This window comes from Vanessa tameamea, chromosome 3 (assembly GCF_037043105.1).
Source record: "Vanessa tameamea isolate UH-Manoa-2023 chromosome 3, ilVanTame1 primary haplotype, whole genome shotgun sequence".
In the NCBI taxonomy this organism is placed as follows: domain Eukaryota; kingdom Metazoa; phylum Arthropoda; class Insecta; order Lepidoptera; family Nymphalidae; genus Vanessa; species Vanessa tameamea.
Window position 1 is genome coordinate 13,223,775 of NC_087311.1, and position 288,358 is coordinate 13,512,132.

General features: G+C 32.3%; 4 protein-coding genes across 5 annotated transcripts; all 4 read right to left on the bottom strand.

The window, feature by feature from the left end:
* Positions 1-27,851: 27,851 nt before the first annotated feature.
* Positions 27,852-225,641, bottom strand: LOC135193775 (trypsin-7-like). 2 transcript variants are annotated; one of them, XM_064217692.1, is made up of 6 exons: positions 225,493-225,641; positions 223,232-223,439; positions 222,669-222,918; positions 221,403-221,543; positions 220,842-220,994; positions 27,852-27,864 (listed from the first exon to the last, which is right to left on the bottom strand). In XM_064217692.1, the coding sequence occupies exons 1-5, from the start codon at positions 225,545-225,547 to the stop codon at positions 220,842-220,844; spliced, it is 807 nt and encodes a 268-aa protein (XP_064073762.1). In that variant the 5' UTR covers positions 225,548-225,641; the 3' UTR covers positions 27,852-27,864. The 2 variants fall into 2 exon arrangements, with proteins under 2 accessions (XP_064073762.1, XP_064073755.1); XM_064217685.1 differs by lacking the exon at positions 27,852-27,864 and adding an exon at positions 129,225-129,236.
* LOC135193908 (uncharacterized) lies at positions 66,233-69,877 on the bottom strand. The gene is made up of 2 exons (XM_064218340.1): positions 67,585-69,877; positions 66,233-66,924 (listed from the first exon to the last, which is right to left on the bottom strand). The coding sequence occupies exons 1-2, from the start codon at positions 69,875-69,877 to the stop codon at positions 66,233-66,235; spliced, it is 2,985 nt and encodes a 994-aa protein (XP_064074410.1).
* Positions 216,926-219,588, bottom strand: LOC135193776 (trypsin-2-like). The gene is made up of 5 exons (XM_064217699.1): positions 219,480-219,588; positions 218,896-219,088; positions 218,503-218,752; positions 217,913-218,053; positions 216,926-217,106 (listed from the first exon to the last, which is right to left on the bottom strand). The coding sequence occupies exons 1-5, from the start codon at positions 219,529-219,531 to the stop codon at positions 216,948-216,950; spliced, it is 795 nt and encodes a 264-aa protein (XP_064073769.1). The 5' UTR covers positions 219,532-219,588; the 3' UTR covers positions 216,926-216,947.
* A 3,272-nt stretch (positions 225,642-228,913) lies between the features above and the next one.
* LOC113397523 (trypsin-7-like) lies at positions 228,914-232,463 on the bottom strand. The gene is made up of 5 exons (XM_064217697.1): positions 232,357-232,463; positions 231,632-231,836; positions 230,443-230,692; positions 229,791-229,931; positions 228,914-229,069 (listed from the first exon to the last, which is right to left on the bottom strand). The coding sequence occupies exons 1-5, from the start codon at positions 232,409-232,411 to the stop codon at positions 228,917-228,919; spliced, it is 804 nt and encodes a 267-aa protein (XP_064073767.1). The 5' UTR covers positions 232,412-232,463; the 3' UTR covers positions 228,914-228,916.
* Positions 232,464-288,358: the final 55,895 nt, after the last annotated feature.

Sequence of the window (288,358 nt, forward strand, 5' to 3'; positions counted from 1 at the left end):
TTTTACTCAATGAACGCTAATCCGTTAAACGTCGCGTCTTATGGAAGATTTAGAAAGTTTTTCTTGAAATCATTAGTTTTTGCTTGGTAAATATCATTAGAATTCAAAAATTATATATATTTTTTATAGGTGGACGAGCAAATGGTAGATTGTCACCACTGCCCATAGACATAGGTGCCGTAAGACCACCATCACCGTGGGTAAAAAGCTGTTATATCCTCTGTGCCTGTACAAATAATTGAGTATTACTGGATGATGGTTGAATATATGATGAGTGGCTACCTACCTACTTGTTCAAATCCCAAAAACTAAGTGAATATCAAGCAGTAGTTTCGCTATAAAATACAAAAAATTAAAATACTTAAGCACTGAATTGAAAAATTGATAAATTCGTTGAAACATCAGTCATTCTTCTGTCTAGTTCATTATTATTCGAGCGTAAAATTAACGACCATTCTATTCCGTTTTAAAAATGCTTGTTCGACTCAAACAGATTTTTACCGAATACTATGTGTAATTAAAATTCTATGAATAATTTGTCTACTTTTAAAAATTTCATGAAATTCTGTGTAGCAGTTAAAACTTATTTAAACATGTATTAAAAAAGTTTTTAAACGAACGACTGCTATGTACATATACATACATATATATCCTACTATTTGGAAGTATCTTTCTGTATTTTTAATATAAAATGTGAAAATATTTAATATATTTTATAGGATGGAAAATATTGAAGCGAAATTCAAATTGTGGTTTTCTCCCATTTACCGTTGAAACGCCTTGGAGTAGTCGTAGAAAAACCTTCATTAAAAGTATAGCACCTTGCCGTATTACCTTCACTGGTGACACGAAGGCTGGTTCATTTTTGGGCCAGAGTATCGGGATTGCGATTCAACAGGAAAATGCTGCTAGCATTCCAAATGATGATGATTGATTAATTGATGATGAATGATTTATACAATAACTACTTTCATATATAAACAATGAATTGTATATATTGTACATTACTTTGCCAAACCATTTCCGTCCAAGTGCTATAAATGTTCATAAAAATCTACGCCTTTTTAGAACAAATAGTTTATTTGAGAATATATGACAGTCGGCATTATTTTCTCAGTCGCTCTTGATTTCGCCTTTCTTTCCCTATTAAAGTATCTGTTTCTTATAAAAACAAAGCATTCACCCGTACCATTGAATTAATGATGAGGACATAGAAACGAGCGGGTAGAGTTGAGCGTTATAATCATATAAAATTTTAGAAAAAACGAAATTACACGTATTTTTCGATTCCTTCGCATTTTTTCTTTTAATTTTCTACAAAGTACACATTTTTGGTAAATATATAAACAACAAAATAATCATACATTTAAAAAAATATATATGTAACCAATTGGTGATGGAATATTATTATCACTCAAAACATATAAAACCAAAACATATTTAGTTTAAGGTACAGGTAAACTTTATTAACTTCTCGTGGGAAAAACCAGAGATTCAGCTTTCCAGCTAGTACAGAACATATTAAAATCGCTTTTGCTTACACCGAATCGCAACCTTAGTAGTAACGGCAGACAGAGAAATTCTATCGGTCTCAGACGAATACGTCTCCGTATAGGTAATAAGTCGCCTAGTGATGCCAGACGGCGAATAAATCAAGATTTATAGCGTTGAAAGGTTTTCGTCTTCTATTGTACAACTATTGATGCAATAAAATAAAATGCACGAAGCGACTTTCCTAGGTTTTCGTATTAATCATTTTTACTTATTGTTTATTTGTTACCATCCAGTATGGATACACGATGTTCGCATAAGAATGTCTTAGCTGATATTTTAAACAAGTCAGTTGTTTTTTTTTGTAACACCTTAACCTATCAATCAATCATCATTAAATTTTGTATTATAAGTAAAAGTAAACTAGAGTAAAGTAACAGCTTGTAAATGTCCCACTGCTGGATAAAGGTTTACCTTTGAGGAGAGAGTTTGGAACTTATTCCACCACGCTGCTCCAATGGGGGTTGGATACTATGGCAAAGCTTCATAGAAATTTAACACATGCAGGTTTTCTCAAGATGTTTGTCAAATAAGCACTCGTCAATTCAGTGTTGCTTATCTTGGTTTCAACTTGCAATCATCGATTAAGATGCATGCATTTTAACCACTGGGCCATTACTCTTGTCTCGCTACCCACTTGTCATAGTACTCATTGTCATGGGTAATTGATAAGGGGAGATTGAAATATTTAACGAATTAGTTTGTCGAATTTATATTAATGTTAGTTCTCTTTTTAATCTAAGTCGCCTTAACCCATTGCTTTCTCATTATATCAGTTTACGTCTATTCTATTTCTCTTCAACAAATATCTGAGACAAAATATTACATTTTCCGACGTTTGTTGCTTTGCCGCAGTCATAAACATGTTCCGGTTATAAGTACGCTTCACGAAATTCTATTGTCTTCACGTAAATACTCACCTTACGTAATAAACCTATTTAATAAGCGGATAGATATGTTCAAACTCCGATCTAATTATAAAGTAGGTAAACTATTAAGTCATATTTTAAATAATCATCTACAAAATTATTAGACATTTAAAGAGTGTTTGTAAAACCATTTTAGTACCCATATATTAGTTAATCAACCACAACAATACCCCTAAATATTACAGCCATTCAACACTTCAAATTTAACCTAAATTTAATTTGGTCCGATTTTAGATTAACAATCAATAAATGATTACATCAATTTGGATATCGTAAACGGCCTTGACGGAGAGGGCAAGATGAGCTGGACCTGAAGTATTGTTGAAAATAAACATAACTGCTAATTTTATAAAGTTATATTTCATCAATGTTCTATATACAAGTATTTAAATAACGGCATAAGCAAAAATCTATATGCATATAGTGATCTTTTTCTATGTAATAAGTAGGTGATCAGGCAAATATGGTACCTGATGGTAAATGGCCATCACCGCCCATAGACATTGACGCTATAAGAAATATAAATATCCATTATAATAATATTTTTCATCACGCCTTAACAATAATTATATTACTCGTAAGAACAGAATTTATTAACTAACTTAATGAGAACAAATGTTACCATAAATCTTGAAGTCTAATCTTCTTTGAAATACTATGTCGTTTATCGACTGAATTATACTAAGCGATGATATTAAATTATTGCGTAATCCATTAATTATAACGCTTGGTTTACATGTCTTCCAAATCATAGGCGCAACGGAAGCGAAGCGTACATACTATTAAATGGCACTTCAGCTGTAAAGCTTATGACACATTGTGATTAAAAGTGTCCCATTGTTTATATAACAAATAGGTTCAATATTTTCAATTAATTGTTGAAATGGCACCGTTGTTGGAACACGTTGAGAGAAAACTTAGCAATGGAGTGGTAGCAGCTCTAAGTCTGATCTTCAGGAAGAGACGTCCGGCCCCGTATTACCTTATATTTACTTTAGATTTTCTTACAAAATCTTCCTTAAAGGCTAGGCTGATATAATATATTTTTTACATGTGTTTGATTTTTAACTAATGGATGGTTTAAATTGGACTCAGTAAGTGGCGTTGAGCAAGATCGCAAATCGCATCGTGATTTATCGTGAAAAATAAATATATAACCAGTATGATGTCGATATGGCCGCTAGTCAAATATATTTTAATAGTATAAGTATTTTTACTATTTATTATTTTATTGAAAATCCTTTGAAATTAATATTTCATATATAAAATTTGGATCTTAAAAAACGATCAAAGCGCCTGGTAATAGTAATAGGTTCCCAAAAAAACCTGTAGGACTATTTGTTCGATATCCTTTGATGTCTAAGCTCTAGTTTTGCTGGAGCAGAAAATAACCTATTTTGTTCATACGTGTGCTATCCCGAGCCTGAACTGCTCTCTTGTGGTAAAAAGTAGTACATTTGGTTATACCCACAAGTATTAAATTTATATATGAAAACTGTCAGGTGGAAAATTTTGTCTACGATGAAACACAGAATGTCCATACCAAAATTTACAACTCACGGCTGCGTGGAATAGAGCATAAAATCTTAGTAATATTTTGGACGAAAATATTGGACTTTCTAGAATCCGTACACCATGTACACGATGATATATTGTCGAAATAAATTTGAAGAAAGCTAATCCAATTGTTTTCGCAACTTAAAATATTCCAAAATATTACAAAAGGATTTTAAATTTTAAGAAAGTATACAAGTGATCGTTTGACTTGACTCCCTAAACCACATTACATTGCAGCCTAGAATGTTCTTTTAGAATGTTGAAATATAAGGTGCATATACATGTATGTCTTAGTCTAGGTTAAGTCTTTCATAGTCCAATGACTCACCAATACTACTAGAGTACGATCAGATATTTTTTTGGCTAAATAAGATACGGAAGTATGACCAAACAATTTCCTAACTCTAGACTACTACTCTATAGAAGTTCTTTAACAAAATACCTAATTATCTACTCTGCTTAAGAAGCAGCCAAAGAATATATATACAAAATATTTTCTAAGCTTGTGTACACTATACTTAAGCCTTAAATCACAAACTGCTCAACATAATTGATTAAATTGGCAGGCGGAGTGGATTAGTCATTATTGGTTTGCACCTAATCTAACCGTCAATCATGTCTGAAGCAATGCAATTTGTATTACATTAAATCTTAGTTACTTTTGTCCAGATTATGAACATTAAATCAACAAACAAATGAAAACACAAATGAGCCAATTGAACATCGATTTCACATTAGTACAGATACCCATGTTTATAAAGATGGTTGCTGAAAACTCTAAAGACGATAATAAAACTCATTCTGATTGAATAGTTTAAAGCAAGCAATGTTTAATGTCGATGTAAGGTAGTCTAGATGTATCTGTCGAGAGTAACTATTGAGAACTGTACGCTCAAATAACCGATGGAATACCAACTATAGCATCCAAATATAAGGTGACGTAATACGATTGAAAAAATAGAAACTTTGCTTAGGAGTAACTGCCAGTCATTTCATACAAGTGATACTGTTAGATAATATCTATTTAAATATTTTTAAAGTGATCCTAAAATATATTTACATAAAGAAAATATTTCTTTTGATAAAGTAGATGGTGTTAATGAAGAATACTTAGTGATGGTTCGTTTAGTAAGTCGATCCCCTTAAAGGTCTCATTTTCCCTTGAGAAGATATCTTGAAGATTAATTAATTACAGGTACTTTAATAATTCTTGGGTGCACATGTGGCAGTTTTTATAAGTATTACTCTCATGTTGAGCACTAGAGGGATTATAAACCTTAAAGCACATTTAAACTCAGTGTTTCTTCTTCTTCAGTGCCCAAGTTAGTACCCATAATAATCGGCTAAGATTCACGTGTTCTACTCTCGAATTATTTAGAAAAAACTAAATTATAATTATTGTCTAAATAAATCTATCTGATACAAGAAACTCTAGTCACTTTGAATGTCTTAATTTTCTGTCTAGTCTTAAATTTCAATGGTGCTACGTGGTGTTTATTTGACCTATAACATTGAAAGAAATAACGATACAATATGAATGAATAGGTGCTTCTCAAGTCACGAATAAAGGACGCTTTTGTTGGTCAAGTGTTCATTGAAAACATTGAATTTAAAAAAGCGAAGCTAAAAAGATCACGCATTTGAAAAGTATCTATTTTAAGGCTGCATTGGACAAAATGTACCGTTGGAAAAATAATCTGTAATTGTTTTTAGAAAAAAATAATTATACGTTTGTTGTAGATAAATTACTTGAGATGGGAAAAGACGACTCACATTGTCAGGAATTTCGATGAGGACAAAGAAGTGGTAGTCACCTCCATAATCGAAGCCGCTAAAGACCTGAAAGAACAACTTACACACCGATTTGGCGAAAAAGCTAAATCAAGGGTACGAACTATGGCATCCGTGCTAGTGAACGGGTTCAACGAGAGCATGCCTGCTGGATTGCAGTAATTAGGATAAAAAAAAAACAGCTACTATATACAGTATTTTTATATATTATATATTATCATATATTATTTATTATGGATTATTTATATATTATATTAAATAAAAAAAAAAAAGTGTCAATGTGGGCCACGTCTTCCAAGAAGACGACAAGCTCGAAGTTCAGCGAAGATCTGCTGATGGTCAGTAAAAATATAAAATAACGCCAAAATTTATAAAAATAAAATGTAAAAAAAGGCACGGGCAACTGTGAGCCCGCGGATGTTGTAAATTAAACAATAAAAAAAAAAAAAGTACTTGAGATGGAACATGATGTATGGTGGGAAGTAGAACAGTGCCTTGACTTATTTATTTCAAATTAGGACTTTACTATAAACAGACGTCATTCAAAACTATAAATATGATATGTATTTAAAAATGATAAAAATACAGATATCAAGGTATTTTTATATAATCGAGATTAAGTTATTCTTGATCATCTGTTTTGTCACCTCATGACTGGGTTGTCACCTTCACCTCATCTAAATAACAATGCAAGAAACAAGGCACTTTCATAGTTTTAATAAATTCCATGTCGTGTGAATATATTACAAATTCAAAAATTAAGTAAACAGGTTAATTACTTATATTCACTTGTTGGTACGGCTTTGTTCAAGCCCGTCTGGGTAGGTACCACTCACTCATCAGATATTCTACCGCTAAACAACAGTACTCAGTATTGTTGTGTTCCGGTTTGAAGAGTGAGTGAGCCAGCGTAAATACAGGCACAAGGGACATAACATCTTAGTTCTCAAGGTTGAAGTAGTCAATATTAAAAAAGGTCATATTTCAGTATAATAATTAAATTCAGCAATAAAACCATCTCATAATAAGTAGACAAAAAATAATTTTATTAATTCTACAATAGGGATTAACTTTAAAAATGCTCAAATTACACAGAATTTACGTAAAATCAGTCATGCTGAAAGTAAAGGAAAATATCAATGTTTATTCGCCCGATATTAAATAAGACCACAAAGCGGCATCGCGGCATTATCGAATTTCCCATCAACGTTAAACCCTTTTACGTAAATAGCATACTGAGTATTCAACTACGAAGTCCCAACATAATATCAGACGATCATTTTCACCATATGCTGTTTAAATGGGATATAGATCAGGTACGTTATGCATTAGAGGCTAGAGGACATAATCGAAGCTTCTGGAAGTTTTATCGAATGCGTCAATTTTGGCAGCCTATAGTGGCAGTTTTGAAAGCGCAGTATGGATACTCTATAAACATGAGGCTATAAGATCAGGCAATTTTTTACTTTTGGCATCGATAAGTACGCTTTACGGTGTTATAGAGTACGTACAGTTTTGCTTTTTCTTCGAACATTACTCTGAAGTATAAAACGTTATATATTGAAAATATGTGCAATGTTTATGAGATGACACGACAGACGACACGAAACGACGTATATAATAGTTATTTGTTTTTGTAACCGCGTAGACGTATAAACTATTTTCATAAACATATGTCTTTTAACAACCATTTTTGAACAACTTTTTTCCAACTCGCCGTAAAAAGTCCTCATTTACGTGTATTAGAACACTTAAATCAAAAAAAAATATAACTATACTTTCTTCAATCGTAAAATGACTTTAATAGCATTAAAAATTTAATTTTGTAAAATGACAATTCAAAAGTGCTTGTAAGCACTTTTGAATTGTTATTTTACAAAATTATTCCACCGCGCTGGCCCAATGTATTTTGATGGGCATATACGAGGAAGATTACACCCGTCAAAATTTTTCTTACGTACTTTGCTTTTACCGTACAGGAATGAATTAACAAAACAAATTAGGCACATGCAAATTCATCGATACTTCCCTGGGTTTAGTTAGGATCACGATTCGAAAATTCTAACCACTGGGCTATCTTAAGATATGTTAATTAAAAATTATTTAATCATTACACATATACATCTCTGATCATCATTATTATATCATTTTATTTTTATAAGGGAAACCAATAGCATTACATTATATCAATCAATCAATTGTATAACATTAACAAACAAAGTTTCCGGTCAAAATCGTACAAAAAAACAGAACAGCACAAAGAGAAGTAAAAAAAAAAATAGACCAAAAACACCGATAAACACAAAAAAATCTACAATAAAATTTCATAAAATAATTTATATATAAAGTTCCACTAATAATATACATATTTAACACTAAAAAAGAATAACATTGACCTCTTAATATTTACTGATACATCAATTAAAAATGTAGAAATAACATTCACAAAATTTAACATATAAACTTATATTAAAATACTTTATGAAAAAAGTAATTAATTACTCATATTAATAATGTTTGTTTTATTAAAAAGAAAAATAAAGATATCATATTATTATTAAAATAACAATATTGATCATACTAAAGATTACAGAATATTAATAACAATTATGAAATTTAATTATTCGTCTACTAGTATATTTGTTATAAAATATTTCTTGATACTATCGACGTTTACAGTTGTAACAAAACTGCCTATCATAACTAGTACAAACTTGAGTGACAAAAATATTTAATACTAGCTGTATGCGTTTGAATTTAAGTTATTTGGACATTGCAGCGCGACTTTATTTTTATTTTATATATAATTCTAAAATAAAAGTAACCCTAGCTACTCCTTATTACATAAGATATCTGCCAGTGAAAGTCCCGTCAAAATCGGTCCAGCCGTTCCAGAGATTAGCCACAGGAACAAACAGACAAAAATTGTAAAAAATGTTATTTTTATATATGTACCGTGTATACATACATATGTATTTAGTAAAAATCGGTTATAATAATATTATTATAACCGATTTTTTATTACAGACAGACGATTTACGATGACGATTACAGACAGACCGATTGTAATATTACAGACAGACACTCCCATTTTATTTTATATGTATAGACGAAAAAACATAGAAGCTTTAGTTACTTATTTTATCTTTTATTTACAAAACAGTGCCAAAGATACAGCGTTTAATTGTAAAGCAATTGTCCGGTCTGATGTTGCGTTGCCATTTACAGAAGCGCTCGCTCACCCGACAGCGTAATGAAATGATATCAGTACCGGACTGCAAGTCTGAACAATGCAACTATTTAGTGTTTATCAACTCAAAGATTCAAACTTTATTTAAAAGTCAGATGCGACAAGCGATTCACTGGCTCGCGTTCAGTAATTATTTTAGTTGTTGTTGATAATTGCTTTTTATATTTAATATAATACTTGTTACCATAATTCGCACGGGTATGAAAAGGGGCTTCATGTAACATTTATATCGTTATGGACATCTTTATTGGTCGGCATATAGTCCGACAACTTAAACGCTCATACATCATAATAAATTACACACCTTCCTTATGAATCAGTCCGTCCATTAGTGAAAACCGTATTAAAATCCTTCTGGTAGTTTTTGAGTTTATCGTCTACAGACACGACAACAGAACTGCATCTTATAATGTGTAGTGATTAGTGAATTTCTTATTAGTTCTTTGAATGAAACGCACAACTTAAACTATAATACACGGAAACTTGAAATTGGAGAGAACTTTTGTTTATATTGTTAACAGCATTATCTATTCGGTCACTTTCATAGTACGACAGAATGGCAATCCGACACAACATGAAATAGTACTGTCGAAGCACCGCAGGCTTCCTAACTTTACTGAGATCATTTGTTTTATTGGAAAAGACAGAAAAAACAATAAGTTTTATTCGAGCGACCCAAGATTCGAACTCTTGAGTCATCTTCTGAGAATCTAATAATGTACCGTACAAGTTAGATAGGCCTCCGATTTATCAAAGGTATGCATACTTCCTTTTTATCTTACGGATTTCAACATTGTTGGATGTAGGACCATCCTGGTTTTTATTTCGTTAATTAGTCTCAAGAATGAAGAAATTTTAAAATCAAAATGGCTCAATGGAGTTCCTCTACTGGTACGGTTAAAGCTTGAAAGGTTTTCGTGCACTTAGCACCGCCCGGGGATATGTAGGTACAGAGTTATACGTTGTAGTACGTTGGAGACATATTATTTTGCGGTTGTTTCATAAAAAATATACTTAGTTTGCAATTTGGAATACATAAGACACTTTTGAAAATAATGCCAATATAAATTTGTATTTAATAATACAATAAAAACCGTTCCGAAAATATAACAGTGCAGTAGAAAATATACCTAAATAAAATGTTTATGTCGATAGAAAAATATGAGCCGAGATGGCCCAGTGGTTAGAACGCATGCACCTTAACGATGATTGTAATTTAAAACCCAGGCAAGCACTGACTTTTCACGTGCTTAATATTTGTTTATCAATCATCTCTTGCTTGGCACTGAAGATACCTGCATGTGTGTAATTTATAAAATCTGCCACATGTGTATTCACCAACATTGGGGCAGCGTGGTGGAATAAATTCTAAAGTTTCCTCAAGGGAGAGGAATCCTTGGCCCAGAAGTGGGACATTTTCAGGCTATTACTTTTATAGATAAATAATTGCTTAGCACCGCTTATACTTAAAGTCAACCTAATAGATATTTCCTAATATTTACATTTTATTCTGATGATTAAGCAGAAAAAACACGACTTCATTTTCTCATACTTAATACATTTCTATATTCATCTCGTGCTCGGCGGTGAAGTAAAATTACGAAGAAACTGACATGTGTCGGATGAAAATCTTTCACGTGTGAAACCTGCATTGTATTCTGCTGCCACGCAGCGGAACTTTTTTTTATTTTCCCAGGCGTACCATCAAAAAATTCTAAGAAGAAAATTGGAAATTAAGTTGTGGACACAGTCAATGATTTCGAACATTGTAAGAAGTTGGAAAATGTAGCTTTAATTGTCCTGTCAGATAAGTTTACGTCATCGAATAACATTTATAAGACAATAATTTCATTATTCTATCGTTAAATATTAACACTGTATTGCTGTTTCGGTTAAAGGGTAAACGAGGCAGTGAAATTATAGGCACAAGGGGTATTCTCGAAGCCCATGCTTAACAGAGCATTTATTTTGTAAGCTGAGATTTGTGTTGCCAGTACAGACTTGCAATTTTTAAAATAACAAAACGGTGGGTTTGTAACATGAACGAGGTAGATAAAAGTCACATCGTGATTTACTTAACAAAATAAAATTAAAAAAAAAAATCATAGCTTACCAAACTGCACCGTAATCATGTAACATTTAAAATTAAAAATCAAAGACAAGGAAAAGAAATTCAAGATAACCATTTCTATTTTAAATTTAAAAATGGAAGTGATTGTTAATCTTTGAGTATGGGGCTGACCATTTGCGAGTCAGACTCTCAGGGGAGTCGTGAATACAGAATGCGGTAAAGCGTTGCATAGTTAAAGGAAATTGGATTTGAACGTAACTGTCCAGCGATTAGATTCTATAGTTCTATTTCGTACAGCTCACCTGAATGGATACATTGTTTTCGTATACATTGGCTATAGCTATTGGAGATTTCATTACTGATTAAATGGGGTATGCATTACTATGGAGATATTATAACCATTGGTTTCGACAGGATTATATTGAATTTTAAATATCGTATAACTAAAAAATTATGTTTATGCAACGAATATGTCGAATCGAATTCAACAAAAAAAACTGATATATCAAAAGTTGAATGATATTTTCGATTGAAAGGTTTTTTCTGGGGATTAAAATCGTTTCAATTTAACATTTGACCGAAATCGATTTGTGTGGAAACAGTATCATAAATGCTATGAAAAAAATTTGATTAACCACCATTTGTAACAATCATATATGTATTGCTTTATAACAACAATAAGGTCAATATTTCAGTTGATTTCAGGGAGAGGTGACATAATACCAAGAAGGAGAATTTTCAATTGGAAAATTATTATGAAATGATTATAGATAATTTTATTAAATGTCCAAAATGTATTAAAATTTTTATATTAAAAATCAAACCTGGAATATAATAAAATTATGTCATTCGTATTAACATTATATCTGATATAATTAAATTAAATGGAATTATCAGTTAATGAAATTAATTTTGTTTATTGCATCAAGTGTCTATGGTTGGGTACTTTAGATTGATGTTAGTTTTCTAGTAAACACATGACGTCCTAAATCATAAACTCTGGACATAACCGATTTGCTTCTCAACGGGAGATCTTTGAGGCAATTAGATTGCAACGAACGTGTAGTATTCACTTGTAATATCAAATAAATATGCGTACGATATTTCATAAATTAAATTACTATGCAGTAAGTCATTCAATAAATTCAATTTTCACTGATTATTGTTCAAACTTAAAACAAATTACTTTTAACCTATTACAAAACAGGAAGTGATATGTTTGAAGCGGTTTTTTTTAATGAATATTTATCGATTACACGAAAACGACTCGACCGATTTTAGTTATAAGTAGTATAGTAGTAGTACAATATATAAGAAGTAGTATAGCAGAAGTACAAAATAATAAAATATCGTACAAGTCCATCTGGATAAATCTCATGGTACTCACCAGTTATTATACCAAGAAACAAAAATATCATATATTATTTTTTATTTTTTTTTAACAGTCTCGTGAACAAGAAATTCGTAGATAATGTCGAAATATCGAGCTCCACCAAATAAAAATAAAAAACATGGTAAATATCCCGTTTTAAATACTGTTAGTAATATCATATATTGTTGTAATCCGGTTTAAATGGCGAATGAGCAAATGGTTTACGTTATCGATGTTAAAAGTAGTTAATATTTCGTATACTTGCCATCAGGTGGTCCATTAGCATGTCTGCTTTACTATAAAGGATTTTACGCCCGATATAAGTCATCAGCTGAAAGATTAATTTTATATCTAAATTTAATGTAAAGATACGTAGGAACGATTTTATTATAAAATATATTGTTGTACGGGATTACTCGTTTGCTCTAAATATACAAGACAGATAGTCAATATATTTGATGTTTATTTCTTTCAGTTTATTGAGTTTAGTTTTTAAATTTTCCCACCCATCCCTTTTTAGGTATCAGGCAACACAAAAAATAAAATTTAGGATTAATGATATGATTACGCGCACTGGAGTTTAAGGTTGATACTAAATTAAAAAAAATATATTAATTTTATTTCCTCTATCAAACTATACATGTTTACTTCTATACAGTTTATTGATTTTAATTTTTATATTTCCCCACGCTTCACTTTTTCGTAATCAGGCAACATCAAAATTGAAATAGGATCATTGACATATTACACACGCTCAAGTTTACATTTACTAAATTAAAAAAAACGACCTCTCTATTCATTCCATTTCCTTTATCAAACTATAAATATTAATGCTCAATCAATTAAGTTTATACACAATGAATAATATATATTTTATAATGTATTGTTGTAAATCATAACTTTAAAGCATGACATAGGTATGTCACGGTCTAATTGTCTATCAAAATTATTTTATCAGTTTAATTTACTATTGTAATGAGGCGTTACGTTCGTTACTTAATCGAATACAAATTTAGTTTTCAAATGACTGACTGCGATTTTTGTAACGGACCTTTTTAATATGTTTCCGCTTCGAAACGAATCAATTATTAAATGTTAAATTGCTTTTAAGTTGCTTTTAGTTTTTTTTTTTTATTTAGACTGATATGTATTATAATTGAAATAAAATAAAATATTTATAAAATTTCGTAATTATATATCGTTCAGTCTAGCACGGAATGAAATGTAAAGTTTTAATGGTATTTTTTTTAATTGAGCGAATGAATGATTTTACAATGTGAAGTAAAAATAATTAATCTATATTTGTTTACGTTCTTTTCGAGTATTTTGCTAATTTAAAACATACATGAATTACTTTTAAATTTTTGCAAGGGTTTCTGTATGTCAAACTGATTTCTATTACATTAGCAGCCTGTAAATTTCCCACTGCTGGGCTAAGGCCTCCTCTCCCTTTGAGGAGAAGGTTTAGAGCATATTCCACCACGCTGCTCCAATCCGGGTTGGTGGAATACACATGTGACAGAATTTCGTTGAAATTAGACACATGCAGGTTTCCTTACGATGTTTTCCTTCACCGCTGAGCACGAGATGAATTATAAACACAAATTAAGCACATGAAAATTCAGTGGTGCCTGGCTGGGTTTGAACCCGAAATCATCGGTTAAGATGCGTTTTAACCACTGGGCCATCTCGGCTCTCATCTTCTATATTCGTTTGAATTATGTAGTCGTTCTGTGTGGTATACATTGCGTCATATATACAAAAAAAATGATCCAAACCAATAAACGAATTATTATTGTCTATAACATTAATTAAGATTTAATTTGATGATGATTTATTATATTTTATTATATTAAAGTTAATTGCATACACACCGAGAAACAATAGCCAAGAACGCGTGTATCTTAACCGATGATTGCGGGTTCAAATCCAGGCAAGCACCATTGAATTACCATATGCTTAATTTTATTTTTAATTACTAATTTATATTGTTTTTGCTGAATAGAAAGCAACTTGTCGTTAAAGGAGAGGAGCTTCTAGCAGTGGGACTATTACAAGCTGTTATTTTTTTATATTTGTAAATGAAGTTTTGTGGTGACGATAAATAATAGAAAACTCCGTAATAATTGTCTTTAAGATGTTTTGTCTCGTCGAGTTTCGTGTCAAGCCTATCCACATTAAGTATAGATAATAAATTGAATTAATTATAAAATACAACTCTATAAAAAAGCGATGTATGTGCAACAGCTTAGAAACCTAATCCAGTATCCTACATTTCAGTATACACGTTATTATTTTTTTTAATTCTATTTTCAAACATTTTTATTCCTGTTCCTAAATAATGTCATAAATGCAAAAGTTAGTCCGTTTGCTTGTTACACTTTCAATTATCATGAAATATTCCCTATCGTATCCATATCCTATCTGTCACCTGACAGCTCCCAACTTGCAGGTGAAACAGCGGGCTAAACTAGTGAAAAATAAATATCCTTAAACGATACATTTATTTCGAAAGTTAAAGCAACGCCTACACCAGGATCTGACGGCAAAATTTTGATTAAATCATATTTATCTACTTCTAAAGTTGCTATTACTGTTAATTACTCTGAATGATTAATGTCTTAATTCTTTTAAGTAATCAATTAATGTCATATTTTAATAGCTACCTAGTAGGCAAGGCCCTCAAGGAATGGCATTGATTTTTTTCACTGGCTACACTTACGCAAAAGTTAAAGAAAGGCGTGGTTCGGATATCTTGATCATTTATTATTCTTGTACTAATATTGACACCTCAAATAAAAAAATAAATATTTGGTTATTTGAATTCCGGGTGAATGGCCAATTAGGGAACGTTAGTCATTATAGCAACACTGTCACGAAAAAACATTATTGCTTTGTAAATGATGTATGATAGACGAATTTTTTTTATATAATGTCACACTGTTATAGTGTATCATTTTTACATTTTACTGGGCTGGGCTGCAGATTTTTTTTTTATGACATATGTTGGCGGACGAGCACATGGACCACCTGATGATGTAAGTGGTTATTATAAAGAACTAAATTCCTAACCTGACTTTAGGCGCTTTTAAATTGTTTTACTCCGAGTCAGGCTAACAGCACTTATCCGGTTTGACTGTCAAGAAATCTCCATAACAGTAAGAAGCTTATAGCAGGCGGTGTAACTCTATCCTACTCAATAGGTATATGTAGCAGAATGCCTTCCTTAACATGCAAGTTTCTTTACGGAGCATGAGAGCTATTGATCCAAATTAAGCAGATGAAAAATAAATGATGGTTGGCCGAATCTTCGGTCAATCTCATCTTTGTTCTAACCGCTGGGAATCTCTCTCAGCTGTCTCTCGGCGTTATAAAGGCACATTAGACGATACAAATTTTTATTAATGATAAAATGTTATACTTAGTATTTGTTGTTGTGCAGTCTGAATTTAATTGTACTTTATTGACAAAATCTCTCAACGTTTTCCGAACAAATAATAGTTTAAAATTTAATTCGATAATGTAACATGACGATTCAAACGTTATTTAATGAGCATATGTTGCAGATGTCCATGGGCGGTTGTAGTCACTTTCCATCAGGTGAGCCTCCTGCTCGTTTGCCACATCTAACATAAAATAAAAAAATTGCATAAAGAAAGTCCTATATTGATTTGATAAGTCTCAATAGAACATTTACCTGGTCTTATTGTATGCGTAATTCTCATGATAAAGCATCGTCATATCAATCGAAAGACGTCCGCTGCTGGAAAAAGCCTCCCCTAATCCTGACTTAATAATAAATATCTACACCCAACCAAAACTACTGAGTTTCGAAAGTTGAAATTTGGAATATACTGAGGTTTGTTTAACGTAAGCAATAAGTAACCGTTTAGCTAATTGGAAATTTAACTTTAAGCTAGAAATTAAAAGATAAATCAATCTCAATCATAATTAAAATTTTCTTAACAGATTTATTACAAGAATTTGAAATTGTTTCAAACCATGTTGACTAAAATTTGTTATTTTAACTTTAATAAATTTGAATGATATTTTGTATTCACTCGAAAAACTTGTACTTAACAAACAAAATTAAATGGATTAGTTTAATGTTAAAACTATTGAATATCACACGCTTTTTAGCTCACGGTGTAAAATAATAAGCGCAAGAACCATTGCTTGCTCAATATACGATGGAGCCTCGAAACTAACGATAACTACGTAAAGTAACAAAAAATCTGTAAGAGTTTATTTCGTCATCGAAAAAACGGGATATAAACGGCTAAAAATAGTGGGGATGTAAAATATACATAAAAAAGCATTGTACACATCGCTTTTCGACGTGGTTGGTTAATAATTTGAAATAAAAAAATTAATTAAATGATGTGATAAATTATAAAAAAAAAAAAAAAAATTATATATTCGGTGCAGCACAGATCGGTGCATTGGAACAATATGGTGGACTCAGCTCTTAAACTTTTCCACGGGAGGCTTAGCATTGCAAATCACCTTACCTGAGTCGATTTCTAAAACGAAATAGTCATCAAATCAGAATTTTTATATGTACATACTACGTTATCTTCGTTTATTCAGAACCGATTTTAATGTAATAGCATAGTTATTTTAAATATTTATAGATTAATTCAAAGTTTAGTGTATGCAGGCAAATTGTGAGGTTAATTTATGATACAAATTAATTTTATCATTGAAATATGAATATTTTAAAAATTATATGACTATGCGATAAATTGTTATTAATTATTTATAATAAAATTATATATCCTGCATGAAAATGAATACTAACTCTAATAATGAGAAATATTAATCGTTCCCTACGAACGTTCGAATTAAATGTTTATGCTGCACTAAATATCTTAGACTACTGGACACTCATAATTTCGTCTCGTAGACTTACGTGGCGACACTGAAGTTTTGATCTATAATCTCAAGTGATTCCTAGAAATACTATATTATGTAGTATAGGTTACATTTAGATCATTTTTCTTTAAAATCAGTTTCCAATTTTGGCATTTTCTTTTTGGCATTTAGAATCAAATTATTTTTTGTCAACCAACTTTATAATGGATAATAATGATAAAGCATCTTTTACATCGTCAGAATTATTTCTTTTTCCTGACAACTTTAAAAAGTAATGATGTATCATCAGCAAACAATACATTATTATAAATAACTTTAATAAAAGGAAAATTATTTATATACAACAAATATAAAAAAGAACGCAAAATTGTTCCTTGTGGTGCACCCTTTCTCAATCCAATTTATTCGTTTGAATTCTTTGATTCAAGTATGAAGCAATGAGATCAAGAGTGTTCCATGTTCAACACAATCGAATACATTGGATAAATCACAGAATATACCAATCGCATTCTTTGAATTACATTTTTTTAACGAATTTTGCATCATGAAAAATAGTATTTATACCGAAGTGAACCAGAAGTTGACTTAACATAATTTCAAATATTTTGCTCAAATATGATAATTACACCTTAATTCTATACGAGGTATAGAAATAGCTTTTGTTTCCACTTTAAGCAATCGGTAATACTTTAATACATTTATTAAATCAGAATATAAACGTGTTCTAAGCACTTCTTAAAAATTAAGCCTTTAATCAGAGCGATATCATAACGATTATTAGGTCGTTAGTTCTTTTTGTTTAGAGGCTTTTAAAAACCTTTACAATATCTAATACAGTAACTCGTTCAAATTAAAATTTAACTCTACATTTGAGATCATTATGTGTTAGTATTTTTTTAGCTTCAAAAGTAGTATTTTACGGGGGAAGTTATTTCGGTGAGTATTTTATAGAAAAAAATTCAAAAGCATTTGCCACTTCCAAACCCAAATATACATCTATTTCCAGAAGTTAATTCTATTGGCAATTAATATTTTATTTTTAGGTATACAGCAAAACTGAATTTAGGGTTTTATTTCTTATATAAATAGATTTAGGACACTAATTTAAAAGTTTTCGAATAGCGGTTGACATGTTCCACAAGTAATTCTCTCATAATTCCCCTGCCTCTCATCACATAATTCGTATATATTAATAATTGTAATTTAGTATTGGATTTTTATATAAAATTTCATATTCATTATTATAGATTACTGAAATCTCCAGTCCAGCGGCCATACTTTAATTCAAATGCTTGATCACGAATTGCACTGAGTTGCAACACTCACACCATTGTCGTGAAGCTCATTGCAGTGAAGAGTGAACGTACATTAATTAGTTTTGTGAACCCCGTCGAGAACTTCATATTTAATAAGTGGAGACAAAGATTATTTGAACTTTTATTAAAGTCTTCAACAGAATTCATTTAAGGCAATAAACTCGACAGCTCATTTATTCTCAGGAACTTGATGTAATTATTTTATTAATAACATTTATATGAGTTCGTTTAACGAGAAAAAGTTGTAAATTGTGATCGTATAATTAAAATTAAATAGTCGTTGTTGAAATTATAATTGTTTTGCTTCAATTTTCATTATTAAGATACAGATTTAATCAAACAAATCAAATCCCTACATCCCCACTCTTAGTGAATTACACCTAGTGACGTGAATAATTTACAAGTTCCAAACTGCCACTTTTTTTTCTTGATGGAAAAACGCGTGAGAGCGTTTCCCCAACGTGAATTGAGGGGTATATGGGAATTGACGGTGCTTTAATCGCCTGGTGAGTGCCAGCTCACTGGAATACCCATTAAAAAACCAGCAGAACCCACAATCACGGCCATTACGGGATCGTTTGCGTATGCTAACGTTACGACCCGACGGATGGCCCTTTGCGCTCTTCCAAGCTAGAGGAGTTCCCGTTCCTACTCCTGGCAACGCTTACACTGGGAATTGTTATATTTACTGTAGGTACATATAAATCTATACACTCACGACGGAGCGCCTCCCGCGATAAATAATTAAGGGCATTTATAAATATCGGGAGTGATGCTCTAGTTTACATGATAGCTGTATGCTTGAGACGTGTAAAATAAGAATGGAACAGCAACAATAAGCCCCCGGTGTTGCAGATGTCCATGGCGGTGGTAGTCACTTTCCATCAGGTGAGCCTCCTGCTCGTTTGCCACCTCTAATATAAAAAAAAAAAAAAATACAAATGAGTTTATATGATTATTTCTGTTTCTAATTGTATAAATTGTTTAAATTAACGTGGAGGATTACTTCGAGGATAACAACAGATGTATGTACACAGCGTTAATAATATCCAGATTTCCTAGCTATTTGTAGCAGAAAAGCGATCAAGTGCTAAATTATGCAATATTTCCTTATATACACAACTTACTTGCGCGTCTTCAAAGTTTCATTCCTGAACATTCTATAGATGTTTAAGTTAAGTAATAGAGTGGTTCTTACGTGAGAGGCATTTGTTGTTTTCCTATCCTCTTTCTATTATTTATTCGACTGGATCTGTCCCCTTAAACATATTTAATAATATACTTCTGTTTACATGGAGTATTAATTAGGTCGACGCTTCTTGCAAGTTCTTTTTAGTAACACAAAGATCATAACTCTTATAACTTCTATTATGCACTATTATTATTATTATGTTATATTATATATATGTTTTTTTATAGTTTTATATATAAGTATGTACATATATTTTTAATTAATTATTAATTAGCGCCTTCATGGTTTTCTGTTTGACCTAAAAGTTGACTGGCAGAGAATACATTCAGGCATTAAGTTCGCCTTTTGACCCGTTTACTTTGTGGTGGTCAATAAAGAATTTAAATAAAAATAAATAAAGATGTGTTGATAATGATAAATTTTCTAGGTAATTGGTTTTAAACACGTTTTTATATTGCTGATTGGTATATTTATTGTTTGGAACAAAGTTTTTGAGCGCGCCTCACAGTGAACTGGCAGAAATCGTTACGTAAGGAAAAAGTGTTATAACTCCTCCAGACGACCTTTCCTCTCTTTCTCATTCCACCTACTTGTTTGTATTGTATACGATTTCGTGTAATATTATTTAAAGTATTTTTGTTTTTTTAATTTACGCGGCATTTTTAACAATTTTATTTCTTGTCATATATAATTTCAAAAATTGTTAATTTATTGCGATGTGTAACAGACACATGTAACCTATACATCTTTACATATAATAAAATTTTAGTGTCCGTTTGTAATATTAAAATAACCGCTTTTTACTAAATGTATATGTACGTATGTATAAATTTTTTTTTCTCGCTAGAAAAACGCCTTACGCGCTTCCCCCACGTTATGGAAAGTGGGGGGGTGTGTGGGACCCGGAGCCCTGGACGCCGAGTGCGCCCAGGTACGCCGGGTTTACCCACTAAAAAACCGCCGGTACCCTCTCCGTCTTTCGGCGGGCGCCACAGGATCGCTTTCGCATGCTACCGTGACGCCCTGAAATGTACGTATGTATACATGGTACATATACCAAAATTACATTTTTTACAATTTTTGTCTATTTGTCTGTCTGTATGTTTTGGCTAAACTCTGGAACGGCTGGAACGATTTTGACGGGACTTTCACTGGCTGATCTAATAAGGAGTAACTTAGGCTACTTAAATTTTAGAACTATAATATATAAAATAGTAACACAGTCACGCTGCAATGTGGTTGTCAAACATTAACTAAACTTAGTATTGTTGCATTCCCATTTGAAGGTCGAGTGAGCCAGTGTAATTACGGGCACAAGAGGCATAACATCTCAGTTCCCAAGATCGGTGGCTTATCATGTCACGTCATGAGGAATGATGAATATTTTTACAGTACCAATGGTTATCACTTATAATCAGGTAAACGATTTGCTAGTCCGTCTACCTGCTTGACATACAAAAAATATCCAATTAAATGTACCAAAGAAACACCCTTCGCTGAAGCTGTTAAGGCACAATAACAAGGGATTGGTGAGAAAACGTTCTAAATCCAAGGGCGTTACGTTTATGGTAATCAGAATAATTGAATCAATGTGTTATAGGATTGGAGCTGTCCATAATATATTGAAAACATTATAGTAATTGTTTCAAAACTAGCTGTTTCCCGTGACTCCACCTGCGACAATTTTATTTCCATGTCAGAGTTTAACTTTATCAGAATTCATTAGTGGTTTGTTGTGATCGAACGGACATACTTTCGCATTTATAGTTTTAGTATGATTTCACTGTCATCCAGCATATAATTTTACTTCGATACATATACTTATCGAGCCGAGATGGCCCAGTGGCCAGAACGCGTGCATCTTAACCGATAATTTCGGGTTCAAACCCAGGCAAGCACCACTGAATTTCAAGTGCTTAATTTGTTCTGAAATTCTGCCACATGTGTATTCCATCAACCCGCATTGGAGCAGCGTGGTGGAATATGTTCCAAACCTTCTCCTCAAAGGGTGAGGAGGCCTTAGCCCAGCAGTGGGAAATTTACAGGCTGCTAATGTATGTATATAATACTTATCAAACAGTAGTTCGAACGAATTGCCCATAACACAAAATACGTTCAAAACGTACGGTCTACGTTTGTTTTTTAATTTATATCATGATTATAAGTTAAGACAAAGATTGTGAAACAAATGCACGATGTGTTGGATGAAATTCGATTTGACTATTCATTCCAAAAAATATTAACTATTCCTTAGATCGCCATTGCGCCACCAACGTTGACAGCTAAGATTTTAATTTCACTGGTGCCGGTAGTTGCACTGGCTCACACATCACTCAAAGTGGAACACAATAATACTAAGTCTTGCTGATTGGTAGAATGATGATACATATATGATAACCTGACCTTTCGTCCACGGCGGCGAATCTCAAGGATGACCAGCCAAATACGATGGACATATTACAGCAGATGTAAAATATCTGATGATGTACACAAATGGGCACAATACACAAAGCCCTAATATAAACGATTTTCATTGAAACAGCGTGTTATAAGTTGCAAATCTTCATCTCCAGGGGAGAAGGGGAATTCCAACAGAGGGACATTTAATGTTACTTCGCTGTGTACTTTTACAAAAAGGAAGTGTGTAAGAGGTTCAACGGATTTTTTTTTGAAGGATTTATATAGAATTAAATTTCACATAAAAATTTGGCGCCTAAGAATGGCTAAATCGTGAAATGAATCCCTACGCGATTTGAGTTCAGGTTTCAACAATTTTGCATAGCTCTTAAAAGCCTATTTGTCTCACAAATAAAAAAGGATGTTGATATATCTTTTTGAATTTATTTGATTCCGACACCGTTTGTCCATATATAATATCAGCGTTTGCCAAGTTTTACTAGTTTAATTCGCAACGCAGCTCTCTATGCTGCGATGCGAATTGTGGCTATTTGCGGCCATATTCCGGGTAAACATATCATCACTTACGAATCCAGCATACAAGTTGGGATGTATAATGTAAAGAAAAAAATAAAAAATAGTTTGTCTGTGAGGAATCGCTGTAAGTACTTTAGCCTTTGTGCATCATTTGTTCATTTATTAATTGAAAATTTCTTGTGCTAAGGTACAGCTTACTATAGTATATGTTCAGAGGAGGAGGTTTGGAGCATATTCCACCACGCTGCTCCAATGCGGGTTGGTGGAATACACATGTGGCAGAATTTCGTTGAAATTATACACATGCTGGTTTCCTCACGGTGTTTTCCTTCACCACCGAGCACGAGATGAATTATAAACACGAACTAAGCACATGAAAATTCAGTGGTGCTTGCCTGGGTTTGAACCCGAAATCATCGGTTAAGATGCACGCGTTCTAACCACTGGGCCATCAGCTCATATGTTCAATATTATTTATTCATGCAAAATTGTGCTAGTCCATGCTATTACACAATGCGTAAATAAAAGCAGGTCGCCACGTGTTAGCGACACACAAAATTTAGAAATTGTTTGCTCAGTTTTGGAATGTGTTGAACTAAAACCTTGGGTACTCTTTCTAAGTTATGAACAAATGTTTAAAATTACTGAGTGAAGAATTAGCAGAATTATTTTTCTTCTGTTGCATAATTTAGATTTTCTAAACAAGGACATCACTGATATAAAATATTAAGTATGTGTTTATTTAGATTCAACAAAAGTAAATACTTACGCACACACAAACAAAACTAAACATACCAGTATATATAATAGTCTACTGGCGTATTGCATACTTCATAATAGTATTCGTTTCTATGTTGAGATTCATCAGTTATTTTTAACTTGGCATATTAATAAATTTAAAACGTATATCAAAAAACATTAATAAATAACATAGACATATTATTCAATACGAGATAATATAACTTATAAAAGTCATCGACTTAGTATTTGTTTATTTCCAGGTAGGATATATATATTTCATTGTTATATATATATATTTTATTGCACTATTTATATTAATTAAACTCTGTAATTAAAATGATGGAAAAAAATTACTTTCGAGCCGGTTGTAACTATATTTCATTCAAAACTGTAACAAGACGTTTTAAAGTGTTTTATGAGCCCATTTATAAAGAATATTTTATTTCATTTACCATTCTGATTTAGTCAAGCCGAGATGGCGCAGTTAGAAGATATATTACGTACGTTTACCGAAGATTGGGGGTCAAATCCGGATAAGTAACATTGAGCTCTCATATTCTACTCATGTGTTTACAATAATTCATATCGTGCCCAGTGGTTCAGGAACAATGCGGAGCAATCTACCAATATATATTGGTGCTTCGTGGTAAAATAAGCACCAAAGCCTCTCCTAGAGTAAGCGAAAATGACTCTGATGAACAATAAAACATTAAGTTTTATTCATAAAAAAAAATACAAAAAATATATTATGCCAAGTTTTTTTTAACAAGTATTATTATGTAACCTCCTTTATAAGTACACCAGTAAAGGTGTAAATAAAAAATAGAAACAAAACAACTACTTCTGTGACATGCTTAATTAATAGACTAAAAAATTAATCATGCGGGTGCTTGAGTGTCTGTGTGTGTGTGTGTTTGCGTGCCTGAATATAAACGAGTGAGTGAGCGTGTGTTTTTATATTTTATTACTTTTACGTTGCGTTATTTAATACAAAAACCTGAAATAACAAGTCTGCAAAACAAAATGATATCAGTATCGCTGAATAAAGTTAAAAAAAAAACACACACAGTCAATCCTTTTAAAAAATTGAACCGCGCAATATTATCAAAGTCGAAAAAAAATCGTGGTCGTGATGAAAATACTAAAATCAATGCAACGGCTTATCTCGGCATCGGTGTTGGCTATCACTAGCGGCGGCGTCCGAACTCCGACCACATCACCGATTTTATCTAATAAATGATTGAGTGGTTTTGGTCAATATTAAATTATAACAAAGCCTTTATTAATGGTTAACTAATTACGCCTCGTGTTATGTTTTTTTTTTTGAGTGATTTAAAATTTTCCATTTTGTTTTGACACTTCCTTATTAACTTACTCGTTAAACAATTATTTATATTATTATGTATTAATAATCATCTTAATAACATCATAAATGCGAAAGTTTGGATGGATGTTTGTTACTCAATAACGGCTAAACTAATCTGGATGAAATTTGACAAAGAGATAGATTATAACCTAGAATAGCAAATAGATACCGAAAACGAATATTGTGATTAATGTTACGGAACTATAATTATATTTTATTTTTATTTATTAAATGTCAAACGAAAACGGAGCGTCGGTATAGTATATCTATCATTTGAAAATAATAATTATTGTTGTGTTATATTTATAGCCACGATTTATTATTATTGAATCGTAGCTATGCCATTCTGTAAGAAATATATTTGTATCTCAATCATGAATCATAGAAAACTGACTTTTAGTTATATTCAATTTGTATGCGTGTATTATTGAATGATATAATTATTTTACTTAATATCGCAAATAACATTCTAACATTCTACGAAAAATAAATTTAACTTTTACAAGTTTATTTCTAGAATAGAACTGAGTACTATCATAGGCGCATGTTTTAGCGCATTACAGGAGAAGAGATCAATTGGTTTGACTTTGAAGTTTGGTTGGGTGTTTATGATAATAATGACGACCATACCGGTCACTCTCAAAGGAGGACGCAGGACATATTATAGTGCACAAGGGTGTGTACAAACACAGGTGCCTTATCTCGCACTCTCAGAATAGGGCGGAATGGCACATCCAACGACAGAGGAAAGAGTTCAGAAGCAGTACAAACAGCTTTACGTGCTTCCTAAGGTATAGGAAACTTCAATTCCAACTTGAATACTCCGGCTGCTACTGACAATTTTTCGACGTAAAAACTCAATAAAATGTTATTGACCCGACTTGGGGTTTGAACTCAGAATCCTCTGTCTCTAGCTACTTACGCAACGAGGCTGTCAAAGTTGAATAAGTAGATAATATACAGACATAATTAGAATTAATATTATGCACAAAACACCATTAGCACTATGAAATTATTTGAGCTTAAACTAAATTAAAGAGGAAATTCAACTACGTAGAATAGCCTTTTCGGTTCGTAAAATAGTCGTATTATTCAAATATGATTTTCATACCTAGTTCCATTTAAATTATATACAAGTACTGTATCATGATTAGATTCTGTGTTATACATGTTATGTTATATATATAAAAAAATGTATAGAAAACCGGATCAAATTTTGTAGATTATTGTCTTGTATATTTTACGTATTCCTAGAATACTAAAAGTATAATAAGCGCGTCTATATATTCCAATATATATAAATGTCTACTGAATTCCAAATACAAAGTCCAGTGACCAGAAAATATAAAGTAAACAAGTAGCTTTGAAAGATATGCACATAGAAATTACAGTATTTATATCCCAAAATGACACAAATTCTAAATCTCGACTTGGACTGACATTCTGGACCAGCCAACTGTGCAAGTGATACTATCATAGGCCGACGGAATTATAACCTGACTCGGCTGGATAGAGATCCAGTGCAAGGGATTTGGGCTGTTGCTTATAAAAAATCTGAATAATTTCCGGTCTGGGTCTTGGTTTCAAGACGTGGTTGCGAGTTCAAACCTGGGCAATCACCACTGAATGTACATGTGCTTGATTTGCTATTTTTAATTCTGAGTTGTTGTACGCGGTTAAGGATAACATCATGAGGAACCTCCTTAATGAAACTTTTCCACATGTTTATCTACCACCCCTTATTAAATTAGTGTGGCGGAATAAGCTCCAAATCTTCTCCTCAAATGGTGAAAAGGCTTTAGTCACACAGTGGAAAATTTACAGACTTATGTTACTTTTACTCTGAGAATCGAACTCAGAATTTCATGATGTACCAACCATTAGACCAAGTTAGTCAGAGCTATAAATAAACAGGGTTTACTACTCATACATAGTACTATATTATAATATACACAAAAAATTAAATAAATAAAAAATGATATAGACTGAAAAAACTTAAAAGTAATTCTCATTATATTTTCCTTACTAACAATATTTTGATGATAATTTTGTTTAAGCATCTAGCAAAGCAAATATTACAGGCTACTGCACTAAACCAAATCAGTTTAAATAGAACGAAATATAAAGCGGCTTTCACATAAGCGATGGGGTGTTCCGTTAGCTATGTTTGAGTCGTGTACACATCGCTGCCTTTATGCCTTGTCGCTCCAAATTAATGTGACTTAAATTTTACATACATGATTTTAGCAAGGCAATATTTGTTCAAATCTTTCCAGTGCATTAACTAAAATGTTCCGTTTAGCCTCTGAATCTTAGTTACACTCTAAACGATCACTTTCTGTAACATAAATTGTGCATCCTGTTACTTGATATGAAAGAAGAAAGAGCCTGCTCCAAAATATCAGTAACTATAACGAATATGGAATATAATTGTAAAGTTATACAGACAACTATATTACATCTAAGTTTGAATAAATGAACAAAAATAATCCTAATAGTCCATACCTTTTTTGATATTGATTTAAAGAAGTAAAAGGAATAAATGAGTCATTTCACGGTAGGTACCCCACAGACACAGTCACTGCAAGATGTATAAATTACTCCTACCTGTCATTGCGCCGTCAACTGAGACATTTCAGAAGTGATGTTCATTTTGCCTGTATTTTAAACCCCTCCCATTCCATATCCAAATTAACAGGAACATACGAATACAAATTCTAACTGTTTGGTAGTAGAATAATTGGTAGGCGAATGCTGTCGTCTAATGGAATGGAAAAAGTGTAAGGAGTGAAAATCGAAGTTGTAATGAAAATGAACGAAATATTCTCAAATGTCAGATTAAAAATTCAATTACGATTGACTCTAAACTGATAGCAATCACGATATATGGCTTTTGAGGGCAAATTATCATACTTTACCCTTAAAATTACAAAATGAATTATGTGTGACTGCCTTATCAATGTGAACTTTAACGTTTAATCTAAACATCTAACCGTGATATTTGACAGTTGACAGTTTAGACTACGTAGACTCAGGAATTTTTATTGACTTTTGAAATTAGATTTTATTCTAAGTCTCTTATAAATTTTTGTTTATTAAAAATACGAAGTATTGTTGTTTAGCAGTAGAATATGCTATGAGTCAAAATCAAAATATTATTTATTCGAGTTGGCTCATCATTAATTTGACACTGTTATATTAAAATTAAAGGTACCACCGGTACGGAAAGTAGATTCTACCGAGTATGCGGTACCTACCCAGACAAAGGACTACCACTTTCACCATTAAAAGAACTAATTACATACACATAAATGGGAGGTATTTCTTTGACTATCGATCTTCAAGAGACAATTATTGGGCTAAATATAAACTAGGAAGTAAAACATCACGGAAATTTGTAGATAAAAACTATCTGGTCCGATTATATCTTCCGAAATGTCAGCGTCGTTACAACAAATACCTATACGTCATCAATGATAGTAGGTGCACTATTATGGTTCTGTATAAATAATAAAATTAATGTTATACTTAATAATGACATATTTAATAGATTTAAATTAGTCACTGTGTCCAAGAAATTGTAACAAATCCGTTTCATTTTGATCTTTGCCGTATAATTTATTTGTCAGGACATAATTCATTGCATCAATGGAAAGAAGGTATTCGGTATTGTGACCTTTTTTTTAAAGGAACTCTAGTTTTTTACTTTTGTCACTATTTAATTAAGTCGATCTCGATTCTCTAATATCACCATCAAAGGTATTTTATCTTTGATCGACATTTTATACATCAGATTCTTGCGGCTTTTATTCGTTAATGGTTTAATTGGCTTATCATATTTAGTGGCAACAATGACGAGATCGACTTCAACTTAAGTGGAACGGAGCTGAAAACTGTATATATATCTGTAGGCAATACGGACAGATATTAAGATCCTATTTACAAATCCCAGACACTTTGGCTTTTCTGGTCAAGGTATTCGCAATGTCTGTTTGATTTCAGGAAATTAGGTTGAATACATTCTCGTTATTGATTACGAAAATAATTTTGAAAAAATTGAAATTGAATTTAAAAATTAATATTCAATCTATGTTCCTAAATTTATCTACCTAGATGAATAGGTTCCAAAATAGGTAGGATTGCCATTGATCCTACGACCAATCTTCCTGTGGTCATTTCAAATTGTAATTCTACAAGGATAATGCATCCAGTTCGCACTAAAATGTCTCCTGCGTATTATTTATCCTTAATAAGAGCCAATGTGGCTGAAATTCGACCAGAACGACTATCAATGTATTATAAAAGTTCTGAATTCTTGTGGTCCTGATTATTTTTACTTGTGAATATTATCAATTTAATTTTTCTAGTATAACCTTAAATGAAGTTTTTTGTTTCCAAAAACATACATAATACACATACTAATATACAACAAGGTTAATATTAATTGATATATTATATAGTGCCACTTTTATTTTCATATAAATATTTTCATCGTAAATACTATGAAGAGTCGAGGTGGCCAAAGATGTTCACCAAAGATCAAATCCAATGCGGGTTGGTGGAATACACATGTGGCAGAATTTCGTTGAAATTAGACACATGCAGGTTTCCTCACGATGTTTTCCTTCACCGCCGAGCACGAGATGAATTATAAACACAAATTAAGCACATGAAAACTCAGTGGTGCCTGCCAGGGTTTGAACCCGAAATCATCGGTTAAGATGCACGCGTTCTAACCACTGGGCCATCTCGGCTGTTCTATAGGTATATACTGTAGAATTTTGTTAGCATTTTAAACTAGGCACCTATATATAAAATCTCTATATTAGATATGATAGATCTTCTATGTTCTCTATACGGACCAAAGGCTGCGACTAAAATACAAAACAGATGCTTATAAAACAAGTAATGTAAACAAACAAAAAGACGAGACCTTTATGTCACAATATAATGTATACGATTGCAAATAAATAGTACAATCGTATATATTATATTTGTTTTTCTGTAAAGCAGGCCACGATCTCGTTCAAGGCTGCACACTCTCGCTAAGCAAATCAAATGTTTTTGTAACAATCGGTATGATTGATCGCGATAAGAATCGTACCGTTTATATCGGTACTATTCATTTCAAATGTCCCGTTTCCTTATGTATTTGCTAGAAATTTCTACGTGTGTCATGTGTACATTATGTAATATTAAATATTTTGTTAATTATCACGAATACTAAAGTTTATGTTTTAACGAATTATAATAAAATAATATAATTAAATCGTGTTGTGGTAAATAGGTACGTATATATATATTTTTAGTGAAACGCACGTTCGTCTAATGGCAAGCTTGTATGGTTCCAGATTGCAAGGCTCTGGTTTCGAGTCCTGGTCGTGCTAATAAAATGTTAGAGATTTTCTGGCGAGAAATTCACAGCAGCCCTCAGACCATGATCGTTTGTCTTGATACAACTGAAAACATAATATTTTTGTAATCATAGATTGCCATCTGAAAGAAAATTTCAAATTGATTGTATCTTGCAAAGTATATTATATTTGCTGACATATATAATTCTTCTATAGTTGTTTATGTCACTTAACTCCAGGAGGAGTAAGCCATCCAGGAACACGAATAGGAAAGACATTAAATATAGGGCCGGGTGCATGCCCTGATTGGTATTGCAGTCATACAAAGTTGGGTAGGAGTCGAGATGGCCCAGTGGTTAGAACATCTGATCCAATTATTGCAGATATAATTGCAGAGCAGAGGGATATATACAGGCTGTTACTTTACGAAGTCGGGACGATCAGCTATTAATAATATATAAAAAAAAAACTCCCAAAAAATGTCGTAAAATTCAACAAGGGCTTTTTTCCTCATACAGAAAATACTGGCGGCCTAATCCATCACACTACATTGCGGTAAATACGAGTATGCATGTAATAGAATTTAATTCGAAACATATAGGTCACTCACGGTGTTTTTCTTCATTGCCGAGCGCGACATAAATTTATTACCACTCGGATATGAACCCGCGGTTTTGGTTGAGTTCCAAGTAAAACCTTTTTACTTTTTTTTTAATCTTTATAAAATACAATCTTAATTAGCAAGTTTTTTGTTAGAATACCAACAGATAAGATACGAAATTAACACATTTAATTCGATATGTGTTTTAGTTTTTTGTACCAACATAACTTCACTTCCGTTGTCTGGATAACGATTTGTTGTCGATACATGTTTATGCGTTAAAACATTTAAATTTTTAATTATCGGTCATGTACATTTAAAATGGTAATTAATATTTTGACAGCAATGTTCGTTATTGCGATTATTTCACGATTAAATTTTAATGCCGTTATAACAAGGGAAATAAATGGAATATATTTTTATTTCTATACTAAGAATTTATTTTTTGGATTGCCTGCCTATAACCTAAAAAATGTACTAAAACATATAACCTACTTTTGATTGCCGTATCGATTTCATACTTTGCATGTATTTTTAATTTAGCTGATGCTTTACAATTATTTGGTTCAAGTCAAGATTATATAATAATAAAGATAGAAGTTACTTTCTTTCTGTTTGCACTAAGTCTCTTTTGACAAATTCCTTAAATTTTGAAGTAGCCATTTTTAAAATGTTAACTCATCTATTTATATTAATAAATTAGGAGAGGTTTTTTGCAATGCCACTAAACCAATATAAATAAAACATTTAACAGGAATTGCAGCGTGTTTAGCAGATGGTTTTAGTATATAATACAATTCTATAAGTGAATTCGCTTGGCAATTTCATCCGCTTTAAATTTAGACAGTAGACGTCCAAGCGTGAATTTCACATTCTAAATATACTTTACATATTTTGTGATAATTCCCAGTTTTAAATTTGAAACAATTGTTCAAACTGATTGTCAGGATTAATTATTTCCGTTTCAAAGTGTACGTGTACAAATTCATAATAGATTGAGCCAATGAAGCGAACTATTTATATTTCAACGCTAACTAATAAATTAAATTCGATATTAACATTAACACATTTTCTAAACACATGAAAATATATGATAATTTCGGGTCATAATTAATTATTTTCCGCTAATCAACTTACCCAAAGACAATAGGATCGAACGTACTCTTTACAGCTCTATTGTATTTCTTTAAATACGGTTATTTTCAAGGGATTTGTCCTCGTTCATGACTCGGGAAGGTTCGATAAATAAATATAATTTTTTTCTACGGAGAAATTTTCAGTCGCGACTAAATGTATATTTTTTTTTTTATGTTTTCGAGGGCAAACGAGCAGGAGGCTCACCTGGTGGAAAGTGATTACCACCGCCCATGGACATCTGCAACTGCCTCTAAGGAATAAGTGGCCTATATTACTTAATAAAGTTTACATTACCGTTCCATATACAGCACGTAACGCTGTTCTGGAATAGAAATGCCTCCGAATTTTCCGTCCCATCGTATTATGAGAGACAGTATAGAATAGAGGATTGCTTTCAAATACACTGTTCTCTCTTGAAATCACCTAGTATTAAAATCAGTCAGGAAGTCAGGAGGACATTATTAAGTAGATTTAATATCTCACTTATAGTCGAAGGTCTCCTTTACTCATGAGACAACGCCACTCCAATGCAATAAGTATTCATCATCATCAACAGCCTGTAAATTTCCCACTACTGGGCTAAGGCCTCCTCTCCCTTTAAGGAGAAGGTTTTGGAGCATATTCCACCATGCTGCTCCGATGCGGGTTGGTGGAATACACATGTGGCAGAATTTCGTTGAAATTAGACACATGCAGGTTTCCTCACGATGTTTTCCTTCACCACCGAGCACGAGATGAATTATAAACACAAATTAAGTACATGAAAATTCAGTGGTGCTTGCCTGGGTTTGAACCCGAAATCATCGGTTAAGATGCACGCGTTCTAACCACTGGGCTATCTCGGCTCTACGGCAATACGTATTGGTACGTTGCATAATTTTTAAAAGTATATTTTCATCAGACACAAATTACCCGCGATATTCTCCTTCAACGGCATGCACGATTTTAATTATAAACACAAATTAAACACATGTCAACTCAGTCTTTGTCTGGATTTCAGCCTAAATTTAGACTTTAGACTATGTTTGCTATATCTAATATATTATATATTAAACAATATAGATAGGTAATTAAATAGTACCAGACATACCAAGCCGATGAAGCAGGAAATGATGAATTCATGGCACTGACAATTAACCAGCGTAACATTAATGCTCCATTTAGCCATCTATTTGCAGCGCCAAACCATCAACATGTACGTATATTATAACATACATATGCAATATAGTACGAGCCGGCTATTTCGAATATGTTATATCGAGTATAAGCTTAATTACTCAATAGTAAACTTCAAAATATTTCATTTAAATACCAATTACGGAATTTATTTATGAAATTTTACTATTTGTATTAACGAAACTCAGTAATCGTTGATTTTAATTTCGATTAAATAATAATTAAATTGTATTTTATTAACGTTCCGTCGTAATACGGGACACACACGGGACGCACAAGCACTGAATTTGAATGTGTTTTTGTGCTTGGCGAAGGAAAATATTCATGTGTCTGACAACAATTATCGGCCAACCATTCTAGCAGCGTGGTGAAATGCTCCATGAGAACTCAATAGCATTTTACAATTGCGAGACGTTTTAGGCTATAATACGAACATACAATATAAGAACCATCGTCCTTTTGTTTCAAAACTTTCTTCAGTAAAATTCGCAATCCGAACTAAATCTTAAAACACTAATTTTATTTAAAATTGCATTTAGGAGCCCTCTTGATTAAAATTTATTAAATTTGGTTTCATGTTATTTAAACAATTGTATGTAGATTTTTTAATATCAAGAATCTATATAAATATTATTTTCCGTAACGTATTTTCTCATAACCAATCACAATGTATTAAAAATAATGATTATGTATTCCACTTCCGTACGTATCGCTCATTTAATTGAGATGTAACTTTATACAGTTGTTGTTGACACTTGACTCAAAGTTTCTGAATTAGTACAACCGTTAAAAGTTTAACAACAGGTGGCTTAAGAGTCGTTAAACAAAATGGTTACCAAACGAACGAAGTCACAGGATACACTTACACCATAACACAGGCTCGTAATTGAAACAAACATTAATTAACAAGTATTTTAAATACATCCACAACTCATTACCGCAGTTGATTAACATATTATATTAATCGAATTATCCCTTTTAGTTTCATTAATAATTATACAGGGAAATATTCGTCTAAATATTTGCAACAATACCAGCAAGTCATTCTGTCTAATGAAGTTTATTTATGCGCAGAGCCATCAAATTACATGATTAAAGTTGTTTAATCGCAGTATATCGCCTTTTCAATACTTGTCTCGGTTGCGAAATGACATATTCAGATAGTACGTCTTATGAGGTTACATATGGTCAGATTCGATAAAATTGTCTAACAGAGAATCATTTATGTTTTTATTCAGATGTGTCATATCATATCTATACTTATAAAATCGTTTTTCCTGACTAACTAAATACCTTCACTCAAAGTTTAAAGCTTAAATTTTTTGTATTTATTAAAAAGTGATCAAACTTATACCATTCTAATAATATTATCCCAATAAAATGCACAGTAAATTGTTCGAATTTCGCCCACACCCGTAGTATTTAAAGTATGATATCGCTATCATAACACAAATGTCATATTATTAATAGTTCGAAAACAATTATTAGTCAATATTTCTTTAGGAATGTGAATAAATAAATATCTTATGATACAGCCCCCTCGTTAATGTCATTTCACGGTAATTCATCTTTAATGAAGTGTGTCGGTATCACGACCAAATTGATCAAAGGCTTGGATTCTTGCCGTTTTGTCTGCACTTGGCAACGGTTTTAAATATCAAGTTTTATTGCCGTATGTGGCGTCTCGCTCTTGGTGTTTTGGCTCGACGTACCGTCTACTTTGAAGACGTTCACGGTCGATGTCTTGTTGAATAAAGATTAATTTCTAAATTTTGTGGATTCTATTTTATTTGTAGGTTTCAATAAACTTTTAGCTTTGATTCATGTTTCAAATAACTTGAATGATTTATGTATTTACTCTTGTAACTGTTTACAGCTGAGCTGTTTGATAGGAACAGTAGTTAAATATTAAACTAGATGGTAAATAAGTACGCTAACTCTCAGATTTGAGTTTTAATATACAAACAGTGTAATTTTATAGATATTTTGTTAATATAACAAAAGGTGGTTGTGTTGTAATAATATATTAACAGCATTTTATATTTAATTTTTGACTAAAGCTGGAAATCAACAATCATAATTTGAATACCCTTAGTTTTTTTTATATCACCATTAATTTATAGCTTATTCATCCATAGTCTTGAAAAAACATGTTAGTATAATTTTAAGTTTGTCAGGTTGGATATCCCAAAGTTCTGGGCTCCATGGCTATGATCAAAATAAAGTTATTGAGGTTTTTGTTGAGATATGTTCAGCTGTGATCTGGAAGTCGAACGTGTTTACACTATTTGTGGTCGTGTCAAATTCGCCACCAAATTAAATAGAGGGTAGTGTCTGGGATCTAGCATTAAAATATGTCCAGCACAATTGACTATTCTCTCACGATATTGGCTGAAATCAGTCAGGACGACAACATTATTATGAGATAGCATTATTGTTATATAACTATATATTTTCTCAAACCTAATAATGGGCTGACACTAGTCTACTTGTAAACATATAATCTAGGAACAACATATCATTGATTTGGAATTTAATTATATATATTGCGTGTTCCGATAATTATACGTAACTGTATGCTGGAAAGCAATAAATTATATTTACATGTGGGCGTATGTATCTTTTGTCTGTACTGTGTCAAACAGTAAAATTGATTACGTTAGCGATACATAGTATAATTCTAACTTCAATTGAAAAATCATTGAGTCGAATTAAATAATTAACAAAAAACACTCAAAGAAGTAACCCAATCTAAAGGTGTCCTCTACTCCAAAGGAGTTATTATTCCACAACGCTACTGTAATTTAGCTTGTTGGGTACCTACACATGTGGCAGAAATTTTTTGAAAACATACAGGTTCCTCACGATATTCTACTACTACTACTACTACTACTAGATAAAGAATAAATATAAATAAAGCTCATTAAAATTTTGTAATGCTCGCTCGGATTTGAACTGACAACCTTTGGTTAAGATCCTCGAATCATCGAAATAACCATTCATTAAGAATACACAAATGACCCATCTATAAAAATTATTCTCAAATTATCAATAATCCATTTCGATCAGTCGATTTTCGACCACCAGCCTATAAATAAAAAGTATATCGTTTAATATAGCTATAATATGTAGTCTTAGCGCTTAATCTTACAATACCAGCCGCCCCACGATCATGTGCAGCATCCCACAAATATATCAAACGCATATAGATTTAACGCTGGCAATTATTGGTGTTGCATGTGACGTAGAGAACGCAAGTTATGTGTATATTCCATTATCCTCCCACTAGCACTACGGTTTCAATATTATATGAATTTCCAGTGACAAGAATATAGAATTATGGAATTTGAGCATGCGCTTAATCAAATTGGATGGGAATTGTATATTGTAAATTAGTAAATTACAAGCATATCTAAACGCATTTTTTTTTTTTAATATTTTTTATCTACATTTATATTCTGCTTTCAAATATAGTTTTTAGTAAACGTTAAATGATAATCGCCCAAATTTTAAAAGTATGAACATATTCGAAATATATTTTCTTTGGACTTGGTAAAAAATTACTAACAGTATTTAAAACGGGATATTTACCATGTTTTTTATTTTTATTTGGTGGAGCTCGATATTTCGACATTATCTACGAATGTCTTGTTCACGAGACTCGACCAGTTTTAAATACTGTTAGTAATAAAAATAACCATGTTAATTTAAAATCTTGGTAAAAAATGTTTTGCATAATAATGTTTTTGTAATATATTTTGATCTTATATTTTCTTTATAAGATACGGTACTGATTTCTTTGTAGAAAAACCGTAATATAATTTTAAGCCCACTTAATACCACAACCCCAGAAACTTATATATAGTAGCCAACTAACTAGTCACTAAACCGATGAGGCAGAAGGATTAATATATCAATGAAATAGATGAACACAGATAACATCAAACACTAATACGATTAAATGACAAATTCAAGGTGCAAGCCATTTATGAATAAAAGCGAATAAATCTGGTTCATAAGTAATTTACACCGTCATTTAGAACATCTATCTGGCATCTAACTTGGTATCTTTTACCATATTTGCATCACGAATGTTATCAGAAATCACTATGCGTACTTGTAAATTCCACGACCAAACAGGTCCGATAGCAATTATCCTCAAACAACAGACTTAATTAGCTCAGTACTCGACTACAAAACGCGTCATGTTACATGTCTCTATGTGTGTTGCACGAACGTGAATCGATTATATATCGATTTAATCACTCGATTAAATAACTGCTGGCTGATTGATTGGGCTATGTCTCGAGTTTTACTAAATATATGTTGCATTATTTAAGACATTTAATTCGAGTTACATTACGATGACACCATCCTCACTACGGACTTGTCCTATATTTCTATATTCAAGAAATTTGTCGAATAAAATATCAACCTGTATAATATGGTTAGAAATAAAGTTACTTGAGATAACGTCCGACAGAGAACTATGGAAGAAGAAGACATGCTGCGTCGACCCCAAGTAAAATTGGGATAAGGGCAGGAGGATGGAGATTATAAGCTTGTATTGGAACTTGGTAGATTATAAGCGTCCTCGAGTTTTCGATCATCAAGAAATGATGGAAAATTATTAAAAAAAAATACTTAATATAATAAAGAAACAAGCGCGTGAATGTCTCACTGGTTGGCTAATATCTCCTCTCCCTTTAGGAAGAAGTTCCTTTGAGTTTAAAGCTTATTACAATCTGCTCCATAACGGATTGGTGGATGCCCGTGTAGCAGAATTACATTGAAATTAGGCACATGCAGAATTCCTCACGATATATTCCTTCAGCTACGAATACGAAACGAATTAACACCACGAAACGTGTCTCGCTACCAATGATGATGATCACGATGGCGGAGAGGCCATGGACTATTCATGGGCTTAATTTGTATATAATTAAACCTATGTGGGTGCCAAAATATTTGATTGACATATTCGCGTCACAATTACTGCTAAGCGTTTATTGTGACATTAATACACATCGTGATACATTATACAACAATAGAACAAAGATTTAGTAATTAGACTCACTCATTTCCTGCAAAACGCTTCCGCAACCCGGATTCCTACTAAAACGTGATTTAAGCGTTTCAAATTAATAAAACTAATGCTCTTTAACTTTTTGCCCAATAAATTCGATGTTGTGACGTTTTTTAAGTTTTTTCGTCTTGTATTACATTTTCACATACTATAATAACTACAATACAAAAATAAAGCAACTATCTCGTTGAGATAGTCTCGTCTCGTCAGAGCAGATCCCGAATCATTTTAATAAAGAGTTCTTGGCTTTTTCTGTCAAGAAATTCTTAGTAGCAGTCCAGAATTTAGAAGTTGCCAGTGTTAATAATACCGTATATCGGAAAACACAATACGGTTTTGTTAAAAAGTATTTTCCCTGTACCTGCAATCTTGTTGAAATAGTAACTACTAAGTTTTTTCCTACTTTGTCTCAAATCAAAACAAAAAGAATTAAAAAAACCTTTTTATTGGCTACTTGAATTTACTTCTTCCTATTTTGATTAATATTATAAAAATAATCATTGTATAATAAAAAAATAACTTTTATAATAATAAAAATAATTACTCTTTAATTTGTTAATAATGTTATGCAATAACACATAAAAACAATTGACATTTCATATATAATTGCAAATTGAGGATTCCAAGATTTCCAATTAGTGAATATGTCCCTAATTATTGTAAATTTTGTTTAGCAAAACCTAAACCTCACTGTCATAAAGATGGCTATTTATTGTAAAGCGTTACTAAAGCTAGTAAGTTAGACCAGTCGAATTTGATTAGATCAAGTCGAGGCAAGCGGCACTAAATTATAGTGTCCTTAATTTGTGTTAATAATTCATGAATTGTATAAACTTCATGACATAAAGGTTTCCCTGTATCTTTTGCCTCAAGTATGTACAAACTGTTCTCATTCTTCGTTTTTTTTTTTTAATCAATTTTGTTGTCGTAGCAAGCAATAGTAAACAATAGTTTAATTAGCATGTAGTGTTTGCTTTTAAATGATTTTACATAATTAATTGATGTATATAATTGTATATGTATGTAAGAATGACCAATCTAAAAATCCTTGACAAACCTTATAAATAAATAAACGGTATCAACTCTAAGCACCACGTCAGTAGAACATTTACTTTTGACATTAAATTTACATAACCTTTTTTTTAATACGCTGTTTTATAAAAGGCTACTTAAATTTAAAAATTAAGCTTATATCTTAATACAGAACACGAACTGTATTTGATTAGATAACTGATGGTTTTGTGTGAACTAGTCTAGTTACCATACTCTGGTCCCTTATGCCACCATAAAATGAAAATATTTTTTACTCTGACTTGAAGGTTGTTTGAGCCTGTCGTATCAAAAGCACATGGGACTTAATACTTTTGTTCCCACGATTAGCGGCACATTGATAGTGTAGTGTTAATATTTGACATCGTACCAATATAAATGTAGCCATTAATTACAAGTTAAATAATGGATTACAGAATAAATGCATAAAGCGCTGATAAATTTCAAAGAAAATTAAATCAGATATTCAATCTTTGCACATAAATATTAATAGAATCATAGAAGAGATAAATTATATAAAAATCGCGCTTCATCGCTTGATATCGCATTGCAACTACTGTTGAAAAATTATCCTAGGTTTTACGGCCCGTGTCATGGCAATGAGTTCAGGGCTATTACAAAGACATGCACGTGGGCGCTGAGATGCCTGTCATTAAACATATTACCTATCATTTATTACATAAACCAAGTCTTATGTAATCAACGATATTATGTAGTATTAGATAATTTGACAACAGATGCGTTTGAATGTTGATTGATTAACACAAACTCATCAATGTAAATTGTACATGAATATTTTTGTGATTGAATGAATGATAAATGGGAACTTTTAAAATTCTGAAGACTGCAAATATTAATATTTATGTTTGGATATTTTTATTTTCAATTAAATACATAATCGTCGATTCTTTAACGAGTAAATTTCGTTATACAGCACATGAGCTAATTAGATTACAGGAAAGTGACATAAATTTTATCACATATCTCAAATATGAAGTATAATGTATAAAATAAATCGTATTATAACTTTGTTGTCGAGGCGAAATTGTTATTCATTGCGTTTACGAAATGGATCAGAAGAAAAGTTTTCTAATTGCTTCTGAATATGCAGGATCGGTGTTCTAAGCGCACTAGAGGTTATCATAATAAATATTTGATTTCTTGGAACCAATTTGTGGACCTGTGCAGTTCTGTGCAAATGATATCATGTAAAACAATTCATTCAAACATTGAGAACTTATAATTATTTTTCTTTTTTTTTCTCAAATAGTTATAATTATTTAATAATACATTAACCCATACTGATGAAAAGCTGAAATTGAAAAAAAAAATCATTTACATAGTTCATAAATTGAAAAGGACCTAGCATGTGTCCTTGCGGAACGTTAGCATAAACACGTATTCAATTTATTAAAAGATGCTAATTTGTAAATGAATATATCACGATGTCAAAACGTTTTTGAAAGTTTTTCGAATCAGTATGTATGTATAAAAATAATTTATGTTTTTTGGAAAATAATTGTTAGCCCGCAGTGCGTGGAGTTCCTCTAAGGCTGCTTGCGTTTATAAATATACTCAAACTTCACAAGTGATTACTTATACGAAATTAATTACTTACGAAAGGAAACAAGATAATTAAGAAAATCTTTCCTTTGTTATCATATAAAATTTACCACAAGAAGGCGCACGTCGTTAAATTTAACGAAAATTTAATTTGCGACAAACACCACGCAAAATTAAACATTTGAGGGTACAATATTTTTTTTAATAACAAAATTATTGGCACAAAAATAACTAACAAGGTTACATTAATTTTATTAATATACTTTAGTAACTCATTCTCTATATTACACAAACTTCAAAAATATTTCGTGAAATACGAACCGTTTACGAGTAAGAATACGAGTGAATGAAAATTATTATTTTTGTTTGTAACTCAAATATTGGCAACAACTTAATATATTTATTTGAAAATATACGAAGAGTCCAATCTCAGTAAGTGTTTTAGGTGATTGTACAAACATATATTAAAATCGTACATTGCTTATATTTTCGTATTATCCTTATACTAATAAGTAAATTCATTAACCGTCTGATCCATATCAATAAATTTGATGCGTAATTACTAAAATGTTTACTTACAAAAAAAGCCTTCGAAAAGTCACCAACAAAATTACAAAAATAATTAGACGACAAAGTCAAGGTTAAATAAATTTTAACAAACAACGAATTTTAAGCTCGATTGAATGTCAGTTGCTAACATCTTCTTGATCGTTGTGAGACAATAAATAGAGCTGTCTGTCACCACGTTTCTATAGTGAGATCATGTTTCACACCTTCATTCAATACAAATGAAGCAGTCAGAAAGTGGGCAGATAAGAATGTAAGAATAAAATTAATATCAGGTTTTCATTTTAAAATCCGGCTTCATTTAAAATGTTTTATTTTTATGTAATAGGTAGGCGGGCTAACATGTTATGTCCCTTGTGCCTGTAGTTACACTGGGTCACTCACCCTTCAAACCGGAACACAACAGTACCAAGTATTTCTACTTGACGGCAGAATATCTGATGAGGTATCTACTCAGACGATTTTGCACAAAGCCCTACCACCAAGTGAGAAAGATATGTTCAAAATTATGTCATATCTAGAAAATAATATTTTTAAATAATAACCAGTGGTAGCTGATCTCTCGAACTAGGGTATAACCCAATATAAATGATTCTATCATACGAATATCAATTTTAGTCGGCATTTGTTGTATAATTATATTTTCTACAATTTATTATACGTCTGTTATACTTTTAATGAGCTGAGTTTTTCAAGGATCAGAGCCGACTGAAGTATAGGCTCCGAAACGACAAGAAGAAACAACCGTAAATTTGTAAGAAGGAAAAGTCCGGCTGTGTTTAATACAACATCTGTACAACTTACGATAGCATGAAAAAACTTAAGATTAACAATATAACTTACAGTAATGCTAACACCATTGTTACTTGTATTACTGACTGTGTTGAGTCACTGTAAACACAAACAAGGAATAAAACTTCTCGATGTTTTTCATTAATTTCTATATGATGACTTACGGTTCGTCTAGGACCGGTTTTATTGTTTAGTCATTTTTTTTCAATATTTGAGCTTTAAATGCTCGTCCCTCAAATGCGTTTTAATATAAGAATGGATTGAGGGCGAGTGAATGATCATCTTCATATAAATTCTTCTGTACGTGTGTGACATTGAACGACTTCTTAAAAGCCGGACAGTTTTTGTTGATTTTCCTTTATGTGCTTGAGTGAATGAGTAATATTCATGAAATTATAATTTTACCCGTACGAAGTTGGGCTGGATAGCTAGTGCTATACTTCCAAGAAATACATTTATAAAACTTCAGTAATTTTCTGTCGTAGAAAGGAATCGTCATTTGTCACAGCTATCAAAGCGGGGCTCAATTTTTACGAATTCTCGATATATGAAATTCGACTTTCAATTTGTGCAAATTTTTGACAACTCACAGGCAGACCGCAGAAGTTACATTTCCGCAAAAATTTTATAAATTTTTAAGTCAGTAACATCATTTCAATACTATGGGTTATTGTGAATATATATATATGTATAATATATGTATAATGAACGTATTTGTGAATTTCAAGATAAAAATATGTTAGTGTTAATTAATATAATAGGAATTGATTTGGTGCAGAAGAAGAAAACTTTGATCCTAACTTACGGTTTAAATCCAATGGCTATTTCTTGACCATTAAATTGAATATAGCTCAAAACATAACAGATTCATAATTATAGTTTTTAAAACAAACAATTTTATTATCCTATATTTTAAATCATTATTATAAAATTAAATAAGCGTAATAGAATAATAACATTATAAATAACTAGATAAATTAGTATTAATGTATTTTTTAACTGAGACAGGACATCTTTTTACGCTAGAAGGTTGGTCATACTGAATATTTTCCTAAAGTAGTTCCTAAAGTTGTCTAATTGAAAATTTCATTTAAAATATTAAATGTTGAATGTTTTATATAAAAATGCAAATTTAACTACGACAACGAAATCCGTTTCAAGTATATTTTAATTTTATTGGAGGAAAAAACGGGACAGTAGAAGTGAGGAAAATTTGAATAAAAACAGTTTATTATCAAACAATAAAAAAAGGGATGTCGTGGGACATCTGGTTGGAACAAAGTTGCTCCCGCTGTATATTATGTTTTAAATAATAGACAGAATTAAATAAATTACAATAATAATTATATGACAAGAAGTACAATTATTATAAAAAAATCTCGTGTGAATAAAATAAGTTTAAAAAACCAAAAACTGTATATAAAAGAAAAGGAGAGAAAGGTCGTCTGTATACAACATGACGCCTTTTCCTTACGTGACAATTTTTGCCAGCTCACTCTACTGTAAACCGGGTAATAGAACTTCGTTTTAAAAAAATCTTAATAAAACCACGATTATGTTAAAGGTTTAATGCTTCATTTTTGTTTATGCAGCACATTATTGAAATTGTGCCAACGTTAACGTAACGTCAACGATTTTTTTACCAAAAACTTTTGTCTTTAAGAATTAGAGTTTCAGACAGATCTGTTACTTGATATTTGTTTAAACTCAACCAATGTAATCATTGCTTGATTTGATTTGTTGAAGCAGTGATTATATGTGATGCCAATATAGTCAGCAAAACAATACATTCAAAAAATATTGCTCTGGACCACCTGTACCTACCACCCAAAGATTCAATACATTGAAAAGTTTGCCAGTGTAATTATGTACAAAATAAACGGTAGCATTTTAAATAATCCCATGAATATGACATATCAGCCCACTAATTTGATCTTGTATTTCTTATACAAATTAATTGAATAACAATTGTAACAAATTCATAACCAGGCGGACAGTTTTAAAACAGACTCGTGATATTAGGTGTCATGTAATCCGTGGGTTGAAAAGTACATCCTCATTCAGGATACAATAGACAATCATTTGAATGATTCAAATATTTGATAATAGCACGTGGGCGTTCAGGAAATACGAACAAACAATGGTATCAACAGTTGTACGCTAAAATGCACCACAAAATCATTTATATATTAATACTAGCTAATGGTATTCGCAGCAATGAGCATTTAAATATATTTACAAGTTATTATTCGTTATGTCTCGCGCTACAACTTTAATTTTTTGATGATGTTACGTTAACTTTTTCTAATTGGACAAAAAAGGGAAATTGTTATAGATCTTTGAAATTATGTTTTATATGATAATCAATCACGCTTCCAATAGTATCTTGTAAGAAAAGAACAATAAGCGTATTTAAATTGCAATAAATTGAAAGTATATTTTTCATCGTACATAATATTTGAATTTATTTAATTTTGATTGATGGTAGGGCTTTGTGCAAGGCCGTCTGGATAGGCACTACCCGCTTATCATATATCCTTCCACCAAACAGTACTAGGATTGTTTCGGTTGACGGGTGAGTGAGACATTGTACGGGTACGAGGGATATAACATTATAGTTCAAGTTCAAGGTTGTTGGTACATTGGTGATGTGAGAAATGTCATATATCTATATTAAAAATATTTCGTATCACGTGTCACCAACAACTAAACAAATAATCAAATGTTATAGGATACACATTCGATAAGAAATAACATTAATTTGGTATATGCGTGTAAATAGATAAATATCGATGGTTTTAATGTTATTAGCCCAAAAAAACCACAAGGTGATGACCAATTTTATTGACTTGTAAATGGTGGCCATTACATTTTATTGTTACTAAAATTGTGTTATAACCAAGAACAATCATAGCAATGCGGATATTTGTAGATGCTATAAAATATGTTAAAAAATGTATCTGTAAGCGTGAAATCTTCGGAATTTCGTATATGGAAATATTTATGGCTCGATGATAAGAATTAATTAACGTTGAAAGAGTTTATCTGCCTCGTTGGTATAGTGGTTGGCTAGTGCCGATCCAGAGGTGCAAATTATAAACTCGGGTTTTTGGATTTTTGTCAAGGAATTTTCCGTAGCTGTCCGAAGATTTATATTTAGAAGAGTTTATAATCCTGTGTCTTGGAATTGACCTATAGCCGTTAATTAAAGACTGAACTGTCCTGAACTGTTCTGAGCTGTCTCATGTCACCTGTGTTTGTACATCCATATGAACGGTATATATACCGTTCATATGGATGTATAATATACAGACAGACAATAGATATGTTCGTAAAATACCATATAATTTATAGATTAATGTATATAATGAACAGATCTATGACTGACTTATTTATATAAAATTGAGAATAAAATAAAATAATTATATATATAATAGCGACAATGACGTCATACATATTAATCGTATATTTTTGTTCTATAATTAATATCGTGAAAACTTCTACAAGTAATTACTAATATAAACATGATTATGACATTTTTGTGTTAAATTTTTTTTCACCTATCAACGTCCATTCGACTGAATTTTACTGTGTTTAATTAGTTTCTTCTATATTTTTTTATATGATATCACTCAATTCAGTCTGTAAAGTTATTTGACAAATATTCATTTGAATATATTTTAAAGCCAGCCAGTTGTATGTCCGGTAGGACTTCTCATGGAAACGTCTTCGGAATCATTCGACTGTATTCAAATATTACAGATTATCAGGTTACGCAATCCTTCTTTTATCCCGTTGAGGAATAAGTTCCTTCAATTCCCTTGCAAACCTTCACTCATTATTGTGTATCTTATGCAATAAAGCGTAATTAAACTAATCTTAATAAGTAAACATCGATACCCATCCTTCTTAATAAATGTCTTAGTATCACGAGTATTCAAAGTTTTTAAAGATTATATTTTTAACATCAATTTCTTAATCATTTTTATTAAAAAGGCAAGTATTACAATTCACATGTTAATAGACTGAATGGCATAGCATATAGTCTTTAACAGTATCTAAGTTTAATTGATAGCGGCTTTGCACGGGTGCAACACTGATACTAAATATACAACAGTATGTCATACAACGTTCACGGCTTTTTTGTCATTAGACAATACAAACCGAAAAATGTCCCTGCATTTTATCTTTTGATCTATTCATACGATACCAACGTTACACAATTGTTTTGCCTTCAGGGAATCTTTCCACTAACGCTTGAATTTTATGGTATGTTATTAAAGTACTACTATTACGAATCGTTTTTATGGAATTATAGAAAAGTGTTGTTTTTATTAAATTTTCCTGCGTAAAAATCATCCTCGTACTTCAAGGAATATTCTAAAATAGAATTAGCGAAATCAGTTCAGCTGTTCTCGTGATTTGTGCTTAGCAACACATTTAGTGATTCATTTTTATATTATAGATTAGCTCAACAGCTGAAAATCACATATCCAATCTATAGAGAATAGGTATTGATATAGATCAATACCTATTCTATTCATAACATAAGTTTTACGCGTAATTGGAAGGACAAATAACAATACGAATAATTTCTTAAATATAGCCAGTACTCGATACACTTGAAAAAACCTTTAACGATAAAACAAAAAATATAACAATATATTAATCACGAATTAAAACCCAGATCCGCCAGCTTATCAAAATTGACAATGAGTGGTAAACATTGTCGATATAATCGTTACGGTCAACACAACAAGTTTTTGATCAGTTATATAAGATCTTTAATCTCTTAATAATGATCGGAATGTTTCGGGTATTCGTATACATTTTCTGATTATCGTAATAGCTAAAATAAATCGATATTATTCACCGTCTCTTGTTGACCTTACATTACAAATTTCATACAATTCTCCTAGCTGTATTAGATTTAAATAATCCAATTGTAATTCTAATTACCGTAGATACACCTAGGGACTGGACGCGCTTGTCCAATTTGCACAACGACCAAAATTATATATTATTTGTTCTTATATTTTACATTGCAAGCGTAATAATGAAATGTATTTCGTTCTTTAACAGTTTGTAGTGATATTTTATACATTTGAAATAAAAAAATAAAACTCAATAAAGTTTGTTATTAGTTACAGCTGGGAAAATGACAATTTTTCTGCTAAAAGAAATTGAATACGTCTTGATAGAAACGCCGAATTTCCTCCAACTATGTGCATGTTACGCGAAATTTATCATTTACCTACAATTATTCTGTTTTGAATCTGCTATCCTTGATTGAGATCCAGGGGATGCATTTTCTGGGTCATCTGTCATTAACACTGCGAATAATTTTAAAAACTTTATCTTTTATCGTAAGCGTAATTATAAAATATACTATTTATAGATAATAGTGTGGCATATTTAGTATTTTTAATTCCGTGTTTATTATAATGGGTGCGGTGAACAGGGTTAAGGTGTAAAGCCTTGAGCTTGACTCGTGACTGTTTGTTTGCTTGATAGGACACGACATTACAAATAAATGCCCACTTTATACCTGTCAGTCCGATTGAGAGATGAATGTGTAAGCTATTTTTTACTGCATATTTTTATTTGATATGAGATTTCGAGACTCATTGTATGTGGTACACCGATTTCATGGTACAAGAAGCTGGCCTTTACGAATGAGGAAGTCAGGAACTGTATGACCTTGGAACTTTGTTACATGAATATAAATAAACTGGAGTCTTATTTTGTAACAATGGATTATAAGATGATGTCACATAATTTTATCTTATTAATGAGAATATTTTGTTTATTGAGCCCTAAAAAAAATAAACGCTCAATAGAAGTATGATTAACTTAGACCAGGATAAAAAATAAACGTTATATAGAGAATTCTACTATCCGTAACGACACGTTTTATACATTTACCCTGTCATATTATACATTTACCGTACTATTCAGAAACGTAAAAACAAACCAATGGTAGTTTCTATTACACCCTGTAGACAATAAATCGTATCTTGAATATCATAACCGGCATTAGAAATGATAATAATTATTTTCACAAAATTGAGTCAAATTCGCAAAAGAGCGTTTATGGAAAAACATTATACCAAAATATCCGTAAAATTTGAAGCACTGTCCGTTTGCCTTCCATTTCCATGCTAACGTAAATATGAGAATGACTATTTTTTGGGTCAACGAGGCTCCGGAGAACGGGCTTTGAGGTGCTAAAACCGTGGTTTGTCTTTGAACTATGTGCTTTCATTCTACGAGCAGAATGCATTTAAATGCACAACCAATGTTAAACATTTGTTTATGTAATTTCATTATTTTAGTCTGAGCTAGTTTTCGCTGACATTTCAAGTTATATTTGTGAAATGTTTCGTCATATTCGCATGTCAAGAGGTACTGCGAATTCGTTTTTGAAAGAATAATTTGATTTAAGTTCTTATGAGTCATTTTGAATGATCTTATTACAACATTTAATTTAATATAAAGCTACTGATTCAGTTACAGTTTGTTTGAACGTTACAGTTCATAGTAAACAATATGAAGTTAAATTAATAAAAATCGTTACGCAAGTTTCGTTTGTAAAAAGCTGAAAGCATATTACAAAACTAATGACGTATTCGATGTAATATAGCCCTCAGAGTTAAAGGATCTCTTCTAGAGCACTTTAAATAAAAATATAATGTAATTAAATATAATACTCCAATATTGAACGACTTTGAATTGGACTCGTTCAGTCACTACTGTAACCGATTATCAGTAATACGAGGTATTACTTGTTAAAGGTAGAATAGTTGACTTGTCTTATATAATGCATTTTATATTAAATTTAGATTTTGGTTACACTTGACTTTGATTCTAACACTGTCGAAAAACTGCTGCGCTTTGCTAAGGTTTTATGATCCTTACGTCTTTATTTGCAATGAGTTCCTTAGTGTCAGAAACTAAATGATGAATAGGTAGGAATAGCGCATGTTGAAATGACTACAAAGTAATATTCCTTAAAAAAAACAAACAAAAAATTTAAATATCGTACAAAGTTAAAGAGAAAAATCTAAACAAAATAAAATCTTAAAACCGTAGCACAAAAACTCCACATGTACAAAGTTTAGGTACGTGATAATAATTTCAGTTCAAAACGACTCTTGCTAGAATAGAGCAAATAGCGTTTCTAAATCCTGTCGGAAGAGCACTTGAGCTGAAATTCCACACACTCTCAAGTTCCTAAACGCGAGACATTCACAGCGTCAAGATTTTGGCGTGCGTACACAAAAACAACTCTCACTGCAAACGACTTTAAGACGAAAATACACGTGGTTAGTTCGTTTATTTAGTCTTAATAACTACGTCATATACATATGTATATAAATTCAGAATGTACTCCTAATATTCGCTTAGGGAATTGTTACTTATATTTTTTTTGCTTTTGTAATGATTTCCATTAAAGATAAAAAGTAAAATTAACAGCCCAAACAAGACCCACAGCTGGGCGAAGAAATATATTCCGTTTGAGACGAAGATTTGCTGGGGAGATGACAGTAGCATGACCCTTTTATAGTATATCACAAGTAAAGCTCTGGACAGTCTTATACTTAAAATACATCATATTTCTTACAAAATATGAACTAAAATATATCGTGATGGACTAAGAAATATGGGAGGGTTTTTTGCTCAATGATGTGTGTAAGGGAGAATAATTGGTAACTAATTATTGCATGTCGGGTGCAAGATATTCTTATAATTAATAGTTTTCCGAGTAGTTCTCGTTGTCCTTCTACTATATTAATTATATTAGTTGGGAGAAAGGGAAATTTAGACAAATAAAAAAGAGAATTTTTACTCTAAATTATTAATTATTAGAATATTCAATTAAAATTAAATAATTGGTTATATCTCATGAGAAATCAATTGTAATAAAATAAATTTAATTGAAATTAATAATATAATAAATGAGTCATATTTATTGACATGTGATATGTTACCTAACAAATTTTATAAGAGACAAGCGAATTTGTAATTAGCACATATTTATTCTATTATTTCAAAATCAACTAATTTTTGATAGGCCAGACAACTGCTTCTATTGAGCTATACAATAATAATAGTTTAACATCTTGTATTCTGGAATAAGTTCCGAGTAATTTAAATTAAATTGTAAGACAATAGATGTAGTCTCTGACACCAATTTTAATTGTGACAAAATAGTTAACATAGAAGCCAATAAAGGTTAATGGAAAATAATTAGTCGTAAAATTGTTTTTGAGGTGCAAAATATTCAATGAATACTAGGTAAGGATTTGAATTAATTTTGACGTGTAATGATATTGGTATTCTTTGTTTAATTGAATATTAAACACCGAATAGCATGAATTTGTCTAATTTTCCATACATACATATATGAATCTTAATGATCAAATTATGTTTAACTTCAGTGGGCACCAGGATAATCTGATTAGTAGGAAGAAAAATTAAATGATTTGAAAATATAATATTTGTTAAATTCATAAAATATGGAAAATTTCTTCTTAGAATCGACTAGAAAAACAGATTCACCAGCAAAGACAATACATTCGCAACTTATAATTCACAAAATAAAATTATTATTAATGAATTAAGTTCAGATCACTGTAGACAATTAGCAATTTTAACTTTCATGTTAAAAATTAAACAAGTCCCAAAACTTGTTCCTTTGACTACGAATCGTATTGAGAAGTTTAGAAGCATAATTATGGCCCATAATCTCAATGTTTTGTACAATTTATATTATTTAGACATATTAGATTTTATTTAAATTTATTAGAAACAACTTTAATTCCACATTCGCTTCTAAAACAGCTAATACACAAAACTTTAAAATTCAATAATTGGACGACTATTGAGATTCATAAAGTTAGACGAAGCTTTACAGTGAAAGAATTCAAAATTAGATAACTGTGCTTTTTGGCAAAATCGTTAACTTTAAAAATAAATTAGGATGCACATGTCAAAATAAAAATGACTTGGAAAATTTATTAATTGTAAAACTAATAATAAACTCGTAAATAGAGAACGGTAACTTGCCTCAGTTTTTTAAAAAATGTTTGCTGATATTCCAGTTTTCACAACTAAGTCACTTATGACGTAATACGCACATTAATATCTAGTATTAAGTAAACTGCCAATCTGTAGGGTATTTCTGTAAAGGTGATAAATTAAATTAAACATGCGGTTGTCCTTGACCTTATCTTGCAACAATGTGGTATGTTTTCTGAACCTGAAATATAGTAAATTTATTTCAATATTTAAATCTGATAATTTTTCAGATACAATTTTAAGGCCAATCTCAATACTACCTACTCTCGGCAAAATATTTTAAATAAATTATTTGCATATTTTAACAGACATAATCTGCTTCATAGAAAACAATTTGAATTTACAAGGGTCGCTCGACAACCGACGCTGGTATCGAACTTATTAAACTCAAATTCAAATTAATTTATACAATATATAAGCATTACACTTACTTGTTGAAAGTCAAATTAAACTCTACCACCGGTTCGGAAAAGAAAATACCCTGAACTATGAAGAACCGGCGAAAGAAACTCAGCGGGTTTTTATTTTGTAAATTTTATTATTTACATATATTCAATATGAAAAGAAATAGTCAGGAGACGATGGTTTCATTTCCAAGGTGCAGTCAATCATAAACTAACTTATTTTATGACCTTTCGCAGACAAGCGTTCTTTGACTTTTTTTTAAATTGTCTACAGAAGCATTTTGAACGCTTCTTTAAGCTTTGGGAATTAATCGATCCGCCTCCTGGCTATTTATTTTAGATATGGAATATATGTAAATAATCATAAACTGAAAAAAAAAACTGCAGTTTCATTCACCAGTACTTATCAGGTCAATGACCTGATAAACTCATGTTACCGACTGTAGTTATTTAGATTTAAATACATTGCGAAAATATACGATACTTTAATAAATCACAAACTATATCCTTAAAATATTTTAGTATTTCAATCGATTCTTTCCGTTTAGATTTAAATATTTATATTGATTAATAATACGGTTTTTATTTTGACTAGAAATTAAGCTTATTATTAGTGTCGGACAACCAGCCATTCGTTTGACTGGACACAAACGAGAAAGAAGTGTTAACTAATAAATATTATAAATAGTAAGTGTTTTTGTATTATAATTAAAATCCTAACGTCGAAAATTAAAGAGTTATAGTGTAAAGTGTTGTGAAGTTTGAGTAATTTCAATATTAAGGGCGTAACACTCAGCACTCAAGTCATATTTTCTTTTCCGAATCGGTGATAGTATTTAATTTGACAATCAATAAGTAAATGTAATTATTTTACATTGAATAAAGAAATTTGACTTGATTTGATTCAAAAACCGAAGAATTACGTTGTCTGCCTCAAATTATAAACTAAAACCTGCTACTTTCATCATCATCATCATTATCAGCCTGTGACATTCCACTGCTGGACGTAGGCCTCCCCCAAGGCGCGCCACTGAGCCCGATCTTCGGCCCTTCTCATCCAGCTACTTTATTTAGTGGTATTTTTCATTTAAGTAACCCAAAAAAATCTCTCACAATTTATGAGTATAGATTATGAGCACTCTGTTAGAATTTTTTTTATAGAATAAACATCATAGATGATTTATATATGCTATAAACTGAATTATAAATCTATTCTTCGATTATGTTCGTTCGATTTGATAAATTATTACAACCTCAAGGGGATATATTTCAAAGTTTGTTCGTCGAAGCGTTTAAATTGAATTGGATACCAGTTTCTCGGGATTAGAAATAAAATAAATGTTCTTAAATGTCCCAATTCTGGGCATAAACCTCTTCCGTTGAAGTTGGGATTTTACAACGTTACTTGAACATTTGGGGTGCTTGGATATAGCCCAGTACACCAATCAAAGAGGTGTTAAGACAAATAAATAACTTTGAAATTGAATTGAATAATCTATGGTATTGAATTGAATATTTGATTAATTCTATTCGTTCTATAGTTTTTTTTTTTAAAGAATAGTAGCAATACCCCAAATTAATTGAAAAATGACTAATATTATTTACCCCTCCTTTTAAGCTTATCACTTGTGTTAGGAGTAGGTACGACAATAGCCCAAGGGGTCAGGATCGATCTTGTGACTTTTTACATCGCTAGGCGGCCCATAAACCAGTGCGCTATTGACGCTTCCTTTAGATAAGACATTATTAGATATACGCAAACATAAATTAAAAATAGTTCCTGTACAAATCATGGTGGTCGGAAAAATGCAACATTTTCCCCTTGAATCGCAATTCTGATCCACTGGGCAAAAATTGAACCAGCCAGCAATTATGTTGAACTATAAATAAAACTATATTTATCAAGAAATATTTGTAGTGTTTGTTTTCTATACTCCTTTTCCGAAAATGGTACAGGCTATAGATTTGTTCATCAAATACGCGCCAGATTATAAACACAAATGTAGTACATAACAATCTTAATGGTGCTGTCTGATTCAAACATACACGTTTGATTAACCGAGGGTTTAAATCACGACGGTATTGGCACTTTCAGGAATAAATGAATTACATATTAAATGGCCACATGCGTCTATTTGCGGATGGGCAAATGGACTACCTGATGGTAAGGTTACCACCCCCCATGGTCTTTGCTCTGTAAGAAATATTAATCATTCCTTACATTTTCAATGCGCCACTGACCTTGGAAGCTAAGATGTCATGTCCTTTGTGCCTGTTATACTGGCTCACTCACCCTTCAAACCGGAAGCCAACAATACTAAGTATTACTATATGGCGGTAGTATTTATTATAAGAGGATGCTGGCAACCCAGACGGGCTTTCAAGGGATTATAAATATTATTAAATTCTAATAAATGGCACGGCCCATATCTATGGACGATCATGACCTCTTACCATCAAGTATCCCATTACACATAACCTAACCTAACTATTACAAATATTAATCCTATATGAAACTATCGAAAATTAACTCCAACCCATTTATGAATGAGATGAACCCTAGTCCTACAGTAGGGTAGTAAAATAAAACTCATTGTGTTACAATTTGACATCGAAAGTTTGAGTATTTACAATTATAACATTTCACGTTTCTAAGTACAATATACAACCCTGTAAACACATTCTCGTGACATTCGTTAAAGGTTAAACTTGTCGGATCGCATGTTGAATAGAACAATTTTATCGAATACAAACTTAAGCTCAAATTATGTTTAATATAGTTAAATCAACAGCCTTATAACGTTCTGCGACTGGTCTGAGGCTTGTTCTCTTAATGAGCGTATATTTAGAATTTCAATCTTTCCAAGATATCCTGATAACGTTTTTCTTTTATGCCGATAAAAAAATAGAAATCGCTTTGTCTGAAATTGAACTCGCGATCTTTGATTACATCCACTAAGCCATATCGGTTCTATTTTACTTTGTATGTTTTATAAATTATGTTTGTTATTGATGAAAATATAAACTGTACTTTTTTTACTATTACCGACTGTTAAAAAATGTTTCAATTTATTTAGTTTTAGTTGATTTTGTACTTAATTTGAAAAAAAAGCCTGCCATTTCTTAGCATCAACGGTGGTAGTTCCATACTCAATTTAATCATATTCAAGAGTCTATTTAAATAAAGAATATTTTCCACACTCACACATAGGTGAAACACATACTATAAGCAATGTGTGGATTCCATAGAATAATAATATTGGTAGACATCGGTAATATTATTCTAAGCTATTGCAATATTATACATATGTATATGAATGTTTGTATTGTATCGAGCAACAGGCGTATCTGTGTATATTTAGACGCGATGTAAGATCTTCGAATGAAGGAAATATACTTCGTAATAATATATATATATATATTTAACTTAAAATAAAACGCTAAAGAATATGAAGTATCTGGCTAAATACAGAATAGAAATGTAGATTTATACGTTCGATTTAAATATCCAACGGCATGTCATTCATTGGAAAGTAAACGTGATCACAAAGAAGTTTATAATGTGTATTTTTATAGTAGAAGTAAGCGTATAATGGAACCTTATTATAAAATATCTTGCTTTTTAGGCTGATTAGCTTCTACCTTCGGCTGCGCGCGCGTGTATTACTAGTAATAGGTGCCGTATCTGTATTCTTGAAGACGTGTTTGCGAAATTTCATGTTAATAGTTAAGACGTTAAAACGTAACAAATAAACACTCTCAAACTAGCTTTTGCATTTGCACTTCTTTAAAAAGGTTTAATTTATTTAAAAAGGTACATTAATTATCCATATTTCACACAAAATAATAAAAAAACCTCGACTCGTGAATCGTTCGTTATATTTACCGATATTTTATATTAATTTAAAATGTACACAGCATTAACAAATTGTAACATACAAACTCATTTTAATTTTATAATTGTAATATGATATAAAAGAAAATAACTCATATAAATATATTTTTTTAAAGCTGGATTAAGTATATTAATCGTTACAATATATTAGAGTTGTCAAATCGATATTGACAAATTATTTTTTTAGATTTTGCCTGTTTGCATTTCTTTGAATATCCTTCTACTAGTGGAATGTTTTCCAACCATACTTTTTCGTGGACTAAGTTGTTTTTTTTTTTATCTTGACGATTTTGTATTTTGTTGATATACACGTTTCCGATATTAAAGGAACGGATTACTTAATCAACTTCATAATTGCAAATAACTTTACGTCTCAAAGTACGGTACTTATTAAATTATGTTACATATTTTCGTTTATGTAGACTGTTTGTTAACTTTTTTTTAAATTAGTTGTGTAACTACAGGCCTAAGATAACATCTTAGTTCCCAAGATTGATAGTGCATTGGCGATGTAAGGAATGGTTAATATTTCTTGCAACGCAAATGTCTGTGCCATCACTTACCATCAGGTGGCCCATTTACCCGTTCGCTAAGTCTTAAAAAAAACTCTACAATGTATTTATCTCTGTATAAATCCAATGCGTTTCAATTCGAGAAACTCCGAGTTGTTACATTTAGATTCTAAGTGGTAACTGAATAAGTTTAATGAGTGTATACAAAAAATATAAATGCTTCGTTCGTTGCGCAGCAAACAGGTAAAAAGTAAATAAGATACAGTAGCACGTTAGAGTGGCCGGTTCATAGTTCAAAAAAGGTAATTAATTCTTGGCATCTTGTGGCATTGTCTGACAATTTTTAGACCAAGGTGAACGCGTCGTATACAATAATAGCACTATAAAGATATTGTTTATATTCTTATAAGTTTAGCTTTATTTACATGAGAACTATTAATATTAAGGTCTAAATTATATAAATAAAAATTTAATTGTTAGCAGCATTCCGCCCTTGAATAGCAATTTGGTCTATCTGGAATGAACCAAAGAATGAACCAGCCCTCCTGTCGTCTATGGAGGCAATGAGGCGAGGTGTAATAGCTTTATAGTTCTAAATGCAGGATATGTCTGTCATAAAACGTCAAAAATTTCGAGAATTTAAAGTTTTAATTTAACTTTAATTAGCTCCGGCAGATTTTATAATCTACCGAAAATTAATGCGTTAAATTGTAAGCAGTATGTTTCGGTTCGCAATCTTTCGAAAGTTTACAATTTCACGAGATAGATTATATTCAAACGGTATTTATAATTATACGGTGACATATATGAATACAATTGTAATTAACTAACATAGCTTTGTATTTTATGTTTTGGAAAAGAGTAACTATTGTGTTTCTTGCCGGTTCTTCTCGGTAGAATCTACATTCCAAGCGGTGGTAGCTTCACTTAACATAGTTTGTAAAATGACGATTCAAAAGTGCTTGTAAAAGCCTACTTGAATAAGGTATTTATTGATAACAAAAAAAAAAGGAAATTGATTCATAGAAGGCAAACTTTTTCTGAAACAAGTTTTTTTGCTCCAATTTGATTAAAAATGTATTCTCGCTTACCATAGAAAATATACATAAAAATATTTTTATTTAGTTTACAATGCTTATGTCTATAGCGGTGGTGACCACTTACCATTACAGTGCACCTACCTATTTTATATAAAAAAAAATAACCATATCAGTACATCGAAGTATATAATAAATTTTGATTCGAGAATTTATGCAAGACTATGAATTTATTAATGAAATTATCACGCAAGCAAGCGAGGCATATTTGAAGCAACGTAAATTATGCCTGAGCAATGGAATGGAAAATCCTTAAGTCGTGATCTCGACATATCACGTATTACTTTAATTAAAACGACCGCAGAACACCCGAGTACGCTGGCTTATATTCACTATTGTTTATAACCGAATATATGATCAAGGTTTCAGCTGTCGGGAAAAGTCATTTTTTTATTTACGAGAGAATATTCGAACATTAATTTCATATGAACAAAACAAATGTTGGTTATGCGGTCTTAGCTTTGATTTGAATAATATGTAGATTTAAAAACTTTAGTATTAGTATTCGATTTGTCAAAACGAACCTCTTTTATCGTATCAATTTACTCAGGTCTGTGAGTATTGAGGTACTTTGAATCTTCTTGAAAATAGTGCGCTGTCGGGATCTATTCTTGGTACGTGCAGGGCATCCTAGCCAAATGTGGGGAGTGTTGTAGAACAACGAAAAAGCCCCGATGTAGAAATTTACTTATTTCCAGTAACGTTTTCTTAACTCCTTCAGATCAGCTTGATACTATAATATATTTATATCATTACGTGACGTATACACTTGTAATTTTTAAAATAGGTACTACAATTAGTACGATACAATCGACTAAGATTAGTTTAAATACATAAATAATATGTAATTATTTATTTATTAAATTGAAGTCAATGTCTAGCCTAATAATTACCTGCTTTTGTTATTTTTTTAAACATATTATTCTCAAGTTTTTAATAATATACACGACGAAAATAACCCAATAAAAATATTTGTTATTAATAAATTTATTAAGTTATCGTAACATGTTTATCTTAAAATATGTTGAAGTTTGGATAAACAAACGTTAAAACAAAACACGAATTATACGGCTTACTCTACTAAAAACACAGGAGTATAATCACACGGCAACAGTCTTGTTCCAGTCGACTGCCATTCATTTGATTACGAATCTCACACGCTGAGCATATTACTAACGGGGACAGGGCACGCGACAAGGTTTCAACGATAACACATTAGCTACTTGGGCTTAACGAGAATTTCTTTTAAACTAGCTAACCGTCCCGGCTTTGTATGGGTAGGAAAGGGGCCTACATAGAAACATTTTTTTTTGTCTTCTCAGACGTACGACAAACTCAACAAGTTTCATAATAAAATATTATTGTTTAATTTATATAGATTTTAGTTTGTTGTGAAATCCTCATTACGACAGATATTTTTCTGAGTGATTTTATTATTTTATGCCAACTTCTTTTATTTTAACGATAGTTACGTAGGTATATACATTTTATATCAAAATCGGTTAAGTGGATAAAGCATGTTTGAACACAAACTTTGTAAAAATATATTACCTAGAAATTATGTGGATTTCTGAAAAAAATACGTAATTCTAAGATATCATAATTTATAATATAATTTTGTTCTGATCTAAAATTACGTAACTTGGTGTTTCTACCACAAACAATGCCAGCATCAATCTGGTACTGATCTACAATCTCTCGTGACTATAAGTTCGTTTGGTACAGTAGCTTCAATTTAATTTAAATATTAAACTTAAAGAAACATTTTACGTAGTAAAAGTATTTTTATAATGATGTAGGTATATTTTATGTGTAGGTATGTTTCCTTTTCCGAACCGGTGGTAGGATTCAATTTGACTATCAATACGTAAGTGTAATGCTTCTGTATTGAATAAAGGAATTTGAGTTTGAGTTTTTTTAAAAGTATCAATATTAGGTTCAACTGATATATTTTGTATATGATAATATTTATTGTATGTCTTTATAAGTTAAAAATAAAAAAAGGTTAAATTGTATTTTTATACTAAGGTGAATATTGAAGGGTGTTACAATAAAAACTTCGCGGTGTGCTAGTCAATATTTCGCTAAATCTTTATACGAGTTGTAAAACGAAGATCCAAAATTTTAAGTGTCTACGAAATATTATACAATACAGGTACTTGATCTATGTATTCGCTCGAGTTGTGGTTTAGTCAGTCACTTTAGAACCTTTTATTTATAATAGTGGTATGAAATAACAAAGCGTAGTTACATAATATACATTTATATTATATATTAAATCCTTTGTATAAGTTTAATGTATATTAGATTAATAGTTTAATAGCCGTGGCCGAGATGGCCCAGTAGTTAGAACGCGTGCATCTTAACCGATGATTTCGGGTTCAAACCCAGGCAGGCACTGAATTTTCATGTGCTTAATTTGTGTTTAAATTTGATCTCGTGGTCGGCGATGAAGGTAAACATCGTGAGGAAAACTGCATTTGTCTAATTTCAACGAAATTCTGCCAAAAGTGTTTTCCACCAACCCGCATTGGAGCAGCGTGGCGGAATATGCTACAAACCTTCTCCTCAAAGGGAGAAGAGGCCTTAGCCCAGCAGTGGGAAATTTACAGGCTGCTAATGTATGTCATGTAATGTAGTTTAATAGCTAGTTTGGGCACATCAGAAGAATATCTCCAGAGTACATAGGAAATTTAGTGGCCAATCTTAACGTTACAGGTTCAAGACCCACAGGGCGACCTAAAGCCAAATGGACAGATGTGTTCAGAAAATATCTTAGTTTCTGCAATGTTACTGAAAACGATACGTCAAATAAAGCAAAATGGAAGCAAGAGACTAGGAAGGCGGACCCACCATCAGATGGGAATAATAAATGCACAGGAGAGAGAAAGAGAGAGATTAATACTTTATTTCGTTTTAGAATTAGAAAAAACTCTTCCCGTTTATTGATGAGGATTATGTTACAAAATAATGCTCTTTAGTGAAAAAAAAAAATTTTTTTTTTTAATAAAAATACAAACCTCGTGGATCGTATAAATAAGATTATTCGTTGAAACGAAAGTAAAGCACAAAATTAAGTGATTACAGCTTAAAGTGATAACAATCCGGACGCTTATAAAATTAATTTATTGTGCAAAGTCGCAAAGCAAACATAAAGGATTAAAAATTAATTACAAGTTTCGAACATCTCTTAGGCCTTAGATGCGATAAAAAGTTTATACATTAAGTCATTATAAGTTTGCTTTGAAAGCGTATTCCATCAGATTGTGTACATTATTCACGGATTTAGAAATATTTGTTAACGTTTAATTTTTAAAACGTAACAATTTGCTTTTATTGTAGTTAATTATTGAAAGTTGATTTACAACATTTTTTTCTTAAATATATACACGAGCCGAGATGGCCCAGTAGTTAGAACGCGTGTTGATTTCGGGTTCCAACCCAGGCAGGCACCGCTGAATTTTCATGTGCTTAGTTTGTGTATATAATTCATCTGTCTAATTTCAACGAAATTCTGGCACATGTGTATTCCACTAACCCGCATCGGAGCAGCGTGGTGGAATATGCTCCACACCTTCACCCCAACGGGAAATGAAGCCTTAAACCCAGCAGTGGGAAATTTACAGACTGCTAATGTATATACAGGGGTTTTGAAATTAACCTTAGAAAATTTATCGTAGAAAATTATGGGTAGCGTTTTATTTTATACTATAGATAGATATCAGTGAGAAATGAGATCACTTTGGATCGAACACAGAGCTGTAAACCATATACATTTTACCAGGTAGTAAAGCTTAGCGGAAGCCTGGGTAGGTACTCATGAGGTATTCTTCGTCAAACAGCATTAATTATTATTGTTGTGTCGGTTTGAAGAGTAAGTGAGTATGTACAGGAAAAAGGGTCATAGCATCTTAGTTGGTAAGGTTGGTGGCGCTTTAGTTAGCAATAGTCAGGTCGCCCATACCCATCATATATAATTGTATTATAAAATCAATCTAACCCGCCGCCGATGAGAGCTTTGACATAAAAAATTGTATTAGTAGTTAATTTTGTGCTCGGCGATAAAGAACACCTTAATAAATGAACCTTCACGTATTATATGTTTCTTTGTCACATATTATATAATAAAAATGCAGAAGAATTAATAAGTCGAACCATTTCGCTCACATATATACTATGATATAGACATCACCAATACTGGATGACATAAAAGATATGTTAATGACTCTTATATCAAAATTCAGAACATTTATACCATGTACGAAATATATTAATTAATGTCGCTGAATTTCAATAGCTGGTTATAACCGGGTTAAACTGGTTAATTATTTTTAATTATATATAAATTGTACTCACTTCCAAGTCGAGTTTTATCAAGCCTTTATTTAAAATAATATATATATTTTATATAACAAAACAGTAGTATTTGATATAAATAATCAGAGTACATTAATAAACTGGCAGTTTCTTGGAAATACCCTTGCATGTTAGCCGTTCCTTGTAGCGACGATAATGGTTTGAGGAGCGGCCATTAATTACAAGTGTCCGCCTTGAAGCCCTATACATTTTGAAGAGGTCAATTTGCCATGACTTTAGTTTAAAGTAAGACTAACATATGGACGGAAAGATGTGAACTTGAATCGTTAGGATCTCTTGATATGTATATGAATGAATACATAAGTACAAAGTTGATCTATTCAATGACAGTTGGGTCAATTAAAACTTGAATTTATAAATTACATATGACTCGTAATGATCTTGTTAGCCACATACTGCTAATAGTATCCTACGTTTAAACGTTGCTATATACATAACGAATATATAATTAAGGGTTCATTAGTTTATTAATTAATATCCGGTTAAGTCCGAAAGATAGATATAATGTACAGTATTTAAAGATATACACGCAGTTTAAATTCACCTAACATATATTTAATACTTGTAAATATATACAGCCGGCATTTTTTAGTCAGTCTGTAAGTTTTGCATTTTAACCAAGCAGCGCCGAACAATCATTGACCTAAGAAAACTTCAATTCACAATAATTTCACATAGCAAACCGTACTGATTATTATGTTCTAACATACGTATATATAATCAATATGTTAAGCTGTTAATTGAGAGGCTAATTAAAGTGTTCTTATAAATATACGAATATAAATAATACGCAAAAAATCCAAGATGTCTACAGATTTTTCATGTTTATCTAGCATTGATTAAGCCGAGACGGGAGTAGTTAGAACGTATACATCGTAACTGTTGATTATGGATTTAACTCCAAGCTTTTCAATGAATTTAAATGTTCTAAATTTTGTTTATAATATTCATCTCGAGCATGGTGCTGAAAACCTGGATATGTCTAATTTCAATGAGATTCTGCCACACAAGTATCCGCCGCATTAGGGTAGCGTGGTGGAAATAGCTCTAAATCGATAATTAGAATTGCTGTTTTGTAGTAGATTATCAAATTAATGGCTCGGGCTTACACAAAGCCCTATGATCATGTATGTTTTCAAAAGAAGATAATACATATGCCCTCGCTATTATTTTACTTTTATTAATTAAATTGTAGAACATAATAAATACTTTACCATCTTCTGTATAATAATCACTCAAAAAAAAATACACAAAACATATTGTATACCTCGTTAAACGACAAGCCAGTAACAACTGCGCCAGTTCTTTATCGAATGACGTCACGGTTCCGGCGACCGGAGTTCGAACCCTGTCGGAAAAACTTGCAGCCGACACGCGAATCGTTCACTTAACTTTCCGACAAATCTGTCAAACATTAAATCGGGTGCGAATTTTGAGTAAAATAACAATCTCGACATGATAAATTGTTTGATAAACCTGACCTTCCTAATCAAATAATGCATGGATGATTTTTATTTTAGGTAAAATTAGGTGTGCATAATAATAAGCATAATAATAATCTTTATTTGAAAAATAAAAGTATTACAGTAATTACACCAAGTAGCTTTTATCTACACTAATTACTTAACAAATACTACTACGACATAATACAAAATATCAAATAAAGTTAAATTAGAGCCCTTGAATACATATAACAATAAAAACAAATTAAACCGAAACTTGTTGTGATATTTGATATTTCGTTTAAGAATAATAATATCTCTTATTTATTCTGCCTTTGTGCTCACAGATAAGACACAATCAAATGAATTTGTCATAAAAACAATTATATTTGGGAAGACTTCACAAACATACAACTTATATAGTATATATTTACTTGATAGTAGGGCTTTGTGCAAGCCCGTCTGGGTAGGTACCACCCACTCATCAGATATTCTACCGCCAAACAGCAGTACTCAGTATTGTTATGTTCCGGTTTGAAGGGTGAGTGAGCCAGTGTAACTACAGGCACAAGGGACGTAACAACTTAGTTCCCTAGGTTGGTGGCGCATTGGTGATGTATGGAATGGTTAATATTTATTACAACGCCATTGTCTTTGGGCGGCAATGACCACTTACTATCAAGTGGCCCATTTGCTCGTCCGCTTACCGATATCATAAAAAACATTTAAAATATATATATATATATACTATTATTCTTATTAATACAACGATATATTAATAGCTACACCACCTGAAAGTCGCAGTTAGGTCCTAATACAGGCTTCACTTAAAAATAAACAGTAATATATAATTACGGTAATAATAAACGAAAATATCATTTTTAAATCAAAACATTTGTTTAAATGAACGCTATATAGCAATTAACTTTGTGTTGAGGCTCTGTGCTCGTATGGGCAGGTATCACTCACTCATCGGTTATCCTATCGATAAGCAGCTTTGTAGTTTTGTGTTCCCGTTTGAAGGCCTGTGTTGACAATCACAAGGAGCGTTCGAACATTGAACATTTGAGTTCCTAAGGTTAGTGCATTGGTAGTGTAAAGATACATCTGTTTCTAGGCGATGGTGACCACTTACCGTCAAATGGCTCATTAGAAAGTTTACGTAATAATTAAAAAATAATAATTACACGACTGCAGCATGAAATACAGTTCATTATGGAAAGCTAAAAGCTAAAACGATACACGTTCAGACTTAAGCTTTTAGCAATACGTTGCTCGCTGAGCGGCTCTTCGGCTTCCTCTCATATCATTGTTTAGCGATGTGAATATGTGAAGCAAAGTTCCCCTAAAAGCGTACTTGGCACTTTGCGTGTGTTCTTGAAATATTATGAAGTTCATTTGACGGAAGGCCATAATTATATTTAAATAACAAAAGATTATATTATTTACGCCGACATTTAGTTTCGCTTCAAATTAAATCGTTTAGCAAATATTTTCTTTGTCGCTCCGTAAAAAATGGAATTCTCTACCAGTACTCGAGTACTGTACGAGGTGGGAGGATCTTGCAGGTCGGCATGGCGAGGGCGCCTAGTGCTGTTCATTCTCTCTGACTATAATTGCCATCTTCGCGTTTGCGCTTTAGTACCACATACTATCAGGCGGAATGGAGTCATATGCGTACCCGGTTAATATAAAATAAATATCTATAAACAAAGGTACCAAGTTGCTTCTAAAAGCTTATTTGAATAAAGTGTATATTGATTTTGAACTCAAAAGTTAATATTAATATTATATTGAGCTACTTCATATTTTTAATTTTAATATTATTTTTTTTAATTCTGTATCACCATGAGCATGTCCATTAGTAAATGAGATATCCTAAATAGAAATAGAAATGAAACGAATTGAAAAAAGTAGCTGTAAAACGAATTGAACGAAGACATTTCAGAACTGCAATTTGGATCTGTAAACAACTTAGCTTAAAGTAACAACTTGTTAGACGTACAACGAAGCGAGGGATCTTATAAAGCCTAGCCCGATACGAATTTTTAAGGAAATAATTACGCTCTCTGTTTTTGTATCTAAACGTGTTCTGTTTTTCCTTAGATAATTTTACATAATCGATGTAAAATCTGACACAAACTGTTTATATTCTTATTTAAGAAATCAAATAAAAATACCATTCAATTTTGTTTAATATGTTGCGAAGAAGATAATATTTATGAATAAATTGTTTACAAACTAACTAATCATATATATAAGAGATTTATCTTAAATTGTCATTTAATTTTAGTTGATGTCCTCATTGGACTTGGCATGCACTTTAATTAAATTATACGGAATAAATCCTATCCTTGCATCTCGTCCTTGGATGATTACTTTATTTTATTTATATTTTAATTGATTTACTCCAACACTACCAACATAATATTTTATTCCATATATTTTTTTATACATATGTACATTATAATATGTCCCAGTTTCCACTCGTAGACTGCCTCGTTAGTCTAGAGGCTCGATATAAGGCCGAGTACAGGTCCCGAGATCCTGGACTCAAACATGGGGATTGAATAAAATACAATTAAAGTTTTAAGGCCATAGACCCTGTCTGAAAATGATTCAATAATCTTATTCATACAATATTAAATTTTTTTTGTAATATAATACCAAATTTTATTTAAACCGCAGGTTTACTCTTGTAATATCTGCTGTATATCGCAAATTGGATTACGATTGCATTTTATTATTGTCACCTGTCAACACTGCACTATTATACTGATCACACTATTCACTAGATAAATTAAACTTCCATGTTCTTGAATAACTCATTTTATTGACTCGCATACAATATTAATATGTAAATCATTTGTACAAAACATCAGCGCGATTTAAAAGACTAGTAATTCCATCTATACAATTTTATGAGAAATAAAACTAATTGACATAAATGACACAAATATTTTAGACATTCCGCCCACCAAGAACTTGTTCTGTTAAATTACTCACAAAATAAAAAAATAAAAAATGAAGTTATGTAATGACATAAACGCCGCCCACCGTGACGCAGTAAATTAAACGAGTATAACAACAATTATAGTAAATAAATTTAAATTAACACTCTAAATCACAATAACAAAGTTAAGAAAACTAAAATTAATTATCATTGACAGACTCAGTCATGGGTAAAAAACAAAGTTTGTTACAAGCTCTTTTGAGAAGACCATTCTTGGTTTTAACTGTAACAACACGGGTTATGTTGTCTTTCCCCGAATGCTTCTCCTCAATTTTTCCAAGTAGCCACTTTGCGGGTGGCAAATTTTCGTCTCTAATAATTACTATGTCACCAATCTCTGGTTCAGCTCTCTTCGATAACCACTTAAACCGTTGGTTTAGTGTAATCAGATATTCAGCTGACCATCTCTTCCAGAAATCATTTAACATTTTTTGTACAAGTTTCCATCGCTGTAGACCTGTGATATTGCTTTTGGAGTAATCTTCATCAGGAATTGTTATCAATGGTTCTCCAATAAGGAAATGACCGGGAGTTAGTGGCAATACGTCATCCGAATTATCACTCAATTGACACAACGGTCGTGAATTCAAACACGCCTCTATCTGCGTCAGTACCGTAGAAAGCTCTTCATAAGTTAGAGTAGTGTCACCTATAACTCTTTTGAGATGATACTTTGTAGATCGAACACCGGCCTCCCAAAGTCCTCCAAAATTTGGTGCTTGAGGTGGTATATAGTGCCACGTAGTACCTTCATTTGCTAGCAAGGTTTTTATTTCTTTAGAAAAGTCAGAAGTTGCCTTATTAAACATCTCTCTCAATTCTTTATCAGCACCTACAAAATTAGTACCATTATCGCTATACAGATCCTTACAATAGCCCCTTCTGCTCACGAATCTTCGAAAGGCTGCTATGAACCCTTCAGTAGATAGGTTGGAAACTGCTTCTAAGTGGACAGCGCGGGTTACCATACATATAAAAACACATATATAACCTTTATAAGATTTTGAACCGCGACCTGGCGCGAATCTCAATTTTATGAAGCCAGTAAAATCTACTCCCGTAGACTTAAATGCTCTCTCCGGTTTCAGTCTCACTGATGGGAGTTGACCCATAAAGGGATGAGTTTTTTGTCGTGAATATCTGACGCAAGTAATACAATTTCTGTAGCATTTTTTAACATTATCTCTTGCCCTTAATATCCAGAACTTTGATCTTAAATAATTTAGCATTGCTAGCGGTCCACCATGCAGGGTTTTTAAATGAGCATCTTGTATAATTAATTTTGTGAGGTGACTTGTACTAGGTAAAATAATAGAATGTTTCGTATCAAAACTTGCCTGAGAATGTTCAATGCGACCACCAACTCTTAAAATACCATCGTCATCAAGAATAGGACAAAGGGTATGTAATTTGCTAGATTTTGATACATATCCATTAGACTTTAACTTATTAATATCATTCTTAAAATGAAAATGTTGGGTGCCTTTTATACAAATTCGTAAAACTGTGTTCCTTTCTTCTGGCGTAATGTTTTCTGATAGAAGTCTCATCTTATTTGGTATCTTCCATAGCAAAACTCTTCGACAATAAGATAAAACTCGCAATAGTCTCTGCAAATTCGAAAATTTCGTCCACAGGAATTCCTCTTCCTTTATTTGAACTACTGCGCTCATATTCTTAATGGATCTTTGTTCCTCGTTAGTTACAAAATCACTGAATTTATATGTTTTGTACTCATTAATCTCTTTGAGCCATGATGGGCCAAACCACCATAAATTGAGATCCTTCAAGTCTTCGGTTTGAATTCCTCTTGATGCACAATCAGCAGGATTCTCATTTGAGTTGACATGATTCCATTGGTCTCTATTTAGAATCGTCAATAATTCTGACACTCTATTGCTGACGAACGTCGTCCAACGACTTGGTTCGCCGGTTATCCATGCTAACACTATGGTGGAATCGGACCAAGCTCGTAATCGTTCCTTTGGAATGTTAAGAACTTGCGACACTTCAAACATTAATTGAGCTGCAAGAAGAGCTGCACATAGTTCAAGACGTGGGATGGATATTTCTTTCTCCACTGGGGCAACTCTAGTTCTTGCCGTGATTAGATGAACGCTAACATTGCCTATTTCATCTTTACTTTTCATGTAAACTGCAGCAGCATAGGCAGCTTGTGAAGCATCTGCAAATGCGTGAAGTTCTACGTAATAGTCACGTTTTACTTGCAACCATCTTGGAATCATTATGCCTTGTACGTTAACCAAATCACGTCGAAACGCTAGCCACTCTTTTAACAAGTCTGGTGTGAGATTATCATCCCAAGCTAAACCAGACTTCCACAACTTCTGCATGTAAATTTTGGCTGTAATAATGACAGGCGCAATCCATCCCAATGGATCGTACAATCTTGCGATATCTGATAATACCTTCCTTTTCGTTACGGGCATATCTGCTTCAGGTAAATGATGCAAGTATTCAAAATTATCTGTATTTTTATTCCAACATATACCTAGAACTTTAATCATATTATTTTCTTTAAAAATCACAGCTTGATCTGATCTTATTTTATCTGCTTTGATGTGATTAAGTAACTTCTCGCTATTTGTGCACCACTTTTGTAGACAAAAGCCTCCAGCATTCATCAATCTGTTCATTTGATCATAGATCTCAATAATCTCAAATTCATTATCACCACCCGTTAGTAAGTCATCCATATAAAAATCTTGCAAAGTTATCTTGGCTGCTATTGGGTACTTGGACTTCTCATCTAGTGCTAGTTGTTGTAGACATTTTACAGCTAAATATGGTGCGCATGAGGTACCAAATGTGAGTCTTACATGTTTATAGGTTTCTATGGGCTTGTTCGGATCAAATCTCCACAAAATTCTCAGACAATCTGAATCATCACTATGTACACGAATCTGCCTGTACATTTGTACAATATCAGCTACAATACAGTATGGATGAAGTCTCCATCTCATTAAAATATGCCTAAGATCTTGTTGAAGCTTAGGACCTATGATAAAGCAGCTATTCAATGAAACGTTGTTAGATCCTTTACAAGAAGCGTCAAAAACACATCGAACCTTGGTAGTTTCTTTGTCTTCTCTTACAACAGCGTGATGTGGAAGATAAAATACTCTAGAGTTCGTTTCTGAATTTGAAACCTTAATCAAATGACCTTGAATTATGTAATCTTCTATCACCTTTTTATAATCATCATATAAAGCTGAATTTTTTATTAGTTTTCTTTCTAGTAGCTTAAATCTTCTTAGTGCAATTTCTTTTGTTTCACTTTTAAAACACTGTGGATCTTCTTCCTTAAATGGTAACCTTACTATGTACCGTCCTTCATCATCTCTTTTTGTTGTTTTTTCAAAAAACTCTTCACAAATTGTCTCATCTCTTGTCATTTTCTTAACTATATTCTCTGGTCCTCTTTCTATCTCCCAAAATTTGGTTAAGAGTTGGTCCTCTTCCAATTGTAGATGGAGATTGATAATCCTATTAGATTTATTAGTCTTATGAATACGTCCTGATAAGATCCAACCTAATTGCGTGTTCTGTGCAATAAGGCCACCCTTAGATGGATGTTTCTTAAGACCCTCTAAGATGATTTCGCTAAGAATGTCAACGCCCAAAATAATATCAACTCTGTTTGGCTCTCCGAATTGCGGATCTGCCAGAGATAAATTCTCAATTTCTGGCCAGTCCGTGATTGAAGTTGTATTATTTGGTAAGAAGGAAGTCAATGTACTCAAGACAAATGCTTCAACTGGCATTGTAAAAGAATGATATCGTGACTCTAGTATAAATGAAACCGAACTCTTTGTACGTGTCTTCCCGTCTCCTACTCCTGTTATAAGGCCATTTACTGATGTACGTTCAAGACCCAGAGCTTGAACAGTAGCTTCGTTGATAAATGATGCCTCAGAACCTTGATCTATAAGAGCACGTGCAAATTGATAATAGCCAGTTTTTGCTTTAATTTTGACCACTGCTGTAGCCAATAATACTTCTCTGCGTGTCTCCTGTGTAAAGTGAGTTGATATCTTAGTTTCCGTTTCTGTTGCGATGCTAAGCTCCTTCGACTCGCAAGGAGATGATTCTTGTTTTCGTTCAATATGCAACAAAGAGTGATGACGTTTTCCACAACGTCGACAGCAGGTTGATTGGCGACAAAACTTAACTGCATGATTATGTCCCAAACAATTAAAACACAATCTCTTTGCTTGCACAAACGCAGTTCTTTCTTCAGGAGATTTATTTGCAAATTGCTTGCATTGATATAGTATGTGTGATCCAGAACACATAGTGCAGGTATTTGTACGTGAAATAGCTCCATTTTTTTCATAAGTAGAATGAAATGATTTCTGCTTGATTAGTTGTTTTGATGGATTTATCATCTCTAATGTTCTAAAGCGTGTTTCTAGAAATTGTGATAAATCTTTCCACGTCGGTAAGGCATCTGACTCAGTCTGACTAACATGCACTTCCCATTGTTTACGAGATTCTTGATCTAACTTGGATACAACTAAATAATTAATGAATAAGTCCCAATTTTCAATGTTTACACCTAAGTTGCTCAGAGATTTCAGGCACGCTGAAGTAGTATCCAAAAGTTGTTTTAAATTAACCGCCGAATCAGTAATTACATTTCTTTGATAAAATAGCTTCTTCATAATCTCATTGGTATTGTATCTGAAATTATTGTAGCGCTTGACCAACATTTTCCACGCTTCACCATAATTAATTTCTGTAGTTGATAAATTTTTTAAAAGGTTTGCAGGTTCTCCCAAAAGACTGCTCTTTAGATAATGCAGCTTTTGCACTCCACTTAAACTTCCGTTTTCATGGATGAGTGATACGAAGAGATCATAAAAAGTTTGCCATTCATCATAACCACCTGAAAATGTTGGTAAATTGATCTGCGGCAATCGTACTTCATACATGTTCGTCGGCTGATTTGAAGGATTTTTCTTTGAAATTGATGACGTTATTTGCTCAAGATCTTCTTTTAACTTCACTTTGAATTCGAAATAAATTTCATCATATTTATCAAAGATCTCATTTCTAAAGTAACTTAATTTCATTTTATCCGCAACTGTCACTTTAGAAACTATTTCTAAATGTTGATCAAAGAAAATTGGATATAATTTCTCTATATGTTCAAGCTTCGATTCTATATATGGCCGTGTTATTCTTTCCCTTGGTGATTTTTTATAATTTCGAAAAGCTTTCTGTAAATTTTCTAATTGATCTTCTTGTTTTAAAATCGTAGACTCCATTTTATAGTTTGATTTACTAAACTGTCAATGTCAACGAACTCATATTTTGAAATCTTGAAATTACATATATAATTTAGTCTTTTAATTAATAAGAATAACACATTTCTTTAAATCCGTATATATATCGCGAATATTTGAAGTCTCAGTTGAACACAATTTATTTTTAAGTCTTTCGGAATTACACAATTATTATTTTTTCTAAGTCCCACAATTTCACAGATTATTATTCTTATTCTTTTATCGCACTTTTTTTTTTAACATAGGTTCAGTTTTCCACTCAACACACGATGTTCTAAGTCCATAATATATCTTCCTCCTCAATCCTGAATATTTCCCGGGTTTCGGCACCAGAATGTCAACACTGCACTATTATACTGATCACACTATTCACTAGATAAATTAAACTTCCATGTTCTTGAATAACTCATTTTATTGACTCGCATACAATATTAATATGTAAATCATTTGTACAAAACATCAGCGCGATTTAAAAGACTAGTAATTCCATCTATACAATTTTATGAGAAATAAAACTAATTGACATAAATGACACAAATATTTTAGACATCACCTTTTCATTATAAGTCAGAAAGGAACCCCTAATCTTCAGTTAAGAAACACGTGTTCTCACTGGACTATCTCGTCACGTGTCGTGCATCATGTTTAACGGTCTAAGTATATTGTATATTTGATAAGTAATTCATTAATATCTTATTTCCGTAATTATTGGCATATTTTTAAAATTCTTTTGCGCGTTTTGTTTTTTTTTTGCTGTTCATAACATACATATGTGTTGAACTTTAGTTTTAATGACTTTTTTAATTCTAAAGTGCTTAATCAAATTTACACACTCAGGTGCTCACATACGTAACATATCTGAACAGTAAAGCAACCCATGATATCTCATTCATACAAAGACAAGAGTGATTTATCAAGAAACGTATTGTTGTAAAAGAGGTGAACACTGACCATACACAAGGCAGAGCTACTAATAAACAGTTCAGTGATAATTATGAATGGCAACAATGGAAATACCTCACGATACCGTATCCCGCACGTTCGTTACAATATCACGAGGAAAAATGCCTTCATTATACTGTCCTGCAACGATGCAACGCTCTTCCGCTGAACTGTTCCAAGCAATATGATGAGATCCTAACGTGGTATTTAAACTGACAATGATAAGTTTTTTTTTTTTATAATATCGGTTGGCGGACGAGCAAATGTGCCACCTGATGATAAGTGGTCACCATCGCCCACTGACAATGGCGCTGTAAGAAATATTAATTATTCCTTACATCACCAATGCGCCACCAGCCTTGGGGACTAAGATGTTATGTCCCTTGTAGTTACACTGGCTCACTCAGATTTCAAACCGGAATAAAACAATACTGAGTATTGCTGTTCGACGGTAGAATATCTGATGAGTGGGTGGAAACATATCCAAATGAGCTTGCAAAAAGCCCTACCACCAAATAAGTGTAATGCTTCTATATTGAATAAAGCACTGACTTGGCACTTGTTAATTTTCAAATACCCCAATAAATGCTATCACCGCACCCATTTAACCGCAATATTTAAAAATACCTTTAAAATTTTTATAAATATCGGCCAAATAGTGGTGAAATATTGGTACATGTCTGCCAATTATTGATATTTTACATAACAGTTGCCAACCTGGCACAGTTACAACGGTTTGCTGATATTAAATTCAAAGTATCACTTTTATGTTCATTGCTGGTATAAATATTAATGCTATGTTTTTCTCGTGATTTTTCCTTCCAATTTTCGAGCAATTTTTAAAAGCGAATGATCTCGAAAATGAGAAAAATAGTTAAAGGAACAGCATATGAATGCCCCAATTATTCAACTATAATGCTTCAAAGCTGGTTGATATAAACACATATGGTCGATTTTAATCTGATACTTGACTGCCGAATACGATATAAATTATAAACACAATGTACATGACAATTCAGTCGTGGTTGATTTTGATCCTACACTCATCTTTCAAGATTCACGTGCTTTAACAAATGGGTCATTGTAGCTCCAATGGAAGATTTAGTTAATTAGCGATAAATTCGTTTTCAGACCTGATAAATGTGCGGCGTTATAACATATTACACGCTTGCTGAGCCTACAAATAATCAAAATAATAATTTCTATAATAACCAATAAGTCATTATAAAGTTTAACAAATGTTTAAATTTTGGCGTCTAGATTTAAGAACAGGTATAAAATCTTAGTTCCCACGTGTGGTAGTTTATTGACGATATAAATATAATTAGCATTGACACCAGACAGAGAACTGCGATTTTCCAAATTTATTGAGACCTGGAAGTACTTATTAGCGATTTTTTTCGATTATATAGGTAAGCAGTATGATTTATGAGCCAGTTGATCGTAAGTGGTTATCACTGATCAAAGGCTTTCAAATGCATTAACCATTCCTGACATCGCCGATATACCTCCAATTTTGTGCCTGCATTTACATTGACTCACTTGCCCTTCAAATCAGATCACAACATCGATATTTCGACATTATCTACGAATGTCTTGTTCACAAGCTCCACCAAATAAATATAAAAAACATGGTAAATATCCCATTTTAAATACTTTTAGTAATAATAATAACCATGTTAATTTAAAATCTAATACTAAGTATTGTTGTTTTGCGGTAGAATATGAGTGGATAGTACCTACCTAGACCTACCACCAAATAAAATTGACAGATACAAAATAACATAAAAAAAAAATAAAGGCTTCACAGAACCGTTATTTGGATGAGTTAACTATAGAGAATGGTCGACAAATTTTCGAGAATTTTCGAAATTATCACAAAAATATAATATAAAACTCATAAAAATAACGCAATGTCTTAATGTGTTCATTGTCATATTTTTAAAACGGTATTTATGCATAACGTACCTGAAAAGTTTCTTTGCCATTGTAAAATAGTTCAATAATTTAAAACATGAAACAATTAATACCAAGTATGCTTGATTTTTGACTATATTAAACATTATCTACGCTGAAAATCAAGTTACTAAAAATTATTATCTTAGTATTAAAATATTGATGCCCTGAGGCACATCCTCATTAGAATTAGCACTCATTCATTTCATATTAATGAGAATCAGAGGGGAAGTAATGAAAATAACCTAAAATGACTTTCATTTCATGATATGTTGCTTTCCAGGAAGGTTTCAAAGTTTTTCTGTGAGTAATATATTAAATAGACTAAAGTAATCGAAAACAAATACGTATTTATTCGTAACGTAAACGAATTCATGCGAATATACAAAGTAGATTGTTATTATAAGAGAGATGTATAAGTTCGTACCAAGTAATTTAAAAAATCAACGTGACTCTCAAATGTTAACAAAACCTTCGAGAACCTTCTCACGAGAGGAGACGCGGATAAAAAGGAAAAAGTCAAATAAAATTCTTAAGTTTCTACGCTCCCTGAGTTAGATTTGTAAACGTGTGAGTTTACTGCGATACGCCTAAACAAAAACAAACGCGGGAAACAATTGACTTTTAAAAGTTCACATTTACGAGTAACTCTTTATAGCGGGCTTTGTTTACATTTGAATTGATTCTCTGTTTGCTTTTTTATTTAGCATTCAAATACTTATTTTCGGGGTAAATTAAAAAGTTACTCGTTGTTTACTGTACACAACGTAGCTGTAATCACTCTTCAGAACAATAGCTAAAACATCCATCAGAGTTTATATTTGTAAGCAATGACATTTTAAGCATCTAAGTTTGTCAGTGGTCCATTTTCACATCTGAAAGAAGGTACCTATTTTGAAATAACTAACTGTAAATATACCTATTTATATATTTCTAATATGAATTTATAATTGGACAAAGGCTAATTGTTACATGATGTTTGTCAGGGCTGTTGAGCAGTGGTAAATTGTGTTGCGCTAATCATTAAACTCATTCGTATTACAAGTTCGTTCGTTCGAAGTACGATATGTAGAAGTGGTAAGGGGAACATAAATATTTGCTCGCATAATATATCACGTTAAATTATTTAAACTTACTTTTGTATATAAATTAAGTTTACATGGAATAATGACGTATACTTTAAAATTAATAACCAGTATAATGATACGAGATATGTGCGTTTGTACAATCACTTACCCCCTTTTGCCCTTCAGCGGTATCTCTAAGAAACAGATACCAATCAGTTATGACTCCCTGGAGAGCGAACCCTACTAACAATGTTACGTCCTAAGATGACACAAGAGATAAGATCGGTTAGTGTAGAGTGTCGTAGCCGTGGCGAGTGTTAATGGAATATTTATGACGTTAACCGAGTACCGCTGACCCTAAATAGTTATACGTGAGTTATAACTTAAGATATATGTAAATAACCGTTTGCTTGCTTTTCGTTTCCAGTTAATCGATTTAGGCTGTTACCATTTGAAATAATATCCAGCATATCGACACAAACCAATCGTTACTATTTGATGCATGGCTGCAATAAAATTTGCGATAATATTATTTAGAATAGCTGCCAAAATTTAAATGATGAGATACAAAAATATTACAAAAGGAAAGCTATGAATGATGCAAAATCTGGTGCATAATAGGTCAGTTTTATTGTATTTTATTTCACGGCGCTTAACTTACCGTCTCTCACGGGTAAGCGATCGCGAAAAACCAACATGGCCGCCGGCAATGTCGGGAAAACTTGATTTGTGACTCCACGAAGTAATGCCAGTGAGGAGTGCCAACAGTTGAATTGGAAAAATTTTATATTGTCCCATAAAAGTCTTGACGAAAACAAAGTGCATTTTTATTCAAGGATCAGTCACAAAATTCGAAAGGGTTTATCTAAAGAATTCGCTTGAAGTTCGGCTTCTCCTCGTTGCCTCGAGTTTGGGAATCGCTGACACGATTAATAGTATCTGTCTAGAACTTATGGTTCGCTGGTCTTTGAGGTTTTTGTAATAAATGGTGTTTTTTCGGTTGACGGTTTTTATAGAATTTTATGAGAAAACGAAAGCTTACAAGTGAGTTTCTTCATCGATCATATTCAATAACTTTTATAAGAATATTTTTTCTTTAAGAATTTTCTTTCTTCTTTAAAGATTGTTTCTTATAGAAATAAATACAATACGACAAGAAGAGAATTTTTTGTCACCCTGGCGGGAGTGCTTGGTTTGTGTAAAAAGTACCCCTAATTCCCAGAATGCAGGGTAAGGAACCGCCTCACTTACTCAACCAGTTAGCTACTATACCATCGGGGCATTTAACGTAAAAAAAGTATCAAAATATATAATCAAGTCTCCGTATCAATTCTCTATAAATAAAATTTATGTTATATTTTTAATATTTATTGAAGTTACAATGGTATTTTTAAAAACATTTCACGTATGAACACTCTTTCATTTCGAATATATTATGTATAAATATCAAAAGCAAAAATCATAATTTGATGAGCGGCAACGAGAAAACCACTTTTCATCGCAATAATGGAACGTACAGTGTATTTTCGATAAATCAACATGCGATGCAGCACACTGCAAGTACGTTGCGATATTGACGATTTTACAAACCGTGTTCAACTTCACGAGAAAAGCCTGGCTTTTGTTCGTAATAATGTTAATACAGAAACTTCTTCGAACAAACAGAATGGATTTGTTAAGAATTTTATTACAATACATATAGTTCTCGATTCAGTTTTGAAGTTTATATTACAGATATAAATGTATATTTGTGCTTCATTAATTTATAATTATAAAGGTCGCTTGGTGGTATCGCTTTGTGGGTCTTACTGGGTAGGTACCATCTACTCAGCAGATATTACCCGTCTACTTATACCACAAATATATAATCTATATTTACGTTAATATTATAATAATGATTATTTGGTCTTACTTTATTGCTCCTATGCCTTCTTATTATTAATGAAATTATTTATACTAGGATTGGCAAAAATCCAGGTGGAAATTGGCTCATAATTGTTATTGAAACTAGGCTAATTTTCGTTCTTCCAAATTTTTTGTGCTCTCTTGCTTTTGAATTTCTCACAATAAACAAAGAAAATATGCTGTCAACCAGAGGAGAAAAGGGATGCGGAATAGTTCTTGTCTCTTTATATAATTATACAAGTAAATAGTAATGCCACGTTCACATCGTTGTAATTCACCCGTGAATATTTATTTTTTTATTCAGCACTAGCGTTCATGATCTCGAGTTCGGTCTATTTATCGTATAATGGAAAAATCCCAGCGTGAAACCTCCTCGCTGTCGATAAAACTAATTCCATTTTCGGTTCGATTTCGCCAGAGATGATATGAAATTGCTTCGCAGCTGTACAAAATTTTAACTGCAAACAAATATGAAAGAACACAATCGTCGTGATTTGTGGGCCACTCGTGCGCGCAGACCGAGTAACGTGGCTGAACAGATATCTGGAAGTACCAACGTTCGAATTGGAAAATTGTATATGGGGCTATAAAGTTCTTGACGGGGACATAGTATGTACTGGTTCGAGCTACGACGTCAACACTTCGATTTGAAGAAAACTTTCAAATTTCATTTAATTTATAAAGGTTTTGTATCTTTGAACGTCTTAAGCGATATATCTACTCATTATTTTTATACTTGTCTCTCTGTCCAATTTTAGCATTTATATTATTTATCAAAACTGGCTGAATCATAAGTTTTAACATATAATACAAAAAATGAATAAATATTTCTCACAGTACCATGTGGTCAGTCTATGGGTAGTGGTGACCATTAACCATCAGGTGGCCTTTGCCAGCCTACTAATGACATAAATAAAAATAAAAAACAAATAGTGACATATAATTTTTAATACTTATTAACACGATTTAATTCCAATAAATAGTAACATTCATGCCTTAATTATATAAAAATAATAATAAAAAATAGTTGCTGTAGAAATCATGACCGCGTGGAATGGTGGCAAGTATACTCGCAGCATTTCCCACCTGGACGACAAATCAACCAGCCAGGTGATATCCCACCGGACTATGAGAGTGACGAAATAGAGAGTAAAACTATGCTGACTAACTCACACAATTATCCACTATTATATGTCCTGCGTAGTTGGCAAAGAGCCGAGATAGCGCGGATTAGAACGCGGGCATCTTAGCCGATGATTGCGGGTTCAAACCCAGGCAAGCACCACTGAATTTTCATGTGCTTAATTTGTGTTAATAATTTATCTCGTGCTCGGCGGTGAAGGAAAACATCGTGATGAAACCTGCATGTGTCTAATTTCAGGTCTAATTTCCTGGAGCGTCGTGGTGGAATATGCTCTAAACCTTCTCCTCAAAGGGAGGACATTGACAGGCTGTTAATGTAGTTGGCTGGTCTCCCATGACATTGGCTACTGTGGCTGAAATCAGCCGGATTCTTATTCTTAAACTATAAAAATGAATTCTAAATTCTGAAAGTCCGATGTATTTTATATCATATAAGGTACACAATCGTGTCTCTATTACATAATTTTTTTTTATATATAACCTCAAAGATTTATTTTTAAAATGTGACTAAAAGCAAGTTTTGATGGACGCGCTCGCAATCTTCTAAGGCATATCACCTTAAGGACGAGAAATACTTTAATAATATGATTATCAGTAGAATTACGGTCGGTGCCATTCTTTCATAAGACAATCAAATTATAATATAAATGACATTTTATTGAACTATTTTTTTTGTTTATCTTTCTAACTGGAATGGTAAATAGAAATTTGATATCCTTCTGGTTGTCGTCCGCAGCTTCGCTCGCGTTTATGAGTTTGGTCATTAGGTCATTGTATAAAAAAGTTCCTATACTCTCCATTCCTTGATGTTCAAGCTTGCTTTATACCAAATTAAATCGAACTCGGGTTAGTACAGATAAACAGAGTTACTTTCGCATTTATAATAATAATATGACTTTTGTATACTCCGTGTATTCAATTAAATATTATTTTAACGAAATATTATATTATAAAGTATACTTTCATAGTATAATTACATAAGAAAAAAAATATAGTTACCTCTCATTTATCTATGAATATATACAGCTTAAATTCTTCCATACAATATATTTTATAAATAATTAACAATATTAAAATACTTATAAAATATTTCTAAACAAACAGCTGTATATTTTATCAAAACAAAAGTAAAATCTGTAGAAACAGTGGGTGTTAAAAGAAAATACGTTTCTATAACTAATTTCGTTTCAGTCTCCAGTTTCTTTTTTTGTATAAAACACGCAAAAAAGTAAAACAAAGAAAAACTTTTCTTGTTTAAAGTCCGACAGTGAAACAAAAGTGTTTCTTTAGATTTAAATCTTGCGGTCATTACAGAGTCGAGTTAGCATACATTTTAATATTCGGATACATCTGCGCCTCTGAAGGAGTCGCTTTCCGAAATGTCAAAACAAGAATATTTTACTTTTTCCTCCTTTCCGCCCGAGAGATTTATAGTAGCAATATTCTGTCCGACATGTTGAATCCTGTGTTGAGGCAATGTTTCTTTAAAAACTATAAAATGTCCAACATTAATATCGCACGTAACGCGCTAAGATAATAGGAATATTTAACTCAGTCACCCCACTAACAATTTCTCATTTATTTTAGACGTAATTTATTAATTTTCATCGTGAAATGTTATGAAAGTTAAGTCATAAATTATACACATATATTTAAAATGGATTTTTATAACACGAAAACATGTTTCTTGTACCGAGTAAATATTATTTTCCACGTTAAACATGGTGCTTAATATATTATTTTAGTAATGGGTTACTTCTGGGAAGTGTTCAGAATGACCAGATTTTTAGAATTTGTTCTCTTTACTTATCTATTCGATGGAATATTTTAGTTTATTTTTGGTAGTTCTGAACTTGTTTATGAACCGATTTGAAAAATCTTTCTTTTGTTTTATATATCCCGATTGGTTAAAAAAAATTGTCGTAATTTTTGCTAAAATTGAAGAGTTAGTTTTATTAATTTTCTAACTGGCAGAATATTTGTTTTGTCTAATATTTATGCGAACACTTCTATATTTATTTAATAAGGATTTCGCTCTGGTTTCAACTATGACCTTGAAGTTACCACAGAATTAACTTAAGCGCGTAATCTCTGTATTATTAGGCAAGGGTGACTTCTACGAGTTGATTAAGCTATTGTGTTATAAGTGAGCAGACTGTGATCGAGGTCTCGTAAAAACTGACCCAGTATTATGGAAGCTGAATATTAAAATTGTCAATAGTAAAATAGTTTGTGGCTTAAACGAGGCCATTGTTTTGTATAAATTCGTTAAAAAACTGAATATCAAATGACATGTTTATGTCAAGAGGGTTATGAAATATTAATTGGAATAAGATTATAATCATAATTTATATTGAATATTTTACGAAGCATTTTTTCGATACCGGTAGACGAGCAACTGGGCCACGTGGTGGTAAGTGGTCGCCGCTACCCATTTATATACATTGGCGCTGTCAATAGATGTAATTGCCAATTAATCATTCATTACATTTCCAATGCACCACCAACCTTCACTTGTTGTTAGACTGACTAACTCAGCCCTCAAACTGGAACACAACAATATTAAGCATTACTTTTTGTGCGGAAAAATATCTGATGAGTAAACAGTACCCAGATGGGCATACAACATGCATGGCAACTATGTTAGAATCATGTTCCGGTTAAATAGTTATTTGGAATAACTGAGCGAAAAATATGCCAACATCACCACTGGGAGACAATAAGATTTGTTGTTATATGGATTGAATTGTTTTTAATTATATAATTCTTGCATTAAAGAAATTTTATAATAAACCATAACTTGTTCAAATGTTTGTTCTTTATTAACTTTGAAACGTTTAGACGGATTCTAGTACATTTTAATTAATAATGCTGAAAAAAGCTTTATAGGTCCGGCTACTTTGAAGGACCAAAACCTTAAGCAAATCAGCGATTAATCAATCAGCAACAGAATTTTATTAATTTTATTTTGACGACCTCCATGGTTGAGTAGTGTGTACACCGGTTTTCATGGGTAAACCACTCCGAGGACAGGTTCGATTCCCGGCCGAGTCGATGTAGGAAAAAAAAGTTCATTAGTTTTCTATGTTGTCTTGGGTCTGGGTGTATGTATGTGGTACCGTCGTTACTTCTGATTTCCATAACACAAGTGATTTAGCTACTTACATTGGGATCAGAGTAATGTATGTGATGTTGTTCAATATCTATTTATTATTAAAAATAATAATGTTTTACTCTATTTAAGAGCGAATAAAAGAGCTAGTAATCCAAAACGCCGTTATTCAATAATACAAAATATGTTAACTTAAACAATTTTGATAAAAAAAATAATTATAAGACTATTCGATAATCCGAAATCAATTTCCGTTACGAAAATTCCAGCTTACTTCGAAAATTTTCAACAGAATAAGCTGTTCCACGACATCGTGAGAATATACTTGGGCGCGTTGAACTGAATTTGTTTAGTAAATCTGTCTGATATTATTCAAGTTACCACAATTTGCGACGTAGCTGGAAAGCCTGTTACGCGGTGCTGTAGTAAGCTGCTTAATTAACTTGTCTAATTACGATGTGACAAGATAGTTGGATGACTAGGATAGATAAATGTTCCATTAATTTGAAGGTGTATTGTTTCATTCATTGATTGGAGATTAAAAACTATGCATATGGATATTTTTAACGTTGGTCGATTTTTGACCCAAGGTTGGTGGCGCATTGGCCATATAAGGAATGGTTAATTTTTGTCAAAGCCAATGTATGTGGGGGGTTGTGACCACTTACCATTAGATTAATTATACAAATTAGGCACTTGAATATTTATTCCATTGGCAAATGATCCACCTGAAGGTAAGTAGCCACCGTAGGTCATACATTTCCACCTTATGAAATATTTATAATTTCTTACGTAACCAATGCCCCAACACCCTTGGGCGATATCATGTCCCTGATACCTGTTGTTGCTCTAACTTACTCACCCTTTAAACCGGAACACAACAATACTAATTACTGTTTGGTGGTAGAATATATGACGAACGGATGGTACCTAACCAACTTGACTACCAGGGTTTTGTGCAAGACCCAAACGTCTTTATCGTATTTCAAAATGAACATTCGATAATAATAAAAAAAAAATAAAGCCAAAAATCATTCGATATTCGAAATCAAAATGTAGTGAACCTATCTGTAAAGTTGAATCAGTGCAATATTGATGGATTTCGCGCGTCGTTATTGCGTCTCCCTAATGGATACAGATTGACCATACATAAATATACGTAGCAAAAGTTACGCTTGTGAATACTATGGGATTTTTTTATGTGAAGTTTTAGTCATAATTTGATTATATTTTTTCGTAGAACCACTTTCGCTTTCTCTCACACAATTCATAGATAGATTATAATCAAACGGTATTTACAATTTTACGGTGACATATATACCAAACTCAGATTAATTTATTGAATGTAGATTATTTACTTTATGAAGAAAGTTTTAACATAACATGTTAGTCCCCAAAGTTGATTGACGATGTGAGAGGTGATTGAAGTTGAAGGAAAACATCGTGAGGAAACCTGCATATGTCTAAATTCAACGAAATTCTGCCACATGCGTATACACAAACCCGCATTGGAGCAGCGTGGTGGAATATGCTCCGAACCTTCTCCTCAAAGGGAGAGGAGGCCTAACAGTGGGAAATTTACAGGCTGTCAATGTGTGTGTGCTATCCACTTTGGATTGCAGTAATCCCTGATGCTAAGTGAGATAATTCCAATAACTTTTTATCGGCTTAATCTGGGGTTTGTTAATCTAAGATCTCGGGATATACGGCCTTATTCGTAGCTTCTGGAAAAATAACGCAGTCGGTCTTAATTATAAAATATTAGAACCATATGCACACAAACGTTTCTCTAAGTATATTTTAAATGAAACAACACAGGTAGTTTAGCTAGACGGGCAACTTAGGCAGTGCTAGTAGTAAAAAAAGGCGATTAATAACTTACTTAAACTTCTTGCCTATTTTTCTTACTAAAATATGTATATAATATGTTTATGCCTTATCAATGATGTCGCTTAACAAATACCTAGATTTATCTTATGAAATGACTACAAAGCATATTGATGAAACAAAAAATATAATTACTACTCGTATTGAGTCGTATTCACTATATCATCACTTAAGATTCTAATACAAATATAACGAATCTAGCCGGACAATATTGTTACCAAAATAATTATTTCTTCATATTTGGAACATTTAGGTAATAATTGTTTATTACATTGAAGGATCGAATGAACATCGCGTCGTCAAGCGAAACGAAATCGTCTATGACGTGCAATTATCTATAAATTCAGGACCACACGTGTATGGTCATTTAAATTTTTTTATTTCTGAATAGTTTTATCATACTCGAAAAAAAATTAAATGTATATTTGATCAGAGCATACATGTTTTATTAAATAATAACTGTCGCTTTGGTTTATAAGGTTGCAATAATTTGCAGCGGCGTATGGTTGAAATACCGAATCGATCAACAAAAAAGAACCTGGAGTGACCCATATTTCTGTCAGCGAGCCGTACATCCGTACAGGCTTTTTTGTTATATGCCATGTTCAACCCGAGTGCCCCAAATATTACACGCGCCCCTCGTCTACCCGACGCTCAGCGTATGGGTTCACTCAACATATTCATATGTAACCGTCCAATGAACTCTCGCGGCACTCCGTATGAGTAACAGGCGGGTGAGTGAACTCATTCACTCTTACCTCTCAATGGTCGTGGAGTAATTTGATCCTGCATCATAGTACTGTATATCATCAGGTCTGAGATAAGATATCAGATAGAGATAAGATATCAGACAGGAGGAGGAGTTTGATCCCGTGAACTGCAAAGATTCAAGATTCATCTCAAATGGCCCGCGAATTTACGACTCAGTCCTAACTGAACTGACAAGACTCCGTGATGTATTGTCAAATGTTTTCCAAGTAGATGTACTCCAGGAATAGCAATAATGAACTTTCGAGAAGAACCGCAATCACAATGTCAGCAGTGAAAGCTAAATTTAAAAATATTGTTATTATACATATCAATAAATTTAATAATTGTTGAAACTTGTTAATCCCATTGCCGATCCTTAAATTACTAAGTACGTCATAAAAAAGAGATTCTACGTCGAAGTCGCTTTCGTGTAGCTGGATCACAGGTGTGTGTAGATCCTTTAATAACGTCATGTTTTTTACAAGATCCTGGGTATGGTCAAATGAACCATGAGCAATTATAAAATTCAAAAGAAACATATATTTTAAAACTTATGTATAAGATAACATATTTTATTACTATTATTTATTTGGAATAAGAAGGTATACAGTCAAATTAGCCTGATGCTGGGCGATCCTCATCCCCATAAGCTGGCACTGCCATCACCTCGCCTTACACTATCAATTCTTCGACAACAATGGGAACCAAGATGTTATTGCCTGCCTGTAATTATAGTGGCTGTTCAAAATATCAAACCAGAGCAAAACGGCAATAATTAAAATAATATCGGTGTATCATTTTATGTTTGTAAATAATTAGGTGTTATTCACCCAGGCGGCCTTAAACAATTTTGTCATTCCAATGGGTTAAATTTCATCTCCGAGTAAAATTATTTAAATATATTAACAATTATCAGAACACTTGTGAAAATTCTTCAAATTGGAAAACAAATAACATAAGAATACTCTATTTTAAACGACTTTTTGTTTTACCTTTACGTATTTTAAAACATTGGAAAACCTGCGCGTCAGGCGGACCTGATTACAGGGTATCTATACGCTTGATATGTAAATCAAGATACGTTTAAAAACCTGATCAAAACATAAAAAGCAATGAATCCATGATTGCTTTAAATCCTTATGTCATATTTCATTGCACTATAATATGTCAAGGGAACCCAATTTTCATTTTAATATCACTTCGTAAACAATCCCGGATATGAAAGACGCTTATTAAACTGTGGAGGAGCTTCAAGTCTCATACTGTAAAAGGACATCACTCTTAAACCCGTGTAGTATCAATATAAGTAATACTATCTCAGAGGATATTTATGAAAGACTATATTTACGTTAGTAATTTAATTGAAACCTCACAAGATTTTCAGTTTTTCACTTTTTGAATTAAAAAAAATGACAGTATCTCACATTAGTTTATAACATAGGCAGGTGGACGGACACATGGATCCCCAGATGGTGAGTGAAATCTACACAAATATTATAAACGCGAAAATAACTCTGTCTGTCTGTTACGCTTTCATGGCCAAACCACTAAACCGAATTTGATGAAGTTTAGTATGAAGCGAACTATATTTCATCATATACCTAACACCCGATGACTAACCCTTTTAACGAGAGCTGAGGCTACAACTAGTAAAAAATAAATAAACAGTCTCCGTTTACTTCCAAATCACATCCCTTCTAGCAAACTTTGTAATGCATGCAATTATAAAATCGTAAATTGAATAAATAGTAATACCTAAATATATTTCAGCAAATAATTCCATTTTTAAACAACGCCGAGCAAAATTCATTAAAATTCCGTAAACATCGTCCAACTCGCATAATCCAAACAATTTATTAGTCCAATTAATTGTACGGACTTAAAAATGGCTATGAATAGCTTCGAGCATTTCGCAACTTAACTCAGGGAAACCAGGACTAACGTCATTTTAAAAGTAGCTAAACTAAATCATTTTACAGAACGCAGCTTGTTTGATATCATTTAAACAACCATGAATTTATATATTTATCATATATACAAATACAAAATATAACTAAGAATACAAGGAGCATGCTTATTCATTTTAATTATTTCTTAATGTTTTTTTCCAGCACAGCCAAAAAGTAAAAATGTATCAAGCATATATAGGGAGTGCCTACTTCTTATAGCTTCTTTTATTCATGCGTCTAAATATCCAATCAAAATCAGCTTAAATCAAGACTACAATACTAACACATACATATTTTTTAGTATCACATAGTTATGACAAAAAAAATATTTATTAATTTTTTATGTACTATATGAATAGGCAGTAAATGAATTTGAGAATTTATAAAGTGCTTACAAATTACTTATATTTTTCTTCGGTGATTTTTTTTTTAACTCATGCATACCGTACATCGTACTGTCTTGGAACACAATCCACATATTGTTGGTACTTGCACTGACAAGGTTTCTTGCACAGTACCGTCAACATAATGAATTGAAGCACATGCCAAGTATTTGTAAAGTTTATTATATTATATATTAATTTAATATTCTAATTATTTGCATAAACTACACGCTGTGGCACACGAACCACTTCTAATCATCTCATGTTCTTTGAGTGGGAACAACCCCCAAGGATTAGGTAATATTCAAATAGAAGCACCCCATAAAGCGCCTCGTTCGACTGCCACTTGCAATTCACCTTATTTACATATCTTAGTTCAAACGGTTATAGTTTCTGTCATTGTTAGTAATTTCAGACTCACTCACTCGTACATAACTAGGTTTGTCTAAATTAGGATATACTGATATTTGTAATTCAGATCGTTCTACATAATATGTGAATTCTAATTCTCGTGAGCAATATATAATTTAAGTACTTTATCTTTGATGATATTAAGTTTCAAGTGTCGTTTAATTGTCAAGTGTTTAATTTGTATTTATAATTCATGTCGTACTTGGCGGTGAAGGAAAACACTGCAAGAATAAAAGTATGCCACATGGGTATCCTTCAATCAAAATTGAAACAGCGTGGTGATTAAAACAAAGCTCCTCGAAAAAAGAGTCATCAGCACAGTAGTGGATAATTTCAAGAGTTGTGACGATTTTTTTTATATTTTATACTATTTGACTCTTATCCTATTAGTTGCCCCATTAGTAGATAATCGATAAAACTTTATAAAATATACAATGACAGGTTAATTTACATTATTTGTAACATTTTTTTTCTACTTCACAAAAAGTTATAGAAATAAATATAGTCTCTGTTTCCGCAATTATTCGCTTTTTGCTCGGAAGCTATTGATCACAAGTTTTTTTTATTGACAATAGCATATTGAAAAGTACAATGTCAAGGGAACCTTCGGCTTATATATTTTTAATAATTTTGACAATATATTTTCATATTTTTTTATGAAATTGTTATGTGTAAATCTGTCATCTAATTAATCAGTGCGGGACGAGAGTTTGTGCTGAAGTCTGAACGTACCTGTAACAATTTTCTCAACTAATCAAAGTCAAAGTACTGACCACGCCTTTATTGTATATTATAATATAAAATAATATGTTATAATAAAACCACTTAAATACATAAAATAGATAATTATTTATTTTATGAATTTTATTTTTAATGTTCATCAGAAACTTAATTTAAGAATTATATACATTTTAATTGTTCGGCATCGGGCAAAAGTTCTTTACTGGCGACCACGAACGAACCTACTACAAGGTGGACTGATAGTGGTCGCTGAACACAAGGCCGGAAGCTGAGGAGATCCTTTGGGGTGGCCTTTGACTAGTAATGGACATCTTTTGGCTGAAATAATAATAATAATAATGTTTTGTAAGTGCAAATTATACTCAAATATTAATTAGTGGTTAATACTTATGGCCACATTTTCATTTCGTTGGAATATAATACGATATGATCATGAAACCTTATTGCAATAAATTACACCCACGATTAGGCGGTTGTACTTTAAGCAACCCACTGCCTGACTGTGATCGATTATTACCTTATACAATAACTATTCAATAAACGAATTTCGGAACAAAATTACTATTGGTACTAATTTAGGGCAGTACAATACTTTTATAATATTTTTGGTTGTATCTAAAAACCGACGCTATAGTATTTTTTTTTAAACAATGCGTTTTACCTGCCATGACATTCAGACAAGTCGATTGTGGTTGACGATGAATAGCTTTATATTAAATAGATTTTTTAATTTATGAATCAAAAAAACTTTATTATGATTTTGATGTAGATTTAGATTCGCAAATTCATTCGCAAAAGTATTCGAAATATCCTCGAATTGAAACTTTAACATTTCTAAAACATATAACCCTCGCCCTGAAATTTGGGATTGCGATACAACGGGAAAATGTTGCTGGAATTCTTATCTTGATTCCAAAACAGTTATGTCTTGACCGGTTTTGAACCAGTCATGGTTTTGAAACAGCTTTTTTAAAATTTTAATCTGTATTGTCCCAATTATTAGAACACGTCAATATTGTCAAAATTTACCATTTATATATTCACTAATCGATATTATGGTGTTGGAACGAGTTCCAAACCTTTTCCACAGAAATTTGAGAAGACATTTTCGAATCCCCTCTTTTAGTTACAAACAAGTTACGTATAAATACACCATCAAAATGGTTGTCTCTTGATTGTTATCAAAGGAGATTATTAAGTATCGAGTAATTGAAAGGTCTATAGTTAGCCCAAAATATTAAAGTTGAATCATCCCAACGCTTGTTAATACAGTTAAATGTTGATTCCTTATCTCTTCAAAGGAAACACGTACAAGTAAGTCGAACTTAATCTCATCTGACAGATACTTGGCTTATCTTTTGTTCTACAAAGCCAAGATACAATTTCGGAGATAGTGGACATTCTAACAGGGGTGAGTTTCATTCCATTCACTATGTCAACGTTGGATTCTGTTTCGTTTTTTCTATTTATAGTTATTTTATCGAAAGTTTTATATATTATAAGCATTATATTTAAATTAACATATATATATATGGTACTTGATGTTTGGATTATTTTATATACAGTGAATATCGAAATTTAACGTCATAATCAAAATATTTTTTTTATTCAAGTAAACCCAAAAAAGAACTTTTGAATCGTCATGTTACACTGTTGAATTAAATTTAAAGCTACACATATGTATTTCTCGTTTTTTTATATAAAATACCTTTAATTTTGCACATCCACTTTTGTGTATGTTTTGAGATTAGCTGGTAAAGAATTATAAACAAATCGCTGGTTTACACAACCATCTACCAATATACAGCAATAGAAAGGTGCTGTATTCCAGTTTCAGCTGTTATTGAGCCAGTACAGTTACATGCAACGAAAATTTTATCTTAGATCTGTGAGTGACATAGTTTAAAGTTCTCTCAGAACCAATGAGGTAAACTGACCACTAACCATCAGTGAGTTTTACTCCAGTCCATTGCTTGAGTTTTGATCATCTCCTTTAATATACTAAATGAATTATAAAAGAGGTGATTAAGTTAATTCCCTTCTTCTCTAATTGTATTGACATATAGTGTTTCAAATATCTTCACAAGGGACATAGTACCTTCAGACACACGATTCCTAAGGTTGATGGCGCATTGGTATTTTATTTCTTAGAGTTTTATGTAAGCTTAATTGCTCCAATCTTTATTTTCAAAGTCTACTTTTCCATTGGGTTGTCTAGAAGAAAAGACTAACTAGCTATAGAGCCAATCCTTGATCTATATATTAAATAGTTCAAACTCTATTCTCAAGTGATGTACACTAAACAAATAAATAAATTGAATATAAGTTTTCATATTTTTATTATATTCAAATGTAAAACAAAATATTCAAATAAGGAACTTCAATCAGAATTATGTTTCCAGTTTAATGGCCATTCAAGGCACATACTCATCATAGTTTGGTAGAATAAGCAAAACATCTTGAATGCCTTCATGTCTCAGATGTTCGGGTGAAATAAGCCATGAAACTCATTGAAGTGCGTCGGAAACGCAATTAACCGCGTAGCGTCGTTCACGTTCAGTACTTAGCTTTCCATACTAATACGGTTCTCGGTTTTCGCTTTTGTATTTGTTATAATGATACATTGTTTTTTGTGTGTAAAAAGCATTGAACCAAGGAATTATGATGATGTCGTCCTGGCTAATTTCGGCCACGGCGAACAATATCAAGTGAGAATAAACTTTTACGCAGGACACATTACAGTGCACAAATATCTGCTCAAACACAGGTGCACTCTATTACCCTTATTCTCATAATCCGATGAAACGGGCAAATCCGACACGACCGAAAAGTTTTCAATAAGAAAACGAGAAATTTTGGTTTAGGCTGAACCTGTTAGTTCGATTAATATGGCATTCTTATATGGTAATGATATAAAAAGGATATGTAAATTGATTTCTTTAAAATGTCTACAGGATAATCCGTGACAAAATAATTTATGTATTTATTTATAGATAAGCCACAGTAAAGATAATAGTTCTACGTAATAATTTGAGGTTAATTTAGTCGAAATTAAATATCGTGAATAAATATCATAGACAATTTACAAAAATATAATACATAGATTACAAAAAATAAGCCTATAATTTCAGGTTTCGATCAGTACTTCTTACATAAATTATAGGCTATTTACAAGAAAGAGATTGGAACAAGAAAAAAGAAAAGAAAAGTATTGAATAGATGCGCTAGGATTAATAATATTTATATGACGATTATATATATAATTTTAATAAGCATGTTCGTATTTCTTCACTTGACCCGCGATGGCCTAGTGGTTGCAAGATGTGAATCTTAACCATTAATTCTGAACTCTATACAGGTGCAAGTACCACGGAATTCACGTGTTTAATTTTTATTTATAATTCATCTCGTGCTCAGCACGAAAGGGAAACTTCGTGAGAAAGTTACACGTGATGAATGAGAATCGGCGGCATATATCCACTAACCCGTATTTCCGCATTGGATCAGTGTGGTGGTGTAAGCTCCAAAAACATTGTCATCACAAAAGGCAGAGGAGGCCTTTGCCCAACAGTGGGATATTAAGAGACTGTTACTTGTAAGCCCAGTAAATTATCAGGCCTTATGATTTTTTCCAATATTTTCATAGCAGTTTATTTAAAAAATGCTTTTAATATTTTCATCGCAATAAGCTAGCCGTTCACCGTCCGCTGTTATCGGATATGGATCGCAAGATGTCAGGCGCACGTTGCGGTTGTGTTATCAGAAGACCACAATTTCTTGTGTTTGACACAAACTGTCGGCCGGCGCATTACTGTATCGGCTTTCCTACGTTAAGTTTAGATTAAATTGTAGTAAGCTACTTTCATGGATATTTTATAGAGGAAGGCGATTTTAGTCGATAAATAGAGAATCAGCCAATTTGTTTCATGGAAAATTTACAAAAATGAAGTTCCTTTGAACCATTTTTACCGAGCATTATAATAGTGACATAAGCATATCAATTTATTTATAAAACTATTTCTGAGACAGATTTGGACTGTTATTCTACTGTTGTTTTAATGTTTGGGGGTAAATATATTACACTTACTGTATACCATCTTTATATCATGAAAAGAATATGATTAATGGAGTTTTATTATTAAAGGAGCTAATACACTATCATCCAAACTTTGTATAGAAAGTGATTCAGCTATTTCGAAGACAAACTTTAAACTGAAAAATTTCGAACTTAAAAGAATTTCGCTCGATCAGGTATTCTTTTAAAATATTTATCAAAGGGGAAGAGATGTTCTTAACTGACTCATCATTTTTGCGCTCACCCATAATTTGTGAAATTCGCTTTCTGTTTTCGAAAACTTTTAATTGCTTACTGAATTTTACATAAAAATGACAATATTGGACAATGTTAAATTTGATATTTTTAAAAGTTGACGATTTGTTTGGTCGAGTTCGCTTAGTGGATTATCCGTCGAATTCTCTGCACTGACAAGACTCGTGTTTCGGTAACCAATGTTCTTGGAGGCAGTGAGATTGGCGTTTTCTTCTTTGACGTCTTCTTACTTTTTTATCATCGTAACCAGATTCAGGTTTTTGTCTCACATTGAGGTTGCTGCGAGAAGGACGTAGTCGTATCACATCTTTTCCTTCTCTATTCTTATTACGTTTTACATAATAGTTAGCTAACTTCAAGGTATATAATATTAGCAGAACAAATGCGCCGTAATAAAAAATATTTTCTATTGTATTCTCTTCAGGTTCCCTGTAAACGAGCATTTCAATCGATTTTTGGTTTTTGAATGTATTAATTTGAGTTAATAATAAAATATTAAAATCATCGTTTTATTCACTTCGGATTTGATATCTGACGTTGTCAATAATATTGTATTCATACAGTCTATTTAAATACAAGAATCAAACCTTTTTTTATCATTTTAAACTATATTTTCTCTAGCTCTGGATCTAGTTACCGGTTTTGTATTATTTTTAGAGTTCACACGTTATATACTTTTAAATGACGATATTTGAATATTTAATTCAATACTGTAACATAACTATTCAAAAGTGCTTTTATGAGCCCACTTGAATAAAGATTTAATTTGATTTGATTTAAATTACTATACTGACTAACTGATCTGAGCCAGGATGTGGATACTTAAATTATTTTGCTTTTAAATGATCTTTTGCATGATTTTTAAATTATTATTTTTTAAATGATCAATAGATCACGTCTTGTTCAGCCAATATGAAGCCCGATATAATTAAAATTTTAGTTTGACATAAGCTGAGATCAGCAACTAAGCAAGAAAGTACAAAGGTCAAATTCCGAAATTATTAATTTTTACCTTTAAGATTACTAAATTACACTTACTAACGAATTGGAATATACAAGCCGTATACTTTTTGGGAAAACTGTTACTTATTTTACAAAATCATTATCTATTTCGTTCGACTAATACATAAATGATGATGCAATATTATGATTCAACTTGTATATATTTGAATAGTTACTAGCAACGTATTTCACAGTGAGGTGTAACTTTGAGATAAGTTTTCAACAACCGCTTTTGTACCGAATGCAATTGTCGCCGCGTCTGGCTCCCAATGACAAACTTTGTAATGAAGGCTGATGCGCGAGACTTCGAATTATGATGGTGTCAGCAATTTGACACAATATATATTATTTATAATAGCTGTTTATTGTTTTAGAAAACAAATTTTAAGCGTCTTACACTAGAGTGCTCTTGAACATGTATATTGTGTCGGAAGAAATTCTGCCACATATATATCAACACACCAGTACTGGACCAGCGAGGTAGCATAATCAAGGTTTATCCATTCCAGTCCGGTTCAAATCAATTAAGATATAAAAAAATAAGACTATGTCTATCTCAGAGTCATGTGTTTATTTCGTCATGCGCTTCGGTAATTCTATGAAACTATAACAGTTATTGTACTATTACAAGAAAATGATAATCACACTCGTGACGTCAATAGTCTAAATTAAAGGATTGTGAATTTTGTGTTGTAATATTTTTTTTGTATATTGATCTATTTATTTTTAAGCTAAACGCAAAAAATACGTCTCCTTATTTATTGGTACGGAACATACATACATATATACCTAATAATATTATATTCTCCTTACGTAATAATAAAATCAAGGTATTAATAATTCTGCGATGAAATATTACCATTCTATAAAGATTAATTACAGACGAAGTATGTTTAGCCATGCTTGAAATATTTAAAAACTTTTCCAAGGTATTCGACCTTGGAAATTCTTGTGTCGTGGTTTTTCTAAATTAGTTATTATATTTCATTTAGCGTTTGCGGTTTTGAAAGTGAATTTTATTGATAGTTTACCTCAATGACAAATCATAATATTTGCACTGTGGTATGTTTTAGGTATTTTATTATTACTTCTTAATATTGGACAAATATAAACTTGGTTTTATATTTTGAGCCGAGATGGCCTAGTAGTTAGAACGCGTGCGTCTACCAATGATTGCGGGTTCAAACCCAGACAAGCACCATTGAATTTTCATGTGCTTAATTTGTGTTTATAATTCATCTCGTACTCAGCGGTGAAGGAAAACATCGTGAGGAAACCTGCATGTGTCTAATTTCAACGAAATTCTGCCACATGTGTATTCCACCAACCCGCACTGGAGCAGCGTGGTGGAATATGCTCCAAACCTTCTCCTTAAAAGGAGAAGAGGCCTTATCCCAGCGGTGGGAAATTTACAGGCTGTTAATGTAATGTAAACTTTGTTTTATTTTTAATATGTATAATGCTGAACGGAATTGTATATATACTAATGATATGAATTCGAAAATAAATCTGTCTGTCACCTGTTCACGCTTAAAACACAGAACCGATTTAGATGAAATTTTTGTCTTCTGATCTGATTCTTCCTCTGAAATGAAGGACTTAAAGTTTCAATGCGGATTGTATATATAAATTAACAGATAGACGATCTTAACTGACGGCCGCGGTGAAAAGTCTGGACTAGGATATATAATTATATATATTAAAAAGTATTTAAAATGTATTTATAAAATAATCATCTCGTTTCGCGGTATTGACGCTGGGACAAGAATAGACAGAGAAACCACTTTTATGGTAAATATTTATATTCATTTTATTCTTTTCAATTAATGATGTATATATATAGAGTAACAGATTATCAATGTCCCACTGTTGGGCTAAGATCTCATGACCCTTGGAAGAGCAGAGGGTTCACAGATTATTCTACCGCGCTGCTCCAATGCGCGTTGCGAATTCCATTGCAATTAAACATGTGTCAATTTTCACAGTATATTTTACTTCACGACCAAGCACAAGATAAATTTTAAACACAAACTAAGCACATAGCAGTTCAGTGCATACTGGGTTTTAACCCGTTATCATCAGCTAAGATGCACTCCTGGGGTAATATTGAATGATGTAACACTTACAACAAAATGAGACGCTGGGTAAGTCTATCTCTTCACTGATAGACTAAGTTCCATACTCACAATCAAAGTATATTATTATGGAATTATTTGTAAGCAATATGTTTAAAAAGGTAATATTTTCCATTCACTCTTGGATTGGTCACAATAAAAAATATCATATATGCCATTATTCTTTTGTGTGACACTAACAATGTAACAAAACACTTTCATCTTACAAAGCATTAAATAAAATAAAAAAAATATCAATGAAATCTATGTCAAACGAATGAAAAAAATAAATGTAATAAAAGTTCTAAATGGAAAAAACCTCTAGGATTCCAGTTTAATGCATTTATTGCAAAACTCGCTTTTATGTAGACACGTTATATTCGTCCCCTTTTCAAAGTATGATGAAATTGTCTGAGCACAAAGTAACTCAGTTTCCCGCAAATCCAATGCACGTATCAGTCACGTGACTACAACAATGGAGTTATAGCGACGCGTAATGTCGTTATTAACTGCCGCTTCTATACTACGGCAGAAATTTCATACAAAATAACAGCAATATTGTCTGCCTCGTGTTATTAGATGATGTTCAACAATAGTGATTATTTTGGTGATTGTAACGACATGATTTGTTATAGATATAAGGGAGTGGGAATGTACAAACAATTGATGTTGAACGCATCTCAATGTTAAATGTCTATTTTCAATGGTAATGTATTTCCTTTATGTACTTGACAAATATCGAAATTAATTTTGATAATCCGACATGGATTTACTTGCAATTCTTCAAAATAGAACTCACTGTCCATTTAAACAACTATTTTCAACAATATTCAATGTTTAAAACAAAATAAAAGTTATAAAAACTTATTATAAAATTAGTTATAAATAAGCGTCACATTTCGACTCAAAAAGCGGAAGGAAAGTACATAAAGAAACACTTTTTTATTGATAGACAAATAAAATTAACACTGATTGTAATACAAAACAAGCAGCTTCAAAGAACCAGCGAAGAAATATAAGTGTTTATTTTTTATTTCATAGTGTTTTAGAATTTTAAATACATAAAATAGCCCGAGGGGATCGTCACAGTCAAAAGTACTTATATAATCCGTACTATTTTACACACATCTCTCATGAAAATGACAGACATACCGAAAAATGAGGCTCAATGGTCGATACCTTGTCACTACAATAATAAAAAAATTCAAATGTAAAAAAAAAACATTGATTTTCATCTTTGTCATGACGTGTTCTGCCATTGGCAGTATGAACGTAAACTATGAATGTTTCATATTAAATATTATGTAGATAAACGTGGTGTACGTGTTAAACGAATCGTAGTGCGTGTAATGTTTTTTTCTTTTTTTTTAATCATTTTAATGTATTTCTAATGCATATTTTATAAAAATATTAGCTGCCTGCACTCCTTCTCCACGTAAACTTTAAATGCCAAATTTCATATCTGCGTCCGCGTCTTTTTGGTAAAAAAGCGGTACATAGTTATCGCTTAACGTATTAATATATAGATTTTGCTAAACGTAAATAATATTGAGCCGAGATGGCCCAGTGGTTAGAACGCGTGCATCTTAACCGATGATATTGGGTTCAAACCCAGGCAGGCACCATTGAGTTTTCATGTGCTTAATTTGTGTTTATAATTCATCTCGTGCTCGGCGGTGAAGGAAAACATCGTGAGGAAACCTACATGTGTCTAATTTCAACGAAATTCTGCCACATGTGTATTCCACCAACCCGCAATGGAGCAGCGTGGTGGAATATGCTCCATACCTTCTCCTCAACGGGAGAGGAGGCCTTAGCCCAGCAGTGGGAAATTTACAGGCTGATTATGTTATTTATGTTAAATAATATTAGAAATTTGCAATCAAGAAATCAGCTCAACAGATTCCTGCGAGCTAAGCTCACAGAAACGCAAATTAATATATTCCAGCTTCATATTATAATTAGCTCCCCACCCCGGATGCCCACGAGTAGTTTGTTGGTCTACATAGAACGTTTATGTCGCCATACATGCATGTAATTGCAGGGTCATCTTAACCATTTTAAAGTCATTGGAAACTCAAAATAAAACCTTTTTTGATAATCAAAAATCAACCAATCACAGAAATATATAGAAACCGTGAATGACTTTTATATTTCCTCTTTCTCTCTCTATTGCGAGCTTTTTAACATTTAAAACAATACTTAAAAATGATCCAAATATATGCATAAAAATAAAAATCTTAAAATTGATCTATATTGTATGTCGCCCCTAGGGCCTCCTCGTATTACCCCACGAGGCCTGGTGCCCCGCGCCACCAGTAAAATGTACCAAACAATAGTATAAACAAACATATCTGCATTTCGGGCGAGAGTTTTCTGACATCTTCAATTCTATTATACATCGTCGTATTTCAGCAAATTTCTACAATACTTTAATGAATTATTCTAAGATTCCTCATAAATCACTCCATCCATTGATGAAAATCGTACGAAAACTCGTTCTGTAGTTTTAGAAAGAGACAGAGAGACAAACTCGAGACAGATTTGGTTTTATAATATGTTGTGATACAATTTTATTAGATACTAGCAGTTGCACGCGGTTTAGCTCGCGTGGAAGTTGTATACATTTTCGGATTAACTTAAAATATTAATTTAAGATATTATTTGTATAACTTAGGTAGAATATCCAGAAACGATTTAATATGTATCTACTCATTTATAATAATCAGTATCCCAAAACTAAAGTTTCTAACTTAAAAAATGACGGACTTCCATGCAAACTTTCAACCTGTATTCCACCCTCTTAGGCGTAGAATTTTCGAAATCCCTTCCTTAGTGGGTGTCTACTCAATATAACAATCCTGCTTACCAAATTTCATAGCCCTCTCAGTCAAACGAGACATGTTATTTTATAAGTGTAGATAGATTTCATTGTTCCAACAAATAGACGTAAAATTTATAAAATAATACACAAAAGCGTTAATAATAAGTTGAACGAGAACAAATCGAATAAACCAACGTTACTGCTCGGAAGTTATGTCTTTATTAATATAGTTATCAATTGACGCTCTTCTTCTAATTTTGTTACCGAGTTTGTAACAACTGGTAGTTGTAAATTTTCCTGAGTGTACAATTTTATTATGTCTTATTGTGAACTCGCAATGCACCCCGGCTTCGCGCGGGTTCAATTCAATCACAAAGAAAGTAGGAAGTGCACTTACCAAGACAATATTTAGTATATTTATTTTATAAAGTTTATTTATTTATTAGTTTAAACATGTCATATATAAGAATTAACATAACATAACATAATCAGCCTGTAAATTTCCCACTGCTGGGCTAAGGCCTCCTCTCCCATTGAGGAGAAGGTATGGAGCATATTCCACCACGCTGCTCCAATGCGGGTTGGTGGAATACACATGTGGCAGAATTTCGTTGAAATTAGACACATGCAGGTTTCCTCACGATGTTTTCCTTCACCGCCGAGCACGAGATGAATTATAAACAAATTAAGCACATGTAAATTCAGTGGTGCCTGCCTGGGTTTGAACCCGAAATCATCGGTTAAGATGCACGCGTTCTAACCACTGGGCCATCTCGGCTTAATAATAATTATTATATTGAACAAAATAGATCAAAATGTGTGGCTTATAGATTTAAAGGATAACATTACTTGCCAATTTGAAATTTTATTGCTTCAGCAATAATTAAAAGCAGTAATATCTTCAAAGTATTCATTCAAAAAAGACAGCCATATTATTTATTTAAATAAAAGGTAACGAACATGTTTATCTGAATAAGGATTAATAGTGAATTGAAGAACATTGCTTTCCAAAACCTTTTTTTTAATTTGTAAAAAATAATAATAGTTATTATCCGTGTACCTTATAAAATAAACACATGCTTTTTTATTGTAGAGCTTCTTAAGGCCTACAATTTTCTAGTTCATTGTTTTGTTTTGTTTATGAAAGCGTACGAAAATAGTTTATTGGATAAAAAACCGTCAAAGGCGTTTTGTACACAATATTTACAAAGTAGACATACAAATTTCTTCGTTTATCGCTCTTCACATAATTGAAAACCAACAAAATCCTTTGAGGGGTTCATAGTTTATAAAAAATTAGCGGAGATACAGACAAAAACAGAAAGCGACTTAATTTTGTACTATTAATAGATTTATAGGGCAGATATGTCGTTGTGTATTAAATAAAACCCTACCGACTACGTCACCCGAGAGGGCTCAAACTTCAAGGCTGAGTCACAGCAAAAGACACACAGACACAAAAGAAAGCGTATTAAACGAGTTCAAATCTGTGCACAAGTTTGCATATGCTTAGTTGTTCAATTCAGCTCAGAAATATGTATGTGTCTGATATTTTATCCGCCATCCCGTATTGGAGTAGCATGGTGTTGAAGTGCGATGTATATTATATATTATTATAGGTAGTTTCTTTTATAAACTCAGTGAACCGTGACTATCGAATATTTCTTTAGCCATTATATTAAATACATACTTATTAAATATTCAATATAGTATTATATTTCAAATTGAAAAAAATGTTAATATTAAAAATATATTTATATATATTGAGAATGTAAATAAATATACGGATTAAGATTAAAAACAAATACAAACATCTGCTTCAAAAGAAGGTATTTATGTGAATAAATAAATAATTATCATATTTTTGTAAAACGGATTCACAAAAGCAAAGTTGAAGTTGGATTTGTTTCCATACTGATTTCGATTCAGGCTACGTCTCGAGCGGAGAGCGAGGATATTTATTTTGCATCAGTGGATAGTTTACCGCAAGACTTCCTGTATGTTTGCCACATCTTGGTAAATTCTCCGACGAGTTCCTTGGTCAAATTCAATCTACTTTCGAGCCTAGGTTAGTGCAGCTCACTATTTATTTTTACATTTGTACAATTATTAAAACATTCATGTTGTTTGGTTGGTAAGATTTTTATGTAGGATAGATCTTTACGTAATACCTTACAATATTTCATAGCTTTCATGTACATATATTTTAAAAATAGTTTACTAAGCTTCGAAAAGTTTTGGTAAGACTGTAAGCGCTTCTACACTCATTTAAAAAATATATTATCCTAAAAATACACCATTCACTCTACGTTAAATTAAATTAAAATAAACTTAACAAATGTAATCTAATTTATATTTTTTTAAGTCTCACGCACATTAAGTCATCTTGTAAATATGAGTGTCACTCATACTAATGCAGGCCAATAGTAATAGTTTAACATGGATTGGCGCGTCTTTATAGAGTGAAAAAATCTATAGCACTTTGCGATATGCATATCCACAATAAACTTACGTACTTGAATCTAATTATATAAAAGTTACAAATATTCAAATAAAATTTATAAACACCAAAATAAACATACAATATAATATGTTTGTATGTATTTGTACGGCTATATTCATCGTCATTTTATAATTACTGATATATACAATGTTTATAACACAAGACACGCCTATTTATGAATACGAATATAGCTTCTATTATTGTTTTAAAATATGATGATGTATTTATGATTATTAGTCTTTTCGTATCACTTTAATTCGTGATTAATTTCTTCTGCTCTTCAACTCATCTCCATCATAAATCGCCCTTCATACAATTGTTCTTATTTCCGGACTTCCTCTCTCCCAACAGCCATTCAAATCCACATACTCTGCTTAAACTATTATCCATCTTTAATCTATCACTTCGGTGGCTAAATACACCGATACATTTACTTTAAAGGGAACTCAAGGTCGAATATAATTTTGACTTGAAGCCACGTTACCTACCCTAAAGTAAAATATATCATTGTCTAAATAACCACCAAGTCTTACTAAAGATGTTAGGCATATTTTATATGTATATTTAATAAAATATATCTTAGTAATAAAAATATTTCTTCTATAATAAAATACAATTCACTATCTATAAAATCGTCTAGATTAATTAACATAAAAACGTAATATTTTAGGCGTACTGATCATATCAATCGCATGCCATATTTAATAAATTGAAACTTTCCAGACTTAATAACGTTACTCAAGGAAATACTTTAATATTCCGAAAGCTTTCTAACTCTGACGAGAAACTCACTCATCCATGTATTTAATGCAATTACAATGTTAAGGGAAATGAAACCAGGTCAAAATAAATTCCAATTAAGCTATCTTTAAACCGGTCTCCTTTAATTGTATGAAAGCAATTTCCAATGGGAATTACGAATACTATTTATGTGAACCCAATGCTGACAGTGCCAAATACGACTGTGTTCCCGACGGCCAATCTCGGATTCTAAATTAGATAATTGAGATTGATTTAATTAGAGTTACATCGTTTAATCTAACAGGTATCGCTTTAATTAATTAAACATGCGTCGCGTGTGGTGGAAATGCGCTAATATATTTTTTACGAAGTTTGACATATTTTTTATCACTTATATTATGTAACTTATATTGTGGAACCTTGTAAATGATATATGTATCAATTCCCTCTTTTTGTAATGAATATTAAAATAATTCTAAACTTATCAAGATTTAGTATTTATTTAATTTTTCTCGCTTGTAGTGCGTAATGACCCCAGTACCCGGAAATACCCCCTAAAAAACAATGCTACCCATTCCGTCGCTTAATCATCGTGGACATCACGTCCGTATTAAATTTTTTGTAAGACTTGGAGGTAGGGTTTTGTGCAAGCCCGTTTGGGTAGGTACCACCCACTTATATAATCTACCGCCAAGCAGCAATATTTAGCATTATTGTGTTCCGGTTTGAAAGGTGAGCGAGTCAGTTTAACTACAGGCACAAGGGACATAAGGTTGGCGGGGTATTGGTGATGTAAGGTATGTTTAATATTACCTATAGCACTAATGTCTATGGGCAGTGGCGACCACTTACCATCAGGTGGCTCATTTGCACGTCTGCCAACCCATATCATAAATACATATGTATATATATTCAAAAAGTGTATTTATTTTCACCAAACCATAAATTTAAAAGCGTACTAATAATAAATCAAGGCTTAAGATACGATTTACAACCTTACATCGACTGTATTCCAAAGGCAGAACAGAAAACATCATACGATTTGCTAATAACTCTGCTATTATATATGATACTCTAAACGCAGTTCTTGATTAATATTAAATTTATTTACAATCCCACACTATGCCACTTAACTACTTAATATTTAATATAATTTAACACTAAACAACAATAACTTCGCTGACATTTATAACGACGTATTTTAATGAACCAATAATGAATACTCAGTAAGGCGCTTTAATAGATTAGGCTTAGCAAATATAATCTTCTTTGTATTTTTTTGCTGTCTGTACTCTTAATCGTCTCACGCACACTAAGGTATCTTGTGAGCACAATCGACACACCAATAAACGCCGATATTAAATAACTTAACGTAGAGGTGCGTGCCTTTGTAAGTGAATATTTCTATAGCACAGATTAAGTCATCTTTAGAAATAATGTCGTGATAGTTAAATCGTGTTGTTTTTTTTTATCTTCAATTCACTTGAAAATGGAACGACAATCTAATTTTTTAAATATTTTTAAAGTAGTATCAATTGTTTTTAATTAATAACGCGAAGATTGATCAACGTCCACGTCAATTGAATAAAGCCAGCTGTCTGTTATAATGGGACCAGACTTTAAGCACAATTCTGGTAATAATGACGTTCGGATTAAAATATAATTAACGTATTAACTATTCACGATAATACTATTAAGTGAGACAGCGTGTTACTATGAGTTAAAATTTCATAGCTGAAATTAATGCCATTGTATTATCGCTAATGTTGAAATACTGCTAAATATTCGATAACAAAATTATATTAGTTGACCATAGAACGAGATATATTCTGGTTTTAGTGAATCGAAAATGGAATATTGTAATCAACATTCCAATAATCTGATTTATTTTGTTCGGCGTTTTGTCAGCTTTTGATTTTCATTCATTTTAAAATTAATCTCCGTCCCCATTTAACTTTTTTTATTGTTTATATGACTTCAGGAAAATATTTCAATAAGTTACAAATATACTTGGTGGTTGGGCTTTGTGCCCGCCTGGGTGCCTACCACCCATCGGATATTCTACCGCGAAATAACAGTACTCAGTATTGTTGTGTTCTGATTAGAAGAGTAAGTGAGCCAGTGTAACTACTGGCACAAAGGACAAAACAATTCCTAACGGACGAGCATATGGGCCACCTGATGGTAAGTGGTTACTACCGTCCATAGACAATGGCGCTGTAAGAAATATTAACCATTCCTTACATCGCCATTGCGCCACCAACCTTGGGAACTAAGATGTTGTGTCTCTTGTGCCAGGCTTGCATTAAGCCCTACCAATAAATTGATGGTACGCTTATCGAGTCCACCTTAATGGGTTGTCACCCGCATATGGAGATGGACTTATTCTATTCTATAGTATAAACCACGCAGGAAATGAAAATTCCAGTGTCATGGATCAATTCCATAAAGAAACGGAATAGAAAAATGACTCATATTAATCACAAGCGTTTCGTGACAAATATGAAGGGTTGGAGCCATAACGCGGCCGACCCCTGCAACATGGTGAGTAATTTCCCGCCGAGCCGAAATTCAATCTCATACAATATTTCGGATGATTTGCACCGTCGCAAATTCTGAACTGTTACGTAACAAATTTATCACATTGCCGCGTTCACTGCTCACTGCCAAACATACAATGACGTATATTTCCATATTTCCATTTCACCGTCAATATAAATCGAACGAACATGACTCGTTAAATATAGCAATCTTTTGGATTTTTTATTGTTATAAAAAAGAAGTTTAACAGTCCGTAAATGTCTCACTGCTGGGATAGCACCTCTGACCCTTTTGTGTGGGGCCATTCTATCATTGTAGTGTCTTTATTGTGGTTTAATCATTATTTCATCGAAAGCCATTTTCTGACATTTGACATTTTCTGCCTCGCACAACCACTCTGTGGAACCAGCTTTCGCCGACGGTTTTTCCGAACCGATACGACTTGGGAACCTTCAAGAAAAGAGCGTACTTTTTCCTGAAAGGCCGGCAACGCACCTGCAAGCCCCCCGGTGTTGCAGATGTCCATGGGCGGTGGTAGTCACTTTCCATCAGGTGAGCCTCCTGCTCGTTTGCCACCTATGACATAAAAAAAATAAATAAAAAAACCCGATTTATAAAACCAAACAAACGTATATTCATTTTTTCCTTTAATTTAAAAATATTAAAGAGGGGAGAGGTCAGCCTATTCTTATATATTCTTATTCAGGGAGCAGAGGGGTTCCAAAACTAGTATAAATCGTCTTACGTAATAAATGAAGGGGCCCTATGCGGTTTGGTAATTACAAATGCATTGCATGTATTTTACCCATGATGATCATGCACCGGCGAATATGCTTGCACAGATGTGAACCCGCAATCCTCGTATTGTTATAAAAACATAACAAAAATCTACGATAGTTAAATATGTCTGATATTTGTTCTAATTTAATATCGAATACTAGAGTTTGTTGACCTATTGAGTTTTCAATCAAGTTTTGTAATATGAAAAATGATTATGCTAGTTGCTAAGCAATATATCAAATATATTTAAAGTTAATTAAATTTAATATTCACAAATATAAGTTAATTTTTTCCTCTTAATTAAAAAAAAAATCGATCACATCTGTGACCTATAGACCTTTGTCAGAGATCATGAAACAGATCATAAAATGTACCAAGGGTTCGGACAACATGTCTGTAGAGATACCAATATAACAATAAAAAAATCCTCTTTTGCTCGATGGCGAAGAAAAATTAAATTATCTAAAGATATTGCCACTTGTATCTACTAATCTACAGTAGAGCGAGATGAAATTGCCTAGATGAGTCGCATCTACGGGTCATTGGAGCTACTTTAGGCCTTTACAAGCATTTAAAACCATTGCTAAAACTTAATTCATTTTAAACGTTAATCTTAAATAGAAAAGCCTATACAACTATTAGCTGGTAGCTTTAAATTGAATATAATCTTGTAAAATTCAAATCTTCTTGTGAAAGCCTACTTGAATAAATGATTTTAACTATTAATTAATTATTTAATAGAGTTTAAATTTGTAGCTTTCACACATTGTTTACATAAATAGCTGGCATACGAGCAGAAGGCTCACCTGATGGAAAGTGATTTCCACCGCCCATGGACTTCTGCAACACCGGGGGCTTGCTGGTGCGTTGCCGGCCTTCCAGGAAGGAGTACGCTCTTTATATGTACATGTTTTGGTTATTATATATAAAAAGAATGTCAAAAAGATTTAATTCAATTTATTAAATTCCAAGTGCAGCGGCCATTCTCAATAGAGACTAGCGAATTACGCATGAAAATCCAACAAGATTGAAAAGGGATCATACTGAACATCCTTCCTCCTGGACGCTATTTACTTGACACAAGAATTTCTCAGAAATAGGATTAGAAATCGGCCGACCTCATGGTCTGCAACCGTTAAAGCTAGTTAATAAAATTTTAATTAAAATTATTCTTAAAACCAATACGAATACCATACGATCTAATAATATTTTTGCACATTGTTTTGTGTGGTTCTAAAATTAAATAAATTGCTGGAAACGATCCCTGCTTAATTATAGTCATAGGTGAGAAGCGGGTCATTAACTTGATTTATGCACACACTTATCTGCTCGAGTTATTTTTAGGCACGTGTTGAATAAATTACAAAGGTATTTTTCCGTGTCAGTAACTACACTCATTTCACTAATGAACACCTTCTTCACAACTCAAGGGGTACATTTGAATAAATGAAAGAATGAGATAGATATATTTTTCAAACGTCTCACTACAAAGATTAAAAAGAAAACAAAAGAGAAAAAAATTATTAGAATGTTTTGGGGATTTTCAAAGTTTCATACATAATATCATTTATAAGATTATCTAATGAATAATTATTTTTATTATCTGTAATTTAAAATGTGTCTAATATATCTGACATTAGTTTCGTTCAAGGGCAGAGGAATTAAAACAAGAATATCATATCTATCTTATCTTCCAGACAACTGTAAGGCGTACCAATTTTTCTATTTCATTATTATTATTAGAAGAGCAGTAATTGGGCCAAATTTTAATCGTATAGTGTAATATACCGTTAACATTGCCGTTATTAATATCGTATATACCGCGAAACATGTAACTACTGCCGGAAATGGTACACTGACTGATATACCCTCCTTGTAAATGCGTGGTACCGTCTTATCGTTAAAAACACTCGTATTACCATAACTAAAACAAAATATTTCAATCCAAGGATACGTATAACGTTCCCATATGGCCAGTTGCTTAACCTTAAAATCCGACTTATTGCAATCACGCTGCCAATTATAAACTTGGAATAGCAGCTGGTTGGAGTGAAGTTTCCTTAGTTTTCCAAAACATCGTAATGACTTCCTAATTGCAATGACAAGTTCCTAAAACAACTTCTCACGCCCCAGTTCTTAGTTTCACTATCAACAGTTTGTTTCTATCAAAATGTTATTAAATTTACGTTATTATTATAATCCGAGATAGCTCAGTGAGAACACACAGAGAACAGAATTGCCATGTGTTTAATTTAGGTTTATTATTAATCATGCGTGGCGGAATATACTCCAAACCTTCTCTTTTAATGGAAAGGATGCCTTAGCCTTAGAACTTATTTCAGATTTAAATAGATTTTATAAAAAATAACACAAATATATTATTTATAATAATAGGCATTATTCTCGAATAAGCGGGATAATATTGTTTACATAATGATGTCTGTACCTTTGAACGAGATTAAAATTAATTCATTGTAAATGGAATGAGGCTTGAACGTAATCTATTCAATCCAAAAACAACATTTATTATAAACATTTTTTTTTTCCATCAATCGAAAATTAGCATCACACATTGGTGTAAAACGTGTGATATCTTATCTATGATATAAGTAGATAGTCACCATGATATCTTATTTATGATATAAGTAGGTAGTCACCGCCGCCACTGATAAACATGGGCCCTGTAAGAAATATTAACCATTCCATATATCGCCAATACGCAACCAACCTTGAGAACTAAGATATTGAGTCCCTTGTGCCTGTAGTTACACTGACTCACTGATCCATGATGAGTGGGTTGTATCTATTGAGATGGGCTTACAAAGCCCTATGTATCTGTTTATAGTGATTATTTTAAAGGCTTCGTCCATAAAACTTTAGTCGTACGCTTTTGTTAATTATAAAGGCGAACAAGCAAATTAATCATAAATAATATTTATATTATATAAATAGAGTACGCCAATAAGTAAATACTAAACGAGAGCTAAGATTTGCAATCTAAATTATACATTTTTTCAGAAATGAAATGAATAATACACGATTTTTATTGCGTTATTTTTTGGGTTAAAGGTAAATTAAAAACTTGTAAATATCCAACTGTTGGGCTAAGGTCTCGTCTCCCTTTGGTGAGGTTTTTGGAGCTAATCCCAACACGCTACTCCAATGCGCATTGGTGGATTCACATATATCAGAATATCATTGAAATTAAACACATGCAGGTTTCCTCATGATGTTTTCCTTCACTGCCGACCACGAGATGAATTAAATACAAATTAAGAACTTAAAAATGCAGTGATGCTTACCAGGCTTTGAACTCGGGACGCGTTAAGATGCACAAATTCTAACCAATAGGCCATCTCGACTCTTTAGCTTGTCAGACATATATATACGTCCAGTGAGTTAATGAGTAATTTCCTTGAACTATTTTGTATTTCAGTTTTAAGACACAAACGGTTACTTCACTTTTTATAAACATCCCACACGGTACGATAATACACACCTATTCGAAAGGGCCGATTAGTCATCATTATATCATAGCTATGGATCTACACTGACCCTACTGTCCTTAACCTAAGCGTGACGAGTCGACCTTCCATCGGTTTCAATAACTCACATTGTTCATAAGGTGGCTGGGTGCGTAGCAATGCAGTGATTGTCTCTTCGCGATGCATGGCCGAAGGTTAGATAGATCAGAGAATTATAGAAATGGTAAATTTAGTGTCTTCGTTGGCATTTGCTGGTTTGTGATCCCCATTGATATTTCACATTAATACATTAGCAGCCTGTAAATTTCCCACTGCTGGTCTAAGGCTTCCTCTCCCATTGAGGAGAAGGTTTGGAGCATATTCCACCACGCTGCTCCAATGCGGGTTAGTGGAATACACATGTGGCAGAATTTCGTTGAAATTAGACACATGCTGGTTTCCTCACGATATTTTCCTTCACCGTCGAGCACGAGATGAATTATAAACACAAATAAAGCTCATGAAAATTCAGTGGTTCTTGTCTGGGTTTGAACCCGAAATCATCGGCTAAGATGCACGCGCTCTAACCACTGGGCCATCTCGGCTCCTACTCTTACTCTTACTGTAGAACGTATAACAACAATCGTATTAAAAATAAAAGAAAAGCTCAAGGCCATAAATAAATGATAGGATTGTATCCACTTTAATAATGTAACACGACAATTCAAAAGTACTTATAAATATCATTTAATTAAAAGCATTTCCATCGTTGAATTGAATTAAATTTAATGTATGTATCCAGTATATTTAACCTGACGGAGACTTTAACTTAAATTGTATTATTTATTTTATTTATCATAACCCATTAACAGCTTAGCTTAATAATAATATTTAAAATAAATACATATAAGAGCTATTTTACAAGGTATACAGTAGAAAAATGTAACTCTAAGTTATTCTATAAAACTCAAGTTACCGATTTATTAAAATTCTTCTACCCGTTCTGCAGGCGTTGTAATTTCTTAATTTTTCGTATTAAAATTAACGATATATATATGATTATAATATCACCCTCCCCAAGAACCGATTATACTTTCGTTCTCTACGTAGTTAACACTTACGTAACACTAACCTCATAATTACACTAACTATATTTACTAGGAGAAAATGCATTTGCGCATGCCGCCCGGTCGGGGGACCGGGACGGGTATGTGGGACTAAACCGGGACCATGAGGGCCCCGTGCTTGGGCCTAATGCCCTGTCCTACCCACTACAACCTCGAGTTTCCACCATGCCGCCGAGTGGTGAGGCTACGGGTACGCCCGTGGCTTACAACCGCGGCCCACCAGCGGCGGCTGAATATATGCTCGGCAAGTTCTACTTCGACTTCTAGTTCGACACAACTACAAGCTCAAGCCGGCTCCGTTGCCCAAGGTGCACCACGAGGAGGTGACTGACATGTACCCCAGAATTACACTACCTAACCTAACCTATTTTTGGTTCATTAAAGTTCATTAAAACAAAATACCTTTACCACTTCTATGAGACGCGCTGTTCTTAGATATATTATGACATAATGATGCGATAAATCTGCATACAAACATTAGAACGTAACGAGAATGAAATATTTTAGCAGAATTTCTATGTTTATCTGTAATAACGACAATAGCCGAGTGCTAATAATAGTATAAAAAAATTCTCGCCTGTTATTTATAAAGTTAAAACTTAAATGTAGGTAGAAAGCGTACCTTTAACATAAATGAAGGTTTATTTAAAAAATATTTTTTATCACTATTTCTTTACTTTTCCTAATAATATTATTATTATTAAAACTTATAGTACAAACTATAATTGTGTTATAATTGCAAGATTATATTACACATAGACTATTGTTAATTTCTAGGCCCAGTGTAACGAGCATAATCTGAAAAAAAAAATCATACCCGTGAAATTATCGGATAACTCAAAGCCAATAACCGTATAGTGTGTTCACACCTACGCGCACTATAAAAACCAGCAGCCGTGACAAAAAACCATTGTCATAAACAGAGTTCAAATTTACAATGATTAGCGTAATGACCTTGACCAAGCTTGTCTTTAATATACTGGAATTTATCTACAACTAGCCAGCTTATCATATCACACCGAGGAATTGACTACGATACATGCAATAGTTTGTTTTGACATTTACAATGTAAATATATAATACGGCGAATGAATCTGTCTTTGACAGATTCGATATAAATATCGTTTAAAACATAATACAATAATATTTACTTTAAAACACACACATATTTTAAAATGATATATAATTTCTCTTCATTTGTGATAAATATTTACAATAACGAAGTAGGAAAACTATTTTCAATGTTTACTTATTAAAATGTAGATGTTTTTACGTAAAATATTTCGTGCCTCACGTTCCGTGGTTAAATTTTATTATTTGGAAATAAATTTGATTTAACGTTGAAACAAAAGTCCAGACAAATTGTATAAATAATGTAATATTTCACGAAATAAAATATATTCAAATGGGTATTTGAGAGATTTGCTTAGAAGGATGTTTTCATAAATTCAATTTTAACGAAATTGTTATCAAAATCGGATCTAATGCAATCAGTTTCTGCTTTGTTGAACGCAACATTGATATAAGAAGGCTTCAATTTCCCAGAGCCTTGAAGCGTCTTGCTTTTATTAGAACATCGAACATCTTACAAAAGACTAAATTGAGAAACAATTTTAATCTTCATTTATATTCATAGAACTATAATAATTAGTTACTTTACGGCTCATATCGTATTAATCACTTCTGTTTCTCATTAATATTTCTTTAAAAAGTTTCTTTATAAATATTAAACATTGTGAAGCAAACGTTCAAAACGTACAGTTTTATCTAGTCAATCTATCCAATGAAAATCTCTCTGAGTAAGCACTTACGTTATTTAAACAGTTAAAGGAAATTGCGATTCATTTCGTGTTTCCTAAGTGACTACAGATATGAATACACAATACACTTAAACAAAGAGTAAAATACATTAATTATAGACGTGTTTAATTGATCGCCCACTTAGTGTTCGAAAATAACTCACGCAATAGTACCTTCTGAACGCAGTTGCCAACACTTTATTATAGAATATATAGAATGGCTATATTTATGGTTTTATATGATTTTAATTACAAGAGCCTTGCGATATGCTTTTAGAGTTCTACCGTTCTTCCCTCTATAGCTGTTATCAGATAGTTGTCTGTGCCGACTTCATTCGTGTATAATTCACACAAAGCTACCACTTCCATTGGCCCCTTTAAGTTGGGATTTCCAGAAATACTTCCACGACGGATGCTTACGTTGTACTATGAACCTATGTGGCAAATTTAAATTTTATGAGTTCATAAGTTTTGGTTGTGCGTGTTCATTGATAGGCATTCAAGGCAAATAATTTTATAAGTATAGATTTACTTAGTACAATACGGTCTGGGTAGATAACACTTACATTATTCTGCCGCTGACCAGCAATACTTAGTATTGTTGTGTTTCGGCATAAAGAGTGATTAAGCCAGTGTAATTACGGGCCTAAGATACCTAAGAATTTAGTTGGCAAAGTTGGTGGTACATTGGCCATGTAAGAATTGCTTGATATTTCTTACAGCGTCAATTTCTATGTGGTCTTGGTGAATTTCCAAGTGTACCATTTAACCGTCGGCCAATATTTTTATATCATGAAAAACAGAAATGAAATTAATGTTAAGTAGATGGTACCTCATTATAGTAATATTATATATTAGTATAGTTTCGATAATATAACACAACCTAACGAATATTATATATTCGAAAGTGAATTTGTTTGATACACTTCAGTATCAAACAAATTCATAACTACTCAACCGATCATCATGCAAATATCTACGTTGTCAGGAATACAATAAAGAAGATAGAAACCCCCCCCTCCCCCCGCCACCTTAACTCACAGGTGAAAACTGTATGAAATATAATGTTTTATTCATTACAACGTTACTAAACGTATAAAGAACAAATCGGTAGAATTATTAGGCGTAGTAACATAATAATTACATATCTTAATAAAATATATATGTATGTCAATATTCTAACTTCATTATTTATAACGAACCCTAAAACAAAAGGTCATATTGATCTAATTTTCAAATATCGATTCCACACCGTTCTAAAATTGAACTTAATATTCATATTGTATCCAGAACAAACTAGTTTCGCTCTTGGCAAAATAGAATTATATTACTTCTCGTCCAATTTGTTTGACATAATAATTTAATCCACCGTACATAATAATGACTTTAATTTCTTGTAAAATATTATGTACATATACAATTTATTGAAGAGTATTTCAATTGTTTTATTTTTCAATATAAATGTAAAAACAAATTAATTATTACACACCAATAGCTGTTCTTCTTTCAAATCTTGTAAACAATGTAATATTATCCTACTAAGTTAAGAGTACCATATATAATTGTGATTGTAATCCAAATATAATCGTATTTTGAATGAAGTCGTATTATAGTGACAACTATATAAACGTGTGATAAATTGGCATCAAATTAGTCCTTTCTGGAAAACAAAACCAATTCTACGTTCAATAACACTATAAATAATATAATGAAATAATTACAATAATAATTCTTTATAAGTATCTTCGGCATACAAAAACGAAGGCCAAATCACCAAAAGACATAGGTAAATGCCTTGCCTCCTTTAAACACAGGTCATTACCCTCGGGTTGTGGAGGCGTAAGGTAGGGCTTCAAGTCCTGACCTGTCTTAAGAATTATGACAATCGGTAGAGCGGTTGTTGCATGTGTAGACGACGGTTTTTATTGAATAAAAACTCTCTATTCGATTCCCACGGCCACCGTACTTTCGAAGATTTCTCATGAGTAAAAAGGAATGTAATTGCGTATACCAAGCGAGTCCACCTTTGAGATATCATTGATGTAGTAACTATAGCATTTTTCTAATGATATTTTAGTTACATTATAATTCTGAGGATCCTAATAAACTCAATTTGTAACTTTTCTTCGTCGCTTCGATTAAAATGTCGATGGTGTCATTGAACTTTTGGACCCATTTCAACCTTTTTCCACCATCATCAAAGACAAGCAAATTAAGTCATACATCCACTTTTAGTACAATACACTGCAAAAAGGCCTAAAATTAATTAGTTTATAAGACCTCCAACAGATTTAACTATTGAAGATTCTATTGAATGGACAAAAATGAATATAATATTATGATAAATCATATTTCTAATATTATTGCTGAATAATCCTATCATTAAATATAATTCTTGAGTCCACGAACAATGGTAAGACAATATTTTAGGTGCTGTTCGAAATATTAAGCAAGTGAATTATTAATTTCCCTTACATACTACAAACGTTCTTGAATTGCCAAATATGACTGAATCCATTGAAACCAAATATAATACAGCTCAGCAGGCGAATGTTTTAGTCAATAGTATAGCAGTTGATATTATTTAGTACGTTAATTAACTGGTACCAAAGATTGCGTACTCAAGCCCGGCCAAGTACCACTGAATTTTCATGAGAGTCAATTATGTTGGTAATTATGTATATAATAATATATATAAAAATAATTGATTTTTTAAGGCACCACTCCTACATGTGTTTATTAAAGTTATTTGCAAGTAATCACGCAACCGTCAGGCGTTTGTCTCCAAGCAGACGGACAACAAAATTGAGAACTTTTTCTTCAACACATACTGAGTGAAGCAGAATTTGAATTATAAATTATGAAATTTTAATTTTTTATTTTTAGAACCATGGATAACTTTATCGGTATTTTTACTGCCCCATTTTTGGGCACATTTTGAATAAACAAAAATGTCGCATAGAGTAAACACTAAATTTATTTTATTTTTCGAACACAGACATAGTTGAAGCCTCGACAAGTAGTGACAGAAATAGGTCGTAGTAATAAAGCCGTGGAATAGAAAAATTTTGTCAACTAGCGATAATGGCACTCATTGAAGCGTTGAATGACACATAGACGTCAACATTTTTCCTAATTATATTAAAATCAGCGATGGTTCCATTAAAATCTTCACTAGCTTAAATATACGTTTTTATCAAACAGTGCAAAATATAAGAAGAGTATCTAGTTTTAAACAGAGAACAGAGAACCTAAAAGAAGGTCGTAAGCCGATTTTTTTAATTATGGTATTGTTTTTCGAACAGATAATATTTCCAAATTTAAAATACACAATCGTTTAAACTTAATAAAAAAGTTACATTTTAAGAGATTGATATAAGCGTCGACTCTGTCAGCACCTAAAGAAAGTCTTCTCAATATGTAATAATCGAACCTTATCAAATATTTAGTAGTGCAAAAACCTTCATTAAAATTATAACACCTCGCCGTATTGCCTTCACTGGTGACAGGAGGGTTCATTTTTGCCCAGAGGGACGGAATTGCGATTCAATGGGGAAATGCTGCGAGCATTCTTGCCACCATTCCACGCGGTCATGATTTGTACAGTAACTATTTACAATTTGTATTTGTATATAGTTAAGGCCTCAATCACGCATATGTATAATATGGATGTGCATATTTATTAAAATCATATATAATATTCTTAATTTAAATTTTAACTCTATTTTTAAATTTTTAAATAAATTACACTACAGTTTGGTAGATTAGTAGATATATATTTCCGCCATTTTGCTCTTTAAGTCGTGACGTTAAGCTTTATTTCAAGAATCGTACGCATCATAAGCGATCTATTCAAACAGATTTTCAAATCTACCTTCATTTGATAATCCCCTTGAAACATTCAAACTTAGCACTAAGAATAAAATATTACATACTAAAAAGTATTTTTAGAAACTTTTTAATAAATGAAAAATATTTTCCCATCTTAAATCTATATATAACTAGGTATTTAATTTATCTATTAACCCAATGTCGGCCATCGTTAAGAAGGGGACCCTTTTCACCCAAACTCTTCAACACAAGGTATACTACTGGGAACCGTTAATCAAAATTAGAATTTAATTAACTCCTTTGTCAAGCTTTGGAAAAGATTAATGAAATATAAAGGAAGTATATTAAAACATCTTTAAAATTCTATGGTGTCCCGTTTTTATGTTCCCAAAAAAATCCAACAATTTTTTTCGGCCCAACTTGAGGCTTGAGCTTAGGACCTAGGAATCTGCGGCCTTGTAATATCTAGCCACTTGACTTAAGAGACGGTCAATTTATCAATATTGTATCAAACTTGTAATATATACTAATAAATAAGAAATTAACTCTGTCTGTCTGTCTGTCTGTACAACTGGACCAAATTTGATGAATTTGGTATGAAATAAGCTTGAACTGTAAGGAAGGATACAGTATACTTTTCATACCTAACACCAACCCCAAAAACGAAAGCGAAGCTACGGGCGACAACTAGTGTATTATATATGTACTTGATTGAAAAAAAAGGAGAAAATACGCTATTTCTTGCTTCATCTCAGTATAATTTACATTCAGATGGTAGCGTTATTCATTAAACCTTATAAAATGACAAATTCAAAGTATTCATAAGACCGTACTTGAATAAAGTATAATTGGTATTTGAACTATAGATATTTTCACTTACGAAAGAGCTCGTCTTTACGCTAAAGTATCGACGTATACAGCATCAGAAGTGTTTCTTAGTGTGCGTAAGATGACTAATGTAAGAACAAAAGAGGCTAAAATACAAATTTATAAGTATTTTTAATGCACATCGATAATTTAACTTAAACGCGCTTTCGTGAACGAACTGATATTATGAGTACGTCGACAGATATACAGTTTTACTATAATGTGTTCTGTACATAATACATACGTCTGTAATATTTTCGGTATCATACACGAAACAGCTCTTAGTTGTTTTCGTCTTCGAAGAACAAAGCACGTGCTCTCGTTCCAAAGACAGCGGTCGGAAGTTGGGCCTTTGTTTACAATCCAAAACTTTTCCGTAGCACTTGGAGAATGTTAACGCTTTAACTTGTTTTTGTCGGTGACGTTTCGAACAGGATATTTCTAACATCCTGTTCATATATGAGTTTTAATTACACCGTGTAGTAATTACAAGCAATTGTAAATTAACTCTTATATTGCCTTTGTTATCCGGTGGCTATCTTGGAAGGCTGTAGATTCCTAGGTCCTGACTAAACAACTTGTAATTGTCGCAATGCTGGGGTAATGCCTCCGTCTCCCTTTGAAAAATTTTTGAAGCTAATTCAACCACGTTGCTCCAATGCGAGTGGGTGTGAACACATGCAGCAGAATTTCATTGAAATTAGACAGGCGTTAGTCATAAGGTGTTAGACATCTTGCAATACAAGTTTTCTTCATACCAAAATTCGTATCAGTGGCTTGGCTCTGAAAGAACAACAGACAGACAGATAGAGATACTTTCGTGTTAATAAAATTAGTATAGATTATATGAATTTCAAGTATTCATTATTTACGATAAACAAATCGTATAACAGTATGTGTATAATAGATGCTTTCAGATTGAGATTTTAACTTATAACGTGTGTATCATAATGTAAAATTTAAAATATATGAATAAAAAAAAGCATAATATCTTAGTGTTTTAAATGTATCTGATGTGATGTGTGTGTTTGTAAATGTTGTTACCTTTTTACTGCGGGTACGGATTTGAAGAAAACAGTTTTGTTATATTCTATCTATTATAGGTTATATTATATCTATTTAATTGTAGAAACCAAAATTTATAAATCTTACAGTATCTTACATCTTAAGTTTAGTTACAGCTTTTGTACTATAGATAATTTAAAAAAAATGTGCCAGCTAGACTCAGCGTGGGTCACTTGGGATAAAAGGAATGTTTGAAAATTCAATGCATTATAATTTATCTTATTAAATATTAAAATGTAGGCGCCACTGACGATTCAAAGATTGTATGTTTATTTATTTAGTACAGCGTTCGCCAGGCCGGTGTAACTAAGTTTGTATAAAAAATTAAAGTGGGTACCCACTTCACCAAAATCACCAAATTTCCAGCTACACGTGGATATTGTTTATATCTAAGGGAACAGGCATGTCATCCTCACTCAACCAGGAAGTAAGGATGTAAGCAGTAATTTACCTTTTGGAGGTTCAAAGTCCTGCTTGCTTTAAATGACGATTTCAACTCCGGAGAATCATTCCAATGGGTCAAAAATCACTTTAAATCACAAATTAAACATGACTACGACTTTCTAAATTGCAAACCAACGCATTTAAGCAAAAACAAGAATTAAAGACTTACAATTTTGAAGGTCGGTAGAAATATGTTGTATAAAGTTTTATCAAACTTCAATACTCCATTATAAATATATTCTGAAAAGATATATGCTGTTAAAACACTGAAGTAATAATCAATCACAAATTAAGAAACTCAACTATAAAGGTAACTCACCGATATATTCAATATATCGAATTTGAAGTTTGAATTCGGTGTTAAATCGAAGATGTAAAAATGCAAAAAGAACGAAATTGAAAGTTCTTGAAACTTTGAAAGGTGCGGGAGTGTGGCCAGCATCGCTACCAAAAATACCCTAAATCAAATAGGAATTATATCCATATTTAAATCAAGGAAATAATTATGGAATAATTATTTAATTTAATAAAAGCCAATTATAAGGCATTTCCATACAAATACTAACCTTTAAATTGGATGAAAGCTAATAAATTAATCTGAAACGATGCGAAATGACTTCTAGACAAATATAGCAAACGAATTAGATAATAACATCCAATTGTACTAATTATTTCACTGCACTGATAAAACAAATGTAATAAATTTTATTATTTAAATTCAAAGAAAATGCCAAAATGATGCATTGGGCTGGCAATACCGATATATGGGAAGTGGGAAATGGGTTAACGGCACGGATTTTAGCGAATTGACACTTTTGTGACGTTTTATATAATTTAAAAAAAAGGTTAAAATTATAAAAATATTTTTTAATGTAACAATGTTTTATAGTCTAAAGAATCTTGTGTATCACAAGACACAATATATTATTTCTTTCATGAGATATTCTTCGTTTATTCGTTTTTAATATAAAATTTAATATTATTAATTTGAGGAACGATATACGAGTCTGGCTCATGTCATATTAAAATATTAATATATTTTTAATATTTCAATTTATATGTAACGTATGAAAGATTATCATATTTGTAAGTTAGAAATATGACGATCGGGTTTCAAGCTTGTTCATGAATGAAAAACAGCTGAAATGCAGCGTTTTTGAAAAGGTCTCATCATTCTCCTAAGAGGGTGAAATTGGGAATAAATTTCATCCTATTCGATGTTAGATATTTAAAAATCGGTATTTATGCATCTTTTTAGAAATAAAAAATTGTGACAAGAATGATTGTTACAATGTTTTTGAAAACTTATAACCTCAAAGGATAAAATTGGGGATGAAAAACAGTATTTTAATTTCCGAAGGTAAAAATATGAAATTCGATGTTTATGAGTTCAAGTACTCAATTAAAATATCACCCAGATACGTTACGATATACAATTTATTTTAATTCTACATCCGTCCATAATGACAGACCCATTATAGACTGGCTGACCGACTACAACCTAGTCTAGCCTAGGAAACCAGAATTCCACCATGATAAATGACGTAGGATAACTTGCACCGAATACTAAGGAAAACGAAGAATCAGGAAGGCTAAAATTGTAATATTGAATTTTTGATCGTTAGGATCCCTCGATATAAAATCATGCAGCCACGTCATATTACCAAATTCGATAAAACGTGGAGATTAAAGATTGAAATTAAAAATATATTTGTATATAATGTATCGTGCTGATTAATGTTATACGAAAATGTAATATTGTCATAGTCGTACACTTTTTCTGTATCCACGGACATTAAAGACAAATATTTTAATTATTATTATTATTAATAATTATTAAATTTCTGAGCTATCTTCGTAACCGAAACTATCGGATATCCGAAATAAAAATCTGTCCGTAACCGAAACCGATAAAAAATATATTTATTATAATGTTGTTTTTGCATAGTGCTATACTTAAAGAGTTTTAAGTATGTTTAGCACTTGTTTATTTCTGTGATTATACCTAATACTAAGTAAAATAAAAAAAAAACAAAAGTTAAATAATTATCTTGTAATTTTTTCTTTAACAATTTCTAAATAATCTAATATCCGTTGTTGAAACTATCCGAAACAATCGAATAATCCGAAATCATTTCTTATCCGTAACCGTATCTAAAATCGGTAAAATATAATTCATATATCCGAATCGATAAGTTACATATCCACAACATCCCTAACTTAAAATGTCTATACTACGATGGTTGTTATTTAATAGAGCAATCGTTACTATTAAAGTAACAAATAGGTATAAATCTTGATTATATCGCATTCATGAACTTATCCAAGTTTATTCCGAGATCCATAATGTCTTTGTGTTCTCCGATACGTTCCAACAATAAATAGAATCTTATCGACAATAAACATCGCGTTTTGTAATTAACATAGCTAACTATTATTCGTCGAGCTTATAGAAAGAGAGACCTTCTAAAACTTATAAAAACCATTCGAATTATATTGTAACAAGCTCTAGATTTCGTGACAGATTTGTTTTATGTATAAAATTTTTATTGGATTTCGGTTATGATTTTCGAGTGAGTTATGTCACCTTGGTTGTATCACAAACTAACCAATTGTTTCACTATCAAACAGGGATGTAAGTGACGCGTACACTTAATCCTTTGACTCCTATTTAATAAATGGGACATAGCGCCTTAAATTAGTAATGTTGGCGGCACGTTGATGGTGCTTCATATTTCTTACAGTCTATGTGCAATGAACTTCTTACCAAAAGATGGTCTACTAATTGCACTCTCTTCGCGTGAGTCTGAGTCACGTGACCAGTTTTTTCTATATTCAAACATTGTAGGAAAAATTTAAGGAACTGCTAATAGAGGATAACATACATAAGTGATTATTGGGCTTCTTTTTTAAATTGGCAAATGTCTTCCAACCAAAGGATGAGTAGATTGACTCATTTTCAAGTAAACATAATTATTCGTATCGTTAAAACCGTTATCACATGTAATATAAAATACTAATACTATGATGAGCCGAGATGACCCAGTGGTTAGAACGCTTGCATCTTAACCGATGATTTCGGGTTCAAGCCCAGGCAAGCACCACTGAACTTTCATGTGCTTAATTTGTGTTTATAATTCATCTCGTGCTCGGCGGTGAAGGAAAACATCGTGAGGAAACCTGCATGTGTCTAATTTCAACGAAATACTGCCACATGTGTATTCCACCAACCCGTATTAGAGCAGCGTTGTGGAATATGCTCCATACCTTATCCTCGAAGGGAGAGGAGGTCTTAGCCCAGCAGTGGGAAATTTACAGACTGTTAATGTAAGAAAAATAATGTAAAAATACTATGATAAATGAATTTAAACGGAATTTGTAATTCAACCAGAAAATCCATTCATCAAGCGTTTTTAAAATATTCTGATGTAATTTATTCCATAACAAACGTGACTAATTTTCGCTTAAAATGAATTATGCTCAAATATATAGATTTAAGTCATTTTATTTGTAAATTTTATTCGTATGGACAGGAATGCTTACGAAATGGTTAAAATTATAATAATTTTAATGATATAATTCTATTATTATATTGTATAAATATATCTATGATTCATATTCAAACATTTTATTTATATCTTATAAAATATTTGTTTCTATTTATTTCTATGTATATATTGGCAAAAACAAGAACTTTTACTTGGTGGTAGGACTTTGTGCCCGTCTGGGTAGGTACCACCCACTCATCAGATATTCTACCGCCAAACAGCAGTACTCAGTACTGTTGTGTTCCGGTTTGAGGGGTGAGTGAGCCAGTGTAACTACAGGCAGAAGGGACGTAACATCTTAGTTCTCAAGGTTGGTGGCGCTTTGGTGATGTAAAGAATGGTTAATATTTCTTACAACGCCATTGTCTATGAGCGGTGGTGACCACTTACCATCAGGTGGCAGGTGGCACATTTGCTCGTCTGCCAACCGATATCATAAAAAAAACAAGAGCCTCCCCATTTGAGGAGGCTTATAACTTATTCTTACCTTAATTATTGATGTTCTTCTTCTACTTAATATATAACTTATTTCGATGCGCATTGACAACTGCTTCACAATATATATGATAATATACTGTATACATACTATTAATACTAGTAATAAAAACTAACTCGTAACGAGTGATTTCCGTTTGCATACGGCACAGTGAATGTATCTGGCTATATAATAAAATACCGGAAATATAACTAAGTTATAATGTAACAAAATTATGAAATATATTAAGACAAAGTAAATCAATATATCTTATTACTTTATAAGAATCTTTTCTGTATGAAGTCTTTTGGATTAAAAAAAAACAGTAAAAGATATTGATTGAACAATATACATACGTGGTATGTCTCGTATATAAAACATTTACCCAACACAACTTAACTTATGAGCCGCGATGGCCCAATGGTTAGAATGCGTACATCTTAACCGATGATTGCAGGTTGAAACCCAGATAGACAAACACCACTGAATTTTCATGTGCTTAATTTGTGTTTATAATTCATCTCGTGCTCGGCGGTGAAGGAAAACATCGTGAGAAAAACTGAATTTGTCTAATTTCAACGAAATTCTGCCAAATGTGTATTCCACCAACCCGTGAGGAAATTCTGCCATGTGTGTCCACCAACCCGCATTGGAGCAGCGTGGTGGAACATGCAAACCTTCTCCTCAAAGGAAGAGGAGGCCAGCAATGGGAAATTTACAGGCTGTTAATGTTATGTTATATAATGTAACTTAACTTATAACACCAAGTTCTCTACCCCGAAGTCGTCCTACATCCTTCCTTAGAGGTGTTGTAAAAAGTTATTTGATTCGTAAAGTAAATAATTGAATAGATTGAAACTATTATATAATTATAAAAACATCGCATAAACAACACACAATGCTAGCGAGAAATAAAGTATCCAACACACTAATGACCCGTGCCAACGAATCCACGAGTGTGTTGTAACGAATTCAATCGTTTGTCAACTGTGAGACAGCTAATTTGTCTGGCATGAGAACGCGTCTCCGATTCGGGATCCAATAAATCTGACGGCTATAGAGTACGGGGGAGCACGTGAAACGTAATGCCATCGGTGGATCATAAATTTGGTAGCGAGCGACCTTCGTCGTTGTTCCGAAATTCTATTGTAACTAGCTGGCATTTTTTCAAGTGAAAAATTTAGTGATTTTTTTAATAGTGCTTTGCTGTCTAAATTGCAAATAGACGGAAAGTTTTAAAGTAAAGTATTAGCCTGAAAATGTCACACTGCTGCATTCCACCACGCTCGAATTTGGATTGATGGATGCAAATATGCAGATTAATAAGTTTTCAGACTTTTTCACGATGTTTAACTTCACCACCGAGGACGAGATGAAGAGTTTTCCTTACCCAGGTTTGAACCTGCATATATTCGGTCTCTCTCTCCTGTGCATTTATTATTCCCATCAGATGGCGGTGTCTACCTTCCTGTCTCTTGCTTCCATTTCGCTCTATTTGACGTATCGTTTTCAGTAACATTGCAGGAACTGAGATCTTTTCTGACCACATCAGTCCAATTGGTTTTAGGTCGCCCTCTGGGTCTTGACCTGTAACATTAAGATTGGTCACCAAACTTCCTATGTACTCTGAAGATTTTCTTCTGATGTGCCCAAACCAGCGCAGCCTGCTTTCTTGGAGATTGTCGGCGATGTCACGTACGCCCAGGCTACCGGCACCGCTTACGTACTCGTTGCGAATGTTGTCACGTCTGGTCACTCCGCACATCACACATATTCGGTCATGAGTTCTAATTTATGTGCTCTCTTGGCTCAATTACATCAATATTTAAAAAAACTTACACAATTAACGTTATAGAATTACAAATACACTCGCATTTTCAATTTTCTCGTTGAAATATTAATCAAACTAAATTAAAAATAGTTTTCTATTATACTATACATTTAATATATTATATAATTTGTATTGGGAGTGGGAATGACATAGCTTAATGAGTTAGGATTGAACCTGTGGCAGTCATGTCAGTAGTTGACAGAGTTTGACATATACGGTTGAGCCATTTAAACATCACGATCCCTTAAAAGGCAACAAATTAAAAAATGTTACATAAACATTAAACACCCAATATTAACGAGAATTGTTTCAAAATATGATATTCACAAATACGTTTATATTTTTTTTAATAACTCAGGTCGAAATAATCATAAAGAAATCCATAGTGTATCGATAAATAATTTTAAATACAGTCAATAGTCAGTCGCATCATGGAGAGATTTAACGAAACGCCAATTTACTTTAAAGCTTACCAATCATGTCCATAAATAAATAACATCCCACGATTTTTCGTATAAATAAAAACGAATTGTATCATGTAAGAATTTAACTCAGAATATGAGCAGTTTTATATTTTTAAACTATACTATTGTGATAGTTTAGGAAACGCTATCGATATAACCGATATCCTCCACTCGGACCGACATTCCCAAGGGATATTAATCATCTTTACAAGAATATAATAGATTAAATTCGAAAATTCAAACTTTCTTATTGTAATATTAACATTAAGCCCTTAACAAACAAATTAAAAATAGTTACTGAACCAACCATGACCTTATTCGATGGCAAGAATGCTAGTAGTTTCACCGTTGAATCGCAATTCCGATCCCCTGGACAACAATTGAACCATCTCTCCTATCACCAGTGAAGGTGTTATATTTTTAAAGAAGGTATTTGCACTACTAATCCAAGATTCTCATATAAATAATACTTATACGACACGGAATTTGAACTGTAGACCACAGGTATTTGGACTTGAAGTTTGGTAGACAAACATAACCAATCAACAGCATATGGAACGTTAATAAGGTACGAGATAAAATGAATACAAGCATTGGCCGTATCATAGTAGAATATGCCGAATTATTTTATATCTATGAACTAACTGATACAATTTTAATAAGGAATTCTATGAGTTACAAGCATGTGCAGTGGGTACACTTAATTGGCAAATTCTATATTTTATAGCTTAATATTATATTGCTTTCGTTGGTATTTACAATCGTAAATAAAGCATAGTTAATTAAATGCGTTGTTTTTACATTATATATGGTTATTTATAATTCATATTACGAAATTGCAACCGTCAATGGTTCACGCCAAGCGATGGAGAAAAAAGACGCAGGTTTGATCCTAACCTCTTGGGCTATCGTCGTCCCTACTCAGCATTAGCTTTAAGCTTAATTGGAGGGGTGATTAATATAGTCATTCCTTACAGTGAGAAATTGCGAATTTTCTTTAGAATCATAATATATTTTATCATTACATTACATCCAGTATTTAATCGTCAATAGCGCAATCCGCAATGGTTACGGGCCGCCTAGCGATGTAAAATGTCGCAGGATCGATCCTGACCCATTGGGCTATTGTCGTACACACTCCTAACGCAAGTGATAAGCTTAAAAGGAGGGGTAAATAAGAATATTAGTAATGCCTTTATTAATTTGGGGCAATGCGATAATTATTTTAAAAAAAATGTATATATGTATCATAAAAATGTTGTATATATCTCTAAATAGTATGAAACAAATTTTCTGACTCTGTCTGTATCTCCGCTTACTCCTTCTAAGACACTTAACGGATTTTGATAAGCTTTTCACTAATAGATAACAACATAAACGGACTTGGTTTGTAAGTATAGCCATTTAGTACAGAATAGATGAACTATGACGGCGTTTTATCTAAATTCGGCTAAATCTTAGAAGATGTATCAAGATAATGTACGGGAAAATTGCCCTTTAGAGTCCGCAATAGCATCTATCTTCTAAGTATTCTCGTTATAAATATATTTATTTATTACGAATTAGTAACAAAACTGTAAGTTTTTTGTAATAGTAAAGCAATTTTCTCAAAATAATTATTAATCCTTTTTCAGATGAAAGTGTTATTTAGGTTAGATTTTTTTACAGTATATTATTAGAATGATTAAATAAAAAGATAAAACCCATTCCAAATTACGTGTTAAAAATCGTTAACTGCGAAAGGTGAGGTCGGATAACTGGCTGTAACCATAAACTTTTGACAATCCAATCTTTAAAAATTAATTATAAAATAAAATTAAAATAATTATATATTATTCAAATTTCTCATTTATGAAATAATTATATTTATTAATAAATGGCACGTGCGGATTCGGGACGGGTCATTACTATACATATAAATTTAAGCCAATATGACTCAGCGGCTAGAAGAACTGATATTGATCGAAGATCTTAGTATCGAACGCGGATATGAACTCGTTGAGTTTTGATTCATTTGTTTTTATACATAATCCCTTGCACGACATAATAGCCACCAACCCTTTCAGAAGCAGGGTGGTTTAATGAGCTCCGAGCCTTCTTTTGACCAGGGAGAAACTTTTACGTGTGGTTAACTTTCATTGAATAGTAAAGCTATGTTTTCCATTATACAAAAAGAACTAGAGGTGTTGTGGAATAACCGATTTGAACGGAGTTGCTTTTGCTATATATTAAGCATTAAATAACGAACAATGAAATAAATCAAACACGTTTAAGAATAATTAAATTATAAGAAATATAACTTTTATTAAAGTTGTTAATAAATAATCACACCATGCATGATTCCCGGCCGTTCCTTGAAACTACCGCTTGTTGCCTCCGTCACTGCTTTGTTTCGCAAGACCTCCCGAACATCGAGCTCTACCAAGAATTACCATACCGTGGGGACCATACAGTGCTTCACCGATTGCGTTATATCGTTCGGTTTTATTTAAGAGTAATTTAGATTACAGATCTTCACTTTCTGTTCTGACATCGAACAGACTGTCACGTATTAGAAATTAGAAATAATTAATTGTTACTTTTAATTACTTAATTAGACGTATAAGTTAAATACGTTCGGTTTCATTCTGCATCTTAAACGGCAGCCCTACGTAATTAAGTCCCGTGTGAATTAAAACAAAAACAATAAATAAATTCAAATAATGATGTATATAAAAGTATAAAATAGAAAGAAAGAGAGAGAAAAATAAGAGAAAGAGACGCAAAGGTCGTCTGGGAACAACTCCGCTGTAAGCCGCTTAAAAAAACATCTTTCGATATATATTTTTTTCTAAAACTTTTGCGAAAAAATCTTAGCGTTACTATACAAAGCTTAACGTTTTGCTCTTAACGGTGTAATACAAAAACGAATTGTGTCAATGTTGCTATTATTGGCAATAAAAGTATTTCGAAGTCTCCACACATTCAAGAATTACCTCCTAGATCGCTAACCGTGACCGGGACGCGTATCGCTTAGCAAACACTCGGCGGATACTCAATTTGTACCTACAGCCACCCTTTTACCAGCGGTTAGGGGCAGGCGAACAAAAATGTTATATGGTTCGCTCAAATGCCAGACATTATCAATAGATATTTTTGTACCGTAAGAAACTTTAATGATCGAAGTTGGTTATACTGACAATTAATGTTTCTTCATTTTTAGGACGAGATTGACCGAAATTCCTAACGTATATAATCTGGAAAGAAATATAAAAAGTGTAAATAATTTAATATCATAATCAAAATCATAATATTCTTTATTCAAGTAAGCATTTAAACCTCTGTTACCTAAAAACGCAACGACGTTATAACTTATTCATTTTGACCAAATCGATTTATATACCGAATAAATATTTTAATTTATATCGACATTTTACTTGTACAAATTATACAAACTATATAAAGAAGGATATCTACCTATTAATTCCAAATGTAGTAAAATTTCGTCCATAATTTTTTATAAGGTCACATTTCTAAAAATACGATATGAGTTTATGTATTTACACTGACTCAGTCTACAAACCGGAACAAACTAATACTAAGTATTACTGCTTCGCGGTAGAATATCTGATGTGTGACGGGCTCGCACGAAGCCCTACCGTCAAGCAAATGCTTAATTGGGTACGTTCTAAGGTTATCACCTGTTCAGAATATATATAATATTTACATATCTCTATTGTTAATATTAGTATTGAACTAAGTTATTAATGGGTTAAATAAATAAAAAGGATGTACAACATATATATTCTCTTAATATCTGTATAAACTCTATAAATGATGTTGTTTACCCGTTTAAAAGGAATGTATTCCACCCGAGGACGCAGATGGTACGGCAAATACAACGAGCAATCGATCGATAGCAATTGTCACAGTTCTGCCCTTACAAAGGACGGTAGATTTAAATATTTAATACAGTAAATTAAGTTTATTTCTATTTATATAAGTTGCAATGTTAGTTTGTTTAGGTCGAATATTTTAATCTCGATTAGAACCGCTTGCTACTGTACTAGCTACACGCACATGGGTACAATAAAGTTCTATATAGTTTTTAGATTAAAGAAAAAAACATTTAAATTTTTTTTTTTTTTTTTTCGGCGGCTATGTTTATATTTTCGGCATTTCTCTACTATAATAGGAATGTATTAAACAAATAAAGTTTCCTCTCGAATCAAGTTAAACGTCGACTTTATTTTGTATTATACTTTAATCACTTAAATTTGTAACATTTTGGTTAATATTTACTAAGACTACTTAGTATTTCTGTGTTCCGGTTTAAATGCCCTGTCACGAGCCACAAACCCTAGTAATATCATCCCATCATAACCAAGGAGATATAATCGCCACCCAGTATTGACGAGGCATTTGAATGCCTATAAATATGGGTACCATTTTTTTATTATTAAAATTGTTATAGCATTGTAAGACACACAATTATGTAATTTTTGACTTAGTGTATCATTATAAAAAATAACATAATCAGCCTGTAAATTTCCCACTGCTGGGCTAAGGCCTCCTCTCCCGTTCAGGAGAAGGTATGGAGCATATTCCACCACGCTGCTCCAATGCGGGTTGGTGGAATACACATGTGGCAGAATTTCGTTGAAATTAGACACATGCAGGTTTTCTCACGATGTTTTCCTTCACCGCCGAGCACGAGATGAATTATAAACACAAATTAAGCACATGAAAATTCAGTGGTGCCTGCCTGGGTTTGAACCCGAAATCATCGGTTAAGATGCACGCGTTCTAACCACTGGGCCATCTCGTCTTTTTTTTTTGTGTATCATTACATAGTATAAAACAAAGTCGCTTACCGCTGTCTGTCCCTGTGTATACTTAGAACTTTAAAATTACAGAACGAATTTTGATGCAGTTTTTTTTTCAATAGATAGATTAATTCAAGATTAATTCATAGGCATGTATATGTCTATATCTTAGTGATAATCCACAATATCCATTTTTTATCCTTTACTTTTTACGAGAAATAATGGCTTTTTTTCGAAGCGATTTTAAGCAATACGGCTTTAATCCTTATCTTGTAAATGAATATTTTCGAAGAGATTACATATTTAAAATGCAGGGACATAGCATATTGTATTGTATAATGACAAAAAAGCTGTGAATGTTGTAAGACATTCTGTAGTATATTTAGTATCAGCATTGCACCCGTGCGAAGCCAGGGCTGGTCGCTAGTGTTTTAATAAAATATTATTAATAACGGCTATTGTAATCAAGTTTTGATTGTCTAAGAAATAAGATAAAAGCTTTGAAAATTTTACCCTGAGGCTTCTATAGATATTATACTCATTGAGTAAGCAATTCATAATAAGATTATTACTATATAAATTTAATATAATACAAGTTATCTTATTGACCGGAAAATTAATATTCTAACATATATATTTATTTCATAATACTTACAGTATATTTAAGGTACAGAAATGAAATAGATTAAAAAAAAAACAAGAATTTAAAATAGTTAAAACAATTTACTAACAAATCAAAATAGTTCTAAATTCGAATTTATCTCAAAATAAATAAATCACCAAATCATACATATTGAAGTAAACTTACTCAGTTAAGTTTATAAGTTCCAATCAAAACAACGAACACTTTTAACGATGTACAAGTCGCACCAAATTCGACCTTACTGTCAGCGCCCAAAAAGAAAATTATTACACTTTCATTCATTTTCCCGCGCTTTTATGTTTTTTTTATTTTTTTAATTTATTCTAGCTCTAGTTATGTGGATAAATGAATCTCCTAAATGTATAATATAAATATACCTTCATACTTAAGGCTGACGTCGTCTAACAGATGTGTTGAAGAATAAATAAATAATGAAAATCCCTTGGTTACATATAATTTTTTTACATTTGTGTTTAAACAGACTGCTTCACAATTTATATTATTTATGAAATAAATCGACTAGTTATTGCTTGCTACAATTGATTGAATTATATGTAATGTAAATGTAATTGTCAATAATATTACCTAAGCGCATATTCGAAACGCTTGTTTGATCTGGAGATGCGTTACGTTAACTTGAAAAAAATAGTTAGTTTGTTTTTAGAAATGCTTGAATTGTCAACATCGATAACGATAATATAAAAGGGATTCCAATAATTTATTTTTATTGTTATTTTATTTTATTTAAAGAAAAATAAATACATTTAGAAAAGCACGATCAGCAGTGCAAAACAAAAGGTGTGCTCTTCGTAGTATTTATACTTGGATAAAGTATTTTTCAATTTTATTGAAAGTCTCATTTTTGGTGAAGATTTTTATCCGTGTGTACGGTCTGGGCCAATGGTTAATTTGTCAGAATGTTAACCTTCATATACCGGTTTCACTTTATTTTTCATCACCACCGAGCACGAGATAAATTATAAAAAATATGCAAATGATTATCGTGACCAGTTCTTTGGAAATATTATTTTAATTAAACTTTTAATGCGAAAAAAAAACGCCTAAATTTGACGTACATTTTTGTGTACGTTTTAAAAAAAATAAGCAACTGATATCACTATCATAATGAAGTCAATAGTTGAATTGTCATGAAGAAAAAAATATTTTTAATGAAATGGCGAATTTTGACAACGTATAAGTCAATATTTTATAATAGATTAGCTCCCATTATTTAATAGATCAGTGCTTAATTTATTCTCACGGCCAGGAACCTTCAAGGGTAAAGACAGATACACTCAACAAAATTTCATCACAATATAATGAATGACTTAGCAACAAATACGGGACAAACCTACAGACAATCGAAATAAAGATGAAGATTTTTAGCAATGATAACTTTTGAAAGAACTAAACGGACAACCAACCCGCGATCAAAATCATTCCCACAGAAGGTGACGTCAAACGTGTAGGACGTTAGATCTGCGAAATCCTTGTTAAATTTAGCAACACTGCCTCGACCACAGATAAATAAAAATATGTAACTGAGCGAATGATGCTATGACTATTACATTTAATATACATCAAATATAAATAAAGCATTTATATTCTCTTTAAAGGTATGTAGATAATAACTTATAAAACATATTGATGCAAAATATTAACTACTGGTTATCTTTCCAGCTCTTCTTAGTTTAAGAGCCTAGTTGTAAAAGAGAAAAAATAAAAATGGATTATTGAACCGAGTAAAGTTAGACGTATTAACTAATCAATATAACAACTACAATCATCAATTAATATTAATAAATTTAAAATTAAGTCAGTTAACTGTTAAAATTCAAGTTTTTATATGCAATTTAAATAATTATTACGTGTTTTGTATTCATTTAAAATATCACCGGTTCATTGAATATCCGGATAAATGTCTATAATTGGGATTATTCAAATTGTTACTTTAATCGCCGTATACGATCGAAACGACAGTGAATATTACTTTAAAATTTGCAAATGGCGTATAAATACGAGTAATTATATACCTCGTTAAAATATACGGAGTAGCGTTTAAGTGTATGGTATGATTCGGCAGCTGTTATTATGCTGGGGGTTGTTCGGTGAAATTTGAATGCCGGTTTTGTACGTTGTCCGCACTATAATAGGATTAACGAATTAAGGGATGAAAACTTTTGAGTTTTAAACTGCATTAATTAGCGACGTGAATATTTAATACTGATAATACGAGTTTCGTTTTTTACATTATATTAAAAACTATATTGTTTCACAGTTTCTATAGCCTAAAATAAAGACTGGAAAAATTAACTATTTTAACGTAGTAGTAAACTATATAATTATAAACAACAATTAATATAGAAGAACTCTTAAAACAAATCGCTGTAGTAGTTGTCTAATAGTTCTCTCGTTAATTGCATTATTTTAATTTAAGCATTTATTTACTCATTTATATACTTTGTTATTCAGAATAAAGTAAATATAGCCTAACATGGTTCTGCCGATGGATCAGACCTGACCTCTTTGATTGTGTCGGATTATCATCTCATCAGAAAATATATTTTCTTTAATAGGGAATGCACCTTTGTTCATGAACACACTACTAGTTTATATATACTATGAAGGTATTCAAGTCTCCTTTAAATTTAGTCGCTATGACGTTAGAAAATTACTACAACTTTTATGTGTTTTTATTTTCTATAAAATATCATCTCTGTCCGGTCGTGTTGGATTTCTTGTCCCATCGAATTGTGTGAGTGTTAGAATAGTGCACATGTTTTTGTACACATATTTGTGCACTATAATTTCTCCAGCGAATTGTCGACATGGCCTAAATTGTTCAGGAACAATATCATCAATTATTCTACGATTCGATCATCATACCTCCATAGCCCGGGTGTTTCTTATTCTCACATTCACATAAAGGGTAAAGCCTCCTCCCCTTTGAGAAAGGGGAAAAGGTCCGGAGCTTCATCACGCTGCTCCAATGCGGGTTACATATGTGGCTAAATTTCATTGAAATTAGACACATGCAGGTTTCCTCATGGTGTTTTCCTTCACCGCTGACAGAGCACGAAATGAATTATAAACACAAATTAAGCACATGGATATTCAGTGGTGCTTGCCTGGGCATACGTTTTTATTATTCTAAAAAATTCAAGTTATATATTATAAGCATCATCATTTTGTAAGATGAATACCAGTCTGAGTATTTATTTATTTAAACGTAACGCTAAAACCTCCATTAGTGAGTCAACCATTAGTGGCTTAATTACTTTTATCTTGTTTTGAGTTAATTGACGCGCATCATGCTAATATAAAGAGGAAAGTTTGCTCTGTTTTTAGCTTATTTTAGTTTACAGTTCCGGGATGGAATTAATATGCTATGAATTATATTCCATCTTGTTTTAGACGTTGCTTATTACGTTAACAGGCTTGAAGATATAATCACCGAGCCGTGCGGACGAGCTGCCATACGAATGCTTACTTGGTGGTAGGGCCTTTTGCAAGCCCGTGTAGGTAACACGCACTTATCAGATATTTTACCGCCGAGTAACAATACTTATTATTGTTGTGATCCGGTTTGAAGATTAAGTGAGCTAGTGTGACGACAGGCAAAAATGAGTATATAACTTACATCTAGAAATATATATATATTAAGAATAAGATATAATAAAAGCAACAAATAAACTGTTAGTGTTGCCGAAAAAAGGCAGAGGCAGCTGTTAGGGGTGTAGTATAACTTAAAAAACGACAGGCACAAAGGACAACACTTTAGATCCCAAGGTTGGTGGCGCATTGGTGAAGTGAGGAATGGTTAATATTTCTAAAAGCGCCAATGTCTATGGGCCGTGGTGACTGCTTACCATAAAGCGACCAATCAGCACAACCGAAAATGCTGCAAAACTATTGTAGATTCAACATAATAGATAAAAAAATTCGGTTGTGTCGGATTGCCACCCCATCAGTATATAAAAGAATTGAACGTGCATCTGTGTTTGTGTACAAGTGTAATATAATATATGTTTTACGTATGTATCTACTGAGTCCCCGATGAATATAACCCTGTTAGAATCAGTCAAGAGGAAATTATCACTACCCTTGTTTATTTGATATTGGTCTTTGTAATTTCGACCGTACTTAAACATTAAATAACCGCTTAACACATTTCTATAGTTTTGATACATAACCAAAATAGGATATAAGAAGAATGATCATTACTTATATATAAAATAATAATTATATATAAATCAAACATTTAAAATAGCTACTGGAGAAATCATGATCGCGCGGAATGATGGCAAGAATGATAAGAGTTTCACCTCGTTGAATCATAATATTGATGATCAGCAGACCTCCAGTCACCAGTGGAGCTAATAAGACTAAGAGTTACACTTTCGATAAAGGTTTTTGCATTATTACTCCAAGGGCCAAGTGTTTCGACTGCTGTGCTTGGAAGTGTTTGGAATAATCAAAGAATATTTGCATAGTTTGTTCGCTCTAGCTTTTTCCGGGGCGACTCCGACCCTTAAAACTGTGTCCCTTATATGAGAGTTAAATTTATTAGAGTTACCGGGGAAACAGACATGACGGTCTCGTTGCTTAAAGTACATTATATAAGAACAATAAAATAAAATAATAATACATGACTAATGTAATTATATATAAAACCCTCGTATTATTTTTGGTTTCGTTATTTATGTAAATAAATCATTTCGTTTGAACTTGGCTTCACAATTGATGAGATCCAAAAATGTCAAGTGCTAGAATGCTTACGTACCTAACGGATTCGAATCAGTTCAAAGACCCAGTGAATTTTGTGGAGTGCTACTTTCCCAAATCATTAAGCAATTGAGGGGGTTCAAATCCAATTTTTATTTTTTTCTATAATAGGGCTTTAAGCACATGACTCTTCTTATTTTGTTATACTTGTGTTAAAACCTGTACTATTCATTTTCGCTATACTGTAATACTATTGAACCAACCATAAATTCATGTAATTACTCAAATTAAACCTAAAACATTAGACCGTTTGTTTTACATACAATTATATATATACTATCCACTATATACTAGACACTAAGAAGTATTAAGGTACTAAAATATTACTGAAGGACTAGAGTCGTCTAAATTATTATTAAGGTAATAATTTTGTATACAATATTGATTTCTAAAAAATTAATTGTCCACAATTAAGAAAATATGATATAATGAACCGTGAATACTGAGCGTAGACCTTTTTTATAACAGATGACTTTAGAGATGATAGCACGTCGGGAGTCAAAGGATTATCTAGATTCTCGTACAAAATACATATTTGTTTTATGTACAGATGGGCAAATGAGTCTCCTTGTGGTGGTGACATCGACCACCGTCAGTAGACTCTGGCAGCGTGAGAAATATTAATCATTCCTTACATCTCCAATACGCCACCACCCTTGGGAACTAAGTAATCCCTTGAGCCTGTAGTTAAACTGGCTCACTCATTCTTCAAACTGAAACAGAACAATAGGGAGTACAGCAGTGGCGATAGAATATCTGATGAGTGAGTGGTACAGACGGGCTTGCACAAAGCCCTACCACCAAGTAAACATCTTCCAGGATTAAGCAGTGCCTTTAATACTAACTTCTTAACTAAGTGTTAAAAGTGACGTAACATTCGTGTTAATATGAGACAATCTTATAGATATCAATATTGTATATTAAAATGCCCTAAAAAGGAATTTAATTTCCATCCTTACATAAATGGTGATAAAGGAATGGTATTGAGTCGTACGAGCGGGAATGCGACCGCGGCGGGTGCCAAGAGAATGCAATGTATGTGCAAATTGTTATTTTACAAAATATTTTCTACATTTACTCCACCACAAATATCAGGAGCATTGTAGTCGGAATAGCAGTAGGTTTTTTAACCTAAATTTACACATTTTAATAGTGATTTCATTAAGGTAGAAAACGTCTTTTTTATTTATTATTACGACACTAGGCCATTGAGCTATTTGTTGGTACAACCCTCTTGTACCGTTAGAGATCTGTGACATGGAGTCTCTTTAAACCATACTAACTGGAACACAAATGACAGACAATTTATACCTACCAAGATCTGTACACAGCTCATACATGAATACTTCTTAAAAGTATTGTAATCCTATTCTTGCAGGCATTATATATATACGTCCCAACTCTATTTCAATAGCGAAAGCTCATAATGTGCTGATCGACATTTAAAACCGAATTTAGTTATGGACGTGGTTAAAATCATGTTCAAGAATGTTGTTTTTGTAGGGTCATCGTTTTGCTCGGAAACAGCGATTTTAATTTGAAGTAGAAGAACGAAATATAATATACCATTTTCAACAGAATCTGGAAATATGTCTTTTTTTCATTGCCAAATAAGACTCTTTGATAAATAATCCCTATTGAGCTATGACATTCCTTCCGAGCGACTTTAAAAATGACAAAAAATATTGTGCATTTTTTGTTATTATTCTTTTGATTATATATGTTGAATGCTAGTAGAAAATAGAAGTGGAAAGTTAACTACTTAATAATAAAATTAGTTTCAAAGGAGATTTTTTAAAAATAACAAAACTAATAACATGCTAATTTAAATTATTTAGATAAGACATAATTCTATGCCAACCATGAACTGCTTTAAAGGTGCATGAGTCTAGGATATTTTTAGCCAGCTTCAAAAATATTTGTTTATACGTAAGCGTAGGACCCCTAGCTGATGAGCTGATGCGACGATAATTATAATTATGACGTTATACATACGTTATTTTATTCTTTTTGAAATTGAAAATCAGCGTTGGGTTTTTAGAACCCAACTTGGTACCTGAACGGTACACCTGTCTGATTTCTTTTGTGTTTTTGTTGCTTTTTATAATTGTGCCGTATCCTAAATATACATTTCATCTTTCATCTTTTAAACGCTTCGTCAAAACAAAATATTTGTCAAATATAATTGATTCATTGATCAATCTATACTAAATATTATAAAGAGGTAACATTTGGTTGTCTTGAGGTAACTCAATGGTAGAAAGCCACTTTACTCCTGGAGAATAAATTATATTTATAGCATATAATTTTCTTTAAATACAAACTGCACCCGTGCGAAGTCGGGAAGTCGTTAATGATAACGTAATAAATTACGTAATTATTAAATGCCAAAATCTGAGCTATTTTTCAAACGAAAATCCGATTCAATAAAATTAAGAGGTTTCACCGATTTACTTCACTTCTAGTTTCTTACGTTGAAAGTTGTAACAAAGAAGTTAGTTGAGTGTAAGTAATGTAGTTTGACTGCATTAATAAACTCCTGTAAGTTTTTTGGCAACAAAGTTCCAGCACTTCTCTAAAGACTTTAAATTTGATTCAGTGGTTTTGTTTAATGCACTTATTTGAAAACATGAGAAATTTAGTACGTACAAAATTATAACGTGTGCTAAGTTTAATTTCGTTTATCACGAAGACTGGATTTATTAAACATGTCATTCTTGATATTAAAAAGGTTTTCGATGATATTCTTTATTACAATGAACTATAGATGGATGCTACTGTGAACTCTATATAAACCTTTTTAATTCTTACTTTCTCTTGAGTCGTGATGGCCCAGTGGTTGGAAATCTGTGGACCAGTTAATCGTAACGTATTCATTGCGGGTTTAAGCACCATTTTTTTTTATGTTCATAATTTGTGTTTATATTTTATCTAATACTCGATTCGGAAGAAATAAGCTTGAGTCAGATAAAAGTCTACCAGATATATACAAACTAAATTTGACACCGAAATTTACTACGAAGTATTTTTTTGTTAATTTAAATGAAAATAATATCTAAATCATATCAAAAACCGCATTAAAATCCATCATGAAGTTAAGACGACGTAAGCGAACAAATAGATTGTCCGGATAATCAGCTTAAAGTAAGACGATTAAAGATTTTGCAATTTTAAATCACAGCACTATATTTTTGTGTAATATCAAAATTATATGCGTAACCATTTTTGCTCAGATATATATAAAAATAAAACGATTTTTCTTTCGATAGCGTAGTTTTTTTATAATTTGTATATTTTCGTTTTATTTTATCCTTTTCTTATTATTTTTCATCGCATATTATTTCAAAGACAAAGTCAAATACCTTTATACAATATACGCTAAACTTGCTTATTGACTGTCAAAAATCAAACACCGATTCGGAAATAAACACCTCGGATCCGATAAGAACCGGCGAAAGAAACTCAGCGGGATGTATTTATTACAATATTTTTTTTCACTCAATAACAAAAAATATATTTTCGTTATTTGAAGTCCTGTCTGTAAATTTTTAAATTTGACATTTGTATTCATTACAAATCTATTACGTAACACATAAATTGTATAAAAAAACATTAACGTCATATTATACATCCGCTATCTAGGTCAATTCCTATAACAACCAATTCCGGTCCCTTTTGAAAGATAAGACAAACAAATTGTGAAAAATATTTGAATGAGAATGGTTCATTTTTGGAGAACACTAATGTGGGAACGGAAAGGCGGTCGGCGAGGGCGTCCCTAATATTATCTGTTTTATTTTTTCCGGATTCGTATGAAAGAGAACAACAAATGGCGCCCTCCATTGTGAAATCACGGGCAATGTTATTTTTGTGGTCTTTATGACTTTATTTGTCGCTGTTCCACGGTGTTTTGGTTTCCACTTCAGGTGGCTTGAGAATGATGGCCGTTTGAACAAATATTATTACTAAAATTGCTTTATATGATGTAGCGTTTTATTGATATTATTTCTTATTTTTATTACAGTATTATTATCGTATCATTCTATACACTAGGGTTTTATCTGTCCGTAACTAAACTGACTCACTTTTTGTTTATTTCATATTCGTTTTTATATAATAGCGTCTAAGTTGAAACCAATTCGTAATCAATTAAATATTAACATTTAATAATAAGTTGTTTTACGAATTTTTATTTAAATTTCACGAAAACACTTATTGTGTATTTATATAATAATTTAATCATCCTAAAATAAATACTGTTAGATAATTAATTATGACATTCGAATTATTAGTTAACATTATAACCTTATAAAGGCACGGTTAAAAGTATAACATCACGGTTTACCGAAATCAACATAAATATATATAGGGTGCTCGTATAAAATAAATATTTACTTACCTGTTTTTATTTTGATCCGCATCCGATAACAAAACGGTAAGAGATCTGTATCTCGCAATAAAAGTATCGCTTAGCACGTTTCCTTTCAATATTTCCCAATTTGATTCGGTATAGGATTCTCAGAGACAATGGAAAGTAATCGACAGTGACATTGGAGGGGGGTTAAATTTCGTTAAAATAAAAGCGCACAGAGAACGAAAGATATAGCGCCTACGTGGTCGCCGTGAGATCCCGGGAGCTCCTGCGATAGAGAATTGGAAAAGCTTTTATAATCCGGCACGTGACATACATGTTCAAACAACGTAGCGTACATTCCGCATCGAGACGGTCGCTCGTAATTCTTTTTTTTCTTATACATATATAGTATTATTGTACTATATAACGTAAGTGTATTCTGTAAATCATAATTCGATTTTTCGTATCGACTGGTCTGTGAATCGATTATTTGGAACAATGTCATGAATCATTTATTTTATTTTTTAATGTACACAACATTCTATTGTTTAAAAAAAAATAAAAAAATGTAATACCAAAATATATGTATAAAAAGCGGCTTCATTTCTTACTAAATATTTGTATTTGAAAATCAAGATCATGGTGGGTTGTGTATTAATTTACACTTACTCTTAAATACTTATCTCTACAACTATGTCAAAATACGACACAATGAATACCATAGGAAATGATATATACTAATGAATATAACCATATGTGCACTTTATGTAATGTTTCTAACGCATTGAGCATCTAGACGACCTCGACAAATAATGAATTTCAATATTAAAAATTGTTACACGGTGTAATGTAAATTACATTAATATATCGATTTCTAAATATCGATCGATGTAAATATCGAATCGTAAAAATCATTCACCGAACGAAACGAATGAATTAGGATGCCAGCCACGTTACAATTCGATCTTCGTGTTATCCAAGTTTCGTATCATTTCATTATTCGGTTGGATCAAATTGGAACAACATTCAAATATAACTGTTTACCTATGCATGAAGTCAGTAAAATTATACCCCACGTGATCGAAATACGGTATTCCCACACGGGTAATCTACGTATAAAAAGGGATATATATTCGCCGGTACAAATAAAGGAATTTTAATATATGAAGCCACTTTCCTCTAGCTTTGTTGTCCTGAAACATTTACGACATTATTACGGAGGCGCGTGCCCTTATATTATAAACAAACGCAAACAATTTGCCGTGTTTTACATAATCTCTCGAAATTGGATATGAATAAGCGCCGTCAGGTGAGCTCGTTCACTTATTCCTGCTGGTATTGTGTTATGTGTATATTATCAAGATTCAAATTTAGAACATAAATCTTTGATCATTCTCGTTTTGTTTTGTAATGTATATTATATGTCATATTACAAAGTAATTTTCCATTTGTAAGTCGAAACTGTTTCGTATAAAGATAAATCTTATCGTGGCTTTACCACTAAAGCCTTTTAAAGTCAAACGTAACGCAGATCGTATTAAATAACAGAAATATATATTTTTATGAAATAGGCAGGCAAACCTGATGGGCATTACCGGCCATAGACATTAGCACCGTGGGAAATTTAAATCATACCTTCCATCTTCAGTGCTCCACCTACCTTGGGAACAAAATTATTACGTCCCTAGTGCCTGTAGTAACACTGATTGTTAAAAAATAAAGTAAACGCAAGATTGAAGTTAAATCAAGACCTATGAAAAAAGATTAATTAACTGCACAGGGGAGTTTATAATGCACACACATATTCCCAACTAACTCTCGGTACAGTACCTTAATTCGACAGGAGTTGTCATTCAACAAGAGAGACTGGGAGCAAGACTGAGCAACAATGCAAATTAATATATTATTATTAATTTATTTATTATTCATTGTATTGCGTTTTAAAGTGACATCGCAAAGTTAGGGGCGTATTGGCGATGTAAGGAATGGTTAATATTTCTTACAGCGCCAATGTCTACAACAGAGGTGACCCATTGCCCCAGTTGGCACATTTGCCACGTAACTATATTGTAATATATTTATATAATTAAATGGATATATCACCGTAAAATTGTAAATACCGTTAGATTGTAATCTATCCCGCGTAATTAGGTATATGCAATTTCGATAGTTCATAATATTGCAGTTAGATTGGATTAGATTTCTTATAATTTAACTGAAATTTACAACGATAGATTATAAACGACCGAATAATAATTCGTTAAATTTTACATACTGCTTATGTCACGGTTCACATACTTTCAAACGTTCACAATCTCGCGAGATAGATTATAATCTAACGGTATTTACAATTTTACAGGTGACAGATATATCTCATTTAAAACTCATACGAATACCAAACACAAATTTGCATCATCTTCATATAATAGTTTTGTATTTTAAAAATAATTAATTTTTAGTTTACGTAACATAACATACATAATCAGCCTGTAAATTTCCCACTGCTGGGCTAAGGCCTCCTCTCCCGTTGAGGAGAAGGTATGGAGCATATTCCACCACGCTGCTCCAATGCGGGTTGGTGGAATACACATGTGGCAGAATTACGTTGAAATTAGACACATGCAGGTTTCCTCACGATGTTTTCCTTCACCGCCGAGCACGAGATGAATTATAAACACAAATTAAGCACATGAAAATTCAGTGGTGCCTGCCTGGGTTTGAACCCGAAATCATCGGTTAAGATGCACGCGTTCTAACCACTGGGCCATCTCGGCTCTATCTTTTTAGTTTATAACTAACTAATTTATATTTTATTAGCTAACGATATTAATAATTGTACATTTAATTCAACGTTGTAACGAGACGATTAAAAAGTGCTTTTATGAGACTACTTGAAAAAAGTATATTCTAATTTTGTTTTTATAAGACTAGCCGCTCGTTCCGGCTTCGCACGAGCGAAATAAAGGTGCACATAAAACTATTATATCTTAATTCTATAACTATTGATTTACAGATCACGCTCCAGTAAAGCTCCCAGTTGCCATATTGCCCAAAATCATATTTATATTTAAGTCGATTTAGACAAAAACATAATGAATTCTCTACATTAATCACTCCTTGCGGTAGTTATTGCGTTAGGACAGACAGCGAGACGCGGCGGGAGCCTCTGTTTTATAACACGTAGTGATTTATATAAACATTCCATTTATCAAGAACATGAATGTGTAATATTTAACCTCGGAGTCAACACTTTTTATTTTACATAAATGTCCATTTCAATAAAAACCAATGACACTTCCTTTGTTTAAAAGGAAATCCCTCGTGGAATAGGAAAGTGAATATTTCCTTTTAAATACTAATACATACAAGAAACTCGTCAGTCGGACAATGATTTATATCATAAACACTAAGCGGCTCGAAATAAATATCCTTTTATGAAAACTCTAGATGTCTTGTTTCATATTTTTATTAAAATAATTATATTTTTTTATTTCCTTTGACGTTTAAATTGAGTTATAAAAAATTGGATTTAAACATATCTATTAATAATACTTACTAAATTTTAAAGTATCATAGACCAAGTATTTATTTAAAAAAAAAATCGAGATTTGACTGAAGACTATTCAACTAAGCAGATTTTATATAAGTGTGTTTGTGCACACACACGCACACACCGGTATACTATAGTACTATTTATTCGCTCATTATCCCATGGGGCGACCATCTGACAGCGGACAGCTTTCCAAGGAACTAGCGAGTAACATTGCCAACTTTCGATAACCCCCTGCTACCGAGAATTCTTAAACATAAAAATCCAATAAAATACAGTTCAACGCAGGTCTTCGAAATCTGCATTACAAGCTAGCCACTAAACTAACGAAGCAGTAAAATTAGTCATTTATAATGATATAGCCCAAAATACATTTTAAAATGAACGTGAATAATCTCATAAATTTTATGAAAACACAATCACCGTAATCAAAAACCCGTATCGCGTATGAAAATCATATTAAGCCATGGGTATTCAAAAGGCAAATGACCGGCTCTAACGAGCATACTGTGCGACCCGGAGTCCTCGCCTCTTGTGGTTTCTATAGAAGCCAGTATTATGACATTACACTGTGTTATTCTGTAAATAGCCTGAAGACATTTATTTCTCTGCATTTTATGTTTTAAAGTCCACAAATAAACATTTGCTTTATCGTTAGCTCCATTGCTCCAATTTACAATAGTAATTTTTGCAACATTTTATCAAATAGTATTTTACAATGTCAAATCTAGTCAAGAATATGCATTGTAATTTGTTGGAACACTTTCATTCTTATTATTTCAGTATTAAGACATATTGTACCTTGAACATTTTATTTTATTAAACACTTTTAAATATTAATTTAATTATATTTATTATAATTATTATAATCAATCATATAAAAAAAAATATTACGGCAAAGAACATTTAAAATAACAGTTACTACTATTTGACTTGTTGGCAGCACTTTGTGCAAGACTGTGTTTGTGGCCGTGTCACACGCTGATCACAATAATTATATTCAAAGTCAAAAATCTCTATTCATTATAGAAGTGATACATTTGCTTATTGATAGTCAAAAATCTACCACCGGTTCGGAAATTAATACATCGGACCTGAGAAGAACCGCCGAAAGAAACTCAGCGGGAGATTTTTTTAATGTCATTTTTTATATATTCAAGTACAATAATAAAATAAACGTATTTTAGTTATTTCAAACAGCCTGGAGACGATCTTCTCATTCCCAAGGTGCAGTCAACTAAGAATTATACCGGCAGTGTTCACTGGCTTTTAACACTTAGTATAGTTGAGTTCCCGTTTAAAAATGACTGATCCAAGTTACCTACCAAGGTTTTCTGTCACATTACACATCTCAGCATACACATCATCTTGAGAGCCAAGATGGCCCAGTGGTTAGAACGAGAAATCATATTAACCGATGATTTTGGGTTCAAACCCAGGCAAGCACCACTGAATTTTTTTGATGTTTATATTTCATCTCGTACTCGGCGGTGAAGGAACTTCTTGAGGAAACCTACATATGTCCAATTTCAACGATATTCTGCCACATGTGTATTCCACCAAACCGCATTGGAGCAGCGTGGTCGAATATGCTCCAAACCCTCGCACAAGGGAGGGGAGACCTTAGCCCAGCAGTGAGAAATTTATAGGCTGTTATTGTATACACATCTCAGTTTCCAAGATCGGTGGCGGCGATCATTGTATTCTGTAATATAGAAGAGAAGTAAAATTTCCTACGGCGCGAATCACTATTGGGATTGGTAACCACTTACCACGAGGTTGCTGATTGGTCCGTATCTATGCCATAAAAAAAGTTTTCGTAGATATGTAACTACAGTCTTAATGACTACTTTAAATGACAGAATTTGTATTTGTTGATATGTAATTAAATGCATCATGTTGAGTTATGACTTCTTGATCATAAATTTTTATCAAAAAATCAAAAAACTAATTAGCCTCTAAAAATTGCAATTAAATTTCACGAACCTAAATTATTTTAAAAAGCAACCTCCTACAGTATACTTAACAGAAACTGTTAACTTTGTCGTGAAAAGCGTCTAATGTGCACGTCGCTACCAGATAGGCGTGAAAAATATTTCGTAATGGGCGCATTTAAAATGTAGCACGCGTTTAGTGGGAGATAGATATAGCGAAATTTCTTTTAGAGAGGTAAAATTTTCACTCGCCCTCCTCATTAGTGAGCACCTTTGAATGGACGCGCATCCCGCTTTACGTCTGCAATTCAGTTTTCACATTTACTCACTTCTTATGGTAGCGTTCTACGTTCTTGAATTAAATTTCAAATATGGAACAACTTCTGTTGGTTGTTTATGTTGAAATAAGTATAGTGCTTGCTTTTTTATTTGAAAATACTTTGAATGTAGGTTAATTATATTTAAAAAAAAAAATTATGGTTTCATAACCTAGAACTGTTCGGCGCTTGCAAATATTACGAGGACGGTTTTTATTCAATGCAATTAGTGCCAATCAGAAGAGAGGATTTTAGGTATCCAAAATTATTAAAATATGAAAGGAAAAGTTATAAGCTTTCCCAACTTTTACCTATCGTAGCCGAGTTGAGAGCTGAAATCAATAAAGTGTGCTATCACGTACGGTTGGATCATAAAGTTTGTATTAAGGACTCTTTTTAGAACCTTGCCGTACACAGTGCGTAATGGTTTCACTCGCTTTATATCGTAGAGCAGTAGGAAATTTCATGCAAAGATAAAGTCGGTATAACCCAGATGGAACACGCTATGATAACAGAAAATTTGTTCGACTCATTTTAATCGTTTCATTGTCGCTTATCAATGAACCGATTAAAATGAAGTTTTTTAAATCAAACTTTTAATTTGAGAAATAGTCGTGATGGCACGATGATTAAGACACATGAATATTAAATGATAACTGCATTGGACATTAGATATTTAGTTATTTCAGTTGATAGGTTCTTCACTGGTGCCCACTAACCGGAAGACGTAGCGTGAATCGTCTCCCTACAAGGTAGGCCGATGATCTTGTAAGGTTTGTCGAAAGCCGTGGACTTGGATAGCGTCAAACCTCCCATCGTGAAAATCCTTGGAGCAGGCCTTTATCATAATGATAACATAGTGATGACCACCTGGCCGGTTTTAGCTATAACATCTATTCCCAACGGGGAGTAGACAAACTACGCTGGACATTCTAAGGTTACTCTCATATCCGATGGGACTGCAAATCCGACACGAATAGAAAGTGTTCAGGTGCAGAAAACTCGCACTTACTAACTTCGGTCTTCTACTCAGAATTTCTAAATAGAAAACCCCAATAACTTTTTATAGTCCTGAGAAATGAAACTCAGAACTCGGGCACTCGAATTACTAAACCAACGAAGCGTTTTTTAGTTTTTAAAAGTAAAAGTACTTTTCCTGATATCAAGGAGCAACTCTCTTTTTTTTTTTTTAAAATACAATTTTACATCTGATATTATTCGACACATAAATTATTTTTGGGTACTAAAGTATTCAATTAATTATCGAAAATTTCAAAAACATAAAACTGTGATAAAAATATATGTTTTCGATTCCTCTTGCCTGACTTTAGAATCTTCCATGCGAAGTTTTCGTGTATTTTTTTATACGTTCGTCTACGATTTCTGGAAATATCTTGCCTCGTTAGCGATTTTCCTGAGTACGTTGACGTAAAAAATCACTTAAAAATATTTTTAAATAATATTTATATATCAAAAGGTAATAATTATGCAAGTGTCCGACTGGAAACTATAAGCTATCATGATTTAAGGGTTCTAAACTGACCTCTGTTTATTATATTATAATGAGAGAATATGTCAATGTGTGTTTTTTTTATTTAATATCATATCATTTAAAAATTACGGTTAGCTTAGGTTAGGTTATATAATGGCGCCGGTATTTTAAAAAGCATTATTCTTATATCTAAAGTATTATATAGATAATATTTAAGATATATAACAGAATAAAACATACTATAAATGATAAATACATATACAAAAAAAATATAAAATTCCTGAAAGGCCGGCAACGCACCTGCAAGCCCCCCGGTGTTGCAGATGTCCATGGGCGGTGGTAGTCACTTTCCCTCAGGTGAGCCTCCTGCTCGTTTGCCACCTATACTATAAAAAAAAAACCACATTCGTTAAATTTTATTCATTTTGTATTATAAATAATTTGTATTTAATTTACCAATGAAACATGAATAATTGGTCGAAGAGTAACTACGGAGTTTCTTGTCTGTTCCTCTTGGTAGAATCTACATTCCGAACCAGTGGCTTTAAATGTTATAGAATTACGATTTTCAAGTATTTCTAAGAGCCTTATTGAATAAAGTATATTTTGATTTGATGTGATTTTTAAGCTGCAAGAAAAACTTCCAGAATACCATTTATATAAGTTACATGATACATAATACAGTTAATCAACGAAAATATCTTTTATTTTTAATTTTGGAATATCGTTTTTGAAGTCATAAATATAATTTTCAGTAGTAGATATTCAGATTATGAACAGACTGGTCATTTATCATGCAGACCGTCTCATGAATTCAGAATACAACACAACACAAATAGACAACACTCCATTTTTATTTACACAAAACACATGTATATATACAAACGTCATATCCGGCCAATCGTACAGACACTCAATGGAACGAAAAACGCCCTAAGGTTGTGTACTTACTTAGGTGTAGTTCGGTGCTAACTTCAGTGTGCTTCGACAGAGTCGCGAAGGCATCGCTCGGGTCTGGGCAGAACACTTAGCATTGACCGAGTGCGGTCACGGAACTGTCTTATAGTGTAATAAAGAGTAAATATATATTGACTAAGTGTTATTCTTTTTACGATAGCCCACTTTTGCCTACGGCCACACCATGTACAATAATAGTGACCGTAGATCTGACATATACATATATATAGTGTTTTATATATATACATACATATATTTGAGCGAAACGTTTCATTATACTGTATGATGTTCATCTTGTACAGTCAATGAAACTATAAATACTTATAAAATAATTCAATAACAAAGCTTAAATATGCCACAAATAAATGAAGACGAATTAAATGAAGACAGCTCCAACAATAGCACTTTCCAAGTGCAATATAAACAGAAAGTAGATGAAATAACCTAATAGTTAATACATACCAATTAGACCGGACCCTGGACATTACTCGTACCCTCCATATCCTGTTCACCTCGACGAGCTAATTTTTTTTTTCCTCAATTAAGTTTTCCGCGTTAACGCACCGGTGTAACTATTTCACAAACGGATATATTATATAATTATGTTTCGTTCTGTTCGATTCCTTTTACCGATAAAGTATTTTTAATACGACAGATGACAAGTAAATTACTTTAAGATTGTTATTATTTTATATACAGTTCGTTTCTGTATTAAATATATAAGGCAGCCGTTGATGTTTATTAACTTTTGCTTAATACACATACATTATATTGATAATCTAGGTTGTATGAAAAGGTGAAGTTTTGAAATATATTGATATATAGGCAAATTTTCTTATTTTTTTTTTAAAAAACTGAGCACAACATTATTTAAGTCATACAAGAATTAAGCATTTTAAAATTTTTCTACATAATACAATGACACTTGTTCGATTCGAACTCTTGTCTGTGTTAAATATCCATTTATTTTATTTACTGAGCCATTTCAGCTTTTTTTATATACTGATAAAATTCTTATAACTTCCCTACGAAGATCTTTTAAATGTTATTTGTATAAATATGTTTAATATTTACAAAAATCTACGTCCAACTTAATTTAAACATTAAAGATAAAAACAAAACCCGTTAAATAAAACTTAAACAATACAAAGCTATCGTATCAAACAGCAGGGTACCGAATTAAAATAAATTAACAATTTATATTAGAAGAAAACAGCGCCACAATAATACTGGAAGCAATTGAAGTGCGAAGTAAATGACATAAACTGTAAGGCCTCAGAATATAGGTCGTAGTGCTATTTCATAACTTAACCGTAATAACGGAATTACAAGAGGTAATTACGAATTTTATTGGGTTATTCAAGTTAATAGGCAGACTCCAATTTCTTTCGCTATTTAAGAAATAAAAGTGAATTAGGGTATCAGCTCCGAAGTTTCACTTCGGACTCTCAGACCTCACTTGCTCGTTAGTTTGCTTCCTAAGTCTGAGTATTAATATTTTTCATTTGCATTCGACGCTGACGTCGCTGCTATTTGAACCCATTGTCATTCGTCTTGCAAACGTACTGAGATAATATTCTCAGGACTCGTTGGGTAAACATTATCGAGCTGAATACAAGGATTCTTTTAAATAAAGCTGGTAGTAATTGTCTTCTTTCGTTCCTTTTTATTTCTAGTGAGATCTTGTTTTCGCAAAGAAGCTGTTAACATTTTTTTTGGGTTAATAGCGTGATATTACTTTTGCAATCCGCAGAGGTGTAATAGAATCGTTAGCGAGAATTTCATTTCAAATTAAAGTTTTCTTAAAAATATAAGAATGTTGAAAACTGAAATAATATTCTGCGTTTCATATTATTGTTTAAAATAACAAAGGTGACAGAAGTATAATTAAATTAGATTAAAACGATAGAGTCATTTTTAGGGTTCCGTACCTTGAAGGGAAAATAGAGCCCTTCTTCACTTCGTTAGTCATCACTCGATCCGTCAAGACCTTTTTTCTCAGAAACGCGTATAGACATACAGTTGAAATTAATGTATTATATTATATATATTATATGTACAGTTGTATTAATGTAATTATCACTGGTGGATCTTAAATAAATAAATAAATAAATAAATTCCAAATACTAAAACATGCGTTCCCTTGAATGTGTGAAAAATCTACGCAAAACAAGTATAGGAAAAAACATAATACCGAAAACCGTAAACTTGTTGTTACATCAGTGTTTGTTCGTCTATCAGTTTGGTGGTGCGGAACTTTCAGTGCACGTGTCCGACTCGCACTTGCCCGTTTTTTTAAGAAAATTAACCAAAACGGCCATTTAAGGTAGACCTATCCATATAGATATTATCACTTAATCATCACACCACCTACCACACCAATGAAATAACTATGTACTCGTATATAAGCTTTAAAATAATTCATAAAATTTATATGTATAATTATTGTCTTTAGAAACGGTAAAATTCTCAATAAATACGTATTATACATAACGCAAATGCGAACTATCGCCAATTTAAAGTTTTAATAGTGGCGTACGGTTACCGCGTGGTGCGGACGCTTATGTGCCCCGAGCGGATAATCCACAGCCTTAGAACATCGGTACTAATTAAGAAATGGTATCATGGGTCTGATTTCATCGTAACAACACCATAACATCTTATCAATTCATTTTTTTGTGTCCACGCTAAATCCACTTTTTCATACACAATTACATGTCTTGTACTACAAAATCTTAAACTTAGTAATATTTTTTTTTATGTACTCCGTGGTCGAGTAGCGTGTACACCGGTTTTCATGGGTACGCCATTCCGATTTCGATTCCCGGCCAAGTTGATGTAGAAAAAGTTCTCTAGTTTTCTATGTTGTCTTGGATCCGGGTGTTTGTGGTACCGTCGTTACTTCAAATTTTCCATAACACAAGTGCTTTATCTGCTTAGCTACATTAGGATCAGAGTATGTGATGTTGTTAAATATTTATTTTATTTATTTATTATTATTCTTTACGGCACCAATGCACCAACCTCGGTACTAAGATGTTATGTGACCAGGACAAGGAACATAACATCTCTCTCAACCTAAAAAAAATAACACAATAATACTAAGTATTGATGTTTGGTGGTAGAATATATGCTGAATGGTTGGTGTCTAACCAGACGTGGTTGCACAAAGCCCTACCAAGTTGATGTTAATCTATAGAAAGTAAATTCTCTGGTAAGGTAAGTTTGGCTAACAGCCCAAACATATCACAAAGCCGAATTGATAAAACTATAGTACAACTACCAAATCAGAATGTTAAATATAGACAACGTAACTTTAAATACTAAAGTTTATATAAACTATATATTTCTAGACTAAATATTAACAGTACTCATCCAAATATTCTCGTTACGTTGTATGCAATACCAATTTACATTACATTAGTACTTTGAAATGTCTGTAACTCAAAGTTTTAATAGCCGAGCATCATTACAACTTGTTGCAACTTGTCTGTTTCGATTTATAGACGCTCATAAATTTAAAGCAAGTGTATTCTGTATGGCTTGTATTCAAACTTAAACTATATTATCTAGCAATATCGATGAGCATTTGAAAAATGATTAAAAATTTTAAAACAAATCTCCAATCAAAGTGAATTTGATTATTGTAATCATACAATTTAAGTAGTTAAAAATTTAATCCAGTAAATAAAAAAGCATGTTTTTAAAGTTTAAATATGAGTCGTTTTTATTAACATTTACCTAACCACACAATTCCAAAATAAGTAGAGATTTAAAAAAAAATGTCTTTATGTCTTCTTCTATATCTGTCATCTGAAGTTTGCTTGGACGTCGGGCTAGATATCATAATGACACCCTCTGCTGGTTTACACTCTCGTAAAAAAATCATCCGCCAAATATTTCCTAACGATTTCACCTACATACGTCTGTAAAAAACACACTTACTTGTACTAAAAAAACTAAATACAATTCTCCTCTTTATCACTGGCTGTAGCCAGAAAAATGAATTAGACCTGTAGACCTGTAGGTCTGATTCATTTTTCGCTCAAAGAATTGATTAAATGAAAATACTACTCAGATCGTAAAAGAAGGCCGATAGAGAAATTTACCAATAGAACATATTTTAAAATTGTTATAATATATTGTAACTAGTTTTGAATATTGTATGAAATAGTTTATCATATATTAAATTTATATTTTGTCATTTTAAACGGCAAAAAATAATTTTAAATTTAGAGCAAGGGATGTCTATGTGTGTGATATTCTTTTTTTAAAAAAACGCCATTTTGAATTAGTCAGTTTTTGTAAACACGATGTTTATCATATAATTTTTCATATAAATTTTATTATATATTGGTTATTACGTACCGCTTCTTCCTAATGAAATAAATAAATAATCGTTATACCGGTATCACTTCTGATGTAGTTTGTTCTTAGATTTTGGGGCTACATCCATACAAGCTCGTACTTAACGCCAACCTAACTCTATTTTCATATTATTGTGATGTTATTAAAGTTTATATTAAGCGATTCAGGAAGTCGCTTCAAACTAAGAAATTAGCTTCATCAGTACACGCGGTTTTGTCAGCACTTAGTCCAATTTTAACCGGTAGTTGATTATTATTGGATTAAAAGCTGTCATACCGTAGACAAAAAATGTTAAATTTTGTCCAAATTAAAATGTATCAGTTAGTCTTTATAAGATAAAATTGATATCAAAATGTTCTTTATTTAAATGGTCTCTTATAAGGTTAATAAATTGTCTTACTACAGGATCACGTGTGTACTAATATTATAAATTCGAAGATAACTCTGTCTGTCTGTTGCTCATTCCTCAAAACACTGAAACAAATTTGATGAAGTTTGATATGAAGACGAAGGACATACGATACTTTTATACTATATTAAATAAATAACTAAAACTAAACGTTTTAAGCGTTGCGAATAGTAAATTTGTAAACAAGAATATTTTTTTTATTTAGAAAGAGTCATCGTTTCAACTCGTTATAAAAGTTTTTGAGCAAAATTTTTATTTGAACATTTTTTCATTTCCCTTTTCACAAATATAAATTTCTAACAGATGTCACACTCAGTGGTCAGCGTAACGATATTGTGCACGAAACCGTGGATTTCATCAGTGTTTCGATTTCTGCTAATTTGCAAAAAAATATTACGCTGCGTCGGATTTTTTTTTATCAATACTTTTATCGAAATCTGTGAATAACGTGTCTACTCAAACCTTTCATATATATTTTTATAAATGAAATGGATGATTAATTGCTGACATAAATTTCTGACTTAAAAAAATCTCGCTGAGTTCCTTTCGCCAGTTCTTTTCTAGTCTGACATGTGTTCCCAACCGGTGGTAGAATTTTGACATTGAATAACAAATACAAAAGTATGTTAAATAAAAGTATTTTGAATTCGAATTTTAATAGATTTTAAAATCGTTAAACTTTACTAGACGTTAACATATATTGCATGTTGTAATTCGCCGCAAGCGCCAGCTTTAGAAGTATAAGTATAAATGAGTATTTTGTGACTATTTTAAGTGCAAAAAATCGCGTTTGTTCTATGGGAGGCTGCCATAGAACAAACCTTTAAATATTTATTTTATTTCGTTTTTAGTATTTGTGGCTATAGCGGCAACAGAAATACTATGGCTTTTCTTGAGATACGGCCTGGTGACAGACAGACGAACGGACAGACAAACAACGAAGTCTTAGAAAGTGGGTCCCATTTTTAACCTTTGGGTACGGAACCCTAAAAATTACGTCGTTCTTGCCCAACTAGATTCAGCGACCCCAAAATTTCTAGATCATGACGTGAGCTGTTTATGGTATATTTATAACTGCAGCTCATCGCTGACGACAATAATTTTGGACTCATTAAAATATCACAGAATATCAAAAAATAACATCCAAAATGTTATACCTAATAAAGTGAAGCGAGTAAATAAAAAACTCACAATCAACAAAGAAACAATTCCGGACCACAAACTTCGCCCTGAATACGATGTGATTAGAGCAACAGAGAGCCCGCACAATAGAAAATTTCCATATCCAATTGCGAATTCTCTTTTTCTATTCTCCTATTCCATTTGGATACGACCACTATTTTTATCCAGAGCAATAAATGACTGATCCATGCATAGGGTATGTCGGGCCTCCAATTTATCTCGTCAGGAACAATCCAATTATATTTTTTTCCGCCAAATAGACAGTCGGACACGGTATGGAACACATACGTTTTGAGCGCGTGCCGCCTCGGTGATTTCATCCGCCGATTCGCTGTACAATAACAAGCCTCGCTTACTAGCCAGATTATTGATGTTTTTTTTTTTGTTTTAATTGTAACAGACGCAACGATGCATATTATGACGATACGGATACGGTATTTATATATTTTGAAAATCAGTTATTATTTAAATATATATTTAAAAAATATGTATTAAATATAATGAGATTGAAACAGCTTAACAAAGAATGAAATAAAACAACAAAATAACTGAGAATTTTGGTATATAGTATTAAACTATTTAAGATGTACAATTCAATGATTCTTCGTACCGTTTTTGTTCAACAAAACTCTTGATTTTAATTTAATAAAAATTTAATTAGTGATTCAATACGCGTCAGATGAAATTGCTTCCGAGTAAATATCATAATTTGTAAACGAGATACACGAAACGAAAGGAACGAACGGAAACGATCGTCAATATATAAACAATATTTTTAAAGCACATGATTGTTTTCATTGGATTAAAAAAGTTTCTTATCTATTTGGACTCGTAAAAATATGATATATCTTCTACTTATTTCTACTTTGTTATACGCAGTAGAAGGGACGGATTTATGGCCAATTAGACATTTCGTCCAGACAACCCAACTGAAAACGAGACATATGTACATACATAGAAATATGTACAAGGTTACAGTAATTTCCAAATTGAATAAATGAAAAATATGCTTAAGGGACTGAAACGACAACTAGAAATTAACAATAATGGAAAATAAAATATACTGAGGTATGAAAAACGGCAAATTAGTGATTATTTTAAAAGGTTTTTCAAACGTATTTGACACTCCGGCAACGAGACAATTAAATAACGGTAAAGCGTATCTATTTAATTTTTTCGTAAGTGGCTATCTAACTTTTGACTATTAGCTGTTCATGTTAAAAGTATCAGATGACATTGGACATTTTTGTATGTAAATCAAAGGAGTTTCTATGTAACAGTAAATTTTTTTATCACAATAGTATTGTTGAAAATAAAAATGATAATACTCAGAATTAAAAACCTACAAGATATTCTTCAAATCGTTTCAGATTTGTCAAAGATTATATTTTTTTTTTTAAAGATATTATAAGATCAAATTGTACATTTAATGGTAACTGACCTTCGCCCATTAACGCTGACAATGTTAAATAAATTTTATACATATATAAAACTAATAATTAAATAATATATATCATTTCACTGCATACTTTGTTAAGTGGCTAGCTTGTAAGACAGATTTGAATACTTGGGTTCGCCTCAATAACAAGACTTTACGTCAAAAAATTCACAATGACAGCCCGAAGTTTGGAAGTTAACAGTGTTAAAACTCATGTACTGGGGAAAGCAAATAAAGCAATTGGTCCTGCGCCTGAACTCGATCCAGACCTGTCGGATAACTGTTTCATCAGACAATGAGAGTGAGAAATTGAAGATACGTGTTTGCCTACACATGTGATCAAAAATCAAAATCAAAACCTTATATAAGTAGGAGCACTTTTGAAAGGTAATTTACAGAAATATACTAAACGTAAAATTACCAACCGTTTGGGATATAGTTTCAACTGAGAAGAACCTGCATATAAATCTATTTCAGTTTTTTGTTTTTTTTGTGTCTGGATTGAGTATTGCTGTTGGCCCTACTGGCCTTTACAGCGTCACCGAACGTTGGGGCGAGTGTTAAGACTCTGCCTTAAGGTGAACCCTTTTGGGCTTGAGAGTGACGTTCGTCCTGAGGGTGTCTCCTATGAGATCGCACCTCGGCTCAGAACATAGTCGGTGGGGTGTGAATTTAAGCATTGATTGAATTTACTGACGTCACGGTCGTCTCCGTGACGTCGCTAGTCTGGGTCCTCGTTTCCGCCGGCGGAAACGCTGTGAGTGTGAGTTGTGTAGTGTGGTGGTTTTCCCTACTAATGGCGCGTTTGCGATAGTGAAGCTATCGTCGTTGTCGTTCAGGACGTGCATAGGTCGCCTGAGTCTGTTGGGTAGATTACCTCTTAGGGAGGTGTATTGACAGGCTTGTGCTATCAACGGATTGCTATGTTGCTTGGCTCTCTCAAAATACGCCGTGGAAAGTATTTTGAGGTGTTTCGCGATCGAATCGATGTCGAAGTCTCTGTGTAAGTTTCAGTTAAATAGAATTATTTTTTATAATCTATCTTGCCCGAAAATCTTAAAGTATTATCTCCACGCTTTTTATCATCTCTAGCTCTACAAAATCTATACTTCATTCAAGAAGGCTTTTTACAAGCACTTAGAACCGTAATATTACATAACTATGTTTAGTGAAGCTACCACCTGTTTAGACTGTAGATTCTACCGAGAAGAACCGACAAGAAACTCAGTTACTCTTTTCCAAAATTTAAAATACAAAGTTATGCTAGTTAAATAAACTGCCTGGAAGTCAATAATTAGTCTAAACTACTTGTTCTTTTCAGCGCCTTAAACTAGACGGATAAGACATAAACCAAGTTTCCAAACTATGAATTCTCCGAAGTTTATACTTTCGATTTTAATCTTACATAAATAAAAAGGCATATAAATAAACTATTATATGGATGATAATATCGTTAATTTCCATGATGTTGAAATTGATGTTGATATAAGATCTGAGTATCTTAAAAAATAATCTTCTAAGTTTCTTACTCTAACATTTAGAACCAGTGGTACCTTTATATTCTATTGAATTCTGTAAATTGATGATTCCAAAGTGCTTATTATGAGTTAACTTGGATCAAGTTTATTTTGATTTGATCATTAGATAGATCACATTTAATTATACACAGCTGTCTTAATTGACTACTTAACAGGGTTGATTGTACTTGTTAAGCCGAATTAATCCGTTAACAACTCGTCAAAGTCACTATATTAATTTGATTGTACAAATTAATAAGATATTAAATCAAATCAAATGAAGTTTATTCAAGTAAACTTCACAACGAAGCGTTTTTGAATCGTCAATATTAAAATACTACCACCGTTTCGGAAAGCAGCCTCTGGTAAGTAGGGGTTACAAGTTTATTCTTATTTCTTGTATTAATAGTATGTATATCAGCTTTTATGGAATACTTTTGTATATTCTTCTGTATAAACATTATATTATCATAAATATATTGTGAAGCAGCCGTTAATCCACCTATTTCTTTAAATTTTTCGCGTAATGATGTCGTAGAGCTAATATTGTAAATAGTTCGGATAGCTCTTTTCTGCAGAATAAATACTATTTCAATATCTGCTGCATTACCCCATAACAACATTCCATATGACATAAGACTGTGAAAATTACTAAAATAAACTAGTCTAGCAGTACTTATGTCCGTGAGTGTTCCGTGAGATGTTAATATATTAAACCGATTTTATTATACAAAAATAATGAATGTTTTTTTTTAACTATTATAAAATTCTAGTAAGAATCTGTAGATGTAGACTAAGGCCAAAGTTTACTCACGATTTATGAACACAAATCACATGAAACTCAGTGGTCATTGCCCGGGTTTGAACCCACAATCATCTCAATTTTTATCTATGATAGCATATATAAACTACATGTTTATTTAAAGTAAGCCACGCCTATACTTGTTTTATATTGTTAAAATGTAAGCTAATAGACTTAAACTTGTTTAAGTGCATTAACTCAGTTATCATACCAATTTAAATAAGTCGGCCGAAGGTGGATTTGAGAAAAGAAATTTGAGAAAATAAGCTCAAAACCATCATAAGAAAGAGGAGGGTTAGACCAGCAGTGGACGCTTATGAGTGAAACTCACGTAAATTATAAATATGTTTATAGGACGTTTCAGAAGTACTCGTAGCTTTATTATATAAATTAATATACTATAGTAATTGTATGAAAACACATATCGGTCGGAATTATAATTGGGGATAGCAAAACAGCAGGGCGTCCAAACGCGTCCGGTTTCTGAGTAAATCCAATTTTATTACGCCAATAAAAGGCAATCCAATTAAAGCTGAAGCTTTTTTTACGGGCAGCTCTTGGTTGTAGAGCTCTCGAGTCGAGTACTGGGAGAACGCGCCACAGGTTCAGAATGAAACTGTTGCTATAATAAACTGGCAAGTCTTGAAAAAAAAAAATCAATTTTCCGATAGTGTAATCTTTTAATCCTATTTATTTTGTACGTAAATGATATCAGTGCTCGGGATTGGATGATTATTATATAATAACCACTTTCTTATAAACTTTGCTAAGCGAGTTTTTGTCTTCATTGATTTGATATTTGAAATGACGAGACGACAATTGTAGCTAGTCCCCCATTATGCACCAATAAAACTTTAAATGACAGTTCTTTGAGATAATCTAAAATAAAATGTAACTGACGAAATTAAAAAAAAAAAACAATTGAATTCCGTTGTACACTTCATAATATAATGACGTGTATAATGATTTACTTATTGAATATTGATGAAATCAACTAACAAAAACATAATGTAACTTAAAGCTAATGCTTTGAAACGTTGAGTGCTTTTATAGTCACGACCCGACAGGGAGGTACTCCCAAGCCGCAAGAAAAACTAGCGTTGCGAAACGGAGCGTAACCTCCTTTCATCTTTCCCTAGGATATTATTAGGTTGCCTTAAGATGGGGTCATACCTTAGTCTATGAAAAAATAACGATCATAACATCCCCCCCCCAATCCCGATCACTAATTTTGTTGTTATGATTATAAAAAATAATACATGGAAACTTATAAACTGCCCATCTATATACAATAGTTATAATTTAAGTACATGTTTACATAATTAATTAATTGATCTACTATGAAGTACAGTAATAATCAAAATATACTTCATGAGAAAAAGCTCTTTGAAGCACTTTTGATTTGTCATAAATAATTACAATATTGTGAGGCTACCTGGTTCGAAAATTGAATTCCATTAATAAATAATTGTCAATAAATTCAGTAATTACTATATTTTACCAATGAAATAAAATATATTAGTCAATAAAATACTATTAAATTAATAAATACCGCACAATGTTTTTCAACGTATGTGTGCATATTTAATATCAAGAAAATAATTAACAGGAATTAAAGAGGCAGTTAACGTTAGTAATGAACGAAATATTCAGGACGAAATGTCATCATTCAAGCCTCGCTAATTGAAGCAATTACACTATTAAGAAGTTTCTATGATGTAAAGTTATAACGTATAATTTAATTTAGACAATATATGCGAGGCGTTCCCCATTACATTCTAACATTTAAATTGCGATATTTTTAGAAAAATACTATAAAAATACCTAAGTGTATTGATAAAATTTTAATCACTAGTTTTTGCCTGCAGCTTGATTCGCGTTTTGAGTCCTTGGTTGTTAGGTATAAAAATAAGCCTATGAAACTATATGACCCTTTTGAAAGTATCAATCTTGCTTCATACCAAATTACATCAAATTCGGTTCAATGGTTCGATTGTAACGGACAGACAGATGGACAGACAGAGTTACTTTCGCATTTATAATCGTAGTATGTATTATATATTATCATTAAATTACTAAGCATGTATTTGCTTACTTGGACTGATCTAATGCTCATATTTGAAGGACATCGAAAAGAAACCAACATGAGTGGAATATTTCTGGCACGGCATATAAAAAAAATCCATATAATCATACGGTTTTAAAAATAGAACACTATTCCAACGATGACGTCAAAAAAAAAAACATAAACGTTATAATCTAATCGGAAAAGTTTAAATTAATTATCAAACGGCTTCATAGCATTTTCATCATTGTATATACATATGTCAATCGTAATATTTTATCGTTTACGAACCAATTAATAAAATCGCTGTGCCCCGAATAAATAGTATTATTCGATGCGCTGATTGCCCCTCGTTAATCACAGTTGGACCATTGACTTTCAATATTAATCATATGACTACTGTCAGACTTGACACTTTCAACTCTAGTTAAACGAGAGTCATATTTTTTACAAAATATCAACAAATTTTACATTGTATTCGAGTTCTATACTTTAGCTGTTATTTTTCAATGGACTAGACTAATTTGGACTCTTTAATCTTAACTGATAATGATCGGTTCGTACCCGGGAAAGCACCTCTTTTTTATCATCTTATGATCGTTGAAGGATTATTATAAGTTGACCTGCAAGTGTCGGATGAAAATTTGCCGGTTATGTTTTAGGATTACCAACCCTAATCGGAATAATTTCCAAAGCTGTGCGATATTGATTACTTGTTCTTTATTTTATGTACAAAAAATAAAGAATTAAAATACTTAATGTATCATAGCCTACTTGGTGGTAGGGCTTTATACTAGCCCGTCTGGGTAGGTACCACCCACTCATCAGATATGTTATCGCTAAACACAACAATACTAGGTACTGCCCCTAGTACTGTTGTGTTCCGGTTTGAAGCATGAGTGAGCCAGTTTAACTACAGAATTCCATGTCCTTTTAATAATTCATCTCGAGATCAGTGATGAAGAAACGTTAAAAAACCCATCTCTTCGAATGAAAATCAGCCATATGTATTCCTGTACAAACGAAGCTTCTGAGAAGAATTATACTGTTACTTTACTATACATATAAAAATAATAGAGTCACAACGTACTTTAATTCAGTAATAGCTTAAAAAACATTCCTCCAATCATCTTTATGTATTTCCGTAATTACCTTTTAGTGGTAAGAATACGCCACGCGGCTCGTTTTAGTGAAATAAATTCGCCTTGAATCACTGACAGTTCATTTTCATTTGTGTTTTATGAGTCTATAAAATTTGAACATAAAATGGAATTTAGCACAACCAGCATAAAATACTAGATCATAGCTTTCTGATAAGTATATTATAATTAATTAAATGATATGATATTTAACTATCTATCACCAATTATACTTAAATGATATTACAGCTTTCATTTTTTTTTTATTTAATATAAGTCGGCACCTGATGGTAAGTGGTCACAACTGTCAAAATATATTGGCATTGTAAGGAATGCCAATATAATTTGCAACCAATACATCAACATTATGCAACCAACTTTAAGTGCTGAGGTCTTATGTCACTTGTGTCTAAAGTTACACTGGGTCACTAATTCTTCAAACCGGAATACAACAATGAACTATTGCTCTTTTGTGGCTAAAAGTAATAGCCTATAAATGTCCCATTGCTGGGCTAAGCCCTTTTCTCTTTTTTAAGGATAAGGCTTGGAGTTCATTTCACCACACCAATGTTGGTTGGTGGTAAAAAGGTAAAAAACTACTAAATATACAATATAGTTGTATTTATGACTATGACAGTTTCTGTAACACTCATTAAGTATTGCTACTAAAACTATTTTACACTACAGTAACGAGACATTAAAACTTTGTTATATAAGGAATTGTGCGGAAACTTTCCAACATAGGTACTATGTTAACCGGTTACTTCTTCTGACTAATTACATTCTACGTTAGAATTACTAATGAATAATTCTTCGAGTTCTTTATAAAGTTCATGATAAGTTGCGGCTGGAATTTCGAATATTTAATTACAACAATTAACTTACGACTAAGACTGAATAAAATAAATTAATAAAAAAAATATGTGGTCACCACGTTCAGCTATGGAAAATACAATTTATAGTCAATGAAAAAGTTTATAATTGAATGTTAAGTCGAGATGGCTCAGCGGTTCAAACCCAGGCAAGCACCTCAGAATTTTCATGTGCTTCATTTGTCTTTTTAATTCATCTCGTCCTCGGTGGCGAAGGAAAATATAGCGAGGAAACCTCCATGCCTCTAATTTAAATGAAATTCTGCCACACGTGTGGTGGACACGAGCGTGGTGGGATAACCTCTAATCCTTCTCCTCATAGGAAGAGGAAGCCCAGCAATGGAACATTTATATTCTGTTATGGAAAAATACATAGTAAGATATATAGCAATATATAGCACCGAACTATGAATTATTAGCTCGCATTTGGTTACCCACGTCGAACCTATGATAGTATTTCCTGCTTATTAAGATAACTTATATTATTTCTCCGGACTTTCTTGCGTCTTCTCGTGCCTTTTTCTTGTTTGTCTGTAAATTATTTCAAGTGTTACTCCATCGAGCTTATTCACAAACTATAAGCGTAACTATATGCCCCGTTAAGAATCTTTCGACACATTACAATTTATCTAAATTACAATGTCGACTGTTGGTCTAATGGCTATATATAAGGTTGAAGATCTCGAGGTCGTGGGTTCAAGCCCCAGGTCGGGCGACTAAAGAGTTACTGGGTTTTTGTCGAAACGTTCCCAGTAATAGCCCGGAGTTTGGAAGATCAATCGAAAATCACCTAAAGCCATTGTTCCCGCAACTGAACTCTTTCCGGTCGGGTTGGATTCTGCATCCCATCGGATTATTAGAGTGACGGAATAAAGAGTGCACCTGTGCAAGTGCACACACTATTTTACTATGATATGTCCTCCGTAGTGGGCTAGTCTTCCTCGAGATTAGTCGCTGTAGGCGCAATTCATGAGGTCGACACCATCATAAAAATTTAACAAACATAATGTCACAAGTCAACACAACTTACCTAATGAATTGCTTTAATTAGTAATTAAAAAAAAAAAAACACAATATTAAAGTAATTTTTGACTCAGTTAGTATTCAAGAGCAGATTCATTCGAATCACATTAAATAATAATTCAGGATAAAACAGAACGATAATTAAAAAGAAAAATTTTGCGGACAAACTCATTCAGCTGGGAGACTGAAGAATTTTATAGAATTGACAGTAAGCTACGGGAGAGGTTTCGCGTTCAATGCCCCGCGTTACTAATTGCATCCGGCTGCATTCAGCCATTGTCGATAGCCAACGCAAGTTTAATGAATATCTTTTAAATACCCAGGCTCGCGTTAAACCGAAGCAATTTTAAAGTTCTTCCCCTATATAAAAGAAGCGGTCGGCGAAGTTTGACTGCTCTTAATTATTGCTACTTAATAAAAGTCTTCATTTTACTCGAGATCTCTTTTAATGTTTCTTATTTAATCGGTATGTTTTATTGTATATGCCACTCGATTAAAAATTACATCAAAGTTATAATGACATGATTAATACCGTTCTTCTACCGCAAATAAGATCGTATTAAGTAATTATGTCGAGAGCCGAGATGGCCCAGTGATTAGAACGCGTGCATCTTAACCGATGATTTCGGATTCAAACCCAGACAGGCAGACAGGCAGAATTTTCATGTGCTTAATTTGTGTTTATAATTCATCTCGTGCACGGCGATGAAGGAAAACATCGTGAGGAAACCTGCATGTGTCTAATTTCAACGAAATTCTGCCACATGTGTATTCAACCAACCCGCATTGGAGCAGCGTGGTGGAATATGCTCCAAACCTTCTCCTCAAAGGGAGAGGAGGCCTTAGCCGAGCAGTGGGATATTTACAGGCTGCTAATGTAAGTAATTATGTATTTCTATATAACACAATGGACACAACGTTTCTACTTATCGTAAGCATTAACAATGTTATAAGTGATTTATACTTCTTACATAACCAAAGGCCTATTAGTGACGTATACCAACTGGTCAGCGACTTGGTCGTCTAACTATAATTTAATAAAATTACTTAAAGTAAAATGTCTAGTTTGCGCGCTATGCTCGATTTTAAGTTTCTTATCTTTAAATTCAGGAAGCCTGGACGAAATCACTCTTTTAATAAGACCGTTGTATATATAAACATTTTTTTTATTATTGCATATGTTTTGTATGCTAAGAGCTATAAAGAATATATACATAATTTCAATTCTATGTCAGACACGTTAAAAAAAAGTTACAATCGAATTCTATCTCAAAAATTGAAATTTAACACTCATGTTCTAAACAAAAGTATTCTAAACGAATATTCCTAATTGCTATTTGTCAAAACATTTAAAAAATAATAATTTTCTTGGTACTAAAACGGCGTTTTGTTTACATTATTGATACCAATATTACGCAAAAAGGAATATATTATATAAAACAACCAACATCTGATGCCTATTTCTGGTAACAAGATGGTGGTGGAGAGTACCACTATTTTTTTAAGTAGGTATTCCTAAGCAGTCTGTTTTGTTGAAGCCTACTTCTCGTAGAGAAAACTCATAAATGCGTATATCCAGGGAGATAAAAAAGGGGTATTGATTGATGAAGGCCCATTTTAGCTCCAATCCTTAGATTATATAAATTATTATGTTATCAAGTCCATTTCGTAGACAGGAGTGATTAATCCTCGTAAAGTTGCTTTGAAACACAATAATTAAACTAAATCAAGTCTTAAGCCACAAAATACATGCGATTCGTAAAACGCTCTATAATTTGAATGTAAATTATAGTCAAGGGCAAATTCTTTAAGGGCCCGGTCAACAAGTTTTACCACAAATTTTCACAACAGGTAATTATACATAAAATAACTCATAATTCCGTGACATAGAAGTTAACTTTAAAATGTTTTTTTTGCTGAGGATTATTAAAAGCAATTAATTTAAATTAGCTATCATTATTTATTTGATAATGGATTTTTGGATCATTGTCACTTTAAACAAGATTAATTATATCTCACAACTCAAGCTATTATATACCAGGATTATATATTTATATATGTTACTGTAAAAGCTCGAACTACGGTAAATCCAATTTAAATAACTTTCCAGTAAAATCTAAGATTTACCAATTCTTAATGGTAAATGTCCAAAAAGTTTTGCTATTCGAACTTTTACCACCATGCACGTGGTAAATCTTAGGATTTACATTAGAAACACAGTAAATGTTGAAAAAAAGTCATGTCAATTATATATTATGAATATATATGATGCTATGACATCAGCGGGATTGTAGGTACGTTGCCAGAATTTAAGAAATGGGTACGTTTATTTTCTTGAAGATATCCAAGTCGTATCGGTGTGTTTGCCTATTTTGATCTTGTTTTAATTTCACTTTAGCTATTAGATATGTATTATATAACTATATATAATATATAACTATTAGGTATGTAATTCATATTCAGAGTTGTACCTACTCTGATATAAAAATGCTGTAGTTTTCTTTAAATGTGTTTTGCGCAGAATGTGATTTTGTTTTGTAATTCTAAAACGAGTGAATCGTTTGGGCTAATTGATTTTGTTTTTTTTATTTAAACTGTACGAGGGCTGTACTATTAATAATACATAACATTTATAAGAAGCCGTAACATCAACTATATTTTTTTTACTTTTAATGTAAAACTTACATGTTAAATTAATTTCGATGGTTAGAAATTATTTTAAGTTTTAAGTAAAGTATTTCACGATATTTCGAATTCTTTTGAATTATCGTTTTCTAAATTTTATATTATTACAAGCAAGTCCGTGGGCATATTTTCTACCATGGGTTATGCACTAAAACCTCGGGATCGCACTTCATCTTCTGATATAAGTACATGTACAGCTATTGGTGTATATAGTAGATTTCATTAATTAGGGAACACAAAAATAATCCCCTAATTCATTGAAAAACTATGTCCATATGCTTTTTTTTTTATGATATCAGTAAGTGGACGAGCAAATGGGCCACCTGATGGTAAGTGGTCACCACCGCCCGTAGACAATGGCGTTGAAATATTAACCATTCCTGACATGACCAATGCGCCGTAACATCTTAGTTCCCAAGGTTGGTTGGTTGGGAACTAATATGTTACGTCCCTTGTGCCTGTAGTTACACTGGCTCACTCACCCTTCAAACCGGAACACAACAATACTGAGTACTGCTGTTTGGCGGTAGAATGTCTGATGAGTGGGTGGTACCTACCCAGACGGGCTTGCACAAAGCCCTACCACCAATTGAATTCATTACACAAGTTGTAATCTGTATTAAAATGAATACAGGGCGCCAATTACACTAACAAATTGACCCTTTATCACAATTGAATCCAGACGTAATCGTTGCCGTTTAACCGTTTTCTTAATCTACTAAAACAACAATCCAGTTGCGGTTCGGTCGAAGTTGGAACGAAATATAATCATTCGAATCGTAACCGAAATCAATAAGTAAAATTGGCCATTAATGTGATTAAGCTGAGGTTTATCTGTGCGAGGAGTAATCGAAGCTGGATCGTAATAGAATCGAAAACAATTCATAACGATATAAGTAGAATTGGAGTTATCATTTATTTTCGCATACTTATAATATGACTTTTATACAATACTTCATAAGCAATATGACTTACAATAATGTTAACACAAGTAGAGAATATTTTATGTATTTCAATTCAAGTTTAAATCAGGATACCGAGAGATTAATTTAACGCCGAAATTCACCTATGAATAGTTCAGTCAGATGTCATGTCTTAACAAGGATCGATACGAGATTGCTCTTAAAATATGCACATAGTACTGGACGGCGTCATTATAGATAGATCCTCGACTAGACCTCACATGGGACGAACTCCGCAAGAACTACGAAATTTGATTCGAATGTAATTTATTTATAAAAGGTTTTATCTTTGGTTCAATATTTTTTTGACTGACCCGCTAAAACATTATAAACTAGTAGTCGTCTTTTGCCTCACTCGCATTTTAAGGAGTTGTTCGTCGTTTGGACTTTAAGAATACCTTTCTTGACTGATGGGGATTTTATGTGTAGTACTAAAGAAATCAAATAAATTTTAAACTCAACGATGAGTTCGTAGTCAAATTCGTGTGCAATATTTTTGGGTCATGTTTAATAATAACTAGTCGAACTCAAAGGGCTTTAAATCTGTGATAGCTTCCTGATATATGGCGGAGTAGAAATTTTACATATTGGTTCAATTTTGATGTCAAAGCATTTTTATGATAAGCATGACCTAATTCTACACCCAGGATTGACTCCCAATTAGTAAACTCAACGTTCAACAGCACAAACAGGAAATTTTGTATTCGCGTTCAATTATGATAGGTCGTTCAATTATATTAAGGTGCATTTTAATAGAAACTTTAAATTATATATGTATATTTTATAAACCAAATTGCTCTTTATAGCTACATGAAAAAGTAGACACGATTAAACTAATATTATTTATTCATATTGACGTAGGGACGCTTCACACAAACGTATTTCATACAAGTATATAATGCCCTAATATCACTGTTCGGGCGGAAAATCCGATATCTTGAACCCGAACATTGATGAGTGTTTAAATATTCATGAGAGATGCGACGCTCTTAGCTACACTACAAATGACGCTCCCGGATCAAACAAATACAGGGCTACCTTTTTTTTTTAATATTAAAAGAAATTTTGAAAATCATTTACGGTTTTAACAATTGAAACACTAATTTTGACAAAAACGTATGAATATTACTTATCTATATTCATAATTTTGACGACCTCCGTGGCCGAGTAGTGTGTACACCGGTTTTCATGAGTACGCCACTCCGAGGTCCCAGGTTCGATTCCCGAACGAGTCGATGTAAAAAAAGTTCATTTAAAGTCAAAAATCTTTATTCAATATAGAAGTGTTTACACTTGCTTATTTATAGTCAAAAATCTACCACCGGTTCGGAATTTAACACTTCGGACCTGAGAAGAGCCGGCGAAAGAAATACAGCGCGATATTTTTTTTTCCATTTTTCATGTACAATAATATTTTTTATAAAATTATATTTTAGTTATTTGAAACAGCCTGAAGGCGATCATTTCATTCCCAAGGTGTCCAAGTCAACTAAAAAGTCATTAGTGTTGTAATATCCTTTAGCACACAAACGCCCTTTAACGATTCTTTTGAATTTTATAATTGAATAATTTTGAACGTTTTCTGGGATCCTGTTGTAAAAACGTATACATTGCCCCAAAAAAGAGTTACTAACTCTTTGTAATCGGGTACTTGGAGTAACAAGTTTATTCTTGTTCCTAGTGTTAATAGAATGTACGTCACAATTTCTGGGAAATGTTTTTGTGTTTTGTGTTTGAGTTTTTGCGTACATACATAACATTATCAAAAACAAATTGAGAAGCGACAGTCAAAGTTCTTTAAATTTATCTCTTAACGAATCTTTTGGGCCCAGGTTATAAATTGCACGAATAGCCCTTTTTTCATCAATAAACACAGTGATTCAAGAGAAAGGCTCATACTGCATACTACATGCAAGTATATACTAGAGAAAAGCCAATAATTTAAAATTTCCAACTAAAAAAACAACTAAATATTTTTTTATGTTTGCTTTTCTATCGAATACTTGTATATGTGCCCTCGTGAAGCCTGGACAGGTAGCTAGTACTATATACATATATAATAAATAGCAGTGATTAATTTCAACAAATCGAGTTCACGGTTCAAACTAAACAGAAGCGTCGGGAGCCAACAATAAACACTTCAAGATACTAATTGTCGACTGAATCGAACATGAACTATGCATTTAGTACTATTACGAGGAGCACCAGCTGTGTTTGTACTGTACTCGAAATCGTAGTAACATACATTTGTATACTTTGATATAAATGAATAATTACATAGATTGAACACTTGCTTCAAGTACAAACAGACTTGTAACTCCGAGCCTTAAAATCTCAGTCAGTACATCTTTGTTGAAGCAGGGTATAATATTCTAAATTTAAAAATCATGTTTAAAAATAAAGCTTACAATGCTGTACAGGATAAGATAAGTAATCGAAGAGCTTGGGGTTAATATTCGTCGATGTTCATACAGATTTATAAATATAAACGTATATGGTTGTAATATGTACTATTTTGATTTATTATAAAGACAAGCTACTGAGCTTTTTGTCGATTTTTCTCCTACCTCATGTCAATTGGGTGAATCGAACTTGCAAACACGCTTCGACTGCTGTGCTACTTTGCTCAACCGACACAATAATGAAGGGATTTCAAATCGAATCATTACTTGTGATGAAAAGTGTATACTGCCAGCGAAAATTGACTCAGAAAAAGTTACTTAGGAGTGTTTGGTGGACTAGCGCCGGTGTCATTCACTACAGGTTTCTAAAATCTGGCCAAATGATCACGGCATATATCTATTGTCAGCAACTGCAACCATGAAGGAAGAACTAGCTACTAAACAACCGAGCTTGGTGAATCGCTCTAGGCCACTGCTGCTTCACGAGAACGCAAGACCACACACTGAACACCAAACAACCACTAAGTTACAATTGGAATGTCTGCGACATCCACTGTACTCCCCGGACCTTACTCCAACAGAATACCATTTTTTTCCGGAATTTGGACAACTTATTACAAGGAAAAAAATCAACTCCGATGCAGCAGTCCAAGCCGCCTTCGAACAGTATATTGATTCTCGCCCCCATGGTCTTTTTAATAAAGGGATCAATGAACTAACACTACCTACTACGGTGCATACTTTGATTAATTAAATAAATTTTAGAAAAAAAAATGACTATATATTCCTCCCGTACAAAACGCCAATTGAATATGTAAGGACCTAATATTAAATGTAACAAAGATTAATTCTGCAGATACCCAGTCATAGGTTTAATTGCTTAAATGGATCTTGGACGATGCCCCATCTGTTGCTTTGTGTACAAACACAATAAGATACTCATCTTGATGCTGACGATTACAACAATATCGGTTAAATAATTTTGATTGTAATAACGTCTTAATATTAACGAGCTGCCAAACTATGTACAAGTTACAGTTCTGAGTTTGACTTCGATAACTATTCTAGTTGAAGAGCAAAAATCGGAGCATATTACTTGCTTTGACGACCTCCATGGTCGAGTAATGAGTACACTGGTTTTCATGGGTACGCCACTCTGAGGTCCCGGGTTCGATTCCCGGCCGATTCGATGTAGAAAAAGTTCATTAGTTTTCTATGTCGTCTTGGGTCTGGGTTGTGGTACCGTCGTTACTTCTGATTTTCCATAACACAAGTGATTTAGCTACTTACATTGGGATCAGAGTAATGTATGTGATGTTGTCCAATACTTATGATTCTTTTATTATATTATTACTACTATTGGAGCCACCTCGATGGTCTACTACAGGTTGGTGACACATGAAGCAGAATTTATCCGACACAAGCAGTTTCCCTACAACGATTACCCACAACACCGATACCGAAATCAAGAGCATGAAAATACAATGAAGCTTATCCTTGAAGCTTATGGCTCGAACCAGCAATATTCGGTCAAGATTTACGTGTCCTAACCACTGAGTCGGATCAAAATTAATTTTTCATGCAATGCTAAAAATTATAAAACCATTCAAATATATAATCCACAATCTCGTTTTAACGCAAAACAGTGTAATGTATTTTATTACGCAATGGTAAGAACAAATTCATGAGTAACCTCGGGACCTTAACAAAAATAGGTACTGTATCAAATTCGGCTGGCATAATAATTAAGTAACAGGCGCTCAATCAAGGCTGAACCCTAATAGCTGCCTGAGATTGTGCAATACGCCTTGTTCCAGTTTCTAAACCTAAAGTCAAAGTACAAATTATTTAGGACTTGTGTGCCTTGTATTATGACACTGATAGTATTTGTTCTTAATAAAATACTTTGAAATTTTCCAGTAAATTCGCTATCAGACCATTTTAATCTTAAGCTGATCTTCATACATCGGATGCAATAACTTACGTGAAGTGTTCTTTAAGACATATAATAAATATCATATACATTGGTACGATTACTCATATATTTAAACACATAATATGGACTCGAGAGGGTTTTATTGTAAATTAGTAAATAGAATATTCGATTGAAATAATGATTATCTGTTAATCGCACATTTTTTGTTATTACAAAAAATACGGAGACTATTTTTTTCTAAATGTCGGTTGAGGTTCAACTATGAAGTGTGATGAATTTGCATTGACAGACTGATATCAATTTATAACAATTATTCAAATAACAATGGCGACTGTTAATCATTTGAGTTCGGCATGTACAAAGTCGTGACCGAATCGAATTTGAAAACATTATGACATTAATTCATCTGCATATAACCGGTTATCTGCAATTCAAACAGCTTTAAATACGATCGAAACTTGTAATAAGATTATCGAATGCTATCCATATCGATAATAATATTCTAAAAGGCTAAAAATTGTTTGTCTGTCTGTCGGAGTAAATTCCGGAACTAATGATCCAATTCTAAAAAAAAAATAGTTGGAAGAAAACTGCATTATTCCTGAATTCTAAAATATATTAAGGGCAAGAGGTAAGAGGATTACATTATATTTATCTCATAGCATTTTCTTTAGTCGTATACATATATAAATATATATATTATTACAGCACCACTGACCTCATATACTGTGAGCTATCCTAACCTACAATGTTAGTTGCCTGGAAGATTATCCTGTTTTATTTAGGCCGTATCGAGGTTGTATTTATTTATTTTCTCTTTGTGGTGTACACTAAAGTATAAAGTAAAGTAAAGTATATATATAAAGTAGTTTAATTAAATATATCAAGGTATTATTTAAAAGGCATAACATTTCAGTAATTTTATTGACTAGATATGAACACTTATAAATCCTAATCTTCATTATGTACGAGTACGTATTGATTAATGTTTTAATAAACGAATAATAATCTACATTAAAATAAACTCTTTTTCGAGTTCGATTAATTCGTTTCATATTTTTATAATAAATTAAACCCAAAGCTAACATCAGTACTAAATTACATATGTATAAATGTAGTGTTTATTTAGAAGAATTTCAGAAATCACAGTTTCTTATTTAAAATGTAGTATGATTTGTAAAAAAAATCTGCAGAGATAACTCGGGTAAGTACCACTAAGTTTGCATGTGTTTAATTTGTGATTCAGCTCGTGCTCGGCGTTAAAGGAACTCATCGCGAATAAACCACTACATATCGAGTGTAGATCAGGCACTTATTTTCCACCTACACTAATTGGGGCAGCTTGGTGGAAATAAGCTCAAAAAAATTAGAAGAGACCTTTGATCAGCAGTGGGATGTACAGGTTGTTACTATAATATAAAAAAATACTTTTATACAGAAGTCTAAATTTACTATCTTGTATCGAATAGTGTACTTCGCTTGTTATAGTTTTAATTTTCGTTAGTAATTTTATTGTTGCTTCTTTTGAAATGTGAACTAATTATGAAGTTATCATTTTATATGTATGTTAAAAACGAAAAAAAACCTTAAAAAATACTGACCCAAAAAATAATAGTACGAAAAATAAATAAATAAAACATATCACTGCGTTATTAAAATATAATTATCAATATTTAGTAAAATGTATAAGTTAACGAGTTCAGCATTTCGAGTAGCGATCACGCACGTGCGGATATGCGCACGCGCAGCTTACACAACGCAAAGCCACAGGTGCCGGGGGTTGAATGAAGTGTGACACAGTTACAACACCGCCCCATTCATGCATCTTGCAACAGTTAATAAATCTTTTACTTATCAACAAGTTCAATGCCTTTTTGCTTGTTATATATTTGATAATATTGATAACATAAAATTAATTATTTATTAAACCAAACCCTTTCTGAAATTAATTGCCGTTTCACTAATTTATAGCCCAGTGTGTACTGGCCTGATTTTTTTTATCGCGTTTTGTGTTTAATTTGTTTTATGATCTTAATAATTCTTTTAAGGCTAATTAACTTGATATCTTTGTAAATTATATTATTTATTAATGTACTTACAATAGTTATAAATAAGACCTGTTATTGAATGTGAATATTATGAGACAATAGTAGAATGTTAAAAAAAAAGGATCTGTTATTAATTTTTAACATTGGCAATTAAAATTTTTAGATAATAGAAAATATGAAAAAATAAGACTTTATACTCGATAGAAGAATATAAAGACGATGACACAATGAGTTAGTGTTCTTTGATTGCCATGAGGTTACGTAAATTTAATTAATTAAATAACGTAAATTAAAAAAAAAGAGATATTAAGGATACAATTATCTGGACATACGTAAAAATAACCTATAAGTATGAACACTCTGTATAAATTTGAAGTCATCGTCACATTTAAAACTGTTCAAGTATTTAAAAAACCTACATCTGAAAACATATGCGTCGTATGTATATTTCAAACATATGTATTGACGACCTCCGTTGTCGAGTAGTGTGTACACCGGTCTTCATGGGTACGCTCCGAGGTCCCGGGTTCGATTCCCGGCCGAGTCGATGTAGAAAAAAAATCATTAGTTTTCTATGTTGTCTTGGGTCTGGATCTTTGTGGTACCGTCGTTACTTCTGATTTTCCATAACACGAGTGCTTTAGCTACTTACATTGGGATCAGAGTAATGTATGTGATGTTGTCCAATATTAATATAATGAAACTAATCAAATCAAACATAATATTTTTAAATTATATTGAATTGAAAGCAAACTAATAAAAATCTATATTAATAGCATTAACGATTGCTATAAACCATGTACAAATACTGGCAATTTAAGTATGATATTTAATAGCAGACGCATGATGAAATTGTATTTACTCGGACGAAGTCGTCTTGATTATTAAACGTATATGTCAAATGGTTTAAAGATTTCAATAATATTTTGTGCCAAAATGGCCCAGTGGTTAGAAGCGTGCATCATAATCGATTGCGGTTCGAACCCAGACAAACACCGCTGAATATCCAGATATGTACATGAATTTGTGTTTATAATTCATCTCGTGTTCGGCGGTGAAAGAAAACGTTGTGAGGAAAGCTGCATTCAATGATTCAATGAAATCTTCCACGTTTGCATCTACCAACCAGCGGACTAGCGTGGTATAGTAGGCTCCCAACCTTCTACTCAAAGGGAGGAGGCCTTAGCCCAGTAGTGGGAAATTTATTGTGATATTTATCTTAAATAAATAAATGATTGACATTAGGTATCTACATATTATGAAATTAAACGTTAGCTAGCAAATTTTCACGTCACCCATTATTTCTAGTGACGCTAACGAACGCAGTGATATTAAACAGAGGTCAATGACCGCTTACCACTAATATTATATGAATCGACTTATCTGCCTTTTCTATCATTTAAAAGTTATTTATTATAATTATTTATTCAAAATAATAATTACGTCTGTAAAAAAGTAAATAGTCAATATATTTTACTTAATTAGGTATAAATGTCACTTTTGAATCGTAAGTATATATTAGAATCTATCACGAGTTCCTAAAATAAATAAACCACGAATAATTGGTAGATAATAATATTGTAATATACTTGTAAAATTATAATATATTATAAAACAATATATTTAATGTGATATGTTTATATATATGTATGTCATATGTGAATCTGTATCAAAGATTATGGGTAAGCCTAAGAAAACACCATTGAAAATTGCTGTACTAAAAGCAAAATTACCACAATTGTGTTCACCAACCGACATTGGATCAGCGTGGTGGAATAAGCCCCTAGCCTTTTCTGAAAGAGATTCCAGTAATGAGACTTTACTATTAATATGTTTTTACAATTAAATATTTATATACCTCTAGTGAATTTTTCATATAAAAATGGTAATCTTTCTTTTTAACTTTATTTATTTATTAATCATTAACATTTAAGGTTTATTATATTAAACAGATCAACAAATAAGCAATAGACAGTTTAAAATTAATTATCTTACAAAAGTGATTTGATTGTGGGAGTTGAATTCTCAAGGTTAATATCACAACATAGGGAGATTGTTCCGCAGCCATTCCTTCGGTACGCACAATCTATAAGCCACTTCCGAAAGGAACTATGTACCTCCTGTACAAAGTATAACATTGGAGGTATTTTAATCGGTATCTTAATGGTTCTGTTAGCGCACACGTGTTATCGTAATTACTTAAATTGATAGTGCATTATGACATTCTGATATTAAGTGGAGCCATAACTTACAAAATGATATGATATTTTATTACGGTATACGGTGTATTGAATTCTAGTTTATTTATAAAATAATAAATAATGTCTATTAACGTAGATAAGAACATGAACCTTTTATGTATTTAACTAATTCGTAAACAGTTTTCGGATTGTATTGGCAGTGTTTATATATCGCTAACAAGAAACGGATTTGCTTGACTGTGTTTTCGTCGATTCACGTTGCAATGTTTATTTCCAACAAAAACCTTATAGTAAAATCAAAATATTATTTATTCAAGTGGGCTGATAAGAGCACTTTTGAATCGTCATGTTAAGAAGATTACAGAGTTAATGTCAATAAAGTAGAATTAAATTAATTTTTCTATGCCTAGAAATCACCAGATACTTTGCTATGGTAACCAGGAAAATCATTCTAAATATCGTTGAAATAATGTTTATAATCAGAGTTGTTTCAGAGATTATTATTTTAAAATATAGTATTATGCATATTATTCGATACAAGATTATATAGATGATAAAAAAGCGTGCAGTTAATGCTTGTTGACTTCCAGGCAGGAGACATAACATACATATATAACATACATAAGCGACATAACATACATATATGTATTTAACAAACATGACTGTATTTTTAGACGTTGAAAAAGAGTAACTACTGAGTTTCTTGCCGGTTCTTCTCGGTAGAATCTACATTCCGAACCGGTGGTAGCTTTACTTAAAATAGTTTGTTAAATTATGATTCAAAAGTGCTTGTAAAAGCCCACTTGAATAAAATATATTTTAATTTTGAGTATAAGATAAAGTCGTACGAAGTGTGGTGGGTAAATTTAATATCTCGCTCTGGGTTACGTACAGTTTTTGTTTGGGAATATGTTGGAAACGGAATAGCTCGTGCATGTCGGACAACGTTCAGTGTAAATCAATTAGCATCGACTTGAACTGCCAACTTGTTTCGCCATGACACGTACATCAACGGAAAAGAGCTTTTGTTTCGATTTCAGAACTGTTGCCTCAGATTCGTTCGGAAATTTACACGAATCGGTTTATCATTTAGTGGTCGATCGCTATCTTTTCGAACATTGATTGTGACTTTGTACGTATATGGGATCAGTTGGCGAAATTGTTCTTTTAATAAAGATACTCCTCTAAATTAAACTAATTTATTTTGAGCTATAGACATATATTCACAATTGAATCCCTTCAATTCACTAAATTCCAAATTAATAATTATTAGCTTTGACGTTCTATGGAAGAGGCTTTAGCCTAGCAGTTGAAAGCAAAAGGCTGAAAAAAAAATTAGCTTGTTAATCAACATGTTGTTTACACCTTTAAAGACGTATCATTTTGTATGTTACCCAACAGATATTAATTTTAAGTGCTTAGTGATATGTTGATGGTGTAACTTTTCCAATAAATAAATAAATAAATAAATAAATAAACATGGTCGTCCGTAATATCGTCCCTGGGTAACTGTCAGCGTATGCCGCTATTTTATACTGTTCAATCGTCAGTAAGGTGAATGATAACGTCTTGCCTGTTGTACAGCTGCTAAAACATTCCCAGCCGTATATATAATTAGTAAGTGTTACAATAGTACCTGAACATTGAGTACATAACGAGCTCGGTATATAAAACCAGATTGTTTATTTAATCAACTAGTTAGAAATATGGCACCTCTATTAACATAGTAACCAGTTAATTTAATATCATATTTCATAAATATTGTTCTGATTTATATAATATATTACCGTCTAGTTCCGGCAACTGCGAAACTGAAACTGAGCTGTCTTAAGCGCCTCGACTAATCGTTTGGTGAGGATGAATCAACTTATAATACTCTCACAACTTGTCGGTGTCATGCAGGCATTTAAAATACTTAGGCGAACTGGCAAATGAGCCACCTGATGGTGAAGGGTTACTACTAATATCATTAGCACTGACAGAAATATTAACCATCCCTTATAAAGCCAATGCGCCACTCACCTGCGAACTCTGGAACACAATTATCATAATTACTGGAGTTATGTGATTTAAATTTCGAATCCAATGAAATGTAATAAAAAAATAGAATATTATGAATAAAAATAATATGTTGACAGTTTATAAAGCTCAAAAATGACCATCAACAGCACCGGTGACAGGGCTTGTTCTACCACCGAACAGCAATAATGTATATTTCTGTGTTCCAATTAAAGCGAAGAGTTCAAGTACAGGAACAAGGGAAACCAAAGTTTCCGGAGTTGACGATGCTTTGAGTTTGAATTAAATCATTCATATTTTCTATAACAATAAAATCGGACACTTACTTCTGTAGCTCCTTTACATATACACATTTAAACGCATGTAGATAAAACAAACATATAGATAATATTTAGTTACCAGTGAAACAAGTGTAAAGGAGGCAAACGAGCAGGAGGCTCACCTGGTGTAAATTGACTAACCACTCCCAACTGATTACTGCAACACTGGGGGGCTTGCAGGTGCTTTGCCTTAAGAAACGTGTACGCTCTTTTCTTGATTCCCAAGTCTATTGGGTTCTGCAAAACTGCCGTGGAAAGCTGGATCCAGAGAGTGTCACACAAAAATCGTTGTTTATTGTTATATTCGGACATCTAGGTGGTGCGGATGAATCTTCGAAATATGACGCGATGTCCGCAGGTGAAATTCAACAGCCGGGAACAATTCAAACAATTCCGCGAAACGTTCCCCGTGATGAATGCGATAGAAGATGCAGCGTGATCCAAGTTTAAGTTACTAAGTGAGCAATCACCATAAATATTATCTCCTTCACACCAAATTTATTCTGTGTTATAATACAGTTTTGGCTCGACATGCTTGTATGACTTGATACTTTTATTAAAACAATAAACGTATCAATTGAACAAATAAACCTGTTAAAAATATAACATATGTTGACCCGTGTCTGACCCTGATATAACTAAAAATTTAGACCACGTTTGTAGTTAAAATGTATGAGCCTTATAAGGCACAAAAACTTTTCGGTATCCCAATCAATTGGAACAATATAATATACATTTATTTAATTTTATTAACACGAAAGATTTATGAAGTATTAATGAATAGCTAGACCTGTAATTGTAAATTTTGTATCGTGTTTTTCGTCTAATAGTCTCGTTTCATGTATTATTTATCGGGGTCTGATCTGGCCATATTGAGAATGTGTCTATTGTACCCTAAAAATAGTTTAAGTGACAAAAAATGACCGCGTCGACAACAATTTCAGATCAATTTGAGCTCGACCGAACACTAAAATAACAAGTTTTTTTTAACAATAAATATCACGGAGACTATTTTCTAGGTTGTCAATAAGTGTTCGGTGTGAATAGATTTTGGCCGTGCCCTAAAATTACGGATTCGTGAAATGGAATGGTTGTCCTCGGATATTATTTTGTATTCATATTAAAATGCCCTTATACAAATATTCAATGTAACGATAGTTGATTGTTGTTAAATTTAACTTCGATTTTTTTAATACAATTATTTAATTTTGTAGATTCATGATAGATCGAGACGGTCGCCTAATAAATGACGGTCAGTTTTCATTTTTTTTTTAAATGGAGATCATTTTATTTATAGTTCTAGTGGCGGTTTGGTAAACGGGCAACCTGATGGTAAAATTAATTACCACCTGTGGTATAATATTAACCATTCCTAACGTCGGCCTTACCCTGGGAACTAAGAAGAAGTATATATTTTACATATAAACATTGAAAATAAATATTGACCGACACTTTTTAACAAAATATTATATTAAGTTATATACAAAAACATATTATGGAATTCATCAAGAACGCTACTGACAGTTTTACCACCGTGACAACACAAGATGGATACCTCTATCCTTTGTCTAACCGGTGACATTACTTCCTTGACTACGTCACTCAGTTTTCGTTCAACGATAATATATATATATATATGTTTAAAAAAAACTGTGCTTTAACGACCTGAATACGCTACATATTTGATATAGTATGTAGATGTATGAGAAAAACCAAAAACTATCCAAATGCATCAGACAACAGAATTCGCCATAATAATATAAAATACATATTTAACAAAAACATTAAAATTTTATTCAAACCAGTGTGTAATATTTTAACGAAAATATCATTAAGGATCGAATATTAAAATGTTGCAGACAATAAATCATTTATTCAACCGAATATTGCTTTTGAACAATGAAGAGTTCGATTAATAAGAATTGAATATAAAGAGAATCAAGTTAAAATACAACATTGCAAATATTTTAGTAAAAATATGATCGAATTCGATGTAGAAGAAAATACTGTTGTACTTGGTAAAGTGTTAAGTGAAATGATCAATGAATGGACGGACAAGGAAGAACAGAGAGGATGGATGAAGTGAAAAACGATATGAATAAGATGAAAAATAAGAAAGACATTCTTCATTTAATTTAAACTAATGGGAAAAAGGTTATGAATACTCATTTTTGTCACTCAATTACCCAACAAAGACAAAGACGTAGAATATATTTAATTAAAATATTATTGAATATTAAATTGTTAAATTATGTACTATTTTAAATATCAATTAAATTTTCAATATTAAAAGCAAGCAAATATTATAAATCATTAAAAACGCATCAAATTAAAATTATTTTAATTTATTAGTATAAATTTATGAATTTTTTTGTTTTTATTAAATTTAAAATACTTTATTGCACAACACATGAATGCACGGACAACCTTTGGTGATAGAAGCTTAGAACGAAAACAGTTAAGTGCATAGATAAAGACACATAACTACATCCCAATAAAACACATAATAATATAATATTTATTATATAATTATATACTATCAATATATATACATAATTATTAACTACATATTATTGTATACTTAATATGCCTTATTTGTCAAGGTCTTATTTTACGACTGCATTTCGAAATGTTTTCAGATGAAATACTATCGGTGGTTGAGTACACGCTAGCTCTGGCTACCGAACATGGCGCTTATAATACAGAATGACATCGACGTCCCCCTCGCGGCACACTACGTAAGGGTGTGGTACTCCTGTGGGTATGGTTTCCAAAGGCGAACTACACTCATGATAGGAGAATGACACGTCCCGTCTGGCTAGCCCATGAAGGTACTTACTGAAACAGCCGTGTCCGGGAAGCGTCTGCGTCAATCTGAAACCTTGGATTAAGCCTGCTATAGTTGCTGTGATGGAATGAACTAAATAAATAAAATAAGCCCAGCATTCACTGGATAACATAATAACACATAATCAGCCTGTAAATTTCCCACTGTTGGGCTAAGGCCTCCTCTCCCGTTGAGGAGAAGGTATGGAGCATATTCCACCACGCTGCTCCAATGCGGGTTGGTGGAATACACATGTGGCAGAATTTCGTTGAAATTAGACACATGCAGGTTTCCTCACGATGTTTTCCTTCACCGCCGAGCAGGAGATGAATTATAAACACAAATTAAGCACATGAAAATTCAGTGGTGGCTGCCTGGGTTTGAACCCGAAATCATCGGTTAAGATGCACGCGTTCTAACCACTGGGCCATCTCGGCTCTTACTCACTGGATGGTACTTTTTAATTTTTCGTACAACTTAATGACAATTCAGTCAAGAGGCTATTGCTTATATTTCAACTCAAGCTATAATGATATTAAATAGTAATAACAATCCTGTAAATGTATCTTACAATGATAACGAAAATATAACTTCGGGGTTTTATTACCAATGTAATCCCGACGTAGTTGCTAGTTAAATTTGGCTCTTCCCCGGTCTGCCATAAAGCAATTCGTGGAATATACTATTTCAACTTCAAACGAACCCACCCCAAATCATATTAAGCACTAAATTTTCAACCCTTGTCCAATTTTTTGATGGCCGTGCAACTTTGACTTTAAAATTTTATCACTATTTTACAGTCAGATTACCAAAAATGAATTTTTCGTTAGGTTTTCCGAACTTCGATCACTGATTGAAATTTTACTATAAAAGGCGTTTCTTAATGGTTCATTTATAGTATTCGAAAAGTTCTTTGTTTTTAAATTGCTGTAAATAGTACACCTAACTTAAATATTATAATATACTAGCAACAAGGCTTTTCGCGTATAAGTAAAATATTTAGTAGGTATATTTAGTTTATAATTTTTATTTATTTATTAGTTTTAAAAAGCATATTGAGTTTTTTTTTTACTGCGAAATATAATTCAGAGTATGTCCACTTGAATTGATAATACTATACAGTATAGTTTAGTTACTATACATTACTATAGATGCCCATATTAACGTAAAATCTGTCTTAAAGTTAAGTATACTGTAACAATCACGACGCACATTTCTATTTAACTCTTACAACAAATAGTAAATAGCATAATTCATTAGGAACAACTTATTTTATTGTATGCGTAAGTCTGTTGCGCATATGTAAATGTTATTTTGTTTTATTCCAATGATAATTCGTATCCTAATAGTTTACTTGTATTTTAAATTGCCATAACTAAATTTATATTTCTTCCTTTTAATTTTAGTTTTTACATATCGTATAGATAATTTGAGTTCGATACTTTTTTTTTTTTAATTTATACTTTTTGAAATATTCAATGCATTGCTAACCTGTTAATTTTATATTGTATTAATACAGTACGAAAAATATAGCTTTTACGTTGTTATAGGACTGTGAATTGATTAGTGTTTCAAAATGCATTGTTTTTCTTATTTCTTAGTATAAGTTATATTATGTATATTTATTTAGTTCAAGTGAAGCATTACCAAAAAAACGTGTCCCATCGGCAGTTCTTACTTGTCCACTGCTGGACATAGGTCATGTCTTATTTGATCGTAATTAATTACAAATAAAATAAAATAATTTTATTCTGCATTATTATATTGACAGTCGTGTACCCCGCATCCTTATGTCACCGTATTAAATATATTTTAATTGCAATAAAAACTATTTTGTTTCAACATGTGAATTCTATAATCTCTATAAAAAAAAAGTACTGCAAAATATTTAACAATAAGAGCATTCCGTAACAATTTTCTGAAATTGACTATAAAACTTAAGAAACGTAGTTGCAGCTGTGCAACATTGTTAAAGTTACGTGTTAAAACGTTAAACGCTTAACTTAACTCAAAACCTAATAAAGTTGGAAACCACTTCAGTTCTTATTTCAGAGGTTCATAAACAAGAACAATGTTTCTGAACGATATTGTACTTTTGATTAAAACTATGATTAAACTATTTTTTGATATTAACCGTAAGATTATAAACGTCACGTATTTTTACTTCAACTTCTTCGATGTATTGTATTATATATTATTGTATGTTATATGTTTAACAAAATAAGCTTAATATACTTAAATTACATCGTGACTTTGATAACAAAATATAAAAATAAAGTAACAGTCTATATATGTCACAATGCCGGCCTAGGCCTCCTGTACTTTAGAGAAGAACGCTTGGAGCTTATTCCACCACGCTGTTCCAATGCCCGTTTATAGATACATACTTGGCAAGCCCCCTGAAGAGAACTACTCGTCATAGGTGACCAGTAGGGGGTAGCAGTGGGATCGTTGAAACGATCCCTCAGCTTCTCCGGAATCCAGGAATTTCAAAGAACTCCATCATAGTCAGATACAGAATTTTTCCTTATTGGCACTGAGCCAATGTTATATATTGTGAGTAATAATTTGGTTAATAAATAAATATGTTGACAACTTTACTACAGAGCCTAGGATAGATATGTATGAATCTCTTCAATCGATCAAATCATTTCAGTCAATCATAAATCATGGAAAAACTAATAAAGATATCGTATACATATATCTTCAGAAATGTACAAACTATTCCTATTCCAGCTAAATCGAAATCAGTACACAGTAGCTTTTAAATAACAATAAAAGATAAATTGTTTTCACTTGTTATTACGACTAGCAAAAATGAACAATAATCAAATTAAAACTTGGCTCCGGCAACCCCATTCCGAGGAAATAAACCAAAACGCAACCTCGATGTAAAAGTTAAGAAGATATTTGTGAAATAGTACGACGGCATCGTAAGTTTCACGAACAAATAGACTTGAAATAAAAGTTTGTTTACTGTTTAACAGCGAGCAAGTGATTTAAGATGCCTACTTTGGAAAGTTAGATTAAAATCAGTTGTTTACAAAAATGATTAAAATGTTTGATTTATTTTTATTTAAAATAATTTGGTCGTGGTAAATATTGACCATGTGTTTTGTCTCCAATGTGCCTAAGATTAATTGACGTCCCTTGTGCATGCAGATAGTACACAGTACACTCACGATCCAAGAAACCCGATCCATAGTTCTGATTGACCCTTATTACCACTAAACGGTAATTGTAATCAGCACACCCCATCCTAAAAAGGCCAGCATTTTATTTTCATTGTCGAGACCTTATATGTTTTGGGGCGAAACAACGCAAGCGCGATTCAGAAACCTTTAGTGAACACTAGTAAACATACATAAAGCGCATGTCCAGCCTCTGGACCATACTGACTCAAAAAAAAGGACAATTCGAACGAAAATTTGACAGGAAAGATATATTTCGTTAGTATCAGCACCGATTAGGGCGTAATTCAAACACGAACTCTGCGAAACCGATTAATTGGCTCAATTGTCTGAATCAGTTTGACATAGCACGAACAATCTGTAGGCAAAGTTTGCATGCAAAAGTCGCTCTTAAACTCACCCTACGATTGGATTGTCTACTAGGCGAAGTTTGATAGCTTTGAGAAATGTAGTTAGATATGATAGTTCGTGTATGCGATGAATTATAGCTCCCAAGATATAAGCAATTCAAGACACGATACGGATAGCTACAAAACGAACTTCGGTGCGTTTACGTTAATCTGAATTTGGCGAACCCCGAAGGTTGTACGTTGGAGTTATTAAGATAGGAATGGTATCGAATAATTTTATCGACAGCTTCAAATTAATGATATTTCAAGAACTTAGGAGTAACTGAACTCATTATTATGATAATAGGAATGTTTTAAGGATATGTATTTCCATAATCAATGGAAATTATTTACATTATATATAACAATGGAAATTTTATAGTACACTGCAATTATATGTGGTGGGGTACATCCACCTTCCATAAGTGAGCCTGTAAAATTACATGCACATTAAGGGACATAGCATTTTGAATGCCATTCAGAGTACTCATGAGTAAACTCACCGCAGTGCCAGTTCCTTTAGAGGTAGATCAAATGTCTTTGTAAAACTGACGATAAAGCTGATCAAATACAAGAAATATATGCTTACTTGGTTATTATTAAGAGAAGACTATGATAAAATGGACTGTTGGAGTAATTAACACTAATTAATTTTTCAAGACATAGAAGATGATATAACATTTCTTTATATTGCTGTTATTGGAATGCTCTATCAATTTATTAAATAAATGTGATAAATATTTACAATATAAGATTCAATGATACAGTTCGTGAGATGATTCGTAAAGTCAATTCATCCGTAAGATTTCGAGACACTTGAGCTTATTTACTTTTTACAAATAAATAGTCTAGATTATTAAATATTATGACACTGTTATTTTATAAAAATATTGAAATAGAAAATCGATTTGACGAAAAAAAAAATTTTTTTTTGGTTGTAATCTTCGCGTAATAAAAAGGCATTATATCCGCTTTATGCACCCTTACCCTCCCTTTTTCTTTCTCTATTTATCTTTTTATTGTTTTAATTCACGTGAGATTTTTAATAAGAATTTAATTTCTTGTCATTTATACATTCTGTCTGTCAACTGTCAACTCTAACATTGTTAAAAAGAATTATTTTAATGTCAATTTTGTGAAACGGTGGCATTTGATATAAGAAAAGAGACAAATAGCAGATCTTCTATACATAAGAACAAACTATGTATCTTCTGCATTCTGCATTCTGCTTCTGCATTCTGCATTCTGCTATGAATATTTTGCATTCTGCGAATATTTGCGCTGCAATCGTTTTTAGATGAGGTATTATTTAATTTTTGTAGACTAAGTTCAACGGGACAGTAATTCACTCCAGTCAGACTTGAAAATTGTATTAGTGTGCGTCACGAAGGCGACACGACACGATTGCATCAGTTCGACGAGCTTAAAGGATTTCTGCCAGTATAGGAATAGTTGGAGAACAACTGCAACGCTATGTTTACAGGATGGGATAGTACCGTAAAACTAGTCTAAGCTGTTCGAACCGATCGTGGGATAAAGTTCAAAGGGCGTTCCTCTGGCCTTTGTGTTCAGGGAGTGGCTTAAACTGCAGCCATTAGATCTTAGATTGGCGCGTTTCGTAAAATTGCAGAATTTCGAAATTGTAATAAGACAGTCCACTTAAACAATTATGGCTTAGTTAGATTATCCTATGGAACTTATATATAATCATAGGGATATCATATAGTTCGTAAATTACATTACAATATATTTAAAAAAAATGCGTACGCTAATATCAAAAACTGACGAACTTGTATAAATAAGCCCAAATACCGATTGTGCTATTTCTAACACAATATGTGACGATATTCCATATAAACTTTTATCCGCAATTTATCCCCATTTACAAATTTTAGAATTTTTGTCTCTTAGGAATCCTTTCTTCTGGTCAGCTACATAAAAAAACCTGTGCTAAATTTTATCCTTTTAAGCACACAGGCTTTGACTGTGTTTTGTGTGTCAGGGTCTCTAATAGAACGTCGTATTTATTAGAGAAATTCGTTCATCATATCATTATCGTTAATTTCAAAACCAGTACTATTCAACCGCAATAAATATATTTTAAATTGTCTTATGTATTTAAATCGCTACCGCTTGTGTATAACGTCATAAGTACAGTTCTGAACTTAATATGTCGGTAACAAAGGGATCGCAACTTGCTCGCTAGGCGATATATGCCCAAGCTCTTGATAACCGACCGCCAAACGCTGAAATTCTAAAACTTATGTCTCACTTTAGTATGAACTTATTTCGTCGAAGTTCCATCTTGTTGACATAACATAAGTGATAATCAAGGAGATTTCAAGCTAAAGAGTATTTTAACGCTCATCATTACAACATTTAAGGTAATGTTTGAACTGTTTTGAGTTTACACACAATGATATCTATTGAAGCTACAGTCTAATAAATGATTTCTTAAATGTCTTAACCATGTCGTAGTAACATTTTTTTTTTTTTACTGTGACTACCACCGTCCATGGACATCTGCAACACCGGGGGGCTTGCAGGTGCGTTGCCGGCCTTTCAGGGAAGAGTACGCTCTTTTCTTGAAGGTTCCCAAGTCGTATCGGTTCGAAAAAACCGCCGGCGAAAGCTGGTTCCACAGAGTGATTGTGCGAGGCAGAAAATGTCTTAAAAATCGCGCTGTTGTGGATTTTCCGACATCTAGGTGGTGTGGGTGATATTTTGAATTTTGGCGAGATGTCCGAAGGTGAAATTCAGAAGCCGGAATTAATCCGAACAATTCATCGGAACATTCCCCGTGATAAATTCTGTAGAATATGAACATGAACAAAAGTTGGTTCACTGAAATTGATCTCAACAGAAGACTTCGGGTTTAAATCCGGACAAAGACTATTGATTGTTTCTGGTTACAATTTACGTCAATCATATACTATTATTATAAATGTGAAAGTAACTTTGTCTGTCTATCTCATTACGCTCTCTTACGCTTTCGCGGAAAAACCACTGAATCGAATTTGATGGGTACGAAGCAAGCTTGAAACCCAAGACTACCTTCATACCCCTCCTAAAAGACAGGCAAAACGCGGGGGAAACTAATATACTAAAATTATAACAACATTGTGTAACTATTTATAATATATTCAAGATTAACCAAATTATTCGTTACTATGATGAGCTTGTAATAATACAAGATTTTATTAAATATAAGCTATACATTCTTAACATATTTTCCACGGAAAATGACACGAGTAGTTCCTTTTTTTCCGAATTCACGATTTAACGTCAAAATAGACTAAATAGCAAAAGTAATGTTAGCCTTTGTTATGTAGAAAGTAAATTACCATTGCGATTAGCGCCGCGTCCCCGAGTTGGTTAGATAATGAAGTCGTGAGTACAGTTGCCCCCAAAAATATCTTTAGTGTAATGTTACCTTTGTAACATAATTCAATATCAATATGTTATAATAAAATGCGTATTATAAATATTATTTGGTTTTATTTCAAGTAAAGAACATCACAAACTCAAAAATATTGAACTAGATTTTGGTTTAAAGGATTATCGTATATGTTTTGTAAACTGTACTGTACGGATCTGGTACGGCACACTGGCTCATTAACTGTTTCAATAAATAATGAAGTAGGTTTTGGCTAAAAATCCTAAGTAGGTATATTTTTTGTAAACTGTATTGCACTTTAATGTGACTACAATAGATCATCAATTGGCTCAATAAATCATTAAATAGATTTTAGCTAAAAGAACGACGTATATGTTTTGCAAACTGTACATAAACCTCGTAATGTTAAACGAATGTCTGCCTCAGAGCTGTGATATCTTTGCTCTCAAAACTTGGTATAAAGTAAGTTGGAAAGTTTTCCATATGACTACATGTTGAGACGCTTATACTTGTAAGTTAGGCGCTCGTTTAGACCTGCCGCTTCTTGTAGAACTTGTACCTTGAATAGCATGTTTTCAAAACAGGTTATGTTAACAACTTAAATATGCGTATATATTGCAAGTGTAAGGTTATTTTTCATATTCCGCACGTAGGTCTTTGAGCAAGATCGTATGTGAGTGCCACACATTTGGCAATTATTATATAGTTAACCACCAATATTTTGTATCGTGAGTTACTGTATGAATGGTGAATAAGCCAGTGTAATTACTCGTACTAGGGATACAACATCTATATTCCACGGTTGGCGGTTACAAAAACTTTTCTTAAGAAATAAAAAAAACTTATTCCAAATTCTTATCACTTCAAGAAGTCTCGTACTCTCGAACAGTAATATTTACATGACTAAGTTATGTATAAAGTTAAGATTCAATAATGAAATTATTTTATTTAAAAACAAAAATAAATGAATAAATATATCTGCGTTTATCGTTTCGAACATAAATACCAAATTTATTTTTATATTGATGCTATCGCGTTTTGATATAACATATACTAAAAATGTAAAAGTTTATCAGTATCGTGCAGTTAATCAGTAAACCACTGAATTGTCATGCAATTCATATTGTTTATCTAAACTCAAATCTTCAACTGCGGTGACTGGAAAAATGTTCCGACCATGTGCAATTTGTCACAATCAATCATTTGATAAGGTCACTCGGCGCGCAGGTGTCTATTGTCCTCAGAATACAAACTTCTTACGTTATAAGGTTGTACACACATTGAGCAATCTGAACATTAACGGCTTTAACTCGTAATTACGTCTGGACGGCGATTATTTAAACAATGATATGTCTTTTTCTTTTGGATGTCAAATCGGTTATGAAAGAAACAGAGCAAGGATTATTTTAAGTTTTTAAAATCGTATAAAATTCGAAATAGAATGACTACGAAATTAGTTAGTAGGAAAAACCGACCTGCTTAAAAAGATCACAACGCAGAATGAAATTTGACAAAATAGTGGCATTTACTTTGTTATTTTCGACACATTTCGTTTATTTCAATTTCGATGCTAACTGATTAAATTGTAATGACAAAATTTCGCGATATACAGATAGACAAAAGAAATAACTTTCATAAAAAATACGTCCATCAATTCTATCATACTAGTAGTAACAAAAAAGAAATTATAAGATTCCATCATTCCCGTTTAATGGAACCGCATGTTATTCAAAAATTTAAGAATACGCTAAAGCGTATAAATCATAAAGTGATTATCATATACTATGCGCATCGTTTAACCGGTGTAGTTGAAAGTTTGCGTGGTTTACTTGAGCACTCGCGTGGAGGTTTACTTGGTGGTAAAGCTTTGGCAAGTCTAGGTAGGTACCGCTTACTCATCATATTATACGACTAAGCAGCATTATTTAGTATTTATGTGTTCCGGTTTGAATGAGAGCCAGTTCAACTACAGAGACAAGGGACATAACATATCAGTAAGGAATGATAATTTTTTTTCGTGGCCAATGTGTTTGGGCTTTAGTGTCACAAGATAATGATGTACCTAAATTCTTTATTTGAAAATCAAAACGTAATCGTCAAATGCTGAAGTTTTTTAATAATAATAAAATTTTATTAAAAAAAAAATGTTCATTGTGTGCAATCACTACCTTATTCGCGTGAGAACAGCTTAAAAGCTTAAAGAATTTTCACAAGTTCATTAGAATTCTTGCACAGATTGTGATAAGAGCATTAACGGAAAACTTCGTAATATTTTTTCTTTTTTATTTATTTTAGAATATTTAATCTGGCAAATAGTCCTCCCGATGTTAAGTAGTAACCATCGTCCATAGACATTGGCAATGTAAAGATACAAATCATCCCTTACAATTTACATCGTAAAGTCACAACCAGTCTTGTAAACTAAGATATTAAGTTCCTTGTGCCTGTAGTTACTGACTAACTCACCCTACAAATCAAAGCAGAATATTACTGGGAACAAGAATCACATTAGTAAATAGGATTAAAAATTACTTAATACAAAATGATATTAAATATAATATTGCGAAGTACACTGGACACAGTACTATTTTTTTTTATGTGATACGAGCAAGAGGCTCACCTGATGGAAAGTGACTACCACCGCCCATGGACATCTGCAACACCAGGAGGGTTGCAGGTGCGTTGCTGGCCTTTGAGGAAGAAGTACGCTCTTTTCTTGAAGGTTCCCAAGTTGTATCGGTTCGGTAAAACCACCGGCGAACGCTGGTTCTACAGAGTAGTTGTCCCAGGCAGAAAATGTCTTAAAAATCGCGCTGTGAATTTCATTACTACTGTATAACATATCAATTAAACCTGTAAAATTATTAAACTGAGAAACTGGTGAAAGAATCAACAGTTCGATATTGCTTACAACAATAGTTATAATATCCTCAAAAATTATCCTGGCGATTATTAATATATGTATATATACATACAAAAAAATTACAAACTGGTTCATCCCGAAAGTAATTACCTAATAGTATTTAGTAATACGTCGTATTCAACTAACGACAAAACTGCACAGTTCCTACATGGACTGTGCAGTCGTCGTGAGCCAATTCCTCATACTACAATTCCATTTTAAACGATGTCGAGAATTTACTTTCGTAAGAAAACAAGACTTTGTTCATCAAGTGAAAACTTCAGCGATCCTAATTAGCTGCGTACTCACTTAGCAGGCAGACTCGCAGAATCGCCTCGGGCACTTTACCGAACGAAGATTGCAGTGTACGTCTTTTTTGATTTCGAAAATTTCCATGCTTGAAGAAATTGTATGACGTATTTAATTTTGCAAAATACTCGCAAAAATATTGACTTGAATGACAATTATGTTACTGAGAGTAATTATTAACCCTTTTTTCTAATTTTAAAGCTATCGTTTTGACCATAATATTAATATCATAAAATGCCTTAAAGTATTACCACACAGGTTCTTTTTTAATTTAATTAACTTACTAATGTGAAAGAGTATCTTCATACTGGTAGCTTTAAATTTAATCCGATACCTTACCGCGATAATTAAAAAAATCATATAAAGTTCATTTAAATTAATAATTAATTCGTCTAGCATATCACTTAAGTTATTTTTACCTTATAGCATTCAAATAAAAAATCTTGTTATGAGTACACAATACATTTTATCGGAATATACCAAGTGACATTAGATATCAAAGTGTGAAAAAGGCATTTAATGGACAAAAAGTCGTCTCGTCTTCCATTATAAACATTGTGCTTTTTAACGCTGTTACTATAAATAAATACCTTCACAATGATTGTTTATATTTTATTGATTGATTATTAAATATCAGTGTTGTTGCCATTTAAAATTATAATAAAAATGTATTCGGTACGAAGCTGGCTAGCCTGTGTTGACAAGTGGCGACACCAGCGCCGAGCTTACTTCACGTGATCGACAGATGCTGAGTTCACTATTTTCGGCGCCCTAAAGAAGCAAACATTACAGGAGAAGCATTTTGGATTAAAGTAAAACGTGGTTATTTTTAAGATTGTGATTGTGTAGATAATTTGTGAATTTGCGATTAAAGTATAATAAGTCAAACGTTTTGTATATTGATTTGTAGTTGTAATGTTTAATGTGTTTTTAAATAATATTTATCGTAAATTAAAATGAAACTTATTAGTATTGGAAATTAAATTAGTTAAATTAAATTGTTGTTTTAATCAGATAAATATTTTATCAGAATTTTATTCATAATAACCCTACAAATATTGATAATCGAATCGTGTAGCAACAATAGATAGAAAAGTTATTTATTTATTACAAAAAATATTGTCACAAAACATAACGCCTTTGACTATTGAATGTCTTTTGTATAGTCTATTGAGTAACTGAGTGTCAATAGCACAATATCTTGTGTGAAATATCCTCGGTATACGTATATTGTGCTTACATAAATGCACTTAACGTAATACTTAATACCTATTTGTAATCCTCGAGCTAGATACTATCTTCGAGATGGTTTTGGCTTAGTAAGAATACTTACGATAGCATCATAATATATTTAAAAAAATGTTTCTACATCGTAGTTGATTATTTTGATAAAAATAGTTTTTTGTAATACTTTGTTCCATGTTTGCTCCTTGTTGCCATGTTCCAATATTAGGAGTATATATACAGCTAAGTGGTCATCCCAGGCGTTTCCTAGGTCCAGAATATAATTCCGGCTTCACAAATGGTAGAAGAGTCACTGTAAAATTTCTCACGTACCAAATAATACATCTGATATATTTACTTGGTGCCCCCGTCTACAATTCGAAAAAAAAATCATTACAAAATAAAAATAATTATATCTTAGATAAGAAATATGATTTCACTTTTTTGTGCATGACTTTGGATATAGTAGCTAGTAGTTCTAACAAAATATATAAGTTTTATTACCCATTTTTATGGTAAATATTTGGAAATTTGGCGGTGCTTGCCAAATACTGCAAACGACTATTAAATTTTGAAATGTGACACCGCAATATTTTTGGATAAGATTCTCGTCTCGCCACCCATGTGGCCCACATTCAATTTAATTCATTAAAATTCTACCGAATCATCGAACTTACTACTGCATTGACAACTGTAAATAGAAATTTTAAACGCAAGCAAATACATTCACTCGTATCCTAGCATTATTCCAATTGTTATGTCCCGTGAAACCAGCGCATATGAATGTTTACGACGCCAATACCGACCGAGTTGTTCCATAAACTAAAATTTACTAGGCGAATAGAGTTCGCCCCTTTTTTATCGACGCAGTAGATTTTCATCTCCAATCGTAAAGGATCCAATTGATATATCGCTCTGTTATATAGCCTACTGAAGAATTTTATGAGTCATTTACGATACACCCGTTTATAGATTTTATTACTTCGATAAGTAAGTCTAATTAATTGACGCGGAAACGATTTTCACGCTTTTATTTAATAAATGTTAATGACATAATAATAAATGCCATATTAAATTATACATTCAAACTTCTGTCGAGTCCTTGAAAATTTCAGTCTTCGTAGCGTTGCAGGAAAGGCTTTCCGTTCCCGATATATTAATTTATTTATAAATACAAACTCGCGACTTTGCCGTTGTCACCTCGCTTCAAGTACCGCGGGAAACTACTTGCATTATTCAAAGCGTTTGCCTCTCCTGGTGTTATCTTTGCACTTAAAACTTTAAATATCACCACTCACACCGGTCACGAAAATACTATAAGTTCTCATATTTCGCCGATATTTGAAACTTAGTCTATTATATTATTTGTATACGTCAGTGCGCAACGTTATGACTGTGAATAATTTGTTACGTTCACTTCGATGGTAAATAAGACTTTATATATAATACACAGAAATACGATCTAGTGACTAGATAAGGCCGCAGATTTCGATGCCCTAGGTTCCAAGCCTAGCTCAGGCCGATAATTTATTTGGTTTTTTCGTTGAAAAATTGTCGTTAACACAATTTGTCTGGATGCTGAAATTGTGTAATCTCACGTGGCTCGGAAAGCATACAAAACCGTTGAGCCTATACCTGACCTTTTTGTTCATGTTGGATTTATCGATCCATCAGATTATACGAGTACGGGAGTAGATATTGTGTTTGCGGACACACCTGTGTATCACAATATCCCCTGCATAGTTAGCGAGTCCATTGAAATTCGCCACCATGGCTGAAATTGGTCAGGAGGACGTTATTATTACAATCATTTTTTAACTAGGTATAGTAGATTTGGTGGTTAGCTAATAAGGTTGAAGTCTTGGGTGCCAATATTGGGTCAGGCCAATGAAAAGCCATTGGTTTTTCAGTCTAGCAATTCTCAGAAGCCAGGAATTTTGTCTGGAATTTTGCATTATTTACGCTCCCGTGCCTTAAAAAGATTGAAGATTAAGTCGTTTTTAAATAACTTTGCATCCTTTATAAGGTGAAGAGATACTTAACACCTGAACAACTTTGTAATTTATATACAAGCTCAGGTTCATTCATGTATGGTGTACTCCAGTTACTTGCGGAATGGCTCAGGCAAATTGACTAAGAATCAATGGATCGACACGCTCGAAGACTCATCAGGAATGCATCGCTGATTCAAACCAAATGCCAGTATGGAACATCGACGCAAATTAGCGTGCCTGTCAGTCTTCTACGGATTATTTTGCGAGTGTGTACAAGAGTAATTTGACATGATTGTATAATTCATCTGTTACAATTTCCTGGATACTTATTTACTTATATATCATTTTAATACTTTTTTTTATAAATAATTGGTGATGGACGGGCAATGCCGTCTGACGGTATTTTCAGATACTGCTGTAAAAATGTTAACCATACCTAACATAGCCAATCGCCAACCCTGAAAACTACGATGTTATGTCTTTTGTGCTACTGGCACATTGTTACACTGGCTTACTCATCCTTCAAACCGGAACACAGCAGTACTAAGTATTGGTGGTAGAATATGTCATGCGTGGGTACCAGTCCACAAGGGCTTGCACAAAGCCCCATAATTACACTGAGTTACTTTAGTCCAATAGAATGAAACATGTCGTACAGCGACTTATTGTATATGAAAGTTATTTACGTACACGAAATAAAAAAAATAGTTTAATAGAATCAACCATAATACTAAATCAAGATTGATTTTAGATATTGAGACATATAGATCTATCTTTACTCTGCGTCCAGCTGACATAAAATTAAAAAAAAAAATGGAAAAAATCACACGAACATTAAATTACTGAAATTAAATATAAATCAATCCTATTTAACTCAATCATTGATTTAATATAATGTGATTCGAGTAGCTTTAAAGATATATTATAAGTAAGTAAGTAGGTAAGTAACTATCTATCTACAATCCGACATGAAAATAAAAAAAAATGTTAAATATATATTAAAAAAAAAAGATTGTACCGTTTTGTTTATAAATAAAATTCATATTAATTAATTTGTAAATGTAATTCATTTAATACGACGACTAGAGAAGACTTAGTTGTTAAGTTGGATTTGGGATTAGAAAGAGGTTTTAAAGTCAGTCAATATTTAAACTTTAAGATTTAAGGCAACTACGAAGGCTTAACTGCAAGTAGCTTATCTTTCTTTATAATAAAATGCAGAGAGGGACATAAAATACCTAAAAAACTGGTAATTTATCTATAAAACAATTGAAATTGATATCGATTTTCAAAAACAAAAAAAAAACTATCTTAAGGCTAGAGACGATCGAATAAACATCTATTAACTTGTCTTGGGAGTAAGATCGGCGCGTATGCCATGACTTCAAACGGCATAACCGTCTTACACCGTCAAGTCCCCTCTCCGCCGCTGCTCCCTACTCCCTTGTAGGGATACAATGTTAGCGTTGCTTATTATCATAAGAAAAGATTTTAATACTTTCTTATTAATAAATACAGTTAATTCAATTATATATATCTTTCTTCTCTTTCCTACGATCTGTGGGAGTGATTCTGTCAAAAGGGACGGAAGTGTGTAACGAAACGCTCGAGAAGTGCGCGCTATTTTCTATTTAGCCAATAAGCGCGCGCGGTGCTTGAGTTGGCTGACAGATGGCATCTTCATCATCAACTCTCCTATCATTTGTGAAGTGTTGATTGCGTTTCCATATACGTTAACGTAAATTCCGATCGGATGTAATAATTACCAAAGTGAGATGTTATTACACATCATATACGACTACTGTAAGCCTACCTATATAGGTATATATATAATTATTCCTGCCTATGATATATAAACATTTTCGTAAGGAGCTATACAAGGTAATACAAAAATGTATGTTTATATATATACATATAAGGACTTTATAAGTGAATATTTGTATGCTACAATCATTATGATTTCAGCTTGTTAGTTGGGATTTGCTTCTAACGAGGTACGGAGCTCATCGGTATCATAAGTTCCACTTCATGCTAAGAAATTTCAATTATTTATTATATTCATATAATTCTAATTGAATGCCTTTGTATTTATTTTAATCAACATAACATTATATAAGGACTAACTCCTACGAGCAAAAGGATTAAGTTGTTATTTAGCTTAGCAATAATGAAAATCTTTTTAATGACAGTTGAATTATCAAATATTAAAAAAAATTTGAAGTAGCTGTTTCCCAAACGAATTATAAAAAGTAGCTATGAGGTGATAGATGTACAGACAAAGTATGGAATAAGGCTTCATTATGATATCGGTAGGCGGACGAGCCAATGGGCCATCTTATGGTAAGTGATCACCACACTCTATATACTTTAGCGCTGTACCAAATATAAACCGATCCTCATCACCAAAAGTTGGTACCTTGGAACTGGAACTTGGAGTTGGTACTTGAACTGTTTCCCTTCAAACTGAAACACAACAATACTAAGTTTTTCTTGATTTGTGGTAGAATATATGATGAGTACTAAGGGTTACTTTAAGGTTTCACGGATAATTAGACAATACTGAAAACATTTCTCAACCTCCCAAATTAATATTTGACTGTGGTGACATTGACATTGACAACAAACTGAATTTGTTAACTATGACTCTATATGGTATTGTCGGGCTTATCGAAGACTTATTTTTGAGAAATCAAAGGCGCTCCTATCTAGTTAAAGTCAATTGCAAGATCAATGTTAAGTAATATCATTTCCATATACGCTAACGTTTATCGCATAACCTGTCGGGCGCTTCCATATTTAACAATATAATAGTTGTAATGTATTCACTATTAAGTATGAGACCATACAATAATAAAATATTTAAGGTCTATCATTGTTATACAGGCTGAGCAAAAAAGTATTGTATTTTAACAAAGGATTTTTTATTACACTTTTTTTTTTTTGCTCTTTTTTGGATTTTTTGTAATAAATATTGAGTGATGAAATGTTTTTGAGTATTAGTTGTAATCGTTTCAAGCACGTATTTACTTATACTATAAAATTTCATGATAAAAAAGATTACATAATTGTAGCATATCAAACAAAACCTTTTTGAAATCCTTTCTTATGCTGTAACAAATTAAGTAATTTCTAAGAAAAATTAATAAATTAATTGATGTAATTTTTTTCAGGATTCCCATAAAATGTTACAAATAGTAAATAATTTTAAAATTCTCTAAATAAATAATGATCTCAAAAATAAATAAAGGAAAATGGGTACTACAGTAACGAAGCAGCGCATGTAAATAACTTTCGACAATAAATGGCAAAATCAAAATGTTTTTCTTTAAACAATTAAATCAAAAATAAATAAAAATACTAATATTTTTTTTAATCAACATGTATATAGAATTTTAAATCCTCTCTTTAAATATTGAATAACAATTGTTCAGTTACAATGCCCTTCAATTTCACGTCAGCACGTTTTTGGCTATCTTTTCAATTAGTTTTTATATTTATAGTAAAAGCAAGGTAAAATATTTATAACTGAATACATTATAAGCAATTGTTAGTGCCATATACCCCTTGACCTTTCATTGAATAAAAGGCGTAAATGCCAGTAACAAAATATTACCCTTCATAAATTTAACAGCTAAAGGTCCGAGCTCGGAACAAACAATTTCATAACTAGAGTTATATTATAGCTTCCACATTATAAGGCAAAATATGTGTAATATTTTATGCGTAACAATGCAAAAACAAATATCGTTGTAATCGATTATTATGTGTAAACGGGTTTCCGTTTACACCACGTGGTCACCTCCATGGACATTGGTGCTGTATGAAATATTAACCGGTCCTTGGCACCACAATCCGCTGAAAATTATGAAAACGATAATGCTACGTGCATCGTGCTTATGATTACATCTCATTGACATTTCAAGCGGAACTCAACAATAAAACCTATACATACCAAAGTACTAAGTATTTCGGATGGTATTTTTACAAGCGGCCTTGAGCAAAGCTCTCTATTTTTGACACTCGAAAATTCATCTATACATAACCCCTTTTACATGGGTGTAATTTATACATAACCTCTTTTGAAGCAGGATAGTATGTGGAACTGACTGTTATTGGGGGCGTCATGAAATCGCTTGCGCTTACTGACGTGTCTTCCCAACAGCTGACTTGCCTTCCCCTTATGAGACATACATCAGGATAATGAAAACGCTCTAAAACCTAACTGGCCTTATGTTTAGAATGTGAATCTACCCGCTCGTCTGTGCTGAAGCAAAATACTTATGCTCGGTAGACTACTTTGGTAGGATAACTGTCTCGTAGTAGAGGGTAACAGCCGACCAGCTTCTCACTTTTGAACATACTTAAGCCACTTACAATAATTCTTCGCACGAATTCAAATTATTGGTTTCAAATTGGTCCAAGAAACCCTGTATAAGTTTAATTAAATAAGTAGTTAATTAATTTTGGTGAAAGTTAAAAAAACTATTTCGTAATTAAACTATATTAAGTTTATATTAACTGCTAAATAGTTTAAAACTTTACAGACATAGATGAAGACTTATTAAATGAAACTTTCATTGAATATTTTAGTTATCCGACGCCTATTTCTCAAATAGATTTATGCATAAAATAATAATAGGCGAGGGCAATATTCCGTTCATTCTCCTCTAACTTTGAACTATAAATTAGGGCAGTTTTTGTCCGATTCCCTTTGTTGGTTATCGGCGCTATATTTAGTAGAATTGTTTCATAACTGACCCTCATAAAACTCAGACCTCGCAGAACTAGATGCCAAATAACCTAGGCATTTATATTCATTCTGTGTATAATACAAACCTGTTAAACGATTTAATGATAAAATCAATTACGGTTTCCCTAACGCATTTTAGTATTGATCTGACTACGAGCGTGGGTTCTGACAAAACTCCGGCTTATTTCGTAATCAAATAAGGCGCTAATATATTTTCCTTGTTACAATTTATTAATTAATGTAAAGGTATGTATGATCGTATACATTGGTGGTTTTATTTGAGTTGATTGTTAACCGCGTTAATTCTTATAACTTGTGTAAAGGTTTTTTTTTATACAAGTAGGTTCTTACGAGCACTTTTGGATCGTCATTTTAAAATATTAGTTTGACATATAGATTATGTCGATAAAAACTGACATGAAACTCAGTAGTTTATTTTTTCTGCGACTTCAAATAAATCTTGGTAATTACTAAATAATAATTATATAAGAAAATACTTTGTTACCGTTGTCGTCAGCCAACGCTGACAATGCTCAAGGGCTCTCCCAACGTGCTCATCAACGCTCCAGATTCTCCGTCATCTGCATCCAATCCGATCGCGTCACCTTTTTTGAGTTATCGATCTACCTTCTTTATCATGCATTGTAAGTCACATTTAGTTCTAAAACCTAATTAGTAGAGGCAATATTTTGGTCACGGCAGTGTTTTTTTAATAGGGACTAGATCAATATTCGTATCTTTAAGAACATTTTGTATCTTTAAATTTGAACTCGGAATACAGACACGACAGACTCGCCACCAAACCAACGAGACAGCCACCTCATTAACATGAGGTGGCTGTCTCGTTGGTGGAACTTATTTTAAATACGTTTTTATCATCCATAAAAATCTTATATTACACACGTCTAAAGTAAATGTTGAAAACGTGTTAGTTCATGTAAGCTGGCTCTCCTAACAACGAACAATTTCCTCAAAATAAAAAAGTAATAAAAGAAAGAAAATTGCCCTCAATGGTGAATCTCAACGGAGGGCTTAACTTTCTACGCATATTATAAAGATAGAAATTTTGAAAGGGGTTCAGGTATACTGATTTGAAAAGGACATGGAAAAGGTGGTGCTTCGCGAATAAATTGGCGTAGGGGGGAGGTGGGGGGGGAGCAGATGCGACTCTCTTTGTCACCCAAATTATTGAAAGTTTCAGTCAAGTAACTCATTTAACGATGTGTCTCAGTACGTTTGCTTGAATTAAATAGTGCCTAAACAAACAAAGATTTCTTTTTTTTTTTTCATTATATTGAAATGATATGAAATAAATCATAATAGTAAATTGTCAAAGTAAGACTACATACACACAATACATACCTATTATAATATTTATAATAATTTTAATAATAAAATTTAACATTAATGTGAGTTATTTTTATATATTATCGTAGTACTATAACAATAGTGTGTCCTTAACTATGTCAAAGTCTCCAATGAATATATTCAATTTCATTACAATAGAATCAATGGCTTAACCATAAGGAGGTTACAGACAGACCGACACATTTTTGGATTTATGATGATGATGATGTCCTTCTGATTGATTTCAGTCACAGAGACCAATATCAAGGGATTAGCCAAGTACCCGTTATAGTGCACAACTGTATGCTCAAACGTGAAAGTTAACACACTTCCAAAAATCCTTGAGGAATTCCTTTTTATCGGAATACGAACCCAGGACCTCAGCCTTACATCCAACTATTAGGTAAACGAGGTAAGAAAAATTCAGATCGCATTTATAATATAAAATATAAATACGATAATTACGAGTTTTAACATTAACTATGTAAATATTTTAATGTATGAATAGATTGTTAATTTGAACAAACGTCCAGTTAGATTATTAAATGAACTTATAATTCAAACTAGACAATTTTATTCAAAATATATACATCTTTTAAATTAGAATTCCTACGCATCTTAAACTTACAACAATATTTATAATTAAGCAGGTTCTATTGCTCGAAGAGGTGCTTCAACTGCTAACTGTTATAATTAAAAATACAAGGCGTTTTTCAGAGGTCTCCCGATTTAATTAGGAATACTTTTCCTTTGCTTTCTAACAAGTTCTGACTTAATTAGGTTTAATATTACTTTTGTACTCACACCTACTATATATTTTAATGAAAGTATAAAGCCGACGTTGAACACTGGTTATATTTAAATCTTATTTTTTATTACGTTTGGAGGCCCTGGGGGCAACAAATGGGCTCTTTTTATTTTTCAAATAAAATTAACAATATTTACGGTCGGGTGTTTGATAAATTAAAAGAAATTAAATTATTATTAACTCCTTATAAATCTGATGTAATTGTTATACTAGTTATTATATATATGATTATTATTATTATTATACTTTATTAAAAAAAAAACTCTTAACAAAACGTAAGCAAATTTAATAAAATACACTTGTTCTATATCTACAGCTATACTAAATTAAATATGTTTACTCGTCGTAGTTGGGGTGTTTTTTGTTTTAGAAATTTCTATAGCGTCCCCTCTCTTGTGGAGGCCGTGGACCATGGATCCCCTAATTCCGGCCCTGATATAATATAAAGATCGCAAGCTACAACTGCACAATCGCCACAAATATTTCAAATGTTTTTTTTTTTTTAAATTATGCTCGGCTTTGTGCGGAGACATCGCGTCGAAACACATGCGTCAGAAGTTCAAACCTTTACATATTTCTAACAACTTGCGTTGGAACAGCTTTGTGGAATAAGATCTAACTTCTTATTAAAAAAATATTTAATGCTTATCATAGGAGAAAGTCATTTCTAGTTTTCTGAATAATTAAAGGCCAATATTGTAAACCAATATTGTCATTTCTATAACGTCATTTGAACAGACATGGAAATATGTCCTTACAAAATCATAATTCCTTAAAACGAAGAAATTTGTAAACACACAAATAGGTAGTTACAAATATTGAAATATACGAGGAAGAACAAGTCCGGGGAGGCATTCTTCAAAATTTATAATAGATATTTTATACTGAAAATTACTAAAAATATATGAAAAATTCCTAAAAATGGAAGACGAACAGCGTCAACGTTTTGACTTTATAATCTCTTAAGTCCCCTATAGAAACCCACTTAGTAGGATTTAAACTAATCCGCAGTAATTCCTTCTTAATTGGTTCCAGTTTCGCCAGAAATAAATAATAATCTAAGCGATTATTTTAAGAAGCAATTAAGAGAGCTAATTGCTTCACGTACGGTATTACTGCCTTTAAAATATTTAAATTTTAATAATTCTAATTGTTTTGATTATTTTATTACATACTATACAACTTACCCAGCAGAGACTGCTTCTCACGGGTGGGTTATATGCTTAAACTTTAACGTTATTCATGAATCTATCCATTGGCGAAATATTCGTTCGGTGATTTTTGTGTTTATCGTGTTCAAATAGACAAACAGACGGCGGAGTACACTTTGTTTTATGTAACGTAAATTATAGTTTAAGCCAAATATTGTATTGTCTACATAAAAATATATAAAGCTTATTTAAAACATAATTGTTATATTCGAAAAACAAACAGCTAAGTTTTTTTCGCAAATTACTCAGGTCATTGTGTTTCTGTCCGAGATTGTAGAATAACACAATAGACTCTACAGAAACATTTTGACTTTTAATTTGCTTAACATTAATTCTTCGTATTACTGTATTCTGGTTTGACAATTCAGAAGCCAGTAATTAAGTACCAGCATAAGGTTGCCAGCTATTTGGTACTATACGGAGTGGCTCAAAATTCTTGCAGTATCAGTGTATTTGGGCAACGTAATCATTTACCCTCAGATTAAACATTTACTCAATCTCTATTCCCTTAATAAATAATATACCACTAACTCCAGTCCAAAAACGGTTAAGAATTAAATAAATATAGAAGTTTATTTGAATCGTTCTGAAAGCGATATTTCCAAGGTATGTTAACGAACAAAATTCAAAACTTTGCCGACTATAATTGAATTTTTGATCGTTATTTGGGTTTTAAAAATTCCAACCCGTATAGTCGGGTCGATAATGACAGGCTACCAGTTATATAGAATAAAAAGCTTGATGGAATTTAATTATTTTACAATGCAGTTCTTAATCAGAAAAATAAAATATTTTTTTACTGTAAATGCTGGTTTTCATTGCTGTCATGCTTCCTCCAACTAAAGAATGTGTTAAAGATTACACAGCAGAAATTCATCCGATACATGCAGGTATCCTCACAAGGATTTTTTTAGGCTACATACCTAATCAAACTATCAAATGGGCTACCAGACTGTGCTAGGCACCACCGCCCATAGGCTTTGTCACTGAGATGTGTTCATGCTTCCGTTCGAAAACTAAAACAAATGCCTATATGCATCAAAGATTATTCGTGTTGTTAACTAACATATCATTACAAAATCTTAATTAAATTATACCTATTCTTATAAAATAATAATAAGATTATTTTAAAAAGTATTCGAATATATTACAGAAAAGATAGAAGGTATCTCGATTATCATAATGAAATTGCCGGCAGTCTGAAGGCTATAAGAAAAACGGAGAAATTTGTGGCGTTAAATAATATCGTTAAACGTAAAGAAAAATGTTCCTACTGGATTGGGTACCGTGCCTCTGAAATTGCAAGTCGTATATTACACAGGGAATTTTCAATTACAGCAATCCCGCGGTTTTTCATTTATAATGTGACTTTTAGGCTTCGGAACGAGTTGGTCATTCATAACTGCCGCTCTAAAGACTTAAACGGCGATAGAGAACCGATCTTCATATTGCGAGAAGATATTACTTTAATGTAAATTTCAAAATTTGCAATTGAGATTGTCCAGTGATAAGAACATCTGAATCTTAAACGAAGATTACGGCTTCAAAACAAGCACTGATGTTTTAGGTGCTTAATTATTTTTTTTATAATTCATCTCATTCTCAGCGATGAGGAAACTTGTATATGTTAGATGAAAATATTCCACGCTCGGAAGAATAGACTCCAAATCATGTCCTCAAATGCTGAGGAAGAAAGCAGCACCAGACCATCTTCAGGAATAACACAGCTCTCTAGGACAGAGAGCTTAAGACATTGGCCAATTTATATGAGCGGTTGTGACCACTGAACATCAGGTGGCCAATTCGACAGACTACCTATGTATTTGAAATTAAAAAAAAAACATATATACTTAATCTTTTTTATCAATCATATCACTCATACTAACTCCAAGTGATGATTAATTTTTACACTAAAATGTATAATGCATTAATTAATTTAGCTCAATATATATAGATTTCAGAGACTTGTATGAACATTTAAAGTATAAATCCTTGTTTTACATAACCGGTTAATATATAACACTATATACTTAATGGATACAGAGAATTTATTGCTTTCAATATAAAGATTTCCAACCGATCACAGGAATCAGAACTCTTAAAGCTTCCAATATAAATTTATTGTAATGCAAATTGCATCTCTTTGTAAGTCCGCTTTAGTAACTTTGGAATCCTTTCAGAAAACGCTTTTAAAGAAGTAACATTTATGTCTAAGAATTCATATATTTGAAAGTAATATTTTAACTGATATTTCCTAAACAGAATTTAATAAAAATGTGTTCTAAACTTTACTTCTCTTGAAATCAAAATTTAAATCAGAATCAAAATATTTTTTATTCAAGTTGGCTCATGTTACAGTATTGAATATTGTAAAGCCACCACCGGTTCGGAAAGTAGATTTTAGTCTGTTCTAATCTTTTTATTTATAGAATATGTCAATAATGTACAATTACATTTATATAGGTGCATATATTCGCCTAGAAATGAACAAATACCAAGTTCACGCTTGTATTGAGTAATATGTCTTATTTATCAATGTTTTTTTATAAGATTTTAAATTAACATGGTTATTTTGATTACTAACGGTATTTAAAACGGGATATTTACCATGTTTTTTATTTTTATTTGGTGGAGCTCGATATATCGACATTATCTACGAATGTCTTGTTCACGAGACTCTTGTGAAAACCCAATCGCAAATTCCAATCAAAATTTATTGGATTGCAAAATTCACTCTTATAAACTGCCAAACGGTAATGAAAAACATAAATAAACATAAAAAAAGGTTGACTGGCAGAGAATGCCTTCAGGCATTAAGTCCGCCTTTTGTCCCTTTTACTTTGCGGTAGTCAAACTCAAACTCAAACTCAAATTCCTTTATTCAAAATAGAAGCATTACACTTACTTATTGATGGTCAAATTGAACACTACCACCGGTTCGGAAAAAGGAACACCCTGACCTTAGAAGAACCGGCGAAAGAAACTCAGCGGGTCTTTTTTTTTGTCAAATTAATTACATACATAATTGTATATGAATAGAAACAGCCAGGAGACGATCGTTTAATTCCCAAGGTGTGCTATCAAACATAAACTCACTAATTGTATAGTAACCTTTCGCACACTAACGTTCCTTAACATTTTTTTTTAATTTGGCAACAGAAGCATTTTGAACACTTTCCTGTTGTAGAAGCGTATACATTTAAGAAGATTACGAAGAGTTACTGACTCTATGCAGTCGAGTAACAGGAGTAAGAAGATTGTGTTTGTTCCTTGTACCAATGTTATGAGAATCACATTTTCTCATAAAAACATTAATATTTTTCCGTACATACAAAACATTACAGAATATATATTGAGAAGCAACAGTTAATGTCTTTAAATTTATACCTTAATGATTCCTTGGCTCCTATGTTACAGATTGCGCGAATATCCTCTTCTGCAGCACAAATATAGTATGGATAGCGGCTGCGTTACCCCAAAGCATAATACCGTAGGACATTATACTGTGAAAGTAACTGAAATAAACTAGGCGAGCCGTATCAACATCGGTAAATAATCTAATTTTTTTGACCGCAAATGCCGCAGAACTCAGTCTACCCGCCAATCCGTTTATATGGGGGAGCCACTGTAACTTGGTATCAAGAGTAAGGCCAAGAAATTCAGTTGTTTCAACTGGATCCATCGACAATACAGTATTTAAATAAATAAATAAAGCCAGTGTAACTACATGCACAAAGGACATAACATATTAGTTCCCAAGTTTAGTGGCATATTGGCGATGTAAGGAATGGTTAATATTTCTTACAGCGCCATTGTCTATGGGCGGTGGTGACCACGTACCACTATATGCTCATCGGCCAACCTATACCATAAAAAAATAAAAATAAACCCACAACTTACCTGGTGGAACAAACTCTGAAGATTAGGCTTTTCAATTATGTTAATTTACTTCACCACTTTTAATAGACCAACGAGGCTTTTCTAACGAGGTTTCAAGTCTAAAAAACCTCAAACAAAGGTCGTCTTATTAGTATTAGCATCACTTGGACGAAATCGAATATTAAAAGTTTTATACCTTCAATTTTCTTCATTTTATAAAACAACAAAAAATGAACATCTCTTCTACTGATATAGCCGAGGATCTGAAAAATAGGAATAAATATCTTAATTTCATAAAACGTCAACATTCCCTCATCAAACTGTCTCGGAGAGGAAATTAAATACGTTATCTTATCGCGATGAAAACCTCCATCTTTTTACCGGCATTCTAAATTGAACATCCATCCTTGCCTGTTTCGATTTAAGTCTCATTCGAACCGCATTATTTTTCTTACAGTTTCCGCACGATTTAGGACACAATACGGAATTTTTCGTCAAATCAAAGTTGTGTCGGAAACATCATTTTTATTCAAAGTAGAACCGAGTGGGCATTAAGACGCGTTAAATTCGCCAAGCAATCTCGCTACGTTGGATTTAAAAAATCTAAAAGAAAATTTCTCCCGAGGCGTATAATGCTTCCACGTATTTCCTGCTCTTATGAAGAAGCTAATTATGAGAGTGGTGAATTCGAAAGAGAAAAATTATATATATTTTTTACCAAAACAAAATTCTTTTGAAATTCGTTAAGAGAATACAAATGCCTTAATTATAAAAGCGAGGAATGTAAAAGATTTCGCCAATACTTTACCGAGCGTTATCGTAATTAAATCATAAATTATTGAAGGGTACTTACATCGTACACGAACGGCTATACAATTATTTTAATATGATTTGTCATTTAAAATATTATACCGTCGATTTTATGTACACGAGTTAATTCTACGAATTAATTATGATAAATTATTCAATAAACGTATTATTATCGAACGTCTGATTTACGAGTCTCTTAGAAACAGATCGAAATTTTCACATTAGAAGAATATTATAGTCTGTTTTCTATAAATAAATAAAATCTAATTATATTTGCTTTATTATTATGCAATAGAAAAATATATATATGAAAAAATGTCAAGATTCCAAGCGCAGAGTTCTGAGGCGTGTGCAACCCATCAAGATGGAATGCAGTGATGGCTTACGCCCCAAATCCTTCTCATTAGAAAAGGAGGTCTGCTTTGCAGTAAGACTCGGATTTGCAACGTCACCTACATCCATATGACTTCGCTTAATACAAGCGTTTTAATTGAATCTGCACTATATAGTAAATACAACAAAAACACACACATATTTAAATGAGCTAAAGGCTCATAAGCTAAGCGTGTGAATTATCTATTAAGGTCAAGTTTAAAGCATAAATTGAATTTGAATATATACTAAATTATGAACTAAATTTAAAAAAATGTTCTGTTAACATTTATATTTAATTATTTTTATTATATGGAAGGGCTATTTACAAGGTATCTGATCCGTTATGTATTTTCATGGACCCTTCGAATCGTGTCTATGGCGGTAACGATAAGGGCTTTAGTGGGTTTCAACCCCACATAACCTCGGTGACCTGAGGTACCCTCTGTGGGATCGGTAACTCTAAATTGACTGTCCATGTGCTTGAATATTTCCAATTACCATGTTAGAGGTTTATATTAAATATAAAGCTATATACATAATATTAGAACCGGCAAGAAACTAGGTAGTTTTATGTACCACTGATTGAATTACATATTACATAACAATATGGAAGTCATATATACTGTATGGAAAACAAGTAATTAAAATCTTCTAGAGAAGAATTTCTAATCTACATGAATATTATTTTGATTAATATGTTTTATATATTAAAAAGCGACTCACCCGGTTCCGCACGGATGCTATTTACCAATAAAGAAAAAATTGTAGTGTAATATTTTTATCTATTTCTTGTTTCTTTTTTAGGAAAAGTCAGAGTTTTTGAGGTAGGAAATCCAATAAGATTAGTTTATCAACAAAAATAAAATTAACCATGTCGATATTAAACTTGTTATTTACTTAATACGGGTCATTCGTGTTAATTTATAGTTAAAGTAAGTATTCGTTGTTTAATTTCCATTAAAATACCTTTTAAATAGCTAGAATTTATTTCCAAATATAATTACAATTTGAGGCCGGGCTTCAGTATGCTAATAGAATTGTTTAAACATAACTTTTAGTAAAATGTAATTTCTTATTTGAAGTAATAAACTTTATTTCTGAGTTAGGAACAATGCTATAATAGGCAGTGTTATTCCGCTTACTTTGGGTTTGTGATCATTTTTAGGTCAGGTATCTTAGACATCAAGTTTCCCTATGAATCATGTACATAATCAACAAACTACTAAACTAATTCATAAACTTTAAGAAAAGAGCGTACACATTTCCTAAAGGCCTGCGAGCCTTCCGGTGTTGAGTCCATTGAAGTATAGTTCATCCAAGTAAGTATATATATATAGTATAAGTATATATACATATGTACCTATATCTCTGTTTATTGATGAAAACTGCTTTGAAATTCGTTACGTAATTAAATATATCTAAAGGTGAACGGAACAGAAGGTGAGAAGTGAATTTGATTTATACTCTGCAGAGAATATACTATTTATCCGATACAGTCTAAATAAAAATATTGTTTGAATCAAGGTATTTATATATAGATATAATAGGCTATTAAAATCATCAAAAGAATACATATATATGTTTATATTTCTTTCCAGGAAATATTTTGTATATCAAGATAATATAAGCAGTAGTATTAAATTTAAGATGTATGTATTGTGTTTACGTTTAACAGCCAATTAGATATAGTACCGATCCATTTGCTAACAAAGGTTATGTGCAAGCTCGTCTGGGTAGATACCACCCACGCAGTAGATATTCTACCGTCAAATGGCAATACCGTCTATTATTGTTTCAATTTGAAGGATGAGTGAGCCAGGGAGACTAAGGAATCAAGGGGAATATCATCTTAGCTCTGAAGTTTGTTGGCGAATTGGCGATGACTAAAGGGGATGTTTATCTATAGGCGGTGGTGACCACTTATCAGGTGGCCCATTTGTCCGTCCGCCTTTATTGCAAAAACTTAGACCAAACAGTCAAATTGTCATAATTGACTCTGCTCTACAAACTTTTACTCCAATGTTAGTTAGTTAGAAGAGAAACATGTGGAATTAGTATTATTTTATTCTCATATAAGTAATATATGAATTTATTTAAAGAAGAGAACCCTCTAAAACCCAAGTAGCTACTACTTAGCTTCTAGAAGGTTCTTGACGGAATCCTTCTCCCAGACCGGTGGTAGGTATAACATTAAATTAATCTAATGAATAATATAATTTTGGTTAAGGTCTTAATTATCTGACGACCTCCGTGGTCGAGAAGTGTGTACACCGGTTTTCATGGGTACGCCACTGCGAGGTCCCGGGTTCGATTCCCGGCCGAGTCGATGCAGAAAAAGTTAATTAGTTCTCTATGTTGTCTTGGGTCTGGGTGTTTGTAAATATTACGATAGAGTATTTGGTCAAATTAAGGAAAACATCAATTGAGAGTGACTAGATTCGATCCCCATGAACTCGAAGCAATATGGGGTCTGGGTGTTTGTGGTACCGTCGTTACGTCTGATATTCCATAACACAAGTGCTTTAGCTACTTACATTGGGACCAGAGTAATGTATGTGATGTTGTCCAATTATTATTAATCAAAAGCCTAACAGGGGTACAATGCATATTGCTTAGAATAAGATTAAAGTAAAACTAAGTTATGTTACTGTCCACTAATTTCACATGTTATACGTCTGTAATATATAGGAACAATTTTAATGTTTCCCTGTTTGGTACTTTTTATACTAATTTAATAGTTTTGGTATACTTGGATATGTTGTGTATATTTATAAGTTTATTGTTCGTTAATAACCTTATTCGTTTCGGTTCATAGACTAAAAGAGCTTATTTTAATTAAGTCGTTTTGTTAACTTGATAACATATTTTTGATAGCCGTTGCTCAATTTTCAATAACTTGTATTATCATTTTTTGTTTTTAATTAATTACTTTCGCAAGAGTTAATAAATCTCGAAATTTTACAGCACTCATTCTTTATATAAGTAATCTAGCGGGACGGATAAAATTTTAACGCTCTCTTTAAAGTTTTCCTTGTTCTTAATTACATTTTCATTTATCTTCCCTTCCGTCTGTCCCGGCTACGATTACCGACGCGTGGTACAGCTAAGTTTAACTTTACCGAAATTTTTTAAATAAAAAACAGACACGTGCTTAAAATTTAACAAGATATCTCTCCGATCCGAAGACTATAACACTGGTTTTATTTAATTTTTTTAATTTTATTGCACAACATACAGAAAAATAGTGCCCAAAGTCGGTCTTATCGCTTTAACCGATCTCTCACAGATGATCTTTAGTGAAAGAAGATTTATTAAAGAACATATAAGTGCATTCAAATTAAGAAGGAAAAAACGGTTGCATTAACTATTTTATATTAGAATGAAACAGTAAAGTAGGTAATTGTCGGATGGCTTTCTAGTTAAAATGACGTCGTACTCTGCAATGAAGGTAAAAATTCTGAGGAAACGACAGATAAAATTGTGCCTTAAGTATATGCACCGCCCTGCATTGCGCGGTGTGGTGGATCAGCCTGCAAAGTTTCTCTTCAAGAAATGTGGAGACTTTATCCCAACAGTGGGACTTGATTTAATTAACTTACTATGTATCAGCAAAAGATCTCGCAACGTTAATAAAGTAACCGGATGAAATATGCCTCAATATATTAATAATATTATATTCGGCTATCAATACACTATGTATTCATATGCAGACTCTTTGAAGTGACGTTTTAATTTAGTTTATATATACAATATATGTAGGTACCGAATACTCTTTAAACCCCAGCAAAAGTTTAAATCGCTATAAAATGATGAGGGAAAAACCCCACATAACGAAATCGATAAAAGAGGCTATAATTAGTGGATTATATAAAAAGGGAATTTCAAGTTCGAGTAAGGGCCTTATCGCTAGACGGCAGGCCAGCTACGATATTGTCTGTCGAATCGTACTGACGCAGGAGCACCTGGCTCTTTTCAACGAAATTAAAAAAGTTTTTAGTCACACCCAACTTCGCGGGTACCGTTCATTTAAATTCTAACGGATTTCGTGTTAGTATTCGCTCTGAGTTTTGTCATTCTCACTGAAAAGTTTTGTCGACGCTCAATCTAGCTGAAAATGCGAACACGTCTATTATTTTAATGTATGTTTCATTAAACAAATGACAGTTAGGGAATAAACTTACGTTATAAACAAATAATTATACACATATCATACTTTACGACGACTTAAGGACTGTCTGATTGGTAACTTATACGGTAAGATTTTACGGAAAGTTGTAAAGGTTTGAGTCTCAGGTTGAGCCACTGCAATCTATAGAGATTTTCTGCGTAGAGATGGGAAGCTATTGATGTCATTCTTTGCCTCGAAAAGGAACTAATAGTTGACACTGCTCGTATTTTAAGGAATGGTGAACAAAAGGACAAAAATCATGGACATCTGAATCACCTGATACCTAAATTGTATAAGGATTTTAAATTAAAAATTGTAACGGCAAAATGTTGACTATAACCGAAGTCATAGACAGAATGCGGACATTTACTAAATCGTAAGTTCATACGGTGTGAATTTTTAAGATATATCAATGGATTATCATAGATAGGGTCAATGTCTGGCGGAGTGGCACAGTAGTATGCTTATGCAATCCCGTGACACTGCCCGAAAAGACGAATAGGGTAGCACTAGTTTTTTAGTGGATATTTCGGTGCAGCTTGCACCTGTGAGTCCCATATGTGGAGGAAATACCGAAATTCGTTTTTTCAGAAAAAAAAGTTAATGTCAGTCTACAACAACTTAAAATATTTAGTAAAACAATAAAGGTAGCGCGGAGCATGAGATACATCTATGACAACTAGAGGTTGTGACTGGCTGAACAAATCTTGGCCTTGTTACATTAAAAAATATTTTTATAATTTTAACCTTTTTTTAAATTATATATAACGTCACAAAAGTGTAAATTCGCTAAAATCCGTGCCGTTAACCCATTTCCCACTTCCCATATATCGGTATTGCCAGCCCAATGCATCATTTTGGCATTTTCGTTGAATTTAAATAATAAAATTAATTACATTTATTTTATCAGTGCAGTGAAATAATTAGTACAATCGGATTTTATTATCTAATTCGTTTGCTATATTTGTCTAGAAGTCATTTCGCATCGTTTCAGATTAATTTATTAGCTGTCATCCAATTTAAAGGTTAGTATTTGTATCGAAATGTCGGAAATTTATTATGACAGATTTATTTTGCCTTATAATTGGCTTTTATTAAATAAAATAATTATTCCATAATTATTTCTTTGATTTAAATATGGATATAATTCCTATTTGATTTAGGGTATTTTTGGTAGAGATGCTGGCCACACTCCCGCACCTTTCAAAGTTTCAAGAACTTTCGATTTCGTTCTTTTTGCATTTTTACATCTTCGATTTAACACCGAATTCAAACTTCAAATTCGATATACTGAATATATCGGTGAGTTACCTTTATAGTTGAGTTTCTTAATTTGTGATTGATTATTACTTCAGTGCTTTAACAGCATATATCATTTCAGAATATATTTATAATGGAGTTTTGAAGTTTGATAAAAACTTTATACAACATATTTCTACCGACCTTAAAAAATTGTAAGTCTTTAATTCTTGTTTTTACTTAAATGCGTTGGTTTGCAATTTAGAAAGTCGTAGTCATGTTTAATTTTTAATTTGATTTACAGTGATTTTTGACCCATTGGAATGATTCTCCGGAGTTGAAATCGTCATTTAAAGTAAGCAGGACTTTGAACCTCCAAAAGGTAAATTACTGCTTACATCCGTCGTTAAAGGTATTTATCTCTTGGTTATTTACTTGATTATTGAACCTGTATATTTCGTATTGCTAGAGGTTTTTTGTTTTACCCACCACATGGATTTGAAATATTAAGTGTGGACGGCTGCAGTTTCCTGGTTTAGTGTGTCCAGATAGCTGCTGGTGCAACTCCAAGGATGGCATGCCTGTTCCCTTAGATATAAACAATATCCACGTGTAGCTGGAAATTTGGTGATTTTGGTGAAGTGGGTACCCACTTTAATTTTTTATACACACTTAGTTACACCGGCCTGGCGAACGGTGTACTAAATAAATAAACATACAATCTTTGAATCGTCAGTGGCGCCTACATTTTAATATTTAATAAGATAAATTATAATGCATTGAATTTTCAAACATTCCTTTTATCCCAAGTGACCCACGCTGAGTCTAGCTGGCACATTTTTTTTTAATTATCTATAGTACAAAAGCTGTAACTGAATTAAGTAACTAAACTTGTTGTAAGATTTATAAATTTTGGTTTCTACAATTAAATAGTTATATAACAAAATTGTTTTCTTCAAATCCATACCCGCAGAAAAAGGTAACAGCCTTAAGCAAATTTATAAGTTTATATCACCCTATAAAATATTATGGGGCACAACCATCGCTTACCGGCGAACAGGAAAGTATCAGGAATAATTATATTTAATAAGACACTTGTTTATATATAAACAGCGCCTTTATTTTATGTAAAATCGTTCCATTAATCAAGCAAGATTCGTTAAGACAAGTATAACTGTGGATATTCTAAGTCTGTTTTAAAGTCATATTTGTATATATTTCATTAAAACGTACATATTGACTAACATCATATACTCTAGAAACTTTCTTTATCCAATCACGAATGCCGACGCTGGATACCCTTGTGTACACTCCTGGGTAACCTGTACGTGCGCAGCCAAAGCCGGAGGACACAATACCCAGCTGGATACCTGACGCCTTTGATACAGCAGGTCCGCCATAATCTACCTATAGTACAATAATGTACATTTATTATTATAAAAATTAAGCATAATAAAAGATTTATAAATGTAGGCAGATAGGCAGATGGCAATGGGAACGATTCTTGGGAACCAGGATTGATGTTCCTTGTGTATATATGTGTATATTAAGTTATAGGTGGCAAACGAGCAGGAGGCTCACCTGATGGAAAGGGACTACTACCGCCCATGGACATATGCAACACCAGGGGGGTTGCAGGTGCGTTGCAGGCATTTAAGAAATGAAAACGCTTTTTTCCTAGAAGGTTCCCAAGCCGTATCGTTTCGAAAAAACTGCCGGCAAAAGCTGATACCACAGAGTAGTTGTGCGAGGCAGAAAATGTCTTAAAAATCGCGCTGTAGTGGATTTTCGGACATCTAGCTGGTTTGGATGAAACTTGGAATTTTGACGACATGTCCGAAGATGAAATTCGGCAATCGAGATTAATTCAAACAATTCCTCGGAACATTCCCCGTGAAAAATGCCGAAGAAGATGCAGAGTGATCCAACATCTCTACGCAAAGCCAAAGGATCAAGCAGATCGGAAAGGGCTTAATCGTCGATAATTCAAGGCGCTCTGTGCCAACGCAGATCGTATCCAAATACGGTTAAATGGAAGAAGCTGGTACTGGGAAGCACCCACCCAGAGGTGAGAGTACTCCATGTGAAGCCGATATTGCGCCTTGTATCGTCTTAGGCGATGATCCGACATGAAATACTACTAGTCTTGCCTTGCTGAGCACACCAAGCTTTTTTGTTGCCAATTTTTATTTGGAAAAAATAGATTAGCAGTAGCTAAATATAGACAATACCAATAGTTAGAACAACGTACTCTCGGAATTCATAACATTAGCACACATATAGAAGAAAAATTGAATTACGATTATAACAGGCAAGCAAGTCAGTTAATACAGACGGAAGAGAAATACATTGTAACAACAGAGCATAAACGCCAGAAAAAAACTTATACCTACAACGTGGTAGCGTTGAGTACGTCAATAACGTAATACACTTTTCGATAAAGTGTATAATTTATTAAAATATAAAAAATACAAAAAAGTTAAAAATAAAATTAAAAGAAAAAGAAAATCTTTTTAAAAACAAGCTTTTATTATGTTCAGGTTAATTAAAAGAACCAAATATGTTAAAATAATAATTTAAACCTGATAAGAAAAAAATATATATTTTTAAAGATATCTTCGAAACACGCTGCATCTTCTGGTATTTGTTTTATATGTATTCGTTCAAAATATTTTCAATTAGGCTTTACAAAAACAGTTTTCAGTACATATGATATATAATTGGTATATTTATATATTCTGTTACATATATATACTTTAGATTTTTAATGGGATTGTTGGGGATACGAATGGGCCATCTGAAAAATTGATCCAACCATCCAATGTTCATCTAAGATGTTAATATGTCCCTTGTTCCTGTAGTTATACTGGCTCACTCAACCTACAAACTGGAACTCAAAAATACTGAATATTACTGTTTGGCTTTAGAATATCGCATGAGTGGGTGGTATGGTACCTACCCAGACGGGCTTGTATAAAGCATTACGTTACCCAAAATTACAAAAAAAAACGAAATCAAAAATATTCTTTATTGAAGTTGGCTTCCAGTGTTGAACTAAATGTAAAGCTACCCCCGGATAGGAAAGTAGATTCTACCGAAAAGAAGCAGCAAGTAACTCAGTAGTTACTATTTTCTACCATATTAATTACAGATAATGTAGAACCATTGACATGATATTTTATTAAGTAATATGCCTTACCTTTCCTCCTGGTATCTATACCACGATTGTCACTATTTCTTTCGAAATTACCTAAATTATTGTGAGTTATAATATTGTTAACATATTGTGGAGCAACTGTAAGTATACCCACTTTAATAAAAACATCCCAAAGGGAGTCACGAATTTCAGAATTATTAATAGGCCGGATAGCCCTTTTTTTACACGACGAAAACATTTTCAATATCTGTAGTGCTCCAAAGCAAAATAACGCAAGACATAATATAGATATATTTATCAACATTAAATAATATGTTCTTATAGAATCTATTTTTAATAATAACTATTTTATATAAAAGGAATAAGTGTTTATTTCTTTTATCACCGATATCACAGCACCAATATATATTGAAGAATGTTCTAAATTTAATAACACAATTAATATAATATATAAAAATAAACGGTAAAGTTACTCAATTTCACTTTCAAAAAAGGAGTTACTATGGATCTTCTCACTTAGTAGCTACACTTAACAGATTTAATATAATATATCGATTATAAAGAGATATTTCAATCAAATAATACAATATTAAGGGTAAAATTTCTTGATCTCATTGCTTCATACTTAAGCCAAAGATTCCAACAAGTTTTCATTAATGGAATATAAGGTCTTATGGATCTACGTTAAAAATGGGTGTTCCACAAAGATCAATTTTGGGTCCTTTTCTAATTCTAGTATATATAAGTGATCTTCCTTTCTATGTTAAAGGTATTTGTGATACTGATTTTTAAAGTCAAAAGAAAAAATACTGACTATGACTATGTGATTAGTGCATTATTACAGATACACGATTGGTTCGCACTCAATAATTTAGTATTTAATGCTCAAAAAACAAAACGTGTATTTTTAAACCAACCAAATCATTAGAAAGCAACATTATATATTATTAAGCGGTGACTGTCTTGATGTAGCCGATACTACGACGTTTTTAACTAAGTAGAAATACTCACTGTTGCGTCACAATATATTTACAACAATATTATGTATATTCACAGCAACATTGATCATTTTGATAGTCAGTGATAATCATTGTATGTGCATGAGACATAAAAATAAGCTTATAACGCCAAGTTTTCGACTCCGCAAAGTCAATAAATTCTCCTTGGAGCAAGGTATCCGCTTTAACTTTGCCGATTCATAAATTCAAATCATTTGTAAAAAAATACATTGATAAGGAAGGTATATTATTTAATACAAGATTATATAGATGATAAAAAGCTTGGAGCTAATACTTGTTGACTTCCAGGCAGGATGTAGTTGTATTTAACTAACATGACTGAGTTTCTTGCCGGTTCATCTCGGTAGAATGTGCATACCGAACCGGTGGTAGCTTCATTTAATATAGTTTGTTAAATGACGATTCAAAAGTGCTTGTAAAAGACACCTTAAATAAACCTTTCAGTACCGACGTAAATTTTGTGTAACGTTAGTACCGATGTGAACAAGAATAATATCAGGTTTTTTAAAGAAAAGTATGAGTTGAATAGTTGTGTATTTGTATGAAAAATAAAGAGTTGTAAGAAAACAAAAGTATAGAAAGAAAATCAACTTTATTAAATATTTGAGTATAACACTTTTTTGGAAAAAACTCAGACCATTCGATATAAAAAATCAAAACCAAAAATACTCCGTTTAGAATAACAAAAAAATAGTATAATTACATAATTACGACTAATATAACTCTTAGATAAAAATTATGTAGGAACATAAACCTTCTGAAAAAAAAAATATCCACAGTCCAACTACTCGTTAAATACCAAGCACAGTCGAGGAACACTTGTTTCGCGCACTACAAACAGACGTGTTTATTGCACGAATAGCATGTATATGTAAATTTTCTTTTGATTTTGCGTACTCATGGAAGACAAGTCTTTTGCGTCTTGACTTCCTCAGCTTCATCTTCACATATTTCTGGCTTATAAAAGCCAAGTACACTTGCCCAATTCATCCTAAGTTCACGCTCTAATACCAACTGTCGAGATTTTTTTTTTATAAATGTTCCTCCATCAGGGTGTCTTACTACGTGTACATTATGTAAAGATGAGAATTGACGCAACGAACACCTAAAATCCGGTAAAAATTGTCATGGGCACCGTCTTGATCGGCGACATACATAATACTACACCGCCTTACTTAAAATTATAGAAATATATAATTTCTGCCTTCCCTGAGTCCGTGTTTGTTCTTTCATTATGATACATTGATGAAGCTAAAATGACTGCTATTCCTTTCTTGGGAATATGAGACAATATCGGTGTATCCTATATAATATCATAAAACCAAATAAAGATGATTTTTCTGGTCTCGTTTTAGCAGGCAAAAACACTGGGGGTATTTCTCTTTTATTTCTTTTTAATCTGTCTCACAACTGTTTCGTTTACTGCCGGAAGTCCCTGGTTTATCCATAGTTCATAATATCTATCAACATTTTAACTTAAACAATAAATAAATAAAAAACTGATATAAGTACCGACGTGAGGCCTGTGAGCCCGAGTCGGAATTTCAAGCAGCAGGGAAACGAGTAAACTAGCAAGTCGAGTACCTATCGGGGCCTCATCGGTACTTAAAGGTAAAGTATATTTTGATTTTGATTTTAATTTAATCTAATAAACAAAAATATTGTAACAGATTTTCTATAAAACCAAAGATATAGATTGAATGCGGACATTTACTAAAACGTGACTCCATACGATGTATATTTTTAAGATATATCTATGGATTAACATATATAGGGCCAAGGAACAATGTCTGTCGGGGCGGCACGTATGCTTATGCAACCCCGTGACACTGCCCGAAAAGAGGGTAGCACTAGTTTTTTAGTGAATATTTCGGTTCAGCTTGCCCCTATAAGTCCCACATAGCCCCCTCCACGAAGGGGAAATGCGGAGATACGTTTTGCCATAAAAAAAAGTTAATGTCAGTTTAGAATAACTCAAAATATTTAGTAAAACAAAAAGGCAGCGTGGAGCGTGATATAAGATCTATGACAACTAAAGAGGTTTTGGCTTCAGCTGAATAAATCTTGGCCTTAGGTAAATTTATGTGGATATATCGTCCTATAAAACATAAAAGGGCACAGCCATCGCTTACCAGCGAGCAGGAAAGTATCAAGAATGATGCAATTTAATAAGACATTTCATATAAACAGCATTAAATATAAACAGCGCCTTTATTTTATGTACAATCGTTCCATTAAGCAAGCAAGATTCGTTAAGACAATTTTAATTGTGAATATTCTCAATCTATTTAAATACTAAACGTATTTATTTACTAACATCATATATTGACTATACTCCAGAAACTTTCTTAATCCAATGACGAATGCCGACGCTGGATACCTTTGTGTACACTCCTGGATAACCTTTACGTGCGCAGCCAAAGCCGAAGGACACAATACCCAGCTGGATACCCGACGACTTTGATACAGCAGGTCCGCCAGAATCTCCCTATAGAGTAATAATATATATATTATTATAAAAATAAAGGAAATATATTTGTTATTCTAATTTGAGCATAAAAAAAAAAAACATTATAAATATGTAGGTAGATTGGCAAATGGTTCACCTGATGGTCAACACCGTTTATAGACTTTGATGCTGTAGGCAATATTAACCACCCGTTACATCGGCAATGGGAACGAACCTTGGGAACCAAGGTAGATGTTCCTTGTGTATATAGTTGCACTGTTTCACCCACATCAAAGTCAAACATCAAAGTGGAATGCAAAAATATTAAGTATCAATGTTTCGCGGTCAAATATGCTACGACTGGGTGGTATCTACCTAGTAGTAAGGAAAGATAAGAAAATAATATCTAATTATCTGATCTATTATTTATACTTAATGTACAAATTCAGGTTTATTTTCAAATTTGAAATATTCAATGAAGGTGTAAAGGGTTTTATTATAACCTTTGTAAAGTTAAAAGCTGCCCGTTAAAATTAAGCTAACGCAAAATGTCTATCTTCAGCTAAATGTGGGTTTTCAAGATTAAATCTTTGTTGATCAACATATTTTACGCAAAAACGAATAAACAAAAAGAAACAAATTGGACAGTTGAAAAAGTATTTTTATCAATTTTTCTCAAGTTTGATTGTATTTTCGTTTAGACGTTTTTAATTGTTATCAATCGTTTAATTACTAAAAACTTAACTAAAACTATTTTAAATGTATCTATGAACTCATTAATTACCAAAAACAATACCTGGTTTATTTTTTAAAATAATAACATTTCCAACAACGATATTAATCACCTGACAAGAATCCTTGCCCCCTTCAGGAACACCAGCGCAAAACATTCTTTCTGTAAGAGTTCTATAAGATCTACGGCACTGGTCGTTGGAAACTGTGGGCACTTCAACCGCCATTAAATTATCACTTGTTTCTCCGTTTTCCTGTAATAATAAAATTAAGAATACAACAAAACATTTCTAAATTTTACTTTAATCATATAAATAAAAACTGCTATAACAATAACATCAAATTTAGCCAAAAAGAAGTCACTCAATACTATGTTATTCTTATAATGCTAGAGCCAAATAAATATAAACGATTTTTTTGTCAAAATAAATTATACTTATTAACAGTGAGGGGATAAAAGTTTACAGTGTAATACTCCCGGTAATTGCATGGAAATTCGCCTAAATTTGTGCACAGTCTTACGCTGTAGAGCTTCCTCCACACATAATCTTCTGGCTAAACTTGAAATTGGCTCAAATCATTCGCAAGAAGTATTTGAGTATATTATTTTTATCATTATGACAGATTCAAGTTTAATTGATCAATATTACAAAAGTGGATTGCTGAAACTAGATTTCGAAAACTAGATCATTGATTCACTTACAGAAGTAGTTCCCCATCCTGATACAACAACATTGGTGCCTGGTGCAATGTCTGAGCCTTTTTTCGCCAACTGAACTGCCTTTGTTTTACTGCCATCTATTTTTATCGGTGTTGATGGTCTTACGATTCCAACATCATAATCGCTTGTATTTGCATTATATTTCGGGTGTTGCGTGAAATTATACGAGACTGATATTGTTCCACCACTCCCTACTACACTGGTACCAGTTTTAACATACACTTTAGAGATGCTGTTAAACGAAAATAAAAAATTATGAAAATGTAATTAATGCTGAATAAAAACTAGTAAAATATGTTAAATTATTTTAAATTATAGTCCAATAGAAAGCCATTCAATTAGCAAACATGCGCACGAAAACTAATTATTTCATACCCAGTTAAACAGTGTGCCGCAGTCAGAATAGTGTACTCGTTGATGATGGAGCCCCCACATTGGTAATAATCGTCTCCTTTTTTTAGAAGTAAATACGCTTGATACGGAAACTTTTCAATGGTGGTTTCGGAACCACCAACTATTTTTCCTCCGTCACTTCGACTGCTCTTGTGATTGCTTTTACAAAGCACATCTGAAACCAAAACAAAAATGCAATTAATATGACTTAATTAATAAATAATTAATTATAATACAAAATATGACTGCCTCGTCTGTCTAGTGCTGTAAATGAGGTAGAGTCCTGGCGTTTATTTTTCAGAGATCACTGTTCCCCTGGAGAAAAGTTCCGCCCGTCCTCTGAAAGTTACGGGCAGAGTATGATACGGGTTGGGGTTAGCTGATGCATATAAAAAACGATTTCTCTCGGATTCGCGTCGAAAATAGTTATAGCAGAGGTTTTAGTGGCTATTAACCCTCATAACTCGGTTCTCAGAAATAGAATAAGCTAAAATTCATCTCCTTAAGAAGAGAGGAAACCTATTCTGAGACTTGACAATTATGGGTCACTTTTTTCCTTACTTTACCTTTGGATAAAAATGCACAAAATAAATATAAGGAAATCAAAAGCATCCTCATTCTTCACAATCTACAGATACAATAGAAAACACTCGAACTGAGTAATGTTTTTATAGGTGGCCCTATAGGTAATATCAGTAAGGTAACATCGGTAATCGGAATCAATATTTGTTTTTAATTATCTCTTTGTGACATGACATATCACTATTAAAAAGTCATTTGCTTGCAAATATCTCAACGCTTCTTGGGAAATAATAATACGAAGACTGAAAAATTATACAAAAAAACTTGAACTTGTAATTATATTTTTTTCAAGAAAAACAGTTATTTTTGCGATAGCGATATCAAATCTTCGTACGAATGTTCATTCAGAGCATTGCTGCGAATCGTGTCACCACCAACACCATTATCCTACGGAAAACCATGTAACGACACCATCGTTTTACCGTGTTTCAGTTTTAAGGGTGAGTGAGCCAGTATAATATTTTTTAGAGCATGGTGTTTTTATTTTTGTTAATGAAATGTTACTTGCATCTAAATTATTTTAGCCTATATTTTTGTTTTTATTTTTGAATATACTGTCACGTCAATAGTATATAAAAACGTTAGTAAAGCTATACAATTATATATCACATATAACTATACAATACAGATATTTATATAATTATATTGTATATTAAAAACTTCTCCGAAACGCGCTCTATATTCTGGCATAAGTTTTATTTATATTAATCCAAAACAGTCTTCAGTACAGCTTTAACTTTTTTTGAATGCTAAGATATATAATAAAAACAAAGAGTTCATACTTGAATAAATAAAATTAAGAATAAATTAAAGTACCATCATTATTCAATATTTATTTATTTCAAGATATTTTTAACATTTCGTCACGATAATATAATCCTAAAATAATAATAACTATTTTATATAACAGCAATAATACACCAATATATATTAAAGAATATTTTAAATTTAATAACACACGTAGTACAATATATAAAAATAAAAAGTTATTTAATTTTGTTTTCACGCATATTATGTAGTTTAATTTTTTAGGAGTTACTATGGACCTTCTCAGCTGTTCTTTACAGTAGCTACACTTCACAGATCTATCGGTTACAAAGAGGTCTTTCGATTGTTCTAATAAAAAATAATAACACTGTAACATACTTTGAATACAAAACAAAACTGATTTACAATTCCGTGGTTACATGTATATATAATGCTAACTTAACATTTTCAAATAAAAGATCAATAAATTGACATTACGATCCATAGTACATTTTTCTACAGAGAACTTTATAAAAAGAAACTAATAAATTTAATACACTGAAGTGCTTATTTTTAGATAAAGTCAGTTGTGGATGGACTTAGACGCCCGAGTTCATTTTAATCCATCTCCTTACTTTGGGTACATTAGTATAAACTCCCGGGGTCCCTGGTCGAGCACAACCCGATCCAAAGGATACTATTCCGAGTTGAGTTCCAGTATCTGTTTCCACTGCTGGACCTCCGGAATCACCCTGGATGATACATATATTGAGTCACATTTACAAATTCAAAATCAAACGTAATATTTAACCTGTTAATTCCCACTATTGAGCTAAAATCTCCTGGTATTTTTGAGGAAGTTTGAAGATTATACAACACTACTCCAATGTGAGTTGACAATCCATGTTTTTAAGCATGTTTTCGTTAACTGCCGAGCACGAGATGAATTATTAACACAAATAAAGAACATATTTCGGCTCGATATTTTCAGAAACACTGTATCTAATCATCAAAAATATTTTAATTTTTTTTTAGTTTTATAGATTTTATCGAGTTATAAAATAATTTTTAAATTTTAAACTGAATATATTTAAGTTTTAGATGTTACCCAAATATAACTAAACATAAAATTTTACAGATATTTATAGAAGCAAATTTACCTGACAAGAGTCCTTGCCTCCTTCGGGCACGCCGGCACAAAACTGTCGAGACGTAAGTGTGGAGTAAGACCTGCGACATTCTTCATTAGATACGGTTGGTACTTGCACGCCCATCAAATTTTCGCTAACCTGACCGTTTTCCTAAATAGAGAATATTTTATTTCAATAAAATTTTGATGGTTGCATTTCAAATGGAATAAAATACTTAGGAGTTTATAATTATTTTTATAATTGACATTTAAATAGCGTATGCACTAATATAATGGGTATCTTATAAATTTATATTATTTGATAAAAAATAAAGATGAAATATTTTTATTTTGAAATTATTAAATTGAATAATAAATTAAATTAAATAAATATTACAAAAAAATAAATTACAATATACGTTATAGGAGACTGTGTACTCTGTTATTATTTTAGCCATTACTATCATTTAAAAAAGTTACAGTTAATTTTAGAAATAATTTTAATAACGACTGCGCGAAACGAATCTTATAATGATACAAATTTATTTAGGATCTAAGATTTTTTAAATGATCTCAACACTAATATTTCAAGTATTCTTGTACACGATGTAGAGGAGAATTCCACAAATAGTTCGAACGAACTACCAAACGTCTTGAAATATCTGGGCAAGGTTAAGGGTGTAGAAATACTTTTCTTCAAATATCTTCGTTCGGAACCGAAACAAAAAGATGTCAATTCGTATTTTAATCCGCAGCTTTTTAAAGGATATTAACTATACCTACTCATATAATAAATGAGAAATTTCGCGGAGTTTCATTTGCTGTCTTCTAAGGTCTGAGAGAAAATTTTGATAAGCAATAAGCTTCATAAAGAAATACCCTGTAAATGTCCCACTGCTGAGCTAAGGTCTCCTCTTCCTTTTGAAAAGAAGGTTTGCAGGTAATTCACCACGTAATCCACCACGCTGTTCCAGTTCGGGTGGATACACGTGTGGCCAATTTTCACGATTTTTTCATCTCACCGCTGAGCATGAGATGCACATCCATTATAAGCACAAATTAAGCACACGGAAATTAAGTGGTGCTTGGGTTTTGAACTCGCAATTGCATCGATTATGATACACTGATTCTAATCAGGGCCATCTCAGCGACAGCTTCAATATGCATATTTATTGAGTAAAGATTTTAATTTGATTTGACCGTGTAAAAAGTAGGTGTACTATCTGAAGATAAATATATATCTAAACCAATTTATAGCAGATGAAGTTGATCAAATTGAATGAATATTATTACTCACCGTAGTATCTCCCCATCCAGTCACTAGAACATTGGTACCATTATTAATTTTAGTTCCAGCTTTTGGTAGAGGAACAGCCCTTGTATTAACACCATCTAATGTAATTCCACTAGGAACATTTATGATACCAACATCATAATCGCTGTTCATTGGGTTATAAAATGGGTGCTGTCTATATCTAGAAGTATTATACTGGGTGCCGCCGCTGTCAGCTAAAGTACTACCAGCTCTTATGTAAATTCTTGTTATACTGCAAACAAATATACTTTTATAATATTTTTATTTAACCAAGTAACATTTTGATATTACCCCCATTAGTATATTTCTATATGCATCACACCAATAAGTTGTTTTTAGTATAGGTTAAAAGGTTAGTTTGGTTAAGAATTTTAGGTGTTTCTAATAAGAAGCATAATTATCCGAACCGGTGCTTCACTTAGTCTAGTTTGTTAAATGATGATTCAAAAGTGCTTGTTAAAGCCCACTTGATTAATGTATATTTTGATTTTGAGACCAACGAGGAATCTTATATAAAGTATCAATAAATATAATTATCTCTGTACCCTGTGAGACAATGGGCTGCTGTCAAAATGTATCTCTCGCTTATAATAGAACCTCCACACTGATAGTAATCGGTACCCATCTGCAGCAGTAGGTACACTTGGTAAGGAACATCCTGTATAGTGGTGTTGTAGCCTCCTACGATTTTATTATAAGATTTCTTAACGTCACTACTTTTGCCACGATAATGACGTCTCCTGGATACTACATCTGAAAATATATTTATAAATAATACATAATAAAACATTTTCATAGAAATGTTTATTAAAACATCCAAGTATTACATTATTTCCAAAAAGCTTCAAATGTATATGGATAGGTTACAATAAGGCCTGGTTTATTTACTTATTTTATGACATACTAGCTGTACTGTCATTTAGCTAAACCGTCATAATCAGGACAAGTTCAGGTCCAGGACCAGGTTTTACGTGCTTTCTGAGGCACGGGAGAGTGACACTGCCAATTTCTAAGCTCTGGGCTCTTAGTAGCAACTAAGAATATCTTGATACGAAATTCACGGATTCCAACAAAGGAAAACCAAATCTACAGCATTATATGGTAGCCACAAGACCAATAACGTAGACAAGCTAAATCATATAGTACTTAAAATATAACTTTGTTATCGGTAATTTTAACTATATATGCATTTGCATTTTAAGTGATGTTAACCATCCGGTAGATCCCGACCACCTCCTAAAGGTGGACGGGGCCGTAAATCGTATTAGCTCTATGCCACCAACGGACGAACCACTGACTCCGACGTCAGCCGATGAAATCGAATCAATCGTCAAAGCTTTACAGATTAAAAAATCTCCCAGTGCGGACCGGATAACCAACAAAGCGGTCAAGCGTTTCCCGCAACAACTCATCGGACTGCTAGTGCTAATATTCAATGCCCTTCTGGCAGGTTGCTCCTTTCCCGACCAATGGAAAGAAGCCATAGTTATAGGAATCCCAAAACCAGGGAAACCTAGGAATCAGCCCACGAGCCATCGTCCCATCAGCTTACTGAGCACTCTCGGCAAAATATACGAGAGAATCATACTAGCTAGAATTAAGGCCATCATACAGGCCAAACAAATCACGATAAACGAGCAATTCGGCTTTAGAGCCGGACACTCGTGTGTCAATCAGGTCCACCGCTTAACGGAAGACATACTAAAAGGTTTCGCTTTCAGCAAAGCCACCTCCACAGGAGCTCTATTCTTCGACGTAGCGAAAGCATTCGACAAAGTCTGGCACAACGGTTTATTATATAAACTGCATTTACTAGGGTTGCCAGACAGACTCGTGCTCATCATACTAGACTACTTGACGAATCGCACCTTCCGCTACCGAGTCGAAGGTACCCTGTCCGCATCTCGCCCCATCAGTGCTGGAGTCTCTCAGGGCTCCGTGCTATCCCCGATTCTGTACTGCCTTTTCACCAACGACATACCGAACGTCACTAAAAAGGTTAACCTAGCTCTCTTCGCGGACGATACCGCACTATATAATACCTCGGCCTCGACCAAAGTCATCACCACACGACTCCAATCCGCAGCTAACGCACTAGGCGACTGGTTTAGGAAATGGAGAATCGAGGTAAACCACGACAAAAGCGTAGCAGTACACTTCACCAGAAACCCCATCTACATCAAGTGGAATCAGGGCAAACCGGGAGAAATTAAATTATTTAACCAGCCGATACCGTGGAAATCGGAAGCCAAATACCTTGGAGTCAATCTAGATAGGAAATTAAACTTCAACTCACATATAACCAGAGTCCGAAACAAAGCAGCGTTCGTACTAGGAATACTGTATATGATACTATGCGGGCGGAGTAAAATGTCTCTTAGAAATAAGACGACACTATACAAAGCCTGCATTCGTCCTATCATGACCTATGCGAGCCCTGTTTTTGCCCACATCAAAGCGTCACAGATCAAAAAATTACAGACTATTCAAAATCGATTTCTTCGTATCGCCACGGACTCACCGTGGTACATCTGTAACGTCGACCTACACAAAGACTTCGACACATGATTGAGACACCCTCAGGACGAACGTCACTCTTGAGCCCAAAAGGGTTCACCTTAAGGCAGAGTCTTAACACTCGCCCCAACGTTCGGTGACGCTGTAAAGGCCAGTAGGGCCAACAGCAATAATCAATCCAGATACAAAAAAAAAAAGTGATGATATTATCTTAGTAAAACACAAACAGTATTTTAATTTACTTCTTTGTAAATAAATTATAAACTAGTAATAAATAAGTCCAACGTACCTTCTATAAATAAACAAAGCAATAAAATTGGGACTAAAAAATAAGACTTCTCCATTGTGAATAAACACACGATTTAATAAAATAACTCATTTGCAAAAATGTTTAAATACTTCACTTCACAAGGATTTCTTTTTATCTACAACCACTTTATGAGGGTGATAAGTGATCCATTAATGTCATGTTTTCTATTTAAAATAATTATCTCAGTTAATTACTCGGTAAAATATGTAAAGTTATTATTTATCATTTTTCTGCTAACCATCCACGAGTCGAGTGTGGATTAAAACGTTTAATTTTTTAGCTGATCCATAAAAAGATTTGTAAGTTCTCACACACATTGTCAATTTTCGACACTTCTGGATGTCTTTTTCTGACTCTTTTAGGATAATCGTGATGCTCCAGCTTAAATATACCTAAGTTACGTTACAATCAAAATAGACACAATCCTGGTTGACTGCGAATTGACGTACTTTGTAAGTGATTGCTTATATTTCTAAGAGTATATGTTGTTAAGGTGACTTTTAACCATCAGGTGTTAAATAGTATGTCTCTCAAAAATAAAAACAAAAAATTATTACTTTGAAAATTTAATTTATTAAAATTAATTTATTGATTATTTATTTCACTCAGGTTTCACACAGGATAGAGATAAATTCAAACTTAAACCATATTTTTAGTTTGTCTGTGTCTATTTTCAGGGGAGACTAAGGCAAAAGATACGGCGGCGGCTACACTACGGTCAGTGGAGGCTTGTGACCTAAAAATATTAATTATTATTCGTTGTATATTTGTCCTTCAATGTATACAATCTATGTAGACCCTTGTTTTACCCGTGCGAAGACGGGACAGGTAGCTAGTTTATAATTATAATTAAAATGTATAAAAAAAGTTAAAAGAAAACTAAAAAATAATAGGTACTTCCTCCACCATTTTTTTTTCTTTTTTGCCGTATTTAATTTATGATATATAAATATAATTCAGAGACGTCTCAGTGATCAACAGGTTCAATACCGGTAGTGATCACCGACTTGTCCGAGGCTCTCTGAATATTAATTTTAAGGCCGACCGCGTCCGTCTGATGAAGTCTACACTCCGACCATCCCTGCTCCAAACCATTGCGGGATCTGAAACGTTCCAGTCAAACCTGGAGAACCGATTCGCTGCCATGAAAACCACAACAGACGTAAACCAGAACCTCAAAAATGTAGTGAGAATTCTCAGGGAAGAAGGCACGAGATTTTGTAGCATGCAGCGTAAGCGCAGAAAGTCCAAACTTTCAGAAGAGACTTTAGGGCTAATGAAGAAACGACGTGAAAACCCACCTGTCACTTCGTCCGAGAAACGGCAACTAAACCAAGAGATCAGCAAGCGCGTACGACACGACCTCCGGTGCTCCAATACTCTTACGATTGAAAGAGCCATCGAGCAGAATCGGGGGTCTAAGGTGTTCGTACAATTTCTTGGAAGAAGCCACCTGACGAAGTTGACCACAGCTAGTGGAGAAGTCGTTTCTTCCAAGCCGGCAGTTCTTTCGGAAGTAGAGGACTTCTACGGCCGGTTATACGCATCGCATGCATCTCGACCTGATCCCGAAAATAAGGTCCTAGAGCTACATTAACACGCCATTGCACCGAAGACCTGCCAGAAGTCAGTATTGGCGAAATCGAGATTGCTCTTAAACAGCTTAAAAATGGAAAAGCCCCTGGAGAGGACGGCGTTACAACAGAGCTATTGAAAGCAGGAGGTAAACCCGTACTGAGGGAGCTCCAGAAGCTTTATAACTCTGTCCTCTTCGAAGGGAGAACTCCGGAGGCGTGGAGTAGGAGTGTGGTCGTCCTGTTCTTCAAAAAGGGAGACAAGACCCTGCTGAAGAACTATCGACCCGTATCCCTAATGAGCCACATCTATAAGCTGTTTTCAAGAGTAATCACGAACCGTCTTGCGCGAAGATTCGACGAATTCCAACCCCCGGAACAGGCCGGATTTCGGAACGGATACGGCACCATAGACCACATCCACACAGTGCGGCAGATTATACAGAAGTCCCATGAGTATAATCGGCCCCTGTGTCTTGCATTCGTGGACTATGAGAAGGCCTTTGACTCGGTTGAAATCTGAGCTGTTCTGGAGTCCCTGCAGCGTTGCCAAGTTGATTGGCGATACATCCAAGTGATGAGATGTCTCTACAAGGCCGCCACCATGTCCGTCCAAGTACAGAGTCGGCAAACGAATCCCATACCATTGCATCGAGAAGTGAGACAAGGAGACGTTATTTCCCCCATATTGTTCACTAATGTAATGGAGGACATGTTCAAGACGCTGAACTGGAAAGGGCGTGGCATCAACATCAATGGCGAGTACATCTCTCACTTGAGATTCGCAGACGACATCGTCATCATGGCAGAAACGCTGCAGGACCTACAACAGATGCTGAATGAGCTGGCTGATTCTTCTATGCGCATCGGCCTACGGATGAACTTGGATAAAACCAAGGTCATGTTCAATGAACATGTTCTACCGGAACCGATTGCGATACACGGTACCGTCCTCGAAGTTGTTCAAAAATATGTCTACCTCGGGAAGACATTGCGATTAGGTAGAAACAACTTTGAGGATGAGTTGAATAGAAGAATTCAGCTAGGTTGGGCAGCATTTGGGAAGTTACAACGAATATTCGCATCGTCGATCCCACAGTGCCTTAAGACGAAAGTCTTCAACCAGTGCGTCCTACCCGTCATGACATATGGAGCCGAAACGTGGACACTCACGACAAAGCTGGTCCACCGGGTTAAAGTCGCTCAGCGTGCTATGGAAAGGGCTATGCTCGGATTATCTCTGAGGAATCGCATCAGAAATGTGGTGATCCGTCAGGGAACCAAGGTCATCGACATAGCCCACCGGATTAGTAAGCTGAAGTGGCAGTGGGCTGGCCATATTTGTCGTAGAACCGATAACCGTTGGGGAAAACGTGTTCTAGAGTGGAGACCGCGTCTCGGCAAACATAGTGTAGGACGTCCTCAGGCACGGTGGAGTGACGATTTGCGCAAGACGGCTGGCAGGAGCTGGATGCGAGTTGCCGAAGAAAGACCACAGTGGCGTGCATTTGGAGAGGCCTATGTCCAGCAGTGGACGAATGCGGGCTGATGTGAGTGTGTGATATAAATATACATATAAATCCAATAAAAATACACATATCAATGAAAAATATTTTATTTTATTAAAAATATTAATCATATTTCAAACACTATATAAAAATTAATACAATTTCATCGCGAATGGACATTGATATCATCGGCAAAAAAAAACATTAATAAATAAACATAAAATGCTTTTACTTGATACTGATGATGATTGTCATAGAATCCTAATTAAATTATTATTAAGCAATAAGTATAATTGCATTATCACTAACAGCATATTAGTTTTAAACGCCTGAGTTCCGTTTAATCCACCTTCTCACTTTAGCTAAATTAGCATATACCCCAGGGATCCCTGGTCGAGCACAGCCTGTTCCAAACGAAACAGTTCCGAGTTGAATTCCCGTATCTGTAGATACTGCTGGACCTCCGGAATCACCCTGAACAGTTATCATATTAGATATAATCTTTAAGGAATACAAGAATATGATGCTGGATAATATGTTTTTTTCTTACGATAAAAAAAACCGGCTAAGTACGAGTAGGACTTGCGTACGAAGAGTTCCGTACCACTACCTCTAAAAACGGCAAGAAATCATGTCTGTTGTATGGGAGCCCCTTCATTTTTTTTTTATTCTGGTTTTAGTATTTGTTGTTATAGCAGTAACAGAAATACATCATCTGTGACAATTTCAAATATCTAACTAGCACTGTTCATGAGATACAGCCAGGTGAAGTCTTAGTAATAGATCCAACCCAGTCATATTCTAGGAGGCAAACTTGCTAGCATTCTTGTCACCATTCTCCAATCAGTTATGATTTGGAAATAACTTTATTAATCAATATTTAGTCAAGAAAGTAAAAACTTTAAAAACTGAAGGCTGAAGCGTTGGTTCTTTTCTTCATATAGAAGGTAGTTAAGCGGACAAGCATGTTCCACCTGATGGTATCTTGGATTAGATGTTATGTCCCCTGTACCTGTAGTTACATTGGCTCATTTACCCTACAAATCGGAACACAACAAGACTAAATATCACTGCTTGATGGTGGAATATAATATGAAGTACCAAGATGGGCTTTCACAAAACCCTACTACCAAGAAGTAGATTAGAAAACCGAATAAACTTGAATTTTGCAGAAAACTAGTCAAATAAATATTACCTGACAAGAGTCCTTGCCTCCTTCGGGCACACCAGCACAGAACTGTCGAGATGTAAGTGTGGAGTAAGACTTGCGGCATTCATCATTAGATACCGTTGGCACCTGTACGCCCATCAAATTTGGGCTTACTTGACCATTCTCCTAAAAAGACAAAAACATTAAACGTTACAGGCAAAATAATAAATTAAATATTCTTAAAAACTTAAGATATGAATATAAAACGTGATATGATGAGGTTTGAAGTTAATTTTTTAAGTCATGCTTTAATAGCAATACAATTCATTTCAAAATTAATCGCGTTAAAATCACTAAATCAAAGTAGTCTGAATCAAAATCTTCCTGTAAGGCAAAACTTTACAGAAGATATATAAGTTTCACTTGCATTATATACTCCTGTGTGAAGATATCTAACTTGTTAATAATTTCATAATTTTTTTAAAAGGTCAAGCAACAGACCATGCTTCTCTAATTTTAAAGAGCAGGTTTGGTGCTGATTTGGCATACTATCCGACTAATGCTGGTCTACTCTGTTCGTCAACGATATTAATTATTAACATAAATTAAATACATAAAAACTGGCCTGTACTTAGCAGTGGGGGAAGTCGTCAGGTGATGATAATCGTCATGGAAACGAAATTAAGAAATTACTCACTGTAGTATCTCCCCATCCAGTAACAAGAATATTTGTACCATTTGCAATTTTGGCTCCAGCTTTCGGTAATGGAACAGCTTTTGTATTAATTCCATCCAATGCTATTCCACCAGGAATATTTACCAGACCGACGTCATAATCGAAATTCATTGGATTATAAAATGGATGTTGTCTAAATCTCGTCGTGTTGTACTGGGTGCCCCCGCTCATAGCTAGAGTACTGCCGGCTCTTACATAAATTCGCGTTATCCTAAAACATAAACTATACTTATTAATTTTAAAAAAAATAGACTACCCTATGTCCAAACACTATTTAATATTTTGCTGCCTTTTTATCATTATTGTTTATTAACTGAAACTACTAAATTTAATAAAAACAAAATTAAGATTAAAGATACTTTTTAATCTTGACTAATGAGTCAATTTCAATAACATCCTTTAATTTATTTTACACGTAATTTCCAATATTCTCAATCATAACTTAATAATTTAAAAAAAATTAATTAACTACAAATAATATTGTATTGTATAATATAGATAATAAATACACGTATTTTGTGAAATAAGTTTTATTTGAATTAGTATATTTAAAATGTGCTAACTATTTCTAACCCAAGATATTCCAAATATAACCACCAATCAAATACTACACAGCATAAATTGCTCAATGTGTATCCGCAAACACAAGAGATCTTACTCTTTCACTTTTTTTATCTGAAGGGACAGATATCCTGATATCTACCAGTACCAACGTTGTAACTGCCAACTTATAACTCCGTACAGGATCTCGGACTATCCCTATTAAACCGCAAACATTTTTAACTTTGCCGTTTCATAAATTCAAATCATTTGTAAAAAAAATACATCGGTAAAGAAGATGTTATTCAATACAAGATTATATAGATGACAAAAAAGCGTGGAGCTAATGACTTATTATATACATATGTAATTGTATTTAACTAACATGACTTTGTATTTTTAAATGTTGAAAAAGAGTAACTACTGAGTTTCTTGCCGATTCTTCTCGGTAGAATCTGCATTCCGAACCGGTGGTAGCTTCACTTAATATAGTCTGTTAAATGATGATTCAAAAGTGCTTGTTAAAACCCAGTTGATTAATGTATATTTTGATTTTGAGACCAACGAGGAATCTTATATAAAGTATCAATAAATATAATTATCTCTGTACCCTGTGAGACAATGGGCTGCTGTCAACACGTATCTCTCGCTTATGATGGAACCTCCACACTGATAGTAATCGGTACCCATCTGCAGCATTAGGTACACTTGGTAAGGAACATCCTGTATAGTGGTGTTGTAGCCTCCTACGATTTTACCATCGGAATTTTCAACGTTATTTCTATCGAGATAAAGTCGTTTCCGGGATACTACATCTAAAAGTTGCAAATGAAAAATATATAATTTACTTTAAGGTCTTAACTTTGAATATATAATAAAATACTATTTATATAAGTTAATGTATAAATCCAAAAAACTACATTTTTTTTCCCCAAACTGAAAAGACCAATTTAATGTTTTGAATTTATCCTGGGATATATGGATTATATTTATATGCTGTAAAATAAAGAAAATACGAGATACAATTCTCAAAATATTTGCAAAGATACGAATGAAAGTGGTCCAAAAAAAAAATATTTAAATTTCTGCAGTAACATTGTCAACTATGCCAATGTAAAGTTAAAGATGCAAAATATTCAAAAGATTTTAATTAAAAGACCGAAAAAATATATAATTAATTTATAAGATTCATGGTGCACTCACAACAGCGCCCATTTCAGATGTTAATAACAGTAGTATATTTAAGTCTTTTTTGAAAACTAATATAATATATTAGCAATTTTTTTATCAAAAAAATATATATTCTGTATGTATTTGCAGCAGAAGCACACTTACCTTCTATAAATAAACAGAACAATAAAAATACGATTACACAATAAGACTTCTCCATCGCGAATAAAAACTAGATTTGATATAATAAATCATTTTCAGAAATGTTTAAATACTTCAATTCCATATTATTTTTATCAATAACCACTTTATGAGGGTGATAAGAGATCAATTAAATGTAAAAAAATCTTTTTCCAATAATTATCTTCGTAAATTGCACAGATAAATTATTACTATTTAGTTGAAAACGCATACTAATACATTTTTCTATTGTTTTTTTCTTTCGTTGAATACAGGGTCGGACTTGGAGGTCTGCAATAAAGACTAATTATTTATCAAATATTTTGAACAATTTATTCAGGCGGGTGTTTGTTAAAACGAATTTAATTAATTATTGAAACTAATTAATTTAAATTTTTATAAAAAATCTTGTAATAAATACGTATTATTATGTTATTATACCAAAATACTAACTTGAGATAAATTATTTCTGCATAAATTAAAATATAATGAATTAACTCTTTTCTAACGATTCCATTGAATAGGAATTTCAATAAATTAATTTAAATGAATATAACATACACTAAAATAGATAGTGCTATTATTTTGTCACTTTTCAATAATTCCTCGTCAGCCTCGACCGAGTACCAAGAATATAATCAACGACAAAATATTTATGATAATTTATTTATTTTCAATTTACTAAAATACATTCAATAATTTTATTTAAGACGGGTCCGACGGTTTTTAGTGAAAATGGTTTATAAAATTAAATTATTTATTAATAAAAAAGAAAATGGAAAGTGAGATAGATGTGAAATAATAATGTAAGTAAGATATACAGAAGGTCATAATTTTTTATGCTCTGCCTTATTTATAGTATTGAGGACCAATTTAAATTGAATTTAAATTCCTCTCTTGAAATAAATGATTAAATTCTAAAATTTCCATTCAATTCTTACTTCAATTTATCTTAATTTGTCGACTTTGTTGTTGTTTTAGTGGCTAGCTTATAGGACATCGGATCTCAAAGCTCAAATCCCCGGTTGGCCCTTGAATGACCAAATAATAATCGAGGCATTTTTACGCCTTGAGCCATTCTCTCTGATCGGGTCGGGTTGGGTTGAATCCCATCAAAAACATAAATGTAAAAATGAGAGCCAAGTCCAATATTATGATATATACCTTGGTTGTTGACTTCAACGACAAAAGAAGTGAGATCTAAATAGGTGCTAAGTTCGATGGTACTTCCTGAAATTTATTTATAACTACATAAAATATAATTTCTTCTTATAACTTAAGTCAATATATTGTAGCCTAAGGTCTGTCTTGGCTAGTTCTTATTCTGTTACTTGAACTTTGAGTGAAAAGTTTTTTTTAATTTTGATTTCTTTCGCATTTTAATACCTAACGTTTTTTTTTTTATTTAATGTCTGCTTCGTTAGTCTAGTAGCTAGACATAAGGCCGGGTCGGGTGAATAAAAGGTACCCGAGGCTTACCATAAAAAAACCTCCGGAGCAGCGGTAATGAGTACACTCCCGTGCCTCGGAAAACACGTAAAGCCGCCTTTTTGGGTCATGCCGGTTTTGCCGTCCTATCTGATTACGTGAGTTAACTTGCGTAGTTGACAAGTCGCCCTTGAGATTGGCTGCCGTAACCGAAATCGGTCAGTAGAACATCATTATTATCATCATACATAAAAATACTAATTTTCGCCCGCAGATTCACTCGCGTTTTAGGGGTTGGTCGTCTGCATAGAAAGTGTAACATCCTTCCTTGGAGTTCAAGTTTGCTTGACACCAAATTTCATCAAATTAGATTCAATGGTTTGTTTGACCTTGAAAGAGGAACAGACAGACAGACAGAGCTACTGCCACATTTATAATATTAGTAGATATATACATTATGAAATGGATAAATATTATTACTGCCAGAGTTTGTCAGATATCGTATTGTGAGGCATCCGTAACGTTATAGCACTGACAGAGAACGAAATATTAAATTGAAGTGGTTTTCAAGTCAGTAAGTTGAAACATTTGGCAGCCCACTACGTAAATAGTAAACGCTGTAAAATTTTGCGTTATGAATATAAGCTCCGAAATACGGTTCATATTCTGATATATTTTGCGTTTACAGTTAATATTATACATTATATGTTTTAGGTTGGTATGCTTGTTCGCTTTGCTATGTGATTTTAGATTCACGTCTGTATTTGATATACATGCCAGCAGGCTTGCTATAATAAATATACGAGATAATTATGGGAAATTATTAACTAAAGGATTGGCCTAGCTTCTACGAAGCTATGACCTGAAAAATATGGCGGCAGTTGGCTGTCAAAATGGAGAAATAACCTTTGGGCACAGTAAGAGTGGCCTATACCTGGAATAATTATGAATAAATTATTATATAAATTATATTGAAGTTTAATGTATGGAGTATTACAATTCCCACATTTTTAAATGACACAATTAAATATTACCATCGATATTCTACGTTTTAGTGGGTCCTTCTAAATTAAACGTAATGATGCTTCTAGAAAACGAAATCCTGTATCATTATCATTTATTTGCCCCTAATGAACTTATTTATATTGAAGCATCTTTATAATTTGGCATATGTTTACGACTGGTCGCCTCGTTATTTTATGAAATAGGCAGACGGGGAAATGAGTCATTTGGCGGTAAAGGTTAGAAACTAATATTTTAAGTCCCTTGTAACTCTACTTCTAGGTCCACTCCCTCCAGAACACAACACTGAGTAATGCTCTTTGGTGGTAAAATATGTCATGAATGAGACTATCCAGAGCGGCTTGAACAAAGCCCAAGCATCTAGCCCGTTGATACCAATTTAGGAATGCCGAGCCTAGGTAATCCAGATGACACAACATGTAAGTCCTAACCGAATATTGTGGGTTCAAATCCTGGCAAATACAAAGTAATGCTTATAATTCAACTCGTGATTAATTAGCGGTTAATTTGAACAAAGTAAGTATCTGATGAAATTGATCGTGGTGAAATAAACTCTGAACTTATCCATAAGCGTTTGTCCAGCAGTTGGACAATTACGGACCGCTACATTAAATAACACAACTAAATATGCATGAAAAATAACATAGAAGTAATTACATTCAAGCGAATAAAATATACATGCAAAGAGGCTCTTTAAAAATGTTTTTATTTAATGTAACGCTTCAGCAAATACTTTGTATGTGACCTTTTGAATAAATTAACTATAACAATTATTATCTGTAAAAGTTCTGCGTTAATAATAGACCAGTGGGTATTATCGAGGGGGATATTGAAGGAGATGTCTGAGTCAAATCCGGGCAAACACCGTACTAAAAACTATAATTTTTCTTGGTGGAAGGACTATGTGCAAGCCCGCCTGCGTAGATATCCATCCATATTTTAAGGGTATAACTATAAGTATAAGCCCAAGGTACATAACACCTTATTTCCCAAGACTGGTGGTAGATTGACAATTTAAGGGATAGTTCATATTTCTTGCAGCGCCGATTCCTATAAGCAGTTGTGACCATTTACCGCCTTTGCATAACTACACACATTCCTTCCAACACTTACTGCTGGTAGAGAATACTTTTACCAATAAGATTTTTGTACCAATATATTGTGTGTTATGCAATATTCAATAAATAAGACAAACAATTTAGCGTATAAATTAGAATTTATCCACAAGTTTTATTGTGATGTCAATAATTTGAGTGGTCAATGTCAAATTTGTCATGATCTCGCGTTATACGCGAGGTTTGAAAAGGATTTTTTAATAATTATTCTTATTAATAGAATTATAACTGATATGAGTATGATTGTTTATTTAAAAAATATTATAAAAAGTCATCGATTAGATCATTATTTAATCTATTCAAGGATAATACAACACAAATGTGTTTAATTTAAATCTAGCGATGCGCCACGTCTTTCCAGTGAACGTTTTTTTTTTTCCTTGCGCATAATATGGTAACAATCACATATTTTAAAGTCGTAAGATCTCGGATGGTATGGTGTTAAAGAAAATTTTAAGAAGTATCAATTGTCCAAGGTAAATAATATATCTGAATGAAGATTAATAATACTCAATTGGAGAAAGTAACTTTACAAATAATCAATAAAAGTTTTTACTAATTTGTAATAAATAATTATAATTCTTGTGAATGTACATTATAAGGTAGACAGATGATATGGCAGATGTTTCCATTGGCCTTTTTAAGTACTACAATGTTTTACTATATTATTTAGATGTATCTCATAAGGTTTAGCCAGCGTTAGGCATGTAAGCGTGAAAACAAATATTTATATAAAATATTGTATAGTTCAGCCATTTTGAATAAAATATTTAGATACCAGGGATGTTATTTTCGAATTTGTGAATAAAATTTTACCGTTCTCAGCTACGGTTATGGATACGAATTTATTTCAGATTATCCGATTGTTTCGGATAGTTTTAGTAACGGATATGAGATTATTTAGAAATTGTAAATGAAATATTTACAGTATATGAATTTAACTTTATTTGTAGACTGTTAAGTTTTAGGTATAATAATGAAAAATAATAGCTTTGAAATACAATTAGTTACTCTCTTCAAGTATAACACTATGCAAAAATAATCTTTTTTTCTAATCGGTTTCATTTACAGTTACGGAGTTTTATAGCATCCTTGATGTACACAAACATTCCTCGGTTATTGCTCTTTCTTTGAGTGAAAGTCGTATCAAAATTAGTTGAGTGGTTAAGAAGGAGTAAGCGGAAATACAGACGGAGGCAGACGGACTTTGTTTCACACTTTTTATAGGTGAACATCGGTTCATCGCCAAGTGGATTGGACGTGGTTGTTAACCGAACACTATGGGTTCAAATCTAGCCGTCATTTATCTAAATTCTGGCACATTAGTATCCACAGTGGTGTGGTAAAATGTGCCACATAGATTATCTTTTACGGAGATGTAGATGTGATGTTATGTTATGTACTAAAACACACAAAAGAAAGTATATAACATAAAACATTTTCAATTATCGAAATTCGACCGCAATCATTCATCATTGAAAATTTGAGGATTTTGACTGAACACTTATTCCAATTTTTTTATTGATAACAATAAAGCTCGTAAAAAAGGATTGACAAACAGAAGAGAAAAAAGTACTGAACAGATTTTTCTTGACATATTTATATATACATACTAGTATTACACATTTGAAGTAAATAGATTTAATTATTGTAGCTTTGAATGTTTCTATCAGGCTTTCTCAGCTGGCATGATAACTCCACCTTTCAAAATGTTCCCAACTCTATTTAAGGTAATTTCCGAATTTCAATATCATAGAGTATCGTACATCGATGCTTGAAAGTCAACTGGTATATTTGGTGCTGAGCATTTTTATAGTTATAATTTTTTTAATAATTTTTGAATTAAAAAAGTAAATATAGATTGGTCTAATACAGGTATTCAATTGGTCTCTTATCGAACATGAGCCGAGATGGCCCAGTGGTTAGAACACGTGCATCTCAACTGATGATAGTAAGCTCAAACCCAGGCAAGCACCACTGAATTATCGTGTGCTAATTTGTGTTTATAATTCTTTTTGTGCTCGGCGACGAAGGGAAACATCGTGAAACCTGCATGTATCTAATTTCGGCCATGTTTGTATCAACCAAACAGCACTGGAGCAGCATGATGGAATAAAAAACCTTCTCTAACGGTGAGTAGACCTTAGCCCAGCAGTGGGACATTTACAGGCTGTTACTCGAACAATATAGTGTTTATATTCAAAGCTTGCTATTTACGTTAATAATTCCTTTTTTTAGACATATTGGCTAGCAATGAAAACAAAATAAAATTATTTTAAAGTTAAGTTACACCCGAAAAAAACGCTGATATATTTATAGATCGTGTGCAGTTTAAAACGATAAATTTAGTACAAAACAGTGCAATGAACTCTTTATAATCCGATTAAAATCGTATTAAGATTATAAAATTTATAGCTTTATTGCCAAAAATGGTTTTAACCCTTGGCATAAATTCATTATAGTAATAAAAATAAATTATAAATAAATATAAATAAAACATCATTAATTCTTTATTACTAAAACCCTTTTGACACTGTTTTTTTACGACAAAATAAATTCACTTCCATTGATAAAAATGTCATTCGGAATAACAAATGATCACAAATAAAAAATGAGCAAATGGCAAATACCCTAAATAAAAATGTAGATCTAAATCCAAGCTCATTTAAAAGGGTTAAAATATCGTTGTGTAAAGAAAAATTATGAGGCAGTCTCGATTTATGTTTGTTTGATTCGAAAATAAAGTTCTTTAAAATATTTTAGGGCTTAAAATAAATAAACGAAAACTTCTATAAACCATTAAAATTTGATAAGTGCATAAAAATGGATAAAATACCTACGTAGGTAGATCAAGGCCATGGGTTCAAATACTTTGCGTTCATGATTTTTCCTTTTGGTTTGACGGTACAGGAGAACTTCGTTAGAAAACCTACATATTATATCAAGTGAAATTATGACAATTGTGTATCCCAACCATCACTCATTGGACCTCCTTGAGACATTGCCCAACTGTGGCACATTCATATTCTGATGTTTAATTTTTACTTAACCTGTAAATATTACCTTAAACGTCGCCTCGGTCAAAGATAAGGAATCATTTGAACCAACAACCTTCATTTATAATTCATATATTATCCACCGAGTCAACGCGGCTTTACATAACATTCAATTCGATTTTAAGGTGCATTTACATATTATATAAAGTCTAAAAATTGTACGAAATTTATTTACATGTAACTTTCTGTATAATAAACATTTTATATATTTAATTCGGGCTTTAAACGCGATGCTACCTTTGTTTCATTTCGCCCGACGTTTAACTCCGCGCTAATGAAATATGTAAACGTACAACGTATTTTTATTAATTTGTATACACATATTTTATTGCACAACAAAACTAAATTACACAAAAGGTGTCTCCTTCATTAAATACCAGTTCCTATACGTACACGATTGTTTAGTGCGAATGAAGATAAAATTAATAATACTAGTAGTCGCCCAGTGGTCGAAATTCGACTATAATTGATTTAAATTATTAGTTTGAACATTATTAAGGTTCTATTGTCAGACTATACTTCTACAATCACAGATTTCGCCAAGGTTTGTTTGGTCTGTTAATTTGTAAGTAACATATTTAAATAGTAGCTATGGTCGTTACGTTAATTTATTATCATGGATGAAGTTTCTATGTACCCTTTGCAAGTGTTGAGAATCATAGGTAGAGAAATTTTGCGATCTATGCGATGATAAACATAAACCATTTGTAGGGTAAACTATACTTCTGTGCGGTGATTTTGTCTTTTAATACAAGACCGTAGACATAAAAGACTATATAATAAAAAAATCTTAGTATCAGCCCAGAGTCTGTAAATTGGAGGTGTGTACAATCCCGTGCCAGCGATCTTAGATGCTGCGCCTGAACTCTTTCCGGTCTAGTCGGATTTGGTGTCCCATCGGATTATGAGAGGGAGGATATTATAGAGTGTATATCTGTTCGTACAGTATTATATGATGTTATATATTTTCCGAACCGATACGACTTGGGAGCCTTCAAGAAAGAGCGTACTCCTTCCTTAAAGGCCGGCAACGCACCTGCAAGCCCCCCGGTGTTGCAGATGTTCATGGGCGGTGGTAGTCACTTTCCAACAGGTGAGTGAGTGCTCGTTTGCCACTGATCATAAAAAAAAAACCTCTTGAGAGAAAACGGCCAGGACGACATTATTGTAAATCATCTAAGTGTATCATATTCATAGATACTTATGTATAAAAAACCTTTTTTTATTTTCTCTTGGGTTGTTAAAATAAAGACTTCATTCATCATTTCCTTTGTATTAAAAACATTTATTTATTTATATCCTACAATAACTTATTTATATTGAAAATGGTTAAAAAAAATATATATATATCCTGCTGAGTTTCTTTCGCCGGTTCTTCTCAGGTACGAGGTGCTAAATTCCGAACCGGTGGTAGATTTTTGACAATCAATAAGCAAGTGTAAACACTTCTATATTGAATATAGATTTTTGACTTTGACTTTGACTTTATTATTCAACGAATAACATTGTGTCAATTAACGTCAATTATAAAACAACATTTAAAGAGTACATCCATAGATTAATAATACAAAGATTATATTTTAAACATTAATTATATTTAACAACTCTCATAACTAGACGAAAACAACAATGTACAAAAAGAAGAAAATCGTTTGTATATTTAATGGTTTGTTTTACATATATACCTAATATAAGCTATTCAACTCCATTTAAATTATCAATAGTTTGGAAATGTTTACACAAATACATTATCATAATATTTTGTGAAATGTTTCTTTATTATGTCATAGTTATTTACTTATGGTCAATAATGTTATACGCCTACAATACATACTAACTAGACTGTACATTTAAATAATTAAAATTTTCACTATGACAATAATTTTTGTATTGTATAAGTTTTTAGAGAGCCAATGTCTCAGTTAGGCTACACACGTAAATTTCACTCGAGGTTTGCGGATTCGAAACCGAGTAAGCACCTATCTCTCATGTGTTTAATTTGTATTTATCATTAATTTGATCCTCGGTGATGAAGTTTGCGTGTGTCGGAAGAAAATCTGTCCCACAATGTATTCACCAAACCAAACTTCCAAAGGGAGAAGGCGGTAGCCAAGACCGCTTACACATAACAACTGTTATTTTTTTTTTTATTATATATGTTTGCGCTTTTTGTGCAATCCGAACACTGGAAATATAATAGGTTAGTTAATTAATGAATTATAGTGACGACCGAGGTTTCAATTGATTCTTGTAATATTGCAACATATTGTCGCACGCTGCTTCGCTCGCGTTATAAAGGTTGCTCGTCAGTTTCCTTGGAAATCAAAATTCCTTCACTAAATTTAATCAAATTCAATTCAGTGGCTTGGCCGCGAAAGAGCAACACACTGATAGACAGAGTTAGGTGATCAATAAGTCGATTTTTTTCACACGCTTGACATGACCCTATAACAACAAATAGCGCTCATTAATTTAATTAATGTCACTGTTTTTATTGAAACGCACGCAAAAACCGTTTAATATTTTGGCACGACATCTGTAGCATTGTTTCAGAAAAGGTTTTTGTCTAAACATTGTCGTACAATATAAATCAACGTATAACTTAGCCACACGAACGCGTGGTCTTTTCGTATTTCAATATATTTCACAAGTGACAAATAAATATATCAAGAGTAAAGCGTCTATAACGGTATTGCAACATAGACAATAACACTTTTTAACGTGTTGTCTTTGGTTTTTATGATATAAATTGCAGAAATTCATTTGATTTTGATAAAATTCGTTGGTGATTTAATTGGCTGGACAAGGGATTGCTTATCATAGCCGGAATTTCATCCGACTCATCCAGGCTTCAAGATATTACTCTCCTCCTCCGCTCGTGCTTAACATCGCTCATATATATGTGGCAATCATACGTATTATACAGAGGAGATTTTCACACAATTCTAACTCATAGTTCCAAGATGGAAGAAGGTTTTATGCTACTTTCATTTTTAAGATATAGCTGTACTTAAACAAAGTAAGATAGAAGTATCGGTCCAAAAGTTTTCCGTGAAACGCTCGTAAATATTTAACAAATACCAAAACTCTGTCTTACTCAGCATACTACAACTGCTAGGCTTTAAGAAATTGGCATTTGCTCCTGCCTCGTCAACAATTTAAAGACATTGGTACTGAGCAACATATTTTTATAACACAAATCAGCGTACAGGCAAATGGGCCACCTGATGTTAAGTGGTCACCACTGGCTATTGACTTTATCGCCGTGAGGAATTTTAATCTGATGCGCAACTATTACATTATGTCCCGTTTGTAGTTACACTGGGTCACTCACCCTTCGAATCGGAACATAACGCTACCAAAGTATTATTGCTGGTGGTAGAATATCTGATGAGTGAGAGCGGTTGACAATCTACGGTGATACGTCAGTTTGACAGTCGTATCCTATTAATTTTATAATTTAATAAGAGTTTCTTCTTACAGAATGCAGATGTAAAAACAAACGCGAAATATTGATTATTAAAATTATTTTGATGTCTTTTTCACTTATTATATAAAACCTTTTTATATATCAGCGTGACGTCGGTTCGGATATTAAATAATATTTTATTGCTTAGTTTTGTTTTATACGTTTTAAACACAGAACGAAAAGAGACGGTATTGATGTCAAGATTATTTATTCCTTTTGTACTGCGTTTACTTAGCATTTCTAGTAAAATGCAAGTCGATTTTCTCGTGTATTTGCGAAGAGAGATATCGTCTAGACAATCGAACATTCCTGGTATAATTGACGCCAAAACAAGGTTCAAGGAAAATAATAAATAAATACAAGGAATATATATAGTAGATATTTGAATATTCATAATATAATTAATAATATTATAATTCTGAAAGAAAACGAGCAAATGAACAACGTAAAAGTCAACATTATCTTTAAGCACTTGGTGGTACTTGGTGGTAGGGCTTTGTGGAAACCCGTCTAGGTAGATGGGTAGTACTTATCAGATAATCTACCGCCAAATAACAGTACTCAGTATTGTTGTGTTCCAGTTTGAAGGGTGAGTGAACGACTGTAACTACAGGCACGAGGAACATAATATCTTAGTTTCCAAAGTTGGTGGGGCATTAGCGATGTAAGGAACGGTTAATATTTCTTACAGTGCTATTGTCTATGGGCGGCGGTGACCACTTATACCATAAAAAAATAAAATACAACAACTACATCTCAAATTAAATTAAATTGTTGGTGCCATCAAGCTGTATGATGGTATATTCAATATAATTTATTAAACATTGAAATATTGAGTATTGACATTTGGCGAAAGTAAATTATGTGGAGTGGTGCCCACCCAGATCACAAACGTCGACTAAAATATTTTCACTAAAATGTCTTAAGATGTTTTCTATCGTTGCCGAGAAATAGATAAACTCTAAGCTCAGAGTACATTATTCTAAAGACCCTTGAAAAACTATTAAAAGACCGTTTTACAAATCTATCGCTCGCTATGACCAGTAACCTGTCCCCTCGTAAATTATAAGAACGGGTACACTGATGAAATTACGACGATGTACTGACTGACGATCACCCCAGTCCCAGTGATCTCTGACCCCAAATGTCATTACAGATACTTAGATTTTATTACAAAACATGATCTTTCGCTTGTCTCGTTAAATCGCAAACTTTGGCCCATTTACTCCTAATTAAGTATGAGATAGAGTACTGTCACGTAGTTAGGCTAACTCCGCGAAGGTTACATTGCGAAATGCACATGTGAAATACATTGCCGTGAAACCGTAACGGCATTTGCATAATTTCATAGTTTAAGAAACTAAACGCTCGACACTAAAATTGCAATTATGTTTTGTCAATACGTATTTCAATCGGCGTCGGTATCGAATTCGTGCGTTTATGGTTCATTTGTAATTTACTTTTTAAATCGTATCATAAAAAGCTAACGGTTTCTGGTCTGTGAGTTCATCGATTGTATCGAAACTCGTTGCAAACAATACACAAATAATGAGCAGTTTTCTGTATTCAGAACCATGTTTTTTTTAATTTGATATTTTTTATAAGATTCGTTGATGCGATGATTGCTTCATGAATGTCGATAAAACAGTGTTTGTTTTATCATATATTTATATAAAAGGCAAAGTTCAGACTGCCTACTTATTAGTAATCCTTACAGCTTAAACTATAGTATATGGGGAAGAGAAAATTCGAGGATACCTTATTTTTGTAATGTAAAAGATTACTTAGGATGTTCCCGCTTTGCCTAAGCCTTTAATGTCCAAATCCAATATGTTTAGAACTCAAAAATATTCTTATAAAACAAATTCTATACATATGTTATTTCATAATCCTAATGTACATACAAGTGACTGCAGATATAAAATAAATTAAAAGCAAAAAAACCTTTATAAAAACAAGCTATATTCAAATGCGCTAAAAAGAAAAAAAAATCTTTTACGCTAAAACATTTGACACAATTTGTATAAAAACTTGTCGCGAGATTTAATTTATTCGTATTTATTTATTTTGAAAATTTGAAAAATTATTCATATAATTATTTAATTTACTTGTTTATCTACAAAAGTAAATTCTCTAAATTGAGTTGCAAGATTTCACCCGTACGTACTTACATTTATTTTTTTATTACATTAGCAGCCTGTAAATTTCCCACTGTTCGGCTAAGGCATCCCCTCCCTTTGAAGAGAAGGTTTGGAGCATATTAAAGCACGCTACTCCAATGCGGGTTGGTGGAATACATATGTGGCAAAATTTCGTTGAAAATAGAAACATGCAAGTTTCCTCACGATGTTTTTCTTCACCTACGAGCACGAGATGAATTATAAACACAAATTAAACACATGAAATTCAGTGGTGCTTGCCTGGGTATCAACTCGAAATCATCGGTTAAGATGCACACATTCTAACCACTGGGCCATCTCGGATTGTAAATTAAATAAAAGCTTGTAATACAATCATTCAATGCAAAAAATCCAACTATTTAGTTGTCAATATTATTTTATTAATAAAATTAAGTAATATTATTTTCAAAAACACACACAGACAGATTAAAAACAGTTTTAGACATCACATAAGAGAATAGCTTATTACATATATAATCAAAACTCTAACGCCATCTTTATTTATATTGATACATAAAAAAAAATCGCAAACGTTTAAAATTCCTCACCTATCCTTTAAAAGTGGCTTCAAAGATGTACAAAACAAAAATGACGAACAATACTAATACATCAGTTCTTAGACAAACATCTCCAGCAAGCTGGTTAGTGCATACCTCTAGGTGTTTAGAGTAATTGCAGCATCAAATGGAAGCGTGACTGAGATCCGAATTGTTTTAATTGGCGTTAAGAGGATATCATCTAATGATGTCTTGATACTCAAAGACGTTGAAAACGAAGAGCCAATATCAAGATTAAAGTTACTAAAACGGTCGCAGATAATTTTAAGGATGACATGATTTATATTTGGATATATCACTCGCGGGTAAAGATTTTTCAAGGACAAATAAAGAAAACGAGTCTTCCAACGTGATCTGATCCAAATATATATACCATATAATTTTTACGTTGAGATTGACAATTGGGTATTGGAAACTGATCTTACTAGTAGTTTTTTTTTTTCGGCTTCTGATTGGTGTAAAAGACAAGCTATCTGCGTGAAAAATATAGTAGTACTCCAGTTTGAACATAACTATTGGTATATTCTTCGGCGACTTGATACGACTGCGGACAGATCAGACACTCGACCAAAGTCTTAACACGTTTTCCAACCACAAAAGTGTAACAGCCATCTTCCAAATTCTGGCCTACTATTGAGATTTTCTTGACGAATAAATGCAATGACTTGAATAGGCTAAACCCAGAACCCGAACCTGAGACCTCATGACCTCTACAAGCTAGCCACTAGACCAAAGAGGCAGTTGCCACACGCAATTTTGACGTATGTAATAACGGATACATAAAAATGTTTTAAATGCCTATTATTCTTTCTACATTATTTTTAAATTAATGGCATATTATTATCTGCATCCTGCGAAGAAATACCTCATCATATTAATTATATTTAATTATCTAATTATTACATATTAAATAATAGTATTTAGTTGAGCAAACATTAATTATAAATAATGATTATTTATTTATGTTATAAATCTTATATTGATCGTATAAGAATTTGGTTTTGTATTAATCTGTATATTCACAATTTTACGCTGACGTCATAGACACACATACAGCACACATATAAATGCACGTCACAGAAAAAAATTGTTATAATTTATTTTAATTAATTGTATTAAAATGTTTTACTAAAATACATATAATATTAAAACTGTTTCCATTCTGCAGAAAAGAGCTGTTCGATTTATTTATAACCTCGGTAACTGTCGGGATGATTTTCAACAAAGTGATTTTAATTTTTACAAGAATATTATGTATATTTACAGTAATATGGATATTTTTGAAAGCAACAGACAATCATTGTAGGCAAGGAGTGACCTTAAAACAAATAGTTTCCGACTTTTGCAAAGTCAAGAAAAAAAGTATTTTTTAAATAGTATATAATAATATAATTTTAATAAATCACATTTCAAAAAACATTAATAAATAAGGCACATTACTGAATACAAGATTATACTTTGTAATTAAACTACTGAGTTTATTACCGGTTCCTCTCGATCTACTTTCCTAACTGGTGGTAGCACATCAGAAAATAACGATTCAAAAGTGGTTCTATGAGCCTACTTGAATTTAGAATGTTTTGATTAAATATGTCACTATTAATAAGCCTAAATCGTACTTGATTTTTTCCAATATTCTGCGACGTTCATTTAGTCCGTGGGTATCGTGACTTTTCCAATAAACCTCGTGTAATTGAAACAGTCTACAGCTAACATTTCCCTTTGCAAGTATTTACGAGGTTAAAAATAATGTAACCTGTTAAAAGAATTTACTTTGGTAAATTTAATTAAAATGCAAAGAAACTAAAAACATATAATCGTTTAAGATAAAACAAATGTGCTTTACGTTACCTAAAATAATGTCGTTTTTTTGTGTCACGTATTATTTTTAATCTTGAAATCGATTTATTTTAAGAAGCCAGACGAGCGAATGGGCTACCTAGTGGTAAGTGGTTACTTACAGCCAAAGCCACTGGCGCTACAATGAGTATCAAACATATCTTACACAGTTAACGTATCAATATATATGTATATTCCATAATACTGGCTTATTCACCATTGAAACTAAACACGGCACAACAACGTATTTCTATTTATGGTGTTAGAAGAATGGTCAGTGGGTGGTAATCAAGCCTGTACGAAGTCTTACTAAGAGCTAAGTATTATAAGATTAGTAATATATCCATAATAATACAAACTTAATATGTATTAATACATAAATATTTATTAATAATACGATTTCACTTACATAATTTATCGAGGATGGTAGATAATTACGATCCTGTGTTAAAACTTAGTTTGTCGACAAATTTTAATTAATGTATTAATCAATAGAATGATAATGAAGATTTGCGATTTAATCAAGTGTTAGAATTTTTATCGTCGATATAAAAGTGAGTACATTATTAACCATAAATAAAAAGTAATATTTCAAGTGAATCTCGTACATTGAAAGACAATATTCCTAGTATATATGATATGTGGATTTTATAGAAAAGCGCAATTCTGTATAACTTTTGATAATAATAATTTGACGACCTCCGTAATCGAGTGGTGTGTACACCGGTTTTCATGGGTACGCCACTCCGAGGTCCCGGGTTCGATTCCCGGCCGAGTCGATGTAGAAAAATTTGATTAGTTTTCTATGTTGTCTTGGCTCTGGGTGTTTGTGGTACCTTCGTTACTTCTGATTTTCCATAACACGAGTGCTTTAGCTACTTACATTGGGACCAGAGTAATGTATGTGATATATATTATAAAAAATATATATATATATATAACACTAACTACCCCTCCCGACTACAGTTGAGTACGATATGGATATATGTATACAACTATTTGGAGAACAAACTTTAAAAAAAATGTTGTTTTTTCCGACTAGAAAAGTTTTAATTCTCGGCTGTTCATTAATATTATAAACATATACACTTCTCTCAAATCACTCTGTTTATTGAGGAAAGCCGTATGAAAATCCAATCCAAAAAATAGTTTAGAAGATCTAAGTTTACAGTGGGGAGCGGCTTTGTTTTATAATATGTAGCTGTAATATGAGATCGACGTGCTCGGTTTACTTACAGAATGTTCATTTTTAAAATGTTTTGTGTGTACCTGATAAAAAATGCAATTATTTTACATTTTCTTGTATACTTTATAATATTATTATTATGATAATGTATTTTTATTCGATTTTTAGCAAGGCGGCAATTGTGAACTGATCAAAAATGCACAGGAGTGTACTCATTAGTTTAGATTCATCGCTTCGATGTTTTTACGCACATTTTGTGTTGATCTCGTGTTAACACTGCTGACATCCAAATTCCGAGTTGTTGATGAACCTTTTCATCTTGACAGAAGAACCCAATGACTTCAGTGACATAACCCGGAGATTGAACCTTACTCTACACTGGTGTCTACTAAGCTAGCCAAGCAGTTTCCTGGATATATATACGATGTGATACGATATACGTATATAACAACAAACAACAAGAAATATGATAGAAAAATAAGAAAAGCTATATAATATTATGTCTAAATTCACAAAGAAAATATGGTTACGTGACTTAGACTATATTAAGAGTCTAAGAAGTAGTAAACCACTCGTGGAATAATACGAGGCAACGAAAATTTATGCTCATCATAAGTTTGAATATTTGCTGCTCAAATTCAGTCCGGTCAATTTTACGTGTTCGCCACAACCTAAAAACAGATATCCACCTGAATATTTGTATAGTTTCACTCAGATAATCGGAACTGTAATTCAACAAAAATTGCTCCAAGCATTCATGCTATGTCATGGTTTTTTATTTTAAAATGTTATCTGTAAATATTGAAGTAAAATTCACATGTGAATTGTACACAAAGCTCGTGGATTCAGAAAGATAGTGTCGTGAATCGTGAGATCACTTTCACGTATCACATGAAAATCTGCCACAAATGTACCTCCCCACTGAAGCAGCATGATGAAATGAACTACACAACTTCTTTAGAGGAGGCAAAAGCCCATAATTCGGGAGAGGATTAATGTAAAATCTCCCTATATACGGTCTCCTATTTTATTTAGTATTAAATGGAAATATGACAATTCGCATTTTACTTTTTACATTTATCAAAAAAAACTAATATAGTAACATAGTTCTTTATTTGGTTAGGTTCTGTTAAGCTTAAAATTGGAAATCCCTGTCTGTTATTATATAAATTAGATAGAGTGATTGCTGCAATATCGGAAAACGTATAAGTTATCGCTTCGATTACAGTAATAGATTAATTAATTTTAACGTATAAGGAAACTGCTTATACTAAAATATTTACAACGTGAAAAATACGCGCGGGTGTTTGAGTATATTGATGTAGCTGCTAGTTTAAGTAGGCTGTTGCCACAGGCACTACTTTCGTATAATGAGATTTCTTGGACAAAGTTGAATCCAGATACGTACTGTGTGTCCTACAAGTGTAGTTCAATTGTGACCTTATGTGAAACATTATTTACCATGCTCTGCTCTGTCTATGCAAACCTATATATGATCGTTAACACTGAATAAAATATATATATGGCGTAGGACTTTTCTATGTAATTATTTATTATTTTGCATGACAAATTCACAGTCGATATAAATATTATAACAGCTATGTTATATACATATATACGTCATGCATATGTGTAATTTAATATTTACAATAGAAGTTTATAGTATAGTATCGAGAGATATAGAACTATTAACAAATTACATGGTTTGCGTAAAACTTCAATCCTCCTTCGAATGGAATAGACAATATATGTTACAATACACAAGTATGTTATAAAATGCGCGTTGAGTCTTTGACCGGGAGCAACGTATCTTCATCTGTACAAGTATTCCTGTTGAGAAAAATCCTTGGCGTGCGTCAAAGATTTTTCTTAGTATGTAAGCCGTAAATAATGTTTTATTCTATTCGTAAAAAGATACCCCATTCTATTATTATTTCATTACTAATAAATTTCCAAACCCTTTCTAAAATTTCGGAAATTTTAAAATAATGATTATGTTTTCATAAAAAACATAATAAGACAAAACCGTACGGGCGAGTGTATTTTTCCCTTTAGAAAATGTTTGGATTGCGTTAAAAGTTAATACGATTAAAAAAATGGTTGTGAAATTAACCTCGCACATCATTTTTAATCAAATATGAAATATTTTTCTAAGGCCGTCATGAAAACCAAATACATCCATACTTCAGAAGGCTATGCCTTATTTCAAGTTTTGTTCACATACATCTGTGGCTCTCTTCTCACGTAGACTGGTGCCCATGAGACGGTGGTGAGTCTGGGAATTTTGGCGAACTTTGACAGAGACCTATGTCTGTGGATGGATTTTACTATTGCCAATGCTCTGTCTACCATGGCAACAAAAAAGTTATTGTCAGTAATAACCCTTATGCCTGTAATAACAGCGGTTTACTTTTCATACAAAGGAATATCTTCATTAATTTTATTAAATCGCACATTCAAGCAAGTCGTGTAATCTGTTCATCACGAAAGCTGTACAATGATACGGCACAACTATTGAATTGATGTCTTTAATTTTACCGAGTGAAAACGAAACCTCCTTACGGTCTTATTTACTTTCTATTGAGTTGACTTATGTTTCTATCGTCAGAACAATATAAATTTCTTAAACAAGCAAAGTTAAAATAAACGGTGCTCTCGACCGAAGTTTATTGCGTACAAAAGCGCCTATCTAAATTATTTCTAAAGATTTCGTTTCCGAGTTAATTGTTTACAGCGCCGCCGTCAACGCTCTCGAGCCCTCAACTTCGACCCCACTTGGGATTGTTTTCTCAAATCGTCATTATAATTTTGAAATGTTAAATTTTCTTACAAATATGATGACACAATTAAATTCGAAAGAAATTATTTTTTACCATTTTATATTACATCAAACAAGATCATACACTCTTATGATAGTGTGTGTGTGAATATACATATACATACATACCCACACATCCTGCAACTAAATGATAAGTTCCACACAAGTGGTTGGTTTGATATTTTCACTATTTTCGTGCTGGGTGATTCGTGATTTTAAAAGATTATTGAAAATTTAAATATTTTTATAAATAATACGTTAGTTATGATTTTTATTTATATATAATTTTCATGTAAGTAAATGATTAGATCCAATAAACAAAAATATCAAATAACTATTTTGTTTTTTTTAAACATTAAACATAACATCAATAAAATTATTAAGAAGAAATTCAGTATTCCTAAAAGCTTATCTGATGGCTCAGTAGTTAGAACACGTGAATTTTAACCGAAGGCGGTGAATTCCTATACCACAGAATTTCATGGCTTGGTTGTCAAAACGACGTAAGGAATCCTGTATGATGTGCCACATTTGCAATCAATCACGGTGGAGTTACCTCGAAGCCTTCTCCTCAAAAGGGAGACCTTTGTCCAGCACTGAGGCTAAGACATATTTATATTGTAAATGAGTAAAATAAAACTTTTGTCTTTTGAATATTTATATTCTAAAGCGATTGACTTTATTTTTGTATCATTTGATATACTTCAAAATTAAACGTTCATTTGTAAGAATCACGCTTAACAAGACGATAAAAATAAAAATTAAATATGCGAATTTAAATTTGCTGTGAAATCCAATACGAAACGAGATCGATTATTTTGAGTGTCATTGAGAATATTGGAGATTATAAACAAATATTTTAATTTGTAAGGTAATATTTTCTCGGTGTTGTTTAAAATGAATATTGGAACACCCTCGTAAATCTTTTGGATAGTTTGTTCCACTACCCGATATGAGGTTCTGGGTATAAGTCTTGGTGGTAGGGCTTTTTGCAAGCCCGTCTGGGTAGGTACCACCCACTCATCAGATATTCTACCGCCAAATAACAGTACTCTGTATTGTTGTGTTCCGATTAGAAGAGTGAGTGAGCCAGTGTAATCACAGGCACAAGGGACATAACATCTTAGTTCCCAAGGTTGGTGGCGCATACGTGATGTAAGGAATGGTTAATATTTCTTACAGCGCCTTTGTCCATGGCCGGTGGTGACCACTTGCTGGCCCATATGCTCGACCGCCAACCAATGCCATAAAAAAAGTCACAAGTTGTGATTAAATATTGAGTTCTTCTGTTACAAAACTTAGTAACAGAAAAATCTCTTTTGAAAAAAATGTCCTTTGCCCAACAGTAGAACAGTTATGGAATGTTACTGGATACTTATTAAAGCCTCTTTGATCGGAATGTGTCATCCTTTGAGAGGAAACTTTTTACCATCGGTTACAATATTAACTGTAATTTATTGAAAATTTAAAACGTTTGACGATCTTATCGTTTCATTTCTGTTCTATAATTTTCTCTGCATTTTCTTTTTATTGAGTTTTAATTTGTATTATTATTACAAATTAAATTGTAACGGGCGTACAATATAATATAGTGCTCTAATCTAGTTTTAGACACGACGTTAATGCATCTGGATTCGGGAAGGCCCTGTGAGGTTTAAATATGATATAAGCAGAGGTTGAAATTTCGCAAACGTCTAGCATAGACAACAAGGTAATTTTAAATAATAATAAAACTTTATTTAGACTGCTAATAAGAACGTAATTGGAAAAAGTCAAAAATGATAATATATGTTATTCAAGTACGCTTTTATGAACACGTTCGAACTGAATTTTGTGTACTTATTTGATACACGATCGGCATATTCACATAAACAAAGTAAACAATAATACACGGACTGATGCAGTGTGATACACGACTGCAGGTGACAACATTATTAAATTAAAATAAAGAAGTACACTATTGAATGAAATAACAACATCTTAAACTAGCATAAACATTGAACCAGATAAAGGCTGAAGGCTTTAGAACAGACAAAATTAAAATAAAGATACAACAACAATAATAATGCCATTTACAGCTGATAATAACAATTTTACAGTATTTTAGATGTAAAACTACCATCGAGTAAGAAATTCAGTAGTTACTCTTTTCTACCTTTTTTAATTAATAGCTTCTAATTAACAAAAAATAAGTTACATTTTAAGTACAAGGATAGACGTAAATAATAAGGTAATACTCAGCATAAGTGAGGAACCCCTAAAGGCAACATCGGATCCTATCATAATATTAGAGGATGAGTTCAACAGTTTTTGAAAATAAAATAATAAGGAATTGCTTTTTTACCGACAGATAGAGGTTATCAATGCGGTTGTATTTTTGGAACGAAGTTCATTTACGCAGCTTACAATAGTGAACGAAATCGTCACGTACGGATAAAGCGTTATGTTCTCTCAATGCGATCTTTCCCTCTCTTTCCCTCTCTCGCCGTCTCTTTCTATTGTAACGTTATTTAAAATTATTATTGTTACTGTTCTAATTCAAATGGGATTTTTAATATCTATTTTTTTTTCTCGTCAGTTAATTTATTTCTTTGTTTCTATTATTTAATACTTAATTGAAAACAGCATGAGCATCTTGGGTATCCCACAACATATGTATATCTTTTTTATTTTTATTGAACGCCGACATTTTAGATCCGACTTTTTTTTTAATTTTTTTCTTTGGCAGCGTATTTTTTCCCTTTGACACCATTTAAATTTGAAGAAAAAATACCAGCCAGGAACGAGACAAACTACGGACTAAAATTTACGTTAATAGATATAATACACGACGTTTATGTGCGTTCATGGATCAAGTTTCGCTTCATGTATTAAGTTTAAACTTCACTCCTATAATTGACACGTGTGATAGTTTCTTATATAGTCACCATTAATGTACAATAGGTTGCTTACTAGTAGTGTGTCACTATTTCACAAACAAATTAAAGATACATTGCATCCATTCCATTTCCTAATTAGATAATCACTTTTCAATCTTGTCGATATGCAATCGAATTCACTTATAATGAGAAAAAATTCACTCGTATTTGAACACACCTAGTTGTTTAGTTTAAGCATAATTGGAAATTCATCTTTGATGCTGTAATCTGATTCGCCGTCCCATCGGATTATGACAGCGATGAAAAAGAGTTCACTTGTTTTTAACCGACTTTTAAAAAGAGGTTTTGCATTCAAACCGATAATTTAGTTTCATGCCAGCCAAATATGGAAATCTGATGTATGCTTTGATGAATGATAGTACTTGAAGATATACAATTGTGATTATAAATATAACACACAATACATACGTGTCAGAAGTCTCAACAATAAGCAAAGCATATTATAATCAAATAAGGGAATAGAATTTGGCAAAGACTTAAAAAATATATATAATAGGTATTATTTGAGGTATGTTATTGGACCCTAAACTGTGTCAGAAACAATACAGGGTGATATTAAAATATTATTTTTATTTTTCACCTTTGAGTTTGTTATACGAAGGTGGTGTTTTCAACGGTCCTTTGATATTGCCCGTCCGGACCGAAATCGGTCATTATCACCATCATAATAATATAGCCTTTAGTATCTCGTGTAGAAATTAACTATATCTATGATATTTTCTTACCGATTCTTCTTTGTAGAATCTACATACCGAACCGGTGGAATGGCTTGACGATTTAAGTTAGTAAAGTCTCGTAATATATTCTCAAATAAAAATAATTTTAATTTGTTTATAATCTCTTAAGCTCATCTGCTTTCCGTACAACCATAAAACATTTTATTATAATATTTTTTTCATAAAGAAAAAGCAATCAAATCACATTACAACTTGTAAAACATTGTTAATAAAAACCTATCAATAACGTGTAACGATATTAAACCCTCGTAAAAATGTTTATCAGACGACGGAAAGCGACCCACAACACAGACAACACATAAAATAACAATACAGTTTTTACGAGATTACTTTATTTATTATCGTTTAAAAGCAAATAGTTTTTATTCGCATAAAATGTTGCTATATTACAAAAATATATTTTTGTATATAATCTGTACTCACGTCGCAAAGGTAACATATTGCAACGATCCATATAAATCATTACCGTAGCTCACGGATAACTCAATTTCCCAATATAATCTTAGCTACAAATATCACCATTAATCGTATTTATCTAATTCAGCGATAAATTAGGTATAATCATAGCACTGTCGCAAGTTCTTTCACAACAAGAGATCTATTTTATATCTGTTTCACACTATCTTAAGCTCACACGTTCTCAATAGTTCGAACAATTATAAAACGGCATAGCAAATCGATGATCGAGAAATTCCCATTGTTAACATATCTATCCTTAACCTTAATATACAATATACATACATTAGATTGGTAGTATTTTTGATATGCGGCGAATGGTTTTGGTTTTACTTTTAGGTATGCGCGGGCGCAGGCAGTAGTCGGTTCCGCTCAGTGTTTCGACGACAGTGGCTGAGAACGAACTAAGTAACACGAACGATACAACGCGCTTCGACATAGCTTGTGAACTGTGGCTATTGAACTTTTGTGCTTTGTGTGTGATATAGTTTATATACATTTTAGGTGAGTTTTATATATTAATTTATGCTAATATATTAAGATTCATGTATTCCCTTTAAGGTTTTATTGAATAACAATAGGTTAAAATAAACTTTTATTTTTCTATTAAAAAATAATATTTATTATAATAAAAAATTGACACTTCTCATGAGTATATTTTAAATAAATATTAAACTTAGGAAACTGATTTATTAAAAAAATAAAATCTAATTTTTAATTGCGATCGCTTTAGCGAAATTTAATTACGCGTAAAAATAAATATTAATTATTAAACTGACAAATACATAAAGACGTTAACGGTGTCAATGTACCGTACTTTAGCTGTCATTAGCATGGTATATAATATGTTAATGAGGCTTCAAAATAAATTCAGTCAATATTATGACACGATAAAATTAAATAAATATTGACCAGTGTTATTAAAAAAAGAATTATGTACAAAAAAAATCATGCACATGTATTTAATTTTAAAGTTTCAAGATTTGAATTTCGAATTTTAATCATAGATTTTTCTACTTTCTTATAGAACATCGCTTTCTGTTAAATTATTCTGCTTCATTCGTGGAGCTGTTATTGAAGTGTTTTTTTTTTCTTCTTCATATAATGAAGGAATAAATATTAAATCATTTATTTATTATAATGAACGTAAACACTCGATTAGATCATTATTATAGGATTAATAAAGATGAACAGAAAATTAGTCATATATATAGCCTCAAAAATAAAACAAAATTCTTTTTTTTTTAATTTCGTTTGTAAATTATTTACTATATTTTTGTAACATTGTGAAAAGCGCTCATTAGTGTTGTTCCTGAGGTTTTGTAATCGATTCTTGAAAAATAGTGTAGCAACATTGAAATTAGCATAGCTGCAACAATCAATGAATTTTTTTCGTCATTTCGTAACATCCGATACAGTTCGCACGAAATATGTAACATCGTCGGGCCATAACGAAAGCCTATTAGCACTGTTCAAAACTCCGCGAAACAGCCGTTAAATAATTTAGCGAGTCGAAAACGAATTATTAAAAATGAAAGTTTTTTTTACGGTATGTAATGGTGACTATTTCGCTTAAGATAAATTTTGTTTTATTGAATATATGCATGGATATTAACGGATTATTAAACGATGACTTCAAGTTTAATTACAAAAAAAAAACATCAAATCGACTTCTTCCGTATTCATTTAAATTTATTACATAATCTTTATATTTATGTATTTCTTTAGGAGGACTTAGGAGAATAATGGAATTATTTAAGAAAATGTATTGCTAGCTGCTTGCCTTACCTTATTTTTCAATTTAAAGTAATCGCTGTATCGAATACCGTAGGCAGTTAATTGTATGTAATAAATTCAATTTGCTTCAAATCGATATACAGAACGATGTTTTTTGAAAAGTTTTCAATTACTGGATTGTAAATTTCTAACCACAACGAACGCACGTTATTTAGGAATAATTTACTGCAAGAAATCATAGCATGCTAGTTTTCTCTTGGTCTAAATATCCCACGCTTACTCGAAGGTGTGATGCGACCTACTAAACATACACTCTCGATGTCATTAGAACGGACGGAAAGCAGAATCTATACATGGTGATGCAGAAACTACAATATAATAATATTTTTAATATATAAGAATATTTGTGATATTCATAAATTCTTCGTAACTTTTATACGACCACGCTGTAATCAAGGACTATAATGCAATTAACCTGTTTGTATGTTACCAACTAGAGCCTAAACTCGATGTCGACAAATGCCGGTTTGTACATAATATGTTCCTAACGTTATTTAATATATTAATATTATTTTATTATAAATAATACAATTAATTGTTTTTACTATATAATCACAGTAGTAACAGCGTGTTTATGATATATCCGTCTGTCCTTTGCATCTCACCGTGTACATATAAATTCCAAAAATATTAATGATTATATTGTTAGAGCAGAAGTAAAATATCAATTATGAATACTTAATCACGATACCACGAACTGAACGAAATTTTATCAACAAACGAATGGAATGATTCAAATTAGCTCTGTGATAACAATCGTTTACAGATCACACTGAAATGTCACACTGACAGATAACAATAACCAACGTAACCATAGCAACGGAAAGAGAAAAACAAAAGAGGTCCGTGGTCGTTGGTTGAACTCCTTTTACATCTTACTAATATATTTAATTTTAACAATTTCCCGAGATGAGTCTATGTCACAATTAAAAAAAAAAACTTAATTTAATTGCTATAAGATATTACAACATTAACAGCCTGTAAATTTCCCACTGCTGGGCTAAGGCTCCTCTCCTTCGGAAGGTTCGGAGCATATTCCACCACGCTGCTCCAATGCGGGTTGGTGGAAAAAACAAAATGAAACGTGTATTCATAATATGAGTATGGATTTCCTTGATCTAAAATCGTAATGACTATAATCTGTCATCATTCGTAGCTACCGAATTGTTTTATATTAATTTACGACTATTTTAATATACATGACAATGTTGAAAACGTGAGCTGTCTGTTTGTTGCATAAAACCTTTTAACTTAATATTTTAAATATAGACAAAATTAATATGTACATCTACATCTGAATAAAATCTTACATGGTTACTTCCGGATTTGGGAAAAATCATCTCATAATATCTTAGCTTACTGTTTTATTATGGTCACATCATTGATGTCGTCAATTCTGGATTACAGCTCATTGTGTCAACGTAGTCGGAGAGAAAATCGAACCGGGTACTATCCAATCGAACGATGCATAATAGATTTACGAAAACTTTTTATGGAAGATCTTTAGAAAATTTAATATTTTTTTTAACATTCAAAGTAATCAGTAAATTATAGTAACTTATTTTAGTTAGTGTTTTAAAGTGGTCTATTTAAACGAAAATTTAATTCAATTGTAATTCAATTAAATTTTTTGAAAGTCACTTCAAACACCGTTACCACTATTTTACCATCCAAGTATGGTTTTTTTACACCAAATACAACCAATCCAAATAAAAAGGGTAATCAGAGGCTTTTTTAAAATACTGATCTTATTGAATACGAGTGTTATTAAATACTATTTAATTAAAAAAAAAATTGTCCCTACTGTGGCTATCACAGCAACTACAAAGTCTAGAAAGCCATGAACCTAGATATTTTTTATAAAGTAAGTAAGATTTTTGGAAATTTTAACTTCAAGGGGAGGAAATGGGATCGGTAACTTTTGTTTTAATATCAGCTTGACCGATAGTTACAATGTTTTATTTTTCAAATATAAACACAGGTAATATAATACTTATAACGTTTATATAACTATTAATGCGTATTAATCTTTTACATTCTCGTGAAGTGCGTACCTTGGAGTGATCGTGATTTCTCGAGACCATTCATAATACTTAGAATAAGAATGTTGACTATTATTTTAATATGGAAATTTATTTCAAATATTTTATATGAGAACTTATTAAATCAAGAGCCCTTATATGTGACTATTGCTGTTAATTAGCTCTGGAAACTTATCTTGGAATTTTATCTTACTGAAATTAAAAATAGTCCAAGTAATGTTTAACAGAAGTCTTTAAATAAATATATATTTTTCTTGGACTACATTTGGAGATCCTTTGGTGTAAATATATGTCTGTCTGCATCATTTTATATTTTATTACGGTTCTAAATACTTTTTGTGATATAGTCGGTTGATCAAGTTCGATTATCATTTTTCTTTTATATAGGTGTTCGTATAAACTACATAATCATATTAAACTATATATTATTAAAAAAAAAATACGAAATAGAGTTAAGCAAATAATTTTATTATGCTCTATGAATATGCACATAATTACTAGGCATAAAGGCTAACGATGAAGGTAACAATAGTTGGTAATATATGCTTTTGCAATAGAATGCGAAGTTTGAAGTTTTTACTAAACAAACAGTTATGCCTCAATCACGGCTTTGAATTAATTAATTCGTTCGTTTATTATTCTATTTTTAAATTATGAGCACTTAAAGAACCGTCCGTAAATGTCCATCCGTTGGTCAGAGATTTCCTTTTAGATTTCGTTTACATGACTGCCTAGTTGATCTAACGACTACACAATATACGGCCGCTGATCTCGGGTTCTTGCAAGTCCCAGGTCGGGACGATGAAATTGGATGTTCCGTCAAAAAAAATCCAAAGCAGCAAGGAGTCTAGGAATCGGAAGTGTGTACAATCCAGTGCCGCGGAAAACACCTAAAACCGTTGGTCCTGAGAGAGAACTGTTTCAGGTCGTTCTGGATCCGTCCAATAGGAATATAAGAGTAAAAGGATCTTCTATCAATCTTCTATCTATTCAATTTTATGAGCTTGATATTTATGGGAATACATATAAAACTATATATAACACATTTGTAATTTTTTTGATTACTTTAGTTATAAGCATATTTTTATCGTCACATAATATTACTTATACAATACTAAAATTGCATATATGATAAATTATCTCTAAAACATAATTCATAATCAAAATATATACTTTATTAAAATAAAATTAGGTCAAGTCTTGCATCACTTAAAAATAATAATAATTAAAAAATATTTAGTAAATGAACTAAAATGTTTTTGAACGGATATGTGATTTTTGCTTCATTTTTGTTGGCTTTGATGATTTATACGTCTAAGTACGATTGTTATAGTTAAGAACGCGAAAAAAATAGTGGCCAACAATTGGCCTCTAAGTACACGCACACTAGTAAAATAGTATGAAGTAAGCAGAGTGTCAAGCGTAACTGTCACGGACACCAAGATAGTCAAAGTCAAAGTCAAAAATCTTTATTCAATATAGAAGTGTTTACACTTGCTTATTGATAGTAAAAAATCTACCACCGATATATATATGGATATATATATATATATAGATATAAATATAGATATATAAATAATCTTAGTCTGTAGGTTCAGTTTAACCTTAATTTTTAAACTTTGATATCGTATAATTTATGAATTCATATCATTTTGCAAGGTTTGAAAGGGTCCAATATGTGTGCAAATTTGCCAAAACAGGGCCGTATTCTTATCGCTTGGTTACCATAAATTTAACATATAATGATACCTTAATGGCTACCCTTGTAATTATAAGATAAAAAGTCGACTTAGATTTCTTCTAAAGAAATATATTGACAGTATTATTATTTTTCAGTAAATCTGGCTAAAAGGTTTTTTTCGAAAGAGTATTTTATGTTTTTTATTTTGGTTTCTGTCGCCATTAAACTGGATCATAGAGCATATTATAGATTAAAATAAGAACGCCTTAATCGCCAACAAACAAAATTTCCATAATATTAAAACTCCATTTAACCACAACATCTCTAGTTCAAGCGCTCTCTGATGCACAAAAATATAAAGTTACACATCAAACAAATGACCACGTCCTTGATTTATGATAACATCATTATTATTCATCTCACTCCACTGGATTACCAACTCTGCGCTCCATTAAAGCCCTATTAGATTACCTTTTTGAAATATATTGTTATGCAAGATTAAAGTAAGTAAGGCTAGATTTGAGACTAGATTGAGGCTAGATTTGAGGCGAGTCTCGAGTTCGAATTCGGCCGTATAACTGAAATTCTCTGCGCTTGATATCTGTCCGGTAATCGGAATTCCCTCTGATTACTGAATGAAGGAATTAAAAGTGAACCTGCATATATTTTGCCAAACAATCGTGCAATGCAATATTATCTGTGAAGTTAAATAAAAAAATAAAAAAAAGTATAAAAAATTGTAGGGCTGTTAAATAATATATATTATAACAAAAATAGTTTAGTCTAAATCTACATAACAACATAATGTTACAGCTGTACGTAACTAACCACACACGCTTCGTAATGAGAATTACATAAGGTAAATAAATAGAACCGGTGACAGCTCAGTACTTACTATAGCATGAGTGCACTTAAGAGCTTACGTTTCAACCGTACTAGAGTTGTATTACGGTTTGTTTAGACAATATTTATATTAACATTACACCTTTATTTAAAAATATATACGTAATTAACAATGTTTCATTGTATTTTAGTCACTTTACTTGGTGGTAGGCTCTGTGCAAGCTCGTCGGGGTAGGTACCACCCTCTCATCATTCTATCGCTGTCTATTCTACCGCTAAACAGCAGTACTCGTTATTGTTGTGATCCGATTTGAAGGGTGAGTGAGCCAGTGTAACTACAGGCATTGAGGACATAACATTTTAGTTCCCAGGGTTGGTGGAACATTGGCGATGTTCCTTACATGGTTAATAGTCGTATATCTTACAGCGTCATTGTCTATGGCCGGTGGAAACCACTTACAATCAGGCTTCAATTGCAAAGCTTATCCTCAACTGTAGGAGAGATTATCCCCAATAGTGGGAGAGTTAAAGATTGTCTATTACAATCTCTGTGTAAATTCCCAGACCGGGTGTTTTATTTTATTCATTTACGAAGATCCAATTCATGATTCAACGATACGTGGCTACGAGTATCACTTTTTTGCATATTTGTTTGTTTTTGATTTTATTTTTGCTGTTTTTTATTCACAAGCTGTGTTTAATTTAAGTAATCTCTACATTTAGATAAACAGGTTTTTTTATAATTCTGTAAATGCACAAGTTTGAATAAAAATAAAATAAATAGGTACTAATTTAAATGGAGTATTCACTTAAATGACATGACACGAAAATTTAAGTATTACTATAATTGTTTCAAACGTTAGACGTTTTCGAACAGTTGCCGACATTTAACGATGTTCGAATTGTTCTTGAAGTTAATTGATGCATACAATTAACATATCGAATCATGACACGCGAACTCGATACACCTGATAGGACGTAATGTATGCAATGTGATATTAGATAATAATATTGATTAATTGTCTTTAGAAGTATTTTACATTAATAAGTTTCTTAAGTTTTGAATTTTAATTGACTTTTCTTTTCGTCCTTTAATAAAGTGTATGTTATATCAAATTCTAATTGCGATTTACGAAAGTACAGTAACAGTATATTAAGAATTGTTAGTATAGTCATAGCAAAGAAACATCTTTTCAAAGAGAGCAAATAAATTGATCTATACAATAAATAAACCGATCGAGTTTTCTCTCAAAGCTAATTCAAATAATACAAATTTCATTTAATTTAATTAGATATATTGAAAACATTAAACAGAGAAGGCAAATAAATATAAATTGAATATAAGATATGTAATATTTTTTCTAACATTTTCATCATGATATTTTATTATAAAAATATACAAACCCCAAATATGTTATTCGTGCAGAGGCGAAAACGCATCGGGTAATAAATGTTCGAAGATTTGCAGTTCTTGTGAAAGTAGCCGGCCATAACTTATTCTCTACACGCGACGAAACTATGGATTTGGTTAAGCCCTTCATACATTAACTGAAGCATAGCGTTTTCTTTTATTTTTGACATTTATTTACTTTAAATTAACTGCAAAAAACTTTTTATTTTTATTTCATACATTACAAGTACGATTAAAACGTATTTTTTATCAATTAATATGTTTGCAGTATTTTTATTCAGGAATATGTTTAGTATTTTATGTATGTGTTTTTTTAAGTAATATTAAAAGCTCGTAATATATCTAAAAATGTATTTTTTCATGTATATTCGAGAGCCGAGATAGCCCAGTGGTTAGAAAGCTTGCATCTTAACAGATGACAGCGGATTCAAACCCTTGCCAGCAAAACTGAATTTGAATTTGAAACTATGTCCTTTATTTGAAAACATCGTGAGGAAACCTCATTTCCACGAAATGATGCCTCATCTTCACGAAGTCAGAGCCCTAGCACAAACGTGTTACTGTTACGTATGTTCACGCAAGCGTACTCGCTAACGCTTCCACTGTGCTCTCTGGCCATAAAGCATAAGGCGCACGTAGCGGTATTCTGACGCAACTAATTACACACCAACTATTCGAATTGTTAACATAAGTATATGATGTTAAGCGAAAGTTATACAAAACATAATACTGCGAGTTAAGTAAAAAAACGTGACTAAGTTGTTCTTAACTACTAAATAAACCGTGAACAAAACCGTGAATAAAACATATTATATATAATTAGAATATTATTAATTTGAACGCTCACGCCTTTATAAAAACAAATATGTTTATTATTATTATTATTAAAATATATTGAGGTTTCATTTACTGTTATTGAATAAAGAATTTATTAGTAAAACGTCATAAAGAGATTATTAGTAATTACATAATTCTTAAGAGAAATTTATTTAAGGTAACTATTTTCATTTACAAATACGTTTTTTATTCTAAGCTTGAGTCGATATATTTAATATTAATAAACGCATATATTGTAATAATAATTTCAATAAAACGAATCGAAATCATAACAAAATTATTTTATATTATTTATTTAGACTAGATCGATTACTTTTATTAATAATTAATAATTAATATTTATTAAATATACACAATACCGAAAGTATTGTACTCTATATACAGATATTAAATACATGTTTATTCGTCCCATAAACGGATCGTTGTTCATATATATATATCACTTAATTGAATATTTATGTCTAAGATTTATCTTATGTATTATCCTAACTGACACGTATGTGAACTTTTCTGCCATAGTAACACAACACTCAAATACGTTTCGAATGATTGTTACAAAAAAATGTAAAGAGGCATTACAACGCCGGCCATGAGTTAGTTTTATAAAAAAAAAAAACGATATAACGTATGTAGTTGTAATAAATTAAACTAATATTATAAATGCGAAAGTAAGCCACTGTAAATAATATGAAATTTGGCATGACGGTTGAACCACAAGAAACGACGTGTGCTATTTTTTATACTTAACATAAAACTTACCGCCTCTAGCACGCGGGCGCAGCTGCGGTCGAAAACTATTTAATAATAATAGGGTTCTAATTGTATAGCCTTTATTAACATAAGAATTATAAACATTATCCTTAAATATATACAAATATGAATTAAAATTGTTACTGTACAAATCCTGAGCGCGTGGAATGGTGGCGAGAATGCTAGCAGCATTTCCCCGTTGAATCGCTATTCCGATCCTCTGGGCAAAAATCGAACCAGCCCTCCTGTCACCAGTGGAGTCAATAAGGCGACGTATATATATTTATTGAGTTATTAAGTTACAATAATAGTTTATTATAAATTGTTACAATTAATATTGATCAATTCTTTTGCATTTTGTATGACTAAATGTTACGATACTCGTTATGGAAATGTTCGCAGTCGCCCGCAATGGGCACAATCACTTGAATACATTAATCTATTTTACAAGTTTGACGCCTGCTACTTCGCCTTTACTTAAACCATTCCACAATTAATGAACTGCGAACCAACTTACCCGTCAGTGAAAAGTGTATAAGATTATCTTTTAATTTTATTATCTAACAAATAAATACAGCTTTAATTATATATTTCTAATATTTTAAATAAACTTACCTCTCCTTTTTAGCTTATTACTTGCGTTAGGAGTGAGGAAGACAATAGCCCAAGGTACCAGGATCGATCCTGCGACTTTTTACATCGCTAGGCTTCCCGTAAACCATTGTACTATTAACACTTCAAAACATTGACAATGGAATTTAGAACGACAATAGCCCAAGGTACCAGGATCGATCCTGCGACTTTTTACATCGCTAGGCTTCCCGTAATTAACGCTTCAAAACATTGACAATGGAATCAATTCAAATCAGTGTATTCAATCAAATGTAACTTTTTAAATTACTTTTGTGCCGTCGAGCGTTATCACAGGTTCATAAATGTATTCCACCGAAATGAACCAGTAGGAAACTTAGTTTAAAAATAACTATAATATTAATTAATTTAAAAAATATAGTCAATTACTAATAACAATTATATAATGTTACCAAATGTTAAACTTACAAATTTTAAAATAATACTATAACAATCATACTAAGTCGTACCTGTATAATGTTAGTTACTTACGAAGACATAATGAAATAAATATTACCAAGACTTTCTCGGTGTAAGAACGTGTGGTATGCGAGATACCAGTCCGGGCGGGAGTCATTGCACCCAAGTTCACTCCTCCCGTTCCTCATGTCCTGAATACTAACCTTTTTTGTATTTTATTAACCGGACAAAACCTTAAGAGGAACAAAAGAAAGATTATAATTGCGCAACCGTATTGCAGAATCATTATAATTTAAAATCAAGATTTTAAATTTAAAGCCACCGGTTCGGAATGTAGATTCTACCGAGAAGAGCCCTTAACGAACTCAGTAATCACTTTCTTTCATCAATCATATTTATGTAATAACCGCTTACAATGATTTGTATCCTGCATGATAAACGATACTAACTCAAAGCCTTTTTATGGTTTATATAATCCTGTACGGAATAATAAGAATTTTTTATGTGAGCTTTAAATTAATTCTTTAATAATTGCAAGTCACAATAAACTCTTTCCTTATTATTCAAAATTTAATTTATTTTTAAAATTGGAATTTAAAATGATTGAAAAATTATTATTATTAATTTAATTACATATTTCACACAGTGGAACCTCAGATTGGTATCATAATATAAAATAAAAAATGTGAAATTATTTAAATTAAAAATTAATATTAAACAACAGCGACGCAGCAGGGCTGCTGTCCTTAGTGTGAAAACGTAATACGTAATTACATTTATGTAACATTATAATCAATTTCATTACATTGCTTTTTTGTATCCACAAAAACATATACTTGTATAAGTTCACTAATATTTGTAAGGGATATCGAAAAATCTAAATCATACTACAACATGCATAAATATATTTACAACCTCAATTACTTAAGCTGGTTTAACTTCCACCCACTTATAAATGGCTTTATATTGCTATGTTACGGTTTCGACAGTGAGTAAGCCAGTGTAAAATAACAAACTCATGGGAAACAACATCTTAGTACTCATAAAATTATCCTGAAGGTTTAAGGTATAGTTAATATGTCTAATATCTACAATCAAATAAATAAATTCTGCCTTATTTAAAAAAAAAAAAACCATTCAGCTCGAATTACAGCTTCGTGTAAAATAATTCATAGAAAACTTATATTTGTAAATTAATAATAATAATTTAAGCTATAAATTATAGTCGAGTTGTAATCGACTGTTTGATTTCAAATATTTATCATTTGAACATATATAGAAGAACTGTTTCTTATACTTGACACAATATTTGTTTGAATCACCTATGCAAACAACATTTAGTCTTCGAGGTGGGATTTCACACAGCATATCAATAATCCTTCAAGTATATAACTATCGTAGATACGTCATGTATAATCCCTAACAGTAATTTATATTAAGTTACATCATTTTATTTCTATGATTGTGTTCATGAAAAGATTCACTTGGTGGTAGAGCTTTGTGCAAGCCCATCTGGGTAGGTATCCACTCATCGTATATTTAACCAAACAGCAATATTAGTATTGTTGTGTTCTGATTGGAAGGTTGAGTGTAACTACAGGCACAAAAGACAAGCAATCTTAGTTCCAATATTTGCGTTTGGGTTGTGAGGATTGGTTAATATTCCTTACAGTCCCAATGCTTATGGCAGTGGTACCCACTCACCATCAGGTTTAATAGGATTTACTTTTCGTTACCAAAGACATAATTGTTGTTGTCATTCAAATGCATCACGATAAATAACCCTTTGAAAGTTTTGTAAGTTCCATTTGTGTGACGTATAGAACCGACTTTATTAACCGTTACTCAGTACTTAACAACGATAAGTTACTAACAAACTATAACGATTTTATAAATATAGGAACCAATCAAAAGACGAAATTAAATTCAAAGATACTTGAAAAATAAATCTTCAATTTTAATTAATCTTAAAGTTTCATTCAAATCATCTTAAAGTCCAAAATAATGCTTAAAATCCTTGCTCATTTTCATAAAATAACAAGCAACAATAATCTTTATATGAAATATTTTATATGAATAGCCATTAAAACACGAAGGTTTATGTCTATATAATAATTATCATGAAGCCTCACAGAGACCTCTAAATCATCATTCACATAAATCCATTATCCTCCTCAGCACAAATATTTCAATGGCCAAGTTCTTATATAGATATGTTTCTTGTAAGGTAAAGTTGTGAGCTAAAGACGGAGAAGAACGCTCTAAGTCGGTCAAGTCGACGGATATATTTCTTTGATCTTGACATTACGCGCAGGGTGAATGTCGATACAAGATATAAAGCCATCTGTCCAAGATCCATTGATATTATTATTAATAAAACAAACATTATTAATAAAAAAATAATAGTTGTTGGATACTCGGTTGCAACGAAGTGATTTTCGCTACATATTGTGTACAAATATGAGACACAATTAAATTAATTAACAATGTTTGAGATTAATTGAATCATTTTAAAAAGGAAAGGAGTTTAAACAATTTTACACAAAGTGTGAAGCCATCTTTGCAAGATCCGCCTATGATATTATTAATTACAAAAACTTTATGTGGACGATAATTAAACCCTGGCTCCGGGACTAATTTTTCGATCTACCTCTGATACCAGTGTTGTCTATCTGTTAGTAAAGTGCTTTAAATAAATGTGTGTTACTCAACATAAATTTGTATAAAGCAATACATTACTAGTTTATATCGTTTAAAGTAAATGTAACCCAATGTTGATTGCGCAATGGACCTAAAAGATGGGTGGGGAGAGGGTGTTCATAGAAACAACATGGTATTTTTTCATAAAAAACACGCACATCGAGTTTCGTATGAAATTCTAATACAACATTCCGGCGACTATGTAAATGTCTGTAATAAAATGTAAGAAGTGAATCAACTTGTTCATCTTAAATATTGTATACATAACACTAAAACAACAATTGTTGTAATATTAAAGAAACAGTACAAATTACGAAAAAAATCCTGTTTGAGATACAAAAAGTCTGTTCGTAGAACATTACAAGTAACATTTTTATAACATTTTTTATAAAGGCTTTTAACTTTTCAGTTTTAGATCTAGAATAATAGACATATAAATTTCTTACTAAAGTTCAAGTGGTAATTTTAGAAAGAGCCGATTGCTCGTTTATATAATTAAAAAAAAATGTATAAAACTGCTCTAGGTGGCGTTACACCATTTGAGATAAGATAAGAGCGGTCTTCTATTCAGACGAACCTTTCCATTTCAGTTTCTCGTTAAAACAAACAACGGCAACAATTTTCGAAATATGAATTTTAAAGTAATAAGCAATATAAATATTTAATTACAAAGTATACTTTATAGTGCTCTATTTAAATACAAACTAAAGCATTATGAATAGTATACTTCGGTTACTTCAAATATAAATGAGATTTATTTTCGTCTTTGCTTTGGTTTTGCTTTGAGTTGGTACCACCACAAACTATTGTACCACCAAACAGTACATTTATAGTGCTCTATTCCGGTTTAAATGGTGAGTGAGCCAGTGTATTTACAAACACAAGATAGCATCTTAGATACTGTGTTTATTGGTGCAGTACTGAAGTGAACACTTACTATAATGAAGGATTATTTTTTATCTACCTTCCTTAATAAATTTAAGCAATAACTCTTTATCCTAGCATCATGTCCCGTAGATTTCTCTAAGCGATTACAAATAAACAACAAGAGAACAGGTTAGTATAGGATTTATTTTACGCAGAATCTATGTCAAGATCAAGGAGGTTTTAAACTCGTTTGTTAGTCATGTTTATCTACGGATGCCAAGCGTCACTGACCTACAAATTCATCAAATTATTATTGTAAAAAACTGTCGTTAGAGCGGACGGCGAAAGTAACCCATTAAACCAGTGAACGTAATTTATATATTATTTATATATTATTAAAAACATTTTTATTTATTTATTTATTATTTATCTGTTAACACAGCGAATTTTACGCAGACCGTAACGTAATAAAAGTTGTAAGATACTTTCTTTTGTTTTCTTTAAAAATGACCTTAATTTGTATTCTATTAGAGTTCTTTATAGATAATAAATAACCGAGTTTCAAAGAAATCAACCAAAAAAAAATGTATTACCATTATAGGTGCTGTTCGCATACTAATAACAAAGACCAAATATTCGACACAAAAACTTAATCTAACTTTGACAAAAAAAAACGCGAGAATTTAAATGACGCCGGATTAGGCTAACTCCGCTGTTTTATTTAACTTAGTAAATATAAAAATAAGTTTGTTTCGCTGCGAAGTTGGAAAACGATCGGAAGTCCAGAATACAAAATAATGCACTTCGAACAGTCGATACTGTAAGTTCGAGACTTAATCTTAGTTGAGATTACTCGAGTTCTGTAGTCCGTCCGTTGTATAGGTCCGTTCCATTACTTAGGTAGTTGGCTTGGGCACCGTGTAATTTTATTTTAGCTTCGTGAAGCACGAGATGATCTGGAAGGGGCCCAACAACTTTCAAACGAGATAAACAGAAAATTTCAATATTTAATCCTGAGAGATATTTTCACTTAGCCTTCAACGTCTGAATATTCAAGTAAGGTTTAGGTTTTATTACAGGCATTTATTTAACTTCACCTATTTATATGTGTGGGTCAAATTTTGCGACTGACTCGAAACCACACACCCATAAAATTTTAGTGTAAGTTCTACTAAAATGAATGCTAACTATACATTAGTTAAAATTTACTAAATGATTTAATAATTTACTAAAAATATATAAATCTAAAATCTTAGTTATAATATTTTGGCCATAATTTTTTTCTTAAATATAATAATTTAAAAATATTTTATTAATATTAGTCACTTCAGTGGGAAAGTGGCAAAATGATAACACTTTTTTTTATATGTTACATTAATTTAATTTTACCGAGTTATCTCATTTTGCCCTTATATCTCATTATTTTATCTGTTTATAAACGTTACGATCGAAACAAAAACTGCTTTAATTTTAGTTTATGCAAAAATTGGCACGAATAAGAAATAAACGCACGGTTATATAACTACAATCATACGAGTATCTTTAAAGCAACAAACCATGAAGTTAAAAAATAATCTAGTAGAATAAAATATTTTTCTTAATATTGCAATACGATATAATTATAATTGCATATAAATGAATTACATTATTTAGAAAACTAGCAACCAAACCCGGCTTTGCGCGGAAAAAAAAATTTAATTTAAAATTATTTTTTTTATACATATTTACAATGAATAATTTTTATTTATTGTAATCTATAAAAATAAAGTACTAAATTAAACTATTTTTTTTCGCGCAAAGCCGGGATATTTATTGTATTAAATTTTATAGATATTTTTTTATAGATATGTATAAATATTTAATTCCATCAATCAGCAGCTAGAAAATACATATATAACATTGGTCCTGGCCCGAGATCTCTCTGGAGGTGCCAGATTCAACGAGAGATCAAGCGATAGACGTCTCATCTGATTATGAGATTGACAGAATTCAGAATTTCCATATTAGCAGCAGCGCCACCACCGTCGCCGACATTCAGATGGAAATTATTATTTGTCGGCGAAGAAAGTTATGTAAATATGAATAGTCATTTATCTATAAATCGTTATATAAAAGTATAATTTGAATTTCTATATATGTATATAATTAATAGTTTCATTTATAGTTATGACTTTTGATGCGTTATTTTTTTTAAATACTCGGTTGATTTTTTGTTTTATTTTAATCTATATAGCACGATTATTATATAGCTTTTTTTTTAGTATGTCTTTATATTATGTGCAAAATACTGAAGTAAATAGAGCCGAGACAACAATCGTTTTAATGGCGTATCATTATCATATAAATATTATATATACATTTAGTTCGTTTGTTTATTTACTGGAGATACACAAAACTACCAATCCCTTGCACTTTACGTCTTAATATGTCAATTTATTAATATTATTATTAATTATTATTAACAAAACTCCCTGAGTTTCTCTCTCCGGTTCCTCTCAAATATTTCCTTTTCCAAACCGGTTGTTGTATTTACCTTGAACATAATTAATAAGTGTAGTGTGATATTGAATAAAAAAGATTCCATATTAAATTCCAATTTGATATGAATATTTTATTATTTGCAGCATATATTTGAAGTAATAGCATATTACGTCCACGTAGTCAAAGAGAAAACTGTTGGTTTGAATGCTTTCCAAGCGAGCGCTGCCATAACAATAACACAAATATTTTGTATGTAAGATATCTCTGAAATGTCTTTAGAATACAGCGCGTCTACGTAACAGTATGTATATTTATATAAATTAGTCACATTAAACATTTCTATATATTATCAGTTGAATATAAAAGAAATATTATTATTACTATATACAATAGAAAAGATACAATACCTAACAATAATGTTTATATCTATTTTCTCTGAACAAAAATTAGGACTAGAACTTACGATTAAAAATATATAAGATTTTAACACATATAAAAAAGACCAATTATGTTTGTGTAAACATCATATTTTAAAATTAATAAATTAACGATTTATTTTCCCGTGCAAAGCCGGTAGTTGATGGTTTTCTAGAAACAGAGAATTTTGGCACAAAAAAAACAAGATATGTAACAAGATTCGAACTTGCTTCGTCTAGGGTTATAATTATATAAATACAAGCTAGCCATGAAACCAAAGAGGCATCTTAATATTTAATCATTGGTGTCAGTTATCTTCCTACATATCAATTACATTACAAAACGTTTGACTAAAGATATAAAGATTTATTTTAACAAGGAAACGTACATCGTTTACAAATACAATTTCTTCAATCTTCAATCGTATCATACTTTCAAAAAACAATATGAACCATCACTAGCAACATAAATATTTATAAGCACATTACTTTTCTTTCAAAACTTGATGCGTTGTTTTTAATTGACGTGAAGATTATCGTTTAAGACGATTTTACATTTTAATTGTAAACGAATATGTAAATGTACAAGATCATATAATTACTGTTGGGTCCACACGATACTAATTTGTCAAACTTCATATAAAATTGAATATTAATTGGTTTAAATCTACCCATTAGAAGTTACAAAATAGTAACAATAGCAGTGTACAAAATAACTGAATTCAACACCTAGATTTAGGCCTAAAGCCAAAAAAACTTTACAACATTTAGAGTCCAAGTAAAATTGGACGAAATTGCTGTAGCTTTGTATTATATTTTAAATAATACACACAAATAATTAAGACTAATATTAAAAATCCCGGGGGAATCAAAAAAATACCAAAAATAAGTTCAAATAAAACTGATATAAAAAAAAGAGATAGTTAAAAAGAGAATGAGAGGAAAGGTCGCCTAAAAGGGGTATACCGGCTTTTCCTTGCGTGACGATATGTGCCATTTCGCTTTACTGTAAACCGCGTATAAGAACTTCGTTCCAATAATCAAAACTGTTGGAAAGATACATCAAAGGCAAATACGTTTTTAGAGATGACTATTTAAGAAAAAAAAACCTTCATTGTTGTCAATAATGGAAATATATTTTCACTTAAATAAAAACATTTCAATATAGATTATTGGTGTTTTATATGTTACGTAGGTATGTATAAAGACTTCGTATTTTTGTCTTTGGCGGTAGAATATCTGACTGATGCCTAGAGGAGACTCTACCTGCAAGTGTCCCACCACTGGGCAGTCTTCTCCCTTCTTGAGGAGAAAGTTCAAAACTTACTCCACTAATGATCACACGTAACGTAGTCAAATACACACCTACAAGCTAGGGCAATTTAATTTACATTTACTTTTCAAGTAAGTCAAAAAACTCAAAGATTAATTAAATAAAACAGAAATTTAGTAATTAAAATTATGAAAATTATTTCGAGTTTCCATTTTAAGTAAAGTCTTAGCGTCTTTTCGATGTATCGGAATCGTTTAATTTAACTGCTACGAAACTACTTTAAACGTCCTAGTGTCAACTATAAACCCTTGGTATGTCTATGAATGCACTAATTACGAGTATCAACCGGTTTTAATGCAAACCGCTTTACTGTGCCTACACTGCTTGGTAAAGGTTAAAATATTATAACACATTTACTCGTTACAAATACATATTTAATTAACCAAAAACGCAATCAAATTAAACGAAGACATATAAAAAATGTTTAATTAATATTCACAGCCAATCTATCTGCTTAAATTTTAATGAAAAGTAATCCCGTCTTTAAGATACATCTTTGAGTTTATGTAATTTTAATTATTCATAAACATTCATATATCAGTAGAAGCCTTAAGCCACCGCCTAACCAAAATTGTATTTAATGTATTACTGTGTTCTGGTTTGATGGTGATGGTTTGGTGGTTTATACTTCTCCATTCTTTCAGTCTATCTCTTAATGGTTTATTAATTAAATCTGTAAAGCTAAGGTTCATATTCTAGAATTAAATTCAAATTTTTATCAATGATCTTATTCTCGAATAGTTAAATGCCATCAATCAGCATTGGTTAACATCTTGGTACCCAAGGTTGGTCGCGCATTGGTTATGTAAGGAATGTGGAATATTTCTAACGTCGCCAATATCTATGGGCCGTAGTGACCATTTACCATCAGGTGGTACATTTTTTCGTCCAAGAACCCATTATATAGAAAACGACAATTCAACTATCTACAAATATTATATTCGCTTCGAAAGTGTTCGGACCAATAATTTTCTCTCCAATGAATCGTACGTTGACATAAAGCTGTATCAAACAAAATCAATATACAAAATGTACTAACTAACGGTTATTCTGCAATAATAACGTGAAGAAAAAACTAAACTAACCTATTTTGACGACCTCCGTGGTCGAGTTGTGTGTACACCGGTTTTCATAGGTACGCCACTCCGAGGTCCCGGGTTCGATTCCCGGCCGAGTCGATGTAGAAAAAGTTCATTAGTTTTCTATGTTGTCTTGGGTCTGGGCGTTTGTGGTACCGTCGTTACTTCTGATTTTCCATAACACAAGTGCTTTAGCTACTTAATTGGAATCAGAGTAATGTATGTGATGTTGTCCAATATCCATTTATTTATTAAACATTAATTTGACAGACAATAAAAATTAGGCTCAACATTAAAATACCATTGTCAATAAATTTTGTATTTTTTTTTAATAACTAATAATAAAACCGTATCTATGTTGATGTATTATTTAAATTTGTCACTATGTCCGGTTTAATTTTCTCATAGAACCAGTTTCATTATATTTACCATAGAAAGCGACGTTTAGGAGGCGTTGTTCACGGTTTACCTCACGTAACTTTCCTATTCACCATTTAAACAAAACAAACTATCAACAACAATTTTTTGTTGGAAAAGTTATTACTTGTTCTCAACATATTGTATTCATTGTTTCGTTATCGGTAACAATCCCCGATTGTTATTGAGCTACGAGTGATGATCGTTTAAGTTAGCTTTTAGAAGTTACGTCGTATTTTGAAATAACGCACTATGCCTCGTTTACGTTCTACCATCCGCAACTAAATCTTTCTCTTCAATATAGTAACCGGTCTTGGGTATAAAAAATAACTATTAAAATTATGTCTTATTTTTTTTATACATTATACAATAATATATTGATTATTATACATTGCTTGTATTGTACTGTATATTCATCCTCCTGCCCTTATCCCGATTTTACTTGGGGTCGGCGCAGCATGTCTTCTTCTTCCATACTTCTCTGTCGGACGTCATCTCACAAGTAACATTCTTTCTAACCTTATCGTCTTTCACACAATCCATCCATCGTTTCTTGGGTCGTCCCCTACCTCTATATCCATCCACATCCATTCTCAAAACCTTTCTCACAACACGGTCCTCATTCCTCCGCATAACATGCCCATACCAAGACAGCCGGTTTCCAGATAGCTTCTCGGTTACCGGTGCCACTTTCAAACTTCCTCTTTAGTACTCATTCCTTACTCTATATTATACACCTTAAATTTGTAGCAATGGTTTATTTTATGACGTAAGCATCCCTTAAGACATTTGTAAATTAAATTTCAACTTTGAATGGAAACGAGAAGAACGGCTAAATTCAAAATGATTATCGTTTAATATGTCGTGTGATTTTCTGAACTATAAGACTAACCTTAATTTAATATTTTATTACTAACTTTCAATTCAAACCAATAGGTTTTTTTTTATAAATTGAATTTAAGTCGACCTGATTATAACATATTGTTTCTTTGCTTTAAATTTATCATTATCTCAGACAGTAAATGTCTATAGACATCATTTCATCTGTTATGTCTAGTGTCCTTCAAAGTGTTAACAAGTATGCGTAACTATATCATATGTAAGACAAAAATAATCCTTACACCTTCAAAGAATTAACAGCCTACCCCTCAAGTCCTTAGGACAAATTATTTTTTATAAAACTAATTAAATTAGGCAAGGTATTAAATTGGTCAAGGGAATATCTAAAAACAACATTTCATTTATATTTTGTTTTTTTTTTTACTTATTTTATGGCTTAAACAATAGATTTCGTGACTCTGTGCAGTGTAATAAAATATCTTTTGATTGTTTAAACTAGCGTATATTATTACTGGCTATTAACTAACAATGTATCTAGATTTATTTAAAAGGTCAGGTTTTATATTTACATTTATATTTATTGGAAAGGATTTGTAGTTTATATATTTGGCTGGTAATTTAAAAAAAAAATTAAAAATAGATTTAATATTAAATCTATTTGTGTATAAATATAAAAAAAAATTGTGTTAGATATGATCGTTAGCTTACGACACATTAGTGCTGAGATGCGATGACTATTTAGCAGCGCGGAAAACCGCGCGGCTAAATTAACTAAAATAAAGATAAATACATTTATAGTATTTAATTTAGATTTTATTCGAGTTGTTCCACTATCGTGTTACATTTTTTTTCTATACCAAATTAAAGAAATAAATATATGTATTATATAATTAAAGTCGATTTCGTTCCGTTGATTTAATTTCTCAGAAACTTAATATCACGACTCTTGAAAATGATTTCATTGTAACATAATTATCTTGCTAATTAGGTGAGCCGCGTTTAATCATCAGACACGGTATTAAATTGGGCAACAAGCTCAATTCGATCTATAGCGGTAAAGGTCGTTGACATTAGATCTACTATAAAATATTATATCAATGAAATCAAATCAAATTAGAAATTTACAATATTTACATAATTGAATACAGTTATTATTAAATTAATAAAGTATTGAGTATTAATTATTGTAAGTTTAATAAAGTAAAAGTTACAATGCTTGACAAAAAGGCGTACGTACCGTCTGGCGTCAGAAACATTTTAATCACATGTTAGACATAAACGCTGCTGTAAACTATGACCTTACAATTGAACTTCTTTTTTTTAATTATCTAAAAATAAAAATAAAATATATCCTCACTAAGTTTACATTGAAATATTTTACATAATTATATTGTTGACACCTTTTTAAACAGTAAAAACGAATTTCATACAAAAAACTTTAATTCGTTTACTGACGAATAACGTTTGATCAAATGTTGGCGTAAGCGATGTTACCGATGCCCAGCGACCGTCCCAAATGCATTGCAATTACCGGCTCTTTGGCAACACAAAACTAGAACTAGAACTACTTAACAAGCCGTACAAATATAAAAGTGAATCGCTATTTGCCAGTCATTAGACATTTAAATACGGTGCACATTTCTGTGCCAAGGGTTTTCGGCTTTAATTTTGCTAGCTATTATGTAATATAGACCTCCAATTTACGGTATATTAACGTTTTATAATAAAAGTAATGTAAGGTAGCAGCTACATGACGTAATGCTGCACAAAATTGAAGGTTTAGAGTAATTTCCACCACGCTCAATTTCTAATTGATGGACAAATGTCATACGATACATACAAGATGTTTGCCTTCGCCGATCGTAAGATGAATTACAAAATATTATGAACATGAAAACTCAGTAGTGCGAACCATTCGAACCTGTAATCTGTGTTTAAAATCTACGTATTTTATTGTTAATTACGCGTTCACTGAACCGTCTCATGGTTTATGACTTATGAATTCAGATCAATTTATTTGTCTGCCTTCCGAAGGTAAATTTAAAAAAAAACCTTACATTTAAAAGTATTTTACGCAAAATAATTACATAATTATAATAACAGATGATATGTAATTATGTATTATGTGTTAACAATATTACACGTGCAGAATTATTCATCGGATTTTATAATAAGCGACGGCAAATAGAGAAAGCGTAGTATAGTAATTAGTGATGCGATTGCCCTTTGATTACGATAAATGCCATAATCGATACCACTGATTATATAATGTTAATTTGTTTGTTTACAATTAAACCGGTACAATGAACTACGGTAACACTTTAAAAATAATATCTCTCTGATTTCGGTTACGATGCCAATTCTCAATGGAAACTAGACGTTAATAACTACGCAGGAGATATGTACCACACTAAACTAAGATATTCTACTGCCAAACATCAATACCTATCGTGTAGTAACGTTCTGTTCTGGTTTAAAGGTAGACAGTTTAAGGCCCGGGAAGGGCATAGGCTACTTTTTTTAATTTACCCCTTGAGGGAGTAAAATTAGTGCGAAGGTTTGTATGCTATGTTCACAGTTCGCCGGTTCAGACAGTGGTTATTTTTTCTTAAGGCCAGTTACCAACAGGTAGCGTATTTGCCGGCCTACCTATGTCATAAAAAGGCGTGTGTATGGCCGCACTATTATAATTCAATGAAACAACTATCTGACACGACCGGAAAGATATCAATCGTAGGTTCAACCGCTTTACGTGATTTCCCTGGCACTGTAGTCTAATATGGTTAACGCCTTAACGGATATTAGTTTGTTATTTATTTTATAATATAAACACTTGCCATTCTTAAGCTGGCTAAGCTGGCTGGCCTTAATCTGGTTCGGGATTCAAAGATGGGGTCCCAACATTTAATGCCATAGAAGCTAGACCAAGGCCACAGAAGGAGACATAAAAAAATTGTTATACATATATGATTTAAAAGGTTTTGATGCGATGAAATTGACCTTGTAACGTTCCAGAAGTATTTTATGAATTATTTAAGTTCTTTAAAACAACAGATAAAAAATATATAATTCATCAGCGGAAAAGAAGAAAAGCTGAAGTGCCAAAATGATACTATTGGGAAATGAGGTTTAAAGTTTTTGCTCTAAATCTTATTTCCCAAAAGTACAACTTGGGCTCTTTAGCGTTTATTCCTTTCCACTGACGATTATGTTTTATACTTGTCAACCAAAATGAGACAATTACACAACTGCCTTTTTTTTTTAAAAGGAAATAGTATATGTATCTCAAGATAAATGCATTCATGTTTCTGAACGCTACATATCCACAAAACACATCATATAATCATTCAACATTGATAAACGCAACTAATAACAGAGAAAACTCAAAATCTTATTCGTTTTAAAAATAGATTCGTGACATTAATTAAATTTGTCGTCTTTGCTCGTCATCTCTGTCTTTAGACGTTACCGTGAACGTACAGCAAATTTAGAGTTGCGTATGCGCTACGAACGCTTACAATTTACTATAATAGCTATGTAGTTCCATGACCCAAATTAGCTAGCCAGTAGTCCTTTAAATTATTATTGAAGGCATTGTGGTATTGACATTAACGATGATTAGTGTCATTATAATCCATCATTGCGTATCCGCAGAGTCCCTTGGTTTCTGTATCTTTGTTGAAAGTTCGTTTAGGTATAACTGACTTTAAGTCGAAGCCGCGCCTTCCCTAATTATAAATAATAATATTATAAATATGGCCTGGAACTAAGAAATTATGCCTTCGACTGTGGTGTACTTATGTTTAATTTTAAACTCCCATTAAAGGTTTATGCAAGCCCTGTGTTCTTATTTGAAGCGTGGTTTGGTCAGTGTATTTGTTATTGTAAGGAATCGACGAAGCTTACCATCCGGTAGTCTGCTTCACCATTTGCTTGTCTGCTTTCCGACTCTCAAAGAAAATTAAGAAGAGGTGAATTTAGCAGCGCTTTTTAATAAACAAATTAAGCATTTTAACTGAATTCGTATTTTGGTAATACTGACATAAGTATGTGTTCATCAATCCATACTGGTGAGATCTGGTTAATGAGTCTCGGTAAAAGTAAAAATAAAGTAAAATAACAGCCTGTAAATGTTCCATTGTTGGGATAAGGCCTCCTCTCAATTGGAGAAGAAGATTTGGAGCTCATTCCACCAGTCCACTCCTAGGTGGGGTTGCTGTATACACATTTGGCAGAACTTCGTTGAAATTAAACTCATACAGGTTTGCTCATGATTTCTTTCTTCAACGCCGAGCACGAGATGAATTACAAAGAAAATTTAAGCACATGAAAATACAGTGGTACTTGCCTGGGTTCAAACCCGCAATCATCGGTAAAGACGCACGCGTTCTAACCACTGGGCCATATCGGCTTCGGTAAAAGTACTTACTCGGTATTCTCTTAATCGTATTGGCATTTGTATACATTAAATAACGACTCGAGAAAGAACAAGATTACAAAAAGAGAAAATAATTTATATATTATTTTGAAACCTTATCTTGAAGAGGGGAGGAGGAGAGGCTATCCCAGAAACAGGATATCTACCGGACAATACCGTTTACCATATTATAAAGACAATTACAAATACGAACGTTCGAGTTTGTGGCAAGTCGAACTGGATCGTTCCCTTGTTAGCTCACCTCAGCTCGTTATGCTTGTATCGTGATTGAACCTACAGTTTTCGCATCACTAGACAGCGCGTATGCTGTTGAACTAATGATCCTTAAGCATACCTCGTTGACGCGTAACAATATAATTAATGTAATAATATAATTTATAAGCGTGAACAGCGCAACGGTTTACCGGCTGTTGCCGATTTAAAAGTCGCAGGTTCGATCCTGATTCCTTAGGCTTAATTGTAGGAGTATATTAGCAATTTCATTCAAGGAAATAAAAAAAAAAAATTTTTTTTTAATGTATGCTTATTTTATAAATAATGTTTCAAATTTCAGCATTAGTGATTTATTATTTTTGTCTACATTTGGCGTTTATATTCATGACGAGCAAACGATTTTAAAAGTAAAGTTTATTGTTTATTTTTCAGCCCGTGTTTGTTTGCTAGAAATGTTTACTAGAATATTCCAAATACATCAAATCCTCAAAATTGGATTCGTTCCCACGGCGTTGTCAAATATTGTACCGTTTTATTCAAAGTGTAAATGCATGATATTCCGAAATAACAGATTGCATGAACGTCAAACATAATAAATACGAAAGCTGTATCCATATCATAAAACATAACATAAACAGCCTCTAAATTTCCCACTGCTGGGCTAAGGCCTCCTCTCCCTTTGAGGAGAAGGTATGGAGCATATTCCACCACGCTGCTCCAATGCGGGTTGGTGGAATACACATGTGGCAGAATTTCGTTGAAATTAGACACATGCAGGTTTCCTCACGATGTTTTCCTTCACCGCCGAGAACGAGATGAATTATAAACACAAATTAAGCACATGAAAATTCAGTGGTACCTGCCTGGGTTTGAACCCGAAATCATCGGTTAAGATGCACGCGTTCTAACCACTGGGCCATCTCGGCTCGTATCCATATCATTGATAATAATATTGCTTAATTTATTTGCCCTAACTTAAATTTGAACCTGTAACCGAGATCGGTAGCTTAATGAATCTCTAAATAAATAGAGTATCAAATAGGTAAACTATTACGTTAAAAAAATCACAAGTCATTCATATGGTGTGTAGCATCCGTTCTTGGTATTAAGCAACATAAAAATTATTAACATTATAATATCCTCTCTGAAAAATGATTCTTGCCATGTGACGGCTAGCTCAACGCGCACGGTCATTGGTCAGATCAAATAGTGCGCGCTTCCTTGTTCCCACTTCCGTCCCTTTTCACGCACAGATAACAGAAAAACAAGAGCACGGAGTTTACGCTACAAAAAAAAACTTAAATGCACTAAAATCGAACAAAACTCATTTCAATTGTCACATATAATGTTACTAGTAGGATCATATTCTCGTACTCAATCAAACCTAACCTTAATTACAATTTGGCATAATTATTTAGACTCGATACTCGGTTGCCGGTACTGCGTACGTTTCATCCCATAGTATTACTTCCGCATATCTGCATACTTCAATGATGGACTGTACCAATATCGCTGTGTAGTTTAAAGCGCTTTTCATTAACAGATTTCATGTCCAGCGCTGATTATTGGAAGATGGAATTGATGAAATGGAATACCTGCAATTTCGATGTTGGCTATATTTGTGTTCGTACACGTAATTGAAAATCGTTGTACATTTTCAAATATATTGTGAAAATATAATTGGAACGGACCCGTGCCGTAGCCATGCCATATATACGCAAAGAAAAAAAGACTACGAACGATACACAAAAATATTGTTTGTTTGAAAAATGTTACTGTAGATATTTGTTTTTTTTTATGAAATAGTTAGGCAAACTGGTAAATGGGCCACCATAGATATTGGCGCCGTAAGAAATTTTAATCATTCCTTACGGCGCCATATATCTTCAAAGCGCCACCAACCTTCGTAACTAAGCTATTATGTCCCTTGTGCCTGTAGTTACACTGGCTCACTCACCCTCCAAACCGGAATACAACAATACAGAGTACTGCTGTTTGGTGGAAGAATATCTGATGAGTGGGTGGTACCTACCCAGACGGGCTTGCACGAAGCCCTATCACCAAGTACCAAGAATAGAATATAGAACAATACCTCCAAGTAGTTCGGACATAGACTGTTATGTCTTTAAAAAGTAAATTTCTGAACCGCAAGAATAAATACAAACAAATGAACCGTTATCTATTCATTCATCTTTTATTCATCTTAGTCTCTTTAAAACAAAGACATCTTAGACAATTGAAAAAGGTTGAAGAACGAGAGTATCACAGCCATTCCAAATTTAAAAAAAAATAAAAAATACTCGAATGCTTCGCATTACGAAACAGTATAATTCCAAATTTAAAATATCTATAACCTCTAGATACGCTATGCTAAAAATGTTGATAGTTCAACAGTCACGTCGTCAGTCAATCGATCAATGCCTCTATATATATATTTTAACTTAATGTGACCGTTTCACGTAATAGTTATATATGTTTACACAATCGACGAGTCTCGCCTGACAATAGTCGCGAACGACCAATAGCGTACCTCGCTCTCTCCGACATCATTCAACAGTAACGAGTTAAGCCACTTTCTTCTACATACTTGTACCGCTGGATGATATCGGACGAATCTCGAAATCGCATACAGGATGTAAACACATGACGCTAATGTAAAAACAAGTATGTTGATACGTGAACATTGATCTGTAATTAAAATTTTTGAGTTCTTAAATTTAGCAAGATACTAAGTTTACATTGAAACTGTGCCACGCAGTTTTACCCGAATTTTATATGTGTTTCATATACAAGCCGAGCACCTATCGCGTCACCTACCATCCGGTTTTTTGATATTGTAAATATGATAATTTGTGAGTATTTCGATTGATAAATAAACAATATCTAAATACCTCGCAAAATCGTTCTTCCTTTTTCTTCCGTCGTCAAATCTCTATCCAGTCAGATTATCGTAATATCAGACTATAACTATAATATATAATAAATAAATAAATAAATAACAGTCAATGCATAATAGCTACTATGTTATCTCCTATACAGTCCGTTGTGGTTAAAATCAGTCGGAAGAACATTACCATCAATTTTGCTCGGCCAGATTTTCATAAGTGTTTAATTTAAAAATAAAATATTATGTATCATAAAAATTAATAGTGTAAATATTCGTTCAGACGGCCTTCATTCGAGTGATAGAACTGCAAGAAGTGTTAAATAATGTGTTTGCATTTCCTAGTCAATCCATCGAGTAAAAATATATTCTATTATTTTTATTTCTTCAAAAAGTGACTTCATCTTTGCTTATAACCGAATATTTATTTGCATTTTAGAAGAAACTTCATGAACGAACCATTTGTGAAATCGTCAGATTTCATTTTAAACAAAACGAGTATCATGCAAGTGAATTGTTTAGTCATTAATGGAATTTCCTGAGATATAATTCGATTTTTTTTTAGATGTCAAATCTTTGAGCATCGTGCTAAACTTAAATAAGATAAAACTGTCACGCATTGTTGACCAGTCAGTGGATCAAGTCTCTCGTCGCCGTAATTGTGTCGGTACGGCTTCATTTATTTCGTTGCCATTCCAAATAAACTATTTCATTTACTATCTACAATACTATATTTATATACTACATCTACTATATTTGTTTATTGATGATTATTATTTGAAACTTTTGTCCTCTGTAATGAGTTCGTAAATACCATTACCCTTTTCTCTAAAATCAGGCAGGTATCAAAACCGAAATATTCTTTATTATTTATAACATGTAAAGTTGAAAAGCACTTCTTAACAGTCATGTTTCAATATTGAATTAATTGTAAAACTACATTCTTTCGGAAAGTAGATTCTGCCGAGACGAATCGGCAAACTCAGTAGTTTCTCACACATTTTAAGTCAATAAAGTACTGTTAGATTTAAATACATCTTGCAAATCAACGAATACTAAGACCAAACATTTTTATCAGCAATAAAATACTTTTGTCCAACACAGGTACGTCTGTCCCATATTAATAAAATCTTGTATTGTGTAATATGCCTCATTTATCATTGGTTCTTTGACATAACATTGTAATTTATTAATTAGCCAAGTTTAAGTTACTGTGGAATCTTAATTTAGAAACGAATATTATATTCCTAATGGTTTTGTTCATCGCCGTGTACAAGATGATTCATAAAAACAAATGCAGTCTTAACTCAAGTGATGTTTTTGCTCGGGTTTGAGTGCGTAGTCCTCGGTTAAAATATATGTTTTCTATCACTTAGGCAATCTCTTATTTTGTAAATGTATCAAAAACATATATGGATGTCACGTCACAGTTTCGTAAAATTCGCATTGATAACATCTTAAGAGACATGACAAGTTGTCATGTATTTTAAAGAGTATGTCAGTTTAATACTTTCGCGGTGTATACTATCCATTTCGTATCTTATATTTGAGTTCTCTGTCGTGGTCAGATAGCTTGTGACCACGACAGGTGCGACTCTTGATAGGCGGTTAACATGCACGTGTGATATATAATATTTCGAACATTTTCCAAAGTCAATATAAACAGTTCTTGCTCAATGAAATGCACCAAGATGATAAGTTTGGAAGTTTTGAGGCCCTATATCATTTGTTGATGGAATGTGGCACGACTCAGGATCAGAGAAAGTTACTCTTACCTAGTTTAAATGTAAGTTCGTTCAATCTTGGATTTGTTCAGAGTATTCTAGCAGATCCTTCGTCAGAATCTGCTAGGATGCTCCTGGAGTTCTACTTAATAGCTAATAATAATAAATAATGTCTAAACCAAAGGAAAAGGGTACAAGGGGACTGACGTACCTGTGTAGGACAAAAGTCCCTAAATAAAATAAGATTGAAAAAAATGCACCAAGACGATCACTTTTGTTTTGAATTACCTTTTTTTTCTTTATTCTGTTATAATGCTGTGATATTAAATTTCTGAAATAATATTTGTATGAAAATGATTGTTTATATATTCCTTTAAGATTGCATCTCTAGCAAATGACCTTCGAAGCCTAATGCATCTTAGGATCGTTGATCGACAAGGTCACAACGACCTGTCACCATCATTCAATCATAATCTTCGCTTGCACATATGTTATTTACTAACTTTGTCAAAGTTATTTTATTTCCACGGTAGTCTGTAATGACTAATTCAATTAGTCAAAGGTTTAATAACTAAATGAATATAAACATAATTATAGAAATAGTTATTTTATCCTTTTTGTGATAAAACCTTCTTTTTTAATGATATCGGTAGGTGGACGAGAAACTGGGTCACCTAGTGGTAAGTGATCACCACCACCCATAGACAATGGCGCTGTAAGAACTATTAACCATTTCTTACATCACCAATGTGCCACTAACCTTGGGAACTAAGATGTTATATCCCTTGTGCCATTTATACACTGGCTCACTCGCCCAAATCGGAACACAACAATACAGAGTACTGCTGTTTGGTGGTAGAATATGGAAATATATAGAATGATGAGTGGGTGGTACCTACCCAGACGGGCTTGCACAAAGCCCTACCACCAGGTACCACCTTTGATTGACATACTTTATTTTTTTTAAATAAATGTAACTAATATAAAACATCACAACACCAAATAATATTTACATAAACGAGTAAATTAAAAATAAAACGGTTGTGACTATTCCTTGCCTATCTTAGTTAAAATATAATTTTACGTTTATATTTCTTATATTTAAATATCGGTTTGGCTCAAGATTTCGTCTAGTTAGTTAGGATCCATATAACGTTGACTTTGTGTAATAACCGTGTTCTTTTAGAGCGTCAGAGATTTTTCCTCAAAAAATGGCACGTCATTTTCTTTGCCAATACACGAACATATCATTGAATACACGAACGATTTTACCAAAAACGTATGAAAAAAAGTATGTTTAATATAATGTCATTCCTTTTAATATCCTTTATTATTCCATGTATACATATGTATACATTTACTATGCAATCTCATGAATTTATTTGTATGTATGTTTTTGTTTCTATATATATATTTTAATAGTTGAAATGTCCCACTGACCGTATTGATTAACTTAACTGAAAAGAATATTGTATATGCATTGATTAGGACTTCATGCAAAACAATTTAAATATATCATCATGTAATAAATAAATCGTTGATTTTATTAGTAACTATTTAGAAACAGTTTTTTTTTTTAATATACGAAATACACAGACGTGTCGTCCATCTTTTGTGTATTTTTATACAATTTTAAATAAGTTTAATTTTTTTTGTTGTTTATTCTCACTGTACATGTATCTAATGATATTTTCAGATTTCAAATTCACGACATTCATTGTTCTCTAAAGCCGAGATGGCCCAGCGGTTAGAACGCATGCATCTTAACGGATGATTGCGGATTCAAGCCCAGGCAAGCACCACCGAATTTTCATTTGCTTTATTTGTGTTTATAATTAACCTCGTGCTCGGTGGTGAAGGAAAACATCGTGAGGAAACCTGCATGTGTCTAATTTCAACGAAATTCTGTGATATGCGAATCCAACCCGCATTGGAGCAGCGTGGTGGAATATGTTCCAAACCTTCTCTACAGAGGGAGAGGACTCTGCAGTGGGAAATTTACAGGATGTAACTGTGTATTGTTTTCTGCTATTATATTTTTTTTAAATTACATAAAATAAATAAGAATTATAATAAATTATGTATTATCGAAGCTTAATAATACAGACAGATAGCCTCCATAATTGACTCATTTCAAGTTATTTCATACAAATTCAATCAGGGCGTTTTCCTAGCATTGGATGTTGATATCGAGCAAGAAAATTATGCATTCCGTTATATGAATAATGATTTATATTTCTCATAACGTGTAATACGTTAAGTTACAATTACAAATTATTGAGAATAATTATACGCCCAAGAAGCCCATGAGAATTCATTAATGTTTTGTGTGGCGATCAATTAATAAAATTTATTGTCGGCCATACATTCACAATAGTACAATTAAATGCTCTATATATCCAATGGTATAAAAAAGTTAAAGCTTGTCAGTGTCCCACTTGTGGGCAAAGGATTTTTTTCCTCTGAAACGAATATGGAATTTATTCCAACGCAATTCATGTGCGAATCGTTTGAAAAGGAATATGCAGACATTTATTCGGCACGGCAGGTAACCTCACGATGTTTTCCTTATTATTTCCTCATTTCTATTATCACAACTAAAAAACATAAAAACGTATAAGTGATTTAATCCAGGTAATTAAACGCGCAATCTTTGTGTTTCCACATTAATTACCAACATGCCTTCTTAAAATTCCTTCTACTGGAGTAACATACGTATTTCTAATTAAGAATTCGCTCTCACGTCATAGTTCCAACCTCATGATCAGGTCGTACACATAACCTTGCACTAGAATCGAATAGAAACCAGACTCAGTTCCACACACACTCTCGTGACATTGCATTAATTGATTGCCCTTAAACGCGGCCTGAGCGGTCACGGTGGTTATATCCTTGACAAATAACTTAGTATCAATCATGAGAAACATTATAATATTTTTTGTTTTATGATATCGGTAGGCGGACGAGCAAATGGGCCACCTGATGATAAGTGGTCACCACCGCTCATAGACAATGGCGTTGTAATAAATATTAACCATTCCTTACATCACCAATGCGCCATCAACCTTGGGAACTAAGATGTTGCGTCCCTTGTGCCTGTAGTTAAACTGGCTCACTCACCCTTCAAACCGGAACACAAGAATACTGAATACTGCTGTTTGATGGTAGAATATCTGATGAGTGGGTGCTACCTACCCAGACGGGCTTGCACAAAGTCCTACCACCACCACCTATAGTACCACCTATAGTAGAAGTTGAGCGAGCTTCGAAGATTTTAGAACATACAATTATTATATAAGCTACGTTTCACAGCTCTCCCCGCTTTACATTTAAACTAGCTTGACGTGCCTAGCGTGAATATCATAATCTTCTTCAACTTTG

What these genes read in the sequence shown, in the direction of transcription:
- LOC135193908 (XM_064218340.1), bottom strand. Translation starts at nt 69,877, where the DNA reads ATGCCAGTTGAAGCATTTGTCTTGAGTACATTGACTTCCTTCTTACCA. An exon ending in GAACACAGTTTTACGAATTT is followed by an intron (nt 66,925 to 67,584) that starts GTATAAAAGGCA and finishes CTAATTTTGTAG; the next exon opens with GTGCTGATAAAGAATTGAGA.
- LOC135193776 (XM_064217699.1), bottom strand. Translation starts at nt 219,531, where the DNA reads ATGAGGATGCTTTTGATTTCCTTATATTTATTTTGTGCATTTTTATCC. An exon ending in CAGGATGGGGAACTACTTCT is followed by an intron (nt 218,054 to 218,502) that starts GTAAGTGAATCA and finishes TTATTATTACAG; the next exon opens with GAAAACGGAGAAACAAGTGA. An exon ending in GGGGCAAGGATTCTTGTCAG is followed by an intron (nt 217,107 to 217,912) that starts GTGATTAATATC and finishes ATTACTCTATAG; the next exon opens with GGAGATTCTGGCGGACCTGC.
- LOC135193775 (XM_064217692.1), bottom strand. Translation starts at nt 225,547, where the DNA reads ATGGAGAAGTCTTATTTTTTAGTCCCAATTTTATTGCTTTGTTTATTT. An exon ending in GCTTTGTTTATTTATAGAAG is followed by an intron (nt 223,440 to 225,492) that starts GTACGTTGGACT and finishes ATATATTTTCAG; the next exon opens with ATGTAGTATCCAGGAGACGT. An exon ending in GCAGCCCATTGTCTCACAGG is followed by an intron (nt 222,919 to 223,231) that starts GTACAGAGATAA and finishes ATTTGTTTGCAG; the next exon opens with TATAACAAGAATTTACATAA.
- LOC113397523 (XM_064217697.1), bottom strand. Translation starts at nt 232,411, where the DNA reads ATGGAGAAGTCTTATTGTGTAATCGTATTTTTATTGTTCTGTTTATTT. An exon ending in GTTCTGTTTATTTATAGAAG is followed by an intron (nt 231,837 to 232,356) that starts GTAAGTGTGCTT and finishes TGCAACTTTTAG; the next exon opens with ATGTAGTATCCCGGAAACGA. An exon ending in GCAGCCCATTGTCTCACAGG is followed by an intron (nt 230,693 to 231,631) that starts GTACAGAGATAA and finishes TTTATGTTTTAG; the next exon opens with GATAACGCGAATTTATGTAA.